The sequence below is a fragment of the Bacillus rossius genome, chromosome 5, assembly GCF_032445375.1.
Source record: "Bacillus rossius redtenbacheri isolate Brsri chromosome 5, Brsri_v3, whole genome shotgun sequence".
Classification (NCBI taxonomy): domain Eukaryota; kingdom Metazoa; phylum Arthropoda; class Insecta; order Phasmatodea; family Bacillidae; genus Bacillus; species Bacillus rossius.
This window is the reverse complement of record NC_086333.1, coordinates 16,394,238-16,623,040: the sequence shown is the minus strand read 5'-3', so window position 1 is coordinate 16,623,040 and position 228,803 is coordinate 16,394,238. Positions and strand designations below refer to the sequence as shown.

The 228,803-nt window shown below is 38.4% G+C and overlaps 1 protein-coding gene across 4 annotated transcripts; it reads left to right on the top strand.

Annotated features, from left to right (window-relative positions):
• The first annotated feature begins 1,604 nt into the window (after positions 1-1,604).
• On the top strand, positions 1,605-167,734 carry LOC134531614 (inter-alpha-trypsin inhibitor heavy chain H3-like). Of its 4 annotated transcripts, none has more exons than XM_063367369.1 (16): positions 1,605-1,929; positions 50,124-50,287; positions 74,654-74,764; positions 90,198-90,336; positions 91,608-91,719; positions 93,360-93,520; positions 103,359-103,559; positions 108,190-108,355; positions 113,887-114,266; positions 127,441-127,785; positions 128,352-128,427; positions 143,244-143,303; positions 146,754-146,909; positions 147,604-147,716; positions 157,074-157,204; positions 167,178-167,734. In XM_063367369.1, the coding sequence occupies exons 1-16, from the start codon at positions 1,627-1,629 to the stop codon at positions 167,230-167,232; spliced, it is 2,673 nt and encodes an 890-aa protein (XP_063223439.1). In that variant the 5' UTR covers positions 1,605-1,626; the 3' UTR covers positions 167,233-167,734. The 4 variants fall into 4 exon arrangements, with proteins under 4 accessions (XP_063223439.1, XP_063223438.1, XP_063223437.1 ...); XM_063367368.1 differs by having other exon boundaries at positions 146,748-146,909; positions 167,178-167,731; XM_063367367.1 differs by having other exon boundaries at positions 143,244-143,327; positions 167,178-167,731.
• The last annotated feature ends 61,069 nt before the right edge of the window (positions 167,735-228,803 follow it).

Here is a 228,803-nt window from a genome sequence, read left to right as displayed (position 1 = left end):
GTTTCCTACACAAAGCGAGCATGAAGAAGTCTTATCTTGTCAACTAAAATGTTAGGATCTTCCCATTATAAATAATTAAATTCTTCTGCTGCCATCTTCCATGCATGTTTATTATAAATACTTTTAACACTTTTGGCCCAGCGATAATCGTAAGCTTTATCAGAATAATTAATTTTATTAAAACGTTTCCATCGTTTTAGTCTCACGACTTCATCATAGTCTTCGATCTTGTATATTTTATGTGCTTCAGCACAGTCTTCGATCGCGTCACCAGCTTCAGAGTCACTGTCGAAATTTCCATAGAAGTCAGCGTTTTCACCTTAATTTCTTTAAGAACTCGAAATCTTTGACGTAGAAGCTTCTTTATTGTCTAAAATCTTCCTTTTTAAGTGTCCATCATTATTCAAAGGTATGTAGGGTCTACTGAATATGGGCTTGATTGTATTCTCACTTTTCACGTTAATGATACTTCCATTAGTTTCAGTCTTCCTTAAACCATCAGCATCCTTCAATCTAAGTTCTTCGTCGCGATCGGAAGAGTTAAAAACATCACTTTTCCTTAGTGTAGTATCTTTATCCATGTTCTCTATCCCGTAAGTGGGCTTGGCTTTACATGTTCTACCGTGTATTTTTAAGCTGTCAATTCGTGTTAACAACCTGCTACACCGTTTACAGCTTAACATTTGGTGTAGTGGATTTTTAAGACAATCATTATTCTCGTGACGTCTAGCATTCCTTCTCATGTCAAAATTATTGCTGCAGTATCTACAGCGGCGTCCTTCCGATTCAGCTGCAGACAACAAACCAGGATCCATGTTAGCTTCTGTGACTAATGTTAGATGCTATTGAGAGTTTTAAATTGGAACAAGTACTTAAATATATATATTTTTTTAATTTTTCATATGTGCGAGTTATTTATTTTATTCAAAAAAATCGACACAAGTAGTTCTGCGTTTCAACAACAGATCACTCCACGTGTTGCGTAGTGCGAAATATTATTCTTTTCTATGTCGTATGCGGGATGCGCTCTCGCGATTGCAAGAGGAGGGCTTCTCTAGAAATCAAGGAGATGGAAGTTCATCTCGGATTTTAGTGTTTCTCAGCTGTCTGATCACATATTATTGGACTGAGTAATGATGTTTTTGTTTGAATTCCACCTGATGAAAACATTGTAAGTGCTGATTTAGTAGCAGAAATTCCCTAATTAAATGTAACTCTGAATAAAATTGCATGAACCATTAAATAAAAAATATTTTAATGCAGAGATCGATTTCTCACAAAAAACCAGAAGCACTCGGAGATCATCAACAGATGTATAGCTAGGAAGAAACAGGAGCACTCGGATAAAACCAGCAATATATTGGCATAAATAATCAGGAGCACACCAGAATACCAGAAAAATAACAGAAAAAAATTTTAAAAAATAGAAACAAATTACATAATAATTAGAAAAATTATAATAATAAAAATAATAAAAAATGAAACAAATTACAAAAAATTCGGACTTGGTAAGAGAAAAATCGTATAAAAATTTAGAATGTTCTTTAGTAAAGCTAAAAATTAAGAAATTCTGTCATTATAGGTTCTGTTAAACTCACAGCAAATAAATTGGAGAAATGTTGATAAATGACGAAAGGGTGTCGCCTCCGGGGTCCCCTCACGGCTCGAGGGTACGCTAACCCATGGGAACAGTGGAGCTGGCAGGAGGGGAAGCAGGTTGCAGAGGCGCTGGGCCGGGCCGTGACGTGGCAGGTCGCGGCCGGCTATAAGAGCGGCGCGGCGCGCGCAGGCCGCTCAGCTGCCAACATGATCGCCGTCTGCGCGTGTCTGAGCGCGCTGCTGGTGGCCGCGGTGGCGCAGCAGTCGCTGGTGACCACCACGCCCCTGGCGGACGCGGCGCCAAGCACGCCCCTGCCGGCCGACAACCAGGTGAGGCCGAGGTGTGGCGCTGATTACACATTGTTATAACTCATGGCTACATATCATATGTTAGTTCTGTCACTACACAGTTGTTGTTTTACACATACATTTATAATTTCAAACGCGAATACAATTTTTCTAGTAAATTTCTGACGACCAAGTTCCTCAGAATACAAATATCTTTATAGTGGCAAAATATTTTCTGATTTACGTAAGCTTTCTATTCATATGATAAATATTTCGTTAATTACGTACACGATGTTTATCTGATAATTTATCGAGCGTTGGATTCTTCGCATCTTCATACGACTATAGCTAACGATAAATTTATAATAGATTAAAAATACACATCCCATAGAAATGGTTTAAGTTACAAAATTAATTTTGGAAGAATTAAAATTTTACAAACACCAAAAACCAAACTGACTAGAAAATTGAGTACAGTGATTGCCGTTATAATTATACAAAGGCATTTTAGAGGAAAATTTCACCCAAATATTTGTCATGTTAATTTAAATAGAAAATTGTAGGTACTTTTAAAATTTTAACAGATTTTTTCTTGTGCAAATAATTATTAAAACTCACGAACGCATATGGGTATATCAATACTCACTTACACCAGGGGATAAATTGCTGCCACGTGTAAAATAGCATAATTTTTTTATTGTATATTTACAAATAAATTGAGATTTCTTTGTGGTTTGATCAGTTCGAAAAACTCACTGGAATTAGCAGCCTTACTGAAATACAAATAAAAAAGACTTTCTACTTGAACTGGCAATCACATTTCCAAGAAGCCAAATATTTATTTTGTGTAATTAAATTTCGTTTATTTTTTTTGTGGCATTAGAAATTCCAATTTTTACTTGAGAGCTGTATTTTAAATGTGTTGCTAACATTAACTTTGTTTGCATGAATATATGCTAACATGCCTGAAGGTAGCTCGTTTTATACTCACATATTATAGAAAAAATTCTTATCTTGTTTCTTTAATAAGAACACAGCAGTAATAAATTAATATATTTTTTTAATATTTATGAAACTTGAACATAAAGCTTTAAAATTAATAAATTTTCTAAAAATGAGTTTATGAATAAGTATTTAAAACTATAATAACATTTAACTGTCGCTTGTTATAAAACAGCATAACTTTGTAGTCAAAATAGAAAATTAATGTTTAAAAAGTATTTTTTTTTAATTTTCCCTGAATTATTTAGAAACTGTAAATTTAGGATTTAATAATATGCAAGCATTATAAACATTTAACGTTAATAAACATTTAATGAAAACACTATGAAGCTATTATTGTTTACTAGCTAATTGTTTTAGAGTGTTTCAGGATGAAATCATATTTACCTAATTTTTATTTCATGGGGCCTAATTTAAATAACTGTTGAACACGCTCCAATTTAATTTTAACTACAATTATGAAATCGTTTACACTAACACTTGATTTTTTATGGTAAAAAGTATGCTTCTAATATAATTCTACCTTAATACAAATATATATAATTATTTACGGCTATTTTGATACAATCGCCACTTTATTTGAAGTAAAGAGTACAGATATAAAATTTCTTATGCAACCTATAAGTTGATTTTTAATTATCTTAGTATTTCTTAAACAAAAACCCAAATAATTTTACCCTCTCAATTTTTTACATGCGGATGTCAATATAAATATTCAAAACTAAGTAAATTAACAAAAACCTCACCAAACAAAAACAATTTTTTTAATCGGAGATGCGAATTTAAAAATGATTAAATTTGACTTATATTTATATTGAGTATAAATTTATCTTGCCAATACTGAGTTAATGGACTTTGTAACCTTGTTTTATGTTTTAAATAATACTAACTCCTGTTACAACTAAGGGGTGATATCTTGGAGAACGTTGAACAAGATAAGGTAGCTTAAGTATGTATATTTAAAATTTATTATATATTCAGAAAAATTTGATTTAATAAGAAGATATAATTTTTAATGTTAAAACTATTTTTACATTATTTTACCTTTTAAGAAGTAGAAGTTTATCAAGTTGTAAAAAAGAGTTGGTAGATTTTACATGTTAATAAATCATATCACATGATTTATATCCAGCTTGATTAGCTACAGAGATGCGATTTTCATAAATTTAAAAGAAAAAAATTGACCGCCTTTCAACACTCCTGTGATCGGACAAAAAAAAAAGTTAATTAAAAATTTGTTTACAATACTCTCGCTTCTTACCTTCATCTTTATTAGCTTGCATATATGATTTATAACTATATAATCTGACATGCTACCTTTGGGTTCGAATATCGAAAAATGTTGAAAGTACCCTACGTTTTTATATTTATTTTTTAAGTTTCATGCTTAAATTTTTTTGTACAATATTATTTGCTGTGGAGATTTTAAGTTTTTATGATAAAACAATCTTAATCCCTTTCCACGCCCTTAAAAGACCAACACCGTGAAACTGAAAAAAAAAAATAATTTCTAATGCTTGTTGTTCATTCTTAATTTCTTACCCTTAGACCTTGTTGAATCGGAATTGTCCATGTTTTTTTCTTTAACACAAACTCAACTATTACACTCCTTAGGAATAAAGTTTTGCAAATTAGTAAAATATTTTTAGTTTTAAATTTTTATAATTTAACTTACGCCTTACTAAATTAGTTAATGAGATACAATTTTTTTTTTAAATAAACAAATACTTATCCCGTTTCATCTACATTCATGGACGAATTTTAATAAACGCCAAAAATACGCAATACGTAGTTAACTCTAGATGGCACCATTTTATAGTTTATTAGTTATATATTCTAATTGAAATATAAGTGTTGGTATTTTGTTTTAAAACACACCTAATCCTTTTAACAACATTATGTTTTGATTTTCGCAAACTGTTATGATTTAGGTTGGTAATTTTCGTAAGTTATTTGTTGGTACCAGAAATAAATCACTATGCTTCATTTATTTCATACCTACCATTTGTCACCTAGGAATTGCATATCGCAGAACACAAATTTTCGGTTGGTAGTTTCATTTGTTTATTAATGAAACTCAAAACCAATTAACTCACTTATTTAAGTTCGAAGATATAATTAATATTCTTTAAAATATACCAACTTACCACTTTTACATCCTATAAGTGTTAAATTTTTCAAATTATAAAAATTTTGGTAGGTAGTATATATTTGTATATTATTGGTACTTAAAATTATTTATTAAGCTTAGTTAAATTCTGAGGTATAATTATTTAATCTTTAAAACCTATATACTTAACCATTTTACATCCTTTCGGGGTATAATTTTGCAAAATATAAAAACCTTTTTTTTTGTAATTTTCGTTAATTATTCTATTACTAGTAACCAAATAAATAATTTATAATAATATTATAATAATATAAAGTATAATATAAATAATTTATATAATAGAAATATAATATTTTTGCAAAAGATAAAAACTGTTGGAATATTTTCAAATATGTATTATTATTACCCAATATCATTTACTAAGCTTATTTAATTCTTAAATATATTTATTAATTATAAGAACATTTTTACCCCTTTTTCTCATTAACTTAGGGTTTGAAATTTGGTAAAATACAAACATTTTGGTTGGTGGTTTTCGTACATTTATTATTGGTACTCAAAATCATTTACTGCACTTCATAAAATTAGGAGACAACTATTATTATTAAAACCATAATTACCCTTTTTCGCTCCATTAGAAGTTGAATTTTACAAAATATAAAAGTTATGGTTATGGTTCTAGTGTTCGTAAGATTTATAATTGGTATTAAAATTATATTTTCATCCTTGTAGGACACATAAAACTTCATTATGCACATTGAATTAAAAGGACGTACAATTCCACGAACCATAAACTCGGTAGGATACGATTGCTAGGATATGTTCGCTTATATACGAAATTATACTATAGTATCCAGCTCCATTTGGCTACAATGAATCCATCTGGATTTGGCTACACTGTCTGTATCAGAATTTGGCTACATTGTCTATATCTGCATTGGGTTACAATTGAATTCAAATTCTTCAACTGCCTACAACTGATCCAGTAGATTTACTCGAACTGGTCAAAATGGCCCAAATCGCATTATTATTACCTACTCTCAATTTTTTTAATCATTGACGATGATTTTCACAGCTAGAATTCGTATACGAGAATTCTTTTCAAGGTAGAAATAAGATTATGGAAAGACTAAAAAAAAATTTTAATCCAAATAATATTTTTTTTCACTTCTTATACTCATTCAGATAAAAGAGGTCATTGTTTTATTTAATCCACACTTCTTTGTCAAAGGAGTGAAGTCCATGTGGTTTTGGTGATGAATAAACTTTACTCTTTTTTTAAACACGTAGATGTCTCAACCTGTCGACCAATATGTAAAAATCTTCCCATGCTATGTTATAAATATTTTATGCTGCTGTGATCTTCCTGAAATGTTTGTTATTAATATTTTAAGATCTCTGAAGTCTTTTGATTTAACACAAGCTCAAAGAAATTTAAGTCGTCATCGTCCCAGTGACTATCATAATCATGATCAGAATAACTTATTATAATGAATCTTTTCCATCATTCTGGTCTCAGAGCTCCACCACAAGCTTCGATCTTGTGAGTTTAGGTGCTTCTATATTGTTCACAATTTCGCAAAGGTGACTTGAATTTTTCGCAAATATATATTTTTTTCATTTCCCATTAATATGCTACGTACCATGTTATATTTTAATTTCATATAATTAGATAGATATAGGATACCATTAGTATTTTCATATTTATCGTGATAGTATTATTCGTATAATACTTTGTATTCATTCCAGTTACTTGGTGTTGTTGACTTGTTCTCGTTATCGTCAGCTTGGTTATACAAATACGGCCATGTTTATTCAATATACATATTTTTTCGACTAAACGATGTCTGGCATTGGCTGCAAACAAATGTTTTTTTCTAAGGACGCAGAAGGCAATCTCTCATTTCATGGAGCTTAGCATTTTTCTCAAGGTAATAATCTCCTGGCTGCAGTAAATAGACCAGTGACCTTTCGATATAGCAGCAGGAAACGATTCAAAATCCATATTGGCTTCTGCGACTTAAAACAAATACAACTTGAGAGTTTAAATTGAAACAAATAGGTACTTAAATGCGAATCTCATAAATCTATCAGCAAAAGTAAATTTTCCATTTTAAAAGATTCATTAACAATTAGTTATGGGTTTCACCAACATATGTCCCCACATGTATTTTTGTGGTAAAAATTAAAATTTTATTATGTGGGATTCAGGATGCTCTCTCACGAACGAATATATTATCATTTTACTCAGACTTTCTAAGACATATAATCTAAGTCGCCATGTAGCCTGGCTACAAATATATCCTAAAACATATGTAGGCTGGCTACATTTGTAGTATTGTAGCCTTGAAGCCTGGCTACATTTATAGTTAGGCTACATTTGAAGCCAGTTTACAAGGCTACAAATATAGTTAGGCTACGTTTGTACCCAGGCTTCAAGGCTACATTTGAGGTAAGACTACTTTTGAAGCAAGGCTATATCTGTAGCCATGCTTCAAGGATTAATTTGTAGTTAGTCTACAAATGTAGCCAGGCTACATTCGTTTACGGGCTACATGGCTACATTTGTATCCAGGCTATAAGGCTACGTGAGATTATACGTATTTATAAATGTTAAAAATACCATAATATAGAGGAGTTTACACAAAATGTCAAGTAACTCCTTCTGATCTAGCGAAGCCTTCCTTCTAGTAAGTTTGTTAATATGAGAGCATCCTGCATCCCACATAAAATATAAATAACATTTACTTCAACAAAACAAGTGGAGATATATTTTGGTGAGACACACAACTAATCGGCCATGAATATTTCAAAACATAAAAAAAAACTCGTGCTAATATATTACTGAGATTCGTATTTTAATATTGGTTTCAATTTAAAGTCCCAGGATGTATTTGGTATAAGCCGCAGAAGCAGGTATGGATTCCGAATCGTGCCTGCGTCTAAATCAAAATGTCACTCATAAAGTTATTGAACGAGATTACATTGAGAAAAAATGCTAAGCACCATGAAATAAACGAGTGCATTTTGGGTCCTTACCAAAAATCATTTAGTTGCAGCCCGTGCAAGATATTGTTTAGCCGAAGAAACATGTACCTTGAATAAACATGACCAGATATGTACAACCAAGTTGACTAATGATAACACGGATGGATCAACAACACCAAGTAATTGAAATGAAGACCAAACATTAAATTACTACAATCACGAATAATGTGAATATGTTAATGGTAATAACACCATCCCTGATATAGCTAATGATTTGGCAATATAAACTAACGTACGAGGTAGGAAATTCATGGGAAATGAAATTAAAAAATATATATTTACGCCAATTTAAATTCTCCTTTGTGAAATTGTGAACAGTATAGAAGCACTTACGTCTCACAAGATCGACGACTGTGGTGAAGCTCTGAGACCAGAACGATTGAAACAACGCTCATCGATAGATAACAGCGCCGAGGCAACACGTTGCGTGTGGTTGGCGGGGGGAGGGGGGTATCGATGACCCTTGTATTCCGGCCAGGCAATTGTGGCATGTCTTACGTCAGTGTACGGCACGTTCCACGGTGCGTGACGCCAGGGGCCGCGCAGGACCGCCAGCCAGCTCCGAACCTGCCATCGCGGTCTGGTCTCTCGCATTCGTAACAATATGGACGAAGCGGGTCTGCCACTGAACAATGATCCTGGAGAAGTTATTGCAGAAAAAAGTTCTTGTAGTATTATCTTTGATCATATCGGGTTAGAAAGGGTGAAGCAGTATCAGTTCTGGCATATGTGAATGGAGAAGGATCATTGTATTTTCAAGGGAAAGAACACTAAAGACGAATACATATATGGAATCCCTTCAGGATCTGTGTTTGTATTATCACAACAAATTAATCAAGTAAATTTTGAAATTTTTTTTATCGGATTCGAAACCACTTCATCCTCAGGCAATCTTAAGTAAATGATCTACTCATATAGGATAGCCACATATCACACACTAGCAACATATAAAAAGTTGAAATTGCAAAGAGAAACGGAATAATCTTGCTTAGTTTCCCAAGCCACACAACTCATTGGCTGCAACAATTAGACCGCGCTTTTTATCAAGTCTCTGAAGTCATACTACTTTAAGGCATGTAACAACTTCGTTGTTAACCTAACCTTTAAGAAAACTGACGATTTTGAAGAAATTATGAGAGCTGTCTGGAAAAAGTCAGTATTAAATGAAAAGGACATATCTGCATTTAAAGCTCCTGGAATTATACCTTTCAACCCCAATGTCATCCCAAAATATGGTTTTCTTACAAACACTAATGGTCATAACCTAGCGTCAGATGAAATCCAGCCATAATCTGAACATGTTTATACGCCTACGACTGAACAAATTATCATAAATTCTAGAACATGTGTTGTAGTAAATTCAGGAGACTATATTTCATCTTTCCAAGGGACTTCTTGAAGTTCTCTTCCAGCATCATTGACAGAGAACATCTCGTCTTTCCCTGGGACTCCTCAAACTTCTATTTCAGGGATCTCATTAGAAAAAATTTCACCGTCCTTTGGGATTTCCGATAGTGAGATAGATTACGATTAAATATGTGAAGTTGCTTCACCTGAAAAGATGCCACAAAAAGATTCGTCAAAACAGTTAACACTCAGTAAAATGATGTGTAATATTTCACCAGCGCCCTTGGTAATGAAAGCTAAATCAGTATGACGAAGGGGTACTACCAGCTCAACAAGCCGAAATTCCCAACTCTTCTGAAAAATTAGCAGTGCTTAAGGAGAAAAATAGCATACAATAATATCAAGAAAAGAAATTGAATAAAATATCAGAAATAGAAAAATGCAAACACGAAAGAAAAATAAAACCAAACGAGAAAAAAAAAATCTGTCTAAATTTAACATCAGGAGGACACATTCAGCAAAAGAAGAGGATAACCAATTTTTCTAAGAAGAAACGAAGAAGAACTGTAAGAAAGTCAAGTCTGCATCATTCATTGGAAAGTGCAAATGGCTCTCCAGCTCTAAATGATGAAAGTAACGACAGTCTAACAGAAGAGTTGAATGAAAATGAAAGTGTCGGTTGCGGAGAAAATTATAACTAAAAAAATACCACGAGTGGTTTCAGTGTGTTTTATGTCATTAATGGCTTCACGAAGGCTATGGTCAATTCAAAAATGTTTGTCACGAATGTGGAAAAAATTTAATAAAGTAATGGCATGGGGCAGAATGAATATTTCATTTGGAAATTCAACGTTTTAATATTAAGTTTCATAGTTAACTGTAATTTTTGATGCCGTTATCCTTTTCAGCTGAAATTAGTTACCAAAATAACCATATTTGTTATATTGTTATTAAAACAAGTTAAAGCTTTTTTTACTGTTAATAGCAATTGTCCTTTGAATTAAAAATAGCTTAAAAAGTTAATTGTTTTGTTAATAATAATAATATTTTACAATTCCTGGCTTACAATCTCATAACATGTAGACCATCTCACCAACCAGCTTATGTACATGAACGTAAAGTAAATATTACTGTGCTTCATTACGACTAGTAACATATGTAAATGAATACAAATATTCATAATCTATACTAATATTACAAAGCTGAAGTGTTTGTTTGTTTGTTTGAACGCGCTAATCTCAGGAACCACTGGTCCAATTTGAAAAATTATTTCAGTGTTGGATAGTACATTTATCGAGGAAGGCTATAGGCTTTATTATATTATCGATAACATTAGGGATCCTTACTAAAAGTCCAATTTAGAATCAAATGCGTTGGAGGGGGTTAGATACAACATGCAGTACACGTACGAAGTGTGTGTTGACAATGCCGCAGGCGCTAGAAGTTTATTTCCTATTGCCTATTAACATTGTTGCCACGCACTAGATGCCTTCTCATTCTTAAGTTTCCCATACAAGTAAAAAAAAACCCGTGTGATATTAACAACGAAGCAATCAGTATCCTCATAAGAGTTCAATTAGTATTTAAATAGTTTTTATCACTTTAAATCGCAAACCTAAACTATTGTTTTTTTTCCTCTCTCTGTGTTTAATTTGTTTTTTATTGCCCTTTTTTTTCAAGTATATATATTTTACAGACTTGAAACTTCACTGTAATGTTCCTTATGTTACGCAGGATGACATTTTCCGAAAATTATATCCAATGGGTGGTTAAAACCAGGCAACAGTGGGTACTTTGTCTGCATGAGAACAGGATTTTTCATTGTTCATACCTTCTGCGTCTCCATGGCAACGGGCATCGCGCGGCAGTGGCGTACCCACAAGGAGGGGCATGTATAATGAGCGGCGCAAGCGTGATCTGCCTGTAGACTGCCGTAGCGAAGTACGGGTACATCAGTTGTACGTTGCGTGCACGAGTCGGAAAACCATCGGTGCTATTCATTTTTTCTCCGGTACATTATACAGCATTGTAATAAATTTTCAATATATTTTTTTATTTACCATTACTGTAAATGGGGGATGTGGCTTAATTTTTTCCCATTAATATAGCCTTGCGAAGCCGGGTCGGGCAGCTAGTAATATATAAAACAAAAAAAATTGTCCATCTCTCCCGGAACTAATTACCTTAGAATATACAAAAGAGTCCTCACACCTATGTAATTACCTGAGAATAATAACACTCGTTTAATACTAATAAATGGTTATTATTTAAGTATTTTACCTTTGACCTTAATATTATTAACATTACTGTAACAACCACAGGAATAGATACTCACTCTTCCATTTTGATTATTCAATCTGATTTTAAATTTCTTCACTAAGCAAATGAAAAACAATAGAAAACTATACATATTCTTAAAATAAACGCCATTACACTATTAAAATATGCCTTTATAAGAATAGCTACTCATGGGCTTAATTTAAGAGTTCTGATCATATTCCAAACTAACATATTAAACACCTAACTAAGGTAATAACGTACTATTAGGGCGGACACATATGCTACCATACATTTACGTCTAATAATTATGGCTTGGTTAGATGGCACTAAAAATATTATAAACACACACATTTATATAAAATTATTACCTCAGGTGTTTTTCATTAAATGTTATGTCAGTTTTTTTTCATAACAACTAAACTTCAGTAGGTAGATACAATATAACTTTCTCTGCCACTGGAATTTATAAAATCTAACATTTATACTTCAAATAAACTATTTATGGGGATGCAAATTATTAATCCTCAAAAAAAGTTCAGTAATTATATAACTGTAGGTACTTCTTTGCGTTAGAAAGTTAACAGTGATGACCTTTTCACTAATTTAAGTTTAGCTGTGATGATAGTAGATTAGAACACTCAGCATACTTCCACAAATGTAAATCTTGAGCACTAAATTTACAAAAATGTTGAAAATATTCCCTACGTTTTGTTAGACACTATTTTATGACACAAATGTCTTTGAGTCTTGTACAATATAATTCTACGCGTAAGAAAAGAAATTATTATTAAAATATTCCTTGTTATTATTATCAATAGGCAGAGCCAAAACACAAATGGCTCATCTTTTGACCTAAAAGTCTCTATTTTTTTATCTTCACTTAATTGTTCTTACAATTTTCAAACTTTTGGTGCCCAACAATAAGAAAATAGCTTTAAATCCGCATTAAAACATGGCGCCGTCTATGGTCACATCCAATCAACGCGCATGATGGAACGTGGTATTAAAAAATTTACAACATTATAGAGAAATGTAGAGTAAATGGCTAAGTTAGCATGATGATTTCGTATAGTTATTTCCAACCCGTGTTTTTAGATGAAAAGTAATATATAAAAAATATCAACTCAGTATATAAGCGCTGGGTTATACTACCATGAGTAGAGTTTCCAGGGTTGGATATCGGAATGCTGTCATTCAGGTTGGTGACCAATGGTAAACAAAATTATTTACAAACAAATTAAAGTTTGAGCTTAGGCCGTGCGATAAGTTATCGTAAAGTGGATTGGCTCCGAAACTCATGGGTACCGACTCATTGCTCATAAATCTAATATTCTCTAGCAGTGAAGGTAGTAAATGAGAAAAACAATTATTTGAGCAATGACATAACACAGAAGACTTTTATTATTCTTTCATAGCCATTATTTTCTTTGTGCTGTTAATTGTGTATAGATAAATGTCAATATGGTTTTACTAATTAGTTTATTTATAGCGGGAGGTTAATATTATTTTGTGTTTGTTATCAGCACGTTAATATTGTAAAATAGTGCAAAACCCTCGTTCGGAAGAAAATGTTATGTAATTTTTATATATTTTCAGTGTTATGCCAAAGTAGGGTTACATGTAACAATATTTTATTAAATAAAACACATTTATATCTGATATCGTTTGTCAGTGAAGCAGGGTATTCTTACGCGAGTATGTTTATTCCTTCTAAAGTAACTTACTGTTAGAAATTTTAGAAAATAGAAAATTTTTCCGGTTGCCTAAAAGATTTCTAGTGATTAATGGAAACTACAAAAGTTGTTATTCAAAGTTGGGCAAAAGAAATATTGCTATGACAATAACCAAATTAAAACTTCAGTCGTCAATGCAATTATTTCCAATAAGTTGTACGAATAACTACTATTCAAATAAATAATTATCACAAATTTGAATGTTATAACGAAAACTCAATTTATTGTTAAATAAAGGTACATTTCCAAAACTAATACGAACCGAATATTTAAATAAACTCCATTATTAAAAATAAATTGTATTGAGACTAATCTCAAATTGTATGAAATAATTAAATTAAAATTTTCATGGAAATATTAATACCTAAAACACATTTTGTTATAAAAAACTTTTAATAAATTTAAGAATCCAATGTCTGAGACGTAATATTGAGCTTATTATAAACAGTTAAAAAAAAAAGCAGAATTTAAAATTTTTTACGACTGAAGCGTAGGCTACGTATTGCGAGGCAGTGTGTTGGGACAGAGATGTGTGGTAGTGCGAGGCTGTGTGTTGGGACAGAGGTGCGAGGTAGTGCGAGGGAGTGTGTTGGGACAGAGGTCCGAGGTAGTGCGAGGGAGTGTGTTGGGACAGAGGTGCGAGGTAGTGCGAGGCAGTGTGTTGGGACAGAGGTGCGAGGTAGTGCGAGGGAGTGTGTTGGGACAGAGATGTGTGGTAGTGCAAGGGAGTGTGTTGGGACAGAGGTGCGAGGTAGTGCGAGGGAGTGTGTTGGGACAGAGGTCCGAGGTAGTGCGAGGGAGTGTGTTGGGACAGAGGTGCGAGGTAGTGCGAGGCAGTGTGTTGGGACAGAGATGTGTGGTAGTGCGAGGGAGTGTGTTTGAACAGAGATGTGTGGTAGTGCGGGGCAGTGTGTTGGGACAGAGGTGCGAGGTAGTGCGAGGGAGTGTGTTGGGACAGAGGTGCGAGGTAGTGCGAGGCAGTGTGTTGGGACAGAGATGTGTGATAGTGCGAGGCTGTGTGTTGGGACAGAGATGTGTGGTAGTGCGAGGGAGTGTGTTGGGACAGAGGTGCGAGGTAGTGCGAGGGAGTGTGTTTGGACAGAGGTGCGAGGTAGTGCGAGGCTGTGTGTTGGGACAGAGATGTGTGGTAGTGCGAGGGAGTGTGTTGGGACAGAGGTGCGAGGTAGTGCGAGGCTGTGTGTTGGGACAGAGATGTGTGGTAGTGCGAGGGAGTGTGTTGGGACAGAGGTGCGAGGTAGTGCGAGGCTGTGTGTTGGGACAGAGGTGCGAGGTAGTGCGAGGGAGTGTGTTTGGACAGAGATGTGTGGTAGTGCGAGGGAGTGTGTTTGGACAGAGATGTGTGGTAGTGCGGGGCAGTGTGTTGGGACAGAGGTGCGAGGTAGTGCGAGGGAGTGTGTTGGGACAGAGGTGCGAGGTAGTGCGAGGCAGTGTGTTGGGACAGAGATGTGTGATAGTGCGAGGCTGTGTGTTGGGACAGAGATGTGTGGTAGTGCGAGGGAGTGTGTTGGGACAGAGGTGCGAGGTAGTGCGAGGCTGTGTGTTGGGACAGAGGTGCGAGGTAGTGCGAGGGAGTGTGTTTGGACAGAGGTGCGAGGTAGTGCGAGGCTGTGTGTTGGGACAGAGGTGCGAGGTAGTGCGAGGGAGTGTGTTTGGACAGAGATGTGTGGTAGTGCGGGGCAGTGTGTTGGGACAGAGGTGCGAGGTAGTGCGAGGGAGTGTGTTGGGACAGAGGTGCGAGGTAGTGCGAGGCAGTGTGTTGGGACAGAGATGTGTGATAGTGCGAGGCTGTGTGTTGGGACAGAGATGTGTGGTAGTGCGAGGGAGTGTGTTGGGACAGAGGTGCGAGGTAGTGCGAGGCTGTGTGTTGGGACAGAGGTGCGAGGTAGTGCGAGGGAGTGTGTTTGGACAGAGGTGCGAGGTAGTGCGAGGCTGTGTGTTGGGACAGAGGTGCGAGGTAGTGCGAGGGAGTGTGTTTGGACAGAGATGTGTGGTAGTGCGGGGCAGTGTGTTGGGACAGAGGTGCGAGGTAGTGCGAGGGAGTGTGTTTGGACAGAGGTGCGAGGTAGTGCGAGGCTGTGTGTTTGGACAGAGATGTGTGGTAGTGCGAGGGAGTGTGTTTGGACTGAGATGTGTGGTAGTGCGAGGCAGTGTGTTGGGACAGAGGTGCGAGGTAGTGCGAGGGAGTGTGTTTGGACAGAGATGTGTGGTAGTGCGGGGCAGTGTGTTGGGACAGAGGTGCGAGGTAGTGCGAGGGAGTATGTTGGGATAGTGGTGCGTGGTAGAGCGAGGCAGTGTGTTTGGACAGAGGTGCGAGGTAGTGCGAGGCTGTGTGTTGGGACAGAGGTGCGAGGTAGTGCGAGGCTGTGTGTTGGGACAGAGATGTGTGGTAGTGCGAGGGAGTGTGTTGGGACAGAGGTGCGAGGTAGTGCGAGGCTGTGTGTTGGGACAGAGGTGCGAGGTAGTGCGAGGGAGTGTGTTTGGACAGAGATGTGTGGTAGTGCGAGGGAGTGTGTTTGGACAGAGATGTGTGGTAGTGCGAGGCAGTGTGTTGGGACAGAGGTGCGAGGTAGTGCGAGGCAGTGTGTTGGGATAGTGGTGCGTAGTAAGAGACGGGCTGCAGGGAGAGCTACTATCGGTTCGATCTCCTGTAGGGAGAGTAAGAGTGTAAAGTAAACAGTGAATATGTTGTCGAAAATTATTTACAATGTTGTATTTGTTTTAAAAGTGTAATTAGTAGTAATAAATAGAAATATAGAAATTTATTTATCTACCGTTTCCATACATTTTTCCAACTAGTAACATTACAAATTAACATGTTATCTCTTATGTTCATTCAAAATACCTGAAAACATGTTGTATGCCCAAAATTTTGTGCGCATATTATGTCCATAAACATGATAAATAATTTTATGTTAATATTATTATGACGTTTGTGTATAATCATTTAAAACTTTTTGTTGCTTGTAAAACCCGTATGCTCTTGATGACGCAATATCTGGCTGTTGCAAGAGTAAGTACTACGCATTGCGCTTTCGCGCTATTTTTATGCCAAATTTGCTATTATAAAATTAGTTAGGTTCCAAAAGCATATATTTTTCGAACCAGGATAAAAAGTTTTGCGGGAGAATAATTTAATATGAGTTTAAATGGAATGTTATTTTATTTACAATAAATATAATTTACCTAATGCCGAGGCTATTATATCCATAGGTGGCAATAACAAGGTCAATTTGCACTTGTGTCGCTTCATCCTGCAATACAAATAGCTGTAGGGCTGCGAGCCGCGGGAGTGAGCCATGGCCGCTCTCGCTCGCTCTTGTGCTCGGGGAAGCCCGCCTCTCCAACTGTGCAGTCGTTGCGCAAGAGGACCGAGAAGCGCTCAAGGCGGCGTCGTCATCGGACAAACCCAGTGGTATCTTTACCACTACCACCATTTTTTTGTAAATGAAACCTGAAATAATAATCCAAAATTGCACACCGTTCTTAATTTGTACATTTTATATATGTACCTCTTACAAATAATATTCCCACTTATATTGGTTCTAATTTTTGTCCGGGCATTTATGTTTTTTTGTGTTCGAATTATCTTCATTAGATAAGTTACATAAAAACTGTTACCTAATTAGTTTTTTAGTATAACTTCACGCAATAATTGCTTGATAAAATCAAAGAAAATACAATTGTTGAATATTCAAATATCTTGTTTCTACGGTATGCAAAAATAATTATATAAAACATTAATCAAAATACACAATTTCGCACCATTTTTCGTAAGAGCGACGAGAAATATTTGGTATTGTTTCTAAAAAACATATTTGATATACGCCAAAGTAACAGCATCAGTATGTTGCACAAATTATCAATATAAGGTATCTTTTAAAGAAGGAATTCCTATTGTAGCCCTTACCATGGTGCGAAATCCGGAAAAAAAAAATTCGTTTTATGGTCCATAGACCCCAAAACAATTGTCAAATAGAAATTTTTGTATACATATATATCACATTTTTATATGACAGAAATAATTTTTCCCAAATCATTTCCAAACTGTTACATAAAATCAAGTATTGTATAATATTGGCGGAGTTCGTTAATAGGTAAGTTTCCGACCTAAGGGGTAGAAAAGGAAAAGCTTTTTTTAAGAAACATAAATATCGTTTTAACTCCCAGAGTATAAAACAAATCGTATCCGTTTTAACGAATTACAACTCGTAGGAGTATAACCAAAACCTGTTTACAGTAGTATATAATAGTTCTTCCGGAAACTGGGTTCTGGGTGTGGTGCCGGTGCCGGGGACCGCCATCTTGGATTGTGACGTCACGGCGGCCATCTTGGATGGTTGTGACCTTGACCTTTGACCTTGACCTTGACCCCGACGGCCATTTTGGATCCGCCATCTTGGGTCCGCCATTTTGGATGACGTCATTGTGTTCTCGAAAATTCCGGTGATGTGTTTTCCGCCATTTTGAATGATGACGTCACCGCTGCAATTTCCGTTACGTCCGCCATCTTTAACTTTTTTATTTATTATCCGATTTTAATGAAATTTTTTTTTAAAAATTATAAAAAAATTCAAATAGTACAAATTTAATAAATTATTTACAAAAAATCATACATTAACGACACGGAGCTCGGAGTCCGCGGTTCGAACCCGACGAGTGCAAAAAAAATTAAAAATGGCGACCGATCCTTCCATCGTGGTGACTTTTGGCAGACTGACTCCCACCACTTTTTTTTCATAGCATATATATATCGTCACATAGTATGACATCATGACCGCCATCTTGTCTTCGATGCTGGAGACCACCATCTTGTTTTCGGCCGCTAGAGTGCACCGACGCCATGTTAGTTTAATTCTTACCCGCTAGAGTGCAGTAATCATTTATTATTGCTGTGACACCCGCCATCTTGTCATTTGGCCGCCATCTTGAAAATCCGTAATTATTTAGCTAGAAATTCGGGAAAAGTTCCAAAATTCATTAAATAAATTTGTAATCTATATACTGATTGATTAGATCGAATAAGGTCCTTGGTTCGATCCCTGGCCGATACAAAACAACTTTAATTTTAAAAAAGTACCACTAATGTGTAAGGTTTGAGAAAATAAAAACACCGCAAGTTCTTTTAAAAAATACTTTTATTACATACATACTACACTACTACAAGTACAAAAAAAATACACAGACAAATTACTAAAGCCTTGTGGATTTCTCGATTGAAACAGTCTTCTTACTATACAGACTAAGTCCTTTACATGACTTTAAATGTCTATTCAGTTTATCAGGTCGACATATTGGTACACCACAATTTGCACACAAAGCAGAATTATCGACTTCATTAAAAGGACAGTGATATATTTCGTGTCGTTGTGCACTTTGAATATTTGCCAATGTTTTGTTACAAAATATACAGCTTGATTCCGATGAATGAACAGCCAGTCTATCACAATTCCTGAGGTGCCGTTTTAATCTTCCATATTGTACAAACTTGCTTAAACATCTGTTGCACTGATATTTAATGCGTTCAGAGTTATCACTACAATTGTGTATTACATAATCACGTAATTTCAAGTTTTTGATCTTCTCGCAGTATGTGCAGCCGGATGATGGAACACCGTTGGATGCACCTTCCTTCATCAATGCCACTGGAACTGTTGACAACCATTGTAACACTGCTGACATGTTAACTTCTGAAGCCGTTGAGGTCTGCTCTGCAGAAGATGTTGCACGCGTCGAAATCTCCTGCTGTGCTGAGAGAGCAGGTGTAGCTGTAGACATCGTTGTCATCGGGCTCTGCACTGATGATGGTAGACCTTCGATCCAGGTTGGTGTTGATACTGGTAATGATGCCATCGAGTTCTCAAGAATAGATAGATACTGGTCCATTATGTTATACAAGTCTAACTATCCGAGCCGTTCATCACCGCAGCCAGAGACGGACTGAAGTCCATATCACCTGGGGTCTCACTTATATAGTCTCATTAGCCGGTACAACACATGAGTCAAATCAATAACCATGTTCATTATACGTCTCGGAGCATTTCTTATAATGACGATGTAAGCTATCGAGACGCGAAATTAGTTTATTGCACTTTTTGCACTGAAACAGTATTCTTTGAGCATTATTCTGACAGCTGCTTCTTTCATGTCTGCGCGCATTTGAAGTAAAAGTAAATGATGCGTCACAATATTTGCATTGATGCGATGTATGCTCTTCATGAATTGAAGTCTGGAATGCAGATGGTGAAACTTCAGCTGATGATGGAACAGCACGTATCGTTGTCTCCTCTGCAGCAGGTATCGGGATCTCCACCGCCGCCGTGGTCTCCTCTGCAGTCGGTATCGGAATCTCCGACTCCATCATCATTGCTGTCATCGAGGTCCCCGCTGCTGACGGTAAACAGTCTATCCCGGTCGACATAACTATATCTCACGAAACTTATTGGAGAGAGCACGTCCGTACTGCACCGCGACCAGAGGTGAACTGCGGGTCCAGTCGTCTGAACCTCGCTTATATACCCGTGGTCTACTGGTATACCTCATGAGTCAAAATAATGTCTGTATTTAAAATTATTTTTTTTTTCCTATTAGGTACCTAAAAATTGTAGAAATAAAAAGCATACGAGTTCAAGTTTTACACATTTATTTATAAAAATTACACAAATACATATTAGGTTAAGGAATCAAGCATTTTCACAAGCAAAGTCTTTAATGCCGCACGAACTGACACGTCGACTCCGGTCCCAACTGGTTCGTTGACTCCGGTTCCAACTGGTTCGCAGGCCACAGGATCAGGAACACAGGTTTCCAGCTGGTCATCTTCTGTGACGTTGACAACTCCGACAAGACATGGTCGATGACGTCTGTGACCACGTCTACGCCTTGGCTTTGGCTCAGTGCTAGTTGGGACAGATTCACTGCCTGAACTGCGATGACGAGACGCACACCGTTTGGACGTCTGCGTAGATGCATCACAGGTCGCAACAGGTTGCAACACGTCCATGTTTGGTGTTGCACATACAGACGAGGCGACTACCTCAGCGATGCTAGCAGGAAGGATTGTGTGTGGTCTCATTTGATAGACGGCACAGTTTCCAGGTTCGCAACAAGCTACCAGCTGCTGAGTCGGTTCGTAGGACACAGGAAAGTGCGCAAACCGCCAATGCTGAGCGGCTCCATCACAGGTTTCTGTATATGTACGTAGATACCCGGAATCCCAGTATCTGTACTCGACACTGCTGAAGCTAGGTCTTGCGCTCACATACACGTTAGCAGGATGAAACGTAAACATCTTCTTGCAGGTCGAACGTCAACTGAAGGCACGTACGTATGTACGCCATTTATATATGCAGGCTCCTACTAACATTGTGTGTGCCATTTCTGCATTAGCTGCGAGTTTGTACAGGCAGAGACACGTTCAAACTTGTCACATGGCTGCATGTCGTATATTGCACTAAGCTTGCGCAGGGAAGGACAGCCGTAGTCGGTCTGTATATCTACGATTTCAGCTGCTCCGTGGTCACACAGTTCTCGTAGCCATTTCTTCTGTTCGGGTCCGGCAACGTAGATTATTTCGTTTTGAACTAGTAAATCTCCAATAGTGTTTTTCACTTGGTGGTACGGAATTTTTCCTTCGTCCCACTCTAGTCCGTGATAATATTTACATAGCCATTCGTTCGACCGTTTACTTTTTTCGTCTAGTAGTTTCCACGGATACGGAGGTCGGAAGCTGCGGGTTCGAGTCCGGCCGTCGTGAGTGACGGCAATTTCCTTGAGCACGAATCCATTTTGACTCTGGAAACCTTGCAGGTTGCAGTACATCTTGTCGCTAGCAATGCTCGGTCGTAACTAAATTATTATCGAAAACGAAACAGTATTTATGTCAGGATTTTCACAAGTTTGTCTCGACAATTGTACGATGCAAGCCGATCGTGAAGTATCAGACAAAAAGCATAGGTGTTTGGTGGAATGTTTCCGCTAGTCGTTATCTCGATCCTACAGTCGATGATGTTTGAATTTATTCGATCATCCTGTTTGGAAACGTCAAACACCATTAACGGAGCCTTGTTCTTGAAACTGTCGGGACTCAGTATCGGTGACTGTCTCCGCCCATAGTAAGCTTGCTGAAACTTGGCATACATTTGGTATGCTAGAAGGAATCTTCCACTTTCAAAATCCATGTTCATGTCAACGTACGGATAACTTTCGCTGTTTAAAAATATTTTTACATTGCGTATTTGACAGTTATCGAATACGGAGCGACTCACTCCTGCATTGAGCTGTCTTCCGGTCTGAAGCCCGACGATGATGTATCTTGGTTTTTCCGTAGCGAAGCTGGACTTTACTATCCAATTGATACGCTGACTATGAGGCAAGCCGGGATAAGTTTCCAGGCTCCAGGATCGGAATGGCACATCGAAGTTCTTGCCATTTTCTATGTTTTTCAACATCTTGACTCGTTCAACGGTGCTCACTTGGATGTGGGGCAGCATCCACTCGATAGACTGTAGTGTTAGCGAGACATCTTGAGGGTTTTCTGCAGCGGCGACAATTGCATTAATGTACGTGTTGGCTAGAAGTAGTACGAGCTCTTGTTTCGAATTAATGATTATATGCTTGTAGTCCTCCGCGAATCCAAGAAGCATGGACAGAGGAACACAAACTTCGAACTTCCCTTCGGCATAAACCGGAAGCTTATATTCATCCTCGAGAGCCCAACCGGCCATCTTTGCAGCAGACAGTTCATTTGGTGTGAGCGAAAGGTAATTTTTCATAGCAGATGTTATGCCTACATCTCTCATCTGGTCTACCTCGACGCCATTGAGTACATAAGTAATGCGCTCAATTAGGTGAAGAATACCATTGCAGGATATTGACGTCGTTGACGGATGCGTACCATCCGCTTTTGTCAGCGTGCCTCTTATACGTAGAAATGACTGCGAAGGTAAAGTACAAATATCTTGGTACTGTACTGCAATGCGTACTTCCGATGGTAGTGCGTACGGTCCGAGCAGGAAAGGTTGGTACTCGTGCAATTCCATTTTCGTAATGCTGTCATCAAAAATGACTGGATCTTCCACGTTGAGGATTTCGTCTTCCATATTTATTCGGCACTTGTCCAATACTGAGAAGATACTTTATGTTGTCAGGTGTTAATGCACCGATGTCTGGTAGAGAACTGTTCTTGTTCACGCCAATACGATTTCTTTTATAACTGTTCGGTGTTACGAACTTTATGCCCATCGCTTCAAGTGCAGACGTAATGTAATTTCTTCGTCTTGAAAATTCACCAATCGTCCTCGCTGGTCAACGATTCTGACGACGACTTCGTGTGCGCACTTCACGACGACTGGAACGTAAATGATACTTTGCGGTACTTCGACCAGTTTATATCCTGGCGGGACCATCGGCGAAAACTCGTGCAGCATGTTGCTTAGTCTTCCGTTGAGATACGTTCCACTTGCCAAATTACAGTTTATTCTTATGACATTCACAGGCAAAATGTTTACTGCGCGTGTAGATTCGTACGTTCTTCCCGTATCATAAACCTTTGATTCGAATCCGAGCATCGTACCTATGGTGCCAGGTTTCGTAAAGTCGACATTTTCAATGCATGTTAGAATGCTTTTTTGAGTGTTTGGATTTCCACGCAGTTGAAAGTCTACATCCTGTGGTAACATATCCCTGATGTAATTTGCAATGTCGTCAATTTCGTAAGAGCCAACAGGTAACCGTATTTCATGAGCGGTCCCATCGCTTTTCAGGAAGCAGATCTTGCAATTTTCTTCGTCGATATTAGGTATGGCATTATACGTTTGAAAATCTACGAGTCCGATACACCATTCTCCGTCTAAATCCAGAGGCGGGAAATGAACCGCCCGCAGCTCAGATGCGTGACCTGTCAGGGTAAGTGTTATCGACATGACTAATAAATTAACATCACTGCACAACCTTTAAGTAGCAATTTTTATTTGTCAGCTAATTTTTGTTTGTTAAAAAGCGAAGACACAAGTGTCCGCAGTTTGTTTGATTAGGCTTCTGTTCCGTTTCGTAATTGTAAAACAATGTAGTGGACCGGCCCAGGTACTGTCGCAGTTCGGGCGGAGGGCGTAAATTACCGAAACTGTCGTATTAAGTAGCTTTTTTTCCAGACTTTATGTACGCCACCCATAGCGTGCCGCGACCCGCCGACGTGTCTAAATTAATTATGGCGCACTCACGTGTCTTTGGCTTGCTGGGCAAAGTGTCTCGCATAAACACGCCACGGAAATTTGGTATTTTCAGTTTGCGTGCGTACTTTATTAAATCTACGTTGGTGAGCGGTCGTTTCGGTAGGGAACTTAGGATTTTCTCTTTACACGTTTCTTTCTCATGCCTCGTCCTGTCTTGTGAGGATGCAAGTACAGTCCTGCGCCGTTTTTTTTACCGATGGCAATGGCTTCCATGCTGGCATTGTGTCGCTGTGCTTCTTTTAACTGCTTGCGCTCATTCTTCGAAGTGTTGACTGCCCGCACTATACCGCTCGTTGCACCGATGAGGCCACCGAGAGCACCCAATGCAGGCAAAAGCAAAGGAAGAAATCCTCCTATAATCTTCTTGTCGAGAGTCTGTAGTTTTTGCTTGGCTTTTTGCACGCCTGCACCGATCTTGCGCTTCTTGGGCTTGCGTGAGTTAGTTTTTGACTTGATGGAGCTGGTTCGACGAGCACCCAGTCCTAATTGCGTCTTTGCCTTCATGATCTTAGATACGCCCCACGCTGCGATTTTCTCTCCTAGTCCCGCGTTCGACGATTTGCTTATATCTTCGGCTTCCTGTGCCAATATCTCGTCGGCCCGGTGCCTGGATTCCAGATCCTTACTTAATGAATATGCGATATCGTGCTGCTTGCACTTTTCGTCGAGAGAATTAATGCCCACGTCACCTCGAGCTAACCTTTTCGCTAGTTTCGTGCCGGGACCGCAGAATCTGTAGCCGGGAATGTGTAGCTCGAATGGCAGATTGTTTATCAGCGAGTTCACGAGTCCTGCACCGCTGTGTTTTTTGTTCTTACCTCTTCGAGTCATTACGCACAACTGACCAGAAAGTATAAATGTTTTTGATTTTATACAATTACTTTAGTACAATGCAGGTCGTCAAGCAAGACGTGTGTTTGCCCGTGCGCATTACGCAAGACGATGTATTTAGTGGTCGTGAATCACGACATGGCTTACTGTTGCCTTCTGCCGTACGTTGCATAATGGCGGGTCCGTCCAACTACGGTAAAACGTGTGTTTTACTGAGTTTACTGGAGGAACCAAATGGTCTTCGGTTCGAGAACGTTTACTTGTATTTCAAGTCGTTGCAACAGCCAAAGTACCAGCGCCTAGCAACTGTTCTACGATCTGTGGATGGTCTGGAGTATTTTCCGTTTAGCGATAATACCGATGTTGTACCTCCAAGCGAAGCAAAAGCCAATTCCGTGTTTGTTTTCGACGATGTAATGTGCGAGAAACAAGGCATAATACATGAGTACTTTTCCATGGGCAGACACGCCAAGGTAGACTGCGTTTACCTGTGTCAGACGTACAGTCGTATTCCAAAACATCTCCTACGAGACAACGCAAATGTCATAGTTTTGTTTCGCATGGACGAACTTAATTTACGCCACGCTTATGATGATCACGTAAACACCGACATGACATTCCAGGAATTCAAAGACATGTGCTCCTTGTGTTGGAAAGAAGAACACGGATTCCTAGTTATAGTCAAAGACTGGCCTCTATATAAGGGCAGGTACAGACGAGGTTTCGTTCAGTTTATCACCAAACATGAGTCATAGCATTTCGAAATTCGGTCGTAGCAGTCGAGACTTACGTACTGCTCTCAAGTCTCATGACGACGTTATCCGCAAATACATTTCGCTACTGGCTCAAAAAATAGACGGGGTGAAAAAGGAATTACTTGAGTACCTCGTAGCCATAGACCAGCGCGTGGAAGCTTCGGATTCTCGCATTCGCGACATGATCGAAGTTTCGAATGCACAAAGACGGGACGATCTGAGGACTTTTCAAAGTAGTCTGAAAGCATCACTATCTCAATCGTCAACAAATTCAGATTTGGCCAAACACAAGAAAGAAGTTTCTGCGAACGAATAGAAAAGTATAAAAGGAGGTCTTGCAATAAGTTTTCAGCCAGTACAATGTCGGACCTGGCCAGTGACCTTCATCGAGCTATACAGTCTGTTCGCGAAAAATATTTACTTGCTAGACGAACCAGACTTGCACGTGAGATGGAAAATGAGGAGATATTCAAACCAATCACTAGTCGCCTCGACGAACTTAAAAACAAGGAAGAACCAGCCTTCATTGTGAAGACAGAAGTTGAAGATGAAATGCCGACTGTAAAGAAGAGAAAGTATGAACCAGATCGAGAAGAAGAGGACTTAACAAGTACAGAGTCCATGCACAAGAAAAAAATACCGAAAAAGGGACATCAAGTTAATGCAATGGTCCGACCATACCTGATATCGTTTACGAGCCGGAATAATGACACGACCTACGGAGTGTACAGAAAACATAATAAATGGTTCCTCGGTGCTAAAGAAATAGACTTTCTACCAGGAAATATCGTGCGCGTAGCAGAGTTCAAAACGCGCGGGACTCCGGGTCTGTACGAATTGCTGTTTCGCAGGGAGCCTAAAGGATATTCTCACAACGACTTACAAGAGTACAAAAAACTGCTAGAGCTAACCAATGCACATTTTCGCGATAACGATCCAGATAGTGGTGTATATAAAGACGTAGATCATGAAAAAATCGACATTCTCGCTAATCTCTTCAGTGAACTAACAATACATGGCGAAGGTTTAAAAAAGCTAGAAAGTGGTCAGACATTTGACTATGTATATTGGGACGACCCTAATGAATTAGTTAATCGCCTTAGAATTCTACATGCATCGCTTAGTGTAGGAAACTATTCGCACATCAACGAAATAGTCTCCATACTTGAAGAACTGAAGGAAGCCGGCTACATACAATGAGCCGTACCGGAATCGCTCGCGAACTTCATGCTCCTGCTAGACGGAAATACCTTCATCGCAAAGTCATAGTTCGTGGAATTGATGATTTATTCCAGGCGGACCTTGTTGAGATGATACCGTATTCCCGATTGAATAAAGGTTTCAAGTACATGTTGACAGTCATCGATGTTTATAGCAAGTTCGCTTGGGCTAGACCTGTCAAATCAAAGACTGCAACTGACGTAGCCAAGGCCATGAACAATATTTTGCGTGATGGACGTGTACCGTCGCACCTGCAAACGGACCTCGGGAAAGAATTCTACAATGCGACCTTCAAGGCTTTGATGAAGAAGTATGGCATCAAACACTACTCTACATTTAGTAACGTCAAAGCCTCCGTTGTCGAAAGGTTTAACAGAACTTTGCGTTCCAAGATGTGGCGGCAGTTCACGGCTAACGGAAATTACAAGTGGCTTGACATCTTGCCGAAACTAATAAGCGAGTATAATTCCACTGTGCATTCTACCACGAAAATGAAGCCAAAGGACGTAAAGGATAATCGCATGCTTCAAACAGTTTTTCCCAACACGAAGAAGAAAGATCCACGAAAGCGTAAAGCTAACGTCGGCGACATTGTGCGAATCTCCAAGCAGAAAGGTATCTTCGAGAAAGGTTTCACTGCGAACTGGAGTCCCGAACTTTTCCGTGTGACACATGTTCGTGAATCAGAGCCTAGGACCTACTACCTTGAAGATTTGGACCACAAACCTATCCATGGCGGCTTCTATGCCGAAGAGATTCAGCCTACGTTGTATCCCGATACGTACTTGGTGGAGAAGATTATAAAACGAAGAAATGGACGGTCCTACGTCAAGTGGTGGGGCTTTCCACCTCGCTTCAATTCGTGGGTGGCAGATGCAGACGTCGAGAAATCCACAAGGCTTTAGTCATTTGTCTGTGTATTTTTTTTTGTACTTGTAGTAGTGTAGTATGTATGTAATAAAAGTATTTTTTAAAAGAACTTGCGGTGTTTTTATTTTCTCAAACCTTACACATTAGTGGTACTTTTTTAAAATTAAAGTTGTTTTGTATCGGCCAGGGATCGAACCAAGGACCTTATTCGATCTAATCAATCAGTATATAGATTACAAATTTATTTAATGAATTTTGGAACTTTTCCCGAATTTCTAGCTAAATAATTACGGATTTTCAAGATGGCGGCCAAATGACAAGATGGCGGGTGTCACAGCAATAATAAATGATTACTGCACTCTAGCGGGTAAGAATTAAACTAACATGGCGTCGGTGCACTCTAGCGGCCGAAAACAAGATGGTGGTCTCCAGCATCGAAGACAAGATGGCGGTCATGATGTCATACTATGTGACGATATATATATGCTATGAAAAAAAAGTGGTGGGAGTCAGTCTGCCAAAAGTCACCACGGGGGAAGGATCGGTCGCCATTTTTAATTTTTTTTGCACTCGTCGGGTTCGAACCGCGGACTCCGAGCTCCGTGTCGTTAATGTATGATTTTTTGTAAATAATTTATTAAATTTGTACTATTTGAATTTTTTTATAATTTTTAAAAAAAATTTCATTAAAATCGGATAATAAATAAAAAAGTTAAAGATGGCGGACGTAACGGAAATTGCAGCGGTGACGTCATCATTCAAAATGGCGGAAAACACATCACCGGAATTTTCGAGAACACAATGACGTCATCCAAAATGGCGGACCCAAGATGGCGGATCCAAAATGGCCGTCGGGGTCAAGGTCAAGGTCAAAGGTCAAGGTCACAACCATCCAAGATGGCCGCCGTGACGTCACAATCCAAGATGGCGGTCCCCGGCACCGGCACCACACCCAGAACCCAGTTTCCGGAGGAACTATTATATACTACTGTTTACTAAATAAAATTTTTTGCGACCAACCGTAACTGCAAGTTGTAGAAAAAATCAGGCGTTGTAAGACAAAAAATCTACAACTTCCTAAATAAGAACACCATAAAATCCGTTTGAGATCATTGTAAACCTTAATAATTTTATGTAAATATTTTTACACAAATAATTTCTGATAGGTCGGACCATTCCTACAAGAGGTTGAAAAACAGGGGTGAATTAAAAAAAAAAAAAATTTCATTATTACTCTAAATATTCGAAAATATATCCAAAAATTTGGTATGTAATTATTTTTGATAAAATGAACAGTTACTGCAAGGGATTGAAAAAACTGGGGGTTGGAATAAATTATAAATATAAACTCCGTACCATGTAAACTATCAAATTCGTTCTTATTTATTTTAATATTCGTATATATTGTTTTTCAACACTGTCATAAGTGATTTTTTATATAACCAACCAGTACTTCCGAGGTTAAAATAAGATAAAAAATAATCCATATAATATTTGTTATGTGCACTATTAAATACGCTATAATTTATAGTAAAAATTCTAAACATTATCTAAAACCTTTGGCCGAAAACCATTTTTTTTAGACAAAATATTACCAAAACTTCCTTACTATCAACTCATTCGGCTGTATTTCAAACAATCTTTAAATTATCTTAAACCTTGGTCCAAAGCAAATTTTTATAAAACCACTTATTAGAGGATGGGATGAAAAATATTGTTAAAACTTCAAGAAAATTCATAACTACCTTAGTAGGCCAAGAAACATGTCCAGGAGCACTTGTCTGTGTAGTTTACCCCTAGATAACCCTCCTTTTTGGGTTTTTTAGGGTCAGTGTCCTCTGGAAGTTGAGTCACTTTTTGCGACAAGGGCTTTCCTGTCAAACAGGTTAACTTCACTTCGCTTCTTTGCATTATACCATTTATTCAGGGGGAAATCATGTCATTTTATTTTAGCTTTTTTTTAAGGTGCTCCCAGTTATTTTTCTGTCCCCCAATTCATCTATGTCAGAACGTTGCTAAATTATGGTTACTTGATGTAGTTGAGTGTGTGTTCTTCTGTAGGTAGTAGTTCAACTAATGCAATGGTAGGTGTATTCTGGACCTTGACCCGGTGGCTTTATGTTCGCAAAAGACAGGCTGACTCTGTGACTCTATGTTCTTAATGGCCAGCCCGACTTTGTGGCTCTATGTTTGCAATAGACGGTCCAACCATGTTGCTCTATGTTCGCAATGACCAGCTTGACCCTGTGGCTCTATGTTTTCATTGTGTAGCCCGACTCTGTGGCTTTATGCACACCATGGACTGCCTCCCCCCCTCCCGGGCGACTCCGCGGGTCCTTGCAGGAGGCAGTGTTGGTCGCGGTCCGGGCCTCTGGCTGCTGATGCCATTATTCCTTCAAATTAAGAAACAAAATTTACAAGTCTGAAAATGTGTGTTAGTTAGTTTTTTTGTCAAAATGGCAAATGTCTCAAAGGCTGTGCGGTAAAAGGCGTATGTTTTCCAACTCAGAGGTCCAAAATGTCATGGTACGAATCACCTCGGTTCCAATGTATTTTGTAAAAAAAATTAATTTGGCGTTTCGATACGGACCACAACAACATTTGTAGGTAATGTAACATCGACCTTATGTGCATGAGACAGCGATGCTGGTGCTGTCTAGGAACAAACAGCAGAAATAAATATGTTGGTATCTAAGATGGTGGTGTCCAGCATAACAGGAAAAAATAAAGATGATGGTCGTGATGTAAACCAAGATGGCGACCACCCGCAGACAACAGATGGCGACTGTGTCGTCAGAATCTAAAAAAGTGGTTTTTTTCATCAGATTCAAAATGGCAACGTGACATTATAATTAAATATGTGACCGTAATAAAATATGCAACGTTCTAGGATTGGGGTGCTTGATGTCAAGATGGTGACCGTAATGAAAATCGTAACGTTCAGGGAATGGGCCGTTTTATTTAAAGATGGTGGAATTCATGATGGCGACTTAGGTCAAGGTCAAAGTCAAAGGTCAATGTCATCCAAGATGGCCGCCGTGACGTCAGGACGGTCGGTCATTGACCGGCTCAAGCTGCTCACCCTTGACCCTGTTTTAGGAGCCCCTTTACTACGCTACTACTCGTACATGTACGCAATTCAATCAGTTCTTTTTTATTGTGAAACCTTAAAATAATATCTAAAATTTTCGCCCTAAATAAATGTTTAGACGTCACACCATTTCTGCAAGGGGTTTACAACATCCGGGGCAGATAACACAAATTCTTAATATCCGTACCATGTAGGCTATTAAATCTATTCTTATTTTTTGTGAAAACTTAAAATATTTATTTTAGATATTTCGTCTTAAATTATTTTATACGACCTAACATTGCTTCAAGGGGTGGAAAATAACATGGGTTGAAGGACGAAAAAATTAATAACTCCCTTCGTAGCATACAATAGAGTCCATTCATATTATTTGTACATCTAATCATTTTTATATAGGGCTAAAACTTAATTCTGTAACAATTTTTTATAAGACAAACAGGTCATGCAAAGGGTTTAAAATAACCGGGATAGAAATAAAAAATAAAAAAAAATAAAAATATTTCTTGGTTTCCGTAATAAATGTTATTAAATATTTCTTGCTTATTGTGAAACCATAAAACATTATATGAAATTTTCGTCTAAAATAATTTTTGATACAACCAACCATTCCTGCTTATTTTAAAATAAACAGCGATTTAAGGTTAGATGATTCAAAACTTCCATACTTGGAAAACTTTAAAATCTGTAATAATAAATTGTAAATTTTCTAAAAATTATCTATAACCTTCGTCTGTAACATGTTTGATAAGACGAACTATTACTGCATAGGGTCGAGAAAACCGGGGGTTGAAATAAAAATAATTAATAAAAATTTCGTGTCATGAACTGAAAGCCAAAAAATTCAAAATAATTTGTAGTTATTGGATCATTTCCGTTGTAATTTAATGCAAAATTTTAAATTCTAAAACATTCCGCTAAATCAATTATTGATGATAAAACTATTGCTTTTTAAATCAGGGTTAAGAAAAACTTCCTTACTATCAAATTTGTTAGAGATTATTTTAAAGCAAATTAATATCATCTTAAAATGCTAATGCCAATGCACTGAGTTAAAAATATTGGAAAATTTCCACTGCATGGATTATGAGAAAATGTTTTATCGATAATTTTGGAATATTGGATAACCTAAATGATAACATGTACATTAAGATCATAAATTGGTTCAGATATTTATAGAAGTTTCCATAATTTTCCAGAAAAAGTAGGTATTACAAATTCTACCTACACGACCGTAGGTTGTGCCGAGAAGGATTTTTTTGCTGTTGAGATGCGCATCATACCTACTTTCCCTGGTCTTTTAGCGAGTGGTTGCGGTGGCCGTAGATATTATAAACTTTTAAGTCGAATATTAAATAGTAATTTATTTATATGTATGTATTTCAACGTGTTTTTTCTTTAGGTTGAGTGCATAGGCAGTGTAATTGAGCCTTGCATTCTACATGACGTTGATAAATGTAGGTTTTCCTTGTATTGAGCATCAACATGTAGGCACATCGAAATGTTTATTTTTTTTCATGGAAAAGGATTTTATGTTATCCATTTATCTGTAACTCACCGCTAGATGACACTGCAGCGCATCACTTTTTAACCGTTCAACCGTTCGCCATTTTTAACACTAAGTACATTTTCACAAAATCCATTTTGCTATAAATCGCCACTAGATTGCGCTGCAGCGCATCACCTTCTAAACCGCTCAACCGATAGCGAAATTCATAGGTCATAGACATACAAACATCTATTGTGTGTTATTTCTGTATGTCAACCGCACTGTCATATAGCGCTATTCATTTTGCTTTAACTCGCGGCTTATGTCACCCTGCGTTCAGCCCGAACAACGCCGGGTAGTGCAGCTAGTAAAATATAACATTTCTAGTCATTTTAAAGTGGCTAGTAATTTTTTTGTAAAGGCTCTATGTGCCATTCCTGATCAATGACGTAAAAAATTTATAAAACTATAGTAATTTATTTAACATACATTCTATTCACCCTGCTAATATGTCATGCAGTTAAGAGTTGCTCTTCTCTAGCACTTTGATCTGTTGCGGAATGTGATAGCTGGTTATTTGTGCCAAATTTTGAGCGAAAATGTAAAGTAATAATTTCTAGTTGCATCCAGTAGGTTGCACCCTACATCTTGGAACTTTAAAGAGTCTTACTTGGTAACGCAATTGGTCATTAAGAGCCTAGAATAATGTTTTCGAGCATATCAGCTCTTCAAGGATGAAGACAGCAATATCCATTTAAAATTTTTCTTTGTAAGAATACCACATTATTCGAAACAAATATTGGCAAACTACTTACAATAAAAAAATAAGATATAAAAAAATTACCTGAAATTATATTTCTCATGATTTATGATGCTACAATTTGCACACAACAAACATTTCAAAGACACAGCAACCACACACATTGAGATAGAAACATTCCCTGCACGAAATACTTCTGTATCAAAAACTGTTAATCTTTTATAAGAAGTAACCTAGGTGATACATTTCTGAATGCTTAATATTTGTTCAAACTCCATCTTCATTTAGAATATTCGAACTTAAAATTTATACCAATATTGCATTACAATATAGATGATGTTAATTACAAATGGAAAGCACTCCACGTAGATCCTATAAATCAAGTGAATTTCTCGTTTTAAAAATTTTACTACGACGTGTTTATTAAAAACAATTAAAATTTTTTTGGAAAACTTTATTTTAAGAAATGATTTCCTTATAATTATACCGCTTAATCATGTTAGATATATTAAGACATACATAGTGAAAACGTTATCTTATTTTGTTTCAATTATTTTATGTTGTAAAATTATGAATTAAATTATTTTAATAACGTTGGACATTATTTTCTACTAGTTTGTAAAAAAAACACTATATTCAATCATTTCTGTTCGTAAACAACACAAAAAGAAAATAATGATGGCAAAACCAGCGGGCGCTACGTGAGTAATGCGGTAACTGGAAATGATGGTAGTGAAGCGGCTCGCCGCAAAGACTCGACGCGGGGCAGCGGCGGTCACTGCCCCGCAGGAAGCTGCAGCAGTCGCTGCTGGCAGTCCCCGGCAGGAACCGGTCCTGCCAGCAGGCGCCAGCCTCACAGACCTTGACCGCGACCAACACTGCCTCCTGCAAGGACCCGCGGGCGGGAGGCAGTCCACGGCGTGGTCGTATCTAGCCGTCCATTGCGAACATACAGCCACAGGGTCGGGCTACACAATGAAAACATAGAGCCACAGTGTCAAGCTGGTCATTGCGAACATAGAGCAACATGGTTGGACCGTCTATTGCAAACATAGAGCCACAAAGTTGGGCTGGCCATTAAGAACATGGAGTCACAGAGTCAGCCTGTCTTTTGCGAACATAAAGCCACCCGGTTGGGCTGGCTAATGCGAACATACAGGTACAGGGTCATGTTGTCTATTGTAAACATATAGTTACAGGGTTTGCCGGCCTATTGCGAACATAGAGCAGCAGGGTCATACTGCCTTTGCAGAGTCACAGGGTCAGCCTATCGATTGCTAATATAAACCCGCAGGGTTGGCTTGACCATTGTGAAAATAAAGCCACCAATAAACAAACCTATACTTAGAGATATAGGTAATAGGTATGCGTTTTAAAATATGTTAGGTTAATTTTATATCAATGCCATAGAAGCATAAGCTGATACTTGTTCGGAATCTTTATATATAATATTTTTAATGATTTTTAACAAGATAGGCCGTTTTTTAATAAAATTTTTTGTCGAAAGTTAAGTCCAAAGCCGAGGTATTTTAGGAATTTTTTCTGTTCAATCTTAAATGTTGAATTAGCTCAATGAGAATAAAAATTACTTTTAGGAAGTATTTAAAGTCTGATTTCTGGCACTTAATAAAAAACAAATATAGGTACATTGGTACATATATTTATTTAGTCCTAAATATTTGTTTTAAAATATTTTAGATTAATTCTGTTAATGGATCTATTATAATGAAACTTTTATTTTGAAGAATAGATAAAAGAAACGGCAATTTTAGTATTGCTTTAGAGAACCAAAAAAAAATGTCAAATATCTTTGACACAATTTACCCGGCAATTATAACCATCAAGTTTATGAAATGTATTCCAGGTTAGTTTCACTACCATAAAGATTACTTTGGCTCACCAATACGCCCATTACATTCCCCGATGTTTGCTAAAATGCACGGGTGCATGTTGCCACAATAGGTCCTCCATTTTGACGACCTCGACTCGTAGCTATAGCAGTTCCTGCAGGAACGCGCATTTAACTTTAAACCCCTCAAATTTCCGTTGTGTAATAAGCGCTTATTTCATTGAACTTATGGTACATACTAAAATTTTACCCTCAAAGCTCCTAATGAAATATAACCTCAAACCACAGGCAATAATAATTCCGGTTTATTTGGAAATGTCACATGTTCAGTGTTTAAGCATTAACATGCGAAGCGTTCGGTTCTCCTGTTGTTCGGCTATCCCTGAGAAAACAGTAGTATTATTTTATGAAACACAATAATTATTGATAGGTTGTTGAAAAGGGAAAATTTTACGGGTTTCCCCTCAAATTATTTATTTTCGTACTTTTATCACGTTTGGCTTTATATGAATATTTTCAACATAAAAACACATGAATTTGTTGGTTGCCAAGGTTAGATGTTTACACATCACTGGCGAGTACTGAATGATGCAATCACTTTTTGTACCGTATACTTCCTCCTGAAACGCGCATCACGACCTCCTCGGAAGAAAAACCCAATGTGAGACGTACGTAACCAGCTGGTTCAAGCCCATCGGGTGAGCTCGGTAGTCCGCACTACGGAACCACAACACGTTTCGCCACCTTTTTAAGGCCATGCGTAATTTTCCTGGTCATTATTTCACATATTCCACAAAAAATTATGTGTATATAAATAACTTTTTTAAGTGACTAGACTTCGACGAAACAAAAAAATACAAACATTTAACAGCACTGAGAGTGGCAAACAGGTTTTTGTTGACGGAAAACTTGTACGAAGGCCAACTTAAACTTTTCCTCTACACTGATAAATTAAGGTAGTTGGGCGCCATTAAAAACTCATTTTTTTACGTGACAACGTCTAATAAGTCATTGAACGCCGGCTATACGCACGAAAAAGTGTCCCGTAACGCACATTGTCCCGTTACGATGTATCCCGTTACGCTCATTGTACGTTTGTGCCGCATCTATCCGTCTTCCACTCGATTGGAACAACCATCGATTTGACTTTTTCGAGGCACATTAAACTTGAAACACTCCCATTCGTTTCCTACTTTTCCTATCATCATCCTATCCTTAAGAGAATAACACAAATTGGAAGAAGTTAAATAGCAAACATGTATATAAGTTATAGTTAAAATAATCTCTTCGTTAAAGTAATAAACATTTTTGAATTAAGGAGTGCAAATAAAATAAAATTTATCAATTAAATTGTAAATTTCATTTCACTCCTTCTTTGTATCCATACAAAATAGTGATGATTCAATAAAAATTATTCTTTTTTTTTTCATAAAAGTATGCAGTCATTTCATCAGTGTTTTTTTATGACGTTGTCACGTTAATCTATCGTCCGTAAACCGACTTTACAGAGAACCAATTTTTTTTCTCCATTCTTTAACTAAAATTAAATATCGAAAACTACTCGTAACTATAAGTAAAATAGCCGAATAACGTTTATAAAGACATGCGTCTTTCACATGTGAAAAAAACACTTTCAACAAGAATTAAACTCATTTATTATTAAGTATTACATTCTCAATGTATTTATTCAGCGATCATTCATTCATCCACGAGTGTAGATCCGTTCACAGATGAGCTGAATGCACGACGTGGAGAGTGGCGCAGTGGCCGGCCAGCTACGATGTCGGGGTGGGCTGTTGGCCAGAGGGGCTCAGGTGGCACGGAGTATACCTCTCCTGCTAAATGAGTTCTGAATAATAGTCCCTTAAAAACCTTATTCAACGCATTTCTGACATATTGCAAATTCGTCATCAAATCCATGGTTTCAGCTGATTCTTTAGAGTGCTTATGTTTTGAAAAACATATAACGTGTACAGTAACATAAAAAATGTAAGTTATAATAAAAAAATTACAGTAAAATATATTTTTTAAGTTTTAGAATAATGAATTACTTACTTTTCACGTTACATAATGATTGTATCTTTATGTAGGATTCTTAAAAAAAGTGTTTGTTTTTTTAACAGATCGATGTAATTTCTGCATGTTACTTGAAGCATATAGTTTCTTACTATCTTATGTTTCAACAAACAAAATCTGATTTTATTTAGCACTCGTCATTGGTGATAATTTGTTGGGTTTTGACAAAACAGTTTCGCCTGCAGACGAAACATTATTCGCAATTTTATTTTTCGAGACGTTGCTGCTTTCGTGTCATGTTTGTAAAAAAATCCTCATGCTCATATATGTTTTACCAACTCTTTCTAACATAGGTTTATTTTCTACTAACTCTTGCAACTCCTAGAGGGCAAAAGAGATTGCGAGTAAAACAAACCTACTAGCTCTAGCCTCACATACCTCTTCGCCCTACACGCCGGGCACCGAACTGGAGTGCAATATTATCGTCGGTAAAGCGCCTGTGTAGAACTTTATATAAGTGTTGGCTCTGTCATTTTAAGGTGAAATTCCTTATTGCACTTAAATCCTTAGTTTAGAATTTTACATGCAAAAAAAATTCAATTGAACCACCGGTTTTAGACTTTTTTTACTGCCGAGAAAATACATGGGAAAGACAAAATTATGAAACACTTTTTTAGACAAGTTCAATAGCTCTTAATGCTATTCATAATCACCAACTACACACTTTAAAAAAAAAATTACGATTTTTAAATGACACGTAAACACAAGCCGTTTGGCGGCCATCTTTAAGGGGCCCGCCTATTCAGGGGGGAATTTGTGTTAGTGAGGTGGGACGATAAGTGCGACGATTTCCGGTGCTTCTAACGCGGTACCGCCTTTAAGAGCCAGGCTGTGGACTATCCTGCAGCCTTCTCGTCGTGCATAGGACACGTATGAGATCTGGACGCTATTCCTAACATCATATGACGTAGAAAATGAAGATGAAGGTATAATGTAAGTCTTTTTCTTGAGTGCTTCCAAGAATCTGCAACAGGTGTTTCATGCCTAAAAACTATTAAAAAAAATAGAGTTGAACAAAACACAGAACATGATTGTTCATACGCCTTAAGCATATTCATAAATGCTTTTCGTAAACAGACACCACACGGATATATTAAACAGTTTTTGAATCACGAAGGTTTAAGCTGATGCTCTGCACACCGTAGGCAGGCCCCTTCAGTTCAAGACTTGTCCATGTCTTGTCCATGGTAGACTTCCCGAGCGATCGGCATGCCTGCACCCCAACATGAAGTCAAGCCTGCCAGATCCGTCTGCAGTGATCTCGAGGAACAACTGGTTGCAAGGCGCGGCCTAGCTCGTCGCCAGCGGGGAATCCCCGCAGAGATGCGCTCTGCGAAGATGCCTCCGGCAGGGTCCGAAGGTCGCCCGACCAGGAAATACAACCTCGCCAGGACGTGGGCTTCACGATCTCTTCATAAGTGTTGCTGAATTATCTTACCAGTAATCATGATTCCAAGTACAAGGCAGCAACTACAATGACACAGACGGCAAACAGGAAGAAGATACCATGTAATGTTTCCCTTGAAAAATATTCTAAAAAACATACTATCTTTGGTTACTTATCCCAGAAAATACCGTTCAGGCCAAAAGGTTGGCTAGCATTATTCTAAACTATTTTATATATCTTTTAATTTTTTTCATACACCGTTGATACTCTAATGAATGAAAAGATCAACAAACTAACATAGCCGAAAATCGGGCGTATATTATTTTTTAAAACAGGAAATTATTGTGTGCCTGGTAACATATATGCTATTATAATGAGAGTTTATTATATCTTACGCATTTAATTTTTTCAAGCGCCTTTTAAAATAAAAACAACATGACTAAATAATGACTTTTAACAATATCCTGTGGAATTTAATGTAAAAATTTATTTTATCCGGCCAAAACACCTGCAAATATTATTGATGTTCATGCAAAATAACTTATCTTCTGTGCAACGCAAATGCTCACGTGTTCTGCCGTTCCGAACGCGTAGTGCTTCCAACAAAGAGAACTGTTATTTATAATATTCTTGCTCGATGAATCTCAACCGGAAGAAATTTTATGTTATCGTTAATTATTTTTATTTTACGCAAGCTCTAGCGTGTCGATAAAAAAAGCATCAGTCATTTACGTGATTCGTTACTTTTGTTTTGAATAAACCAAAGATGTTTACAAGAAATTTTAATCTTATCAACATCTGCACCTGTTTTACATATAATTGCATAAATGTTACTCTCCGCAAAAACGTGATCAGGCTCGCGATCCCCGGCTAGCTGCGCCCGGCGGGGTAGCGGACACCTGCCCGCCCGAGTCGGGGACACAAGGAGCGACTCGCGGGAAACAGTCGCTATGTAATTACGGGACTCGCAATACTTGCAGTCACATTGCCGGACGCTCACGCAGCACGGGTTTCCTGTCAAAGAGTGCAAAGGACGGGTTGTCCTTGCTTTCCAATTGACACAGAGTTGGCAGGTATTTACCCGAACCGCGGGTTTTGAGTTGCTCTTTTTCAGTAAAACCCAGAAGAAACAAATTATTTTATCCAATTGGGCTTTTTAAGTATTAATATACGTAAAATTGAATGTGTGTCATTACAATTTAGAAAATATGTATGTAAATTACAAATGCGCAATTAAGTAAAGAACACAGACTGATTATAAATAACACATTATAAATTCAAACATGTAATAGATAAATAATATTTCATTAAGAAAAATCAATATTGTAGACAACTAAGCAGAATGTTATCATTATGCTTGATGTTGTTTACAAGTTTAATGTTTAAACAGTAATTCAAACAACTCACAAAATGCAGACTTTTGATAAAAAAAAAATTTAAAGGCCCAGGTATTGATGAAAAAACCTAATCAGTTCAGTTTTTTTCAAAATCTCCTGGGGTTTTGCCGACCCTGGACTGACAGTGCGCTTGATGAACCAGGGGGGGGGGGATATTACTCGGCGCAGTTGATCGAGAAATGTTTCAAAGGGAAGGGGAGGGCACTCTAAAGAAAATATCATCTTCTTTTTAATGATGCTGAACAGAAATCTAATTGAATTGGCATGATGGTAAGCTCGCAAATTGTTTAAAAAAAATAAGGAGCTGTTCCGTTATTACAGACTCGAAAATGCGAAAAACTAAATTATTATAATTAAGAAATAAACATCCAGGCAGATTCTCTCGGGACGCAATGCTCAACCTAGCAAAATTCAAAATAGAAAAAAATATTTGGTCACATATAGAGATAAAAATATAATTGAAGTAAAAATTAATATTTAACAAAAATTAAAATGAAATGGATTTCAAACTTGCAACACTTTTAAGACCAAACCATACAATTATATTTTGTAAGTATAAGTACTGTTAACAATTGATGCTTGTGACACATGAGTGGAACACATTAAGAAAGAGCACTATTTTTTAAAAAAAAATTGGCAGATGCTAATAAAATTTTGTTTGGAACTTATTTTGTAGAAAGATACAGTTTCAATGTCACAAGTGCAATAACTCAAATATAAAACAACTAAAATAAAACTACTTGTTTAACACCAGTATGCAGTCTTCTAGGAAAATGCATTAAATATTACATCATGCTTATAAAATATAATTATTCTACCATGATACACAAAAATCATCACTGAATAATTTAATTTCCATTTTTTATGTCTGCGATGTATGAGAATGCTAAACTATCTGAAGTAAAATTCAACCACTCTCACTTCTAACTAGTGCAGGGTTGTGGAATTCGTCACACACGTACTAGTTGGACAAAGGCTCATATAAATGAGACAGAGATGAAGTTATGCAGAATCGTTTTGATACATAGCACACATTGGTGCGATGTCTGGAAATATCAAATTAATAGAATAAAACGTAAAATTTCCAGTTTTTCCAGACTTTGCGCAAACATTCACAGCAAAGGACAAGCTGAAGAATGCTGCCAAAGCGATACCTGCGACAACAATGTGAACTGCGTTACCATACTTGCCTCTCGCAAGATGCAGTAGGTGAGGAACCCTGTGCTTATCTCCTCCATGTCGCATCACTGTCGCTTCGCGCCTCAAGGGAGGACTCCACACACTCACTGCAGTCTGGCGGGCTTAGCACGTGGAGGTTGTGCAGGGGGAGGGAAGTTTAAAAACAATTTTCTCTCTTTCAGGAAATTCATTCGGATTTATGATTTGTGAGAGTGAAACTATAAATTGTGTTTGTAATTATTTATTTAGTTATTTACTGAAATACAAATTAATCATTTTTATAACCAATAAACTATAACCGCTGGCCAAAATAAAAGAAAGTCAGAAATATGAAGACATTAATAAAAACAAGTCCCAGCTCCGGCAGCTATAGCTCATTATTTAATTGCTTTACTTTAATGTGGAAAATGTGGTCGCGACACCGGCACTGAACGACTCGGGCGAAGACGTGAACTCCCATTCCTTCCTCTCGACCGCTCCTGGTCTGTGCTCGTATGTTCAGTCGTGACTAGCTTTAGGTTGTGTGCCTGTGCCTCGAACTGTTGTACTTGATCCACTACTTGACAGCAGCTGTTCAAGTGTAGCTGTTCTCCCCAGTAAACTGTCCATTTCTGTGTGAAATGTAGTAGATTGTTTGTTAATTTTACCTGTTAATTCCCTTTAGTTCCTGGAACATTGTTTCTTTACTTCGTGATGTTCCGTTTGTGTATTCAATAGAACAGAAGCTGTATGTGTTTCATGCTGTTTTATCCTTGCGTTAGCCTGGGATAGGTTCTCAGATAAATATTTAAAACCTGTTCTTGTGAACCAAATGGCACCCCAAACAGATTCTCTAAATCTCCATTTTGGTTTTTTGTTTTACTTCGGGAATTGACTGTTTACTTCAGTGAACTCACTGTCCAATTTATTGTCAGTTATGCTACCCCTTTCAGAAAACTGGCTATTTTTAAGTGAACTGACTATTTCAGTGAACTGACTGCTTAACCAACTGTCCCTTTCAGCAAACTGATTGTTCTTTTCAATGAGCCGACTATCTCACCATCTCATCAGATCACCATGTTGATGTGCAGAAAAACTTTCTTTTGTTACCTGCTCATGCGCACTAACACTATCCTGTGTATTAGGAACAGTTATAACTGTGGGTTGTATGGGTACTGTGTAATATGAAGACCACTCTAACCGGTTGTTAGAACTCACTTCATGTAATTACATAATATCTACACTGTCTGTTCCACATAAGTTATGTATTTCCTCCTTACTGGCAGTTAGTGTACCACTGTAGGTATGTTTTTCATTGTCCTGCTCCTTGTTTTCTTTAGTATTCTATTCCATACGATTACGAAATCTGTATGTATCACTAGTTGGCTTAGGCATTTTGCTTCAAGCAGTACAACAATATGACATAAACATTAAATAAACAGTTATGAATGATTAGTCGTTTCGTTGGCCCCCGTTTTGTATCGCCAAATATATATGTATATACATACAATTTATGTATATTTATATAATGCATACTAACACGTATGTGTATGTATGTACCCTCAACTTTATATATATGTGTGTGTATACTGATATATGTTACACACTATAATTTAGGTACACTCTCTACGTATTTTATACATACATAATTAATATCTGGTATTAGTCTCATCAATACTAAATCTATTTAATGTGTATATAGTATTAAACATATTATATAATTTTATAAGCAATAAAAATATGAAATGTATATAATTTTTATTTTTTAATGTGTGCCACATTGAGCAACACAACAATATAACCATAATACTTTATAACATAAACACTAAATTCATGAACAACTAGACTTTAAATAAAATAAATCTAAGATATTACAATGGTGGTCATTCAATTAGAGAAACTGTAACTTGTAATCATCATAATGCAACATACAAATGTAAGTGTTATAACACCAGAATTATGAATGTCATAGAGATAGATATATCAAAAGTTATAACCACTGAAAAATTACACGTTAGAAAAATAAGAAAGGGCATCCAGGTACATAAAGTCAGAGTGAGGTGTTGGTGCCGGTATCTGCCATCATAGATTTCGACGTCTCGGCGGCCATGTTGTATGACTACGACCTTCAAAATTCCTCAATAATTCTTCAAAATTCCTCCAAATTCCTCGAAATTTCCATATTTCGAGAGAGAGATTTTCTTTATAAGGGAAAATTTCCCGTTTTATTACTCAAAAAAATCTGAAGGGGCCCAAATTCCTTGGAGAGGTGCAAAAATTCTCCACAAGCCCCATGTATTGTGTTTTGACTTGAATATTATCCCAGCGGTTGCAGGTATATAAGTGAGTCCCAGACGACAGGCTTTTTCTGAGAGCTTTGCAGTGCGAATCAGCCTCTCTGTACTAGGTTACCTGATATTTAGTTACTTTTTAATGTAGAACTCTATGGTAATTGTACCATTGACGGAGCAGAACCTGATGGCAGTGGCGACGACGGCCATGCATTTCCCGGTGGCATTGACGACAAATACGCAGCCTTGATGGATCGTGTAATATCGACATCGAGGACCCTGATTACAGCGACGTCGACATCAACGTAGATCCCATTGGTATTTTCGACGACAATCATGACGATATCTATGGAATGTGTACCATCGTCACCGATAACATTAAAGGTGTGGTTCCACCAGCAGCAGAGACTTTATTGCCTTCAGTGCTGTCTGCAGAGTAAACTTCAGTTGATGACTTTTTGACGTCGATGGAGACTTAAATGACTACATCACCCCTAGCATCAAATATGTCCGCTGAATGTGCATCGGCATCTTCCCAGCATCTGTGTGGTTACCTGACAAGATTTTCTCGAAAAACATTAATGCTCGCCGACCCGAATAAAGAAATTCTACTATTATATGCATCGTAAAATAATTTAACAGTGAGAAATGTCACAACGGTTTTTAGAAGAAATAATAATTTTAAAAATATAGGTATGTCATACGCTGCAAAGTGCTTCTCCCGTCTATCGGTCGAGACTATCATTGCAGAAGACCCGTGTTGGTGAAGCATTACGGAGTAAGGATGCATTCAGGAAAACAGAAAAAAAAATAGATATCCCTGTAACTTCTGTGAAAATATATTTATTTTCTCTAGAAATGCACAAAGGCATGAAAAACATTATGTACAAAAACCCATTGTACGTTTGGCGTTTCGCTGTTATAATAATCATGCATGGTTTACTAGTATTGACAATTTGAGACGAAATGCGAAACACTGCAATGTTGAAGTCCGTTTACCTACTGTTAACCAGCTAGTGTTTCAGTCAGCTTTGCAAGTTATGTTGAGACTCTTAAGCGCAATTCCTCTAACAGCAAAACCGATCCGCAGAAAATCTTCGATATCAACTCAACATGCAATACAACCTTACGATTGTTCACGGTACGTTCAGACAGAAAAAAAAAGAGTTCTACCTTGCTAATTCAGCATTCCGTGAAATATGTAAAAACATTTATTACCTGAACAGCTTTCATGCATCAAGAGATGTTTGTACCTTTCTAACTGATGCCAAGAAGGATATTGTTAATCAACACGAAGAAATATTGGAATACAATCGGTCAGTGAAGTATAATTATTGGCTTGAATGTACTTATCGTAAAACTGAGTCATTTCAAAAAGAGACATGCCAAATATCATTCTAGACCATGAGTACTGATGTTTACCCATCACACACCATAGACGTGTCTGTAAATTATGCTGTTGAAAAAATTTGCTGCGAAGAGGAGCGAAAAGGTAGTGAATGAACACTTAATAATGTTCATCGATTGCAACTGAAAACATTCAGACTATACTTACTAAAAAATATAATTTATTATTTTCTCGTATCCGTGTACTTGTAGTTGAGTTGAATTTTGTCATAAATTTAATTTGTAAAAAAGTTTTTTTTTGTTTATTTTTGAACTGACACTTTTGTTTTGGTAAATTGATGTGATATTTAATCTAAATTGATTTTTATATTGATGAACGATCCAACCAAGGATGGATATCGATCAAATAAATCATTTTTTAATTATCGATTTTTGTTAATTTGTTTAGAATATTCTTTAATTTCCAGGTTAATAATTACAAATTCCCAAGATGGTGGTTTAGAAGACTAATAAGATGGCGGAAGCCTCGTTATTAAATAAGGCTGCACTTAAGCGGGTAAAAATTAAATTAATAAAATGGGAGCACTCTGTAGCAGACGAAAACAAAATGCAGATATAAGATGGTGGCCATGAGCTGGCAAAAACAAGATTGTCGCCATGACGTCATACTGACTGACTTAATATATGCCCTGGTTATAGTGGTGGGAGGTCAGTCTGCCGGTGGCGTTCATGAAGGATCGGTCTACATATTTTACTCGAATAACCTCATCGGGTTTGAATCCAGTACTTTTATAAATTTTACTATCAAAATTCAATTATATGATTTTTTTATGAATTTTAATGATTTTCCAATTTTTTTACAACAATAATTAAGGGTTTTTAATATGGCAGCCATAAAGAAAAGTAGAAAGTTCTATAATTCAAGCTTCCGGCTTTTTGTAATTTAAAATTAATTGTAAATAAATATTTTTTATTTATTAAAAACATTTTTACTCTCGATGAGAATCGAAAAGAGGACCAAAATCGATTAAGTAACAAAACATTTGAAGTAAAAAAAATTTTCACATTTTTTGTAATATTTCGAAATTTTTTTAAAAAATTAAAGATTTTATGTATACTCTCAAGATCAAGGTCATGACCTCTGATAGGGTTACCAATAAATTGTTCCTCTTTTTCTAGGATTATTGCCCCTTTCGATGGGAAATTGTCCCTCTCCGAGGAACTCTCCAGCATTTTGAGGAATAAAAGAGATATTTTCCTTCAAAACAGGATTTTTTCTCTATAAATAGGAAAATTTGAGGTGTTTTAACTATTTTTTGAGGAAATTTGCAGGTTAGGCTATCCAAGATGGCCACAGTTAAGTCACAATACAAGATGGCGGACACCGGCAACGGCACCTCACTCCGACTCCATGTGCCCGGAGCCACTTTCCTATACTACTCCCGTTAAACTGATTTAAATTGCGTATATTGATACTTGAACCAAATAAAAATATTCAAAATTTTATTTCGACTACAAACTCGGGATTATTTTAGTACCTAAGTACGTATCTTTAACAAGACCTGTGGTTCCTGTGAGTCATTGACACATTCACAGTTCATTATGTAACATTGATAATTTCATGTAAAATAATCAATTATCATAGTCAATTACAATTTATAGTTCATAGATTATAAATATTTTTTAATAAATTAACTGTCATTTGACGTATGACATAGTTGAATACTTCGATAAAAGCATTCAACTGCTTACCTAAATAGCTGATGACAAAACTATTCATACTTCACTCCTAGATAAGATATTTTCAAATATCTGCCTTAATAACAAGTTACTTTTCTTCCAAGCTTAGCCTATTATGTATATATTTACAGAATCCCCACTATTTTCCATAGTTGATAAAATATATTATAGCGTCTTACAACATCACATTCATTAAAATACAGTTGTAGAAACTTTCCATTTCCACTTATTGATATATTTAAAAGTTCTGGTTACAATGTAAACTCCAAAGACATTATAAATTACTTGCATTTGCAAATAGTACATTCCGAAATTTTTAAAATGCTTACTGAAGTAACATGAAAATATTAAATTATAATTACTTTCATTATTAAATTTGCATAACCAGTTGATATGAATAATAACATAAAATATTAACTAGTTTTCCTCGTGGCTATGATCACACTCTAAACTTTCCTTAAATAACTAAATGTTATTTTATCTATTGTGAACAATTTTATTTAAAACTGATACTTCAAAATATGTAAATTTTGAATTAAAATTATAAATATAACACTAAAGACTTATTTTCGAACGTCCCTGTTTGATCTACCGAACAATGCTGTGTTTGAGTAAAGTGATATGGTCACTCAACCACTGCGGATCCACTCCAACTTGATGCTAAATGGCCAAATAATTTGGCCAAAATACTGCAACATTTAATGTTTTGACAGATTAAGATGATATTATTTATGTTTTGTTTAATATGTATTCTATGTCTGATATTTAATTTATTTTCAAAACGGTAATTATTTTTAAATGTATATCTATGAGAATGTTACTCTATGGACTGAACTGTACGTTTGAAATTGAACAATTACCGAGACCCCTCTAAGGAGGAATTGACATTAAAACGGTAAACGGTAAAGTTGACGCCGTTATTTTGTAATGGAAATTATTATTTTAGTATTTATGTATTTAAATTTTACGTGAAATTTTGTGTTCCGCGCTATTGCTGCGCGCGGATTTCACGAGTTTATTAGAAATTAATGTAACTGATCTAGGTTTTCGGCCAATTACGGCCCACCATTATAAATTAAGTCTAGCATTGTTAACTGGCTTAATTTGAGAAGGTTTAAGAGAATGTAATGGCCAGCTTAAGGTAGCACAGCTTCGTGACGTCGGCGAATTTAAATCCTGTGAAATAGCTGGAAAGCATTAGGCATCCTTTACCAAGGATGGTAATTATGTATCTTTAGGGTGTATAGATACTTAAGTAGGCTTTATCTACAAAGATAAAGATCCTAGGAGTGATAATTACGTGAGTAATAGAATTGCAAAAATCTGTCACCACAATTATATACAAATCGTCACGTACCTCCCGTAAAATCGTCACATCGCGGCCTAAACGAATTATAAACATTGAAATTTGAAGTTAACTAATATTGTCTACGAGGAACTGACATTTTTGATACAAATTGTTTTATTTTTACACACATCTAACGTAACTCAGATGCAGGGACCGGAAAGTTACTTTTAAAAAGTAACTCAGTTACAGTTAAAAATACTCCATTGGAAATGTAACCCTGTTACAACTACAAGTTACGCTACTGAAAAAGATCCAGTTACAGTTACAGTTCTGAGAAAAGTAACTGTAAGTTACTTTAACAGTTACTTTGTGAAAAACTAAAAATGTGATACGTAATATTGTTATAATTAAAAGCTAATAAAACATATTGTGTTTAGTAAATATATATGTTTATTTAAACTGAAAAAATTTAAATAGGTCTTAAATTACATTGAGTAATTAGTTCACACTACAAAATTGTTCGCAGAACCACACAACAAGCACTTCACAATAAGGTTATTTTTATCACTCGACCGAACTTCGAAAAAATTAGAATATGAAGGCCACGGCAACGAAAATTCTGGACTGCTTTCTCGGCTTCTCGCTTCATTAGATTGTCATTGCTTTCGCGCATCTGCACAGGTAGGTTAATTAATTAAACAGCACAGCAGTAAACCCGCATGTCGCAAATATTAAATAAATGGCAATCAAAACAAAATACGAGCGCCGGCTAGCCACACAGCAGTTTTACAAGTACAAGCAATACCATCGCAAATAATATGCTTGTCGGGATTTTCGTTCTGGGATTGAAAAAAATCAACAAATCGTTGTTCGTTCAATAATAAATACATTTAAAAAATGTAACGCAAGAAGTAACGACAATTATCGTTACTTTAAGGCAGATAAATGTAATTCAGTTACAGTTACAGTTACTGAAAACTTAATATATAGCGTTACCACGATCGTTACCATAAAAAGTAACTGTTACAAATAACGTCGTTACTAGTAGCGCGTTACTTCCAGTCCCTGCTCAGATGTCTGACGAGCGAAACTCTGAGCTCTACCGACCTAAATTGAACCTATCTAGCCGAGGTAAAAACAATTAAGAACCCTAATTCTACGAAATAAAACTGTGTAAAACATCGTCTAACCCGAATCAAAGACTTTTGCTTCATAATTAAATGTGCGCATCGTCACTCCTGACAGTTGGAAATATTATGTGTAATGCGATGCCAATGGACAGTTAGGGAATTTGAGCCCAATAAGTAAATAATAATAATAAGGGTAAATTTTGAAACATTTTCGTTTTAAATAAATAAGTATATATTTGATTTGTGTGTTGTATTTTTATGTTATTTATTTTATCATCTGTTCTAGTGTATATTTATGTCTATTTTTGTTAAGTCAATACCTAACTGTGGCTTAGATACTTCAAACACATGGCAACTGAGGGTCACACAAGCAAGATAGTTTTACATAGAGAAAGTAAGCCCAACGTAATTAAATTTGTCTCCACAGGAGGTGGGGCCATTCGTACAAAGCTATAGAAGGGTCCCCACACGAATGAATAGAAAGTTGTCACTTTCACTAAAACCTTCCTTCATTATGCTCATCTAACGCATGCAAGCATAATTAAACACAATGGCTACATTGCACCTCAGGAGGCAACTGTTTCCTTTAAAGTGGTGACAGTTAAATAATGGAAATTATGGGGAATCGTTAAACTTTAACAAGGCTAGTTCTGTAATGCCTAGCCATTTTACGAAAAATAATTCTACCTTCTTTATATAATCTATACGTTAATATATATTATAAAAAATATTTATGCTAATGTAGCACGGATGTTAAACACTTAACGGTTGGTGGGAATATGCTCGAGATGAGGGCCATGCAGCTAGACCCGCGCTAGTTCAGTGGATCACTGGGGAAAACCTCCCACCTCCCCCCGAAGTGAGTGCGACACACGTAACACCTGTCTCTCCCCCTACCCCTGACTCTATTTAGACCCTCCCTTAGTGGCACACTTTCTGTCAAATACACTCCCTCTCGCGAGTGTGGCCGCCTCTCTGTCTGGAGGATTCTGCAGGTTCCCAGAGCACCATCGCGTGAAGTGGCGTGACGTGTCGTAAATAGGATGCCAATGTTCTCGCAGCTTAGAGTGTTCAGTTGAGAGACTTTGATGACCTGACACGTTGGAGGGCTACGAGACCCTTTCATAGCGGGACCCAACAGTTATTAAAGGTGGGATCGGCCTATGGCGAGAGAGACACCGGCGAATCCTGAAGCAATACAAAATGAAGTGAAGGGGTGAGTGACCTCTGGTGAGCGATAAATGGCGACGCAGTGTGTTGGGACCGTGGTAAAAGAGGAACGGTAAAGAGAACCACTTTCGAGCCGAGTTGCAGTGGAGAGAGTTAAAAAGTGGACCTAATAGAGTATGTGATTAATATTTGGGGACAGTTATTTAGATTGTTATAATTTATTAAATTGTTTGTAGTTATTATTTAATAATAGATATTAAATCGTGGTCCAATCTTTAACATCGTAACAATATACTTTTATAAACCATACATACATGCTGTTTTTATTAATGATTCTGTTACATTATACTTAAGTAAAATATTTAACAATTTGGAAATTTACTTAAATATGTCAAATTAAAATCTATGTATCTAAATGAAGGTGCAGATTCTTTTTAATTATTAGAAATTATTTCGATAATCCCGTACTTATATCAGAAATTAATGTATAGGTTATACACATGGCAACGGTTATAAAAATATATTCATAATAGTTGAAGACTTGTTTGAAATGTAAATATGTGATCATAAAGTAAGCACATATTAGTGTTCTAAATGCAAGGGTGTATTATGTTGACAGACTGACCGGCCAGACGTGTACAGCCTCCACGTGACCTCGCACATCCAGTTCCGCTACGCCAGCACCATCGTGAGCAGCCGAGTGGCCAATGTGGCCGCCGCTGCCCGGGAGGTGGTGTTCAGTGTGGTGCTGCCCGAGACCGCCTTCATCTCGGGCTTCCTCATGTGAGTGCTGCTGCTCTTCCGCACGCTTCCTTCTCGTTTCAACTGAAACTAACACTGCAATCTCATACTTTATATGAGTTATTAGAATATAACAAATACAATACAGTAAGTATTTACCCATTTTCAACTAAACTAATTTAAATAAGACGGTTCTGTGCCTGGTTCCGGTACGAGAATTATAATTGTCAACAGTCCTTTTGGTTTGTGACTTCGCGGCCGCCATTTTTAACTTTGAAATGGACTAAAATATTCACCAAAATTGACACAAGAATAAACAAAACGATATAAAACTTTCCGTTTTGAGGAAAAATTTGTCATTAAAACAATCAACAAATTTTAAGTAGTATATTCCTCAAACGTTAAAAGCTTTAAATAAATATAGGTACATGAAGCTGTTTAATTTCCACATTCCGGCTTCTATAAATCCACGGAAGTAAAACTTTAACTTTGACCTTGACCCCATCCACCATTTTGAACAACCTTGACCCCGGATAACCTTCTGATCGCCATTTAAAATTATATAAATTTCCACGATTTATAATTCCCTCATCTGGGATTCAAGAACAATATACTTTCGTGGATGAATCAATGACACCATTTTGAAACTCTTTGAATTTTGATCAAAAATGATTATAATTAAAAGCTAAGGAAATTTATTATAAAAACTTTATAAAAAATAACACCAACGTCGTTAGGTCTGCAGTTATAGATTCCAACCCAGAGAGGGCAATTTTAAATAATCCTTCCTTCATACAGACTAAGAGCACATTTACACCACTAAAGAAATAGACACAATAAATTGTCAGGTGCATTATTTATTTTAAAAACAACCGTTTTAGAAAAATATTTTTAAAGTGGTTATACTTTGGCCATTTTATTATGTATTAAGAAAGTATTTGACTATAACATTCTTTTTCCCACTACTTAGTCTGTGTACAGATTGTACCAAGAGGGGTATGGATAGAGAGAAAAATAATTATTTAAAAAAGATACATGAGAGTATTTTTGCTATGTTTTTGGGCTTTATTGGCATAAATTAGAATCACGGAATTTATTATGCTTCTCACTGTTAATTTAATTCAATATTTTTCTGTAGATACCATTATATAATTTATTATTATCCGCTAGTATGTATACTCCTGAACAACCAACAAAGAGCTGAACATGCGAGAATCATGGAGTGCCCAAATGAATTCCTGCCACTTTCAATGTTTGGCACTGAAATTATTGTCATTGCAAATGCTTACTTAAGCAGGAATCGCACAATCTTAAATTTTAATGGCAAATTATAGGGAACTAGCTGCAATACCCGGCGTTGCCCGGGCTGAACACTGAATGTAGTTAGTAATTGTCTTCTTAATTTGAATGTCAAGTGTGAAAATTAATTTATTTCACTTTCAGATCCCGACAGACGTTGTTCTGCCAGTTTATAGTTATTTACCTGGTCTGTATGTAATTTATATTTTATAAAGCAATATAGAAAAAAGCTGAAAAATAAGAGATTACTAATATTGAAAAGATTCCATTATCTAGCTAATGCTCGGCCTGCATTGTAATGCCTCATTCAGTTTTGTTTTGTAATATGTTTGAAGTAGTTACACATATATACAAATCATCTATCCATCACTCCAAATATATTTATCTCTATCTACATCTATATACATCTATGTAAGTAGTATAGGAATGTATGTCCTAAAACAGGATGCAGGTAGTGGATTGTGATTGTCGGTCCGCCATCTTGGATTGTGACGTCACGGCGGCCATCTTGGATTGTGACGTCACGGCGGCCATCTTGGATGGTCGTGACCTTGACCTTTGACCTTGACCTTGACCCCGGCGGCCATTTTGGATCCGCCATCTTGGATCCGCCATTTTGGATGACGTCATTGTGTGTTCTCGAAAATTCCGGCGATGTGTTTTCCGCCATTTTGGATGACGTCACCGTTGCAATTTCCGTTACGGTCGCCATCTTTAACTTTTTTATTTATTATCCGATTTTAATGAATTTTTTTTTAAAAATTATAAAAAAATTCATGTAATAAAATTTTAATAAAATATTTAAAAATCATACATTAACGACACGGAGGTCGGAGTCCTCGGTTCGAACCCGACGAGGTCAAAAAAAATTAAAAATGGCGGCCGATCCTTCCCTCACAGTGGACGCAGGTAGACTGACCCCCACCACTGGTACCAATGCATATATATCGTCACCTAGTATGACGTCATGTCCGCCATCTTGTCTTCGTTGCTGGAGACCACCATCTTGTTTTCGTCGGCGAGAGTGCGCTGACGCTATGTTAGTTTAGTTCTTATCCGCTAGAGTGCAGTAATCATTTATTACTGTGACACCCACCATCTTGAAATTTGCCCGTCATCTTGGAAATCCGTAATTATTTAGCTAGGAATTCGGGAAAAGTTCCAAAATTCATTAAATAAATCACTCATTAATTTACATATTGATTCGATCGATTCCCGTCCACGGATCGATACCCGAACGATGCAATAATGTTTAATTTTATGTAAAAAATAATAATTGCAATAAACCATGTTCTAAATTCATTAAATAAATTTGTAATACATATAATAATTGATTGGATCGACTTAGGTCCTTGGTTCGATCCTTGGCCGATACCAAACAACTTTAATACTTTAAAAAAGTACCACAATAGTGTCAGGTTTGAGAAAAAAAAAAACACCGCAAGTTCCTTTAAAAAAACTTTTATTACATACATACTACACTACTACAAGTACAAAAAAAAATACACAGACAAATTACTAAAGTTATGCGGATTTCTCGATTCAACAGTCTTCTTGTTGTATGGTACTACAAATGTGTATTACATAATCCCGTAATTTCAAGTTTTTGATCTTCTCACAGTACGTGCAGTCGGGTGATGGAACACCGCTGGATGCTCCTTCCTTCATCAATGCCACTGGAACTGTTGACAACCATTGTAACACTGCTGACATGTTAACTTCTGAAGCCTTTGAGGTCTGCTCTGCGGAAGATGTTGCACACGTCGAAATCTCCTGCTGTGCTGAGAGAGTAATTGTAGCTGTAGACGTCGTTGTCATCGTGCTCTGCACTGATGATGGTAGACCTTCGATCCAGGTTGGTATATATAGTGGTAATGATGCCATCGAGTTCTCAAGAATAGCTAGATACCGGTCTATTATGTTATACAAGTCTAACTATCCGATCCGTTCATTACCGCAGCCAGAGACGGACTGAAGTCCATATCACCAGGGTCTCACTTATATAGACTCATCAGTCGGTACAACACATGAGTCAAAACAAGAACCATGTTCATTATACTCACACTTAACTTTCTCGGAGCATTTTTTATAATGAAGATGTAAGCTATCAAGACGTGAAATTAGTTTTTTGCACTTATTGCACTGAAATTGTATTCTTTTAACATTATTAGAACAACTGCTTCTTTCATGTCTGCGAGCATTTGAGGTGATAGTAAATGATGCGTCACAGTATTTGCACTGACGCAATGTATGCTCTTCATTAGTTGAAGAATCCATTGCTGACGATGAAACTTCGGATGATGGTGGTATCACATCTGTTGAAATCTCCTCCAATGTTGACACCGTCGTTGCCAACGGGATCTGCACCTTCTCCATCGTAGCTGTCGTCAAGGTCCCCGTAGACTATGGTACAACCTCCGAGTTCGACGTTAAAGACGGTAAAGATGCCATCGAGGTCTCAAGAATAGCTAATTGACACGACTTATGCACCAGAAGAAACAAACTAGGTGATCCTTACACCGCCGACGTCAGTAACAAACTGAGCGTCCTGCTGTCTAGGACTCGCTTATATACATGCACCGTATGGAATAATACGTTAATCAAATCAAGAACCATTTACAATAATACTAGAGTCAAATCTACAAATTAAAAAAGAGGATCATTTGATCGAAAAAAATTCGATCTCTCCAATATACGCCAGGCTCCAAGAGCTACAATTCACGTCATCAGATCCATCTACATTTTGCTCCTATGCATCAATTGACCATTAGCTGCAAGTGATCCAACAGCTCCATCAGCTTCAACACGTAATGTACGCAATGTACGCGCAATACATGCAATTTACACGCAATAAATGTAATGATTACACAGTACACACAGGAAACGGAACGTACACACAGTACACACACACACACAGGAAACGGAACGTACGCACAGTCCACACAGGAAACGGAATGTACACACAGTACACACAGAAAACGGAACGGACACACAGTACACACAGAAAACGGAACATACACACAGTACACACAGGAAACTAAACGGACACACAGTACACACAGGAAACGGAACGTACACACAGTACACACAGGAAACTAAACGTACACACAGTACACACACACAGGAAACGGAACGTACACACAGTACACACAGGAAACGGAACATACACACAGTACACACAGGAAACGGAACGTACACACAGTACACACAGGAAACGGAACGTACACACAGTACACACAGGAAACGGAATATACACACAGTACACACAGGAAACGGAACGTACACACAGTACACACAGGAAACGGAACGTACACACAGTACACACAGGAAACTGAACGTACACACAGTACACACAGAAAACGGTACGTACACACAGTACGCACAGAAACGGAACGTATACACAGTACACACAGGAAACGGAACGTACACACAGTACACACAGGAAACGTAATGATCGCACACATACAGTAGCGGAAACACACAGAGGCTTAGTTGGAAATCAGAATACAAGAAATAAAAACATTAAATTTTTTACTTTCAATATTTTATTACTTCTCAACATTACACAAATACAAGTAAAAGAAGCCATTATTGTATGTAGCCAGCTTTCCTCAGTTCTTTGAGTATGAAGGATATTTCTTTGATGCACGGATAGTTTCCTGCACAAAGCGAGCCATGTAGAAGTCTTAGCCGGTCAACCAATATGTTTGGATCTTTCCATGATGTGTAATCAATCTTTTCTACCACCATCTTACTTGCTTGTTTATTATAAACACTTTTAATATCACAATCGTCCCAGTGATCATAATAAGCATTATCAGATTTATTTATTATAACACGACGTTTCCATCGTTTCGGTCTCAGGACATCGCCACATTCTTCGATCTTGTCAGCTCTAGGTGCTTCATCACAGTCTATGCCTTTGTCAACAGCCTCAGAGTCACTGTAACAATCACTGTAGAAGACATCCTCTTAACCCAGATTACCGTATGAATTCGCTATCGATGATGTCGAAGTGTCTTCATAGTCTTCATGCTTCCTTTTTAGGAGTCCATCATTTTTACAAAGAATGGGGGATCTACTGAATATAGGCTTGAATGTATTCTCACTTTTCACGGTGTTGATACTTCCATTAGTTTCAGTCTTCCCGAAGCCATTAGCATCCTTCAATTTATGTTCTTCCTCACGATCGGGTGAGCTAATACCATCACGCTCAGGACAAGGAAAATTATTGTCATAATGCAGATCACTCTTCTTTAGTCTAGTGGATCCATCGGTGTCCTCTATGCCGTAAGTAGTCTTGACTTTACATGTTCTACCATGTCTTTTTAAGCTGTCAATTCGTGTTAACAACCTGCTACATCGATTACAGCTTAACATGTTGCGTAGTGGGTTTCTAGCACAATCATTCTTCTCATGACGTCTAGCATTCCTTCTCATGACAAAATCCTTGCCACAGTATCTACAGCAGCTTCCTTCCGATTCAGCTATAGATAACAAACCACGATCCATGGTAGCTTCTGTGACTAATGTTAGATACAAACTGTCAGTTTTCTCCAATTGGAACCATTTCTTAAATAGTGTTTTTGAAATATTTCATCAGCGAGAGTTAAGTTATCTAATGCAAAGCAAATTGATGCAAGTAGTTCTGGCTGTCGTCAACAGATGACGCCACGTGTTGCTTGCAGGTAAATAATATATATTTCATTAATGTGGGATGCGGAACGCTCACTATCGATCGCAAAGGGAGGTTGGCTTCGATAGTATCCAAGGAGAAAAAAGTTCGTCCTTCCTGCTAGTGCTTCTCAGATTTCTCACGGTCCGCCATCTTGGATTACGACGTCACGGCGGCCATCTTGTATGGGTGTGACCTTGAACTTTGACCGAAACCGCAGGAATGATCGCAAGCACACGGATTAACCATCAAAATATTGATAAGAATAATCAGAAGCACCCAGAGAAAACCATCAAAATATTGTCAAGAATAATCAGGAGCACACGGAGAAAACTACCATAATACTGTCAAGAATAAACGGGAGCACACGGAGAAATCCACCATAATATTGATAAGAATAATCAGGAGCACACGGAGAAAACCACCGCAAGTTTTCTTTGATATCATAAAATTTCAGGAAAAAAATAATAAAAAATAAAAATAAATTAATAAAAAATTTAAAAAAAATAAAATTAAAAAATACATAAATATATTCTGCTAGCTTGTAAACTTCTCATTGTTGAACAAAGATAGAGTTCTAGTACAAGCCAGAATTTTATGTATTTTTTAATTTTATTTTTTTTTAATTTTTTATTAATTTATTTTTATTTTTTATTATTTTTTTCCTGAAATTTTATGATATCAAAGAAAACTTGCGGTGGTTTTCTCCGTGTGCTCCTGATTATTCTTATCAATATTATGGTGGATTTCTCCGTGTACTCCCGTTTATTCTTGACAGTATTATGGTAGTTTTCTCCGTGTGCTCCTGATTATTCTTGACAATATTTTGATGGTTTTCTCTGGGTGCTTCTGATTATTCTTATCAATATTTTGATGGTTAATCCGTGTGCTTGCGATCATTCCTGCGGTTTCGGTCAAAGTTCAAGGTCACACCCATACAAGATGGCCGCCGTGACGTCGTAATCCAAGATGGCGGACCGTGAGAAATCTGAGAAGCACTAGCAGGAAGGACGAACTTTTTTCTCCTTGGATACTATCGAAGCCAACCTCCCTTTGCGATCGATAGTGAGCGTTCCGCATCCCACATTAATGAAATATATATTATTTACCTGCAAGCAACACGTGGCGTCATCTGTTGACGACAGCCAGAACTACTTGCATCAATTTGCTTTGCATTAGATAACTTAACTCTCGCTGATGAAATATTTCAAAAACTCTATTTAAGAAATGGTTCCAATTGGAGAAAACTGACAGTTTGTATCTAACATTAGTCACAGAAGCTACCATGGATCGTGGTTTGTTATCTATAGCTGAATCGGAAGGAAGCTGCTGTAGATACTGTGGCAAGGATTTTGTCATGAGAAGGAATGCTAGACGTCATGAGAAGAATGATTGTGCTAGAAACCCACTACGCAACATGTTAAGCTGTAATCGATGTAGCAGGTTGTTAACACGAATTGACAGCTTAAAAAGACATGGTAGAACATGTAAAGTCAAGACTACTTACGGCATAGAGGACACCGATGGATCCACTAGACTAAAGAAGAGTGATCTGCATTATGACAATAATTTTCCTTGTCCTGAGCGTGATGGTATTAGCTCACCCGATCGTGAGGAAGAACATAAATTGAAGGATGCTAATGGCTTCGGGAAGACTGAAACTAATGGAAGTATCAACACCGTGAAAAGTGAGAATACATTCAAGCCTATATTCAGTAGATCCCACATTCTTTGTAAAAATGATGGACTCCTAAAAAGGAAGCATGAAGACTATGAAGACACTTCGACATCATCGATAGCGAATTCATACGGTAATCTGGGTGAAGAGGATGTCTTCTACAGTGATTGTTACAGTGACTCTGAGGCTGTTGACAAAGGCATAGACTGTGATGAAGCACCTAGAGCTGACAAGATCGAAGAATGTGGCGATGTCCTGAGACCGAAACGATGGAAACGTCGTGTTATAATAAATAAATCTGATAATGCTTATTATGATCACTGGGACGATTGTGATATTAAAAGTATTTATAATAAACAAGCAAGTAAGATGGTGGTAGAAAAGATTGATTACACATCATGGAAAGATCCAAACATATTGGTTGACCGGCTAAGACTTCTACATGGCTCGCTTTGTGCAGGAAACTATCCGTGCATCAAAGAAATATCCTTCATACTCAAAGAACTGAGGAAAGCTGGCTACATACAATAATGGCTTCTTTTACTTGTATTTGTGTAATGTTGAGAAGTAATAAAATATTGAAAGTAAAAAATTTAATGTTTTTATTTCTTGTATTCTGATTTCCAACTAAGCCTCTGTGTGTTTCCGCTACTGTATGTGTGCGATCATTACGTTTCCTGTGTGTACTGTGTGTACGTTCCGTTTCCTGTGTGTACTGTGTGTACGTTCCGTTTCTGTGTGTACTGTGTGTACGTACCGTTTTCTGTGTGTACTGTGTGTACGTTCAGTTTCCTGTGTGTACTGTGTGTACGTTCCGTTTCCTGTGTGTACTGTGTGTACGTTTCGTTTCCTGTGTGTACTGTGTGTATGTTCCGTTTCCTGTGTGTACTGTGTGTACGTTCCGTTTCCTGTGTGTACTGTGTGTACGTTCCGTTTCCTGTGTGTACTGTGTGTATGTTCCGTTTCCTGTGTGTACTGTGTGTACGTTCCGTTTCCTGTGTGTGTGTACTGTGTGTACGTTTAGTTTCCTGTGTGTACTGTGTGTACGTTCCGTTTCCTGTGTGTACTGTGTGTCCGTTTAGTTTCCTGTGTGTACTGTGTGTATGTTCCGTTTTCTGTGTGTACTGTGTGTCCGTTCCGTTTTCTGTGTGTACTGTGTGTACATTCCGTTTCCTGTGTGTACTGTGCGTACGTTCCGTTTCCTGTGTGTGTGTGTGTACTGTGTGTACGTTCCGTTTCCTGTGTGTACTGTGTAATCATTACATTTATTGCGTGTAAATTGCATGTATTGCGCGTACATTGCGTACATTACGTGTTGAAGCTGATGGAGCTGTTGGATCACTTGCAGCTAATGGTCAATTGATGCATAGGAGCAAAATGTAGATGGATCTGATGACGTGAATTGTAGCTCTTGGAGCCTGGCGTATATTGGAGAGATCGAATTTTTTTCGATCAAATGATCCTCTTTTTTAATTTGTAGATTTGACTCTAGTATTATTGTAAATGGTTCTTGATTTGATTAACGTATTATTCCATACGGTGCATGTATATAAGCGAGTCCTAGACAGCAGGACGCTCAGTTTGTTACTGACGTCGGCGGTGTAAGGATCACCTAGTTTGTTTCTTCTGGTGCATAAGTCGTGTCAATTAGCTGTTCTTGAGACCTCGATGGCATCTTTACCGTCTTTAACGTCGAACTCGGAGGTTGTACCATCGTCTACGGGGACCTTGACGACAGCTACGATGGAGAAGGTGCAGATCCCGTTGGCAACGACGGTGTCAACATTGGAGGAGATTTCAACAGATGTGATACCACCATCATCCGAAGTTTCATCGTCAGCAATGGATTCTTCAACTAATGAAGAGCATACATTGCGTCAGTGCAAATACTGTGACGCATCATTTACTATCACCTCAAATGCTCGCAGACATGAAAGAAGCAGTTGTTCTAATAATGTTAAAAGAATACAATTTCAGTGCAATAAGTGCAAAAAACTAATTTCACGTCTTGATAGCTTACATCTTCATTATAAAAAATTCTCCGAGAAAGTTAAGTGTGAGTATAATGAACATGGTTCTTGTTTTGACTCATGTGTTGTACCGACTGATGAGTCTATATAAGTGAGACCCTGGTGATATGGACTTCAGTCCGTCTCTGGCTGCGGTAATGAACGGATCGGATAGTTAGACTTGTATAACATAATAGACCGGTATCTAGCTATTCTTGAGAACTCGATGGCATCATTACCACTATATATACCAACCTGGATCGAAGGTCTACCATCATCAGTGCAGAGCACGATGACAACGACGTCTACAGCTACACCTACTCTCTCAGCACAGCAGGAGATTTCGACGCGTGCAACATCTTCCGCAGAGCAGACCTCAAAGGCTTCAGAAGTTAACATGTCAGCAGTGTTACAATGGTTGTCAACAGTTCCAGTGGCATTGATGAAGGAAGGAGCATCCAGCGGTGTTCCATCACCCGACTGCACGTACTGTGAGAAGATCAAAAACTTGAAATTACGGGATTATGTAATACACATTTGTAGTACCATACAACAAGAAGACTGTTGAATCGAGAAATCCGCATAACTTTAGTAATTTGTCTGTGTATTTTTTTTTGTACTTGTAGTAGTATAGTATGTATGTAATAAAAGTTTTTTTAAAGGAACTTGCGGTGTTTTTTTTTTCTCAAACCTGACACTATTGTGGTACTTTTTTAAAGTATTAAAGTTGTTTGGTATCGGCCAAGGATCGAACCAAGGACCTAAGTCGATCCAATCAATCATTATATGTATTACAAATTTATTTAATGAATTTAGAACATGGTTTATTGCAATTATTATTTTTTACATAAAATTAAACATTATTGCATCGTTCGGGTATCGATCCGTGGACGGGAATCGATCGAATCAATATGTAAATTAATGAGTGATTTATTTAATGAATTTTGGAACTTTTCCCGAATTCCTAGCTAAATAATTACGGATTTCCAAGATGACGGGCAAATTTCAAGATGGTGGGTGTCACAGTAATAAATGATTACTGCACTCTAGCGGATAAGAACTAAACTAACATAGCGTCAGCGCACTCTCGCCGACGAAAACAAGATGGTGGTCTCCAGCAACGAAGACAAGATGGCGGACATGACGTCATACTAGGTGACGATATATATGCATTGGTACCAGTGGTGGGGGTCAGTCTACCTGCGTCCACTGTGAGGGAAGGATCGGCCGCCATTTTTAATTTTTTTTGACCTTGTCGGGTTCGTACCGAGGACTCCGACCTCCGTGTCGTTAATGTATGATTTTTAAATATTTTATTAAAATTTTATTACATGAATCTTTTTATAATTTTTAAAAAAAAATTCGTTTAAATCGGATAGTAAATAAAAAAGTTAAAGATGGCGACCGTAACGAAAATTGCAACGGTGACGTCATCATTCAAAATGGCGGAAAACACATCACCGGAATTTTCGAGAACACACAATGACGTCATCCAAAATGGCGAATCCAAGATGGCCGCCGTGATCTACTTGTCCCGTTACATTATGTCCCGTTACACTGTGTCCCGTTACGCGGTGTCCCGTTACGCTTATCCAAGATGGCCGCCGTGACGTCACAATCCAAGATGGCCGCCGTGACGTCACAATCCAAGATGGCCGCCGTGACGTCACAATCCAAGATGGCCGCCGTGACGTCACAATCCAAGATGGCGGACCGACAATCACAATCCACTACCTGCATCCTGTTTCAGGACATACATTCCTATACTACTTATGTATCTCTCTATCTCTATTTATCTCTTTATCCTACAAATATTATAAACGCGAAAGTTTGTAAATATGGATGGATTTTTGTTACTCTTTCACGTAAAACTACTGAATGGATTTGAATGAAATTTGGCCTACAGCTAACTTATAACCTGAATTAACACATAGGCCCCATATTAATATGAAATTCCATCCCTAAGGGAGTGAAAAAGTGATAATTTAATTTTAAAACAGAAAAACTCATAGGTCATAGACATACAAATAGTGAGTGAATATCATTTCTCTATGTCTGACACACGATCATGCACATAGTAAGGTCTAGCAAATTTATATTTTTCTCCTTGGTGAGACCAGTCCGCTTAGTGGAACTCGCAGCGGCTAGCAAAATAAAGGCGCTAATATCAGTTTTGTTCTTAACTCCGTCAATAGATAGAGTTACCTTGAATTTTAAACGCACCATCGTTTGATGCGTATGTTCATGTCTTTAGTTTTCGTTTGTTTTTGCCGTTTGCATTCCTATACCATTCATCCGATTGCGATGAAATTTTGGTGAGTTGTTATTCGCATGTCCATGAAGGTTATTGAGACGGTATAACTATTTTTCAATAGTTGGTGCACGAATCGTGTCAAAAAATGTGTTTATTTCATTTTATATAGCGGCACTTAGTCTGTTTTTGTTGTATAAGTGCGCACGAATGACACAATTTATTTAAATATAAAAGAGAGACAGAGATAGAGTGATATATATATATATATATATATATATATAGTGAGATAGAGACGGAGAGATAAGTTGAGATGGAGCGAGATATAGAGAATGAAATTGGTTAGATAAAGAGATATTCCTATAGTTGTATAGAGTTATATACAGTCTTATATATAGAAGATATAGAGATAGTGGGAAGTATATATGTTTGGCGAGAAGCATATTTATCGGAAAGGACGCACATTTGGTCAAAATTTAAGTTGGTACAATCTCTCAGATTGACTGTGTCCCATAATTTGGATATGATACTACCGTCTTTCCTAAGCACATTAACGAAAAGGCCGTACATTTTTACAAACATTCAACTCAGTAGTATGCGATCTTCAATTTTCCGGTAGGATATAATGCCTTCATCTGTCACTGGCTCCAACAGTCATTAGCTCCATCACTCATTGGCTTCAAATGACATTGGCTCCAACAGTCATTGGCTCCAACGGTAATTTGCTCTAACACAACATTCATTGGCTCCAACACAACATGCATTGGCTGCATTGCTGGTATATGAGGAACTTAAGCATCTTTTAGGACTTTCTACAATATTTTATTAAATAAGAGTTCTTTAACCAAGGATCGAAGCAAGGACATTAATCCATCGATTTAAATCAGTAAATTAATGAGTGATTCTTTTAAGAATTTTCAACTTTTTCCTTTATTTCTAAGTTAGTTATTAAGAATATACACTTTGGTGGTCCTATTGGCTTATAGGAGACTGCTATATGAGAAACTTAAGCTTCTTTTAGCACTTTATATCATATTATTTGATATAAATATTTTTACATAAATTTAAATATTTTTTCATCAGGTATCGAACATTTAATTTCATGTGGGGAAATGGGGCTCACTTGAGGGGTAATGGGAACCACAACTGAGCCCCATAACCCCTTGACGCCATATCATGTTTAACATAACAAAAAATAGTTACCTACTAAGAAAGACGGTTTTTCTTACACACGTGCCTGTTTTTAAAAGAAAATAGATAGTAACCAATTAAAAACTGAAACATTTCGCTCAGTAAAATGAGACTTACCTTCAAAGAGAAGAAGAACTTCAACTAGAAGAAATATGCACGATTTACAAAAATCATCACAGACAGACGCGTACGTACAGCTTGGCAGCCATCTTTCCACTATAGAATAAACACTACAGTCGCTAGGTGGCAGCACTATACGGAGCGGAAAATTGCCAGTAGTTTCTCTTACAAAGACGTGTGCCAATTATTGAGATTTTATAGAATGGACTGGGTTATCGCTTTGTATCACTTTATTCGTTCAGTAATCAACATTTCGTCACCTTACGCCATTGATAGTTATTCTACCAGTGAGGAAGAAAGAAACGAAAACGAAAAAACAAAATAACAAAACAATTGCATAGTGAATAGTGTTGCCACAGGGCATAACATAAGGGTCAAACAATCGATATATAATAATGGTAATAATAATATAGAGTGCAAGAGTTCAATGTCTCAATACTCTCCCTCATTGAAGAGTGCACTTTAGTCGTCATCACTTTAGTCCAATTCCATCCATGTGGTTTGATAGCTTCGGTCTGTGAAGTGGTTTTGTTAACATGTCCGCTAATTGGTTGTCCGTTGATATAGGTTGAATGTCAATTAGTCCTTCCTGTACGACTTCTCTGACGAAAAAGTGCCGGATCCGTATGTGTTTTGTTCGTCGGTGCATTTCCGGGTTCTTGGCTAGTTTGATAGCGGATTCATTATCGACGTAGAGGCTCGGAGTCTCACGAAGGCTGCCGAGCTCTGTTAGAAGTCCTCTCAGCCAGACCAATTCCCTTGCGGCCTCACTGGCGGCCACGAGCTCTGCCTCAGTAGTGGATATTGCAACGCTGGTCTGTCTCTGACTGCACCATGAAATTGCTCCTCCAGCATACTTGGATATTATCCCTGATGTGGACCGTCCGGTGTTGGGGTCTCCACCAAGATCCGCATCACTATAGCATTCGAGGAAACTTGGGTCCTTTCCTGATTGGTATACGATTCCAAGTTCCTCAGTTCCTTTCAGGTATCGGAATATTCTTTTGACACGAACTATGTCTTCAGCAGTTGGTTTTTCCAGTGCACGCGAGGCAACGCCTACAGCGAACGCGATGTCCGGTCTTGTTGCTACCATTAAGTACATCAGTGCGCCTACCGCTTGACGATATGGGTAGTTTTCGATTTCTCTCCCTGATTCAGAATTCCCTTGTGGATTACTTACAATGGGTGTCGACACGCTCCTACAGTTTTCCATGCCGAATCTCTTCAAAATCTTCCTAGTGTAGTTCCTTTGGTCTACTTTGATTGTACCATCGTCTTGATGGGTTACTTCCAGTCCGAGGAAGTAGGACAGCTTCTTATGGCTGACTTTGAACTCAGATTTCAGCGCTTCCAAAAAATTGTCCAACTCCCTTTTGCTGGTTGATGCAATTAGCCCATCGTCAACGTACAGTGCTAGGATGAGTTGATCTTCACCTATTTTTCTTGTAAATAGACAGGGGTCAGCGCTACAAGTAGTGAAATCTAGGGTTTTCAGAAAATCAACGAATCTCTTGTGCCAACATCGTGCTGCTTGTTTCAGTCCGTACAAGCTCTTTTTGAGTCTGCAGACTTGATTTGTGCCGTCATTGTATCCTTCGGGTTGCTGTATGTAAATTTCTTCGCTATCATAGAGCTCACCATAGAGAAAGGCAGTGGACACATCAAATTGGGCGAGTGACATCTTCTTGCTTGCTGCGATGCTTAGGATGGTTCTTATAGTACTCATCTTCGCAACAGGACTAAATGTTTCATTGTAATCTACCCCTTTCTCTTGTGAGAACCCTTTGACGACTAATCTGGCCTTGTATCTTTCAATGTTTCCATCTGGGTTTTCCTTGATCTTGTATGTCCACTTGCAAGCCAGTGCCTTCTTGTCTTTGGGTAAGCTCTGAAGCGTCCACGTTTCGTTTTCTGTCAATGCCTTCATTTCTGTGTTCATAGCTTGTCGCCAGCTCTCGGAGTTTTTCGAATTTATTGCTTCCTGGTATGTACCTGGGGTGTCGGGATTTTCTGTCTTAATGAGTGAAACGTATTCTTCGTATCGCTGGGGGGGTCTTATTTTGTCCCTGTCTCTCATTGCCATTTTCTGGTTTTTGACATTCTCTGGGTCGCTGAATTCTAGGAAATCTTCCAGATCACTTGATTCTTCTTGACATTTTTCGGGAGTATTTTGGCTATTGAACTGTTTTTCGTCCTCTGATTCGATTTCCTTTTCTTGACCCTCTTGTGACTGAGATTCCTCACACTTTTTGGGAAGGGAAATTGCCATTTTCGTTGTCAATGGTTTTTCGTTGAAGACTACGTCTCTGGATCTTATAATCCGTCTTCCGTTGTTCCATATTCTGTATCCGCAGAAGTCGTATCCAACTAGGATACCTTTGATGGCTTTTTTGTCCAGTTTACCCCTACTTTGCTTTGGTATGTGAGCGTAGCATTCGCTTCCTATTATCTTAAGGTGCTTGAGGCTTTCTTTCTTCCCAAACCAAAGTTCAAATGGAGTCTTGTCTTCTATTGTGGTTGGACCAGTTCTATTTAGAATGTAGACAGCTGTATTGGTCAATTCAGCCCACAATGCTTGAGGTAGGTTGTCATGAGCGTGTAACATAGCTCGAGCAGCTTCCACGACCACTCGGTTGTCTCTCTCTATGTATCCGTTCATCTCGCTGCAGTAGGGCATCGTGAGAATCTGTTGGATACCTTGGTCATCTAATAATCTCTTCATTTTGGAGTTGTCAAATTCTCCGCCGTTATCACTCAGAAATGACTGTGCCTTGTGACCAGCACGTTCACATTCTTTCAGCACTAGGAGGAAATTTTCATAGACCTCAGATTTTTCCTTTATGAAATATATGAATCGAAATCTCGTGAAATCGTCTTTGAATAATACATAATAACGGGAACCTGAACATGATGGTTCGAATGGGCCGCATACATCGGCGTGGATGATTTCACCGGGTGCTGTGGCTCTTTTCCTTCTGCCAAACTTGAGTCTGTGTGCTTTGCCATAAACACAGCCTTCGCAAACTTCAGAATCTATCTTGACAGTTATGCCTAGTTCTCGTTCGATGAATGCCTTTACATGCTTCTTATTTTGATGTGCTAAGCGTTCATGATAGAGCTGCAGAAGATCTTCGTCGCTGGATACAGAGTTTACATGATTAGCACTGGATAGATGCAGTTGATACAGTCCACCATTCCGCATTCGGGAGCCGGTCAAGATGTTCTTGTTATTGACTTGGAAACAGCATTTCTCGGCTGTAGAAACGAACTTGCTGCCAGGGTTTTTGTCCTGAGCAGACAAGACAGAAAATAGGTTTTTGCTCATTTCTGGCACGTACCAAACATTAGAAAATGTTAATTCTCTCTGTGTACCGTCAATGTAGGTGTGCACAACAATATCGCCTGTACCGATGGCTGGCACACTAATGCCATTTGCTGTTGTCACCTTATGGGGAGAACTGAATTCTTTAACAGACATAAAAAGAGACTTGTTGTTGCAAACATGGTTTGTGGCGCCATTATCTACAAACCAATTTTCATTATCACAGTTGGCGTAAAATACATCATTGTTGGTAGCATATAACAACATGTTGCTGTCAGAAAGGTCTTGAGATTTATTTTTAGGTGGCCTACCATCCCTTTTCCATTTTATGCAATTCTTAATAACGTGACCTTCTTTATGGCAGTAGTAACAGGTTACTTTGGACTTGAAATTATGTTTGAATGCAACAAGTGCCTCTTGTGAGTCTAAACATTTGTCCTGAGAGCCTTTGATTGCTAATTCTCTTTCGTGGGTACAGAGCTGACTGGTTAAATTCTCAACCGTCCTTTCACTTTTAGGCATTAGAAGCCAGCTGGATTTGAAAGAGAAATACTCAGGGGGCAGAGTCTCCAGAACCTTACAAACGAGTAACATATCTGGCAGAGTTTTAATTTCCATGCTTTCAGACAACTGTATGTTGAGGTTATTCCAAATATTTTTAATCTTTGACAGGTGACTAGCCATGTCGTCATTGGAATCTGACTTGTACGTGAAAAATTGCATACATAGACAGAAAGCTTTATCTTCAGTGACACCTTCATATAATCTATGTAACTCTTGCCAGACTTCCTTTGAAGTGTTGTACCTCATTACTTGTGTTAAAGTTTCTTCTGTCATGTTACTTGTCAGAATCAATAAAGCTTTCGTGTCCGCATTCTGGTAGAATTCTAATTTGGTATCATGAGCTGTTACCTGTTGAGCAGAAGCCGTTGGATCAGGTGGGACAGGCTTGGTCAACTTGCCGATGACAACGTCCTCACCCCCGGGAATACTTCTGAGTAGGATAAGTACCTTGTAATTCCATGTAGCCCAGTTGTTCTTTCCTTCGAGATTGCCAATGTTTACCTTCAGATCCATTTCGAAAAACTTCGACCGACTAATGGATCAAGAACTTGAAACGGGTTAACACACGCGCAACGAAAAGATAAAGTCGATAAAAACAGTCCTGCGATTCTGGGCCCATAACCTATTGAGATTTTATAGAATGGACTGGGTTATCGCTTTGTATCACTTTATTCGTTCAGTAATCAACATTTCGTCACCTTACGCCATTGATAGTTATTCTACCAGTGAGGAAGAAAGAAACGAAAACGAAAAAACAAAATAACAAAACAATTGCATAGTGAATAGTGTTGCCACAGGGCATAACATAAGGGTCAAACAATCGATATATAATAATGGTAATAATAATATAGAGTGCAAGAGTTCAATGTCTCAATACCAATTACCCACATAAGTTCTATAATCCAAGATGACGGTCTTAGCGTAAAGTGCAACGATTATGTCATACACATCTAATATGGCAGGCATAAAAAAATGCAATGTTTCTAGAATCAAAAATGGCGACAACAATATGTGCAGTGGTGTTTTCCAAATAATATTATATAAAAATTGTTTTAATTTCTTTTTTATAAATTCGAACAAGTTTCTGAATTTCTATTATAACAATCATGGATTTTTAAGATGGCAGCTGTAAAGAAAATTGCAGTGGTGATGTGTTAATTCAAAATGGCAGAAAGTTCAACGAAACAAAATGCTGGAATTCAAAATGACGAAAGGTTTGACAAAAAAAAACGGGGAAACGTTTGAGAAAACCAAATGGCGGATCCCAGATAACGGAAAGTTCTAAAAAAACAAAATGGCGGAATTCAAAATGATGGATCCATATGGACATAGGGGTCAAGGTCTAGGTCAAAGGTCAAGGATATCCGATGGCCACTGACATTACAATCCAAGATGACCGTAGGTACTAAGCCCCACAGCCTGAAGCCTGTCCTCGGATGCCCATTTATGGCGGCTTCCAGCAGACGAAAACAAGATGGAGGAAGAAACAGCATACTAGCTGTGCGATATATATATATATATATTGGTATTAGTGGTAGGAGCAGGGTCGTAGCCAGGGAGGGGGTTTAAGGGTTAACCCCCCCCCCTAGCACAAAATCATTCATTAATTTCTTATTCATCACTCAAACAAATTTCATATTAAAATTAATAAAAATTTTACCATTACAATATTTAAATTTAAGTGCCGAAAACTGCTAAAATAGCATTATTTACACCTTAAAATCCAAATTTTCCTGGGGGAGGACCCCCGGACCCCCCGCTGTAATACGTTTGGGGGGGGGGGGGGGACATGCTTCTTAACAACCCCCATACACAAATCCTGGCTACGCCACTGGGTAGGAGGTCAGTTTTCTGACTGTTTTCGCTGAGGAAGGATCGTTCACCATTTTTTTTATGTTTTCCCTTACCATATTCGAACCGAGAAAGTCCATCACATAAGTTCGTTTTTAAATAATAATTTATTAAAATTTGATTAATTATTTTTTCATAAATTTTTAATTTCTTCCAAATTTCTAGCATAAAAATAATGGATTTTTAAGATGGTGGCCATAACGAAATGTTCATTATAAAAGAGTGGGTCTTCGATTTATAGATGATGGAATTTAGAGAAAACATAATTGCAAAAATATCGAGAAAACAAAATGGCCAATTTAAAAATGGTGGAACATTCTAGAATACAAAATGGTTGGTCCAATATGGCTACCAGTCAAGGTCAAGTTCAAAGGTAAGGTTCAAGGTCATCCAAGATGGCCGCCCTGGTGTCACAATCTAATATGGCAGTCGGCACCAAGCACCACAGCTTAAAGCCTGACCGCCTATCTTCGGATGCCCATTTACATACTACTCCGCCATCTTCAAATCCGTACTTTTAAACTAGAAAATTCAGAAAATTTTTAAATAAATTTAACAATTTATTAAATACAATTTTCATAAAAACTTCAGAGCATTCTCGAACTATGACATCACCATTGCATTTGTTACGGCTGCCATCTTTAAAATTCAAAAATTTTATTCGATTTTAAAGAGGAATTTTTTTAAAAATTAATAAAAAATTACTAAATAAAATTTTAACAAAAACAAAAAAAAATTTCAATTTTTCCGCCATCTTAAAAATATGTATTTTTTATGCTAGAATACATGAAAAGATATAATATAATTTTATATTTCAATTTTATTTTTAAAAAAGGGACATTTTTCACGGAGTCTTCGGTCCGAACCGGTGGGATCATACGAATAAACAATGGCGACAGATCCTTCACCCACAAAAGCCACCAGCAGACTGACCTCCCATCACTAATGCCAAGGAAGATATTATGTTCAGTCAGTATCACATCAAGGTGGCCATCATATTTTTGTCTGCTGAAGGCCGCCATCTTGGATCCGACATAATTTTTTCGTCTGTTAGAAGGAGCTAACGCCATATAAGTTTAATTTTTCTCCACTAAGTGCAGGAATCATTCATGGCCAGGGCGCCCGCCATCTTGAAATTTGTCTGCAATTTAAAAACCTGTATTATTAAAATATAAATTCCAGATAAATTTTAAAAAATCAACAAATAAACGCTTGTTATTTGACCGATTGTTTTAAACGCACACAGTGCTTGTTTCAATTCTTGGCTGGTGCTAATAAAACATTTTTATTAAAGTTACCAAAAGAAATTGACATGATTCAGAAATAAAACAAAAAATTCCAAATAATAAAAATATATTAAGTATATTATATTCTACTAGAGGAACACTTGTGAAGTTAGCAATCTAATAAAGATTTTCTTTTGCATTGGCTTGAACTGACTAAATCTCAGCTTGAATCGTTTAATTGACCACAAAGACCGGCTAGATCGTTTACTGACATAGTCTTTTTATTTCTGACAAAGGTTATCAATACTATGTTTAACAGATTCATCTACATCGTGTTATAGTTAAAGAGCAGTATTCATAGTCTTTAAAGCACACTTATTTTCTTGGTCCTAAAAACGGATACGTTTTACCATAATCGCAGTCCAGCCACAAGTTATATTTTAAATGTCTCTACTCGCTACTTCATCAGTAAGGTAATTGTTAATTTTCTGCTTAATATCGTCAAGAAAAGTACTATATCTTTCACTCACTAGATGTTTTTAAATAATAGTAGCCTTTTAAAATTCAACGAAACGCAAATTTCGCCAAGTAGAATCCATTATGATTTACCTGTAAAGCGTTGAGCACAGTCTAATGTTTAGTTTCATGTCCAAGCATCATCGCAATCGGTTACTGCTGAACTGCTTTTGTGCTTGAACGCATACGATTCTCCAACCTAAATCGTGGAGTCGGAAATGTCTGCAGGTATTACCTCAGCAGGCAGAAAGACTTAACTTTTACAATTTCTCGCGTGTCAGAAAGTCCATGAAGGCGTCATTAGAAAACCAGCTAAATTTCAGAAAACATACTGAAGAGAGCCGATCCCCACTGCACCACGATCAGATATGGACTGAGTGTCCCGGTCGCCTGGGTCTCTATTAAACATCCACAGCCGCTGGAATAATATGCGATTCAAAACACGATAAATTTACATTAATATGTAAGTCGTACAAAAATTCTAAAAAGGAAGCAAATTAGGATGCACAAACATCAATATGAAAGCACTTTCAAAAAAGAAAAAACACTCGACAAAATAAAAGGACACGCAATATTCACACTGGACCGGCAAAGAACACTTGTCGATCACGCAATACACACACAGGGCATCCAATAGACACACAATAAATACACAGTACATGCAATTGACACCCAGTACACACTGGACACGCAGTACACACTGGACACGCAGTACACACACAGAACATGCAATGGACATGCAATAGACACAAAGTTTACACACAGGACATGCATTGAACACACAGTGCACACTGGACACACAGTAAACAAAAAGGACATGCAATGGACAAACAGTACATACTGGACATACAGTACACACACAGGGCAAGCAATGGATACATAGTACACACTGGACCCCAATGAACATGCAACGAACACGCAATACACACACATGACATGTAATCAACACAAAATACACACCCTGGACACGCAATGGAAATACAAAAACACACAGGAAACGTATTTGACAATAAGGAAGAAAATTTGGACGAAAATTCAACTTAGTGTGAAACGATCTCGCGACATATCTCATCACAGGGATACACAGGGATACGATCGCGCTACACGGATACGATAAATCACAGAATACTATATTCTACAGTTCCAAAAGCTCCATTGATATTTGATTTCAAGACTAAAAGGCTATGAGGCTACAAGGCTACCAGTATAGAAGGTTCCAAATGCTACGAAGCTACAAGACTAAAAAAGTATGTGGCTACAATAATACGAAGCTACAGGTCTAAAAGACTACGAGGCTACGAAGCTACGAGACTAATAGGCTACATGGCAACAGGCTACGAGACTACAGAGCTATAGGCTTCTTGGCTACGAAGCTATAAGTCTATGAGTCTACAAGGCTACATCTCTTCAAGGCTACGAGACTGCAAGACTACAGTACCAAAATACTACAATACTACAAGAATAGAAGGCTACGAGGATATGCCTTAAGATATCTAGGAAACACAATCATGTAAGACAAACTTTTTCTCCTAGGTGTGTAACGAATCCCTCCTCTTGCGATCGTGAGTGAACATCCCGCATCTCACATAAAACAGCGACAGCCTGTACAACAAAGCATGTGGCACCAACTATTGCAAGATTCGGGACTACTTGCAAAAAGTTATTTGCATTAGTTAAATTTACTATCACTGCTCAATTGAGCTATTGTTGCCAGTTGCAGCCTTGTAGAATCGTATCCTCATAGACTCCTAGTCTTGTAACTTGCAGTCTTTTAGTCCTGTAGCTTCGTAGTCTCGTGTCTTGAAGCCTTGTGGCATCCTAGAATTGTAGCTTCGTAATCTTATAGTTCTGAAGCTTCGTAGTCTCGTAGCCTTTGTTGCCATGTAGCCTCATATCATTGCAGCTTTGTAGACTTGTAGCTTCGTAGCTAAGAAGTCTGTAGCCCTGTAGTCTCGTAGCATTTTACCATGTTGGTTATTAGTCTCGTAGCTTCGTAGACTCGTAGTCTTATAGCTAGTTGGAGCCTCGTAGAGTAGTAGTTTTGTAGTCATGTAGCTTCGTAGTCAGTTGAAACCTTGTAGACTCGTAGCCTTGTAGTCTTGAAACCTTTCACCTTTTAATCCTGTAGGCAAATGCCGCTGGAGCTGTTGGAGCTGTATAATAACGTATCATGTGATTTTTCATATCCCTGTGGCGTAATCGTATCCCAGTAGCAAAAATGTATCCCTGTGTTGAGATCGTATTCCTGTGACAAATAAATATCACACCAAGTTGAATTTTCGTCTATACGTAATTCCTTCTTTTGTAAATATGTGTCTAGTGTTAAAACAATAGGCGATTCTTTGTTGTTTTTTTTAATTTATCTGGGATTTATATATTAATAATACAGATTTTTAAATTGCAGACAAATTTCAAGATGTCGGGCACCCTGGCCATGAATGATTCCTGCACTTAGTGGGTAAAAATTAAACTAATATGGTGTTATCGCCTTCTAACAGACGAAAATATTATGTCGGATCCAAGATGGCAGCCTTCATCAGACAGAAAATAAGATGGCCACCATGATTTCATACTGACTGAAGATAATATCTTCCTTGGCATTAGGGATGGGAGGTCAGTCTGCTGGTGGCTTTTGTGGGTGAAGGACCCGTCGCCATTGTTTAATCGTATGACACCGCCGGGTTCGAACCGAAGACTGCGTGAAAAATGTCCCTTTTAAAAAAATAAAATTGAATTATATAATTATTTTATGTTTTTTCAGATATTCTAGGATAAAAAAATACATATTTTTAAAATGGCGGAAATATTTTTAAAAAATTATTGTTACTAAAATTTTATTTAGTAATTTTTTTATTTTTTTTTTTAATTTTCCTCGTTAAAATCGACTAAAATTAACTAATTTTAAAGATGGCAGCCATAACAAATGCAATGGTGAAGTCATAATTCGAGAATTTTGTATTTTTATTAAAATTGTATTTAATAAATTGTTAAATTTATTTTAAATTTTTCTGAAATTTCTAGCTTAAAATTTCTCACTTTCAAGATGGCGGCATTAATTAAAATTGAAAAAATTGCGGCTAATTTATTGTCAAGGTAAAAGCTCCTTTCCAGAGGCTTACTGGAGGCTTTCTAATGGTAAATTTAAGATATGGACAATTTTTGGGTAATAAAACAGGAAATCTTTCTCAAAACGGGAATTTTCCCCTCGAAAAAGGGAAACTTTTTGTAATTTTGATTAATATTTGAGGAATTTTGCATGGCCAAAGTTTTCCATGTTGGCCGCCGTTACTTCACAATCCAAGATGGCGGTTGGCACCACATATACCACAATCTGTAACCTACCGTCATACATACATTCCTATACTACTATTAATAAAAAATATTTTTTTTTGTATTTGAACATAATAATTATTTTTTTTTAGTTTAAGTTGAGTCAAGTCTATTCGCAATTGCTTAGAATGACGCATAATACTAAGGTTGCGGTCGGAGCTTAGTCATCCACTCCAATTCTTCTAAAACGATTTTCTTTCCTACTGGAACAATTTCTTTGTAAGCCTTATTTTTTTCTCCGTACATTAGTTTTACCGATTGATAAAACCGAGAATACCTCATGTTTCACAACTTCCTTTATATTTGACAGTAACAGAACATTGTCATGAGGGACTGTGTCCTGTTATTAAGTGTTGTACGTCTCTTTTTACAGGCAAATCGACGACAAAGTGTACAAGGCGCACGTGAAAGAGAAGAAAGCAGCTAAGAAGGAGTACGATGAAGCGGTGAAAGAAGGCCAGACTGCTGGTCACGTGGCTCAGAGGTAATGCATGTTACGGCCTATATATTGGTAGGTACATACTGCGGCTGGTTCATCGTCGAGATGTCGATATTTCGACTCCCATCTTGGATTGTGACATCACAGCCACCATCTTTAAATTACCTTTCATTTTATCTTTTTCCTTGAACTTTGACCTTGACCTAGGGCCCCGATTTGGGATGGCATTTAGCTTCATTCAAAATATTCCAACATTTTTTACAAATTGAACAAATTTACGCTCAATTTTTCAAGCATTCCCATTTTTAGCGAAAATATTTCACACAAAAAATGTTTAAAAATGTGAAAATATATAATTATGATCGCAACATCCTCTTTCAGATAACAAGATTAACTAATATGGCAGGTCGTTATATCTCTGCCATGACAATCTACTGATTGTCACAATATATATTCTTGTGTATACGTTGTGAGTTCAGTCAGTCATCAGTCGTCATGGGGTAAAGAATATTTATATTTGCCCTCACCTGTTTCAAACTAAGTATTCTAAAGTCCAAAATGAAATTATTTTTGTTTCGATATATATATATATATATATATTTTTTTTTTTTTTTTTTTTAGAATTATTTGAATCATTATCATGGATTTTCATGATGACGGAAAGATATCCAAGATTGTGGGATTCATAATAAATGCAATAAAAGTGGAATCAAAGATAGTGGGAAATTATAGGATTAAAAATGGTGAACTCTGTAATTGTGAAAAGTTCTGAAAAAGATAAAATGAGGAAAGTCCTATAATACAAAATTTAAATAATGACCTTATTCAAGTTGGCATCCAGGTTCAAGGTCAATGTCAGAGGTCAATTTTTGGCTCTGTGGTTTTTAATTTAAAATTTTAAATAGTCTTAAGCTACTGTTAAGTCTCTTACTTCTTTTTTTTGTCAAAAATAAAATTTGAGATTCTTAGAATTTTTTTTATGATGAACATTTCTACTTCACAATGAAATTTTTGAATTTGCAGATTTTTGACATTTTATGTGGAAAAATTACTTAAATTGGGACATTTAGGTCATTTTGGCAAATTTTTGGGTCAAATTTGTCTAGTTTTAACCATTTTTGGGGAATTTTGAAGGTAAAGTTCGAAGGTCGAAGTCAATGTTACCCGAAATGGTGATTGAAATCTAGGTTAAAACCAATGGTGGCCGTGACGTCTAAATCTAATATGGCGGCGGACATCTTGCCACTTAAACCATGCACCATTCGCACGACCTATCAATATTTACAATATATATTTATATTATTACTAAACTTTTATGAGAAATAAAAGGCTCTCTAAGCCTGTGCGCAACCGTTAATCCATAATTTCCCCAAAAAACTTTTGGACCTTTAGTTTAAAATGGCACATGAAACAATTTGTGAAATATTTTATGCCGGTCCAAACCAATTAAAGTACTGAGGCCTACTTGGTAAAACATCTTGGCAACCAAACATACGAGTGTTATCAATATGAACCTGTAATATTTTGTATGACGATTGGTATAAAGTTCTTCCCATAAGACTTTGAAGTTTCAGATAGACCAGCAATTTATTGAAAATAGTAAAGAAAATATTTATTTCAGAATTCCAAACATTTTTGATAGTGTGTAACTGAACAACTTCTACAAACACTGCAAGTATGGTACATCATTAAAATTTTTGGCTAAATAATTTCAAGTAACAACTTTACTTCCCTTAATGTAGTTTTGAAACGTTGATTATTAATTATTAATCAGAGTGTCATAACTAATGAAAAAGATCGCTCGGTTTTACTACCATTCACCCTAACGTTTTCCCGAAAAAAATGTGTTAATTTGAGATGGAAATAATTCGACACAGTGTTGGTGTGGAACACTATCAAAACTCAGTTTAAAACACCTTCCTTAAATCAGGGGCCCTTTTAGTTAAGTGATGTACATGCTAATGTAAGTATTTCGAGGAATATATTGAACAAATAATATTTCAAACTAATTAAAATTTAGAACTAAAATAACGTTCATAAACGTGAATGTCGAATAAACCATACAAGTCATCAAATACTACAAGAGAATAAAAGTGGTTGCAACGTTATTTGTGAAGAAATATAATTAAATAATACCTAACTTAATAATCAAAGATAGTGATATTTATGATACCATAGATTAAAAAATGTAGCACTTAAATATTGAAGTCCGGCAGCACTTTTAAATAACCATACAAGAATGATTATAATGTAAAACACACTTATTCGGTGTAATTTAGAAAAACGCATACATTGTTTAGGCTACTTTTACACATTCACGCACAATATTACTAACATATCGTGTAATTTTATTCAAATTGACGTTTAAATTCTAAAAATCTAACATTGATGTGAAAATAAATAATTTCCGTATAAATAAACGATTGTTTTACACCCACAATGCCAATGTAAAAATCAGCAACATACAGAAAAATAAAACATTTTGATGTGTTAAAAAAAACACCAACATTTTTTGGTAATTTTATAAATCAGAAAGTTTTAAAACATTATTAACAAGTGTAAATTAATTTAAATGTTTTCCGGTGTGCGTGTCAGGCAACACTTCTTGTGATAAAAACCCACAAATTATGTAATATTTTACATAGTGTAGGTTATATTCTTAAGTTTAAACACTGGTGTATAAAAACAGTTGCAGAGTATTTAACAATTTCTCTGATGGTTTCTGACTCGAAGTATGATAATAAAATAACACTACTATGAAATAAGTAGTAGTTATATAAATAATCCTTCGGCGCCAAGCATCGGCAGAAGAAGCCGAAGGAGCCGACCGCCATTTTAGACTGTGACGTCTCAGCGGCCATTTTTAACTCAAAATGGCTCAAAATTCCTAAAAAATTACATATTTTGAGGGTAAATTTCCCGTTTTATTCCTCAAAATATCGAAAATTTGAAATTCAAAAAACCTAAGAAAATGTTGCCTTAGAAAGAACCAAAATTCCACAAAGAGGCTTAAATTTCCCAATGACAAGACACCTTAAGCCTCTGACGGCCATCTTGGATGACCTTGACATTGACCATTAAATTTAAATTCTATAATTTTAACCAAACATTTCCGAAAAAAAATGCTTACTTCGATTTTTTTATTACCTAATAGATTTCGGTCCTCGGTTAGATTCCCGATGAGAATAAACACGTAATTTAATATTAAAAATATTTAAAAAATTTTAATAATAAATATTAAAACTAATAATAAAAATATCTTACATCACATCAGCCAACTTGAATTGTGACCTAACCGTTGCAATTATCGTCACATTCGTAATCTTGAAAACCCGTACTTTTTATGCTAGAAAATTCCGAATCTCTGTTAGCCTTTGTAGTATGTTTTCCTCTCTTACTAAAAGAGCTAAACCTGTTTTTTAAAGTTCATTTTGCAAATTTTGAAGACGTTTTGTTGTGATTCCATGTAACTATTAAAACACTTTGTAGCAAACTAGCACTTCACACACCTTGTTATTTCTGACAACTCGCACTTTATGAGTATAAAAAAGAATGTAACTCTGTCTATTCCTCCGCTTTTCTTGGACTATGTCGTTGAACCGGCTTGCATGTAATCAACCCACATAGATACAATGATTGTTCGGGATATTACTTAAATACATTAAATTTCAAAACAAAACATTTTCTCCCGTCATTTGTGAGCGATTAGAAACAGTCTAGCTCTTCACAATGACAATCCTCGCTTGTTTCGTGGCTACATAAGCTCAATTGTTTCGCTACATCTTGCATTCGCCCGTATGACTTTCTTTTCCTTGTACAAGTCGATGTTGACGCATCTTCCAACTCATCGATATTGTATACGACAGCAGTAATGTCAAAAGATATGCAGCAATCAGGTCCCGCAAGATTTGAATCACGCGCCTGGGCAGCAACGTCATCTTCCTCCCTCATCACCCCGTACCACCAGGCTTGTTGTGTCGTTTTCCAGTTCTCCCCCTCCCCTCCCATGATTGGCGTACGCGCGGTAACCGGCGCGCAGGTCTGGAGGCGGATCGTGATTGTAGGCCGAGTCACGGACCTCGGGGGGAAATGTAACTGTTCATGTTCTTGTGCGGGTCAGGCGGTGGCCCTGATCATAGTGTAGTTCATGTTCCTCTCTATTTACCTTTATCATATTCTAAATTCCATTTTGGCCGCCACCCTAGAAATTATGTTCGGGTTTAGCTTAGTTCGTGCGTCATTTGTTTTTGGTTTTTAATTATGTTTAACTTAGTAGTTTTGCCCCGTGAGGTTGGCGAGTCCACGTTCTTTTTTTTTTTTTTTTTTACAATTTTGTTTAATCCTAAATTCAGCGTTCCGCGTAGGCTTAAATGGGAATTTCACTGTTAATCATTATTTAGTTTTTACTGAAAGTGTTTGGTATGAATCTTAATGTACGTCATTTGTCGCCTGCGTAGTCTTGGGCCGAGCCCCAGTCGACGAATGAAAATAGAGCTTTACGCTGCGTGTTTTTCCACTGCTAGCTATTCCTTGGTCTTCTTACCTTAGCAACTCATTATATGTTTTCAAATTTGCGTTAATTATATATCCCATTAAGACACGATAGTTTAATCATGATAGTAAGTTATATATATTTATATATATTTAAATGTATAATCTAAATGCTCGTGCACGTGTAATCCCTTTTTTATGATTGTATATTTCAATTTTACATCCATATATCTGTGTTAGGCCCTGTGGTAATTTTTGTTACTGTATAATGGCACGAACTTTTATAAACTTATGTGTATGTTAACCTATCTAGAGTTAATCATGTATGAATTGTTGGGCAGTTTGTTATAAAATTTCGAAGATTGGTTTCTGTTAACAGTGGCGTAGCGTGCCATCTCGGCGCCTGGGGCGGGAGACCCATTTTGCCGCCCCCATTCTATAGGTGCTTAGTTAAAATTAAATTTCATATGCAATGAGGTACCTTTTAATGAAGTTAAAATAGGATGAGCGGTTTTACAAGCGGATTCTACGGGCCTTATGAGCAGCGAAGTCAAAAATAACTTTGTCAAAATCAATATTGACAGCCAATTCTTGTTCAATCGACAATATAGCCAAGTTTTATAGTCTAGCGGAGCTCATAGTAGATCTGAGGTAATTTTTTATTAGCTTCAACTTTGAAAAACTTCTCTTACAACTTGCAACACTAATCGCCAAAGTCAAATATATACGAATCAAGATGACTATATTTGGAACCAAAATTCCGAGATTCAGTTATTAAATGAACTGGAGGAGCTCCAGTGGTCCTTTACCACTTATATCTTCCTCTGATTCAGAACAGGCAACAACAACAAACTGCTGAAGACGCTTCCGCTCCATCTGAAACTCGTCCTTGTCGATGTCTTCTAATACATGGGAAAGATCACACTCGAACTTGCTGTCCAAAAGTTTCGCTGGCATCAAAAATCCGAACTTGTCCGATATTTCTTGAATTTTCTGGAATCGAGTCGTCATTTCTTGAATGATCTTGTCGAATGATGCGATAATCTCTCGACGGATTTCCTGTTCGTGAGACAAAGCTGCATCTTCAGAAAATTCATCGCCATGCATGCGTTTTTTCTTGCGAATTCTTCTCGTTTTGAGTTCGATTCCGAGTTTTTCGCAGAGAGTCTTAGCAAAGTCAATTGCTTCTTGCACGAAACGGTCTCTACTTTCCACTAAGAGGGTTTTCAAAGCGCAGAGTTTCTGAGCACACTTATCCACACTTAGTCCTCGTTGCTGCAGGTAAATCTGTGCGTCATCTACTTCAGGTAGCACTGCAGCCCAAAAGCCAAGAAAAGTTAGGAAGTTAAATGACTGCATGGCTGTCAGGAGAAGACTGGCTCCCGATCTTGTTTCGGAAGTTTGAGATGAATCTGTTAATTGTTCCAGTACCTCAAGAACTACCTCAAACTTATTTTTAAGCATCTTGACAGCTACATGTTGGTAATCGCTGCGCTAGACGGCGCGCGAGCAGAACAGCTGATTGTGTGACGTCAGGTGAGACGGGCGAGCGGAGTCGCCTGGTAGGCCCAGGCGGGCGCGCACGTGAAGTAAAACGCGGGTTGGCCATGGTGATTGTTCCACATCGAAGTAACTGTATACGAGTGTTCATTTTTGAATATGAACGGGGTTCATATATATATATAATTTAGAACGCTTTGGTACGATGAACGCGATTGGTTGGTGAGGCGTGTGTGAATATCGCGAGGATTTTCCAAGGATGAATTATGTGCGCCGAAATAAACTCCAAGACTGTATGGCGAAGGATTCGTCATATCCGTACAATTACCTGCAGCTACGGTAACGTATAATGGCAAGTGTTTGCCATTAAAAACACTCGTGAGCAAACGAGTGTATTTGGTGACCAGACATCACGACGTCAAAAAGCAAGTAAGTGCCAGCCGTGCCACTGCCCCGCTGACCCATTTGACCCCTGGGGCGAAACTATAATTTGTGGATTTTTGGGATTTAAATTAACGGACTAATAAAACTGAAACTGGGATTTTACGTTCAGCGTGTTTCACCCAATCCCTGCCAGACATAGAAGAAAAAAGGCGTCGACCGTTAGAAAATGACTTAACTGAGAAGGGCTTGTAAACCCATAATTTGTAATTTGCTAAATTTTTGGTATATTTATTTGCATGTTAAGTTGTGTCAATTTTTTGCTAGATTTCGCCTATGTTAATTGGTATTTACAGCGGTGATACGCCCGGTGCGTATCTATTTTTGTATTTATATTTGTATTAATATGTTCTTATATATTTTTAATGCCTTTTTGGAAATTATATTTAATTTTCGGAGCTCCGAAGTATATGATCAAATTATAATTTTTTGGGGGAATGGTTAAAGTATTTTTTAGTATTATTATATAGCTATTTTTTTATAAGTAGTAATAGGTAATGTATTTTATGATGGATGCACCGATTTGTGATGAAACGATTTTATGATAGATATATTTATTAAATGTTGTCATATAAATTTTGCGTCTTTTTAACTTGCTGCCTCCTCTCACTGTTCGCGACCTTATTAGTATTTTTAAGCCTGATATTAGTTTGGGTTTTAAAATTTTTTTGGATTTACCTGCGCTCGCGGTACGGGGCAATATAGGAGTTTTACTGTGTCCCGGTTTGCGGAAGTTGTTTGGTTTGCCCTGGGTTAAGGTCAAACTTTACAGTACAATGCGTAGTACTAAATTCAAAGAGAGGCATCGACACGGGCCGACGCGTGAAACAAAAGATTTTGTATGAGTTATTAACATAATAAGGAGTGCCGCTCAACTCGGCTCGCGCGCGCCGGGCGGCGCGGCGTGATGCGATGTTGCCGTTCGTATGTAAACAAACAAACGTTATAAAGAGCTCTGTCAGTGATTTCGCAGTTTTTCTTTTAAATAAATATTAAAAAATAGTTGGTGCGCAAAATTGTAGATAAAAATGGAACATTATAGTGTGTCTGACACATGTAACAAATGAATCATAGATCAGATCTCAACCCGCTTCACCGGCGAACCGCCCCCGCGGGCTGCCGCCCGGGGCGGGCCGCCCCCTCCGCCCCACCCAAGCTACGCCACTGTCTGTTAACATCCATTGTGGCTCCGACGTTATTAAAGCCATCCACGCACTTATAGTGGCTATCATCTTATTTCGTCTGCTAGAGTGCCCTACCGCCACGTTAGTTTAATTTTTACGTACTACAGTTTATTATTACTGTGGCCGTCCACCATCTGGGAATTTGGATGCCATCTTAGAAATTCATAATTATTTAGCTATAAATTATTAAAAAAATCCAAAATTTATCAAAAATTCACATATTAATATAAATGTTTGATTTGATATATATCTGTATATGATTAGAAAAATTTAACTATACAAAAAATTAGAAAAATTACTTATTTAATAACACATGTCCAAAATCTTAAAATCAGCTTAAGTTCCTTGTATACCAGCAATCTATAATCCGATTTGACGGCCATTTCAGAAAATTGTATTTATTGAACTAGAAATACCGAAAAAAATTCAAAAATTAATAAAAAAATTCAGTTATTAAAATCATGATAGACGAGATAGATATGCGTTAATGGTTTTATTCTCAACCGATGATTAGGCTAAAAATAAAGCTTAAAATATAATTAAAATTCGATTTCCCTTACCTTTCCTGGAGTTTATTAATCATCCACTCTACGAAAAAAAAAACACTAGACAAGATACCTGCCTAATGAATTAAATATTTCGTCGCGCTGCATAACATAGAAGTCTATTTTCTTATGCATGAAACACATTCCAAACAGTTCATGTACAATGCTATACGTATAGGCCAAGCATCTTCGGACCACGATGCCAGGTCATGAACATTGTCAAACATATAGACCAGATATTTCCGAACCTCAAGACCTTGATCGTCAACAGCTAATATAACATATTTCAAGCAGTAAAAACAAAGTCGATAAAATCAATTACAAGCAAATGAATGAACGGAACTTGTTTTATTCTTACTAAAGTACCAAGAATACCTGGAAAAACGTTTTATCAAGTAAAAATTAAGAGCTTCTAAAGATTTGACTACGCACACTTAACGAAACGACACACAATTAACAAAAGAAAAATGTGCACGCAATGGACTCACAGTACACGCAATGGACACACAGAACACGCAATGAAACACTGTAAAACACAGTACATACCCTGAACACACAGTACACACACTGGACACACAGTTCACACACTGGACACACAGTACACTTACTAGACACGCAATGGACATAAATTATATGCAATTCAACCGCAATGAACAATCAATACACAAAAAGTACACACACTGGACGCACAGTACACACAGACCGTACATACACTGGACACGCAATAGACACACAGTATATGTAATGGACAAGCACTGTACACTTAATATATGCAATGCACAGGCAATTAAAAAACTATTCACACATCGGAAACATACTACACACAGTAAACCCCCTATACACACACAGTATACACACACTGGACGCACAGTACTCACAGTACTCACACAAACTGTACACAAATTGGACACGCAATTGACACACAGTAAACGCAAGGTACATGCAATATACACTCAATGCATGTAGTGCATACGCAATGAACAATCAATACACACACAGTACACACTGGACACACAGTACAGTATGGACACATATACACTCACTACACACACTGGGAATACCGTACATAGTGTACACTCACTATACACACAGTACAAAAACTGTACACACATTGAACACACAGTACACACATAACACAAAGCACTCACAGTACACACATGGACCAGCAGTTCACACACTGGACACACAATTAACGTACCGTACACACAGAGCACAATCAATGAACACACACACAATACACACAGGACATACAATGGACATGTAATGCAGACATTGAACATGCAGTAGCGAGAACTCAGGCTTAGAAATTACATCTCGTGAAATAATAAAATACTTTCAAAATCTAATATATAATCAATTTTATTTATTTATATAAATGCAGGTAAAACAAGTCATTATAGTACGTAGCCAGCTTCCCTCAGTTCTTTGAGAATGAAGAATACTTCTTTGATGTGCGAATAATTTCCTGCACAAAGCTAAGAATATAGAAGTTTTAACCTGTCAACCAATATAAAAGGATTTTCCCATGATGCATCATTAAACTATTCTGCTGTCATCGTATTTGCATGTTCATTATAAATATTTTAAATATCAATATTTTCTCAGTGATCATAGTAAGCTTTATCAGAATAATGTATTTTATTACGACGTTTCCATTGTTTTTGTCTAAGCGCTTCATCAGTCATCGATCTTGCCTACTTTATGCGCTTCATCACAGTCTTCGATCGCGTCACCAGCTTCAGAGTCACTGTCGACATCGCCATAGAAGTCAGTGACTTCACCTAAATTTCTATAAGAAATCAAAATGTTTGATGTACAAGCTTCTGTATAGTGTAAAATCTTAATTTTTAAGTGTAAATCATTATTCCAATATATGGAGTATCTACTTGTAATGAGCTTCAATGTATTTTGACTATTCTCGGAGATGATACATCCTTTAGCTTAAGTCTTCCTTAAACCGTCAGCATCCTTCAATTTAAGTTCTTTGTCGCGATCGTGAGAGCTATGAACATCACGCTCAAGACAAGGAAAATTATTTACATCAAGCGGCACACTCTTTTTCAGTGTAGTCGCTATATCGATGTTCTCTATCCCGTAAGTGGGTTTGTTTTTACAAGTTCTTCCTTTTTTAAGCTGTCAATTCGTGTAAAAAAACCTACGACACCGATTACAGCTTAACATTTTGCGTAGTAGGTTTATAATACAATCATTCTCCTCGTAAATAATAGTATTCCTTCCCAGGTCAAAATCCTGGCTGCAGTATCTACAGCGGCGTTCTTCCGATTCAGCTGCAGACAACAAACCAGGATCCATGTTATCTACTGTGACTAATGATACATTCAAATTGAGATTTTTATTTAAAAACAGATATTTAAATACGAATATGTATAATCCATCAGCGAGAGGAATTTTCAATTTTGAAACACTCGTGGCCAAATATTTCTGCTTATCAACAACAGATGTCGCCAAATGTTACATGAAAATAAATATTATTAGTTTTTAGTGTGGGATTCGCGATGCTCACTAATGATCTTGACAAGGGAATTAAATTAACAATTTGACGGTTTTGAAGGAAGAATGAAACTAATGGAAGTATCATCAACTTTAAATGCGCGAATACATTAAGCCCACATTAAGTATATCCTCCATACTTTGGAATAATGATGTATACTTAAAAAAGATTATTTCAGACGATAAAGAAGCTTCTGCGTCAACGATTTCAAGTTCTTACATTAATTCTGGTGAAGACGCTGACTTCTATGTAAATGACGACAGTGACTCCGATGCTGGTGACGTGTTCGAAGACTTCTCCTATAGCATGCAAGATCGAAGACTGTAATGAAGCTCTGAGACAAAAATCATGGATACATCGTAATAAAATAAATTACTATGATAAAGCTTATGATGATCACTGGGACGATTGTGATATTAAAAATATTTAAATAAACATGCAAGAAAAACTACCACAGAAGAGATTAATTACGCATCATGGAAACATCCTAATATATTTTTTATATTAAGATTTCGCTTTGTGCAGGAAATTATTCGCACATAAAAAAGTCTTATTTATTCTCAAACAACTGAAGGAAGCTGGCTACATACTATAATGACTTGTTTTACCTACAATTATATAAATACATAAAATTGATTATATATTAGATTTTAAAAGTATTTTATTATTTCGCGAGATGTGATTTCTAAGCCTGAGTTCTCGCTACTGCAAGTTCAATGTCTGCATTACATGTCTATTGCATATTCTTTGTGTATTGTGTGTGTGTTTATTTCATGTCCTGTGTGTGAACTATGTGTCCATTGTTTGTCCAGTGTGTGTATTGTGGGTCAATGTGTATAGTGAGTCTTCATCCCGTGTCCTGTGTGTACTATGTGTTCATTCCGTGTCTTGTGTGTACTGTGTGTTCATTCCGTGTCTCGTGTGTACTGAGTGTTCATCCCATGTCATGTGTGTTCATTCAGTGCCTTGTGTTTACTGTTTGTCTAGTGTGCGTACTATGTGTACTAGATGTTCAGTGTGTGTTCTGATTGTACTGTGTGTCCAGTGTGAGTAATGTCTGTTCAGTGTTTATAGTGTGTACTGTGCGACCAAAGTTTGTAGTGTGTGTTCATTCTGTGTACAGAGTGTTTACTCTTTGTACTGTGTGTCCAGTTTGTGTACTGTGTGGAATGTGTATTGTGTATGTACTGTTAGTACTGTGCATCCAATGTGTGAACTATGTGTACTGTGTGTCCAGTGTTTGAACTGTGTGTTTACTGTGTGTCCATTGTGTGTCGTGTGTTTACTGCTCGTTCAGTATCAGTACTGTGTGTCAATTGCTTGAAATAAGTGACCATTGCGTGTACTGTGTGTTATTTCCTTTCGTTAAATGTGTGTCGTTTCGTTAAATATGCGTAGTAAAATATGTAGTAACTCTGAATATTTACATGTTAAAAAAGGCCATAGGCGGTTAAGTAGGAGTAAGCGGCACCCACGCACATTCGTTCCAAATTTTGGCCAAAAGTTGCGTCGGATGGGTTACAAGCACACCCCAAATTTCAAACTTGTAGCTGCACTATGAACAAAAATAAAAATATCTATAGTATTTTTGGTGAAGATTTTTTCTCATGATCTACTGGACCGATTTTTATGGGGGGAAAATGTTGAAAATATATTCAAGGCGACTCACATGAAAACCAATAACCTAATCACACAAACGTAACTACCCGGAAAAAAATATTCTAATTTTCATGATTTTTTTTCGGTCACTCGCTCACGAGATACAATTACCAGTTTTTTTTATTAGACAATCGGAGCTCGTTCTACAGCATATAATTTGTTCAAGTCGATCGAAGAGTTACGTAGATAGGCATGCTATATGATAATGGTAGCAGCCGGAAGGGGAGACGGCATGGGAGAGTTAGAAATGACGCAGCAGCGATGCTACGGATTCCTCGTAACGCTGCTTGTGTTTGTCTACTACTCAGTTTTCGTAACGGCTAAGGATTGACGCTAATAAAATTATTTTATTTATTTTAAAACTCCTATAATATATTTATTCACGTGGGAAAGAGTTATTGGTTTGTGCAACTAAAACTATAGGTGTCATTCATTTTTATGTGAATAGTGTAACTGAAAATGTAAATAATTTATCTCTACCTGTACCTAATAAGCGTGGACTCCACGCATACACATTTTTAACAAGTACTTATGGTTAAGTTTAAAAAACATGTGCGTAAATTAACAATTACTTAAAATAATATGTATTTGCTAGAACTATAGCATGCACCACTACCCCTGGTAACTGATTTTGGAAATTAAAGTATTGCGAGAGGAACGAAAGCATCGACAACCCCCAATAATCAAAACGGCTTCCTAGGAACATATACATATTTTTTAAAAAATCTTAGTTTATATATGTTATATAATGCCGTGTTTTCTCATTAATAATGAAGGCTAATATTGAAGGTGATTGCTCTCGGAAAACAAGATAAGCATTTGGATCTTGGTTCGAACCCGCACCACCGCACTCGGGCAATAGCGAACTTTGGAATGGAAAAACTAAACCAAAGAAGAAACTAATTATAGGCACTACAGTTTAAACGTCTCACAATTCAGCAGCTTATGAAAGTTTATCAGAAACTTTAGTTGCGTGGACAAGAATAGAGCCAAGGACAATGCATAAGTGAAGCAACAACCTTGATTGAAGTGTTTTTTTTTTTTCAAAGTATGGTTTTTAGAGTTTTATAGTAGCAAAGTACGGAACTTTACCCGATGTCATACAAAGTGACAAATTGATTTATAATATTATTTGATTAAATAATATATACATACATAAACGTAATTTTACACAGACAAAAAGGATATTATGATAAACATACATGAACTGCATACCTAGTTACATAAAGAATGTATTTGTAAATTTACATTTAAATTAGTTTTTTTACTCATCAAAACTGTGTAAAATAACGATTTAAGTGAATATGTAATGTTTTATTCTAAATGGTTGATTTACCTGCCAATTATTTATAAAATGACACTATATTAATGTTATTTTTCAACAAAGCTGTGTCTTTATACATATTTGTGTAGGTTAAGCTACACTTATACATGTGGGGTAAAAGTACACCTTTATCAGTGGAGCTAAAGCTGCCACCTACATCAGTGTAGAACTACTCTTTATTTTTACAGAGCACTTTATACCCAGCGAAGCTATGGCACATGTATGTGTTTCAGCAGTAACTGAGAGATGCTGTTTCCAGCAGCTGTGTCTTGTGGAGTTGGTACTTCCAGAATTTGAAAGATTTCCTCACATATTACATGATGAATTTTGTAAACTTTGTAACGAGAAGTAAAACGTCATTTAATTGTCAAGTGAAATATTATAAGATTATTATTCCTCACAAATAAACTCTATCTCGTTTTTTCTCTTGTGGTGTTTGATGGCACTTGGTTTTTTTTGTTTAGCATTAACATTTATATGTTTCAAGTTACATCTGCAGTGGTTTTTGTTTAATTATAATGTATGCTTCTAAAAAATGTACTCTCAGCGCCTCTGTTTTAAGGAAACTGTTTCAGACTTGGTGTTACAAGTGTTGCACACCAGCTCTGCTTCGAAGTGTTTAGATATACGTGTTATACTAGTTTTTGTCGAAACAGATGGGATAAAGTATGCCACAACAAGGGGGTAGTGTAAAAGGTAGTACAAAAAAGTGTTTTTTTTGTACTTTTTAACTATAAATTATTTATAATAAGCCTTTCGAAAACCACATTATTCCTACCCCTTTACAAAAATGTACATGGAAAAGGGTCATTACCGTAAATTATTTGAAATAAATATTTTACTTAATCGACAAGATTTGCATTGTTTAATGAATATTTTTCAAATATACATTATCCAGATACTTGTTATCATAAATACTTTCTTATTTTCAATAACGAACTTAGTTAGCTGCAACGTCAAAGGGATTTACCAGTGTTGGGAATCACTTTAGACCATAAATCGTATAAATGTTTTAAATATTTTTTTTACATGATGAACCAGGTTGAAGTTTATCGGGTAAATTAAACTGATCCTGTATAATTAGACGAAGTGAAATTTTAGAAAGACAGTTTCACAGCTCTCTGTTTTGTATGACCTGAACGTATGATATGTGTGTGACGCACATGTTTAGCATTGGGCCGTGACACGGTAGGAAGCACACAGCGACTGAACCTTGTTCGGTTACCATGAACACACTGCTCACAATGAGGGTGATCCACGCGTCATGAACTCACTGTTCAGTCGCCTGGCGCCTAGTTGTCCTTCAGGCGTGTGCAGGGTGCACACTTGGCACAGTGTTCTTTTTTCTTATGCAACAAACCGTTGGTGGGGTCGATGTCTTAGTATTTTCATTAAAAATAGTGACAAATATGTCCTTATCTCTTCATTCAAAAAGCTATTTTTTTAATTATGTTTTCAGGGTTAAGCTTATATATAAGAGAGTTAGACGTGGTATATCATCCCAAGTGTGTATAGAGCTACAGTTAAAGGTCTTAAATATGCACTGTGGTCATCAAAACAGTTTAACTTTTTTTTTAACTTTTGACCTCAACGTTACAAATATACCTTGTTGGCGTGAAAGAGCCCGTATGTTCTAACAAAGCTCTACCGAAAATGTTGTACAACTAACACTTTTGCGTTCCCAAACAATGTAACTTGTGTGAGGCAATATCCTTTAGCAAGGCTAAGGATTCATTCAACAAAGTATGTTTTTATTCAATATCTGAGTGTGAACTATTTGTATTGTTAAAAAAAAAATTATGAGTATTTATTTTGTTTTCAGTGCTCGAAACTCAAACAGGTTTACTGTTTCGGTGAACATTGAATCTCAGAAGAAAGTGACATTCAACTTAACTTACGAAGAACTGTTGAAAAGAGAACTGTCAGTATACAACCATGTTATCAATATTGATCCGGGCCAGGTAAGGGAGCTGGGCTGGTAAGAGAGGTGGAGGTGGCCGCCTGGCGGGGGGCAGGCGCGAGTAGGCCACAGCTGTGTCCGCTACAGGCTGTGCAGTCGATCACTCGGCCGGCGGCGTCGGCTCAGCTGCGACCGTCGCGGGCCACGTGACTGGCCAGCGAAGTGTTGCAGGGGGCTCGTTGCTTAGGAAGTTATCTATTAGTTAAATTTTGTGAAGTTAACAATCAACGTTAAGTCATGTTTAAGTGTTTTTGATTTTATGGTAAATGACGTAACTAATATTGTATAGCGTAGAAATATTAATATTGGACTACCACCCCCAACACTATTTAAATGGTGTTTACACAATAATTGTGGCTCTAGGTGTTCATCTTTAAGGATTTTGATTAGTAAAAATATAACGCATTGACTAAATAAAAAAAATTAAACTGTAGAGGCACTTAACAACAATTGAAATCATACTTGTAAAAACACTACTCTGAAATATTTTTAAAATATATTTCGATTAATGATGTCTCTCTGCACAAGTCTCTCGGCTAGGCGGCCACAACCAGAAAAAAATGTTTCCCATTGTTACATTTATTTGAAACTTTTTTATATATTTTTTTCGTTTTTCAATCAAGATTGTGTTATTTAATTTAATATAATTTTTTTGTTACAATTTGAATAATTTATATAAACAAATATATCTGGACCAATTTAAACTACCAAATAATATTTTAGTATATATTTTTCACAATGTATGATGATGCATATTTTATTTGAGAACAGTTTTACAGACACTTTCGCTTTCATCGAGGCTCTGTTTCGGACTTATCAGTACGCTATCGACATGTTTGTAAAATGCTAAACAATATAAGGTTACTTTATTTTGCAGGACATTTCCCGATTTGCATTCCATCAATTAATAACGCGTTACAATCCCCAATAAATAATTTTAAAACATGTTTTTAAGAGATAGTACAATTTCTCAGTTTGTAATAAAAACTATTTTTTTTGGCTAGTTTATAGAATATTTATTTTACACAAAACTATCCAAAACTTTACTACCGTTTATAAATGAAGAAAGGTTTTATTTACGCAATAAAATAGTTTAAAAACAAAATTAGAAATGATTGTAACACAAACTCTAACACTAGCTTATAAATACATATGTTTGTATAGTAAAATTAATAAATTTTATTTAATTGAAACTAATATTTCGTAGGCCTTAGTAAGCTGTTTCCTCGGTGTCTGGATATAGACGCATGGCTTCAAACTGCTCTCTTTCAGATTGTCCATGACATGGCAGTGGAGGTGAACATCAATGAGTCTGCTAATATCACAACTCTCGAAGTGACGAACTTGAAAGATAGCAATGAAATTGAATTTGAAAAATCTTCCAGTAAGTACTTGTTAAATAGCTTGACAGTTTGCAAAATATTATATGTGACATCTCTAGAAGCTAGTTGAGCAAATATATTGTTGTTAATGGTTTTATAAATTCTTTTCTGAGGCTTATATTAACCTGTTTTAATTTTTAAAACACAAATATTTATTATTTTCAATAATGGTAAAAATAATACAGAACAATTGTCTCTGCACCACCAAAATATGTTTAGTGAATTCTCTTTCATTCTTGGTAATAAAAAATTTTTAATTGCACTTATTAAAATATTTTCATTTTATGTCAAAAATATAATTTACTGTTCTTATAAAGATTTTTTTTTTATTTCGTTGAAATATTGCACTACCATATTTTTGTCCTGATAAAGCTATATAAATCTTCGAACAAATAATTTCCTTTCTTTTTAATATGACAGTCTAAAATTCGATCAAACATGAACATCTTAATATTATACATTAAATTAGTGAATAAAATCTTTATATAAAGGTGAACTGATCACAGTTCTTCATCTACAACAGCTTTCACACTGCACAGGCGCTGAGGCATGACACTGCATGTTTGTCCCAGTGGATACGTGTTTTAATCATGGTTCCGGTATACTTATTTTCGGTTTACTGTGGTTGCCCTAGAAGATGTTGGGATGGATCCTTGCTAGGATGGATCCTTACTTTAGGCCACGGCCGCTTTCTTCCTTCATACAGGATGTCCATTAAATACTTTCCCAGTTTTAATCATATATTATAACAGTTTAACTTGAGACTATTTACAACAAATTATACATCAAATGGAAGGTAAATTAACGTAGTTTTTCTTTTAAATGTTCGATATATGCACCTAAGGGTTAACACGTCCGGAGCAATGGAAGTAATATCCTTTTCAATGCTGTGTCTTAACTTTGGAGAATCTTTAGGTAGAGGCGGAACGTAGACACAATGTTTTATAAAGCACCAAAGGCGTTGCGTCAGGTGAACGTGAAGGCCAGCGCAAAATAACTCTGACATCGCGACCATCGGTGGACTTTTTTGCCACATGGAGGATATTGATTAAAAATTAAACGAAACACACGTTCAAATGAAATTACAGATTCACCCTTGAGCAAATTACAGAACAAAAACGATTTACGCTCAGGAGTCGCTATTTTGCTTAGATGGAGCTGCAAGCGAGAAAACATCAAAGCAGAATTCGCTCATGCGCTTATCTAAAACAGTTTGAGTTTATTTATTTATATTATCTTTGAAAGATTTGTGCAATGGGAGTGCATGACTTGATGTAAGTTTTTGGACATACGCCATTGCTAAGAACTTTTTCTGTGTCGTCATCATTTGTGGGTTTTTTTTTCGTTCTCTTAGTACATTTTGTTTTTCTTTGTTTTGTTGACCATATTCCTGTTACGGAATATTTTTTGGTGTTTATATCCTTGTTGACAACAGCAATTTTTTGCTTAATTTTGTGTTTTTTTTTGTCTATTTTGGTTTTTATTTACTTATTTCTTTATTTTTTAGTTTTTCTTCAACAGAAAAAGTTCTTAGCCATGGCGTATGTCCAAAAACTTACATCAAATTATTTATTTATGTTTTGACCTTGAAGCCAAACTGTTGAACGCCTATAGTTGACATAGTTGCGTGGTGTGGCCGCAGACAACCCGCTGGCGCAGATCGCGCGGCCCTCCGGCAGCAGCGCCACGGTGCGCTGGGCGCCCTCCGAGGACCAGCAGCGCGGCCTGAGCGCCGAGGGCGTCAAGGGGCAGCTGGCCGTGCGCTACGACGTGGACCGAGCCTCGCACCCCGAGCAGATCCTGGTCAGCATTCCTGCCGCTTCATTTATACTCACTGCTGTGGGAAACTCAGATAACCCATGTTTAAAGTTATATAAATAATTGCTGGGTAACTAGATAAAATACCTAATAGTTTACAATATTGTCACGTTTTCATTATTTCCGTTGGATAGCTACAAGAAAATAATTCAAAAAGTTCACAACTATGGTTGGTGAATTATTTTTTTTAATGTGTAATAATAAATATAGGGTCATCAATTGGTCACGGATTCATCTGGTTTTGCTTACACGACTCTTAAATGTTAACAGGATTCTCTGGTATGATTTAAGATCTTCAACACACCTTGGATTTGTGATACATGAGACAGCATGAACACTTCTTGCTTAATTCCAACCCAGGGATGTCCCAAAGTGTCAAAGCTTCAGACCTCGTTTGTAGAGCATCAATAAAATAATTTGTTTATAACATGATCAAAAAAAACGAGCGATGGTAAAATATGGATGGTTGTGTAGTTTTTTAATATATAAATTAAAGTTTGTGTGTTCGTCTTTTATGCGTTTGCGCATTGTGCATCCAAATGAGTTGAAATTTTATACAGTTGTTGTTGGCACTGTCGCGAAAGTTTTTGACATATTATCATCAACATACATTATGTGGATAATTGTTCTTCTATATATGTAAGGATAGGGCAACAGGTGTGTATCGATTTTCAAGAGCTATTAAAATAACGGAGCAACTTACAGATATTAGGTTTATTTTTTTGGAATCATTATATATCACCTTTTTTTTCAAGTGTTCTAAATCACATAAAGAATATGTAGGCCATGAGCAGAGATGTATTGTTGAAGTCGATTTCGGAAATTCTCGACCGCTTTTTGGCACATTGCGAGTGGTGTAGCGGTGATTTTCTCCAGAATGCGCCTTTCAGTTCTTCCAAGATGTGTGGACGATGTTGGAAACCCTGTTCCTTGAGGTAACCACGCAGTAAGAAGTAACAAACTCTTAAATCCGGGGCCCGTGATGACCGGACGTCCCGACTTTTTCATCACATTTGCATGCACTCCAGCATGGCACGAGATAAACAAAATTTTTGCCCGGTTACGATTTGACGACACAAATTTCCAAAAAAAAAATTCCAACCAAAGTGAAGGATTTGAATGTGATGCATTACAATAATGTTGAAACTCGATGCTGGTTGTATTCCATTGAATGTTAAAAGATAGGTATTTCTCAAGCACACATTCCCATAAGTCTCGATACGAAAATATACACAGCTCAAAAGTGATGATATCATTTGAGCAGAAATACCAGATTCTGAAGAAGATCGACTGCTATTCTATATTGTCACAAAATTATGGTGCATGAACCATGCGGTGCTATGAACCCACAATCGCCATGCATGGAAGATAATGTATGTATGAAAAATTATACCAGAGAATTTATTCACAAAAATCGCACTTGCTATACTGGCCATTCGCAAACCAAATGATGGTAGTCACACAGCTACAATCTGAGTGAGAAATGCGGATATTGATATCGACAACAGATGGATTGTGCAACATCAAAAAAATTAAAGCGCATATCAATGATGAATATAGCAATTTAGTCAAATCAATCAATTACATATGCAAATATACCAACAGGTCCGCGATATGGTAGTATTCAGTGTTGATATTCTCTATGCGCGCAGGGATAAAATGATTCAATATCAAACAGATTGACATACAAGCGACAACGGAGCAGTGAAGAGCATTTTGAGTTTCCCAATTTACAGTCAGCGTCCCAATTTTGTTCAGCTTAGTATTGACCTTGAAAAAGTTCAAACAATCTTTTTCATGGAAGAGAACGCATGAAATGTTGCTTCTTTACCAGCTCACACAACACTATCAACATTTATTGCGTTCTGCGAAGATGTATTTGCCAAAACATTTTTGTGAGCAAAATTACCAAAGTATGGTAAGACCGTCTATATTGGACCAGTTTAATTTGATTATTGCTACACAATACAAAAACAAATACCGTACCGCACAAAAAAATATGTTGATCCCTAATGTGTTAGCAACGTGTAGATAAAAACACATGGTGTTTTAACATTAATTATCTATAAAAAATTAAGTTTCTCAAAATGTGTTTGTTCCGATTTAGGAATAGCTTGCCCTAAATTGGACTATCGTATTCTTATATTGAACCAAAACGTATGTACCTTATTTCTTTCATATTAAGAAACAAAAGTGAATGTTCTTATGGACAGTTATGACAATAGTACTTTTTAGCACGTGGGTTGACTTTAGCACAGTCCACGTGAGCCCATTTTTTGCAACGCATGCACTGAATCATATCACGTTCTTCGACTGTAGCACAAATTCCACAAAACCAGGATGCATCGGAATATGTGTCACATGACTCAACGGTTATGTCCCTCGAACAACTCGGCGTATCACGAAGTTTCTTAGTAAGTAAATCGTTCTTGTACTGAGAACTTGTAAGTACCACTGCACCTGAAGGCTTCCTCTTCCGTGCATTCCCAGAAATGCCCTGGCTTAATGATGGGAGCGGTGATATTACTGATATTTCCCCAGCTTTCGTAAATTTGCCACTGCATGGAGAAACGACTTCCCGTTCAGTGACGCTAGGAGGAGGATTCATGCAGGCCTCACGGTCTAGTCTTGAAGACATTCTTGGTTCAGATAGGGTTTCTTCTACATTTTCGTCTTCTGTGTTTCCGACCATATTAACAAAATCACTGTCTTCGAAAATATTTGGATCAACTGGCCAAATTCCAGTTTTGGAGAAGCCATTGGTAGCTGTTGCTACAGATGCTGCCCTACCATATGCTTCACCAAATATTTCGCTGACTTGGAACTGGGTGATAGTTTTCCCTGGATGTGATCTTAACCATTTGTCACATGCTTGATTATAATAAACAGAAAGTGGCTTGAAAAAACTAACATCTAATGGTTGAAGACGGTGTGTTGTGTGATCTGGCAAGGAAAGTAAAATCACGCCGTTCTTCCTGGCAAATTCAATTGCGTCAAGATTTTTCGTGTGGGTAGTGTGACCATCCAGAATTAGAAGAACCTTTTTTTCTGGCATTGGACCTGTTATTGCAACGAAGTGTTCAAGCCACTTTAGAAAAACCTCACTAGTTATCCACCCACTTTCAGTGCAGGCAAACTGACACCCGACAGGAGCACCACGACTAAGTTCATCTTTAAATCGCAATCTTTTGAAAACAAGCATAGGTGGAACAAACATGCCAGCAGCATTCATGCAGCAAATTCCGGTTGTGTTCGTGCCTCTTTCGCCGCTTGTTATAGCACCCACCTGATGCTTTCCCCGTTTAGCTAAAACTTTCTGTGGCTTTTGAACTTTTGATAGAGCTGTTTCATCCATATTGTAAATATCAGTTCCATCAAGCTGATTTTTGTCAACAATAGATGTCAAAACATCAAAAAATTGCATGACTTGGTCTTTAGAAAATCCCTTCACTCTGGCCATTGATGTTGCCTCAGGTTGGCGCAAGGATATTTCTGGGTGACGAGCAAGGAAACCTTAATACCATTTATCTCCAGCCATCTCCTTGTCTCTGTTAAACCAATGGTTGATTTCGTTAGCTTCTGCAAGCTGGTATGCTAACTGGTGAAGATCAATGCGGGTTAGGCCAAAAAATCGTTCTTCGAGAAACAATACATGTCTAACTAAATCATCTTCTATTTCTTTAGGCAAATCAGCGCATCGACCAAAATGTTGTTTATGCTCAATTGCATTAACATTGTTTCCATTTAAATGCCTACTCAGAGTAGCTTTCGGGACTTGATATGTTCTCGCTGCTTCGTTTAGACCCATCTCACCATTACGATAAGCAGCTAAAGCCCTCTCCATCATTTCCTCCTCCCATAAGCCATACCTCTTGCGTTTCAGCATACCTAAAATAACAAAAAACTATTTAGAATAAATCTATTTTAAAATAGTTCCTCAAACATAACTATTGACAAGGACATGAAATTTTCGCGAGTTTAATGAACTCTTGGCTAGAATCTACACTACTATACTAAATGAAGCAACTCTTAACATTCATATTGGCTGCATACTCAATGAATTCCCATTATGACCCAGCCAAAAAAAATCGAACATAATATGCTCTTTCTTCTGTTGGATTTTGTATTGGTTCATAAAACTGCAAAGTGAGCCTCAAAATCTATAGGCAAATTGCAAATTAAACTTAAATGTTCATGATTTGCAAGTTTAACTTGTCTTTAAAAAATCGCGAAATTTACATGTCCCTACTAGGGCCTACTGACATACCATGATGAACAGTTAGAGAATTAAAAAAATATATATATATATTCTTGCAAAAAGTAATTTCGCATAACGACAGGTGTGGTATAATAAGTAATCTCTCTCCATACAACAAGACTCATGAATGTATAAAAAAAAATATTGGAAACTGCAGCGAACTATGTCGATAAATTACAGACTTATTGAGTTTTAAAAAATTACATAAATTTCCTCTCATTCATATTGAAATTCGTTCCTTAGTTCCTTTTGGGACAGTCGAAAAGTGATTAATCAAACATAAACCTGCACCGTGTAGGATAATCCGTGGCACGATAGTTGGACGAAACGATTATGCAATATGCTTAAAATGGACTACTGGTCCAATATAGGAAAATACTGTTGGTCCGATTTAAGCATATCAGCCATATTTTCAACTCTGTTGTTGTTCTCAAACACATTTTCATCCAACCTTCTGTGCAATACACTAAAACTATACACATAAACAATACTTAAAACATATGGGCAGAAACTCACCGTGCTTGCTCTATTGCACGTTACACTTTCCTACGCAATTACAATGAAAATAACATCAACTTCCTGAAATCTAAACACTCACGGACCACGACTACAAACACAATGCGTGGACAATTTCCTTTGTCTCTCCTACTACCACGGCACACTAGCTTCACGCGTAGGCCGACAGATGGCAGATCACTTCATTTGCCTCCACGCTACAGCCGTGTTCCAATTTAAGCGGTGGTCCAATTAAGGCGGTCTTACCCTACTATACATAGAAAGCTAAATCAAAAAAATTCCAATTACTTAAACAAGGAACATCATTTTTAGGCATTTATATTCGTCTCATACATTTGGCCTGTTTACATAGTACATCCAAACAATTCAAAGTGCACCTTTTTGAGAATCCTGCTGATTGATGTATTTGTAAATTTCAGTACGATCCATAGTGGAGAATGCCAGACATACAAAGAAGCTTGCCGAAAAATTAAATTACTCTAAAATGACTTAATTTTTGTAAATTACATTGATGGTCGCCTTTGTCAGCTGTCATCCGCAACAGATACGAACATTATTCGCTATTATTTTGACCACACATTCCTCATCCAACCGCAAAGATCTGTGGGAAATATTCAGAGAGGATTTGAACGAAGACATTTTGCACTGCTTTTATACTATTGGATAAGATAATACAATCTAATTTTTGGACAGTTTCAATGAAGCTCTGATAGAAATCTAAGAAATATGCCTAGCCATCGACAACAAAGCACTCATTCAACTTGGCATAGTTGCACCACTACATTCTGCATATAACTTTTATAATCGAGTTTTATTGTGAGAACAACCATTTAATGCTGATGACTTGCGTGCATTTGTCGAAACAAACAAACTCTTAGATGCAATTAAAATATTGGCCTTTGACACAGTTACGATTATAGTGGCTAATGGTAAGTGCGTTCTGTTTTTCCTAAATGCAACAGGCATCAAAGGAAAAACATTCCTCATCAGTTTGCTATCAACTCAAATTCGCTCTCAAAATGGAATTGCTTTGGCTCTTGCATCATCAGGTATTAAAGCTACATATGGGATGGTGTAATCACAGTGCATTCGGTGCTCAAATTTCCCTAAATATAGATTTTGCCGAAGCTCAAACATGTACTACTTCCATAGGTTCCGGCACGGCGTAATTTTATTCAAACTTGGATGAATGCACCATGACACATAAGACATCACTTGAAACACTTGATCGAAATATTCGAAATTAGTAAACAAATGAAAAACCATTTGGTGGAGCTCTTATTTAATAACCAGATGACTACGACAGTCTCTACCAGCTGTACGCAAATCAACACCAGCTCATGAACCCAACGCTTGCCTCAAAGCATCACATCATTGGAGACACGTGCAGAAATGTACATTAGAAACCAATGTCTGTAATCATCTGCAGCCAATGCATCAGCCATATTTTCATAACAGCTATTGGATGTTGGTAAAGGATAAGAACCAGTTGATTCTAACCTAAAATATGTTTAGTTTTCATTGAACGTTTTTGTAACTGTTCCATCAAATCGAACAATTATTCCTTAAAGTTTTCCCAAAAATTTCTGCCAATTACAAAAATCACCTTGCTTTGGGAACAAGCTATCTTGCCGGCAACAAACACCGACGTCAATTGAATCAACTACGCAATCCACGAACATATTGCGTGCAAGTCGATTGACAGTATCGTGAAAGCAGATGGGATTTTATTAATACAATTAGATGTTTAATTCATTGGATCTTTCTGATGTGTCACCAAATAAATTTTCACTCAAAATCGGCGCACCAACAATTCTTTTGCGCATATTAATCCACCTCGATTTTGTAATGAAACCAGGGATGCTTTCAAAATCTGATGCCAAATGTCATTAAAGCGAACATTCTCAATTGCAAGTAAAAAAGAGAATAAGTGCTAATTCCATGTATTCCCATCATTCCCACTGACATGCTATTTGATTTCAAACAAATACAGTTCCCCGTTCACCCTGCATTCTCAATGACCATTAACAAGGAACAAGGTTGATCTCTTCAAATGTGTCGATTAAATAGGGTAAACCCATGCTGTTCACATGGTCAGTTATATGTTGCATGCTCGCGAATGGGACAGCCGAAAAATATATTTGTTTTTACAGAAGTGGGAATGCCAAAAAATATTGCTTATTCCAGAGAATTTGTATAACATTTTTCTTAAAAATTTAATTAAACAACAACCTATTATTTTCTTTTATCCAATTTGAACACGTAAATGTGTCTTTTGTATTTCTATACCTTCTTCAAAAAATTACAAAAAAAAAATTGTGTTTATTTTTCACCACATTTCCGACCAAAAAACTTTAAAAACAATAACCAACTTTTTACAAAATATCCATTCATTTAAAACCCTTGTTTGGCAACTAGCTATATCTCGAAGCAACATGTGGTTTGGCTCAGACTGGCAACTCACCACAAGCGGCAATCAGCGCTGGGTCAGCAGCAAGAGTACAAAATGTTGAGAGTATATTTGTTAAGGTCGCTACGTGAGGGCATCTCCTCCGGAGCGACTCTCTAGGCACAGTTCACAGTAGCACAGTCCACAAAACAACAGGGTTCCATAGCAACACGTGGTTTGACCCTGCTGTTGCTGCTCAGGTCAGAAGCACTTCTTGAGCTGAGGGTCGTCAACAGCAGGATTACAAGTGTTAAGACAATACGTGTCGAGTATAAATTTCAAGCCAATTCACCAGGGCATGATCCCTATTAAGAAAAAATAAACAAGCAACACATGGTTGGTACCCACTGTTCCAATTAAGACCAGGAATCTTCCATGATTGGCGATCATAGTGGAGTCTTCAGAAGATGTACACGAATTGATAATGGCTATGTTGTGGCTACAGTTAGAGGGTGTGAACTTCACACAAAATTGCAAGGGTATGGTGCACAAAACCACGACCACATACTAACATATATTTCGGGTAAGGCCAGAAGTTCTTCTCCAGCAGAAATCAGAAGAAGGTCAACAACATGCATACGCTTGTTTTTTACAAAGTCAGAACAATATATGTGGGTAAAATGTTGAAAGAGAGGATCTCGTAGCTCTGATGTGACACTTGAGCTATGTGATCTATATACATATTGTCTTAAATGTTTCCCACCTCAACATGAAGATGGCAGCACTCGTCAAAGAAAATTGGGGAATGTGTTTAATAATGTTTTGGAATATACTGTCTGAAATTTCAGCCATTTTGGACGAGCAGTTGTTTTTTAACAATTGTTTGCATGAGTCTCTGCATTCGAAAAAAATGTCTTTCCTCTGAGTGCAACTTTTAGCCTAGGGAACAAAAAAATATCAATTGGGTTTAGATCTGGTGAGTTAGGAGGGTGGTCAAGAAGTTCAAACCGCAGTTCGTAGATTTTCACCATGGCAACCGCTGAGGTATGAGCTGGTGCATTGTGCTGGTGAAACAAATTTTTTTTGTCTGCAAATGTGAAATTTTTCTGCAATTTCTGCCTTCAGCTTGTCATGATATGATGCGTTGTTATGTTATTCTTTTTCCAAAATAATTTATTAAGACAATTCCATGACTAGCCTAGAAAACAGTATCTCTGTTTTTTCTCTGGCCAAAGGAAAAGTCTTTGCATTTTTTGGAGTTCCCTGCGTGGTTTTTGGTGTCTCCGTCGTTCATCGTCACCCGAGCTGGTGTGGCCATGTTTGAATTGAGCTGCCCGAAATATCCCTGTGGTAAATGATGGCGCAGAGTCGCCGTGCAAACCATCCAAATCGTCTTCAATTTGCGTAGGTGTATTGCCATTCAAAACCAAATATTTAATGACACTACGATACACATTTTTTTTTTATTTTCACAACAATATGCGCATCAACTCACGAAAACGATGGTTAAAAAATCAATTCACTTCCAAATGGCTGAAATTTCAGACAGTATATTCCAAAATATGACAACACATTCCCCAATTTTCGTTGACGAGTGCTACCAACTTCATTATAAGGTCGGAAACTTTTCAGACAACCCTCATGTGTGTATATGTGTGTGTGTATATGTATATATATATATATATATATATATATATATATATATATAGTTACGAACGTGAACAAGGCCTCGACACGTGCAGGTGCAGAGCTGGCTGGTGGCTGCTGCAACATGATAAGCACCGCGCGTGCCTGGAAGATAACAAGGATTGTCGCTTTCCCCCCTCCTTCCCATCACTCCCCGCGCGGCACCCTGCCCTTGACACCTGACAGCTGCGTTGTTACGCGAGCCGCAGACACGTGTTTCGACAGATTTCTGCCGTCGGGTCGGCGCGGAGTGACGCGAGTGGCCTCGGCCGCGCTCGTGAGTTCTGGAAATTGCGGCTGATATATAAAACGAGGACGGCAGCCTCGGAGTCAATCAGTCAGAGAGGAGTCAGTTCAGAGTTCAGGCGGGAGTTTTCCCGCGACGGAGTTTCCAGGGTGATAGTGCCGCGGGTGCGGCAGAGTGGCGAAGTCCTTAGACGAAGGTTAGGGGCATCAGTTCAGTGAAGTCGGGAGTTTGACCGCAGTGGAGTTTCCGGGCGATAAAGCGGCGAAGTCCCTGGACGAAGGTTCCAGGGCGAAGAGTTCAGTTCCGGGCGATAGTGTCGCGGGCGTGGCGGAGTCCCGAGCGAAGTTCCGAGCGAGGCGTCGAGTGGGATCTCGGCGAAGGGAAGTGCGACGGCGGTGGTGGAGTGCGGCGACAGAGTCCTGCGATGAAAGTCCGCGAGGGGTGCTGCGGCGAGAGTTGCGCCAGAGGTGTGGCCCAGAGAGGTGTGCGGTGTGTAAAAACGAGTAACTGGGGAAGCAACATTATTTAAGTGCAATTGATTATTTGCCATTTTCAAGATTAATTGTAAGTGACATAAGTAGTGGCCATTAATAAAACTGTGTGTAATAAAATCTTTATTTGGGCTATCCTTTACGAACCCTGTAAATCGTAACAACATATTTGTCTGAATGTGTGGGCTCCCCAGCCTAGAGCCGACACGGTCACAGTCGCGTGTCGCTGCCGGCAGGTGAACGAGGGCTACTTTGTGCACTTCTTTGCGCCCTCGGACCTGCCTGCGCTCAGCAAGCATGTCACGTTCCTGATGGACGTGAGTGGTTCCATGGCCGGCCGCAAGATCGAGCAGCTGCGAGAGGCCATGAAGGCGATCCTCGCCGACTTGCGGCAGGGTGACTTCTTCAGCCTCGTCGTCTTCTCCACCGATGTCCAGGTAGGCGCTTGGCTCCAGATTAAACATGCCACCTGCAATGTGTGTAGTCTTTCATACACGGGGTAATTTAAGTGAGGCAAGATATATTGTGTTTTATTAAAATGTAGTTATATTATTGTAATGACAAAAAACCAGCACATCTACAATTAACTTAAAGCTATTTTAAATTTTTTTGACGTGTTTAAGTATATATATATATATATATATTTGGTTTTGTTTCTAGTTGATGTATATTACATTAAATGTAATCATATTATATTTTAACGTAAGCTTTAAGATATCTGGAAACAATTGTTTGCAATAATGTAAGCGAATCGGGAATATTAACTTTCTAAAATAAGTCGGAAATTACTAGCTATTGGGCACCTAAATGTTTTTTTGGGGATTGAGGAAAATGTAAAATACGCAAGAAGGACATTGAAATTCCTAAAAACAACCAAGAATAGCGTGGATTCTGCGGCGTTCCTTCCAGTCCTTTGGAAATATACCACAACAGTAGTATGTATTGGTCGGAGCTGGCACAGGCTTCAGGCTGTGGTGTTGTGGTGTTTTCCGCCATCTTCGATTGTGACGGCACGGCGGCCATTTTGGACTCAAATAATCTCTAAAATTCCTCAAAATTGACTCAAAACACTCAAAATTTCACGTTTTCGAGGGAAAAGTTCCCGTTTTGAGGGAAAATTTCCCGTTTTTGTTCTGATAAATTCAAAAATTCGGAATTAGAAAAACCTCAAATACTTTTGCCTTAGAAAGAACACATATTCCCCGAGACGGCTTGAATTCCCCATGGCCAAGCCGCCCCTAATCTGCTGGCGGGGAACATTAACCTTGACCTTTTCCATAAAATTCAAATTCTTTAAATTCTGCCCAAAAAATTCCAAATAAATTTTAATAATATTTTAAATACATTTTTTTACTTCAAATATTTAGTTACTTAATCGAGTTCGGTCCACGGTTAGATTCCCGGTGAGAGTAAACCAGTAATTAATTAATATATTTAAAACATTCTCAATAAAAAGTAATAAAAATATCTTACGTCACACACACCATTTTGAATTATGACGCCACCGTTACAACTTCCGTTATGCCTGTCATATTAAATATCTTCATTTATTATCCGATTTTAATGAAAAATTTCGTAAATTAATAAAAAATTTAATTTAAAAATTATATTAATAAAATTTTATTAAAATATTACTTAAAAACCTCCATTTCACATACCAAAAACTACACTCATTACTTTACATATTGAATTGATGGATTCCTGTCCTCCGTTTGATTCTCGGTCAGTGACAAGTATAACTAAAAATTTAAAAAAAAAAATCGTTTTTCCATTACCTTTCGCGGAGTTTATTAATCATTCACTCTACAAAAATCAACTCAAGACAATATATCTGTCCGACGAATTAAATGTGTGGTCGATAAGCCTAACATAAAAGAATAGTTTTTTGATACTTAGAATAACCTCTAAAACGTTCATGTACAAAGCCATACATACATATAGACAAAGCGTCTTCGGACCGCGGGACCGGGTCATGAACAATGTTAGACATATACACCAGTCTTTTCCGAACCACATTACATTTTTCATCGACAGCTAATTATATTCAACTAAACAAACGTAACATGTTTTACGCTTCCAAGAAGACCAAGAATCCCTTAAAAATTGTTCTATCAACACTAGTAAACATTCAGAGATACAACAGAATTGAATACGTGCATTTAACGAAACGTCACACAATCAAAAAAAGAACGCACTAAACATACAGTACACACAGTTCACACAGGAAACGGGATGAACACACAGTACACACAGGAAACGGAATAAACATACAGTACACACAGGAACGGAATGAACACACAAGACACACAGGAAACGGAATGAAAACTCAGTACACACAGGAAACGGAATGAACACACAGTACACACACTACAGACAGAAAATGGAATCAACACACATTACACACAGGAAACGGAACGAAAACACAGTACACACAGGAAACGGAATGAACACAGCACACACAGGAAAAGGAATGAACACACAGTACACACAGTAAATGGAACGAACACACAGTACACCCAAGAAAAGGAATGAACACACAGTACACACAGGAAACGGAATGAACACACAGTACACGCTGGAACGGAACGAACACACAGTACACACCGGAAACGGAATGTCCACACAGTACACACAGTATACAAGGAATGAACACACACACTGTAGCGTGAACACAGGCTTAGTTAGAAATTAGAATACAATAAATAAAATATTAATTTTTTATAATTTAAATTATTTATTTTATTTCTAACATTATACAAATGCAGGTAAAACACTAAATTTTTGTATGTAGCCAGCCTCCTTTCGTTCTTTGAGTATGAAGTATGTTATTTTGATGAACTAATAGTTTCCTGCACAAAGAGAGGCATGTTGAAGTCTTAGCCGGTCAACCAATATGTTTTGATCTTCCCATGATGTGTAACCAATCTCTTCTGCTACGTTCATCTTCCTTGTATGTTTATAATAAATATTATGATCTCTGGTGTCTTTCGTGATCATCACAAGCTTTATCAGGATAATTTATTTTATTACGTCGTATCCATCGTTTTGGTCTCAGGACACCATCACAGTCTTCGATCTTGCCTGCTTTAGGTGCTTCAGCACAGTCTTCGATCATGTCACCAGCTTCAGAGTCACCATCGTCATCACCATAGAAGTCAGAATCTTCACCTAAACCACTGTAAGAACTCGAAATCGTTGATGCTGGAGCTTCTTTATCGTCTAAAATCTTCCTTTTTTAGTGTCCATCAGTATTCCAATGTATAGAAGATCTACTGAATATGGGCTTGAATGTATTCTCACTTTTCACTGTGTTGATACTTCCATTAGTTTCAGTCTTCCCGAAGGCCATAAGCATCCTTCAATTTATGTTCTTAGTCACGTTCGGGTGAGCTAATACCATCACACTCAGGACAAGGAAAATTATTTACATCAACCAGCACAATCTAACTTTGTGTAGTGTCATTATCGATGTCCTTTATCCCGTAAGTAGGCTTGGCTTTACATGTTCTACCATGTCTTTTTAAGCTGGTCAAATCGTGTTAACAACCTGCTACGCCGATTACCGCTTAACAATTTGCGTAGTGGGTTTTTAAAACAATCATTCTTCTCATGACGTCTAGCATTCCTTCACATGACAAAATTCTTGCTACAGTATCTACAGCGGCTTCCTTCCGATTCAGCTGCAGATAACAAACCATGATCCATGGTAGCTTCTGTGACTAATGTTATATGCAAACTGACAGTTTTCAAATTGGAACCATTCCTTAAATAGAATTTTATAAATACTTCATCAGCGAGAGTTAAGTTTTCTCATGCAAAGCAACTTGTTGTAAGTATTTTTGCTTGTCAACAACATATGACGCCACATTTTTCTTGCAGGTAAATATTATTTATTTTATGTGGGATGCGGGATGCTCACTAACGATCGCAAAAGAAGGAAGGCTTGGTTAGACATCAAGGAGAAGGAAGTTCGCCGTGTATGTTAGTGCTTCTTAGATGTTTCAGGGCATATTATTTGACTGAATAATGGTTGTTTCATTTTTAATTCCAAATGATAAAATTATTGTAAGACACAAAACAAGGCTACGAGGCTTGAAGAGTCATGGCTCCAACTGGCTACAATAGCTCCATTCAGCAGCGAGAGTTAATTTATCTCATGCAAAATAACTTGTTGCAAGTAGTCCCGATTATTATATGAGATGTCCTCTCGTGTTGTGTTGAGTCAAAATTTATTAAGTCCTTTTATGTGAGATTAGGGATGCTCACTAACGATCGCAAAAGAAGGAAGGCTTTGCTAGACATCAAGGACAAGGAAGTTCGTCCTTCATGATATTGGTTCTCATCCGTCTTATCACATATTATTTGACTGTGTATTTTTTTTTTAAATTCACCTGATAAAAATATTGTAAGTGCTGATTTAGTAGCAGATTTTCACAATTTAATTGTAACTCAGGATAAAATGACATGACTCATTAAGTAATAAATCCTTCATGCAGTGATCGATTCCTCACAAATAATCAGGAGCACTCGGAGAAAACAAACAGATGTCTAGCCAGGAATAATCAGGAGCACTCGTAGAAAACCATCAATATATATTGTCAGAAAAAATCAGAATCACACGGAGAAAAGTATCGTAAGTTTTCCTAAATATCAGAACAATCACAGGAAAAAATTTAAAAATAATAAAAATTAAAAAAACAAAAATGGACAAACAAATTTTCTTGCTTGTACTAGAACTCTATCTTTGCTCAACAAATGAGAAATTCACAAGCTGACAGAACCGGTTTTTTGGGGCTTTATAAAAGATCTGGTTTGCGTTCCGCCGCTATTTAATGATTTTCCAGAGTTTAGAAACTGAACTGAAGAGGCTATCGCTTCTATTACTCCGGAGTGTAAACCAAAGTGTGGGAAGGATTAGACTTTAGGTTGGATGTGTTCACATATTGAACATTTGCAAGTAATACCTAGGTTGGTGTACATTCAGTTTGATTTATGATTTGTTGTGAGTAGTCTGGATCGCACTGAAACTGGTGACATAGACTGTATGTTCGCCCGACGCGGCGGCAGGTGTGGGACCCGGAGCACGAGCTGGTGGTGCCGCAGTCGTGGAACTCCTGGAGCCCGCAGCTGAACCAGAGCGAGTCGGCGGCGAGCGAGGCCGCCGTGGTGCCGGCCACGCCCCAGAACATCGAGAAGGCCCAGCGCTTCGTCAAGCAGCTCCAGAGCTACTACAGTAACAACCATTAATACTATCTATAGCCTTTAAGACTTCATTGATCAGTGCATATTATTTTTAATATCAGATAGCACTTTACACTTTGAAATACAATCTCTTTAAAAAAAATCCCTTTCGGCACAACCCACAGGTGCAGGCAGATTTCGAATTACTATAACTCTACCTATTCCAATCAATGGATATAAGATTATATAGATAACATGTACATACAATATATGTTAATATATGGATATTTTGCAATTCTCACTATAAACTTCATACCTACCTACATAAGACCTGCATTCGGTTAAATAAAAAAATCTCAATTCTCATAGTTCAACACTTTATTGTAAATAAACAGCTTTATTGTGGTTTCATTCATATTCACTTCACAGTTATCATTAAATATAATTTTTTGAACTTTAACTAACGCTTCTTTCCATACTATGTTAAAGGTATGTAGACGATTTTCATTTGGTAGGAGTACTTTTAATGTACTTGGTCGCTTTACCCGGGAAAATGCCACACATAAACATACAATGCATATAAACTGATGATTTTAAGTCCACTCCAGTAGTATATAATAGAAAGTTCTGCGCCTGATTCCTGGTGCCAGGATTAAGGATGGGGTCAATGACTGACCGACCAAACGTCATGGTGACCATCTTGGATGACATGGACCTTTGAACTGAAACTATAACTTGATATTAACCTCGACTTTAAACCTTGACCTTTGATCTCAGTCGCCATCTTGTCATCAAGCGCCCCTATACCCAAATGTGGCAATTTTCGTTACGGTCGCCATGTCGAATTCTAATAACATGTTTACCAGCTTGGATCTGAATTCACAGCTTTTTTTTTAGATTCTGATGTCATGTCCGCCATATTGTTTTCTTTCTGCTGAAGGCCGCCATCTTGGATACCGACTTCTTTGTTTCTGCTGTTTGTTCCTACAGGGCGCCAGCATCTCTCTGTCACATGCACATAAGGTCGATGTTCAATTACCTGCTAATGTTGTCGTAGTCTTTATCAACAAAATAAGTTTTTTTTTTACAAAATACATTGGGAGCGTTGTGATTAGAACCATCACAGCTCTGAACTTTGGGTTGAAAAACATGCACCTTTGACATTACGGCCAACAAGATATTTACCAAACTGAGAATTAATTAATGTTTATAAAAAAAACACATTCGGACTTGTATTTTTTTTTCATTTGAAGGAATAATAGCATTACCTGTTTAAGGACGTTGACGCCATTTTTATTTTAAATACGTTCTACTAGGAGCACTAGTTAATACACATCACTTGTTAGAGAGCCCAACAGCCATCTTCTTTCCAGTATTCGATACTAGGAGCGCTAGTGTCACGTAGCACACATGCTATCTGCTAGAATGCATTGCCACCATAATAGTTTAATTTTAACCCGCTAGAGTGCAGTTTTATGTATTAACAGACAGTCAACTGTCACGGTATCCAACATTTTGTAGGCCATCGTGACCGCCATCTTTAAATTCTATATTTATTTAGATATAAATTCATGAAAAATTCTAAAAATCATCAAAATGTTCAGCAATTAATTTACTAATTATTTCGATCTATTCCTATACTTAGTTCGATCTCTGGTCGATGCAAGAAAGGTAATTATATGTAAAAAATATTTATTCAATGATATGTGGTGAAAAATCCTCAAATCAACTAGATTCCTAGTCTACAAGCCTCCAGTAAGCTGTTGGTGATATATTGGCCGATATCTTGGAAATTCTTAATAATTAAACTAGTTATTTGGAAAAAATTGTAAAAATTACCAGAAAATCGTCTATTCTTGTAAGATTGACTCCATAGATTTCCGTCCTTGGTTTGATTCTCGGCCAGTGATAAGAGTAAGTAAAGCATAAAATAAATTTTAAATTGTTTACTATTACATTTAGTGGAGTTTATTAATAATTCTCTCTGCGAAAAAATACTCTATACAAGATACCTGTCCTACTAAATTAAAATTTGGTCGCTGTGTCTACCACGGAAGTTTAATTTTACGCTACTTGAAATATGTTCCCACCAGGTATTGTACAAAGTTAGGCTTATAGATCATGCGTCACCGAACCAAGAGGTATTTTTCGATGATACTTGACAAATATTTTAAACACACAATGTCCAATATAAGACATTTAGACCAGACGCCTCCGAACCTCGAGGTCAATCTTGCCCTGACTTCAGTCTTGATATCATATATTTAACGAACGGACACATATTAAACAAAATAAAATATCACACAGGACACGCAATGGACACGCAATACACACAATGGTCACGCAATGGTCACAAAGTACACACAGAACACAAAGCAACACACTGGTCACACAATGAACACACAGTACACACGCAATGAACACACAATACACATACAATGCAAGTCAACACACAATACACACACAGGACACGTAATGGACACGCAATACATATACATCGAACACGCAATGGATACACAATACACACACCGAACATGCAATGAACACACAATACGCACACTGGACACGCAATTGACATGCTATACACAAACCGTAAACACTATGAACACGCAAAGTACACATTAACATGCAGTCGCGAGGATTCCGTCTTAGAAATCATAAATCGAGGAATAAAACGATATGACGACATCCGTCGAGCTCTCCCCTGTCGCGAGGGTCGCTGTTGCCCATCGCCTTCCTTTTTTCCCGTGTGCACCGGGAGCGAGTGAGTGCAAGTGCAGCAAATTCACCCGAGTGCAGCGAATACACCCGAGTGCAACCCGCGTTGCATCCAACAGAAGTGTATCCTTCTGCCACGGCGGGCCCTATTTGTATATACTTGTATATCTTCGTAATCAATCATTGTTTAATCAGGATGTGCCTAGTTGTTAGTGTAGTATCTTCTCATTGAAACCGGTGGAGGCGCTCAGTCCCGCGCGCGCGGCACAGAGGTCCGCGGAAGCCCTGAGGGCCGGACAGTCTGTTCTCCTCCGCTCCCCGCCGCCGTCACCCTAGCGCGCAGTCGCAGTGCGGGACAGAGTGTGTGTTCGAGTAGTGAACGTTGACTCGAGTGAACCAGCGAGTCGGGAGTATTGTTTCCCTCGAACATAGGCAGGACCACGCGTCCGCGGCTAGTTGTATTCTGTGCACGGATACCACCGTCGGCGATATGTGTACCCAGCGCTTTGTGAACTGTGTACTTTCCGCCTGCGAACTGTAAATTACCACAGTAACACCAGTCATTGTCCTTGTAGGTATAGTATCTTAAGTTGATTAGAACCACACGTATGGACTCCATTTTATTTGAATTATATTTCCTTTGTAACGAAAGGAACTCCAGGGAAGTATCGCTATTTCGAACTATGTCAAAAAGCACTGTAGGCTGCTGTAGCCGCGTGCCACCATATCACATCTCTAGGTTTATGATATTGTTTCGTCAATTTGTAACAGGCACTCAACGAGTCGTCTTCCCTCACAGTGTGGCAGGACGTTCCCACTGGCACACATGAACGGAAAGAGACTGAGCCCCGATACGACACCTTATAACACGTGAAATGCCATGGCAATAAACCAGAGCAGCGGTTACATGGTCTTTCATTCCATAGCATAGCCACCCCCCTCCTCCTGTCACCACAGCCCGCACATACCCCCTGAGAACGAGCTGAGCCACAACCAATGTCGTCCACCAACTGCGCCATCTTGTTTTCGTCTGCTGGAGACCACTATCTTGTTTTAGTCTGCTAGAATGCACTACCACCATGTTAATATAATTATTTTTTTTGCATCACCCCGTGATTGAACCTAGGACATTAATCGATCGAATCAATCCGTATATTAGTTGCAGAATTTTTTTAATGAATTTTGGAATTTTTCCTGAATTTATATTTGAATAATTACAAATTTCGAAGATGGCGGGCACCTCAATAATAATAAATTAATACTGCACTCTAGCAGGTTATAATTTTTTAATATGGTGGTAGCGCACTCAAGCAGACGAAAACAAGATGGCCGACATAATATCATAGTAGCTGGCGATATATATATATATATATATATATATATATATATATATATATATATAGCTTGAAATTAGTGGTGGAAGGTCATTTGGTCAGTGGCTTCCATGGAGGAAGGATCTATCGTCATTTTTAATAGTATGACCTCACCAGGTTCGAACCAAGATGTAAGTGCGTGTTTAAATAATATTTTATTAAAATTTGTTTAATTAAATTTTTTATAAATTGTAAATTATTTTCCTTATTTCTATCATAAAAATTACGGATATTTAAGATGGCGGCCATAACAAAAATTGAAACGATCTAGAATACAAGATGGTGCCCCTACGAAAAGCCACGATTAAGTGATACATGTCCAATATGGCGGGCTTAACGAAATGTTCAACATTTATAGAATCCAAGATGGCGACCGTAATTAAATTTGCAACAGTATTTTTAAATATTTTATAAAAATTTTATTTATTTAATTTTATATGAATATTAATATTTTTCCCAATTTTAAAGCATAAAACTTACAGATTTTCAAGATGGCGGCCATAACGAAAATTGAAACTGTTATGTCTTAATAAAATATGATGGTCATGGCTTAGAGCGGCTTGTCGTTAATGAACTTAAGCCGTTTTTAGGAATTTCGTAGCCGTTGGCATTTATATGGACTAAAACGGGAAATTTTCCATCAAAACGGGAATTTTTTCTGAGAAACGGGGAAATTTTTTTAGAATTTTGAGTAATTTTGAGTCAGTTTTGAGGATTCTTGAGTCATTTTTGCGTCCAAAATGACCGCCGTGACGTCAGAATCCAAGATGGCAGTCGGCTCCACGGGTCCACAGCCAGAAGCCAGGCGCAGGGGCCCCTTTTTTACACTACTACTGTTTAACAATACTTATTTAAACAAATAATTAAAATAATACGTACTTAAAACAACAATATAGCCAGTGGCGCGGTGCACAATAACCTCAAACCCCGCTGTGTTGCCCTCTGCCCAAGTCGGGATGGCTCAGGTGTAGGCGGGTTCCAACCGGCGCGACCAGGCTCTCCCTGCAGCATGGCGGGGTTAAACCTGAGCCGCGCGCCTCCACGTGGAGCCCGCGGCCCGCCAGTTCTCTGCACCGTCCGCAACCTACTAGCGTCAGAAATCGTTTCACAACAATGTTTCACGGAAATGTTGGATTAAAATTGGGCCTATAAAAAGTTAAATTCTATCGCGACAAATAAGTTTTTAAAGTGAGTTTTTAAAATGCTCTTTATAATTTTTGTTTTCAGCTAAAACATTACTTTTTTCACCTAAGTATTACAATTTTTATTAATTTGTGCAACCTTAAGTGAACACATTAAATATTATAAATTATTATTTACAAAACAATATTTAACATTTAGAAAGTGTGTAGTGCTTTATATCATTTCAAACCCATTTTTCAAACGATCACTTTTTTTGACTGTAAGATTCTTGTTTCCCTGACAAAAATTTTAACAATTTTATTACTACAAAAAGACTTTTTAATGATTAGAATGTTCATATTTTCCTCAGGTACTAACATCCATGGCGCCCTTCTGAAGGGCCTGGAGCTGGCGCAACTCGGCAAGAAGCTGACTTCAGACTACGACAATAAGCCAGAGCCAATCATTATATTCCTGACCGATGGTGAGGCCAATGTCGGGGAGAGCGACCCTGATAAAATCGTGGGTATCGTGACGGACAAGAACGGGGCGGACAGCGTGGCCATCTTCGCCCTGGCCTTCGGCGACTACGCCAACTCGCAGTTCCTGAGGAAACTGTCCCTGCGCAACTCGGGCTTCGCACGCAAGATCTACGAGGCCTCTGACTCCGCGCTACAGCTGCAGGACTTCTACCGCGCTGTGTCGTCACCACTGCTCGCCAGGGTCAGCTTCGTCTACCCTGAGGCTCAGGTGAGAAGCAACCATTCAACATGTTTTGCTTTTACATGATGTTTTCATTTAACATTTTTATGAATATGATTTTATACATGCTATTTTGTAAAAAAAAAAATATATCGGTTTAGATTCTTTACAGGCTAGACTTAGGTCAATATCTAAGTAAATTTATGTCGATATTTAATTAAAAGTAATATGAAATAAAATATTAATTCTTACGTGGGCTTTATTGGGCACATCCATAGGTGGGCATAGTTAATCCAAAAGTTAACTTCGTTTATCGTTAATTTAACAATTAACTTAGATAATCGTTAAAGCATTAAATTTTCGAAAATCTAACGCAAGTTAAAGTTAACCATTAAATTTAAATAGCCAAATCTTATACTGCTATTGGGCTGGAATACGTAGGTAAATAAAATAAAATTTAAATTTAAATTTAAATAGCCAAAACTTATACTGCTATTTGGCTGGAATACATAGGTAAATAAAATAAAAACAGGTAGGTAAATTATTTATTAAGTTTTTTTTAATGTAGAATGAAGTATTAAACCCACATTTTTTTTTTGCTCTGAGATAGAAAACAAATTAGTATGAATAAAAGGCTTTTAATTACTCATCATAATTTTGCATATGGTGCATGGTGCCTTAATAAACATGAGCATATTAAAATCGTAATCCGACAGCAATGATCATTTAGCCTGTAAAATATATTTTCACGTATAATAAAAACTTTCCTCTGCAGCACTAGACGGGATAGCAGTATATATTTAATAAAAATAATTATTTCAACTAGTTCACCTATGAAAGCAGCGTCCGTAAAAGATTATTTTGGCTTTATGTTTAGCCAAGTTTTCACCAAATTCTGAGCTTTATTTTTAAGATATTTGTTGCCTCTAGACCTATCTTCTTCAAACTGGGTAACGGTGCTGAAAAAATCATCCCCTATTCGTTATTGCTTCTTCTGCTAATAAAACATTATTTTCATTTGCTTTCCTTTCTCTATTCAAAGTGTCTTAAGCTTTTGCTTCCATAAGCTTCTTGACTTTTGAGTACTTGCTGCTATCATACTTCTTCTGCCACAGTAGTCGAAACTTTGGGTGAAAGGCTCTAGCAAGCTGGCATTTTCGTCTTCCATCAACCGTTCAAATCTTTTTTTATCTCAAATAATAGTGCATTGGCCGAAGGGTTACAACAATGCACCAGGTGGAAAAAACTCTCGTGCACTCGTGAAGTCCTAAACCTCCGTGCAGCTCCAAACCCGTTCAACACATTTCATGTGGACGAAACAAGAGGCACGCCCAGTAAAACGTTTCTACTCGCGCCACGCGAAGTCCCGCGCGCGGAGACCGGTGTGTACAGTCCGGCCGGCACGACTCGACTCCCTGGTCCAGTCTCTCACTCTTGCCACCGCTGCGCACGGGCGCTAGTGTCGCACGTCACACGATGAAGACTCGAACCAAAGGTATCACAGTATATTAAATAATCAAACAGTGATTTGTGCTGCACATAGATAATTATAAAAAATAAAAATATATCAAAGACTGATATAAAAAGTTACAAACGTACACACTAAATAAAATTACAAAATATAAATATTTTGGCACCTGCCGTCGCTGTAGCCAACCGTAGGTAAATTTAAATCGTTAACCAAAGATTTGTTTATAAAAACAAGGGAAATTAATATGAGTTAAAATTAACACGACAGCATTAAATAGCAAGGAAAAAAATGCCAGTGGCATGACGATGCCACAAGAATTTCATAGTTAATGTGGAATTATTTTTATGGAAAATTTTAAAATACCTAACTCTATGTGCATGTTGTTCTTTCTTAGTTTCTTAACTCTAGTTCTAGCATATTCGTCAGTATGCATTTTTCTTCTTAAACAATACCTACACCTTTTAAAATACTTAGGGGTGAAATTTCGTAAAATTGTAAATAAATATATATATATTTTTTTTAGTTTTACAATATTAATTATTGTTACCCATTATTTTTGACCAATCTTAATCAGTTTAAAATAAAACCAAAACTCGCAAAGTTGTAAAACAAGTTGTGTTTGTAATTATTACGCCTATTATTCGTACCCACTATTAAGGACCCTGTTTTATTAGTTTCAGTTAATTATATGGTTTTAAAATATAAAACAATACATAAACTATTATATTCCCTATTAGCAGTAATATTGTGACAAATGGGAAGAATACAGTATCTAACATTATAACCATGCATGTTTTTCAGTCTTAAGAGTTTTATAATACTAATTTTGGTGGCTCTGAAAAGATACATTCTTCTCATTAAAGTCAAACCTACCACTTTTACATAATTTAGGGGGGGGGGGGGGGAAATGATTGTGATATTTATATTTTTATTGAGACCCATTATTTTTTGTTAAGCTTGATTAGGTTCTACAATACTATAAAATATTTTAAAAAATTTTTTATCCATTCTTTTCCATTTATTTTAGAATATAATGTTTAAATTATTTAGGTATAACATTTATTTTAAGTTAGCAAAAGTACTTACCAACAAAACAAATCATCAAAATCAGTTTAGTAGTTTTTAAGTCAGGCCGGACCAAAAATATAAACAAACAAGCAGAAAATTTTTCAACAATATTTTTGGGTTTCAAATGATGCAAAAAGCCATTTTCAATACATGTTTTTATAAATCAGTCTGGTCACCCCATAAAAAGTTTTACTTTTGGTGTATATATGTTTACAAGTATACTATAGGCGAGGGCTCGAAACAGGCCAGTGGCCTGGTTAGACAGCCAACTGGCCCGTGAACCCGCGGGTGGGGCGCCGTCATTAGCTCTACACGCCTAATAAGATAGGCAGAGGCGCACCTCCCCTCATCCACCCTACTCTCTTCCGCCAAAATTTATCTTTTGTTATGGAGGGTTCGGCACGTTCACAGAGCCCCGCCTGCGTAAAATGGCGTAACTAGTACACCATTGTTCTGAGAGCTTCGGGTGTGTGTGCGAGGGGTGCGTGATATGAGACGAGCAGTCGTGTAGCCATTGTCAAGTCGAGTTCCAGTGGGGAGAATAAATTTGGGACCTTATGAAAGATTGTTAAATTTGTGTATAGAAAATTTAATTGAAATGACTTAATAGTGTTAATGTTAGGTAATAAATAAAACTTTATTCAATTAGTTTGGCTATCATTTTCTAACATGTTATCCCAATCGTAACATTTGGTTTCAGTTGTAGGGATCACCCTAATTAATAGACTTAATATCTGGCTTTTGTTTTTAGAGTAAAATAAAAAATAAAACAATTACAATTCAAGCATTTAAGAATATAATGAGTATTAGGAACTATAGTAATTTTTTGTGCAATTGAGTGAGAGTTCATGCTAGGTTATAAGTGAAACCTAAGTGTAGCTAATAGAATATTAATGACAGTAAAGTAGTCAGTGCATGTTGACTAGAACAGTGGCGCCTGACGGCCTTAGGAACATGATGGTTTTCTTGTCTGATAAAAAAAGAGTAACCAGAATAAAATGTACCGTTAACTAAAGGAAATGAAGAATAAGACAGAGTTAGGGCAAGATGAAATCAAGAATAAAAAAGGGTCGAACAAAGAAAAAAACTAAGGATTGAAATAAAGAATGAAATAAACAACAGGCAAAAAAATTAAAAATAAAGTGAAGAGTGAAATAAGGTATAGCCAAGAAAATGTGAAGAATGCCATGAAGAGCGAAATTTACGAAATTAAAAAGGCACATAATGATATGCGAAATGAGCTGGTGGCTGCTCAAGAAGGAATTATTATTTTAAAAAATAAAGACGAAACTAACTTTCAGTTTGAAGGTAAAGTGCAGTGTTTGGAGCAGTATACCGCACAACAATAACAGCAAATTGCACAGCAGTACCAATGGATAGTTCAGCATGAACTTGTCACCGCACGGCGTGTAGATGCTGTAACCGAGGAGTGCCGATGAATTATTAAAGAAGCTTCTACTGCTATGAACGGGAACAGTACCACCAGAGATGTTGAGGTGAAGCGGGCCTTCAGCGGCCATTCAAGATTCAAGCCACCCACCTTCGATGGTCAATCTTCGTAGATGGTGTACAGACGACAGTTAAGTCAGCTGCAGAAGTATATGGTTGGATTGAGAAAGATAAAGCTAACTTGACATGGCCTTGCAAGGAAATCTCCCCTTAAACTGCTTCAGATCAAACAATTCCAGACCAGAAGAACTATGGTCTTGGGCTGAGGTATGGCTACCAACACTTGGTTAAGGTGTGCCGAACTGTTTTAAGGACATGCTAACAGCGATTCTCAGAAACCTTTTAGGAGTTCGATGCTGGCATCTAGAAACATTTGCACCTTGCCTACCCAGGGGCTCCCACAGAGTTCCAACACCAGCTAGCTATTAGCGCTGTAACGCCCCTCGTGCCCTTGATTTTTAGTGTTATAACACCTCTTAAAAGTCCAAGGAAACAGCTGAGCAACAAGCTACAAAATTCACATAAAATTCGAACATCACCAGAGGTGGCACGAGGCGGGGAACAAAATAATTTAGAAACTCCCTACAAACAATCCATTTGGGAGTCAGTGGATCGGTAGAAATATACATATAGGTACTCAATTAAATAAAAACAACAAAATAAGTCATGTGATCTATAGGCTTGCTGGTTTATTTATATTAATATTCTTTTATGTAGTGCATAATCTTTCTTTAATTAGATTTTACCAGAAAAGATAAAGGCAGATTAACCATCGATCAACCAATTAGCATTTTAACATCTTAGCAATCATTAATGAAGAAAACATGAACACAATTTATAGTGCTAGCGAGTCCGGACCGCGAATCTAGCGAAAATTTAACAAGGTTCTAGCCATAGTGAAATGTTTACAAAAATAGTTAGAATATATTGCCTTGGTTTTAAATCTTATGCAAAAAAAATTACAATATACCCATGTCCAATAAGGGTTAATTCTTCTTGAGTCATAATTACTGAAGATATAACTTTACATAGTTCACAAAAACTTCTCCCCTGTCCACTGGCACACCAAGATTGATGAAATTTTGTCGTTCAGAACTCACGACCAGGTAAAATTCGGCGGGAAGAGCAGAATAAATTTGGTTGGGGTTCACTCAATTGACTTTCAATCAAGACCATTTGTGGAGGGGTGACTCTCGGATGACGGGGGTGTTTCTTCAATCGGGGGGTATCTCTTGCGCCCTGCCTGCAACAAGGTCCAATATCACCAGAGATTAGACCAAGTAGCAGACAGACCATCAATCAGGCAAAAGCCCGCTAAAAGGGAGCGAATTGGGGTATATATTTAAAGCAAAAGACTCACCGAAGCAGGGTGATGACAGATGATTCCATTCATGTTGCGCGATCGCCAGTTAGGACGCGCATCGCGGAGATGTCGCGGAAGCACAACTAAAACGTAGCTATTCGGGTTGGCTGACTAACTAACAGAATACAAAGAAAAGTTTTAGGGAAAAATTCCCTCGGCCAAGACGATCACATCCTATAGCGCAGAAGAAGGCAGATCTGCCCGCGATTTATTATTCAAGAAGCAGTTCGACAGAGACGCCGATGTAGTCAGACCAACAGCCCGCGCATTAATTCATCATGGCGGCTAGATCGTCAAAAAAAAAAAGACGCTGGGACCCGGTTGGCCGAAAAAGGGGGGGGGGGGAGACATGGCTCAGCGCCGAAAGGAGCCGAAGACGTCCGAGGCAAGGTAAAACGAAGGTCTGTTGCTTGGTAAAAACCTCTATAGCCGTCGAGCGCCGCGCGCTCTATGGAGGCGCAGTTGAACTAAGTTTAACTTCGACTCGCAAATCTCGCGCTAGGTGACTTGCAACCAGCATGGTGCTAAAGGGGTGGGGGACAAGTGTGCTCTCTGGCGGCCAAAGAAAAGAGAGAGGGAGAGACTTAAGGACACGGCCACTAGTGTGCGCCGAAAACCAGGGAAAGAGAACTAGGATAAAAAAGGTTTGATATGAGTGTACAGAAGTCTGACAAAAATTAAATAAGAATAAAAATGCAAAAAATTTAAAAATGAAAATTTGAGCCTAAAAATTAAAATCTGTGCCAATCATACCAATAAACGGCACAGCGCCTTTACAGGTGGACTCATGGATGCAGAGGTCCAGCATACCCCTCGCTTGGCCTGCCACAAGAATATCTGCTATGCTCTTGTTCACCTAATGAAAATTAAAGGTGTCTAAATTTTCTTTTAGAAACTTGAGCATCGGGGTGAGGTGAACTGTGATATAAACTTACCACGACATGAATGCCAGTTCCAGTTTTAACGAATCAAATATACTCGGGGGAATAAGAAAGCTATAGAATGGTTTACAGCTTCTGAGGCCTGGAGGTCGACAATAGTTCTTTGCATGTCGATAATGGGGCATTTCCAGCGTGACTACCAGAATCGTGTGAGGAAACCAGGGAAAAGACAACAATGTGATAATGATGGTAAGGACTAGGAAAATGGACAGGTTCAAATATCACTAAGTTGTCTATGGTATTCTTCATGCCAAAGACTAGGACATATTCGTACCCAAAGGGACTACCTGATGAAACGGAGAGATGCCACGGCAACAAGTACAGAAGAACGAGGTTTAGAATGATTTCAAAGCAGACCTATGATTCCGAAGAGAGGGAGGTCGGCCGCGATGATAGATCTGTCAAGAAGTGGGCCATATCCAGTAAAATTGCAAGATGCGTTGGATGGCATCGCAGCATAGTTAACAGCAGCACATTGTTACCTGTTAGGGACGAATAGGTTTAAAGAGGAGGCAGAGTTCCAAGTATACCAGCGGCGAGGGCACGAGTCATGCCAGTGGCTTGGCTAGTCAGCCAGCTGGCCCTTAAGTCCGCGGGTGAGGCGTGATCCATTAGCATTACATGCATAATCCGGTTACAATGGCGCCTCGCTATCCCCCTTTTTCCTTTGCTTCCCCAATTCTGGGCGTTTTCTTTGTGGCTCTGGAAATTTTGGCATATTCCCTGAGCCCCGCCTGAGTGAAGTGGCATAACTAGTATATAATTATTCTGGAGCTTTTAGTGTCCAGTCGACCCTGATGACGCGACACTTCAGATGGGTGCGAGACCCTTTCCGAAGGGGGCTGAGGGGTATAAAAATTGGGACGCCAGTTTCCGATGCAACTGAAGTAAAGAGAGCGAGTGACCACTTGGTGAGCAAAAGTGGACGAAGAGCAACGGGCTTCATGTTAGAAGACTGGTGCATCGGGGACAGAGGAATCCGGGACTGTGGTGAGTGTGCGATGGACGAATAATTAGTGCGAGGCAGTGTGTGGAGACAAAGGCGAGAAGTGTCCAGCTACCCCACTGATGATCTGAGCTACAGTGTGGAGAGAAACTTTACGACGTTATGAAAGAGATGAATTTTTGTAGAGACAATTTAATTGTAATAAATTAATTTTTGGTAATAAATAAAACTATAAATAATTTAGATAAACTTTTCGGTTTTATTTTAACTGGAAACATGATTCATCATCATTTATCATCATTTAACATTATTCATTAACATTCATCTTCACGCAATGTACCTACACAGGTACAGACCAAACATGGCTGTTAGGTATTGTGAAATATTTTATTGAATTTATATTTTATTTGTATTTAAGTTAAATTTAAATATTTATGTTAAGTTTTTAAATTTTTAAATCAGGGGAATAATTATTTTATCTATGTCTTCAAATTCAATTTTTTAATGATTAAATGAGTAAAATATTGTTCTTACCTTTACTTTTCTGGGATTACCGAGTTACAAAGAATTTCCAGAGATAGGATACAAATTTTCAGAAGACCTGAGGGGTTGTGCAATAGGTGCTTAAATAAACACATGTTTAATGTTAAATCGACCTTTTTCAATTATATATATTTATTTTTATAATATAATTTCCTTCTTAGATTACACTGAAGTCACGAACACTAGTAAATCAGGATCTCTTTTTAAACTATAGTTATACATGTTTCAAATATTTATGTTCCCTAATGCACAAAGTGGCCAAACGGTTTTGTATTGTATGTTATAGTTTCATTATAACCAATTTTTTCCGTGTTTATATTTGCTATCTTAAAGTTTTTTTCTGTGCTCTTTTTGACATAATTCTAACTTAATACTTTACACTTATCAATCTTTTACCTTTCACTTTACCCCTTATTTACAGTAGTTCTATTTAAGTTTATTACTCATATCTTATGGTATATACGTGCAGTATGAAATTGTGCAAGTTCTTCATTAAGTAAGTAAACCAGTTCGCAATTAATATGCCTTAGTACCGTAATGCCGACATATTATGGAGGTCCACATTTCAGAGGTCCCTTCAAACCGCCACTATCCAGCACCCCCACTCCTAATTTTTCACTTCCAGTGGTCTTCTGATCACTACATATTCGTGACGCTTTGATAACGTCATTACCTCGCCTTAACATACTAGTAGTGTATAGAAGCCGTTCTGAGCCCAGGTTACACTATTAGGAGTAAGGATTGTCTGTGCTGAGCACTCTCTTGGATTGTGATGTCTATACCACCATATTGGCTGGTATTTACCTCGACCTTTGACCTTTTCCTTAGATTACCTTGACCATAGATTACTTACACCTTAAAATACCTTGATCCTCCCTCATAGTCTCTGGTACCACTATCTAGAATATTAATTAAAAAAATAATTTAAAATTATGTTCATGTAAATTATTTCGACGCAATAAAATTTAAGTCCTTGGTTTGAACCTGGCAAGATCAATGTAGTTTAAACACAAGTCTTTAAATAAAAATTACATATACCACAACTTTTATGGGTACTAGGTTCGATTCTTTGATACCTGATATATTTGTAAAAAAAAACACGTGAGGGTGTAACTCAGTACATGTGACAAGTACAAATTATGTGGAGCAAGAGAAAAAGAGAGAAAAAATATCATTTTATTAATAAACTTGAATTAAAAAATTATTACATATTTCAAAATAACTGCTCAGGATATCAATAATTTTGGATCAATCATTATTTATTAATTAACAATAAATATTATTGACGGTTAAAATAATCACACCATAAAATATTATATCAGGACCCCAACTTTAGCACGAAAAGAATTCTAACTACAATTCATAAACATTTTAAAAGTAACACATATTCAATAAATTTTATTCTCAACCGCATTTATTATATTACTTAGTATTACTCGGTAAAGCAATTTGTACAATGTAAAAACAAGATAACACAGAGCAAAAATTATGGCTTTCATTTGTTTTTCACGAATTTAATATACATAAATTGTTGTAATTATAATTAATTTGTTTAAAAAAGAAATAAATAAACATTAACTAACAAAAATTTTACTCACTTCTAAATAACAGGTCAAAATATTAATAATTAATGATCAATCAATATAAAAGCTATGATAGAGTAAAATATATTAATTTTTAATTTTATTTTATGTATTAATTAGATGTGAACGAGTATTTTCTAAAATTATTTTGTAGTTCTGCAAATATCACCTTATCATTGAGTTATAGTGCTACAGATTTTGCCAACTGGCTACATAGACCTACTGCAATGTATTCAGAGGCATTGATAATGTTCTACCATCGAATGAATAAACAATGAGTAAAATGTCCGCCGCTCCGCGACGCGAAAACTAAACGGCACGGACGTTCATCACATTAATTCTTTACATTATAACCATATTGCCACAAAGTGAAAATAAAAACAATAAAATTACTACGTACGGAATTTGTTTACACTTTTTTAACTAGCTTATTCTTAGTCGACATTAATATGTTTACACGCTCATGGACTCATAATTATAATATGGTGTGTTATTTAGCTAATCAAATAATATATGACAAATAATTACCCTGTAAAACTAAAACTGTAAAAGCATTATACCAGCAAAAAAAATATTCAATAACACAGCTTAAACAATACTCATATATCAATGTTTAACAATACTGATTTAGATTAGTAATTAAAATAATTTATACATAAAAGAGCTCCATTTTCTTGCGATAATAGCCCGTGGTGCGGTGCACAACAATAAGCTCAAACCCCGTTGTGTTGCCCTCTGCCCAAGTCGGGGTGGTGTCAGGCGCAGGCGGGTCCCTACCACCGTGACCCGCCTATCCCTGCAGCAGGCAGGGTCGGTGGTCGTCTCTCGGGGCGTGCGCATCTCTCTCGCAGGCTGTTGGCTGGGAGTTCCCTGCGCCCTATTGGGTAACCGAAGGCTGGCAGTGCGCGGGGGATTTGTGGCTGCCTGGGGGCGGCCTAGCAGTGCAAACTGCTACCGACCGCGTCCCGCGGGTGGCGGATACGGGATCCCAGCCCGAGAGTTGCAATCTCAGTGGAGTGACTGTGAATAACCAATAACAGTCCGCGGACCACTGGTCGGCCTGGTGGAGTCGTTATTACGGTTATCGGGGTGAAAGGTAGCCTGAATGCTGCTCGGCGCGTGGCAGGAAGCAGTTCCGTCGGCGAAGGCACCGCAAGGCAGCTCGATGTGCCCTGGATGCGAAGTGAAGACTTCAGGAATCTTCGGCTAGGGCTACTGTAGGCTGGCAGCAGGGGTTTGGTACCCTCCCCCACCCTGGCTTGAAAGGTACACTGCTGTCGACTTGAAGACGGAAGATGAAGATGGCGCAACGCCAGGCTGCCTGGCACCCCGTGCGCCCGCAGTTCGAGCCGGTGTACTGGCTCATCTGCCCACCGTCAAGAGCACTTGTGCTCTCGGCCATCGCGCCAGGCCTAGCTGCCGGCGAGTCAGTGGGTTTACCCGCTTGCGGAGCTCGCTCTGCCGGCTTCTGCCACTGTGAATGTTGCTAGAACCGAGGCTGTCCCGCTGGCCTAGTCGTGGCTCCGGCGCTGGGGTCAGGGAATATTCACAGCAGCCCATTTATTTTTTACAGTTGGCTGCCTGGTCAGCTGGGCTAGGCTGACGAGTGAAGCCGCCCGCCCCTGGGGGCACATGCGCCCCTGACTAATAATAACCCAAGTGTGCCCAACAAAAATAATGCAGGCCGCAAGGCCCAAGCGTTCAACCCCTGTATGGTTAAATCTATCTGCCCCGCCCAACTCTTCTTACCTGAACCTTTTTCCCTCTTGTCCAGTAGTTTCTTGCTTGCTTTAAAGCATGATAATTGATCCCCACATGACCCGGCTCAGGGTTTTCCCTGTGTCTATGCAGGTTTTACCTGGGTTACTTTAGTTAGCTTTTAGGCTAAGCAATCAAAGGGGCGTCAGTCATGGCGCCAATCGCAGCCATGGCTGGCCTATAAACCCCAAATAAGCACATGATGTACACGCCTTTGTTCTGCATGGCTAATACCCCGCATGGTAGAGTGTCCGCCCCTAATAAAGACCCCCCCCCCCCCTTTTCCACAGTTATATTTACTTAGGCTAGGAAAAAAATATCAATGTTTCACTGAAACGTTGAATTAAAATTCAGCCTTAAAGTGTAACTCCAATCGCATCCAAATAAGTATCATCTATCTATAATATAAAAATGAATCGCAAAATGTGTTGGTTAGCGCATAACTCAACAACGTCTGGACCAATTTGGCCAATTTTTTTTTTTTTTTTTTTTTTTTTTTTAATGTTCGTTGAAGTTCAAAGATAGTTTTTACGGCGAGAAAAATTCGAATAATTGCCGGAAAAACCCTAAAACCAGCCCTTTTCTTTTTCCCATACAAACTTTTTCTAACAAAAACGAGCACTCATTGTTGTTTAAACAATGTAGGTATGTTCCTAACGTCATAGAGTCAATTTGCACTTTATTACCTCTGTACAACGTTCAATCATATCTATCAAAACAGTGTGCGTTGGAGCACAGATAAATAAAAAAAATAAATAAACCGAAATCGAATAGTTCAATTTGGTCGGCTTCACGATATTATTTCATTTGTTTTACTTTAAAATGCATCAGTTTTCCAAGTTATTACATCAGTCAAACAAGACCAGCGTTACCAAAAGTATTTCATAAGTTTAAGTTTTTATTATTTCTTTTCCCTATTTTATATACGGTTTGAAGGATTTGACTCCAAGTCATATCAAATTGAAAAAAAGTTGAAACAACAACAAACTATCAATGTCAGTGTTTTTTTTTTTTTTTTTTTTGGATTTTAGGTTACCTACCCTAATGAGTTTGCTTTTGTCAACTTATACACGAAACAAATTTTTACCTATATAGTGTTTTGTGCAGTGTTTATTTACCTATGATCGCTAATTATTGCATGTGACAAAATAATCTATAATATAGATATGCCTCCTATTAGACGAATCAATTTAGGTAGAAGAACCCGAAATGCTACTAACCAAGCTAATTACCGATCTAATCATGCACTACAATGAAAATAAAAATTATTATGTTTCACATGATTAACAATAAAGAGATTTCTTATTTTTTTATCTTTTTATTAATATGTTTTATTTAATTACATTTCTTATTTAAAACACCCTATCACCAGGGTGACAGTTCTGTTCAGGAGAATGTTTTGCCCCGACTATAAAATATGTAGGAACAAAAAAATGTCACATTACAAATTATTTTGACAGGACTTTATTGCAATTTGATTAGGCAGTACGAAGTCTGCCGGGTCAGCTAGTGTATATATATATATATATATATATATATATATATATATATATATATAATTTCTCAAAAATGTATACCATGCGACTAAACTCCGCCACTTATACCAAGGATGACAGTATGACATCATGTCTGCCATATTGGATGCCAACATCTAGAATTTTCTTGTACCTCTGAAATCTGCGAGGAGAGAGATTTCCTTATATTAATACTTGAATTAATTTTTTATTTGTAGAATTTTAATTTTCCATCAACTTCACCCGGTTTGATCCAAAGACTGCAAAGACATTTGCTTACCAAATACCATATACATAATAGTTGGAATAAAATATTTTAGATACATAAATTTTATAGGCTATCTAAATTTATGGTCATCCAAAATGGTTTGAATAAAAAATTGTGGGAAAGGATCAAGGTCATCCGAAGGTTAAGTTATAATTTCAAGATCGAGGGCATCCAATATGGCGGATGTGACTTCACAATCCAAGATGTTGATCAGCACAGACAATCCTCACTCCTCACACGGGAACCTGTACTAGGACCTGCTATTATAAACTACACTTATCGGCTGTAAAGAAGTTCGCGGATCGCGGTGTTATGCAGGTGGAGGAGGGGAGTCTGTCCCAGACCAACTTCAGCGCCTTGTTCAGAGGCTCGGAGCTGGTGGTGGTCGGCAAGCTGCAGTCGGGCGAGCTGAGCGGACACGTGACCGCCAGGACGGCCAATGGGACCGCCACCGTGGCCTTCGAGCCGGCGACCAGCGCGCCCTTCCCCGCCTGGGAGCTGGCCGTGCAGCAGCGGCCCGAGAGGAACTACTCGCAGGCCAGCTTCATGGAGCGGCTGTGGGCGTACCTGAGCGTGCAGCAGCTGCTGGAGCAGCAGGCGGCCGAGACGCAGGGCAACGACACTTCCGCGAGCGAGCAGCGCGCCCTGGACCTGGCGCTCAAGGTGAGCAGCAGACATGCCCGGGCACGCCCTTGTCCTTCACCTGACCACCACACTGCACAGAGAAAAACAGAATAAACCTCACAACAGTACTAGTGGACTTAAAATGAGTAGAGTTTACAGAAAAAATCGTGAACAAAAGTGGACGACTACGTAGACAGAAAATACAATCACTGTTTTCGCTATTAAAAAAACCTATGTATTTGTGTTCGTCCGTGCTGTCTCCGTCATGCCATCCACTTTTGTTCCATTAATCTGTTTTTTTTTTATTTTCCTTAATTTTTTCTTGCGTTATTATGTGATCAATGCATGCATTACGTTTTTTATTTGTTTAATTGTTATTTTCTTTTTGTTTTGCATCAATAGTTTCTACTTTGAAACTCTATATATTGCAATATCAGCTTATATAGACTTATTTTGTGTTCGTATTATTTAACGTCAATCAAGGGTTCTATGTTATTCATATACAGCATAGAAATTCAATGAATTAAGTCCAACTTATACTTAGGTAGTCTTATATCAAGTAGTGTGTTGTGTATTTTCTTAATTTTTTTATTTTCTTGTTTTAGTATGGCTTTGTGACACCTCTCACCTCGCTCGTGGTGGTTAAGCCAAATGAAACCATATCAACCGAAACTGAAAAAGGTACCCATCAACTCTAGTGTTATTAATATAATGTTTGTGTTGTTGTGACTTTGGTATTAATATTGGTTAAAGTTATTAAAATATTAATTCCATTAATGTATATTTTAGTTTATTATTAACTAAAGTAAAGAAATAAATAAACATAATCTGTAAGAAGTATATGAAAGTATGTTCGGGCGCAATGTATTTCTTATGGGACTACGATTTTGGTGGTGTTGGCTTGCCAATCGTAAGGATTCGGCCATCTTGGACACAAAATTCCTCAAAACTCCTCAAAAATGACTCAGAATGAAGCAAAATTCCTATAAATTTCCGTATTTTGAGAGGAAAATTCCCGTTTTGAGAAAGAATTTCTCGATTTCTTCCTCAAAAATTCTAAAATTCAAAATTCGGAATACCTCAACAGACTTTTGCCTTTAAAGGAACCCAAATTCCTAAAAGTGGCTTAAGACTCCTAAAAGTAAGCCACCTTAAGCCGCCGAGGCCATTACCTTGACCTTGATCGTAAACTTGACTATTAGATTTTTTGACCATAAATTCGGCGAAAAAATTCCCAAATTCATAAAAAAAATCGCTTATTAAAATAATTATTGATTCGATTTATATCTTTGGTTCGATCCTTGTTCGATGCGAAAAATCTAATATCGAGTACATAAACAAATTTATTCAATAGAAGATGGTAAAAAAAAACCTAAATAAGTATAAATTACTCATCTACCAGCTGTTAGTAAGCTACCGATGCCAGTTTTCCCGTCAACTTAGTAATTCGTAATTATTTCGCTAGAAAGTCGGGGAAAATTCCAAAAATCTTAAAATATTAATAATTAAAATAATGTTTGACTCGATTTGTTCCCGTCCTTGGTGCTTATCACGGTAAGTAATTAGAGTAATTAAAACTTAAAATAAGTTTAAAATTCTGTTTTCCATTATCTTTTGTGGAGTTTATAAATAATTCTCTCTACGAAAAAGACTCTAAACAAGATGTTAATCCAACGAAATAAATAGGATTGCGCTATTCCTACCGTGGAAGTCTAATTTTTCGATACTTGGAATACCTTCCAACCAGGTCTTGTACAATGTTGGGCATATAGACAAAGCATCTTTGGACCACGAGGCCAGGCCATGTACGATGTCAGGCTATAGACCAGATGTATACAAACCACGAGGCCAATCCACCTCACTACTGACATAACGATACAGACTCAACAGTAGGATAAGATCGGTCGCAATATGCTGTAGGATACATACAATGACTTCAAATGTCATTGCCTCCAACAGTTTTTAGCTCCAACTGTCTTTGGCTCCAAAAGTAATTGCTTCTAACAGTCTTTGGCTTCAAATATCATTTACTACAAAAGTTATTGGCTCCAAACGTCTTTACCTCCAACAGTCTGTTGCTCCAAAAGTCATTAACTCCGAAATTCATTGCCTCCAACAGTCTTTGGGTCCGTCGTTGGCTCCAACAGCTCTAAATGCGCTTAGTTTTTGAATTGTCTTTGGCTTCAACAGTCATTGGCTTCAAAAATCAATGTTCGAACGCTCACATTGCTCCAACAGCTCCAACAGCTCTAATTATACAATTTTTCCAATTGGCCAACAGCTCAAATTACTCCAATGCTCCAATTTGCTCCAAGAGCTCCAATTGCTATAAGTGCTCCAACTGCTCCATTTAGATTTGGCTCCAAACTGATTTCAATTGCATTTTGTGATTAAACTTGGCCTGCCTGCTTGTAGAGCTTATTATTACTTTCCATTTTGTCAGTTAAGAGTAATGATTTTTAAATCGTTAAGTTAAAATTTGTATTACGATAACTCGACATTAGATAGAAATCAGATTTCGAGAAGTAAAACAATTTTGAAATCCAATATATATACATACAATTTTATACACAAGCAAGTTATACGAGTCATTTTTGTATGTAGCCAGCTTCCCTCAGTTCTTTGAGTATGAAGTATACTACTTTGATGTGCGAATAGTTTCTTGCACAAAGCGAAGCAATATGTTAGTTTCCCCAATGATGTGTAATAAATCTCTTCTGCTGCTATCATCTTACTTGTATGTTTATAATAAATATAAGTAATATCTCTGGAGTCTTCCGTTTTAACACCAGCCCCAAGGTAACGTTTGCCATCTACCCAGTGATCATCTCAAGCTTGATCAGAATAATTTATTTTAGCACGTCGTTTCCAACATTATGGTTTCAATGCTTCATCACAGTCTTCGATCTTGTGAGCTTTAGGTACGTCATCGCAGTCTCCGATCGTGTCAGCCTCAGACGTGTCACCACAGTGTTCAATCATGTCAGCTCAGATGTTTCATCCCAGTCTCCAATCTTGTCATCTTCAGGTCGTTCTCCGTTGTTCGCATTTTCATGGAGGCGACTAAAATTAGCTTTAAATATATTTTCATTTCCCATGAAGTTACTACTTTCTTCGTTATTTTAACATTTATTTTATTATCGAGTTCTAGGATAATATTTTTAGCAATAGCATTTTTAAATTCTTTATAATCATTTTAGACGTCTAATATTTTGCCTTTGTTCCACTTCCTCGGTGTTGTAAACCAGTCCTCGTTATCTTTAGTCGCTTATTTGCACAGGTCTTGCAATGTTTATTCAAGAAATAATTTCGACCAAAGTATTTCTGACACTGACTGCAACTAAATAGTTTTTGGCAGTCGTTTCTCTCATGACGTTTAGCATTATTTTTCAAGACAAACTCCTGGCCGCAGTATCTGCAGCGATGTATTTTTGATACAGTTACAGGCAACGAACCATAATACATGTTAGCTTCTGCGACCAATGCTAGATGCAAACTAAGAGTTTTAAATTTTAACAATTATTTAAAAAGAATTTTTGCTAATTTTTCATCAGTGAGAGTTATGTATCTCATACAAGAAACTTATTGCAATTAGTTCTGCTTTTCAACAACTGATGGCACCTCGTGTTGCGTAGTGGTAATTTTTTTTTTATGTGGGATGCGGGATGTTCTATCTTGATCGCAAGAGGAGGGCTTCACTGTACATCTAGGAGAAGAAAGTTTTTGTTGAATGATAGTGTTTCTCAGTTGTTTTATGACACAGCAATCGTTTGGTAATGAATCTCTTTTGTTTGAATTCCACCAAATTAAAAATATATTGTAAGTTATGATTTGTGGTAATAGGAATACGCTAAGTAAACGAAACTCTGAATAAATTGCTTATCTCATTACGAGAATAATTACATCAGGGATTGTTTTCTCAGGAATAACCAGAAGCACTTGGAGAATATCAGAATAAATCTCGCCATAGATAATCAGGAGCACATGAGAACACCAACAACAATCTTGTCAGAAATATCCTGGAGCTCATAAAGAAAACCAACAATTTATTGAAATAAATGTTCAGGAGCACACGGAGAAAACTAACGCACGGTTTTCTAAATCAAGTTAAATTAACCACAAAAATGGTAAAAAAAATTAAAACTAAAATAAAATTAAAAATTAAAATTAAAATTACAAAATTAAAAAAAAATCTGGCTTGTACTAAACTAAGTAGAAGTTCATAATCTGGCAGAATCTGTTTTTTTATATTTATTTTTCATTTATAATTTTTTATCTTAATTTAATTTTTATTTTAATTTTTTATTAGGCCTAATTTGGTGGTTAATTGTTTTTTATTTAATAAAAGTGAGTTAGTTTTCTCCGAGTGCTTCTGAATATTTCTGTTAATACATTTTAGTTAGTGGTACGCCTGTACTTGAAACGACATATTTTCACAGGAGTAAATAATTAATTATGAAATATTACTTGCTGATTAGATGCTTTGCTGCAATATTTCATATTACAGGGTGCCACTTCTTTGGTATTTAATTAATTTTAGCCTTATTTTGTCTAAAATTATCACCTGCTGGATGTTGTCAGTGTTATTTGGAAATATCCTGTGTATTGTTGCACAAAGAAATACGATGTGGTATTTTTCAAGCAGTGATTAAAAATAGGTTAAGTGATGCTTTGATGAGTTATTTAAATAATGCCACATTATAACTTTTTTGCCAATTTATCGATTATCAAAAATTTTAATGATTAACCAATGTACGCCATAGAGTTTAAGTAGTATATAATAGGGGCGCCGAGGACAGGGTTCAGGGTGTGGAGCCGGAGCCGGTGTCCGCCATCTTGGATTGTGACGTCACGGCGGCCATCTTGGACGAGCGTAACGGGACACAGCGTAACGGGACAAGTTTGACCTTGACCTTTGACCCTCAAAATCCGCCAAAATTGGGCAAAAATTGCCCAAAATTCCTCAAAAATCGCCAAAATTTCAATTTTTTTGAAAAAAATTTCCGCCAAAAAATCTCAAATAATTCCACAGTTCAAAAATTAGGATTTCGAAAATCCTCAAAAGTCGCGTTGCCCTAGAAAAAACGAAAACTCCTAAAAGCGGCTTAAAACTCCTAAGAGCTAGCCGCTTATAAGCCGCCGACCTTGAAAATAAGGATGTCATGGCAGCCATATTGGATGATGACGTCACCGTTGCAATTTCCGTTACGGCCGCCATCTTTAACTTTTTATTTATTATCCGATTTTAATGAATTTTTTTTTAAAAAATATAAAAAAATTCAAATAATAAAATTTTTAATAAAAAATATTTAAAAAATATACTTTTACGACACGGAGTTTGGAGTCCTCGGTTCGAACCTGGTGAGGGCAAAAAAAAATTAAAAATGGTGACAGGCTCCTTCCTCAATGGTGGGTGCTAGCAGACTGACTCCCACCACTTTTTTCAAAGCATATATATCGTCATCTAGTATGACGTCATGTCCGCCATCTTGTCTTCGATGCTGGAAGCCATCATAATTGTATCGTCGGCTAGAGTGTGCTGATGCCATGTTAGTTTAATTCTTACCCGCTAGAGTGTAGTAAACATTTATTACCGAGGTGCCCCCGCCATCTTGAAATTTGGCCGCCATCTTGAAAATCCGTAATTATTTAGCTACAAATTCGGGAAAAGTTCCAAAATTCATTAAATAAATCACTCATTAACTTACATATTGATTCGATCGATTCCTGTCCTCGGTTTGATACCCGATCGATGCAATAATGTTTAATTTTATGTAAAAAATAATAATTTCAATAAACCATGTTCAACATTCGTAAAGAGACTTTAAATCATCTACTACCATCATCCTATCAGACAACAAGACCACCATATTGGAAATTCGTAATTGTAATGCTAGAGATTCGGGAAAAAGTTCAAAATTCATTAAATAAATTTGTAATCCATATAATGATTGATTGGATCGACTTAGATCCTTGGTTCGATCCCTGGACGATGCAAAACATATTAATTTTAAGTGAACTATAATAATTTTAATAAATAATCATCAAAGTCCTAAATGAAGCATAGTTTCCAAATCAACCATCATCCTATAAGTCATTATGGTCACCATCTTGGAATCGTGTAATTATTTAGCTAGAGATGCGGGAAAAAGTTCAAAATTCATTAACTTAATGTGGAATCTATATATACTGATTGATTAGATCGAATAAGGTCCTTGGTTCGATCCCTGGTCGATACAAATCAACTTTAATTTTAAAAAATACCACAAAAGCGACAGGTTTGAGAAATAAAAACACCGCAAGTTCTTTTAAAAAATTTTATTACATAAATTCAATACACTACTACAAGTACAAAAAAAAACACTGACAAATTAATAAAGCCTTTTTGGATTCCTCGATTCAAACAGTCTTCTTATTGTACGGACTAAGCCTTTTACATGACTTTAAATGTCTATCCGATCCGTTCATCGCCACAACCAGAGACGGACTGAAGTTCATATCACTTATATATAGTCTCATTAGCCGGTACAACACATGAGTCAAATCAATAACCATGTTCATTATACGTCTCGGAGCATTTTTTATAATGACGATGTAAGCTATCGAGACGTGAAATTAGTTTATTGCACTTATTGCACTGAAATTGTATTCTTTGAACATTATTAGAACAACCGCTTCTTTCATGTCTGCGAGCATTTGAGGTGATAGTAAATGATGCACCACAGTATTTGCACTGATGCGAAGTACGCTCTTCATTAATTGAAGTATTCAATGCTGATGAAACTTTAGCTGATGGTGGAACAGCACATATCGAAGTCTCCTCCAGTGTTGTCAGAGGCGTTGCCAACGTGATCTGCTCCAACATCGTCGGCGCTGACGTCATGGTTCCCGTAGTCGATGGTACAACCTCCGAGTTCAACGTTAAAGACGGTAAAGATGCCATCGAGTTCGCAAGAACATGTAATTACGCGATTTATGCACCAGATTAAACAATCTAGGTGATCCTTACACCGCAGTCGTCAGAAACAAACTGAGCGTCCTGCTGTCTAGGACTCGCTTATATACATGCACCGGATGGAATAATACGCTAGTCAAATCAAGAACAATTTATTATAATACTAGAGTCAAAACAACATTTAAAAAATAGAAGCACCATCAAAAAAAAAAGGAAGCACACTTGGAAGCGTCGACAACGAAAAGGCAGCACATTTCGAAGCACCGACAACGAAAAAGGCAGCACCATCATCGAAAAGACCGCACATTTGTCATTGGCTCCAATATTCATTGGCTCCAATATTCATTGGTTCCATCAGTCTATTGATTCTATCAGTCTAGTGACTCCAACAGTCATTGACACCAACGGCCTTTTTCTTCATCAGCTCCAATGATATTTGGCTAGAATGCTACGAGTCTAAGAGACCATGAGGCTACAATTCTACGAGTGTACAAGACTCCTCCAACTACCTTCAAGTGTATAAAGCTCCAAATGCTCCAACAGCTCCAACACGCAATGTACGCGCAATACATGTAATTTACACACAATAAATGTAATGATTACACAGTACACACACAGGAAACGGAACGTACACTCAGTACACACAGGAAACGGAACGTACACACAGTACACACAGGAAACGGAACGTACACACAGGAAACGGAACGTACACACAGTACACACAGGAAACGGAACGTACACACAGTACACACAGGAAACGGAACGTACACACAGTACACACACAGGGAACGGAACGTACACACAGTACACACAGGAAACGGAACGTACACACAGTACACACAGGGAACGGAACGTACACACAGTACACACAGGAAACGGAACATACACACAGGAAACGGAACGTACACACAGTACACACAGGAAACGGAACGTACACACAGTACACACAGGAAACGGAACGTACACACACAGGGAACGGAACGTACACACAGTACACACAGGAAACGGAACGTACACACAGTACACACAGGGAACGGAACGTACACACAGTACACACAGGAAACGGAACGTACACACAGTACACACAGGAAACGGAACGTACACACAGTACACACAGGAAACGGAACGAACAAGTAATATTCACGCAACTGACACACAGTACACGCAGAGTACACGCAATTTACGCAAAGTACACCCAATGTACGCAATGTACGCAATATATATGTAATGTACACACAATGACTACGCTTCGTTCGCGCAGTACAAGCATTTAATGAAAACGAAGCACGTTTGGACGGAAATTCTATAAAACGAAAGCTCATTTAACGAAAAGGAGGCGCATTCTCTCGTTCATTCAACTTGGTAGGATACGATTTTCAATGATAAGTTAGGATATAATCTCTCCATCAGTCTATGAATCCAACAGTTTATATTTCCATTAGCCATCGACTCCAATAGTCATTGACTCCAACAGTCATTGGCTCCAACAGTCATTGCCTCCAACAGTCATTGTCTCCAACTACCTTCAAGTGTACAAAGCTCCAACTACTTCAGCAGCATTATGTTATAAGATTACATGACTGCTTGTTTACATAGCTACAAGTCAACGAGGCTACTTGGCTACGTAGCTACAAGTATACGAGGCTCCAAGCCATCATGACTACGCGACTACGAACCATGAAGTAACGAGACTACGTGACTACGGGTATTCAAGCTTACGATACTGCGAGGCTACAGAGCTACGAAGCTTCTAGAACATAAGTTCACGAGACTGCGAGAATACAGGACTACAAGTGTACACGAGTACTTGACTACTTCTTAGCTTCATCAGCTCCAAATGGCTCCAACAGGTCCAACAGCCTCCAAATGCTTAACACAGCTCCAAATGGCTCCAATGCTCCAAACGATCTCCAAATGCTTGACAGCTCCAAATGTCTCCAAATGCTTAACACAGCTCCAAATGGCTCCAAATGCTCCAAACGGCCTCCAAATGGCTCCAACAGCTCCAACAGCCTCCAAATGCTTAACACAGCTCCAAATGGCTCCAAATGCTCCAAACGACCTCCAAATGCTTGACAGCTCCAACAGCCTCCAAATGCTTAACACAGCTCCAAATGGCTCCAAATGCTCCAAACGGCCTCCAAATGCTTGACAGCTCCAACGGCCTCCAAATGCTTAACACAGCTCCAAATGGCTCCAAATGCTCCAAACGGCCTCCAAATGCTTGACAGCTCCAAAAGGCTCCAAATGCTTAACACTGCTCCAAATGCTTCAAAAGGCTCCAATTATCGCATCTGTCTTCGTCGGCATTTTCTCTTTTGCTCCCACTGCTCCAACAGCATTATGTTATATGATTCCATGGATACTTTGTTACGTAGCTACAGGTCTACGATGTTCCAATGCATCATGTTTACGAAGCTTCCAGAACACAAGGTTACGAGACTGCGAGGCTACAGGACTACGAAGCTTCCAGGACACGAGGCTACATGGCTACGAGACTACATAACTCTAACTGATTACAATAGCACCACTCAGTGGTGAGAGTTAGGTTATCTAATGCAAAGCAAATTGATGCAAGTAGTTCTGGCTGTCATCAACAGATGTAGCCACGTGTTGCTTGCAGGTGAATATTAATTAGTTATTTTATGTGGGATGCGGGATGCTCACTAACGATCGCAAAAGAAGGAGGGCTTCGCTAGACACCAAGGAGAAGGAAGTTCGTCCATCCTGTTAGTGCTTCTTAGATTTCTCAGAGATTATTTGACTGAATAATGATATATATTTTTTTTTTTTAATTTCCACCTGATAAAAATTTACAAGTGCTGATTTATTGGCTGAATTTCAATAATTAAATGCAACCTTGAATAAAAAATGACATGACTCATTAAGTAAAAAATTCTTCATGCAGAGATCAATTCCTCATCAGTAACCAGAAGCACTCGGAGAAAACCATCAGATGTCTAGTCAGGAATAATCAGGAGGACACGGAGAAAACCATCATAAAATTAGCAAGAATAATCAGCAGCACACGGAGAAAACCAACAAAATATTGACAAGAATAATCAGGAGCACACGGAGAAAACCACCAAAATATTGACAAGAATAATCAGGAGCACAAGGAGAAAACCCCCGCAAGTTTTCTTTGATATCATAAAATTTCAGGAAAAAATAGTAATAAAAAATTAAAAAAAAATAAAATAAAAAAATACATAAACAGATTCTGCTAGCTTGTGAACTTCTCATTGTTGAACAAAAATAGAGTTCTAGTACAAGCCAGAATTTTATGTATTTTTTTATTTTATTTTTTTTAATTTTTTATTACTATTTTTTCATGAAATTTTATGATATCAAAGAAAACTTGCGGCGGTTTTCTCCTTGTGCTCCTGATTATTCTTGTCAATATTTTGGTGGTTTTCTCCGTGTGCTCCTGATTATTCTTGTCAATATTTTGTTGGTTTTCTCCGTGTGCTGCTGATTATTCTTGCTAATTTTATGATGGTTTTCTCCGTGTCCTCCTGATTATTCCTGACTAGACATCTGATGGTTTTCTCCGAGTGCTTCTGGTTACTGATGAGGAATTGATCTCTGCATGAAGAATTTTTTACTTAATGAGTCATGTCATTTTTTATTCAAGGTTGCATTTAATTATTGAAATTCAGCCAATAAATCAGCACTTGTAAATTTTTATCAGGTGGAAATTTAAAAAAAAATATATATATCATTATTCAGTCAAATAATCTCTGAGAAATCTAAGAAGCACTAACAGGATGGACGAACTTCCTTCTCCTTGGTGTCTAGCGAAGCCCTCCTTCTTTTGCGATCGTTAGTGAGCATCCCGCATCCCACATAAAATAACTAATTAATATTCACCTGCAAGCAACACGTGGCTACATCTGTTGATGACAGCCAGAACTACTTGCATCAATTTGCTTTGCATTAGATAACCTAACTCTCACCACTGAGTGGTGCTATTGTAATCAGTTAGAGTTATGTAGTCTCGTAGCCATGTAGCCTCGTGTCCTGGAAGCTTCGTAGTCCTGTAGCCTCGCAGTCTCGTAACCTTGTGTTCTGGAAGCTTCGTAAACATGATGCATTGGAACATCGTAGACCTGTAGCTACGTAACAAAGTATCCATGGAATCATATAACATAATGCTGTTGGAGCAGTGGGAGCAAAAGAGAAAATGCCGACGAAGACAGATGCGATAATTGGAGCCTTTTGAAGCATTTGGATCTGTGTTAAGCATTTGGAGCCTTTTGGAGCTGTCAAGCATTTGGAGGCCGTTTGGAGCATTTGGAGCCATTTGGAGCTGTGTTAAGCATTTGGAGGCCGTTGGAGCTGTCAAGCATTTGGAGGCCGTTTGGAGCATTTGGAGCCATTTGGAGCTGTGTTAAGCATTTGGAGGCTGTTGGAGCTGTCAAGCATTTGGAGGTCGTTTGGAGCATTTGGAGCCATTTGGAGCTGTGTTAAGCATTTGGAGGCTGTTGGAGCTGTTGGAGCCATTTGGAGGCCGTTTGGAGCATTTGGAGCCATTTGGAGCTGTGTTAAGCATTTGGAGACATTTGGAGCTGTCAAGCATTTGGAGATCGTTTGGAGCATTTGGAGCCATTTGGAGCTGTGTTAAGCATTTGGAGGCTGTTGGACCTGTTGGAGCCATTTGGAGCTGATGAAGCTAAGAAGTAGTCAAGTACTCGTGTACACTTGTAGTCCTGTATTCTCGCAGTCTCGTGAACTTATGTTCTATAAGCTTCGTAGCTCTGTAGCCTCGCAGTATCGTAAGCTTGAATACCCGTAGTCACGTAGTCTCGTTACTTCATGGTTCGTAGTCGCGTAGTCATGATGGCTTGGAGCCTCGTATACTTGTAGCTACGTAGCCAAGTAGCCTCGTTGACTTGTAGCTATGTAAACAAGCAGTCATGTAATCTTATAACATAATGCTGCTGAAGTAGTTGGAGCTTTGTACACTTGAAGGTAGTTGGAGACAATGACTGTTGGAGGCAATGACTGTTGGAGCCAATGACTGTTGGAGTCAATGACTATTGGAGTCGATGGCTAATGGAAATATAAACTGTTGGATTCATAGACTGATGGAGAGATTATATCCTAACTTATCATTGAAAATCGTATCCTACCAAGTTGAATGAACGAGAGAATGCGCCTCCTTTTCGTTAAATGAGCTTTCGTTTTATAGAATTTCCGTCCAAACGTGCTTCGTTTTCATTAAATGCTTGTCCTGCGCGAACGAAGCGTAGTCATTGTGTGTACATTACATATATATTGCGTACATTGCGTACATTGGGTGTACTTTGCGTAAATTGCGTGTACTCTGCGTGTACTGTGTGTCAGTTGCGTGAATATTACGTGTTCGTTCCGTTTCCTGTGTGTACTGTGTGTACGTTCCGCTTCCTGTGTGTACTGTGTGTACGTTCCGTTTCCTGTGTGTACTGTGTGTACGTTCCGTTCCCTGTGTGTACTATGTGTACGTTCCGTTTCCTGTGTGTACTGTGTGTACGTTCCGTTCCCTGTGTGTGTACGTTCCGTTTCCTGTGTGTACTGTGTGTACGTTCCGTTTCCTGTGTGTACTGTGTGTACGTTCCGTTTCCTGTGTGTACGTTCCGTTTCCTGTGTGTACTGTGTGTACGTTCCGTTTCCTGTGTGTACTGTGTGTACGTTCCGTTTCCTGTGTGTGTACTGTGTAATCATTACATTTATTGTGTGTAAATTACATGTATTGCGCGTACATTGCGTGTTGGAGCTGTTGGAGCATTTGGAGCTTTATACACTTGAAGGTAGTTGGAGGAGTCTTGTACACTCGTAGAATTGTAGCCTCATGGTCTCTTAGACTCGTAGCATTCTAGCCAAATATCATTGGAGCTGATGAAGAAAAAGGCCGTTGGTGTCAATGACTGTTGGAGTCACTAGACTGATAGAATCAATAGACTGATGGAACCAATGAATATTGGAGCAAATGAATTTTGGAGCCAATGACAAATGTGCGGTCTTTTCGATGATGGTGCTACCTTTTTCGTTGTCGGTGCTTCCAAATGTGCTGCCTTTTCGTTGTCGACGCTTCCAAGTGTGCTTCCTTTTTTTTTTTGATGGTGCTTCTATTTTTTAAATGTTGTTTTGACTCTAGTATTATAATAAATTGTTCTTGATTTGACTAGCGTATTATTCCATCCGGTGCATGTATATAAGCGAGTCCTAGACAGCAGGACGCTCAGTTTGTTTCTGACGACTGCGGTGTAAGGATCACCTAGATTGTTTAATCTGGTGCATAAATCGCGTAATTACCTGTTCTTGCGAACTCGATGGCATCTTTACCGTCTTTAACGTTGAACTCGGAGGTTGTACCATCGACTACGGGAACCATGACGTCAGCGCCGACGATGTTGGAGCAGATCACGTTGGCAACGCCTCTGACAACACTGGAGGAGACTTCGATATGTGCTGTTCCACCATCAGCTAAAGTTTCATCAGCATTTAATACTTCAATTAATGAAGAGCGTACTTCGCATCAGTGCAAATACTGTGGTGCATCATTTACTATCACCTCAAATGCTCGCAGACATGAAAGAAGCGGTTGTTCTAATAATGTTCAAAGAATACAATTTCAGTGCAATAAGTGCAATAAACTAATTTCACGTCTCGATAGCTTACATCGTCATTATAAAAAATGCTCCGAGACGTATAATGAACATGGTTATTGATTTGACTCATGTGTTGTACCGGCTAATGAGACTATATATAAGTGATATGAACTTCAGTCCGTCTCTGGCTGTGGCGATGAACGGATCGGATAGACATTTAAAGTCATGTAAAAGGCTTAGTCCGTACAATAAGAAGACTGTTTGAATCGAGGAATCCAAAAAGGCTTTATTAATTTGTCAGTGTTTTTTTTTTTGTACTTGTAGTAGTGTATTGAATTTATGTAATAAAATTTTTTAAAAGAACTTGCGGTGTTTTTATTTCTCAAACCTGTCGCTTTTGTGGTATTTTTTAAAATTAAAGTTGATTTGTATCGACCAGGGATCGAACCAAGGACCTTATTCGATCTAATCAATCAGTATATATAGATTCCACATTAAGTTAATGAATTTTGAACTTTTTCCCGCATCTCTAGCTAAATAATTACACGATTCCAAGATGGTGACCATAATGACTTATAGGATGATGGTTGATTTGGAAACTATGCTTCATTTAGGACTTTGATGATTATTTATTAAAATTATTATAGTTCACTTAAAATTAATATGTTTTGCATCGTCCAGGGATCGAACCAAGGATCTAAGTCGATCCAATCAATCATTATATGGATTACAAATTTATTTAATGAATTTTGAACTTTTTCCCGAATCTCTATCATTACAATTACGAATTTCCAATATGGTGGTCTTGTTGTCTGATAGGATGATGGTAGTAGATGATTTAAAGTCTCTTTACGAATGTTGAACATGGTTTATTGAAATTATTATTTTTTACATAAAATTAAACATTATTGCATCGATCGGGTATCAAACCGAGGACAGGAATCGATCGAATCAATATGTAAGTTAATGAGTGATTTATTTAATGAATTTTGGAACTTTTCCCGAATTTGTAGCTAAATAATTACGGATTTTCAAGATGGCGGCCAAATTTCAAGATGGCGGGGGCACCTCGGTAATAAATGTTTACTACACTCTAGCGGGTAAGAATTAAACTAACATGGCATCAGCACACTCTAGCCGACGATACAATTATGATGGCTTCCAGCATCGAAGACAAGATGGCGGACATGACGTCATACTAGATGACGATATATATGCTTTGAAAAAAGTGGTGGGAGTCAGTCTGCTAGCACCCACCATTGAGGAAGGAGCCTGTCACCATTTTTAATTTTTTTTTGCCCTCACCAGGTTCGAACCGAGGACTCCAAACTCCGTGTCGTAAAAGTATATTTTTTAAATATTTTTTATTAAAAATTTTATTATTTGAATTTTTTTATATTTTTTAAAAAAAATTTCATTAAAATCGGATAATAAATAAAAAAGTTAAAGATGGCGGCCGTAACGGAAATTGCAACGGTGACGTCATCATCCAATATGGCTGCCATGACATCCTTATTTTCAAGGTCGGCGGCTTATAAGCGGCTAGCTCTTAGGAGTTTTAAGCCGCTTTTAGGAGTTTTCGTTTTTTCTAGGGCAACGCGACTTTTGAGGATTTTCGAAATCCTAATTTTTGAACTGTGGAATTATTTGAGATTTTTTGGCGGAAATTTTTTTCAAAAAAATTGAAATTTTGGCGATTTTTGAGGAATTTTGGGCAATTTTTGCCCAATTTTGGCGGATTTTGAGGGTCAAAGGTCAAGGTCAAACTTGTCCCGTTACGCTGTGTCCCGTTACGCTCGTCCAAGATGGCCGCCGTGACGTCACAATCCAAGATGGCGGACACCGGCTCCGGCTCCACACCCTGAACCCTGTCCTCGGCGCCCCTATTATATACTACTAGTTTAGTCCCATTATAATAGTTTTTGTTGCAGGTGATTGTTGCGCTGTTGCAGGTGATGTTCCCGGGCAAGGATATGGCAGCAACTTCATCGCCCCGCAGGCTGCACTTTCAGGTGTGGCCGACCGATTCAGTCTTGGTGTGTAGAAATATATGTATTGTGGTTGGCAATCGCATTATGTAGAACATAAGAAAGCAGTTTCAGACGATTTTCGTGTGTGATAACTTGAGTAAACATGCATCTATGTTTTAAAATTAGGTCATTAGTGGTACCACAAATATACGTGTATTATGTGACGGGCGAAGGATTGAAGGAGTGTTATTAAACAATTCCGAATATTTTACACAGCTAACAAGCAGGCTGCTCTATGACTGGCCAGAGAAAACATTTTTAGTTTAAAATAAACAGATGACAAGAAGACAATTGTATGAATAGCAAGAAATGTTTTAAGGAATATTACATCTGACCAGCTGACATAAAGGCCCTTATGTCTCTAGCCAAAATAGTTCAAAGGACTAACACAGCAAAAGAACATGACACTGTGTGACTAGCCTGAAAATTTAAAATGACAAACAAGCAGGCAAAATTTAGACAAGTCTAAAAAAAATAACATCACTGATAAGCAGACATTTGTGCGAGTAGCCAGAAAATTTAAGGCAACTGAAATGGCTGACAAGAAGGCCACTGTGTAAATTGCCAAAACAATAACAATAACTAATACAGAAGACAGGCTGGCCCCCTGTATGACTAGTTAGGATAGTTAGGATGATAAAAAGATTCGACAATTATGCCAAAAGGCAAATATTCATAAAAGTTACATTATCCAATACAACTGACCAACTGACCGATGTTAAAATGTAAAATCGTTAACACAGTCGACAAGCAGGCCACTGTGTGACTAGTTAGAATAGTTTAAAAGACTAAAACAGCTGACCATTTGGCCCTTTCGTAAGTATCTTGAAAACTTAGAATTAATATAACAAATAAAAAATGGCTGCTGTCTAGCTACACAAACTTGTATAAAACACTAATACGAATGACAAACAGGCTGCTGTATGACTAGCCAGTATACTTAGACAGACTGACACAACTAAGGATTCGCCTCCTGTGTTTATAGTTAAAAAAAGGTTGAAAGAATAACTAACACGGTTGACAAAAAGCCACTGTGTGACTAGCTGGAAAAGTTATAATGACTAACATGGCTGAAAATAAGGTCAATACGCGACTAGACAGTAAAGCTATAAAGACTATCATATCTGACATACTGGCCACTTTAAGACTATCCAGAAAAATTAGAATGACTAACAAAGCTGAAAAATGTCACTGGGTGACTAGCCAGATTAGTTATAAAGATAACAAAATTGACAAGCAGGCCACAATGCGACTATTCTTTAGAGTTAAAATAACTCATACAGCTGGTGAGCAGTCTGTTGTACGAATGACCAGATATATATAAAAATTACACCGCTGATAAGCTGACTATTGTTAATCTAGCTACAAAGAAACGTGTTTAACCCAGCTGCCAGGCAGACCACTGAGCGACTAGTAGATATAAATACAAATTCTAAAAAATCTTTTGAGCAGGCTAATATGCCACTAGTCAAAAATTAGAATACCTGACACAGCTAACAAGCAGAGTGCTGTAGAACAAAACAGAATAGTTTGAAAGACTAACGCAGCTGACAAGCAGGATACTGTGCGAATAGTTAAAAAAGTTAAAATGCCTTCACACCGCTGACAAGCTGGCTACTGTGTGACTAGCCAGTAAAATGCGAATGAATAACACAGCTGGCTAACAGTCCTCTTTGTGAGTAGCTAGAATTGTAGAATAACTAACAAATCTCAGATACCGGCAAAAGTACGACTATCAAGTATAGTATAATGGCTAACACAGCTTATATGCAGGCCACTGTTTGACTCACTAGAATAGTTTTTAAGACTAATTTATTTGATAAGTAGACCACTATGCATAAGGAAAGGGTATACATACATAGAATGATATACATAGCTGACAAACATGCTACTGTGTGACTAGCCTTTAAAGTTATAATGACTAACACAACAGACAAACAGGCTTATGTGCACTAGGCATAAAAGTAAGAAATAATACAGCTGATAAGAAGTCCACTGTACGTCTAGCCAGAAGAGTTAGATGGTCTAACATATCTGGCAAGTTGGCTGCTATTTGGGAAATCTAAAAATAAAGAGTGTACATATTCAATGTTAAACACCACATGCCACTACACTGGAATCCAAGCAGTTTCAATAAACATTCAAGTACTTTGTAATGATGAACGGCAATCGTGTTGAAGTTTTCCTCAATGATTTCAACTTCATGCAAAATCGAGTAAAGCGTCCTTCGGACTAACGTCAAAGGGGCTCAGGCAATGGACATGTGAAGTAGAACAGGTAACCAACATAAAATATCCCAAGAGGCTAAAATAAAACTTAATTATCAAATTGAGTCGTTTCCGAACGAAACCTCCCACTATTCTTCCACTCCTATAACATATCTAGAAGCTGGTTTCACGTTCAAAACAATAAATGATACTCTCATTGAAAAGCATCCTGAATTGCAGACCATCATAAAATATGAATGTGTTAAAACTATTACACAAAACTATGGGCATCTATTTGGGCATCCTTAGGTAGATGTTTGTTCCACTTGCGAGGACTTAAACACTAAAATTAAGTCTACGACACTAAATTTTAAAATGCAATGAGTACTCCATCTGCTGAACTTATAGTTCATAAACTAAGAAAGTGTAAATTTTGCAATAATATACAAGTGGTTATAGAGATGTGCAGGAAAAGAAATGCTTAGTTGGAATTGCGTTTGATTTTATGCAAAACCTTCTATTACCTGTCATCCCAGTCCAAGATATGTTTTATTTATGTAAGTTGTAGCATTATGTGTTTAATGTACACAATTTAGGTGAACAAAATGTAATTTTTTACGCGTACTTCAGGGGGTGCCAAAAAAAAGGGCCCTAACGAGGTTTGCACAATGTTGATAATTGCATTTTACCCGAAGTAAAAGAACTGCACCTGTTTTGTGATTCTTGCCCTGGACATAACAGTAACCATACAGTAAAACGAAGTATTTTATTGCTCACTATTATTGAACGATTAAGTGCCATACATCTGTATTTTCCTGTGCGAGGACACAGCATTTTGCGAAGCGATCGTGACTTTGAAGTTATAAGTCGAGTTGTTGGAGATGCGACAGATTTAAGTGGTTCATAAAATCAATCATCTGGCAGTATGGAAACATTGGTCTGTTTCATTTACGTATAATTTGGTTTCTGGTCTGGCTTTTAAAATCGAAATTATCTAACCGCAGTGTCATAACCAGGAGATTATTATTTGGGCAGATCTTCGGCGATACTGCTTCTCCAACTTTGGCTCTTTGTTTAATTTGTTTTGTTGCTTTTGTATTTTTGCACAGTCCGTGTGAGACACAATTTATGAGTGATGTGTTCACGAACTCCGCAATGCTAAGCATGGGTGAAGGTCAGTGCTGCCAGCCTGACCACTACAGTTTCGGGGCTGTGTTAGGTGCAGTTGGAGGCTTTGCGAGGCCGGTCTCCTTGGCCAGCTTCCCGGGGGTGCCGGCACCGTCTGCCCCCTTCGCGCCGGCCTTCCCCCTCAGCACACGAGCTCCTGACAGCACCATGCCACCACGAGCTCCTGACAGCACCACGCCACCACTAGCCCGGGGTGAGTTCCTCTCGCAGCTCCGTGCACCCTTCCATCGTCGCTCTGAACGGCAACAGGCTATATGCATGTGCATGCCTGTTAGAGGAGTAAATACCCTCCAGTTCCCGAAAGTATCTATCTGTCTTGCTCATTTCATATTTTATAATTGGTTTAAATTTTACAATAATTAAATACCCTCTTATTCCTGTAATGTGTCTGTCTAGGGTGGTGTACTTGCTCTGTATTGTATAATACTGCAGTCCTGACAGTTTTTTTTACAGAATTTAAAAATATATATTTAAGAGTTTTATGGGTATTTATTCTTTGAAGCTATGTGTCTTCAAGGTTGATAAACGCCTTTACACTTCACAAGGCCATTGATGGTGTGGTATTTAAGAATAAGTTTTTATTTATACCAATGAACTTATGATTGATAAATGAAGCCAAGGATTGAGGGCAATCCCATTTCTTTTACAAAGAAAATGGTGATATTATTCAATCAGAACTATATCCTTTAATATCAATATTGTACATATGATGTTTTACACACGAAGATCTTGGAACTTTAATAATTTCCAAAAATAACTATAAATTACCAACATTTTAAAACAATTGTAACAACTTGCAAAGAAATAAACACATTGACTTATTCATAACTATCGATATATGTACAGTTTTTTTGTATGGTTGTTAATTTTTTTCTGTGCCTTTACAGTGATACCGGCACAGGACCTGGCATGGCTGGCTGGCATCAGCAACTCCACTCATGTCCTTTTAAAGCCGGATTCTCTTGGCGAAGCTAAGGCCTTGGAGTTGGGACTCAATAAGGTGACTGAATCCCTTTATCCTGCAAGAGCTCGAGCTTTAAATTACAATTTTTTTTATGTTACAAAAAAGGGTAAATAGCATGACTGCAAATTTTTTTACAAATAACGCACCTAGTTTTAGGCGATTTTTATTATTAATTAATTATACATTATTTTACCCGCCTTGCCTCCATTTAACTTAGATTAACTTTTATTTAGATTATGAATCATACCAAGAAATTAATATAGGTTGGCTATGGGTTACAAACAAAAATATAAGATTATTGGCATGTTTACCACTTTGAATTATGTTATCACCATAGTAGTAATAAAAACCGAGTCTGGCTGATAGTCTTATGGGACTACGGCTATGTGGTGGCTTCTTGTGGCGGCTTTCCAGTGGTAAGTACTTGGCCATGTTCGGGCGTTTCCGATGCTCGTTGCTTATGGTCGGGACCTCGTCGACCATCTTCGATCACTTTCGGTTGTTTTTGTTTTTTTTTATCATTCGCAATCCTACCCGATGATTTGCTAATTGACTAGTGTCCCCTGCGAGGCACACGTCGCCGGACGCCAATTTTTAATATTCTTTTGGCATTTGCTACTTATATTTAAAAAATTGAGTTATGTTAGTCCTTTCGATAATTTCTTAAAATTTTTTTATTAGTTAAAATTACTTCGAAGGTGAGTGGATCTGAACCCAAGATCCACAAATTATCAACTCAGTGCTTTAACCGGTCAGCTACCGAAACAAGACTAAAGACAAGGGTTTTAAACGCGGATACTATTAGTATTATTTTTTCACAAATTTTTTAAATCTTTTGGACTTCGTAAATGTTTAAAAAGTCCAGATTATGCAGTCAGAGTATTAATTCCGACTTATGTATTTTTTATTTATTTCATTTACCTAACTCAAATGTCATAACATTAGAAGCCTCTATTTAGGACTTTATATGATTCAGGTCTGTACTGTTCTCGCGGTATATAGGCGAGTGAGACCGCACCTCAGCTGTAGCCTGAGAGAGGCCGGTGTACACTCGCCGCCAGGGCCTAGCGTCCCTGGCCATCAAACCAGACCTGGATCACAATGTAAAGCGGACCACGAGTCCAAGTGCCCAAACCACCGCATGGTAGACTCTTTCTACGCTGTCCAACTCTTCATCCAGACCATTCTCTTAGTCCTGTATTTTCCTACACTTAATGCATACAAATTTGCTCTCCGCATTACAGTGCCCAGGGTTTTCCCCTGTGTCTATGCAGGTTTTACCTGGGCCGAACTTACCAAATATTTATAGTCTATAATTAAGAGTAAGGGGAGTTAGTTATGGCATCAATCGCTACCATGGCTGGCCAATCCCGTCCTAACACACGATGCATTCGACCCTTCCCTGCATGGCTAGATTCAGCATAACTAGGCGTATAGGCTTCAGCCTGAGAGGCACCTAGGTCCCTCCCTAACCTGGATCCCCCCAAATACACTTATTTTTAAGTTAGGTTAGAAAAAAATCGCATCAGATCTCAGTCTGACAATAGACGTCATCGAGATAACTACTTCCTGCATCGCTGCGATCGTCTATTAGGAGTTATTGCCTATGGGTAAGTGATATTTAGTAAATAGTGTAAAGATAGCTTCTTTTTTTAGCTAAGTCGGGGATCAATACATTTAGCCTTGTAAATATTTAATATTATATGGTATTAATACGACCACAAGTAGACTTGGCATTCAATATGCTTCCCGTTACGAGAGAGAACATACAGCTTGTTAAGCAACTTGTTTTGGCAGTTCGTACTTCTACATTGATATGTAATTGTGTTGCAAAATATTCAGTTCCTTTATTCATGTTTTGTATAGCTGAGTTTTTAAACGTATAGTGTTAGGCGAATAAAAATGTCCGACTGTAATTAGGTCAAATTATAAACAACCACAATTAGTCAGGTGACTATTTCTGAACCTACGCTCATGAATAAATTTATAAACCATTATAAAAGCATCATTACTGATTTCATACGTAGAGTATTAGTACGCGGCTAACGCTTGCGTGTGTGTCCATGATGATACGTTGAAATACTGGACGTTTATGAGCGTATGCTACGTGTCCAGCTCAAGACAAAGCGCGAGACCCGACTCGTAGCACACGTCCGCTCACCACGTGAGCTCGATGCGGACTGCACGACGAGATCAGTTGGGAGATAAAGAAATAAATAAGAAGTTTGTGCTTTCAAATGTGTCTCAAGAAAGCAAATTTGTATGGAACACCCCATTATATTTTTTAAAAAAAAGTGGTTTCTCAGAAGTGCTTACTTTAATTATATCCGTTGATATCAGAGGATGACACATTTGAATAAAATAAAAACAGTTGTATAATGCCATTGTTGGCCATATTTAGTCTTTTGGGTAATCTTCCAGAGAGTGCTAGTATCAATCAACCCCCACCATCTTGGATTAATTATCCTGCCATCTTGGATGGAAGAGTTTAGGCATGGTGCTTCTAAGGATATGTTCCATATCATGCTTTAAGTGAACTAGAATTTGTCATGCTCTACATCGTCCGCCATCTTGGAACTAGGAAAATATGCCATATTGTTAGGAGAGGAGTAGGCATAAGGCAGACAATACAAACATTCCATATTATTCATTAAATGTGCTAATGATATGGAGAAGAATGTTTCCAAGTTATTTCTTAGTTTAATTTCTGTGCTATTTCAAATTAAAATTTAATGTTATAAAATTAACTGTATACTTATAAAGATAGTGCTTAATCTAGCTTGTAGGCATACATTTTCATATTCGGAATAACTTGTAGTCATAAATTTGTTATTATGATAGTGTTAGCTGTATATTATGTACATTATCTAATACATTAAATAAGATAAAAATAAAAGTTATATGCAATAAAATTTGTATTGACAAAACAAATTGTGTAGTGTTAAATCATAGTTAAAGTAATAATAAATAACTATTGGTTTATATGTAAATGAAAAGATTATAAAATATATATTAATCGATAACATCAACTTTTTCGGATCAATAATATTTTTAATTTATGCTAAGTAATATATGCTTATTAGAAAAAACATCAATTGAAAGCGAAACATTTAATAATAACATGTAAACTATGATAAAAATGTCTCATATTTTTTAATACTTTTTAATTGATATGCCTATAAGGAAGAGATAATAAATATGTGTATAAACCTAATTGAAACAAACTAAGTATTGAAACTGTCCTCTCTCCTTCTGTTGTAGTGTTATCTTTAGTACGTATTTATAAAATTTTATACATTTCCTAATTATTATTATTAGGAACGCCTATAATGTGCTTTTACCAACGAGTATTTATCACTAGCGAACGCTTGACCAGCTTGGGAAACCAGACAGCTAGCGCATTATTTTTTGAATTTAAAAATATTTCCAAACATAACTAGTGTAAAACCTGACAATCGACAATGCAGCTTTGTAATGTGCAAACCAGTACTTTGCAGGCTTTAATAAAAATATTATTAAATTATATCATCAGTTTCCAAAATGCAAATCAATTTAATATTTAAAAAAAATTATTTGGTCATCTTACCTTCCTAAATCTATGACTGTACACCAGGATATAATAATATTTATACAGTTTCTTGTTCGTGAGAACATGCAGCGGATTAGTATTGTATAAATTTTCGATAAAATAATAATACGGTAATGGCAGCTTAACCCCTTACCGTATTTAAACCAATATACAAAAACCACCCTACCCAATATTTTCAATGATATGTATACGAAACAAAAATTGAATATCTAAAACTGACACTACAACTCAAGTGAGAATAGTTTCAATACTTATGCTTGTTGCGATGAAGGGAATCATTTAACTATTAGAATAATCAATAATTAAATTGTTTTAAAAGATCATATATTATTATATATGTGTTGTTTTCTCGTGTTTGTACACCTACAGATAGATAAGTATATATATGCTTTGCATTCTTATCCTCTTAACGTGTTAGAAAAATGTGTTTGCCCGACCTTGAGGGTGTTAACAAATATATTCCATAATTAACACTTATTCTCATCAATATTCTTATTATAAATATGAGTCTGACATTACACATCGACAGAATTATTGAAATAAAGACAAAAACAAAATAATTATTTTTTCAACAATTATTATATATTTCGATATGGCTCATATGAAATTGTGAGTATCGGACATCATTACACATCGTTAACATTTAAACTTAAGGTACTTACATGAAACAATATCGTTTAAAACAAAATATCTGCTAGCTCTGAAAACTATTTATGCAAGTTTTTTTTTAGTGTACGACGACCCATTGAAACTGAATGAAGATAATGTTATGTTCAGACTAGAAAATATGGATCAGTGTCATGATTCTTCACACGATAATTAGATAAAATATACTCGACTAATTGAAAACTCCGTTCTTCTAGGACATCTGGTCTTGTCCCCAGCCGGTTCATGACATGCGCCAACTCTCGCTGTGAAAGAAAGTCTAGAACTACGACCCAGCAGAACTATTGATGACGGTGACTCAGATTGGCGCCGCACAGGATTGGTTAAAAATTCCTTAAATTGGTTGCTTCCTACCAGTGTGGACAGGAATGGTAGCTGTATAACTGATTGGAAGTCTCGCAGCGCACTGGTAGATATTCGCCCGACGCGGTAGTGTAACTGCGAAATAAGACTCCCTATGGTCCGTATGGTAAAAACCCGGACTTCCTCGACTTGACACTTGCAAATCTACATAAATTAGCGGTAGCCACGTATCTTCTCGCTCTCTGCGCGGGCTCCCTAGACGAGGGACCGCCCCACGCACACAGGACGTCGTATCAATCCGAAGCCCAACACTTAAGTAATTATTGTTCTTTCAAAATCGCTGGCCAGCGAGCATCTAGGCTAGGAAGAATGACTAAGCAACCTTGCTTCCTACTTGGCGAGAGTTAATACTCAAAGACCATAGCCACAGAGTAAACAATTGTTAATTCTGTGCCATAGCTAACGTGTGCAGTGAAGTGAAATCAGTAGTAAATGGAATAATAAATCTCAAACAAATATTTAGCAAAGATGAATACAATCCCAAATATGAATAGCATATGATATACAATGGAATAAGCCTGGGTCGTCACACTCTGCACAACTCAGTACTTAAAAACATGAAAGAAAAATATAATTATTCTAATTTAATGACAAATTAAACATATAACTATGATACAAAAATGAGTATAAACATGTAAACATGTCTCAATGTTGACATATAATTGAATTATTTTTATCATTTTGTAATAAAACATTCACTTAAATTTGTGTCATATATGAATATATAATGTACAAAACATTAATTATTTGACCCACAATACACAATTTAAATTTATTTACCACTACAATATTTAAATTATTCCTTTCTTACCTGTTAATAGTTTTTATACATAAATTTAATTATTATCTAACAATAAGCCAAACTTAATTTTTATTTACAATTATACATATTTAATAAATAATCTTTCCCGTATATATTTATTTAAACAGAGAGCTTTGTTTGGATGTATTTTCTTCTAGAAAAAATATAAACAGATGGTTAGAGTAATTCAGCTACTACTAAAAACTACTTTATTTTTTTAAATTATATTATGTTCACCAAACACTGTCCTTATTAAAAATTATTACAAGTTACACTGATAATGAAATATTATGTAACTTTGGGCAGAGCTAGCAGTATCCTTATAAGCATACAAATATTACTATAACATGATACAGTTCTCTCTATGCGTGATCTAGGTATTCTCTTAGATTCTAAATTTTACTTTTATCACCACGTGGATTATTTAATTGCAAGTGCAAACAAAATAATAGGGCTTATTCATAATGACTACACTTCTTCATCCTAGATTGTGGGGAAATGATTCCCAGATGATGGGGGTAGAGCTCTCTAGAAGATTACACTGACACTAAAGATGACCGACAGTGGAACTATCTATCTTTTTTTTTTTTTTAATTTAATTTTGTCTCCTTCTGGCATCAGCACCTATAATTAATGATTGCACTTTCCAGGAAACTACTTTTTTTTAAATATAATGTGGTGCTCTATACCAAGTACTATAGCTTTCCTGATACATACTTTGAAATCGTATATTCCTAATTTATTTCTTTATTTCACAGTTGATCTCGAAGCCTAGTGACTAAGGTCTCTGCCTTCAAACCTCAAAATTCTGGCATCCCTCGGATATAGGGATGCATGCAAGGGTTTTGTATAAAAAAAATTAATCGGCGACACTGGCGACAGGTATCTCCAAACTTCGGAACTAAGTTGATTTCTGACAAGAATCCAAAACAAGGTATTGGGTGACAGTGGATGACTCCGGAAGAGATAAAAGGGACGCTGTTAGGATCCATTTGTGTGGGATGCCTAGGTTATTAGCGGAGGACAGGTGAAGGTGCCTAGGCTGACTATAAACTTTTTTATTGATCCAAAAATGTTCCAGAACAATCCCGCTCTCCCTACAATAATGTTTGGATTACTTAGAACGAACTTCGTACTATGTTACTACGTTAGCTATGAATATATTTTTACCTTCTATAATTATATTCATATCTTGTATTAATAAGCGGTGTTATGATAAATTTGTTTTGAACCAAGGTATAGGATAATGTTTATACGGTTTACAAAATGTTTGAATGAATTTGAGAGTTTATTTAGTAGGGAGATTTTATTTTTAACCCCTGTTTTTCCAAGCCTTCCAGTAATATTTCGTGTCATTAATTTTTTTTACAATTTATTTTAATAATACTTGGTTATTTATATTAAATAATATGGATTCGATAGTACACCTATGAAATCATTATGATTTTTCCGTCCTTTAAGCATAATTATTTGCACTCCTTGTGGTAGTGGAATATTGTATTAATATTTATTTTGCCAAAAATTATATATAATTTTACAATGTTAAAAATAAACAAGAACGGATTCGATAGTGGACATTTTACATAATATATATGTTTTACATAATATATGTTGTAATAAATGGGATCGTAAGCGATAGCCTAATTATGTTTTATTACAGGTTTATTAATTACTAATATTTACATTAAGCCCTACTAATAAATAATTCTACTTAAAAATGTCCGATCACAAAATGTTTACTCGCAAGTCAAACAATGTCTGTCACATATCCCAGTTCACACTCCTCACTTGAGCTAGGCTCAACAGTGGTTCGCCCCTTACCTTACGCCTGTCCACACACACAGTCTCGCACTCTCTCTATCTCGTCGGTCCACATCACACCACTCTCGAGGGAGTCTGTCACCCTCTTCCCGATGTCACACTTCCCTTCACTCTCGGAACTCGCTCGGAACTCGCTCAGAACTGTCGCGGAACTCGTCGCGCGACTGCCGCAGAGGCTGGCGTCGCTGCTTAAGTACCTGGGGCGCTTTTCTCGAACAGACGAGAGCGGCTTTAGGCTGTGACAAGTCGCGTCATCCCGGGCCGACCCGACGCCTGAAACATCGAAAAGGCGGTGTTTATACGCGCCACTCCGCGCGGCGGCCCGCGGAATTTTCAAGGCCGCTCAGCGATAGCTAACAGCCCCGAGGAACGTACATGTGCGGGGAGCGGCGACCCTGGTAATCAGGCCAGGCACGCGTGGCATGCCTTACGTCAGTGGACCACACGTGACACGGCACGTGATGCCAGTGATATTCAGACGCGCCAGCAAGCTACGAACCTGGTACGCGTTTCGCTCCTGTCTGCGTTCGTAACAATATGTATAAACCAGGTTTTTATTCCTCTTTCAGTAATGACTGGTCATATCAAATTTATTTCAAACTAAATTTGTAATAAATGTTTATAAGTCTTTCAATAAACAAAAACAGATTTCATCCTATACATGGTACGAAAATTATGATTAATATTTATTTATTTTTACTTCAATTCGTGGTATTTCAATGCTTGCAATCGTTAAAAAATTGTAACAGACAAAATATTTAGATAGTATTTATAAGGTTTACAAGCAAATTTTAATAAATATGATCGATGTGGCTAATAAGGGAGTTATGAGACATTTGTCCTCCAACCCTAGTTCCCCCCCCCCCTCTCTTGTACCAAGCGTAGGTTTAACCAAAAATTGATTTGTGAAAATGTTTAAGTTATTACTCTATCGATATATATTTACTGTATACGGAAGCTTTATATTTTACAAAAAAATCCCTATTTCTATCCCTTTGGTCGGATTTTGCCAATTAACAAACCCAAGCGTAATATTTAGTTTGGAAGTGATTTTTAAACAGTAACGGTGGTTAGCGTGTCCAAAAAAATGTAATAAATTTATAAACTTTTGAGTTGATGGGGTTTTTGGTTTGTGGACCATAAAATGTAAAGATTTTCTGAAGGTCACACCATGGTAATGGCTACAATAGGTAGTCTTTCCTCAAAATTTATCTTACATTTATGTGCTGATAAGTCAAGGATATTACTGATAACTGATAATTGATTACTCATAAAGCAAATTCATTAGAGCATCAAGGTAATCGTGAAGCAACCAATTTCGTATAAGCGTGTGCATTGTTTTCAATATATTCAGGCTTCGGTTACTGAAAGGCCAGTCATTGTATACATGAGATGGGTTATGGACAAGGTTTGGTTGTACCTGTCCGTTACACCTACTCCCAATACAGCCGATATTTAGCTGTTGTAAATTCCTAAATTTTACACGAAAGGCTTAAGGTAAGAAACCATTTTATTTGCCGAAAATGTGGACCTCCAAGCTTATAGACGCGTTTTCATTGAAGCAACATAAAGCGACATGGCCCTCAAGGAAGACGTGGCAATCCTCGTATATAACCCCAGGACTGCGGAATGATCGAGTGTGTTTAAAGATACGGAAACACCAACAAGGAAATCAGAAACATTCACGGGAAAAATTTACGGGAAATGGCACAAACTGGAAAACTGTGTCTAGAATTAGGTGCAGGTCTTTGCCAACATTTGCTGTAATAGAAATGAATATTTAATAGTTTATGTTCATTTCAGATGTAATCGCACGTTAGTATTGCCTCTCCAGTAATTTTCGACACATAGAATGCAAAGGTTAATGTGAATCGTTCCATATCTAATACTTCATTGAAAACTCAGTGTTGCTGTTATTTCTATACGCCTAATAAAAAGTATGTGCTTAGACATAAAAAATTTCACACTTTTTGCATACAAAGAATAAATCTGCGTAGTCATTTACATTTTTATTTTATTAATACAGTGTTTTCTGCTCTTGAATACAAGAACTAGCCCTTGGAAGAGTTTCATGTGATCCATAAGGTGTTCGAAGAAGCCACGTGTCATGTCACTGTATTGGTCGATGAACCACGTCCCACTTGTGTTGCAGACGGATGAAGTATTCAGCCCTTGCAGCTCACCCCTGGGAGAAGGGCACTGCCGGTATCTGCCTCATTGCGCGCTGGATGTGTTTGAGAACAGTGTAGACCAGTTCTACCCGTTCCTCTGCATCATAGACACGTAAGTAACTGCTCGGGGTGCGCTGTCATAACTTAAAAACACAAAACTTTGAATTTTCCTAGATATACCTATTTTATGTTGCATGTTTCCAAATAATGATGGTTCTAAGTTTTATGGTTCAAAATTGTGTGTTTCTAAGTTATGCCTATTATAAATTGTATGTTTACAAATAATGACGGTTCTAAGTTAATATGGTTCGAAATTGTGTGTTTCTAAGTTACGTGTTTTAAATTATGGCAGTTATAAGTTACGATGTTTCTAAGTTGCGTGGTTCGTAGTTGTGTGTTTCTATGTGTAGTGTAAATTGGAGGCTTCTGACGCAAAGTTATTCTTATGGAACAACGACTTTGTGGTGGCTTCTTATATCGGCTTTCCAATTGTTAGGAGTTAAATATGTTCGGGCATGACCACGGATTGTTGCCTATGATCAAGAGGTCAGCAGCCTTTTTAGATGACCCTACGTCCACCATTTTGGAATCCGTTATTTTAAAAATCTGTAAATATTTTGCTAGAAATTCGGAAAAAAAATTCCAAAATCCAATAAGAAATCACCCATTATTTTACTAATTGATTAAATTGAATTCCGTCCTAGGTCAGATACTTCTACGATGCAAAAAATTATTTAATAATGTTAATTTTAGGCAAAAATACTGATTTGATAAATATAGTGAAAAATCCTAAAAGAGGCATTAATTCCGCACCTACCAGCCTCCAATTGATTCAATCGATTCCTGTCGGTTAGATTCTTGGTAAATGCAAATATATTTATTTTAAGTAAAAAAAAAAAACACATTTAATCTTGGTGAAAAATTATAAAAGCTCGTTAAATTCCTCATACATCAGCCGCAATTAAGTTGAAGATACCATCTCGGCCACCATCGTGAAAATTCTTAATTACTAACCTCGAAATTCGGAAAAAAAAAATCTAAAAATCCTCATAAAAATCAGAAATTAATTTACTGATAAATTAAATCAATAAACGTCCTATGTTCGATCCCGAAACGAAGCAAAAACAAGTTAAATTCATGTGAAAAATATTTATTTCAATCTAACAATGTAATCACAGGTTCAAGGAAGAAAATCAACAAAATAAAAAATAATAAATTTGTTACATAAATTCCACTTATACAAACAAAAATTGCTAGCATTTCTCGATTTCTACATTATTCTTAGAAGTCTAAGTGAGTCATTTTCATGCCTTGAAATGTTTTTTCAGAGCAGTTCAGTCGATTAACAAGCTTATTAAATCAGTAGACAGTCACATAATTGGCGGCCAGGCACAAACAGTCGGTGGCCAGCCACATCCAGCTGGTTGTATAGGAATGTCAGGTTGACACACACATGCGTCCAGTCGGTTAGTCAGGCTAACATGTCAAGTTGGTGCCCAGGTACGCCCAGTTGGTGGAGAGGCACGTCCATCCAGTAGCCAGGGACGAACTTCCAGTATGTGGTCATGTGAATCCAGATGGTAGCCAGGCATGTCTTTTTCGTAGCCAGTATGTAATCCGTGGCCAGGCACATCCAGTCGGTAGCCACGCACCTCCAGTCAGTGGTCAGACACATCCAGTCTGTGGCCAGACACGTATTGATGTAAGCCATTTGTGTCTAGTTGGCGGCCATGCACATCAGTTAGTTGACCAGGCATATTCATCCAGTCAGTCAGGCTAACACGAACAGTTGGTGACAAGGTATGCCCAGTCGGTTGTCAGGCACGACTGTTCAATGACCAGGAACGCCCGTCCAGTAGATGGCAAGGCGCATCCAGTTGATGGCCAGGCATATATTCGGCAGTCAGTCATGTCTAGTAGATGGCAAGACGTATCCAGTCGGTGGCCAGATATGTCTATTCAGTGGTCAATCATGTATTTAGCGGACAGGCATATTCAGTTTGTTGGCTAGACACATCCAGTTGGTGGCCAGGACCTTGCAGTTTGTGGTCGGTCTAATATGATCAGTTGTTGGCCAGGCACCACCAGTCGGTGGCCAGGCACATCCAGTAGTGGTTGGCTAGACACCTCTAGTCTCTGGACAGACACGTCAGATAGGTTGGACAGGCATGTTCATTTGGTAGTCAAGCACATACAGTGAGTAGCCAAGAGGTATAATATTTTGATACTTGTAATATATTTCTAACAAGTCATGAACGACGTCATATGCGTAGGCCAAATGTCTCCGAACCAGAAGATATTTTTCGTCGATACTCGACGAACATTTTAATTAGGTCATGTTCAACGTCAGGCTAATAGACCAGGCATCGCTGAACCACAAAGCCAGTCCTGAGTACAGACTTGTCGAGGTACATTCGTCAAAAAATAAGCACATTTAACGAAAGGTTCGGACATTTAGACGAAAATTTAACTTGGTAAAATACACTCTCATCACAATGTTACGATTTCATTAGAGGGGTACGATCTCATCAAAGGATATGATACTACTGACTTGACTATGTGCATTTAACGAAAATGGTGAACATTTACGTGATTATTTAACTTAGAAGAATGCGATCCAATCAGTAGTATATGATCGCCAATATACAGTAGCCTCCAACTGTTCCAACTGTATTTGGCTTCAACAGTCTTTGGCTCCAACTGCTTCAACGACATTTGGTTACAAGTCTACGAGGCTACATGGCTACGAGGCTACGAGGCTACGAGGCTACAAGGCTACAAGGCTACAAGGTGATGTAACTCCGAGTCTACAAGGCTCCAACTGGCTACGAGACCACGTTGCTACTTGCTACGAAGCAACGAGTCTACAAGGCTACAAGGATAAAAGGCAACGAAATTACATCGCTACGAAGTAACATTGTCACGGCTATGAGGTTACAAGGCTATGAGGCTACAACGCTACAAGTCTCCAACTATCTACGGGGCAACATGCGTAAAAGGCCACGAAGCTACAAGGCTACATGGCTACAAGGCTACGAGACTACGACACTACAGTACTACGAAGCTACATTAATATGAAACTACAAGACTACAAGGTTGCAAGGCTACGCGGCTAAAGTACTACGAAACTACAAGACTACAAGTTTAAAAGGCTACGCGGCTACATAGCTCCAACTGGGTACAATAGCTTTATTCAGCAGAGACAATTAATTTATCTCTTGCAAAAAAACTTGTTGCAAGTAGTTACAATTATTTTGAACAGTTGTTGGCACATGCTGAAACTGTTTATGTGGGATCTGTAATGATCACCTACTATTGCAAGAGATGGAGAGCTTCGTTAAGCATCAAAGGAAAAAAGGAAATTTTTTTGCATTATAGTGTTTCTCATATGTATTAAGTCTAAGATATCATCTGAGTAATTAATCTTTTATTTTTTGTTTGAATACCATCTGATTAAAATATTAATTTGAATTTGGTTACAGGATTTCACAGATTAAAGGTCAATCTAAATTCAATTGCATGTCTCATATCGAAAAAAAAGTGCTTGTAGCGATTGTTTTCTTGGCAATAACATGGAGAACACGGAGAGCCCAACAACAGTCTCGTCAGGAATTACCAGGAGGACATGCAGAAAAACATAATCTTGTAAAACACAGCTGTTGATGACTACAAAGTCGCAAAAAAATAAAAAATAAAAAAAGGAAACAATTTCTGCCTTGTGCTAGAACTCTATCCTCGTTGAACCAAGAACCCTGCCGCCGAAGGAACATTTATATACGACTAGGGAAAGACGATGGTAGTGAAAGAAAAGTGGAAAGAGGAAGTTGATTGAAGTTTGGGTAAGAGTGGAAGGGGATGAGAAACTAAAAAGGGAGAAATAAATTATGTAAATTTTTTCATTAGTTGTAGAAGGACGGGATTTAGAACATATAATGTTGAAAGTTTCTACCAAGAGCACCATCTCTTAATAGAATAAATGTCAACGTGAATGTGTCAACTAGATGTCACCCAGGAGTACTAGCATCTATAATGTTGGCCAGAGTTCACCACATAGAATGTTGAAACATTGAACAAGATGCTCGCTTCCTAACCTCGCTATCTCTCCTGTTATCATGGATGGAGCCACAGCTACCACACTCAGATATTTATTAAATAAAAATAATAACCAACACCTTTGGCCCTACATTTTAGTGACATTAAGATTTGCCTCTGATGTTATCCAAAATGGCTGACAACACACACCAGCGACACTTACCTCCTAACTTCTTAACTACCTGTGATGTCATCCAAGATGACAACATTCAAGATGACTGACAATACATTACCAACAGTAACTATGTTCAAAAGGGGTACGAGGGAACTTAAAAATGTTATTTTTGAGAGGTGGGGAGAGAAGAGGGTTGGTAGGGGAAAAGGTAGAAAGGGACTCAGTAAACCTGTGAGATACAACAATCAATGATATCACAATAAATTGTTCGAGTAGGAAAAACGGGTTTGTAATGATAGTCCAATAAACGTTTGTAGGTACAGTTTTTTTACTACTAATATTTACATTACTAATTATATATCCACACTTGATATCTGGTTACAAATCAATCGCACTTAAAAACTTCTAATCATTAATCCCTAAATATCTCACTCCACAATTCACATTCCTCACTGGAGTCACAGACTCGCGCCACTCAATCACACTCGCGAGGCCCCGATGCTCCACGTCACGCCTCTCGCAAAGGGGATCTCTCGACCTCCTCGCCGAAGTCACACTTCACTCCACTCGCACTTTCGGAACTCGCGGATCTCCCATGGAGGGTGGCGGGAGGCTTTTATACCCTTAGCAGTCATTCTGGAACTGACTAGAGTGGTTCTAACGTGTCGCGTCATCCCGAGCCTATCCGAAGCGCGAAGCATCCACATTAACGATGCTTATTCATGCCACTCCGCGCATGATTTCCAGGCCACCAGGGGATAGATAACAGTGCAGAGGAAGGTGAGCCCGTTGACAAAGGTGGGTGGGGGTTTGTTGAGGCTGTACCACTGTAATCCTCGAAGGAATTCACGCATGACGCCAGTGCTGTGCGGGCCTGCCAGGCACCCATGTCCCTGGTGCGCTTCGTGTCCTGCCCCCTCCTTAAACCTGTTCGTCCCGTGCTGTTGTTGTCCATGCTGTGAAGCCATCCTACGAATCTGGCAATTGAACTGGATATGTTCCACTTCTTGGCAGATGTAACATCGCTGTCATCCTTAAACGCGATGCTTCGGGGGTCCACTTTGCGAAAACTGTGGACCCTGCTCTTCTGCACTTGCTGCCGTGGCGCCTCCTTTTCCATTAAGCGACCCTGATGGGCACGTACCGGTTCCGGGCATCTCTATTGAACATGCCCATGTCCTTGATATGCAGAACACCATAGGCGACTTCCTGCTCCTTTAAACTGCGAAATTTCCTCGTCCTTAATTCCATTGTCGCATTTATGTCCTTCCTTTGGTTTTCCCCCACGATTTGGACAGTCGCGCTGAACATGTCATAGTTCTTTGAAGATGCAGGATCGCCGGTATACTCTTGTTCTTCGAAAATGTGAACCATTCAACATCTTTCTTAATGGCCCGAAGATAAACTCTTCATTAGTAATCGTGTTGTCATCCACTTTGCTGGGAGTAGGCCTGACTGCATGGGGATCTCGGAGCCCATTCATCGTGAGTGGTTCTCGCCCTATGGAGAAGTATATTTTGCCTGAGCTTTTGGGGCTGTTACCAGCTCTAGTATTCTAGACATAATCCAACAGGTATAGAGAATTGTTGCAATGATGCGAATATATAGCCTCTCAACACCAATGGAAATATTCGGCCTCCTCGAGGCACTGGTGTTAAATAAGTCTCTGCTGGATGTATCCCTACCTCAGGCAACCCCATTTGTCTGGATGGGTACCAGAAATGGTGAATGGGCTGAATCTGTGGGCAACAACAGATGTGACTGAAACCTTTCTGGGAGGTTTGACTGCTGATCCCTGGTGACCATTGGGTCCCCAAAGCCTGTCTCACAGTGAAGAATGCCATTGGTTCCTCGGACGCACCCGGGCCATATCGGCTATAAGCCCTTTGAGCTGTGACAAGGGGTCGGGAGAATTATCCGAGCTTATCGAGGGGCTGGCGGTTGTTCTAGCGGTTGGTAGCGACCACAACCCACTAGAGTCACTAAAAGTTGGTAGTAATGTGGGTTATTCTTCTTTGTGATTGGATCCCCACTAAGGATTTCTATAGCGGCCCAGGTTCAGATTGGGTAGGTCTCGCGCTTGTTGGTGGTGCTCCTATCGTTTGGAGCAAGCTTGGAGTAGGGTTTCCTATCCCTGTGAAAAGCTGCGTGGTAAGCGACGATACAGCATCGGTACTAGCCTGGATAGCTAGTAGTGGTTGGATAGGCCTCCACTGGACCACAGGTTTTTTTGGGTGATTGAGGAGTCCCAGAAAGATGTGGTGGATCAGGGTAGGCACTAGCAGTACTAAAACTTAGGGTGTACGACACTGTCAACTGTCTGGTTAGGTGAGTGAGAAAGAGAATTCCTGGTGGTAGTTATGCTGGAATGGGTAGCCTCAGCCTCTCGTCATAAGTGGTACCCTAACCACTCTCCCGATTGTGATTGGAAGAAGCATATCTTCTTCTGATGTGGACTTAATTACCCCCATCTGATGTAGGCTCTGTATGTTCAGGATGAGATTTCGGTTGGGCACACCCGGCCTATGTAGAGTGTAAGGGCTAGTAAAATTAGCTGGTGCATGCTGGAAGTAGGGCTACCGAAGGCTCGCTCCTTCTCATATAGGAACGCTCCAGTGGGGGTGTCTTTCACGTAAGGAAGAAGACCTCCTGTGTCTGCGAGTATTCCTAGTCCTTGTAATGAGATCTGGACTGTGAGAATCGAACTGATAGCTAGCCAGATTCTACATTAAAGGGCGCACTTGCTGGGACTCAGTCCAGATTTCGTATGTACAGGTAAATATAGCCTGATGACATGCCATCCACTTCGTGGTAAGATTCTATCACAGCCTGTCTCGCCCTGATGCTCCTGTTTCTTGAGGCAATGTAGGCACCTCGATTTCCAGGGAATGAACAAGAGCATCGCGGATATTTTTGAGGCATGCCATACGAAGTGTGTGCTGAACCTCCACGTCTCAGAGTACATCTATAAACACACTGGTGGCTAGCTACTGGTGGAACTCCATTGGTGCTGCTGGGTAGGCGATGTGCACGAGTCGCTCAATGTCAGCTTCGAATTCCTGGAATGTTTCAGAAAATCGCTGTTGACATGTCTTAAGGGCAATTCTATAAATCTCGCCCATGTGTCGGTCACCATACTTCAACTCAAGAGCATCTACTAGTACTACATAGTCTGTCTGGTCGGGAACTGGTATGATCTGCAGCACCTCTAGCGGAGATCCTTGCAGGGCCAGGACACATGCTGTAGCTTATTCTTCTTCTCCCCAGCCATTCAATTCAGCAGCTGCCTCGAACTGTCACTTGTAGAAGCCCCACGACGATTGGCCATCAAAGGTGGGTACCTTGAATTTTGGGTGGCCGTTTGCAGCGTCTTCCACCTTAACTTCCTCAGAAGAAGTCCTCTATTTAGTAGCAGCTTTTGCTTCCTTGGTCATTCGTCAGCATTCTTCAGTTACACTCGCTGTTCGGTGACCTGCTATAGCTGAACTAGCTGTTGTGCCACCAGTTCTTCATGTTCGGCTAGATTCTGTTTTAAACACTGCATCTTGCCTTCGAGTTGAATACTGGATTCTTCCATCTTCTTCTTTATTTCCCTTTGTGTAGCCACCAGCTCACTACGCATGTTTTCTTGCGCCGCCACCAGCTCGTTCCGCATATCTTCTTGATCTTGTTTCATTTCTTTTTGGCCCTTCTTATTTTCTTAATTTCGCTCTTCATGTCATTCTTCACCTCTTCTTGGATGTTTCTTATTTCACTCTTCAAGTATTCCTGGGTGCCCTTCATTTCATTCTGGTTACTCTTCATTCTTCATTTCCTCTTGGCTATTATCAATTGTATTCTTCATCTCTTCTTAGCTACTCTTCATTTCATTCTTCATCTCGTTCGTGTGATTTTTAATCAGGCTAAGAAAGCCATTACACTCTTAAGTTCGTCGACAGCCTTCTTTCTTGTCCAAATATATAATTAATCTATCACTATTACAACACTATAATTTCACTTCTACTCAAAATATTCTCTAACTTTACTAAAATTACACTCAAAACTAACTACAGTTCCTTATACTAATTTCAATACAGAAAATCTAAATCCTAAAGTTAAACATGTTCTTATTTTAAATTCACATTCGATTGTTCGTAAATAATTTTATTGTGGCCATCACACTTCTGGAAACAAAATGTTATGAGTAGGGAAAACGGGTTTGTAAGGATAGCCCAGTTAATTTCTATCATTTTTTTATTTACTACTATTACTTAAATTACTAATTAAATCACCGTACTTTATGTGTCTTCACAAATAGCTCGAGCTTAAAAATGTATGTTCATTAATCACTGAATATCTGTCCAGTTCACAGTTCACACTCCTCAATGCAGCTAGGCTCAACAGTGGTTCGCCCCTTACCACGCACTTGTCCGCACACACAGTCTCAGTCACACTCTCAAGGGGGGAGGGGGGGTCTCTCGTCCTCCTCGCCGCAGTTGCACCTCTCTCCATTCGCACCCCGGAACTCTCGAAACTCTTGCGGAGGCCGGCGGAGGCTATTATACCCTTGGCATTCTGGAACTGACTGGAGTGGCTGTGATGTGTCGCGTCATCCCGGGCCGACCCGGAGCTCGAAGCATCCAGAAGAACGATGCTTATTCACCCCACTCCACATGGAATTCCCAGGCCTCCAGGAGGTGGATATTAGCGCCAAGGGAGGAGTACGCGGGGAAGGTATAAAAAGGGGGTGTGGTGGTTGGCGAGGCCGGGCCGATGTAATCCTCGAAGGAGTGCAAGCGTGTCGTCAGTGGCCGTGCGGGTCCGGCAGGCCGAGTTTAAATTTATTTTAATGATAAATGGGTGGGCTGTGTCCTCAGTTATAAGAGTAGTAAGGGGGAGGGAATGTTAACGGAATGTGTCCTGTGATGAAAAGGGGAGGGGAAGGGAAAACAATAATAAAGTTAGTTGGTAAGGGGGAGGGAGTCATAGTGATTGAATATACTAATTTCCATATCCTTTTTAATCAAAACCAACATTCTCCCATTATTTACTTAATTTTTTAAATATTTTTTGCCCTTTTCGATCACATTTTTTTAGATAATCCCTATGGTAATAGATATTGCCATTGTAAATTATGCTGTCTTCATCTCTTTGCAACAGCTTTTGCATTGCTAATACCTTCTTTGTCTCCTGGCAACAGCAATTGCATTTTTGATGACTCATTCATTTTCAGATCTTAATCTAATCTTTCTGTGATGTTATTTCCTAGTGTTAAAAAAATGTAAATTTAAAGTCCCCTAGTATTGTTGAATCCAAAATGGCAGCTATTAGTTTATTATTCTTCCATTTATCTGAGTTCTGTTTTTTTTTATCAAAACTAAATTTTCTAAATTAAATTAATTTATGTTATCGTTCAAGGCGCAGCAGTGACTTAGCAGAATAATGCGCACTGTCAGTTTTTCTGTCCGATATAATTATATGCTGTAGTAGAGGTGCATCATCTTGTAAAATATGTAATTGCCAAGACCAGAAGTGCACTTGTTCAGATGCCAATATAGTGCTGACAGTAAGAGAAGTAGTAAAATTTTAATTATTTTCTTTTGTAATATTTTATTTGTGTCTTTCCAGTCATATGGTAAGTCTAATATAGCCTATTTGGCATTATGGATATATGCATTTTAATTATAAATAATAATAAGTAAAAAATATAATTATTATTTTAACTTTCGGTTACTGATAGGCATCCAGTCATATACCTAGATAGGTGTAGTATGATAAATGTTTGATATTGTGACAATGGTTTAAATAAAAATATGTTGATGAAATGTATCTCTTTTTGGACCTGTTTCTAAACATTGTTTATGAATATGATTAAAAATGTATGTTATCTTTGTTACAGGTATGCAGGAGTTTGCTGCCCCAACTATGTCAAGCCAGTTTTGGTTGCTGTATAACATAGCTACAATAAGAAGAATGAAGTGCATTCATTGTATGATACTCTTTTTCATACACCTGTAGTTGTGGTGCTTAAAATGAAAAAAAAGAGGTGACATATCAGTCGCTTAGGTTATTTTACACATATAACTCAAACATTCCAGCATTTATACTTAGTTTATGTGAAGCATATTCCACTAGCTTGGTTTACAGAAAACTGCTTCAACTATGACGGTAGATTTTATAATAAAAGATAAATATAATGTTGTTTTTCTTTCACTTACCTAAACGTCTCCGATACAATCAGTTTCCTGGAGTTTGTATCATGATGGACAGACTGGGATGCAGATTCTCACCGTGGCTTTACTTCAAGGGTCTTAATTTCACAATTTATTAATATTTTATATTTCAAGACATTAAAGTATTGTGACAACTGGTTGTTTGTTTATTATTATTTTATTTGATTTTGATTTGACTTGTTACTGCTACCAAATTATAATGAAATAAATATTGATATTATAAAATTATTTGTTTATGTAAGTAAAATGCTTGACTGGAAACGTGTCAGGGTAAACCAGCCTCACAACAGAATACACCTCATCAATTATAATTACGTAAGTCCAGAGGAACTTAGTTTAGTAAATGACAACAACATACGTATCTTCATCTATTAGTGGTGATATATTTAGTTAGAAAATACATTTAAACTAAACAAAAAACAATGACTCATCTGAAGAGGTAAACAAAAGTCATAAAATTATCATTAAAATGGAATATTTGTTATCAATAGTAAACCTAGGGTGCACCCAAATTACAGGCTAATAATGTTAAAAATTAATTTATATTAGTTATTTAGTTTTTATAATAAATTTAAATATCATGTTATATCCATAATTAGGATTTTACTAATTGAGTCTATAACTTTACATGTAGATTAAAAACTTCTTCAGGAACAAAACAAAACATATTACAAAAATACTTCATTTAAGTAATTAAAGTCCTTTTTTGGAAACATTAGGTAATTAAAATCTTTTGCTCAACATTAGGCGACGAAAGTCTTTTTCTTTTGTAAGCGTTAGGTGACGAAACGTTTGGACGACAAGCAATAATAAAATTTCATTAAAAAAAAGAACGGACTTAGCTGAAGATGAAAAATATCCGTGACATGTTCAAGACGAAAACTTGTACAGCAGCCGGCGCAGAACCATGCTTCCCGGGCCGACAGGACGTAGATTCAATACAAAATGTTTGAAGGTAGGTTAAAGAATAACCCAAACGTAAAGAACTTGAAGAGGATCCAAAACGTTAACCTCCTGCAACATAAGGTTGCCGAGAAACAAAAATTAAATAAAAAAAAAAAGGCAACAACAAAAAATACTCTCACTCTCTCTCATGCTTTCTCGTGACTTACCGAAATCGGAGGCTGAAGAAATTTACACTGACTTTACGTCATCTTGTAGAACCAAATAAAAACACCACTTCTACGTGAGATGTCTACCAAAAAAAAACTATGGTGCGAAAAGGTACATTAATCAACCACCATCATTGACCGGAGCCATCTTGACGAATGCCGAGAACAACGGACGAAACGGGTAAGTAATTCTAAAACAATGGAGCATCGGAAGCTTACCGAACTGCCACCAGGTTGCGTGGACGGTACTAAAAAAAATGCTCCAGAAAAAAAAATGGTCTAGAGTACAGATTTTTTATATGAAATCACGTGAAGGAGCGAGGAGAAACTGCAAGCAACTGCTGACAATCACGTGGACAGCACGCCGGGACACGGCGGACAGGCGGGCGTTACTAAAAACTCTTAGGCTAGCACAGAACGTCCGGCGAACAAATGGAAGGTTTTGACTGAAGCCAAACAAAAAAATAGATTTGTGTGCTTAATGGAATATAATACAAAAATTTAAAGTAAATATCATTAATAAAATTAAATTTAAAAAAAAATAAATTAGGTTTAAAATGTAATTAAACACATTATAAGACTCAATATAAAATAATTATTAGGTACAGAAAACAAAAATATTTTTACTATTTTACCAGTGCCGAAACATGAAATGGCACACACTCCTCCCCTCAAAACAGACGCTACCGTCTTTAAAAAAAATATTTAAAAGTTGCCATTAAAAACAATTCAATTTACCCCAAAAAAGAGACATAAGCATTAATGATGTCAAAAATAAAAGTCTATATTAAACATAGAAATCAAAAATAAATCATTATACTGCTAAAAAAACAAACAGCACAGACACGAGCATAAAACCCAGTTAATTACTGAGAAACAATAGAATATTATCCTTAGAAACTCAATACTCAATGAGGAATATACACCTCTACATCAAAATGGGGACTACTCACCCCTGCATCATAAAAAAAAATACTTAAATGCTCGCTCAAGAAAATTATAGAAAACTTGGTCTCGACATCAACATCAATTAGCTGAACGTAGGATGCTCACATACCTGCGAGAGAAAAATCTCAAAGCTAAAGTGTAAATTAATCGAAGATCAGACTACCAAAATACCGAAACTTTTTTAATGTGTGATTGTAGAACAAACAGGACAGAATGGTGGTACAAGTACCCAGGACAACCAGTTACATACTATATATTTAAAAGAGGACCATACCTCATATAAAATGCCCGTCGGCTTATTCAGAATAGTGGGGACTCCTTACCTCCTACTTATTCAGCTTAATGGGGGGTTCTCCTACCTCCTCCATATTAACATAATTGGGGATTCTCTACCCCTTCTTATTACAAACAAAAAGTTGGGGATTCTTTACACATTCTTAAATCCTGGTCACTAAGATCCTGATCTTATGATACCGCTCTGAAGACTGCAGCTCAAACAACACATGAAGATAAACATGAGCCCAAACGAAAGGAAACAAAAATCTTTAAAATGCTTATTTAGCGACAACACAAAATTGAAAATAAGACAAAGAAAACGGTCGTCCAAAGATGAATGACTAAGTCCCATACCTTAGGCACTCAAGAGATAATTTAGTACCTGCAAAAGCAAGCTTGACCACTAACACAAAATATAACATGAATAAAGTTACGATTCAGCCAAGGTTAAGTGACTAATAAAAAAAGAACTGCCTGCAATGTATTAAAAGAAAAAATTGTTGAGAAGAAATCAGTTGAAACCATACCTTAGAATGAGGAATGTGTCACTATACGACAATCCCACCAAGCAGAACTCCACTACACGAAATTCACCAGAGATGGCTGAAACGGTGAGTCGCAGCAACACCGAGCCGAAGCTGCAACCACCCTAGCAAACTCCATGCAGCAGACACCCCACCGGAGAGATGTCATACAGCAACAACCCTAGTACACAAAGCAAAACAAGAAGGAACATCTAAATTCAAAACCAAAAAAACTTGCAAAACAAAAAATTGAAAAAATGATTAAGTTGATGACACTACACGGTGTAATGTGTGGAACACATGTGCAATGGCTGTATCGTGTGGAAAGCTGTGTAAACACACAACGCACCACATCCCCACATGAACTAACACACACATGACCTATAAAACAGAAATTTCAAAAAAATATATGTTTTGGATGACAAGACAAGAAGCAAAACGGATATATTAAAATGTTATTTTAAAAGATGACACTAGCAAGACAAACAACATAGAAAAGCACTGAATCAAAGTTAGCACCCAAAAAAAATATTAATTATTATTTAAAAACAAATAAAATCACAAAATATATTAATCTAAATTTAAACTATTATTAAAAATGAGTGATTGGATCTTCCATGGCAGATATATGGTTTGATAAAAAAAATGACTGAGGCCTGCAAAAATGAAAAGTGCTGGTGAAGCCTAAACACTTCTCAACAGGACTTGGCACTGGCTCACTGGCTCTGGCTCAGAGGACCTGCCTAAAATAAAAAGTTTGCTCTCTGGCTAAACTTGACCAAAGTCGACAACACAATTAAAAACACAACCCAAATATCGTCTGGAAGTCACTTACTCCCAGAATAGAAAATTACATACATACATTGTATCAAAACTATAAAACTATATAATAGTGCTTAAAGAAAAGATTCAAAAGAGAAAACGACAAAATTCTAACAAGAAAACCACTGACCTTTAACTGCATCTCACTGAAACAAAATAATTAAAACAAAACAAATGCAAAATAGTGAAATAAAAATAAAAATTAATAGGCTCAAGAAAAAAAATTTAAAATGAAGATCAAACACAACCTGAAAAAAAATTACTCAAATACTTGATTCAAATATAAGTTTACTGGAAATTAAATACTTATAAGACAATACCTTAATATTAATGAAATTTAGGTTACCATAACCTCAATAATTAAATCGTGCAATGAAAAGCACTAGAACACACATTAAATGAACTTATTAGGAAAACGGCAAAATGTCTCTTGTAAGAAATTAGATAAAACACATACCCAAGATGACCTACAACAAAACATGGGCAAGGAAACAACATTAAAATTATTAAAACCACCTGCTACAAAAAAAAGAACTTATTAAACGATGGCAACAAAACAAGAAAATATACCTATCATGGTTAGATTATGAAAAACGTGCCCCAAATGATGATACACGAAAAGTAAACAAACATCACATCAATTAAATATTACTGAAGAAACCACAGACTTTTCAACATATGGCAATCTGCAAAAAAAAAATCAGAAACATGGAAATATTATGAAAACGAGAAATAATATGCAAACAATTCTCTCACGAACAAAACCTGCAATCTTATAAAATTGAAATATCATTTAGAATTATATTAATAAAGAATATGCAAATTATGTAATTAAAACCACGACAATTTTATAGGTTAAAAGGAATATAAATTTTAAAACTCTCAAACAACTTGCGACAAATTAAACGACAATTACCAAACATAACCTCAATCTTACATGATTAACTAAAACAGAAAAAATCAGTGTTGATATTAATCTAGTTGATACACCAAACCCTAAATTATGTGAAATGGACACAAAAAAAACTCATGAAAACCAAACATGAAGATGATAACAAAATAACTTGTACGAAAATACATACCCCAAATACCAACTAATAACCACATGATTACTTGAACATAAAAATTCAAACTAAGAAAACCCTATAACCAAACTTGTTCCCCAGAAATAATATTTAAAAAAAAATTAAATGTTGCAACAACTTAAAAACTAGTACCATGGTTTTTTATTTATTTATGACTCGAGTACAAAAGTTACGAGGGACTCAAAGACTAGGACACGTGGGTGATCAGTCCACGATCAACTGAGTCAAGGACCCTAAAGACACTAATTCGCTAACAGTGGACCCGAATGGTGGACCTTCAACTGAAAGCAGGAATAAGTGTTTAAAAAAATAACTCTCCACACCTTAACTCCAAAATAACATACTAGGTAACTACAAATATAAAACCCTCAAAAAAAATACATATACTCATGATTTACTAAAACACAAAAAGAAGAACCACTATTTTAAGAAAATGCCTAACCTGGACATCAAAGTCAAGCCAAAAAAAAAATAATGAAAATGACAAATAAGAGTCGAGAACTACTAATGTCAGAAGTAAACACACCACAACATTGGGTCAGTATGAAAGTACTACATTCAAAGTTGGCAGCACTGTGCTGCGAAAGACTCCATCTTGGCTGGGAATTTTTTTTTATAAACAAACTGCAGGAGTTCAAACAACGAAAGTAAAATTCATATTGAACGAAGACAAAATCACACATTAACTTAATATTAGCTATTAAATAATTATAGTTCCCCTATTAAATAAATGGCTTACTGTAAACAAAACGACGTATCAAGACAGATAAAAAAATGAAAACTCTCAACATATCCACTGGAGAGAAAAATAAGAGGCTCTACCATACCTTGTAATTCTTTTAAAAAAACAATATTATAATCCACATAATAGTTCGGAATAACACCGATAAAATAAGTCACGAGAGAAGCACTAGGAAAAATCTGTTATATTACTGTGTTAAACGCAAGATACAAACGATCGTTCTAAAACTCATAATTTAAATAATAAACTTACTCGATTAACTCATTACATTAGCGACTGAAACGCAACATAGACTGACAAGAATAAAAAAAAACGTGTGCGAAGACGTGACGCGACCTTGGCGACGCCTCAAGATAAACACCTGCACCAAAGCACTTCAACATGCAAGACAAAGCACTCGTACCACATACTACTGAATTAATTAAAACATCATTAACGAGTCGTTTCGTCACCTTTACACGAATATATATATGGAAAACAATAACTTAAAAAAACTCATTTAAGCTTCAATTATCAATAAAAATAAAGTCAATATATATTATAATGAATTTTTGCTTGTAGGCTAATAGAACATATCAAACATTAAAAAAACAATTAACTCACATCATAAAACTTATTTCTTTCAAAATAATAATATTATCTATAGACTCGTAGAAAGTAACCATGCTCTGCTACCATCTTGTGACAACTGGTTGTTTGTTTATTATTATTTTATTTGATTTTGATTTGACTTGTTACTGCTACCAAATTATAATGAAATAAATATTGATATTATAAAATTATTTGTTTATGTAAGTAAAATGCTTGACTGGAAACGTGTCAGGGTAAACCAGCCTCACAACAGAATACACCTCATCAATTATAATTACGTAAGTCCAGAGGAACTTAGTTTAGTAAATGACAACAACATACGTATCTTCATCTATTAGTGGTGATATATTTAGTTAGAAAATACATTTAAACTAAACAAAAAACAATGACTCATCTGAAGAGGTAAACAAAAGTCATAAAATTATCATTAAAATGGAATATTTGTTATCAATAGTAAACCTAGGGTGCACCCAAATTACAGGCTAATAATGTTAAAAATTAATTTATATTAGTTATTTAGTTTTTATAATAAATTTAAATATCATGTTATATCCATAATTAGGATTTTACTAATTGAGTCTATAACTTTACATGTAGATTAAAAACTTCTTCAGGAACAAAACAAAACATATTACAAAAATACTTCATTTAAGTAATTAAAGTCCTTTTTTGGAAACATTAGGTAATTAAAATCTTTTGCTCAACATTAGGCGACGAAAGTCTTTTTCTTTTGTAAGCGTTAGGTGACGAAACGTTTGGACGACAAGCAATAATAAAATTTCATTAAAAAAAAGAACGGACTTAGCTGAAGATGAAAAATATCCGTGACATGTTCAAGACGAAAACTTGTACAGCAGCCGGCGCAGAACCATGCTTCCCGGGCCGACAGGACGTAGATTCAATACAAAATGTTTGAAGGTAGGTTAAAGAATAACCCAAACGTAAAGAACTTGAAGAGGATCCAAAACGTTAACCTCCTGCAACATAAGGTTGCCGAGAAACAAAAATTAAATAAAAAAAAAAAGGCAACAACAAAAAATACTCTCACTCTCTCTCATGCTTTCTCGTGACTTACCGAAATCGGAGGCTGAAGAAATTTACACTGACTTTACGTCATCTTGTAGAACCAAATAAAAACACCACTTCTACGTGAGATGTCTACCAAAAAAAAACTATGGTGCGAAAAGGTACATTAATCAACCACCATCATTGACCGGAGCCATCTTGACGAATGCCGAGAACAACGGACGAAACGGGTAAGTAATTCTAAAACAATGGAGCATCGGAAGCTTACCGAACTGCCACCAGGTTGCGTGGACGGTACTAAAAAAAATTCTCCAGAAAAAAAAATGGTCTAGAGTACAGATTTTTTATATGAAATCACGTGAAGGAGCGAGGAGAAACTGCAAGCAACTGCTGACAATCACGTGGACAGCACGCCGGGACACGGCGGACAGGCGGGCGTTACTAAAAACTCTTAGGCTAGCACAGAACGTCCGGCGAACAAATGGAAGGTTTTGACTGAAGCCAAACAAAAAAATAGATTTGTGTGCTTAATGGAATATAATACAAAAATTTAAAGTAAATATCATTAATAAAATTAAATTTAAAAAAAAATAAATTAGGTTTAAAATGTAATTAAACACAAGTAAACATTATAAGACTCAATATAAAATAATTATTAGGTACAGAAAACAAAAATATTTTTACTATTTTACCAGTGCCGAAACATGAAATGGCACACACTCCTCCCCTCAAAACAGACGCTACCGTCTTTAAAAAAAATATTTAAAAGTTGCCATTAAAAACAATTCAATTTACCCCAAAAAAGAGACATAAGCATTAATGATGTCAAAAATAAAAGTCTATATTAAACATAGAAATCAAAAATAAATCATTATACTGCTAAAAAAACAAACAGCACAGACACGAGCATAAAACCCAGTTAATTACTGAGAAACAATAGAATATTATCCTTAGAAACTCAATACTCAATGAGGAATATACACCTCTACATCAAAATGGGGACTACTCACCCCTGCATCATAAAAAAAAAATACTTAAATGCTCGCTCAAGAAAATTATAGAAAACTTGGTCTCGACATCAACATCAATTAGCTGAACGTAGGATGCTCACATACCTGCGAGAGAAAAATCTCAAAGCTAAAGTGTAAATTAATCGAAGATCAGACTACCAAAATACCGAAACTTTTTTAATGTGTGATTGTAGAACAAACAGGACAGAATGGTGGTACAAGTACCCAGGACAACCAGTTACATACTATATATTTAAAAGAGGACCATACCTCATATAAAATGCCCGTCGGCTTATTCAGAATAGTGGGGACTCCTTACCTCCTACTTATTCAGCTTAATGGGGGGTTCTCCTACCTCCTCCATATTAACATAATTGGGGATTCTCTACCCCTTCTTATTACAAACAAAAAGTTGGGGATTCTTTACCCATTCTTAAATCCTGGTCACTAAGATCCTGATCTTATGATACCGCTCTGAAGACTGCAGCTCAAACAACACATGAAGATAAACATGAGCCCAAACGAAAGGAAACAAAAATCTTTAAAATGCTTATTTAGCGACAACACAAAATTGAAAATAAGACAAAGAAAACGGTCGTCCAAAGATGAATGACTAAGTCCCATACCTTAGGCACTCAAGAGATAATTTAGTACCTGCAAAAGCAAGCTTGACCACTAACACAAAATATAACATGAATAAAGTTACGATTCAGCCAAGGTTAAGTGACTAATAAAAAAAGAACTGCCTGCAATGTATTAAAAGAAAAAATTGTTGAGAAGAAATCAGTTGAAACCATACCTTAGAATGAGGAATGTGTCACTATACGACAATCCCACCAAGCAGAACTCCACTACACGAAATTCACCAGAGATGGCTGAAACGATGAGTCGCAGCAACACCGAGCCGAAGCTGCAACCACCCTAGCAAACTCCATGCAGCAGACACCCCACCGGAGAGATGTCATACAGCAACAACCCTAGTACACAAAGCAAAACAAGAAGGAACATCTAAATTCAAAACCAAAAAAACTTGCAAAACAAAAAATTGAAAAAATGATTAAGTTGATGACACTACACGGTGTAATGTGTGGAACACATGTGCAATGGCTGTATCGTGTGGAAAGCTGTGTAAACACACAACGCACCACATCCCCACATGAACTAACACACACATGACCTATAAAACAGAAATTTCAAAAAAATATATGTTTTGGATGACAAGACAAGAAGCAAAACGGATATATTAAAATGTTATTTTAAAAGATGACACTAGCAAGACAAACAACATAGAAAAGCACTGAATCAAAGTTAGCACCCAAAAAAAATATTAATTATTATTTAAAAACAAATAAAATCACAAAATATATTAATCTAAATTTAAACTATTATTAAAAATGAGTGATTGGATCTTCCATGGCAGATATATGGTTTGATAAAAAAAATGACTGAGGCCTGCAAAAATGAAAAGTGCTGGTGAAGCCTAAACACTTCTCAACAGGACTTGGCACTGGCTCACTGGCTCTGGCTCAGAGGACCTGCCTAAAATAAAAAGTTTGCTCTCTGGCTAAACTTGACCAAAGTCGACAACACAATTAAAAACACAACCCAAATATCGTCTGGAAGTCACTTACTCCCAGAATAGAAAATTACATACATACATTGTATCAAAACTATAAAACTATATAATAGTGCTTAAAGAAAAGATTCAAAAGAGAAAACGACAAAATTCTAACAAGAAAACCACTGACCTTTAACTGCATCTCACTGAAACAAAATAATTAAAACAAAACAAATGCAAAATAGTGAAATAAAAATAAAAATTAATAGGCTCAAGAAAAAAAATTTAAAATGAAGATCAAACACAACCTGAAAAAAAATTACTCAAATACTTGATTCAAATATAAGTTTACTGGAAATTAAATACTTATAAGACAATACCTTAATATTAATGAAATTTAGGTTACCATAACCTCAATAATTAAATCGTGCAATGAAAAGCACTAGAACACACATTAAATGAACTTATTAGGAAAACGGCAAAATGTCTCTTGTAAGAAATTAGATAAAACACATACCCAAGATGACCTACAACAAAACATGGGCAAGGAAACAACATTAAAATTATTAAAACCACCTGCTACAAAAAAAAGAACTTATTAAACGATGGCAACAAAACAAGAAAATATACCTATCATGGTTAGATTATGAAAAACGTGCCCCAAATGATGATACACGAAAAGTAAACAAACATCACATCAATTAAATATTACTGAAGAAACCACAGACTTTTCAACATATGGCAATCTGCAAAAAAAAAATCAGAAACATGGAAATATTATGAAAACGAGAAATAATATGCAAACAATTCTCTCACGAACAAAACCTGCAATCTTATAAAATTGAAATATCATTTAGAATTATATTAATAAAGAATATGCAAATTATGTAATTAAAACCACGACAATTTTATAGGTTAAAAGGAATATAAATTTTAAAACTCTCAAACAACTTGCGACAAATTAAACGACAATTACCAAACATAACCTCAATCTTACATGATTAACTAAAACAGAAAAAATCAGTGTTGATATTAATCTAGTTGATACACCAAACCCTAAATTATGTGAAATGGACACAAAAAAAACTCATGAAAACCAAACATGAAGATGATAACAAAATAACTTGTACGAAAATACATACCCCAAATACCAACTAATAACCACATGATTACTTGAACATAAAAATTCAAACTAAGAAAACCCTATAACCAAACTTGTTCCCCAGAAATAATATTTAAAAAAAAATTAAATGTTGCAACAACTTAAAAACTAGTACCATGGTTTTTTATTTATTTATGACTCGAGTACAAAAGTTACGAGGGACTCAAAGACTAGGACACGTGGGTGATCAGTCCACGATCAACTGAGTCAAGGACCCTAAAGACACTAATTCGCTAACAGTGGACCCGAATGGTGGACCTTCAACTGAAAGCAGGAATAAGTGTTTAAAAAAATAACTCTCCACACCTTAACTCCAAAATAACATACTAGGTAACTACAAATATAAAACCCTCAAAAAAAAATACATATACTCATGATTTACTAAAACACAAAAAGAAGAACCACTATTTTAAGAAAATGCCTAACCTGGACATCAAAGTCAAGCCAAAAAAAAAATAATGAAAATGACAAATAAGAGTCGAGAACTACTAATGTCAGAAGTAAACACACCACAACATTGGGTCAGTATGAAAGTACTACATTCAAAGTTGGCAGCACTGTGCTGCGAAAGACTCCATCTTGGCTGGGAATTTTTTTTTATAAACAAACTGCAGGAGTTCAAACAACGAAAGTAAAATTCATATTGAACGAAGACAAAATCACACATTAACTTAATATTAGCTATTAAATAATTATAGTTCCCCTATTAAATAAATGGCTTACTGTAAACAAAACGACGTATCAAGACAGATAAAAAAATGAAAACTCTCAACATATCCACTGGAGAGAAAAATAAGAGGCTCTACCATACCTTGTAATTCTTTTAAAAAAACAATATTATAATCCACATAATAGTTCGGAATAACACCGATAAAATAAGTCACGAGAGAAGCACTAGGAAAAATCTGTTATATTACTGTGTTAAACGCAAGATACAAACGATCGTTCTAAAACTCATAATTTAAATAATAAACTTACTCGATTAACTCATTACATTAGCGACTGAAACGCAACATAGACTGACAAGAATAAAAAAAAACGTGTGCGAAGACGTGACGCGACCTTGGCGACGCCTCAAGATAAACACCTGCACCAAAGCACTTCAACATGCAAGACAAAGCACTCGTACCACATACTACTGAATTAATTAAAACATCATTAACGAGTCGTTTCGTCACCTTTACACGAATATATATATGGAAAACAATAACTTAAAAAAACTCATTTAAGCTTCAATTATCAATAAAAATAAAGTCAATATATATTATAATGAATTTTTGCTTGTAGGCTAATAGAACATATCAAACATTAAAAAAACAATTAACTCACATCATAAAACTTATTTCTTTCAAAATAATAATATTATCTATAGACTCGTAGAAAGTAACCATGCTCTGCTACCATCTTGTGACAACTGGTTGTTTGTTTATTATTATTTTATTTGATTTTGATTTGACTTGTTACTGCTACCAAATTATAATGAAATAAATATTGATATTATAAAATTATTTGTTTATGTAAGTAAAATGCTTGACTGGAAACGTGTCAGGGTAAACCAGCCTCACAACAGAATACACCTCATCAATTATAATTACGTAAGTCCAGAGGAACTTAGTTTAGTAAATGACAACAACATACGTATCTTCATCTATTAGTGGTGATATATTTAGTTAGAAAATACATTTAAACTAAACAAAAAACAATGACTCATCTGAAGAGGTAAACAAAAGTCATAAAATTATCATTAAAATGGAATATTTGTTATCAATAGTAAACCTAGGGTGCACCCAAATTACAGGCTAATAATGTTAAAAATTAATTTATATTAGTTATTTAGTTTTTATAATAAATTTAAATATCATGTTATATCCATAATTAGGATTTTACTAATTGAGTCTATAACTTTACATGTAGATTAAAAACTTCTTCAGGAACAAAACAAAACATATTACAAAAATACTTCATTTAAGTAATTAAAGTCCTTTTTTGGAAACATTAGGTAATTAAAATCTTTTGCTCAACATTAGGCGACGAAAGTCTTTTTCTTTTGTAAGCGTTAGGTGACGAAACGTTTGGACGACAAGCAATAATAAAATTTCATTAAAAAAAAGAACGGACTTAGCTGAAGATGAAAAATATCCGTGACATGTTCAAGACGAAAACTTGTACAGCAGCCGGCGCAGAACCATGCTTCCCGGGCCGACAGGACGTAGATTCAATACAAAATGTTTGAAGGTAGGTTAAAGAATAACCCAAACGTAAAGAACTTGAAGAGGATCCAAAACGTTAACCTCCTGCAACATAAGGTTGCCGAGAAACAAAAATTAAATAAAAAAAAAAAGGCAACAACAAAAAATACTCTCACTCTCTCTCATGCTTTCTCGTGACTTACCGAAATCGGAGGCTGAAGAAATTTACACTGACTTTACGTCATCTTGTAGAACCAAATAAAAACACCACTTCTACGTGAGATGTCTACCAAAAAAAAACTATGGTGCGAAAAGGTACATTAATCAACCACCATCATTGACCGGAGCCATCTTGACGAATGCCGAGAACAACGGACGAAACGGGTAAGTAATTCTAAAACAATGGAGCATCGGAAGCTTACCGAACTGCCACCAGGTTGCGTGGACGGTACTAAAAAAAATTCTCCAGAAAAAAAAATGGTCTAGAGTACAGATTTTTTATATGAAATCACGTGAAGGAGCGAGGAGAAACTGCAAGCAACTGCTGACAATCACGTGGACAGCACGCCGGGACACGGCGGACAGGCGGGCGTTACTAAAAACTCTTAGGCTAGCACAGAACGTCCGGCGAACAAATGGAAGGTTTTGACTGAAGCCAAACAAAAAAATAGATTTGTGTGCTTAATGGAATATAATACAAAAATTTAAAGTAAATATCATTAATAAAATTAAATTTAAAAAAAACTAAATTAGGTTTAAAATGTAATTAAACACAAGTAAACATTATAAGACTCAATATAAAATAATTATTAGGTACAGAAAACAAAAATATTTTTACTATTTTACGAGTGCCGAAACATGAAACGGCACAGTATTCATGAAAGCTAAAAATATTTATTTTGAACTTAGCTTCCTTAAACAATTTTATTTTAGTAAAATATTTTTCTTGTAAGGTGTGTCTTTTTCTTGAAGGTGGGTCTTTTTCGTGTAGGGTGGGCCTTTTGCGATTAGGCTGGTCATGTTGAACATGTGTGACTTAACAGTTATTCTGCATCTCTGGGGCGTAAGACTGTAAGAGACATATAAAGTAACATTATTCAAAGGTAAGTGTGATCATAAATACAGCAAACATTTATGTTTCTTTACACTTCCTAGTAAGCAGAACATAATATAGAGTAATAAGGTATATAAAACTATAAATGCTTAAGAGTAAGAAAAAAATGACATATATACCTAATATTCGTTCTTAATTTATGTGATGAAAAATATGCCTGTAGATAATCATCTAAATCTGATGATGAATTCGAAGAAAGCGTGCACAAAAACTTATATGAAAGAATAAGTTGTTAGAAGTGATTATAAATGAAATATTTGACAGAGTTTTCAGCCTTATTATTTTGGCAAAGAAAATGTTACGAGGTGGAATGTTTATTAATCAAAACAAAATGTTCGGGCTGAAAAAACTAAATATAATATCACAAATTACCAGGTGTACAAGGTCGGGCACGGAATGTGAAAACTCTTCTTCAATGCAGTTTTTTTTTTTTTTTCAAAATTCCATAAATGATGAAACAGTGACGTGTACAAACAATTGTATGGCAAGATTTAGGCAATATTATAAAATATAGAGAGAGATTAATTAGAAACAAATAAATACGAACCTAAAGCTCTTTTTGGGTTGCTTTATTTGGCAGAGGTACTTCGAGCAGCACACGCGATGGCACAGTGTAGCCCACCTTTCCTCCAAAATGAAATACGCGCTACGTCCCCGACGCTCTTTGGACAAGATTGACCAAAACAGTTAAACAGCAAAAAAATTTAAAAACTAATGAGTTACATAAATCGCGTCATTAGCCCAGTTATCAAGCGTTGAGATAAAGCAAAGGTGTTCTAAAATGCAGAGTACAAAGTTTAAGACCTTACTTTGAAATTTAGATGGCAAAACAACAAAAAAAGGCGGTCTTTAAGTTAAATGTAAAAATTCATAACGATACAAGCTTTAACATGATCTTCAAGTCAACAATGGCATTTAATTACACTTTATACCAGAACTATCAAATATAGTAATATATAAATAAATTGCAGAAATTATTATCAGCTAACTTCCCCTTAACAGGCTAAGGGGCGTTATTAATGTGCAACAATATATTATAATGGCACGCCTATTACGATACATTACTATATTGTTACGAACGCAGAAAGGACCGCGACGCGCACCAGGTTCAGAGATGGCTGGTGGCCCCGCACGGCCATTGACGTCATGTGCTGTCCACTGACATAAGGTATGCCACGCGTGCTTGGTCGGATTACAATTGTCCTTGCTACACCCCTCCCTCCTTCCGGTACCCCCTCACAACAAAATACCCCAGGCCATTGACAATTATCCTTTTAGCGCCTGGGAATTATGTGGGTTTCCCGAGACTGCTGCGCGGAGTGGAATGAATAAACACCGCTTTTCTGGATGCCATGTCAGCCCGGGATATCACCGATGAGGTATTCTAGGAGAGGAAATCATTATTGACATGGAAGGACAGGTACTGCATATTAAAGATGAAGAGTTGGACTTGTTTACCCCTAACCAATTAGAAGTTCCTGTAATGCTAATGGTAGTTAGCGAATTTGTTTCAATTACAGCAACTAAATAGCAGATAATAGCAGCTAGGATAATGAGAGACCCTAGAGGCAGATATGACATTAGGATTGAAGATGCTTCTGGTTGCTCGATGTATTGCAAGGTTCGGCATGGTTATTCGAGTCAGGATGGCCAACCTCTATTCGCGAACAAGGGTTCTTTAACAGGAAGACCCAATCGCTAGGTGTGATCCATTCTCTTGGTTAGCCAGTGTGAGTCTTCCTCACCTATTACACATGCCGAAAAACCACTGAAACCAAATATAGAACATTTACTAAAGCAATGCCGAAATATACTAACAGATGAAGAAATAGAAGAAGTCACAGCTTTTCTGGTAAGCAACCAGGATTTATTCTCCTTAGGGGATACTTAACTTGGGAGAAAAAGCCTGGTCTACCAACGCATCAACACAGGTGATGCGGAGTCAATCCTACAAGCACCACGGCGGCTGCCTCTAGAAAAACAGGAAGAACTAGAGAAGTTGATCATGGGTATGATGAAGGGTGGTGTAATAGAACCATCAGCTAGCCCTTGGGTTTCCCCAGTCGTTTTAGTGGCGAAGAAGTATGGCCAACTGAGGTTTGGTGTAGACTACTGGAAGATAAATTACATCACCAAAAAGGACCGATACACCCTCCCATGTATCGTGATACACATGATACTATCTCTGGCACCAGATGGTTATCTATACAGGACCTGAAGAGTGGTTACTGTCAAATGGAGATGCACCCCGAGGATAAAGAGAAGACTGCTTTCACAACAGGTAATGGGCTGTTCCAGTTCATTGTGTTACCATTCGGGTTATGTAATGCTCCTGCAAATTTTGAGAGACTGGTGGAACTTGTTCTGCATGGCTTGACTTAGAAAACATGCTTTTTATACCTGGACGACATTATTGTGGTGGGAAATACAGTGAATGTACATTTTTGAAATCTCCAGGATGTATTCGACAAGCTAACATTCCTGGGACATATTGCAACGAATTATGGAGTGCGAACAGATCATGAGAAGATCTATTCGGTTAATGAGTGGCCTCAACCTAAGAATAAGCATAAAGTAAGGAGTTTCTTGGGATTCTGTACCTACTGTAGGAGGTTTGTTCCTGGGTTCTCGACAATCGCAAAATCACTGCATCAGCTGACTGTGGACAAAAGACAATTTATATGGACTTCAGCATGTAAGACTGCCTTTCAAGATCTCAAGGAATCCCTGTGTGCTAGCCCCACTGATCCAAGTGGAGATGTTTTGGGCGCTGTACTTTCCCAGGTTCAAGATTAAAATTAACGAGTAGTATCATACTACAACAAAGTTTTTCTAAACCTGAATGCTACCATTGCATCACATGACGAGAACTCTTGTTTGCAACATTTCCACAAATATTAATATAGGAGAAAATTACTTTTACGCACTGACCATGCCACACTTAAATTCCTGTTACAGATCAAGAATCCAGAGGGACAACTTGCTAGGTGGATAGAATATATACAGCGATATGATTGTCGGGTAGAAAACAAAAAAGGGCGAATTCACAGCCATGCCGATGCCTTCTCCAAAAGACCTAGGACAGTTGTAGACTGCAATCATTGCAATAGGACGGAGACAAATGAGGGGATCGAAGATGTTCGGCGAACGAAGATAACTAACAGGGAATATAAATGGGATAATGTCAGCTTGAAAGCAGCACAGCGGCAAGTTCGTGACCTGGCATCTTTTATAAGCTGGCTAGAGAGTGGTACCGGACATCCAATATGGCATTATATCTCCATTGACTGAAGGGCTGATGACGTCGCTAAAAGTCCGTTACAAAAATACAATCGCCGACAAACTAACTAACCAATAGGCAAGTTTTTAATTGAAAATGTTTTCATTTGCAACTTGCAGCTACGAGTCTGTAGAAAATGTTATGCACACGAGAGAACCAGTGTCTAACCGACTTCCAATATTTCAGGTTCATAAAGGGCACGGGCACACTAGCCACACTAGTCACTCTTACCTGAAACAATACTTTACAATTACTTCAACTAGTTTTTCTTCTACAAATGATTCTACTCCGACCGCAATTTTAGCTTCGGGGCATGAAAACTATTACAGGTCAGCGTTTTACTTTGACAATTCTCGTAGAGTTGCCGTGTGCACGCCCTGCGTGCCAGACGTAACGCATCCCATCGAAGTCATGAGAGCATTGTGATCATGTGGCCCATCCATCCTTAAGTTGCGAAGTTTTCCGCGTACACCTGTTCATGGCCATGTGATGTTAACCCGACGATCGTCGCGCCCCAGCAGTCGGCCAGCGTAAACACTATCGATTCGGCAATGAAATATTAAAATAGAAACTAAAGTATACAAGTAAATAATAAACACAAAACAATATTATTTTAAAACAAATTATCATTAAAACCAATAAATAAAGCAAATTGTTTTTAAAAAGGTTTTACAATTTAACAAAGGCTTCAACGTAAAACAAATGTAACTGCCAGACTTACCAACTGTAAAAACAATGTGCCCGGGTGGCCACAATAGTAGTAGACAATTTTGGTGCAAAATAACTGTGAAAATAACATATTTTTACAACATGCTTTGCATTTTGGTGATCTGAATGACAGTACACAACGACAAAAACAGGATAATTTAGTCCCTGTTAGAATGTTTTTCGACAATTGTGTAGTGGATTTTGCCAAGCACTAAGCCATTGTTTAGTATGTGACTTTGGATGATTTGATGGAATCTATCCATGGCCGGTGTAGCTTCCACATATACATAAAACAGTCCATAAAGTTTTGATTTAAAGATTTTTCCTCTTCCTGATCCAACAGTTAACTAGTCACTCAAGATGGAAATATATACAGAGATTCAGCTGGGCGGCACATTAAAGCTAGTGCTCACCAAGTTCTTGAAATGATCGTTACTTCAAGAGGACTGAATATTGTTTCAGAAAACTCGTTCACTTCCCTCCCACTCATCCACCATCTCAAGAAACCAACATGAGTGGTCTCCTATTGACAACGTACTTTAAAATGAAAGTAAAATAATGCCCTTTGTTTATGCAAGATAAAATACACCCAAGCCTCAACAAAATGTTCAGTTTTGGTAAGGGAAATATTTTAATTCCCCGTGTACCAAATCAAATCTAACTCATACTAGTGCTCTTACCTATACAATTCATATCCCGACCAGAAGGACAACGAACCTGTTTGATTCATGGAAACCAGAAGTTCACACACTTTATAATGCTTTCAAAGAAGGAGAGTAGTGTATAATAGTATGTCCGAGGACTGGTTAACGGTTCGGGAGCTGTGAGTCCGTCCACCACCTTGAATTGTGACGTCACGGCAGTCTTCTTGCACTACATCATTGTTGAACTTTTTGTTACGGTCGAGATTTTGAAATTTTATATTTGACTACTTTATCCAGTGACTTTGAAATTGGATCCTGACCTAAACCTTGACCTCTGAACTTAAACTTGACGTTTTATATTTTACCATTGACCTTGAATATTGAAATTTTATCTTGACTTTGACTTGATCTTGACCCTGAGCTTTGTCCATGACACTTGGCATTTGACCTTGACCTTTTAACTTGACATTTGACATTTGTATTTGAACTTTACCCAGGTGGCCATGTTGAAATTCACCATTTTGAGTTCTGCGAATTGAAATCGAGTTCCCCACTCCCCAGACATTGAACTTTTTGTTGTTGTAGAACCTCCTACCATTTATGATTCTGACATTATGTCAGCTATATTATTTTCGTCATCTAGAGGCTGTCATCTTGGATGACATCATGTCAAAAATCTTGTTTTCATCTACTGTATGTCGCCATCTAGGACGATGTCACAGCCGCCATCTTGTTTTTTCTGCTTGAAGTCGCCATCTTGGATACAGCCATCTTTGTTTCTGCGCAAGAACCGCTATCGCTCATGCACATAAAGTCGTTTTTCCATTACACACTAATGTTATTATGGCCCCTTATCAACATATTACATTTAATCTTTTATTATTAATATTTTGGAAGAGAGGTGATTCGAACCATGACAGATCGGACCTCTTACAAGGGTCCACCAAGTATAGTACAAACATATTTTAATGGGTCTTATATATGTTGTGGAGGGAGGCCCCCAGAGTACTAAGCTAAAAGGGTTTTGTCCAATGCGCCTTAGTTTTCGTGAAAATGGCGGTTTAAGTTTTATACGAACGTTTTACACCGGTACATTTTCCATCGCACCAGGCGAGCCAGCTTAGCCTAGTTGAAACAGCCGCATGGGGCGCCAGGGAGCGCCTACCCCGACACTACAAGTCCGCCGCCGATCACCTTCGAACGATGATTTCCGAACTTCCCGAAGGTACGCATGTCTCCACAAGTCAACTTTATGGTTTCCAGTGACGTACAACACCCGCCGTACCGAATATTCAGAATAAGATCCTTTCTTTGCGTTGGCCGAACATATGGAAAAACGTTTCTGATCCTGAATTACCTACTCATCTCCGTGCCATAGCTTTCACATTTGTCAACGACCTGACAGCCACTCTTTATCGCAAGAAACGCATTGCGCTCTCCCAGGATGACCAATGCGAACTCTGTGGCTACCGTGACACCGCCCTACATCGCATATGTGCTTGCTCATTCTCGCGCCCCGTGTGGGAGTGGTGTAAAAACAAACTTTCCAGATTGCTCCGCCTACCTCCACGAGACGTGTGCGCGGACCGCATGTGCTACCTCGACATCACGGCCTTCCCTACCGTGAAGAGGCGGGCGGCTGTGTGGCTGATGGCGAATTTTATTGATTTTGTGCTTAAAACTCAAGTTCCATATTTCTTGCGGGACTTCATTTCCCAGCTGCGACGTGACAGATGGTCTATGGTAAAAAAACAAAACGTTAAGAAGGAGATTTGGACATTACCTTTTCATGTTTTGAAAATTGTACAGGTGGTGTGGGAATGTGTTAAACCGCAGGGGCGAGGTATCAGTATCGTGTAACCCATTTGTGCTGCCTGGAATCTGATGTGGGCTGTAATGTTATGTACTTGCACATGATATCACAATAAACTAATAAAACAAAAAAAAATTAAAACAAAAAGTTGGTAAGGCTCTTGCTTAGCAGCCGGCCGGTCAGGGTTCTCTTCCTGCTCATATAATTTTTTTTATTATTATTTCATAATTTTTTAATACTTCTTATTTTAACACTAACGACAATGTATTAAATTTGTACTAGAAGTGTATTTAACTCACATTAAATAGAATTATATATAACAATTAGTGAATGATGTGTTAAATTCATTACTTCCTGGCCATTTATTTTCCCTTTAAAAGATTAGAATCCCATTAGGACTTGCCTACCGTAACTACAGCATAACAGTGATTATTAAAAGAAAGGTTGGGAACGGGAAAATCAGGTAGCAATCGTTGCCCAAGAATGATTGAAAAAAATACACTACGCAAATATAAAATATTTCTTGACTATTTATTTCAGCGTTAAAATAAGACTTGTTTAAAAATTGTGAAATAATAAAAGAAAAGCCTTTTAGCTTAGTACTCTGGGGGCCTCCCTCCACAACATATATAAGATCTATTAAAATCCATTTGTACCATACTTGGTGGTCCCCTTGTAAGACATATTTCCCGAAAACACTCGCACAGTCCACACCAGTCGCTCGTGCAGTCCTCAAACTTTTCTAAGTCAGATACGGCGATTACGTAAGGCATTGTGAAAGCAAAAGTTAAACTTCACCAATGGCGCTGAAACTTATGAATTTTATGTAGCATAGCCAACAAATCACATTGCCGCTTATCACTTAGCCTTATGTTTACGTAACGTAAACTCATGCATCTGTTACATAAGTATCTGTTCATACATGTTACGTTGAAAAGCTGACCGAGTGCTAGTTGCTATGCACAAGATGGCCTCCCAAGCCAGCCTAACAGTGTCGCGCCCTAGTAGAGTTCAGTAAAATCTTATAAAAAGGTCCTTGGGTGAACTCTTCAAAAACTAAGTCCAAACTGCACACAAATATTACTTAGTCTTCTCTCTGGCCATACTAAAATAATCAAAGTCCCACAGACTAGAAAATATTCTATCACTAAAGTGAATTATTTTATGAATCATTCTAAGTCGAACTGTCATAGCGGCTTGTTGACAGTAGGAACACTTTTTATACAAAAGAGCATTTTTTATACCAGCAGCAAAACTGGTAGCCTACCTATCTGGAGCAATACGGGTAGTATCGACAATTTCCTAGCTACAGGCATAGAACAAACACTTTAAACTTAGGCTACGAAGAGACAAAATTAGGGAAAGATAATAATGTTGCGCTATCAAGCGCAACAAGCACATGGAGAAAACCAACAGCAGTCTTGTCAGGAATAACCATAAGCACATGATGCCTTGAAAAAAAAGTTCATTGAATGTTACATATATACGATTTATATAAATATATTCACGAAAAGTGCAACATTCAGCGAGCGGGGCACTCGATTTCAGGACATCAGAACTAAATATGGTCACTGGGGTCAATTCGAAGGTAAAATGACAAGATAAAAGGTCAAGGCCAAAGGTCAATGTTAAATTTCAAAGGATAAGGTTAAAGGTCAATATCAAGTTAAAAGGTCAAGGTTAAATTTCAAGATTAAAGGCAAGGATCGAGTCAAAATAGCGATTGCAACGAAAAGTGAAATGGTGATATCATTATTTAAGATGGCCACTGTGACATCACATAAAATATCGCAGACGGACACAGTTTCCGAACCGTGAAACAGTCACCGGGCAAACTATTATACTCTACAGTAGGGGGACCGAGTTGCTGCGACACCGAACAATGGGCAAATTTAAAACCCATTAATCATAATTAGTGCCCCCCCCCCACCTATCACTTATCAATTATGAAGCTATTAAAGTGTCACATTCCTAAGGTCATCAAAGTGATATGCGCCACTCGCTCGCAAGTACTTTAAGTGTGTCTACATTCACCCCCATTCCCCACCACAACTCCATATCTCTTAGTGTATCTTCACCTGCTAATTAATTTCAATTACTGGTGTATATGACTCATTCACCCAAGGCTCATAGGGACTGTGGTGTCTCTCACCACTCCAAACCCCTTTTCTCGTTTTTAAGACTGTCTGAAGGACATCCCCTCCTGCCCCTGAAGCTATTGATTTTTCTCTCTAAGAAATGATTTTGCTCCTCTCTCACTCGCTCGTCAGAGTTAGCGAGTATTGAATTTTTGTTATTATTGATTGGAGGGCATCCGTGTTGTTTATGAAGCTTGCTACTAGGCGATGCTGGCTGCGCTAATGATGCCACGGGTAGTTCCAGTAGTTGCTGTTGGGGATCACTGCAGTCGCAGTGCTGTATTGATTTTTATATTTTTTCTTAAGTTTGTATTGTGGGTGGGATTTGAAACACTAGAGCAGGAATGATCTCTTGGTCAGGAAACAAGCACTTTGACCACATGACCACGAGTAAAGTTGAGGATGTAATGTGTAAATAAGCTATACATGATGCTTGCAAGCACCTGGTCAACGTCGAAGACATTTTAAGTATTGTGGATGGATACTGGCGGCCATATTGGCCGATGTCAAAGATATTAGCTTCTTAGGAGACCATCCTGGGTCAACATCGAAGAAGTGAATGAAGGATGGCTGTCATCTTGGAACCAGTTTAAGGAAGCTAAAGGAAGGGATGCTGGCGACCATCTTGACAGGTGTCTTGACCAAAGTGTTGGCCAACATCTCTTAAAAGGAAAAGGAGGCTATCTTGGGCCAACGTCTAAGATGTTTTTATTAATAGTTCGGAGGCCATCTTGCAGTTAGCTGAAAAATAATAATTTGTAGAAGACTAAATAAAATGGACGAACAGTCATCTTGGCTGTCGTAGACTGCAGATCTCAATGTTCCAGCACTTGTAAACCTAACCTCAAAACTGTGTGATGTTTATCTTAATCTAAAATGTACATAAATAATTTTGTGTAAAAAAAATCAAATATAAGTAACCAACTATTGCGTGTGTTGTCGCTCGTCACAAGCATAGAGATCATTTCCATTAAGTAAAAATAATCAATTTAGTAATATTAATAATCTTGGCCGACAGAAGACAGTAATTTGTGTGTATGTGTGGAGGTGGAGGCAAAATTAAATGAAATGTAGGTGTAGAGTGAACAGTCATTTTGACTGTAATAATTCATTTGAAGGCAGCCAGCTTGGCTGACAGAAAAAATACAAACATCTCTGAGGCAGCCCTAGTGGCCCTCACCTCTCTCAGTGGAAGACTGTGGTTAAAAACTGTAAAGTTACACTTCACTAACATAATGCGCTGACGACCACCTTGGCTGACAAACATGTTAGCAGACATGTCTGTCAAACACAACCATACCTGTGAAGGCGAGAGTATCGATGAGATGAGTTGTTGTGAACAACTGCCCTAAGACAGTTGCACTCTTGGGTATGGAGGCAACATCTTGTTAGAAGTTGAAGACAGTAGTGGAATGAAACGTGGACACTGCCGCCAGCTTCAACTGTGTCATGGCACAGTTTGTCTACCCTACCTGATTCGAGCCCCGACTGGGCCAAACCCAGCTGTCTACCACAAGATACTTCTACCACACGCAGGGTGTCGCGATGCTGTACCTGGACATGCAGGACCAGTAGTTGACCATGACCGCCTTGATGGTGGACAACCTGCAGGACGACGTCCTCCTGGGGCTGCCATGGATCTACGAGCAGGATGGTGCCATCGAGTTACAGGACAGTTGCGTTAGCATCCAGGGCCGCCGGACCATCTATGGGCTAGGACAGCCAATGCCTCCAATTAAAACCAAGGTCAGTCTCGAAGAGTTTCAACACAGAATTCCATTCCAATTCTGTGCCACCATTCAGCATGTCCTAGAACAACAGTGTCACGTGTTCACGTTCATGGATCCATTAAATCAGTCCACCATAGCTGTGCAAGCCACCCTGACACATCCTCACGAACCTATGTTCATCCCGCCTGGTAGTTATGGTCATGTCGGTAAATAGATCATGCTAGACCAGGTGCAGGAAATTTTGCGCGATGGTATAGTTGAGTTCAGCGAAAGTCTCTACCATTCCGAGATTGTACTAGCAAAGAAAAATGATTGTAAATAATGTTTTTTGCATTAATGTTAAACCTATAAACAAAGTGACAATCGGTTCCCCACCCCCTTGCTGAACATCACCGACACACTAACTGGATTGGGAAATACCAAAATATTCTCATCACTGGAGTTAAAGTCAGGATATTTTCAAGTGCCAGCAACATGCCCGAACACCGCAATTACGAGTCCAAATGGACATAGATTTCAGTTTTACACGATCCCTTTTGGTCTCCAGGATGCTCCCATGATGTTACAAAGTATAATGATGCGAGAAGTATATTCATACTCAGAAAAGTTTGCAGCCGCATGTTTTGACGACATAGTAATCAGTGGCGTAGCCAGGATTTGTGTATGGGGGGTGTTAAGAAGCATGCCCCCCCCCCCTATTAAAGTGGGGTGTCCGGGGGTCCTCCCCCGGTAAAATTTTGATTTTAAGGTGTAAAATAGTGCTATTTTAGCAGTTTCGGTACTTAAATTTAAATATTGTAATAGTAAAAATTTTATTAATTTTAATATGAAATTTGTTTGAGTGATGAATAAAAAATTAATTAAAGATTTGTAGCTAGGGAGGGAGTTGAATCCCTAACCCCCCCCCCCTGCCTTCGCCCCTATAATAATAATGTGGTCTCAGATGTGGGAAGAGCACACACATCATCTAGCCTTAGTCTTGGAATGCCTTGCCAGACATGGACTCACTTGCAATCGCGAAAAATGTAATCTGGGGATGGCAGAACTATATTTTCTCGGGTTAGTTGTCATTGCGGAAGAGAACAGATGAACGCACAAGCAGCTAGGCGTAATTATAAACAAAGACCCCCCTCCCTCCCGCACATGCGGAAACAACTCCAGTGGTTCTTGAGACCTGAGGACATATGCTAGGTACTCAACTCACAAGTAAATACACTGGATGCAACACTATGCACGATCACTTCTAACATCACACCCACTTTCCCGCCGGGTGTGGAGCTGGACGACTTGGGTGCATACGTGCGAGCAGTAAAACTAACAGATACAGACACGCAGGAATTAGTGCATCGCTATGGCAAGGTAGATTGCGTAGGGTATCGAACAGTAGATGACCACCTACAAGTATGACCCAGGGGAGCTGACAGACCATGGCGGGTGTTTGCACCAGTTGCCATCCGATGCGAAGTGTTCAACATGCTGCATGTCAATAGGATTGCTAGACAGCCAGGGGCAGACCAGACACAGCACTAGATCTGTGAGCTGTTCTATTGGCCTGGGGTAAATAAGTATGTGCGGAACAATGTAGGCAGCTGTAGGCACTGCCAGAGATGTTAGATGCGCTGGTCAGATGGGAACACCCAGCAGATACCGAGACAGCCGACCGCACCATTCCATATTATTTTCTGTATTGCGAGCTTCATACATTTTAAAAAACTATTTTGCCATGTGTTGGTATACAGAGATGTTTGGTAATCTCACTGGACACGCGGTGACCCGGGTTCGATGCCCGATGGTCTGGAATCTAGTTATTTTCACTGGGTGAAGGTATTACTGAACGTTGCTGTTGGTCTGCAGGATACTTTATGGGTCTGTATCCTAGGTCACCACAAGGGAAGAGGTTCCTATTGGTAGTGAGCGACTGCTACACAAGCTGTGTATGGACATTTCCCCTGACGAATGTTCGTACCTGTACTATCGCACTTGTATTAGAAGCAGATTTCTTCCCGAGTTGGTGCTACCTGTTGGTTATTCTGAAGGACAACATAACCCAGTCCTCTGGGCGCAGATGGACCCAGATGGGCGAAAACTAGCGGGTTATGCTATATACCACCCTCGCGCGAACCTAATGGAAAGGCGAAATCAGAAGATAAAAGTCCAGTTGTGGAGCAGCTCTCGAACAACCAGATGCAGTAGAACACCTATATCACTGATATACTGTACTGCATCTGGCGGTGGGTGTATGCCACGATGGTGGAGACACCAGTTACCATGGTACAAGGCCAGAATCTAACCCATTCAGAGCAGTACTGCATACAGCAACAGTAGACGGAGATAGAGCCAGAGAATACTGAAAGTTGACAATGGCAACTAGCAGAGACACACAACACAGGCAGGAGAAGAATCAGATGCTGAGTACTCCCAAGATAATTCAACTGCCCCCAATGTTGAGCCTTGGACAGCTTGTCTACGCCCAATTCCCCCCTCTTTCCCCCTAGCAATCGCAAGTTTTGGGCAGGACTGGAACCAAATTCGTTAGGGTCCATGCCCTGGATTCGAGTTGGGACCACTGTGGTTGTGATACGACCACCCTCGGTGCGTACGATGAAGTACCACAGGGACAATGTGCGCATCATACATGAGTTGGAAGAAGAGTGGGTGGAACAGACAGACGAAGGAAAGCAACACCAGTACACCCGATGCAAGCGACGATGAACTGGCTGGCTACATCAACTCCAGGTGCCGCCGAAAAGGCAGAGTTTGTAGGATTTCCATTAACGGAGGCAAATCACGAAACGCATGTAATATTTAATCAGTTACGACCAAAGTGACAGTTTCAAGACTCATCAGATGAGCAGGGCTGGCGCGTCCATATAGGCGAACTAGGCAACCGCCTAGGGCGCCAAGTAGCTGGGGGCGGCGCAGCACGACACATAACAGCTGATATAATATGTTTAACGATTATTGAAACTAGATGAAAATGGATTTTTGTAACAGTTTGGAATGTTTATATTGATATAAGTAATTATTTAAAGTCCACGGTGACCTGTTTATAATTTGTAATAAGTAAAAAAGTAAAGTTGAGAGTGATTTGGGTGGCTATGAATAGCAATATGCTTGAAAGACGATGAGGGTAGCAATTCGAGCAGGAAGCGGCGCCGGAAAGCAATCGTGGTAGGTATCAATTGACTGGGGCATGGTGTAACTTAGAGGATGGGCGCCAAGGAGGGCAATACCTCCAGCCTCCACCCTCCACCCCCTCATCAGTTGTGTTTTTAAATGTGCTGTCCTTTGTCGCAGCAGCAGGTGTACCGGCGAGGCACCCCACTACCTTTCTTTTTCTCATGTTTCTCGTGATAGAGTATCACACACTTTTATCAGAATCTTGAATAACACCCTTCAAACAGTAACTGTATACGTGTTATCATCACTGCCAGGCTGCCAGCTGTGGCTCCTACACAAGACCCAGTCTGTATTTTGAAGTGAATGCGTATCCAGTTTTCTCAGTTGCCGATGAGCTTTATTCTTCCTAAAAGGTACATTTAGGTGCCACTGGTTGACCTAAGGCAAATTTGACATCCACAATGTTTTTGTTTAGGCTGTTTTCGTATTTTAGTGTGTATTAAGCCAAGATGGAAGTAGCTCTGAAGACGTGACATTTTCGTACAGTGGAACAGGTATGGTTGGTTGAAATTTTACTAATAAGTCATGGTTGGTTAAAACATTGTCAATTTATTGTTGCACTTGAATTTATTAATTTATAACTTAAAGGTGTGCCGTTGGTCGTGCTGGTTTTCTCGGGGATCTCCCCATTTCCCCCAACCCTTTCATTCCAGTGCTGCTCCATACTTAATCTCATGTCACATCACACCAACACTTCAGGCCTAAGGCCTGCCTCCCTCGTGCTGTTTTACACATTGGAGGCTCAGATGCGAGGCAGCAATAAGAACCACCAGACGCGCGCGCCTAGTGTCATTTCGCCCCTATGCGCAAGGTGCTAAACTGGCACGCAGTGTTGCCATTGTATCGCTGGAAAAGTGGTCATACTATAATTTTATTGCTGGAAAAAAAAGTATATACTAAAGTTCACTGTAGGTTTAAGTTATTTCGTATCAACCTGAATAAGAGATTTTGTGATATAGCTGTGCGAAAGGTAATTTTTAGTCATGTTGGAGGGCTCGGAAATAGCATTTCCAATGCCCATTAAGATTTTCAATGTACTTAATAACCCTTCTCTGGAATGTGTTTTCGTTTTATATACAGGTACATTGAAAAAAAGTATAGCAACTCTCCAAATAAACTGATATTCATAACCAACTGCAACGCAGTTCAAAAGCAAGGGAGCCGGGCCGCTTAGGCACTGACCAAAATCTGTCATTCACTCACATACTTAAATAGACTTAATGTTTTCTAGTGGAATATTTTTTAATAACACATTTATTTCATTTTCATTTTCTGTTACTAAGAGGGAGGGTCGGTATAATATTGTGATTTTATACAGTTTTAAACTAACGTTAAGGTTTTTGGAACATAAAAATGGATAATTTTAATTTTGCACGTAATCGTGTTAGTTTTGCAGTCGTTGCTAGTGTCTGCGATACTCCGAAAATTTTTAGCTTTCATATTATTCCCGTAAAAAGGCAACTATTGACTTAAGTGACTTGGTTTTAACTTTTTCAAAGCTTAAGGCAAGAAAATGAAAATAAACTCTAGGGAAATTTTGATCATTATTCTTGTGCAATTTGTTATTTTTAATGTATGTAATTTAAGAGTTCAACCATTGATTTACTGCCGCTACCTATACTTTGATTCTCTGGCAGTTAATATGTTATAATTTTTTTTAAATTATGAAGTTGTAAAAAAAATTACTATTTTCCATTGACGTGTGTAAAAAGTATAAAGCTAAATAATAAAAAAAACAAGCCTGCTTACATTTGATTGTTAACAAAATCTTAGGCTTACGTGATGTATTTTGAGGCACGGAAAAAATTTTTGGGGTGATTGGGAGGGTGGGCGGGCATTAAGGTTTTTCGCCTAGGGCGCCAATTTACCTTGCACCGGCCCTGCAGATGAGATCTCGTCTTTTCATGGGTTCGACAAGGACGTGGGCGAGACACACGACAAACATAGTACCAGTCTCCAACCCATGAGTGCATGAGTGCCCGACGATGTGGAGAGGCTAGGGTCACCAGAGGAACCATTATGGCCACCGCATTTCTCTCTGGAGAATCCGACATTTTACATCAGCATAGAGGAACCAGCAGAGATCGAGGTGTAACAGGAGGAGCCGGTATACAGGTTTGTCAGAGGTACCAAGACCAGCACCGTGCTACCATATCAGGCCCCACAAGGAAGCTGGACCTCCCAGATGCTGCACGATATGGAACTCGAAACTAGAGCCAGTGACAGGGACGGACGTGCCCAAATCATTACATGCAATAGCATCGTAATCCTAGGCTATTTAAGGGTGAGGGGCAATTGACAGCAACCAGGCTTCGCCCCTTTAAGCCTGATCAGACTCCGCTTCTTTTGCTTTCCCATCTCGCCCCTAACCACTCCTTATTGGCATTAGTACCGTCGATATGTAAGCAGATGTGTGTTTAAATAGCGCAAAACAGACTCTCAAAAGAGGGCACCATAGCATCAGTGCTCCGTCCCATTAAGTAATCATAAGTTATATTGTAAACCTTTAATTTTTGTCTTAAGGGTATTTGTGTTATGGCAGATTGGCCAGGAGGGTATTGTTTATTAATTTTTTATATATAATTCTGCTCAACATAATGAAGGCACTGAACATTCCTGATGCAGACCTGAGTCCAGCCAAAGCCAAACTTTATTTAAATCCTAAATTTTATATTACTTCATTTTATTAAGCGATCTAGCTGCAAGAAGGTGTGCGATATATGTATTAGTGTTTTATGTGTCTTAACTTTATCAACCCTTGGCACGTAATCGTGATTTCGTAATGGTAATATCGTTCTGCACGAAAAACATGTTGCCCATGGTGAGATCTCACTTGCGCGAATCCATCGTCCCCACTGGCCGAAAGCAGACATGCCAGCACCCTGGGGGACATAATCTCATACCTGCACTAATAAGTAGCTTCTGTTTGTTAATTATTTCTTTCGAATCATTAATTATATTTACTCTGGGAGTACTCTCGGCCGGAGACTGTTTAAATAATTAATTTATCAACTCTTAACGATCTTTGATCACTTGTTATGTAATGTCTCGTGTGGGTACGTGTGTGGACCTCACCGCAACTTAAACAGATTCGTGCTTTGGGGCATTTTATCAGCTTAAGAAAATATGTGTATGTCAGCATGTAATTTATAAATAAATCTGGACATGCGAGTTAATTTGTGTCTTTGTTTTTGTTTGTACATGTGTGCTACACCTGCAGCACATCAGCATGTGGATTGCCCTAAGAACCCACTGCATTCATTACTATAGTGTACCCAATGCTGAGAGCGGGGCCAGGTTTTGGCAGTTGGTACTCGAAGCTAAGAGGGTCGGAATCTTTCTCCCACTTGGGCTGCATCACACCCTGAGAAGGGTTCATGAGCCCCCTAACCCTTTCCAAATGGTGGAGCCAATTTTCAGTACATAACCATTCTACGAGCTGGCCCTCACTTAGCTAACATCAATTTAATGGACGTTACTTTAGTATATCCAGATATTAAGGGGGGAAAACATGAAGGTATGGTAATTGGTTTTCACATTCGATTACGGGCCCTGGACCCAGGATTCCCCCCCCCCCCCCCCCCTAATATTACAGTAATGTGCTACATTACAATTGCATGGTTATTTCTTACCTACACACTTTTTAGAATGTTATTTAACCTGAAAATACAGGATATAATTATGGTTACTATTTTATAAGTCCAAACTAAGCTTTATTTATAAAATTATTTTACTTTAAAGTAACCTCAGCTATTATGTATATTTATTTCACACATTGAGATAAAAATGTATATAGTTACAGAAAAATAAAATTAGAATCTATTGAAATGATAGACACTGATACAAAATAAGACTACTTTAATTAATAACATTTTTTCGAGCTTTCTTTTCACTAAAATAATCAGTTACATCGAAAAAGTCAAGATTCTTGGCCAATTCATTCTCAACCGCTAAAATTTCTAAATGGTTAAGATGACTTTGGTCCGTTGTGCTCCTTTGCCAAGTTTTAAAAAAGTTCGCAATTCTACAAAAATAACTTTTAACCATAGACACTGTTACTGGAATCGTACAAAATGTTTAATTGCAGTACACAGGTTAAAAAAAATTGCTTGAATGTCTTTCACATATATTAAGTTGAGAAGCTTCATCGGGTCCTTTTCTGATTGGAAGACTGTACTATATACGCTCTTCATGTGTAGAATTTCTTCAACTAAACTCTCTGTATCTGCCAAGTCTGAAGGTTACTTTAAGACAAGATTTGTTGTTTTAAATTTAATTTCATCATTTCCTAGGTCCATGAAAGCCAAAATTGGTGAAAACTTATCACAAATTCGTTCACAACTTGTAAATCTTGTTTTCATATCTGACATAACAAAATCCAAAACAGGAAGAACAACAGAAGATTTGAATTAATTTGATGCTTCTAGCTGAAGTTGTTCAGGCATATTTTCATCTGCATTGGGTTTCCTTTTGATAACAAACTCTGGTGAAATGCCAACTGCCTCGGCAATAACTTTTGCTTCTTTCAAAATGGTTTCCCATGAATCTCGTAAAACCTGCATCTTATTAAGTAAGTCTTTAATTATTTGCGTCTCTAAGTTCAGGGAAATTCCTTTGCTCTGTATAATGATATTTTTTCTGATCAAAAGCGGCCAAGATCTTGTACCAAAATGATAACATAAAGAGGCCTTTGAAAGGTCCAAAATTCTTCTTGAGTCCTAAAACAGTATTTCATTCTGAATGAGTTAATGTAGGTACCTTATCCTCCAGGAGCCGGTCTAAAACTTTGAGGATCGAAAGATAGTACTCTTCACAATCGGGCGCACAATTGATACCTAGTCTTTCACTCCATCTAGTTTCAGAAAGGCTTTGCAAAGACAAATGGACATGCTGTTTTAACAATTCCCAACGACCAGGGCTGCTAGAGAACAAAAAATAAAAACTTTCTATGTTTACAAATAATGTCATAACATCATGATTCAGTTTTTCAGTTTAGCAGCATTGGCACCAACTCTGTTAATAGTGTGTGCCAAACAGTGAAAAAAAAAATAGCAGACTCTTTTTTTTTCAAGTATTTTTGACTGAACACCAATAGTATGACCCCGCATGTTGGAGTCATTGTCATATCCCTGGACATGACCATCCCAAGTGGTACTACAAGAGTTTCTAATGTGGACAGTTTTTCATCAGTTATTGAGTTGCCTGTTTCCCACTAAAATTAATAAATAAAATGAATCTTTCACAAACTTCGAATGGCTTCTTTTCTATATTATGAAATACGTAGCGCAGAATGAGTACATTCTTATCCTGGTGGGAAATGTCAGGAGTTGCATCAACAAAATTCCATAGAAGACAGACTCTTCTCTTTGATGTAAAATGGTTTTCAAAAGTTTTTCACCACATAGAGAAATAAACTCATTCTGCGAGTACCATGATAGATAGTGAGCTTGCATGTCATACTTTTGTTCTTCAGTTGTTTTTCTTTTACTTGGTTGGATGTTCACAAGTTAGTTCGTCATATTTTACAATCAATTAAAATATTTCCAAAAATAATTTTCTATTATGAAAAACAATATGAGTATTTTCCCCTTGGAAAGCCAAACCTCTACCATTTAAGAATAAAGTTGTATCCAGAGTTCTTTCTAATATTGCAGCGGTCAGGTTCGCTGCCTTCAAACTTCGCGCTTCACCGCGGGCGTCGGCGCATCTTTCCCTTCCTCCTTCCCCCCCTCATAATGTTGTGTTTTGTTTCTCCTCGTCTCCCCTCTCGGGGTTGGCGCATGCGCGCTGTGCCGCGCCGATTCCATATAAGCAGCCGTCAGTGTTTTATTCGCTCTTCTCTTCTTTTTAGTAGTCATGAGCATGTAGTCTTCAAGTAGAGTTTTCTTTATCAACGACGTGTGAGAGCGACCTCGGGGGGAAAGCTATGCAAGTGTCATATCTTGTGAGTGAGACGGTGGCCCTTGCCATAATGTAATCCGCGAACATTAACTTTTTGCTATTTAGTATAAATTCTCTTTCGGCTGCCACCTCGGAAAAATTGTGCTTGGATTTAAATTTCTGTCGGCTTTCAATATAGTTTACATCTTGTTGCTTCACAGTTAATCATCTGTTGAAGGTTACTGTCGACACCATGTCCTTTCAATGATGTTTGAAGACTCTACCTTTCTAAGTAGTGTTTTTGATGCTCAGAGCTTTTTTCATGCATCGGAAACAACCTATAAAGTCTTTTGTAGGGAGATTATTGTGGAGAAACCCCATCTTTTGCAAGTTTACTCTGATTTGATTTTAAAATGCTGCAAGGTACACAATGAATACTGTTTTTAGACTCGCTTCACATTAACCATTCACGTGGAAATTGTTTACTTGCTATGTTGTTGGCTGTTTTCATGTACATCAGTGTCTCATGAAAACGTTTCCCTAAAAGATCTTTTGGAAAATGCTTTGATCTGGTCTGAAAAGCTGGGAAACCAGCGTAAGATGCTATTTACTGTCGCAGTTTATCACTCATCACTGGAGGCCAAGTACAAGGATCGTTCAAAATACAACTGTTGCTGTCATGAGTACTCATACTAAGATAGTTAGATTAGACCATTTTTCTTTACTTTCTTGACATGCAGTAAGAGAATCTTTGTGGTTTTTTGTTTCGTTTGCTTCAATTAGTTGTTCAGAAGCCAAAGAATCTTGTTTGATTTATTTTTCATCTTTTTGGTTTGAAACCGACTGAATAACAAGAGCACGAATTTTGGCTATCCAGGGCTGTTGTAGATTCTGACATATCATGAGGCAGAACTTCTTGTAATTCTTCTCATTCATGAAACTTCAAAAATTTTGTAATTGCTTGACGACCTTTTGCTATGTTTACAAATTTGTCATTGTTTAGCTTTCTTTTTCGAGCTTCAGATTTGTGTTTATAGCTTGACATCTTAACTTTTCGTTGTCATATGCAATCTGAAACAATACATTCCAGCTAAAATATATTTTGTCTTTTATTTTCCATCAATATTTGACAAAGGGTTGAGGGGGGGGGGTAATATTGGATAGAAAATGACTTCCAATTTTCTCAATAAAATTAATTTGTACAGATAACTTCAAATATGGTTTACATAATGTCACACTATCAAAGTTTCTTTTTTGTCCCAGCTATTTAATACTTTTCAATTTTAATGTAATTTTGAAATTAAATAATCCAATACGGTGCTGGATGAAAGTTTTGAACTACCGATATTTGTGTTATTTGTTCATGTTTGATTTTTTTTATATGTGAGGAAGGGAGCCAAATATGGAATACCTTTATGATTTTGATTTATAATAATGTCAGTTTTTATATATTTCTTACAAGGTAATGGTTATTTGTTGGAAACACATTTTTTTTATGACACAATAATACATGGAACCTAAAAGTCTTATCACATTTAAAATTTACGTATTATTTGTGATGCTGTGAAGAATATAGGTGGAACACAAGAGGTGACCATTACAAGAAGCATGCTTGTTTCTGTGCGAGCTTCAAGGCGAACACATGCCCACTGGCATCGGCTTCCCGGCCTTCTGCTGCATGATCAAGTGGGATGCAGCCATCGAGCCGAGGAAGCTGCGCGAGCTGGTCACTGGATACGTGGAGGACTTCGACGATGAAGAGCACCAGCCTGAAGTAGAAGTAGTGCCGATACGCAGCGCAGCAGGCACCACAGAAGCGTTGGTGTATCTGCGTGAATCGGCCTGCCTGGACCGTCTCAAGAGAGTGCGGGACTCAAGGTACCGCATTCGTACAACACATGCGGTCGTCCGCATTGCAACAGACCCGCCGGAGTACCTCGCATGGGGCCTCTACTGGGATGTGGTGCAATGCGAGGAGCAAGCAAGGCAAAACAACAAGAGAAACCACAGCAACGACAGCTCATTCCAGACGCCTGAGCTCACTCCAGAGCTGCAGGACTGCAGCACACAGACGGACAAACCAGCAGGGCTCCGACACACCTCGTGTCAGACGCCCGCCCCAGCCGAGTGGAAACACTCTGGCACCCAAACCGCCGTTTTTACGGCAGAGAAAGGTACCAGCACTGCAGCCACAGCACCAGCACCAAAACAACAACAGCTGCGCACGCCTCGAGACCGCCCAGTGACGCCGGCCGCCCCAGACAAGAAGAGGGAGGCGGCCACAGCTGCGCGGGAACCAAGACTGCAGCCTGCTGCAGAACGACGCCAGCAGCCTCCGCAACTGAAGAGAGTGCCCTGGCACTTCGTCGTCCTCCGGGGTGGCGGAGGGGCCGGGGTGCCGACTGAAGAAGTGGAGTCTGCACTGCGCGAGGCCGGCCACAAGCCGACCAAGTGCTGGTGCATCCGCAGTCAGACAACAGGGCGCCCCGCCGGCCTCCACCGAGTGGCTTTTGCTACACCTGAAGAGGCCACTCGACTCCTGGGGACCGGACTAGCCACCAAGGGCGCCCAGCTCGCAGCTGAACCAGCTCACTCCAGACCGCAGCTCCCCAGGGCCTGGGGCCGCACCGCGCAGCGCAGTGCTGCAGTTGGCAGGAATGCTAACTGCGGTGCTGAGCCATCACAGGTACACCACGAGCCAGCCGTGGGCAGAGGAGACTCGTCCCCTCCGCCGGCCTAGCCCCTCTTCCCGTTAAAGGGAGGGGGTCAGCAGCCCACGGTCTAGGAATCTCGCAACACAGACAACACACTTAGCTAACACAGTAAATTAGTCCAGCCTTTGCCCACACGCAAATAAATAAATCAACACGTTTTTCAATCAACTAAATAATAATCAAAATAAACTGAGCAGCCAAGGCCAACTGCTCAGCTTATATTAATATCCCCCCCTTCCCCCCTTTGAATTTAAATTTTAAACTTAAAGGGAGGGCTGGACAACACACGAGGTTAAAGTAGAGTCACCACACGAAATTAAAATATATTATTACAGGCCATTTGCAATATAACACAGCTTCGCAGCTTAGTAAAAATCAGTTAACAGAAAAGTCAAAACTTAATACACATTAGCCAAAACAGGAGGTTAGGGGTGGCAGGACGCGACCTGGTACTCCTATAGGGTCGCGGGGTTCGATGCCAAGTTGCGGCATTCGGGCCCCGCGGCCCTCATCGGCGATGATGTTATCCCCCTTGTCAGTCAGACGAAAGTCTGCTGCTATGGGGGGGAGGGGTGCTTTATTAAGCACTTGATACTGAGCGAAGATACCAAGCATATTTGGAAAATAAAAATGAGTTGAATGCAGAAGAAGAGAAACGACGGCCAGGAAAAGGGAAAATTGAGCAACAGCTTAAGCAGCTAGAAGAAAAGAAGAAAATCATGAAATTGGAGAGAGAGAAAGAAGACATCGAAATTGAACGCAAGAAAAAACTTCTTCAGAATATGAAAAATAACTAGAAGCTATCAATAATGTATCAAGTTCCATAAATCAGTGTTTTAAAGACTAAAAACTACTAATTAATGACTATTGCTTATTCAATTTAAAATTAGTGTGCAACAACTACATACTATATTTAGTTTCATTGTTACTGTGTTTTTTTGCATTTTTATTGATTTTGTTGTTGCTTTCTAGCCTTTGTATTGATAATTTTTTCAATTTTATAAATATAAATAAAAATTAAACTTAAAAAGAAATAAAGTGGAGAGAGAACTAGGCCAGCTATGGGGATGGTGGAGGCTGGATTTTCTTTATTTCGTTAAAAAATGGTGAAATAGGCAAGTTTCAAAAAAATCAATTGGTCAGGGAAAATCAGGGAAAAGTCAGGGAAATTTTATTGCAGATTTGTGTGGACACCCTGTCACTGTTTCTTGGTAGAATTTGTGCTTTTATGGCACAGTACATCATATCATTTATAGTTTAGATACTAACTATTTTACTATTCTGCAATGTCAATAAATGATGAAACATTTTTTTCCAGTTATATGTACATTCCAAAAAAAAATTGTATTGTATACAGTTGTCTAGTTGCTGCTTTATACATTTGGCAATATGTATGTTTGTAGTCCATTGAAAAGTTACATTTGGGGTTGCGTTATTTAGAGGACGCAATATTATTTTTTTGATGTGTAGGGGGGATCAGTGTAAAGCTAAAACCAAGTTTGTGGGGTCGCCACCCTTGTCCCACGGCCGCCATCTTGAAAATAGGGGTTGAAATGGTTTATACGATATATCTCTTAAACTATTTATTTGTTATTATTTTTTGTTGCAAATTAAATTCTCTACAACTTTGGTCTAGTAACTTTTTGTCGTAGAACTATAAATAAAAAAGTTATAAGCGAAAATCGTCAGAAATTCGAGAAAAAAATTAATATTTTTCGATATAATTATTTTTTTTTTTATCATTTTACGAAAAACTGATATCTGACCATTTTTGTAGATCTTTTTTTGAGGAACAACTTTTATTCGCATCATTTTTTCATTAAGTTAATATCTAAGGTTTTACAGCGCTCCGAAGTGAGTACTATTTTTCAGTACTCTTAACTATACCTATATTATACGTGTGTACTAATAATATGTCATCAGTTATTGTTTTTTATTTTGTTATTATAACTATATTAATTACAAATTTTGCAATATAATTAATCATTATTTATTGACTCTTTTCACCACCACCCACGAGGTAGAGTCTAGAGGCGCGTTTTTTTTACGTGGTATCCCCAATAGGTATAATCCACGGTGATTTTCTAAATTAGAACTACTCCGTCCTCAGTCGTTTCGATGGACCAGGCTGCGGCTCAGCATCTGATCGGCTTTCTGAATTAAATACCAGTGGGAGAACTGGAGAAGGAAGGGGTGTTAATGTCGGCGGTTCATCATCAAAGTCATTTTCATTTATTAATTCTGAGAGTTCCATTAAGTTGCTGCAAGTCTCTCCAGTACAATGGAAGCACACTGCAGAACATTTCAGCTCTGCTTTTCGACATCCACACATCGCTCCACAGTTTCCTTTGCATTTGCAAAAGATCAATTTTAGAAGCTCAGGGGGTGCTGGAGGTTTAGAGTTATGCACTGGCATCAATAATTGTCCACATTTTTTCCAGCCCCAGTCTTCAGGATCATTATAATTACCAAGCCACGACTGGGCCTGATGGTAGACTCGGAAAGTATGAAAGCAAGCTGTGTCTTGTGTTGGAGGAAGTGAAGATAAGTTAAATGTACTTTTTGTCACTGCCTTGGCGAATTGTTTGTATCTTAGCCTGTCAAGAGAATTATCATCTTTATTACCACCGTATAAAGAGATAAAAAAAGTTCACCAATTACAGTGAGCAAAGCAGGGTCAACTCTCTTGTTGAGAAACAAAGCCGTTCCACTTGCAAACTCTAAATGTTTTTCCAGGTTTTTCACAAATTTCATTTTACCGATATTGTAAGGAGCTGAAGTTGTGTCACATCCGGAAAAAGCATGAAGAAACAACAAGTAATCCGCAATGACATTTCCGTACATAAAACCTGACGACCAATATAATTGTTCTGCTGTTCGTCCTTTTGAGGGTTTTAAAAAAAAATACATTTGCTTGTTCTCTGCCAAGTGATGTGAGCAATATCAGTATGTCAATATCTTCAGCTACAATAGTAACGGTATTAAATAATGGAGATGCAGCAAGAGCAGTGCGAACGATAAGAGCGTCTGCGTCTGATTCTGCTTGGTCAACAGTGAAACCCATTTCCGAGAATATAGTTTTAAGAAGTATAATAAAGTTAGATTTGTTCTTCTCATTACCAAGAAATTTCTCTTGTGATAATGTCGGTATGGTGTTCTTGTCAAATTTTACTTCTGTCGACTGGTGTTTTTTCGTGCGGCGCAAACGTTCCCAAGACTTTGTTCCTGCGACATCAGGGTCGTCTGAGTAACCGTCAAACACAATGCTTGCAGAGAGCCCGAAGTGTTCTTGTACATATTTGACGTATTTTGTAGTTATATGCTTGAACGATGAATTTCGATCCCAAATTACTTTATGTAAAAGAAAACCACCGTCAATAACAAAATGACTCCTGGCGCTGATGTTAAAGGATCGTTCCACCGGTGTAAAAGCATTAAACAAAGATGACTTAGTACCTTTTCTCATGCCATCCTCTGCGAATAATGACAATGGGAAAGGTGCTAATTCATACCTTAAGTATTCTTTGACATCACCGACTGTTTCTCTTGAAATGCACATTCGTTGAAATAAGAGTAATGGATTAATGACGACACGAGTTTTATCAACTTCAATAGTACTTGTCATAGCGCTGAAAGGAAGAACCTTACTTTTACGCTGAAATGATAGCCGTTGAAAATCAGATCCTATGATACCTGAACAGTATTCTCGGTAACGGCCATCAGATTTAAAATTATTTTAAAAATCAATAATTGTTAAATCCTGTTATGGAGTGAAAAAGATTCAATAATTAATTATTAATAATATTGCAAAATTTGTAATTAAAAAAGTTATAATAACAAAAAAACAATAACTGATGACATATTATTAGTACACACGTATAATATAGGTATAGTTTTCGGAGCGCTGTAAAACCTTAGCTATTGACTTAATGAAAAAATGATGCGAATAAAAGTTGTTCCTCAAAAAACGATCTACAAAAATGGTGAGATATCATTTTTTCGTAAAATGATAAAAAAAAAAGTTATATCGAAAAATATTAATTTTTTTCTCAAATTTCTGAAGATTTTCGCTTATAACTTTTTTATTTATAGTTCTACGACAAAAGGTTACTGGACAAAGTTGTAGAGAATTTAATTTGCAACAAAAGGTAATAACAATTTTTTTTATCAAATTATCAAATAAATAGTTTAAGAGATATATCGTAAAAACCATTTCAACCCCTATTTTCAAGATGGCGGCCGTGGGACAAGGGTGGCGACCCCACAAACTTGGTTTTAGCTTTACACTGACCCCTCCTACACATCAAAAAAATAAAATTGCGTCTTCTAAAAAACGCAAGGTAAAGCTGGGTTTACGATTGATTTCCTTAAGAATTATAACTTAACATCGAGCACACGATTAAGTCAAAACTACATTTTCCAGTTTATGATTGACATAGAAGTCGTTAAGTCTAACCAATCACAGCACAAAACACATGGTCGGCCATTGTTCGAAATGGAGAAGCAGGTTTGAAATAGGTTATTGACAAATGGGATATCTATTTTTCGAAATGGATGATGATTACAAATTACAAATATACGAATTCTAACCAAAAATACTGCCTCGCTCGGTAAAATAACAAGACATAAACTTCCGGCTGAAAGGTTCCGGTTTGTTGTGATTGGTCGCTTCCCTTAAGTCTTAACGAAAAATATAAAATATAACCATTTCTGTTAAGTCTTAAGTCATCATATGGTTCGCACACGACCCGTCAAAATTCACACACGACAATCATAAACCATTCCACTAGTTTACATAGAGTCATATGGTAAGTACACGACTAAGTCTTAAGTCTTAATTCTTAATTTTCAATCGTAAACCCACCTTAAGGCCTAAAAAATGTAACATTTCAATGGACTAATGCTCTATGCTGTTGCAAATGTATAATCTCAATGCTTCTTTTTGTAGTCACCAGTATCATATATACCTATGTTGGTTTTAATAAAGTTATTACAATATTTTATCCAGGGACTGGAAGTAACGCGCTACTAGTAACGACGTTATTTGTAACAGTTACTTTTTATCGTAACGATCGTGGTAACGCAATAAATTAAGTTTTCAGTAACTGTAACTGTAACTGTAACTGAATTACATTTTTCTGCCTTAAAGTAACGATAATTGTCGTTACTTCTTACGTTACATTTTTTTTAATGTATTTCTTATTGAGCAACAACGATTTGTTAATTTTTTCAAACCCAGAACGAAAATCCCGACAAGCATATTATTTGCGATGGTATTGCTTGTACTTGTAAAACTGCTGTTGGCTAGCCTGCGCTCGTATTTTGATTGTCATTTATTTAATATTTGCGACATGCGGATTTACTGCTGTGATGTTTAATTAATTAACCTACCTGTGCACATGCACGAAAGCAATGACAGAATCTAATGAAGCGAGAAGCCGAGAAAGCAGTCCAGAATTTTCGTTGCAGTGGCCTTCATATTCTAATTTTTTTTCGAATTTCGGTCGAGTGATAAAAATAACCTTATTGTGAAGTGCTTATGTGGTTCTGCGAACAATTTTGTACTGTAAACTAATTACTCAATGTAATTTAAGACCTATTTAAAAATTTTCAGTTTAAATAAACATATATCTTTACTAAACACAATATGTTTTATTAGCTTTTAATTATAACAATATTACGTATCACATTTTTAGTTTTTCACAAAGTAACTGTTAAAGTAACTTACAGTTACTTTTCTCAGAACTGTAACTTTAACTGGTTTATTTTCAGTAGTGTAACTTGTAGTTGTAACAGGGTTACATTTCCAATGGAGTATTTGTAACTGTAACTGAGTTACTTTTTAAAAGTAACTTTCCGGTCCCTGATTTTATCTCAACTTTCAATTTACATGCACACATGTGGTGGGCAGTTCAAAATGCACTGTTAAGACTTGAAATTCAACTCATAATGTTTTTTTTTTTTTATGCTGCTTTCCTTTTAACAATTTGTCAATGTTTATTAAAATTTGCAAACAGGACTTACATTTATGGTGTATACTCGGTAAAAGGAATTTATTGTTTGCAAAATTTAATTACTCATTGGCTCTTACAGTTAAGCAAATTCATTGATGGAGTTGGTGGCAAACTCATACTTTTGATGGACGGACGGATGGATTATATCGATGGTTTTATCTGTGACAGTCAATTGTCACTAGAATAAGAGCCTCTGGTGTTTGTATTTGGTCGTTCAGATGTTTTGTATAATGTCATTGCTGTTCCCATAACTCATTTCCAAACAATTCAATCATGACTCTATAATTTTCCGAGGATACACAAATACAATATGTACAAAAACATTATGTAAATAGTAACCAATATTGAAATAATTTTCTGACAGAAAAAAAATACTCATTGTTTCGAGGGCGACTTTAGTCGTTTCCCGCCAGGCTGCCAGCCAGCCAAATTAATTGAAAAAACATTATTATATTTATATGACCGCAGCACCCAGGTTGCCCCAGCCGCCGCAGCCATGAATGTCCGACACATTGTACTGCCAGCCTGGGCATGTCAATCATTGGCTAGTCCAATGTTGCTTACTTTCACCGCAGGACGTGGTCAGGCACATGGTCAGATACGTATTAATCGATAGTGAGTCTGCTCACTTAAATAATAAAAAATAATCATTTCTACAGGTAATAGGTAAATTTTGTAGCCGAAGCTACGCAGATACGCACTCCAATGTACTTGGCACAAAGCTGATGGCACCATTGGCTTACCGTGAGGTGCGTCTATGTCTGTCAGGCCTCGCTGCTGGGTTACAGCTCAGCTAGTGTGCTGAGAAGTGGTGGGATCCGACACATTGTGCTGCCAGCTTGGTCATGTCAATCATTGGCTGGTCCAATGTTGCTTACTTTCACCGCAAGACGTGGTCAGGCACATGGTCAGAATCCTATTAATTAATAATTAATATTATAACTTAATAATAATAATGATGTTAAAAACTAAATCTGACAAGCTGCCAGAAATACAAGTGTCACTCTGCGCGATTCTACAGCTTAGGCAGAATTTTCTCGCCAGTCCGCAACCGCATTGTTGGGGTCTGGCCTCGGCTGCGCAGGTGCGTTGTGATTGACCAGAGCTTCCAGCCAATCGCAGGCCACTACAGTGGTCGGTGCACCAGGATGGATTTCGGGCATTGGTATTTTTGTGTTATGTCGGGATCATAATTTCCAAGTGAGGAAACATGCGGGTGTAAGCTGTTTTCGGATTTATCGTAGAAAGTTTGCGTTGTACAAATGTAAAAGTCTTGCAAAGTTTCTGACTCGGTTTCCCGATGCAAAGCTTCCACATGACAGTAGCGTGGGGCATCTGTAGTGATTCGAATACACCTGTTCTGAATTCGCTGTAATTTTATAGTAGATGTGTAGGGGCAGCTGTTGCCCAGACAGGGGCTGCGTACGTGATTATGGGGCGAATTAGAGCTTTGTACAGCAGTAGGCCGGTTTTAACCTTGCCGCCGCATCGCCTGCTCATTACCGGATATAGTGCACTAATCCTAGCCTGTGCTTGGGCTCGCTTGGTGTCTATGTGGCAGCACCAGAGTAGTTTTCTATCCATGTGTACGCCTAGATATTTCACTATATCCTAATGCGGTATTTGTTTGTCAAAAAAACGTATTTGCGGCCTGTGTTCTGCCGGCAAGAGATTTTTGCGGGTACCTAAACACAATAACCTCTGACTTAGTTGTGCTCACTTTGGAATTTTTTTTTCTCTTCTTATTTCTTTACAGCCAGGCCATCAGCCTCTGTTCTCAGAGGCGAGCTGATTTTTTTTTTCAGCCTAATGCTAAGTTAGCATTCTGGCTAATATTTCTCTTGCTTAGAGGCACGTCGGAGGCCGGTAACATAATTTCTCCGCATGACTACTTTTGCCTACAGCAGCTTGTGAAGCAGTGCTGAGCCCTGCTAACTCTGTCACGAATCGGTATAAGGTTCACTAGCAGCAAGACACGACAGGAGGATCCCGTGGGCCTTGCATCCCACAGACCATGGGTTTTTTGAAACCATCCCCCCCTGCTCCCCCACCCTTTCTTCTCAGAATTGAAGCCAGGAGCGATGACCGCTTATGAACTCCTGGGGACGGTAACCGAATTCAAGGCCATCTCAGGCTTGACAGCCGCAGATACGATTCTGGACTTTAACGACATCTAGCGACGGCTGTGGTCACTAACGCCACTTTTGGGCGTCGGCAGCGCCGACACTACCGTGCTCGCACGGAGGTAACGACAACTTTTCTCCTCCTTATGTCTCGGGCCGCTAGGTGGCAACATTGGTTACTCCATATACTCCTAGCATGGACACACTCGTCGGCCACAAGTCGATTTATTAGTACTTCTTCTCGCCACCAAAAGATAGCGCCTCAGTCGCGCAGTCACTCCAGTAAGATCTGATATTTTTTATGCAGGACACCTTCGGGTGGGCTCGGTAATTTTCGGCTCAGAGCCTAACCCCCCTCCCATTCTCTAGATAGCCTCGCTTATTATTTACTGATAATATCCCGCTCTGAAGGGACTTCGGTGCGCGCCTCCTGACTGACTGGTACCTTCTGTAACTGCGATCTTCGGTGAATCATTGGCTTCGCATCTCGAATTATGTAGTCTTCTCAGACTAGAGGGATGAAGTCCCTATCTAAAATTAAGGTTAACCATTCAGTAGTTTAGTTAAAAGTAGAGAACCTTAGTTTTTTTAATTATATATATTTTTTTATTAAATCATGAAGACTTCCGTGTCTACCGCGAATCGTGGTTCGGGTTTTCGGAGACGAGACGCCCTCTCCTGAGCTCCAGGACCAACACCCTGTTTTGGTAAGTCTTGATGTCATCCCCCCTTTCATTTCCCTTTATTGGCCTTTTGCGCCATTTAAGTATACTGTCTGGAAACAGGTCTGATTCTTTGGAATTTGGACTTCTGTTTCAGACAGGGTTCCAAGTTTGGGGCAACCAAGATCCTCTGCCAGAACCTCTGGAGTCGGTTCCTGAGCAGAATCCACCATCTTTAGGCCTACTACCTCGATCACCATCAACCTACAGCCCCGGGTGATACCCGCATCATTCTATCATTTTCTTACGAACTCAAAAATAGTGTAACCCAGTTAAGACAGTGGACAGTTAAAGCAGTTCGAGGAGAAAAAAATTGATATAATGTTTTGCAAGGACTATATGTACAACCTGTAAAGTTACCGATGTTAATTTCATTCATGTTTTTAAATATTGTAGTTTTTTGTTAAACATTCAGGGTCGTCCCGATTGTAAATAAGTTCAATGAATATAATATAATAAGTGTAATTGTGAGGAATTTAAGTAAGATCACGTATCAATGAAAAACAGATGTTACAAACAAAAATTTAATCTATATAAAAAAAAAGAAAGAACAATGATTAATAAAATAAGGAAGTCTATAGACGCCACTGTTGTTTTTATTTAGTTAATCTATAATTACGATCCTGTTCTCCCTAGTTTTCGCAGGGAGTCTCTAAATTTGCTTTGTTTACTCCTAGTGTCGCCTCTGTTCTTGACTTTTATAGTTATTAATTGAGGGCTCCAGTAAGCAGAGTTTCCAAATCTTTTTACCTACTTACTTAATAATTCTTTAAGACACTTGGGGTATTACAATACAGCACTGTGTCATCTGCATAGCAGCCAAGCTTTACTAGGCGGTGTGCGGGGCGTGTCATGTCACTGACATATACATTGAAGAGTACAGGGCCTAAGATGCTTCCCAGTGGAACACCTGCTCTTATTTGTTTTAGGTCAGATGGAGCTCCTTCGGTAAATACTCTAAAGGTTCTGTCTGCTGAGTATGGCGCGACTAGCTTGATATAGCAGTCCGGGAATACTGTTTGGTAGAGTTTGTAGATTAGCCCCGCATGAAATACTCTGTCGAAGGCTTTTTCTACATCTATAAATGTAGCAACTACGTAGTGTTGTACGTTAAATGCGCTTGTGATTTCTTCTGCCAGGCGCACTAGCTGATGCACTGTCGAATGTGTACTGCAAAAACCGAACTGTTCATTCGGTAGAATGTAATTTTCGTGTATGTGTATGTTAAGTCGGTGTAGTATGATACTCTCTACGACTTTAGATACAGTACTTAGCAGACTGATAGGTCTGTAATTCTGGGGCAGTGTTTTGTTTTTGCTTGGCTTGTGGAAGACTATAACTCTAGCCTCTTTCCATTGCGAGGGGAAAATATTTAACCTAAATGTTTCATTTATGCACTCGGCTATATATTCTAGTGTTTTGTTCGGGAGTTGTTTGAGAACAACAGCCTGTATGCCGTCTTTTGGCGACTTCATTTTTTTGATAGCATGCTTTATTTCTTGTGCCTGTGTTAGAAGAGGCGCAGAGAATGTGGGTAGTCGCAATTTAACACGGAGTTCGCGGTAAATTTGCGCTGTTAATAGCCTATCGCAGGGCTGCATGTTGGTCTGGAATGCTGTTTCCAGTGTGTCAGCGAAAGCTTGTGCCTTGTCACGGGGCTGGAAAACTACGCCATTGTTTGTTTCAAGGGGCCGTATTTTATCCGATTTGTTTAAAATTCATTTCGTCATTGTCCAGGCGCTTCCGTCCTGGGTGTCGAGTCTTGCAATTTTAGTTTCCCACTGGCTGCTTTTCGAGAGTGAAATTTCGCCTGATATTACTGTTTGTAATTCATTTATTCGGCGTTTCGTCTGCTGTGTGCGACGCCGTGTTTATTCGCGCCGCAGTCGATATTTTGTGAAATCAAGCTGCGGTTGTATTCTGGCAGCTCGTCATGTGCTAACCTAACCTCCTTTTCTGGGATGCACTGGCTAATACCATCCTGGATTTTCTCTGTTAATTATAGAATCGCAGAATTTAAGTTATCGCCGTTTTCAATGTATATTTCGGCAGCATCAGGGAGATTTATTGTTAAATAGTTTCTAAAGCGTTGCCAGTCCGCATTTCTGTAGTCCCTGATTTTTCGTGGTGGGTTTGAGTCTGTGTTGGCATCATCGAAGATCAAATGGACTGGGAAATGATCCGATGACATGTCGTGTACAACCTCGAGTTCGAATCCCACGTTGACATGTTTTTTTCAGGGCGATATCTAAGATATCAGGCATGCCAGATTCATGTGTGGGCTCTGAGGGAGCATGTATGTGGTAGTTTCTGTTAAGTTGGTGAGTGTAGAGTAGTCTGCCGTTCGCTGTAGTGTGCCTGCGGTACCACTCTATGTGCTTGGCATTTATGTCGCCTACAGTGAGGAAGCTCGTGGCCGCCCCATACAGAGCGTCCAGATCCGCCTCGCTGAAAGACCTACCTGGTGGAGCTTACATTGAGATTAGTTTGATCTGTTGTATATTTGTGTTTAAATTAATTTCAATAGCCTCAAGATGTTGAAAATCAGGAAGCTGGAAAGCAGAGTGTTTGGCACTAGTGTGGATAGCAAGGGCTACTTCGCTGCCTCTTGCCTCCTGGTCGCGCCTATATATAACATAATTCAGTATTGTCAGCCTGTCTGTCGGTGTTAGATTCATTTCGTTCATCACAGCTATTTTTATTTTATATTTATCGAGATGGTTGATAAATTCCGATCATTTATTTTTAATGCCACGTGCATTCCAGAATTGGAGGGAATGTAACTTATTACTAGTGGCCGGGGTTGTGATGCAACTCGGGGCCGGATTATTGCTGGCCATGGGCGGCTTCAGCAAGCGCACAGACACAGTCCATGGTGGCTCAAAGATTTTCGCCCATGGATTTGGCTGGGTCTAGCCAAATTACCAGTATCTGGCAGAGAGGGCCGATGGCGCTCTGCAGGTGGGCGTTGTCCCTGATGGCATCATGTGCCTGCAGGGCTGCTTGCATGTCTACGAGGGCTGGTGTTTGGGTGCTGGTGGATGGTGTTGGCTGGGCAGTCGGCTGCGCAGGTGTTGTGTCAACTGCCATGGTGGCCTCAGGTGCGGCCTGGGGCTGGGTGGGCGTAGGCGTTCTCTTCGCTGGTGTTGGTGCTGGCTTGGTTGCTGCCAGCTTGTCCTGGGCGGGCTGTCGGGGCATGTCCTGGGTGGGGCATGGGGGTTTGCCTTGTCCATTCTTGTGGCCCGTGGGGATCTTCTTGAATCACCTCTTCTTCTGCCATGGGTTGTTGGCTAGGACTGGGTAGTCCAGCTCGTTGTGGCTGGGCTCCCAGTGCTGCTGCAGGGGCACGAACCGGCTCCCGCTGGCCTGTGCCAGGTACTCACCGAAGCTCGGGGGTTGGGTCTTGGGGGATGGGCGTGTTGTCCCTCTGGTGTTTGCTGTTAGGGCTGGTGCTGGTCGGTGGCGCGCTTCCTGTAGCGCATGTCACGGCAGGATTGTTGCTCCAGTTTCTTGCGCTCTCGGGGGGGAAGGTACCTGCATGTCTCCTTCTTGCATACACTGCACCCTTTGTAGTTGGCGCAGTGTGGTTCTTCGCAGTGAGCACACTTCTTGTGCTCCTGCTGGCCTCCGTGCGGGCAGTCTGTGGCGCTTTGTGGGCCGCCGCACCATCGACTGCTGCCGTGCTGCAGCCCTTGCCAACTTGGTTAAAACATTGGCATTTGCTGCACTGTGCAGGGCCCTTCGGTCGTCTGTAGTCGTCTACGTGGATCTGCATTCCTGCAAATTCGCGTAAGGCCTTGATCTGATATGTGTCGCACGACTGCGGCACCTCGATGACGAGGGCGTCGCACTTTTCTCGCCTCTGCCTGTTTTCCAGGAACCAGTGGTTCTAGACAGGCAGATTCAGCACGGCGAACTCCTCTTGGAGAAAGTCCGTCGGTGTGTGGCGATGCACGCCACGCAGCACGAATTTATTCGGCACTTCGTGCTGTTGCAGCAGCACCGAATGTTGTGCCCCAATGGCCTGAAGGGCCTTAATTGCATGCTGGTATTCTAGGATACTGGAGGTGTGCACCAGTATCTCGTCCCTACCTCTGTTCACGCACGAGAAGTGTTCGGTTAGGGCGTTTTTCAAGGCATGGTACACACGCGGGTATTGATGTCCCTGGTCAAGGAACACGAAGAGTGGCTTGACACGAGGGGCCTTAGGCGCTGCGCAGGTGGCTGTTGGGTTGGGGGGGTGGGGCCCGCCTGCCTGTCGGAAGTAGAGGCCGCCATCTCGTGGTGCGACCTCTTCGCCTTCTTTGTGGCGACTGTCTGCCAGTCGCCGTCGGTGGTTTCTTCCTGACGGGAGGGCGTTGTATCGTCCATTTCAGTCATTTTCTTTTTGTCAGTGCCTCACACTCGTAATCACCCACTGACCGTCCCGCGGGGCTAAGTTAGCTGGGCTCAGGCTAGACTACAGGGGATCTAACTCCCCAGGTGTCTCAGAGCTCGTTGGTCGTCAATAATAATACCGTTACCTGATTACCGTTACCATTGCTACCTGCCTGCGCACACTGGGTGCACAGGCTACCTTTGAAAAAAAAATTTAAAAATGCTGCTTGGTAGCACTGATAAGTGCTACACACAGCTTAGGCCTGAAGGTCTAGTCGAGCAGCTCCAGGACATGTCCGTCCTCCTCCGAAGCCCAGCTGGAACTACGAAAACAATAAGAGGACGCGCAAGCAGTCATTCTGTACGTAGAACAGCCACCTCCGATAACTACAGGCCTTACGGCCTTACACTCCGCCCCGGGGGACGGGGGAGCATCACAAACCAGCCCGCCCAGCCGGGCCGCGCAACAACCGCGCCATGAGGAGCGCCGCGGCAGACCACAGGGTGCCCAAGACAGTCGCCCGCCTCGCTGTCGCTATTGCCCCACGGCGGAAAACCACTGGCACAATGTGTGCCCGACATGCAAGGCCATCTGGCAGGCGCGAAGGGGGGAGGCCACACCTCCGGGAAACTCCATCTAGGGAGCACTGACATTGCTGGCCAACACCCCCCTACCCTTCGTCCAGCCCCACACATGCATGCGCCACCACGGCCACCAGGCAACGGTGACGCTCCACCCGAGCGCACTACGTACCAGGACATCGGGGAGCAACACCTCCCTCCAAGAAGCGACGCTGCTCATCGGGCGTTGGCATCACCCCCGCCCACATCTGCAGCAGTCCAGCCACAGTATCACCCCCTAGCACTAGTGGGTCAGCCTGCCTCATCCATTTGGGACCCACCCCAGGTTGCCGGCGAACGACACCGCCCAGCAGGCATCGGCGCCGCCCCCGCCCGCAGCTGCAGGACCGAGTCGGGCCAAAACCCGCCTGGGCCGAGTGGGGCCAGAGGCCGTGGAGCTGATCCGGATCACAGTGGAGCTGAATGGGCAGTCCATAGCCGCGCTAGTGGACACCGCAGCCACACACACTTATGTCGCGGCCCACCTCATTCCTGAGGGGGACATGGTGCCGGAGGTCGACACCATTCAGCTGGCCACTACTCGGACTAGCACGCTAACGACTGGGCGTGCCCAGGTAAGGATTGGCGTTAGAGACATTGTGAGCTATACCAGTGCCCTGGTTGTGCGGGACCTTCGCGATAACTTCATCCTGGGGCTACCCTGGCTGGTACAAGAGGACGCCACTGTTGAGATCCGCGCAGGGAGGATCCATGTGGGGAACAGGGGCCACCGAACTGTATATGGGCTGAGACACACCCTACCCCCTTCCCGGGCCGAACCCCCCCGCCTAGCTGATCTCCGCCACAATGTTCCCCATGAGTACCACAGATTGTTAGAGACAATCCTGGAGCAGCAGCTGCAGGTGTTCTCCGCGGCAGACCAACTACGCCGCACCAATGTCACAGAGCATTGCATCCCCACCATCCCTTACATGCCACCTTACGAGATACCATTCGGGTTTGGGCCCCGCGAACTACTTGCCATCAGGGAGCAAATCGCAGAGATGTTGCGCGATGGCATCATAGAGCCTAGCGAGTCCCCATACAACTGTAGGATCGTAATGGCAGACAAAAAAGATGGCTCACTTAGAACCTGTGTTAATTTCAACCCTATCAATAACCTCACCATCCCCGCACCGCCACCCCTCATCAACATCTCAGAGGCCCTCACAGGGTTAGGAGACATCCGTATCTTTTCGACACTTGACCTGAAGTCGGGGTACTGGCAAGTCCCAGTAAGCCCCAAGGATCACCCCACGACCGCGTTCACGGCGCCCGATAGGCGGCGCTTTCAGTTCTGCGCGATGCCATTCGGGCTGCAGGACACCCCCGCGACATACCAGACCATGATGGTCCGTGTCCTGAATGGGTACGTTGGCGATTTTGCCGACGCATACCTGGATGAAGTGATCATCTGGTCTCGGATGTGGGAGGACCATGCCCACCATCTCTCGCTGGTCCTTGAATGACTCGCCCACGCACGGACTCACATGCATGCCACACAAGTGTTAAATCGGCGCCCGTGAGCTAGAGTTCTTGGGGCACATCGTCAGCGCCGAGGGCTGCCGCCCCATCCCCGAACAGCTAACCCTCATTGACAGGAAACAGGCGCCCTGCACCAGGAAGCATTTCCAGAAGATAATGGGGCTGTTTAACTGGTTACGTTCATTCATTCCCAATTTCGCCACAATCACCGCGCCCATGACGGACATTCTCTCCCCGAAAACAAAGTTCTGGTAGACGGAAGCCGCGGACCAATCACTCATCCAAGTGAAGCAACAGTTCCGCAAGTGCCACAACCTGTCATGCCTGGCCCCAGACAAGCCCATCTTTGTCCAGACGGATGCCAGCCAGGACGGTATGGGCGCGGTTCTCTACCAGGTGGGTGATGATGGGGAGCGGCAGGTAGCAGAGTATGCAAGTGCCAAGTTCGGCCCCGCAGAATGATGCTATCACGTGAACGAGCAGGAGTGTCTCGCGGTGGTGTGGGCCCTCAAACGCTACCGGCACCACCTTGATAGTCCAGTCAATGAAAAGTTGTAGAGGGAAATGGAAGGAACACAATTTTTGACTTTGGGACTTTGTTTGGACTAGTAAGGAGGTAAACATACTAAAAGTCCCCACTTCTAGGTGGTGAGCGGGAGGGAGGGGGGAATGTAGAAGGTCCCTTTTTCGGTTTTTCTCTAATATCTCGGAAACTATACGCTCTAGTGAAAAGACCAATCTATACTAAAATAAAGCTGATAAAATTTTCCACAAAATTTATTAGTTTTAATTTTTCTCTATCTTGCATAGTTTATGAGATATTTGCGTTCACATTCGCTAATTTTTAGGGGGGAAATGTTTTTACTTAGGTACGTTTTTTGCACTATTTGACTAGATAACTTTTTATCCGTTCGTCGTACGTAAAGATCATGCAGAAAAAAATTGTAGATAATTAAATTTTCTTCAAAAAAATCCAAAAAAAATTTTTTATCTTCAATCATTGTAAAGTTAGAGCAATTTCACCTTTTTGTGTAAATCGCGAGATTTTTCAGCATAGTTTAAATTTTGTTTTTTTTTGTTATTCCACTTATCTAACTCTAAATGTAAGTAAATACATACGTATTAATATGTATTAACAGTATCAATTATCAACTACATATAGGCTAAGTGGCATATAAAGAAATAATATGAACATATAATATTATATATTTGCCTTAAGAGGCCACTCCAGTGTTTCAGGGGCACTAGGCAACCCGCGTTAACCTAATAAGGTTCAGTGCTATTTCAATTTTGCTTATAACTAATTAACTAATATAGATTTCGAAATGATGCTTGCTTGATATGTAAGACAACGATGCTCCTATCAAAGCCCCTTTCTTCAAAAACGTGCATAATTTATGGTTTTATTCTAATCTTTACTAATATGCATAAGTGTATTGTCTAGGTTTGAACAGTTACCCTGGCAACTTTGGCAGGCAGGGGAACACTTGAGAGATGCCTTTCTGGATCCAAATTTGGTGGTGGCACAATCCTTCGTGCACCGACAAAATATCATTTTTAATATTTCATCTGGTGCAACCTGTTGCTCACTGTGCACCGGTATTAGAAATTTATTGGTGGTTAGCTCCCACCCATAAATCTGAGGAGGCAGTCCCAACCACATCTGGACTTGGTGATATGTCCTCAGTGAATGTTGTTTCGCTGCCCCCTCAGTTGGTGGGAGGCATGAGATGTCCGGTTTGATATTGGCTACTGATTTAACAAAATATTGGAAACGGTAAGCATTTAAAGACCTCTCTTTAGGTTGGGCCCCACACCACCTCAAAATACACTTTTTTCCAGCTTCCTATATATCATCCTTTGTTGAGGAAAGGTCTGAGAAAACTGCAGCAGCTCCCTGGATATCTGGAGACTTCAAATACATTTTGATAAATCCAAGCTTACTCTTTCGGAAGGCTGCTGAGGTGGTATCGCACCCAGTGAAGGCATGTAGAAAAAGTATATCTCCCAGCCCCTGGGTCTGAAGCTCCTGGGTAGAAAACAATGAAGGATTTATGTTTCCACGTCCAGGCTTTACAAAAATTATATCCTGGTCACCAGGTGTTTTGGCCATCAACAGGACTATTAGGTCGACATACTCACCTATAACAGCAATAGCAGTGGTATGTGATAACTCTACAGCTGTGTCTACAATTAGGACATCGGCATCGTTCTGTGCTTGAAGTGTACTGATTCCATGTGCCTGTAGTGTGACCTTTAGCATGTTAATCAGTCGACTTTTGTTGTAGATATTTGAAAGGAAGTCTTCCTGCTTCACAGTTATGACTGTCTCCTGATTGAAATGTATGTACTTTCTTAGATGGTACCGCCTTTGCTGCTCAGCGACCTTGGTACTTGATGATGATCTCGTGTACCCATCAAACACTACAGTACAACTCCGTCCACGATAGTGGCTGTTCACGAAATTGGCATACCCATCACAAATTATAGATATCGTGGAACCTCTTTGCTATATAACTTTGTGGAGGAGAAGTCCTCCGTCCATAACAATGTAAAAGTGTGTCACATGTATTTCTTTGGTTGTTGCTTTTAGCTCTTTGTAGAGAACCGACTTCCTCAATTTCCTCATCCCACCCTCATTGAAGAAACCAAAGGGAAATGAGCTAATTCATATTGCAAATAAGTTTTTAAATCTTGGTCAGTTTTCTTGCTTATGGCTATGCGTTGTAATAGCACAAAAGGATCCACCGACACTTTTTCGTCATTGATCTTGATTGACGAGCTTACAGTTGAAAGGGGGAGTGCTAGATTTTTTCGAGACAGTTTAATATCAGAAAATGGGCAACTTACCATTTAAGCTATTGCTTGTTTACCAACTGTAACAGTATTGTAGCATGCGATTGTTTTGTCACAAACCACCCCCGTCGCAATGGATATGATGTCGCTGGTAGCCGGAAAGGAAAAATATTTCCCAAACCACTGAATTTGTTTGGTAACATCAGCTGCATCCTTAATTTGGCGGGCTTGTCCAAAATCTTTGTGCTTCTCACTTGACGTGAATAGAACCCCACAAACTCTTTTATGGAGGTGCATCTCTACTGTACTGTATCTCTCCAAAGGAGCCCTGAAAGTTCTTCCATTCGTTTCCCGGTGCCAAAAATAGTATGAAACGATACCAAACAATATTACTTTTGCAGAACTATATATGTACCTGAAAAAACATTATATATACATGTATACAAATAATTTATTTATGTGCCACTTATATATACTGTATATATTACATACGATTTATACGCATAAATATGTATATATTAACTTATATATAGTTAGAGCAATGGAATAGCGAAAAATACGGAAGTTAAACTATTTTGAAAAATCTCGCGATTTACACAAAAAGGTGAAATTGCTCTAACTTTACAATGATTAAAGATAAAATAAAATTTTTTTTGATTTTCTTAAAGGAAATTTAACTATCAACAACTTTCTTTCTGCATAATCTTTACATACGACGAACGGATAAAAAGTTATCTAGTCAAATAGGGCAAAAAATGCAAGAAAAAACATTTCCCCCCCTTAAAATTAGCGAATTTGAACGCAAATATCTCATAAACTATGCGAGATAGATAAAAATTGAAACGAATAAATTTTGTGGAAAATTTTATCAGCTTTATTTTAGTATAGATTGGTCTTTTCACTAGAGCGTATAGTTTCCGAGATATAAGAGAAAAACCGAAAAATAGGTCCAAACAAAGTCCCAAAGTCAAAAATTGTGTTCCTTCCATTTCCCTCTACACCCCCCTTTTGAGCATTCATTGACTGGACTATGAGGGGAGACCATTATACCCTGTGCACGGATAGTCAGTGTCTGCAGTGGCTGGACTCCAACCAGGGACGAAAATAGAAGTTCACCTGCTGGGCACTCATGATCCAGGGCTTCTCATTCCATGTCGATTACGTCCCTGGGCGAGAGAACCAGCTGGCAGACGAGCTGTCCCGTCACCCAGACCCCGATACTATCTTCCAAGACACTCAAGGGTGGGATGACCTGATGCCACCGTCCCACTAGCCAGCTACCGGTCTAGCAGCATCACCTCCAGCAGCACTCTACGTCGTCGGACGAGCGGATCCCATGGTCCAAGCAGAGGCATTGCCCATCCTGGCCACTCTGGTAGATCATGTGAAATTGGCCCAGCAGGATGACCCATACACACAGTGGAACCTGGCAGCATGCGGTGAACGTGCCCTCCCACACCAGCGCAACCTGGATGGGGTCCTGCAGAGCAGGGTGCCGGGTACATAGACACCTGGCAGACCCATGTACCCCCCACTGCACGACAGCTGGTGCTGCAGTATTTCCACAACCATGACCTAGCAGGCCACCCGGGAGCAGATCAGACCAAACAGGAGATCATGAAGCTGTTCCATTGGCCGGGTATAGCACGTGATGTCCGGGAATACGTGCGCAACTGCCAGCTCTGCCAGCAGTGCAAGGCCCGTCAGGCCAATGGGATTGAGCAACAGCGCCCCAGGCGACCGGAGGAACGATTCCACACTGTAGCCCTCGACGGCATGGGCCCCTACCCTCGCACGTCGCGGGGCAAGCAGTTCCTCGTCGTGGTCACGGATGCGTTCACACATTGGTCGGAGGTGTTCGCCGTATCCAACGTACGAGCAGGGACAGGAGCAGCCCTACTGGACAATGGGTTTTCCCCCGTTATGGGTATCCGAGAGTGTTACTAACGGAAAATGGGACACAGTTCGCAGGACGGCGGTGGAAGGCCGACTTCCGCAGGTGGGATGTAGGGCACCACACTACCCCGACTTACCACCCCAGGGCGAAACCGACGGAGCGTCGCAACCAGGACATAAAAATCGAGTTTCGCCTCCGTCTGGGAGAAAACCATTCCAAATGGGACCTCCACCTGCCCAAGCTGCTCTATTGCCTGCGGCGGCAGACCAATGTAGTCACGGGCCACACCCCTGCTGAACTGCTTCATGGGCAGAATCTCGCCCTACCAGGGAAGCTCCGGGTCGCAGAAGCAGCAGGAGTTGTCACCCTTCCCCCTGTCACTGACTTCAGAGAAGAGGCACGGCAACATCAGGCTCGATTCCTAGACATGCGCACTTCACAATCACCAAATCCATCGACACCATTGGAGCCCGGGCAAATGGTGTATGCCTGGTGTCACCAACTGTCGTCTAGCAGCAAGTGCTACTGCACAGGTCTGAGCCCTAAATGGGCCCCCCCTCCCCCCCCCCCGGAGGTACTGCGACGTCTAGGGCCCACTTCTTACTTGATCCAACTCCCGAACGGTAGGTCGACAAAGATCCACCGGGATGATTTGCATCTTGTCCCACCCACAGGTGCCCCAACTGTCCCAGCGGGGGTCAGGGACAGTGGAAATGACCAGCATACATCCACTGCTAACCCCACGTCCCCAGCAGCTCAACACCCCAACGCTTCTTGTCCCACATAACCATTAGATCAACACTTAACCTCCCCTTGTCCCACGTCTCCATCAGCATAACACCTAACCACCACTCATACCACGTCCCCATCCGACCAACACCCATCTACCACTCATCCCATGTCCCGTTCGAGCGGCGCAACTTTGCGCGAGCTCAACAGCTTGATGGATCAGCTGGACCCAGAGGTATTGTCCGTAGAACTTTACGATGGGGACGACCCAACCCTGCTCAACCCCGTGTCGGATCCGCAGATCACATTCCCTGATGGAATAGACGACGACTCCCGATCCAGTTCGCCAGGATGGCCCGGCTGGGATCAACCACGCTGGCCATTGGACGTGAGCCATGGCAGTTCAATGTTCACTATGAACATGGAGGAGCCAGATCAATCCGAAGCCGGACCATCTCAGGAAGGGCGTCCATGCACCACACGGCAAGTCTTGGTGGAACAGGGCTGCGAGAACAGCCCCAGGGCAACGACAGTTACACCCAGCGGCCTAACGGGAGACAGGGATGAAGTCGAACATCAACGGGAGAGTCAAGGGGAGTCCAGCATCCCAGGGGAAGCCCGACACGAGGGACTGAGGTGCTCTACCCGAGCCCTTGTAGCCCCACGATACCTGGTGGACTACTAGTGGGAGCACCCACATGAGATCAACCGAGCGCCACACCCCGATGCACCCCGCCTTCATGTAATGACCCTCCTCCCTTTGGACGCCTGGTCTATTCTCCCCATCATTGCCAGCCAAACCCCGAGCAAAGAACCCTCCAGATACATTGCGAACATTGGTGGGGAACAGGACCCGAGGCAATGCGTGTGATATGGGGCTTCGAGGGTCTTAACGGCATCAGTGAAGGGGGGGCATTTGACATCGTCCCAAGTGCTCCCTTCGCTCGCACAGGTCGTTATGTCCCCTCATCGCCTCACCAGGGTGGGGGTGTAGTTCGCGGCTTGAAGAGTCCTGCCGTGCTTGGGATGTTTTTGCGGGAAGCCGGCTCCGGGTGACGCGCAGCGATGCGGAACGCGGCTGTTGAGCTTCAGGCCTGGAGCAGGCAAGTTGTGTGTCGCGCCTCGCAAGTGAACGGTTCCGCCGGTAATTGAGCAGCTCCGCCGGCACCAGGCCACCACCTCTACCGATCCAGCTCCCTGCCAGGCACATGGCGACGTCACGACCCCGAGGATCTCCGCTCTACCTGTGAACTGGCCAGCTGGGTCTAAACATAGGCTAGTTGGTGCCCTCAGCGACGGCAACATCGTAGCAGGGACCGGTAGGGTGACAAGGGCATGAATACATTTCAACCATTTTGGTCATGATTTGGTAAGTTTTTGATGTATAAAAATTAGTTTCAAGCAAAAGTTTTAGATAATTATTAGAACGTATACAACAACTTTGAACGGATTTGATAATGTTTTTACTAAGGGAGTTATGAATCTTTTGGTCCTTCAACTCCTATTTTGGCCACGCCTAACAATAAGGGTTGGTCGTATCAAAAACCGTTTCAGACAAAATTTTGCAGAATATTTTATTTATCTATCCGGAAGTAATGGATGCAAACTTACGGTGGTTATTGTCTATATAGTTGAGGGCGTACGGTGTTATGGAGAAATTATCGGAGCAAATGAGTGGGCGCCACCACGTGAGTGGGCACGTGGACCTGGCGAGAGACTCTAACCCAGGGCGTTACGTGGCCCGTGTGCGGCGAGATACTTGGCCCTCTGGATATTGAACGCGCCGCTCTCGACCCTACCTAAGCCCGCTCTCAGCGTCGGGCACGCTTCTAACACGCAGTGGGTTCTCAGGGGCGTTCCACACGCCGCCGACCAGGTTGGGGTCCCACGTGGTCCCCCGAACACAAAGACACGTAACACAGTTAATTAGTTTATTGTACTCACGATTTATTTCCGTACACGTCCCTTCACTGGTACAACTGATAATAATGCCCGGGGCACGAATCGGCTTTTAAGTGAGGAGGCGAGCCACGCACGTGGTCGCCTCAAGGCAGCGACACGACCGCCCTCGGCTGGCGGGTGAGATAGACTGGGCTGAGATCATGGTTTGCAGGTGGCAACATGGCGCCCTTCGCGCCGAACACAATGACCGTTACACACTCTGCGATTCCGTGCCCCGGCGAAAGTTAAGTAAATAGTAGATTACATTAATAATTATATAGAAATTACTGGCAATTTAAAATACATTAATGTTTACGTAGTTATTAAGAATTATTCTAAAACATTTCTACTCTCGTCCAAGTCCGTGCCTATTCGGGTCCGCCCGGGCAACGTCTATAGTTTTATATTTAATTGTAATATTTAAATTGGAGAAACACATGATTCAACTGCAACAAGACACTGGGGCAAAAGAATAAAAGAAAAAGGGTTACAATAATAATTAGCATACTTAGGGGTGCGGCGCACTGCAGCTAGGTGCCCTCTTTCTGGGCTGGAAACACACGCACACACGCACGCACGAGCGGGAGGTTTGAAATGAGACGGTGGTTGGGCGGTGTCATATCGGGCTCAAAGGGGCCGCAGGCCCGGACGACGTCATAGTATATAACGATATGAAAAATTACATAAATATTTTCTGGAAGTAGCAACATAGTAACTGCTGCAATAAGCAGTATTTTCTTCAAAATCTGTCTTTAAATTAATAGGCTGTAATACCACAATATTTTCAACAAAATTAACGAAATTATTACAAAATTTTGTTCTGTCAACTTCAAGCCTGGCAGATTATCAGTTAGAAATTATATAATCACTGGTTTTGTTTATGTTACTTAGCAGAAGGATTTTGCTTAGGTGTTTAATTAAGTTTAATTGTAATAACAATATTAATAGTGGATTATTTTTAATTGGGTTTGATCCAAGAATGCTTAGCATTCCCCATCTACAGCTCGTTCATCAGTCGTTCCTTGATTCACGTGTATGCCCACTCTGTAAGGTTATAAGCAGTGGCTGATGCAGGGGGGAAATAATGAAAAAAATATGAGAGATCTCAATGAAGGCAGTGATGCATGTTCAGAATGATAACGTAACTGTCCAAACTTCCTGTTGTTCATGTTAAGTTTTTAAAAAACAAATTTTTTATTTTATTGTTTTTATTTCCTTCAGATGCTCTCTTGAAATAAATTCCTGTATCTGCCAATGGTTTCAGTGAGTTCATTTATGAAATTAAATCAAAGAATTTTTTAATTAATGATTGACGAAGGCATGTTTTATGATGTTAAAAGTTGTAAATATTGTCTCATATCTAAATAATAAAGAAATTAGATATTTTGCATCCATATTTCTTTGTGGATTTTGATTAAAAAAATTCACATTTGTAATGTTTTAAGTATTAAATAGTGTACAATGCCTGCTATGATGTTTAATAATAACACCTCTAATTAGACAATTTACTATTGCAATAATTGGATTTAAGTTACTCAGTAAAGAATTTAATTTGTGTAAATCACTATTTATAAATTTGTTCTGCCATTATAAATCTTATTTATTTGATCTTTAAGTAGCTGGTATAAATTATGTCTCATTAACATCAGGTCTTCCCAAATTGAGTTAACCATAAGAAAATTTGAAATTATTATAGGATGATAGAGCATGTTTGTAATGTCTCATTTCAAGATTTATGTTTGAAATGTTAGTGAAAATATTATAAATAATATTTTTAATGTGTTAATGTGTATTATGATTTTATCTTGAATCATAGTTAACATTGATTATCATGTACAGCACGGTAATGTGCTAATATCTAAAGTTCGTACGAAAGTAATTTCTGACGGGCCGTCAAACTTTGCTCACCGGCGGATTGTCAACCTCGATCAGCCCCGGAGGGTCTTGGGAGGGTACTGGCGGAGGAAGAGGGTCGAGCAGAACTGGCAACACTGCGGCTCTCAGCCTTGTCCTGAGAATGCACGAGCAAAACCCACATGTTCCAGAAAAGGGGACCGGCCGCCTTCGCGTGCCCAAAGCCAGCCAGGAGGAAGGAGAAACACATCCTCTCGTCTCAAGAGCCTGACTCGGATGACCGTTGTTTCCAGGTACGCAGATACTTATACTGATCGGGCAGAGTGGTTGGGTAGCTGATTTCGAAGGTTTTATTCACATTTGACCAAAATAAAAACAATCTGGAAGTGTAGCGATTTTCAGTCTCTGAACCGCCCCTCAATACTATTGAGAATTGATTTACACCTCCTATACTAAAGTTACACCATAGCCTTACATAAGACAGCTA

Coding starts and splice junctions, on each gene's coding strand:
- LOC134531614 (XM_063367366.1), top strand. CDS start 1,627: ATGACGAAAGGGTGTCGCCTCCGGGGTCCCCTCACGGCTCGAGGGTAC. Junction 91,720..93,359: donor TGAATTTGAAAAATCTTCCA/GTAAGTACTTGT, acceptor GTGTGGCCGCAG/ACAACCCGCTGGCGCAGATC. Junction 147,717..157,073: donor TGGAGTTGGGACTCAATAAG/GTGACTGAATCC, acceptor CTTGTGTTGCAG/ACGGATGAAGTATTCAGCCC.